General features: G+C 42.8%; 62 protein-coding genes and 1 further gene across 67 annotated transcripts; 28 read left to right on the top strand and 35 right to left on the bottom strand.

Annotated features, from left to right (window-relative positions):
- Positions 1–56,859: 56,859 nt before the first annotated feature.
- DFL_005409 (uncharacterized protein) lies at positions 56,860–57,684 on the bottom strand (the record flags this gene model as incomplete). The annotated part of the gene is made up of 1 exon (XM_067634666.1): positions 56,860–57,684. The coding sequence occupies one exon, from the start codon at positions 57,682–57,684 to the stop codon at positions 56,860–56,862; it is 825 nt and encodes a 274-aa protein (XP_067492712.1).
- A 3,404-nt stretch (positions 57,685–61,088) lies between these two features.
- Positions 61,089–62,690, bottom strand: DFL_005408 (uncharacterized protein; the record flags this gene model as incomplete). The annotated part of the gene is made up of 3 exons (XM_067634665.1): positions 61,089–61,782; positions 61,870–62,126; positions 62,190–62,690. The coding sequence occupies 3 exons, from the start codon at positions 62,688–62,690 to the stop codon at positions 61,089–61,091; spliced, it is 1,452 nt and encodes a 483-aa protein (XP_067492711.1).
- Positions 62,691–65,774: 3,084 nt separating this feature from the next.
- DFL_005407 (uncharacterized protein) lies at positions 65,775–66,279 on the top strand (the record flags this gene model as incomplete). The annotated part of the gene is made up of 2 exons (XM_067634664.1): positions 65,775–65,831; positions 65,935–66,279. 2 exons carry the CDS (start codon positions 65,775–65,777, stop codon positions 66,277–66,279), a joined length of 402 nt encoding a protein of 133 aa, XP_067492710.1.
- A 1,341-nt stretch (positions 66,280–67,620) lies between these two features.
- Positions 67,621–68,994, top strand: DFL_005406 (uncharacterized protein; the record flags this gene model as incomplete). The annotated part of the gene is made up of 2 exons (XM_067634663.1): positions 67,621–68,480; positions 68,550–68,994. The coding sequence occupies 2 exons, from the start codon at positions 67,621–67,623 to the stop codon at positions 68,992–68,994; spliced, it is 1,305 nt and encodes a 434-aa protein (XP_067492709.1).
- A 2,278-nt stretch (positions 68,995–71,272) lies between these two features.
- On the top strand, positions 71,273–72,766 carry DFL_005405 (uncharacterized protein; the record flags this gene model as incomplete). The annotated part of the gene is made up of 4 exons (XM_067634662.1): positions 71,273–71,358; positions 71,416–72,103; positions 72,254–72,615; positions 72,697–72,766. The coding sequence occupies 4 exons, from the start codon at positions 71,273–71,275 to the stop codon at positions 72,764–72,766; spliced, it is 1,206 nt and encodes a 401-aa protein (XP_067492708.1).
- A 1,252-nt stretch (positions 72,767–74,018) lies between these two features.
- DFL_005404 (uncharacterized protein) lies at positions 74,019–74,468 on the top strand (the record flags this gene model as incomplete). Its single annotated transcript, XM_067634661.1, has 2 exons — positions 74,019–74,099; positions 74,226–74,468. 2 exons carry the CDS (start codon positions 74,019–74,021, stop codon positions 74,466–74,468), a joined length of 324 nt encoding a protein of 107 aa, XP_067492707.1.
- A 518-nt stretch (positions 74,469–74,986) lies between these two features.
- DFL_005403 (uncharacterized protein) lies at positions 74,987–76,785 on the bottom strand (the record flags this gene model as incomplete). Its single annotated transcript, XM_067634660.1, has 6 exons — positions 74,987–75,083; positions 75,166–75,551; positions 75,690–75,747; positions 75,813–75,890; positions 75,950–76,490; positions 76,761–76,785. The coding sequence occupies 6 exons, from the start codon at positions 76,783–76,785 to the stop codon at positions 74,987–74,989; spliced, it is 1,185 nt and encodes a 394-aa protein (XP_067492706.1).
- Positions 76,786–77,742: 957 nt separating this feature from the next.
- DFL_005402 (uncharacterized protein) lies at positions 77,743–79,166 on the bottom strand (the record flags this gene model as incomplete). The annotated part of the gene is made up of 4 exons (XM_067634659.1): positions 77,743–78,051; positions 78,116–78,561; positions 78,705–79,097; positions 79,163–79,166. 4 exons carry the CDS (start codon positions 79,164–79,166, stop codon positions 77,743–77,745), a joined length of 1,152 nt encoding a protein of 383 aa, XP_067492705.1.
- Positions 79,167–83,635: 4,469 nt separating this feature from the next.
- DFL_005401 (uncharacterized protein) lies at positions 83,636–85,078 on the bottom strand (the record flags this gene model as incomplete). 2 transcript variants are annotated; one of them, XM_067634658.1, is made up of 1 exon in its annotated part: positions 83,636–85,078. In XM_067634658.1, one exon carries the CDS (start codon positions 85,076–85,078, stop codon positions 83,636–83,638), a length of 1,443 nt encoding a protein of 480 aa, XP_067492704.1. The 2 variants fall into 2 exon arrangements, with proteins under 2 accessions (XP_067492704.1, XP_067492703.1); XM_067634657.1 differs by having other exon boundaries at positions 83,636–84,082.
- A 316-nt stretch (positions 85,079–85,394) lies between these two features.
- DFL_005400 (uncharacterized protein) lies at positions 85,395–87,250 on the bottom strand (the record flags this gene model as incomplete). 2 transcript variants are annotated; one of them, XM_067634655.1, is made up of 8 exons in its annotated part: positions 85,395–85,497; positions 85,613–85,693; positions 85,765–85,825; positions 85,912–86,145; positions 86,197–86,212; positions 86,272–86,847; positions 86,909–87,019; positions 87,083–87,250. In XM_067634655.1, 8 exons carry the CDS (start codon positions 87,248–87,250, stop codon positions 85,395–85,397), a joined length of 1,350 nt encoding a protein of 449 aa, XP_067492701.1. The 2 variants fall into 2 exon arrangements, with proteins under 2 accessions (XP_067492701.1, XP_067492702.1); XM_067634656.1 differs by having other exon boundaries at positions 85,765–85,885; positions 85,969–86,145.
- Positions 87,251–87,804: 554 nt separating this feature from the next.
- On the top strand, positions 87,805–88,485 carry DFL_005399 (uncharacterized protein; the record flags this gene model as incomplete). The annotated part of the gene is made up of 1 exon (XM_067634652.1): positions 87,805–88,485. The coding sequence occupies one exon, from the start codon at positions 87,805–87,807 to the stop codon at positions 88,483–88,485; it is 681 nt and encodes a 226-aa protein (XP_067492700.1).
- Positions 88,486–88,778: 293 nt separating this feature from the next.
- On the top strand, positions 88,779–89,739 carry DFL_005398 (uncharacterized protein; the record flags this gene model as incomplete). The annotated part of the gene is made up of 6 exons (XM_067634651.1): positions 88,779–88,788; positions 88,855–89,061; positions 89,124–89,250; positions 89,308–89,339; positions 89,405–89,454; positions 89,512–89,739. The coding sequence occupies 6 exons, from the start codon at positions 88,779–88,781 to the stop codon at positions 89,737–89,739; spliced, it is 654 nt and encodes a 217-aa protein (XP_067492699.1).
- Positions 89,740–91,062: 1,323 nt separating this feature from the next.
- Positions 91,063–95,154, top strand: DFL_005397 (uncharacterized protein; the record flags this gene model as incomplete). The annotated part of the gene is made up of 4 exons (XM_067634650.1): positions 91,063–91,330; positions 91,390–92,182; positions 92,458–92,603; positions 93,395–95,154. 4 exons carry the CDS (start codon positions 91,063–91,065, stop codon positions 95,152–95,154), a joined length of 2,967 nt encoding a protein of 988 aa, XP_067492698.1.
- A 2,842-nt stretch (positions 95,155–97,996) lies between these two features.
- DFL_005396 (uncharacterized protein) lies at positions 97,997–99,313 on the bottom strand (the record flags this gene model as incomplete). The annotated part of the gene is made up of 4 exons (XM_067634649.1): positions 97,997–98,120; positions 98,177–98,564; positions 98,629–99,128; positions 99,246–99,313. 4 exons carry the CDS (start codon positions 99,311–99,313, stop codon positions 97,997–97,999), a joined length of 1,080 nt encoding a protein of 359 aa, XP_067492697.1.
- A 732-nt stretch (positions 99,314–100,045) lies between these two features.
- Positions 100,046–101,625, bottom strand: DFL_005395 (uncharacterized protein; the record flags this gene model as incomplete). The annotated part of the gene is made up of 2 exons (XM_067634648.1): positions 100,046–101,368; positions 101,578–101,625. The coding sequence occupies 2 exons, from the start codon at positions 101,623–101,625 to the stop codon at positions 100,046–100,048; spliced, it is 1,371 nt and encodes a 456-aa protein (XP_067492696.1).
- Positions 101,626–102,354: 729 nt separating this feature from the next.
- On the bottom strand, positions 102,355–103,675 carry DFL_005394 (uncharacterized protein; the record flags this gene model as incomplete). Its single annotated transcript, XM_067634647.1, has 5 exons — positions 102,355–102,399; positions 102,476–102,914; positions 102,977–103,046; positions 103,124–103,137; positions 103,344–103,675. The coding sequence occupies 5 exons, from the start codon at positions 103,673–103,675 to the stop codon at positions 102,355–102,357; spliced, it is 900 nt and encodes a 299-aa protein (XP_067492695.1).
- An 858-nt stretch (positions 103,676–104,533) lies between these two features.
- DFL_005393 (uncharacterized protein) lies at positions 104,534–106,232 on the bottom strand (the record flags this gene model as incomplete). The annotated part of the gene is made up of 3 exons (XM_067634646.1): positions 104,534–104,888; positions 105,003–105,868; positions 105,942–106,232. The coding sequence occupies 3 exons, from the start codon at positions 106,230–106,232 to the stop codon at positions 104,534–104,536; spliced, it is 1,512 nt and encodes a 503-aa protein (XP_067492694.1).
- A 3,483-nt stretch (positions 106,233–109,715) lies between these two features.
- Positions 109,716–110,506, top strand: DFL_005392 (uncharacterized protein; the record flags this gene model as incomplete). Its single annotated transcript, XM_067634645.1, has 2 exons — positions 109,716–109,994; positions 110,051–110,506. The coding sequence occupies 2 exons, from the start codon at positions 109,716–109,718 to the stop codon at positions 110,504–110,506; spliced, it is 735 nt and encodes a 244-aa protein (XP_067492693.1).
- Positions 110,507–112,441: 1,935 nt separating this feature from the next.
- Positions 112,442–112,842, top strand: DFL_005391 (uncharacterized protein; the record flags this gene model as incomplete). The annotated part of the gene is made up of 3 exons (XM_067634644.1): positions 112,442–112,531; positions 112,604–112,675; positions 112,774–112,842. The coding sequence occupies 3 exons, from the start codon at positions 112,442–112,444 to the stop codon at positions 112,840–112,842; spliced, it is 231 nt and encodes a 76-aa protein (XP_067492692.1).
- A 4,162-nt stretch (positions 112,843–117,004) lies between these two features.
- On the top strand, positions 117,005–117,593 carry DFL_005390 (uncharacterized protein; the record flags this gene model as incomplete). The annotated part of the gene is made up of 3 exons (XM_067634643.1): positions 117,005–117,272; positions 117,486–117,491; positions 117,556–117,593. 3 exons carry the CDS (start codon positions 117,005–117,007, stop codon positions 117,591–117,593), a joined length of 312 nt encoding a protein of 103 aa, XP_067492691.1.
- A 1,469-nt stretch (positions 117,594–119,062) lies between these two features.
- On the top strand, positions 119,063–119,708 carry DFL_005389 (uncharacterized protein; the record flags this gene model as incomplete). The annotated part of the gene is made up of 3 exons (XM_067634641.1): positions 119,063–119,118; positions 119,195–119,268; positions 119,329–119,708. The coding sequence occupies 3 exons, from the start codon at positions 119,063–119,065 to the stop codon at positions 119,706–119,708; spliced, it is 510 nt and encodes a 169-aa protein (XP_067492690.1).
- A 958-nt stretch (positions 119,709–120,666) lies between these two features.
- Positions 120,667–122,007, top strand: DFL_005388 (uncharacterized protein; the record flags this gene model as incomplete). The annotated part of the gene is made up of 4 exons (XM_067634640.1): positions 120,667–120,708; positions 120,785–121,370; positions 121,443–121,612; positions 121,687–122,007. The coding sequence occupies 4 exons, from the start codon at positions 120,667–120,669 to the stop codon at positions 122,005–122,007; spliced, it is 1,119 nt and encodes a 372-aa protein (XP_067492689.1).
- A 353-nt stretch (positions 122,008–122,360) lies between these two features.
- On the top strand, positions 122,361–124,675 carry DFL_005387 (uncharacterized protein; the record flags this gene model as incomplete). The annotated part of the gene is made up of 3 exons (XM_067634639.1): positions 122,361–123,310; positions 123,368–123,824; positions 123,884–124,675. 3 exons carry the CDS (start codon positions 122,361–122,363, stop codon positions 124,673–124,675), a joined length of 2,199 nt encoding a protein of 732 aa, XP_067492688.1.
- A 940-nt stretch (positions 124,676–125,615) lies between these two features.
- Positions 125,616–126,001, bottom strand: DFL_005386 (uncharacterized protein; the record flags this gene model as incomplete). Its single annotated transcript, XM_067634638.1, has 2 exons — positions 125,616–125,816; positions 125,939–126,001. The coding sequence occupies 2 exons, from the start codon at positions 125,999–126,001 to the stop codon at positions 125,616–125,618; spliced, it is 264 nt and encodes an 87-aa protein (XP_067492687.1).
- A 1,581-nt stretch (positions 126,002–127,582) lies between these two features.
- On the top strand, positions 127,583–129,534 carry DFL_005385 (uncharacterized protein; the record flags this gene model as incomplete). The annotated part of the gene is made up of 5 exons (XM_067634637.1): positions 127,583–127,733; positions 127,802–127,904; positions 127,974–129,013; positions 129,080–129,180; positions 129,238–129,534. The coding sequence occupies 5 exons, from the start codon at positions 127,583–127,585 to the stop codon at positions 129,532–129,534; spliced, it is 1,692 nt and encodes a 563-aa protein (XP_067492686.1).
- A 286-nt stretch (positions 129,535–129,820) lies between these two features.
- DFL_005384 (uncharacterized protein) lies at positions 129,821–130,852 on the bottom strand (the record flags this gene model as incomplete). The annotated part of the gene is made up of 1 exon (XM_067634636.1): positions 129,821–130,852. The coding sequence occupies one exon, from the start codon at positions 130,850–130,852 to the stop codon at positions 129,821–129,823; it is 1,032 nt and encodes a 343-aa protein (XP_067492685.1).
- Positions 130,853–132,976: 2,124 nt separating this feature from the next.
- On the bottom strand, positions 132,977–134,293 carry DFL_005383 (uncharacterized protein; the record flags this gene model as incomplete). The annotated part of the gene is made up of 5 exons (XM_067634635.1): positions 132,977–132,993; positions 133,048–133,222; positions 133,306–133,586; positions 133,664–133,987; positions 134,056–134,293. 5 exons carry the CDS (start codon positions 134,291–134,293, stop codon positions 132,977–132,979), a joined length of 1,035 nt encoding a protein of 344 aa, XP_067492684.1.
- A 4,973-nt stretch (positions 134,294–139,266) lies between these two features.
- DFL_005382 (uncharacterized protein) lies at positions 139,267–141,210 on the bottom strand (the record flags this gene model as incomplete). Its single annotated transcript, XM_067634634.1, has 7 exons — positions 139,267–139,363; positions 139,450–140,118; positions 140,201–140,270; positions 140,339–140,421; positions 140,496–140,704; positions 140,762–140,875; positions 140,935–141,210. The coding sequence occupies 7 exons, from the start codon at positions 141,208–141,210 to the stop codon at positions 139,267–139,269; spliced, it is 1,518 nt and encodes a 505-aa protein (XP_067492683.1).
- Positions 141,211–142,317: 1,107 nt separating this feature from the next.
- On the top strand, positions 142,318–143,047 carry DFL_005381 (uncharacterized protein; the record flags this gene model as incomplete). The annotated part of the gene is made up of 2 exons (XM_067634633.1): positions 142,318–142,738; positions 142,911–143,047. The coding sequence occupies 2 exons, from the start codon at positions 142,318–142,320 to the stop codon at positions 143,045–143,047; spliced, it is 558 nt and encodes a 185-aa protein (XP_067492682.1).
- Positions 143,048–148,064: 5,017 nt separating this feature from the next.
- DFL_005380 (uncharacterized protein) lies at positions 148,065–150,264 on the top strand (the record flags this gene model as incomplete). The annotated part of the gene is made up of 3 exons (XM_067634632.1): positions 148,065–148,277; positions 148,715–149,821; positions 149,989–150,264. 3 exons carry the CDS (start codon positions 148,065–148,067, stop codon positions 150,262–150,264), a joined length of 1,596 nt encoding a protein of 531 aa, XP_067492681.1.
- Positions 150,265–153,491: 3,227 nt separating this feature from the next.
- On the bottom strand, positions 153,492–154,162 carry DFL_005379 (uncharacterized protein; the record flags this gene model as incomplete). Its single annotated transcript, XM_067634630.1, has 3 exons — positions 153,492–153,878; positions 153,958–153,986; positions 154,057–154,162. 3 exons carry the CDS (start codon positions 154,160–154,162, stop codon positions 153,492–153,494), a joined length of 522 nt encoding a protein of 173 aa, XP_067492680.1.
- A 458-nt stretch (positions 154,163–154,620) lies between these two features.
- DFL_005378 (uncharacterized protein) lies at positions 154,621–155,180 on the bottom strand (the record flags this gene model as incomplete). The annotated part of the gene is made up of 3 exons (XM_067634629.1): positions 154,621–154,671; positions 154,740–155,054; positions 155,127–155,180. The coding sequence occupies 3 exons, from the start codon at positions 155,178–155,180 to the stop codon at positions 154,621–154,623; spliced, it is 420 nt and encodes a 139-aa protein (XP_067492679.1).
- A 1,075-nt stretch (positions 155,181–156,255) lies between these two features.
- DFL_005377 (uncharacterized protein) lies at positions 156,256–156,565 on the bottom strand (the record flags this gene model as incomplete). The annotated part of the gene is made up of 2 exons (XM_067634628.1): positions 156,256–156,280; positions 156,342–156,565. 2 exons carry the CDS (start codon positions 156,563–156,565, stop codon positions 156,256–156,258), a joined length of 249 nt encoding a protein of 82 aa, XP_067492678.1.
- Positions 156,566–163,631: 7,066 nt separating this feature from the next.
- Positions 163,632–164,538, bottom strand: DFL_005376 (uncharacterized protein; the record flags this gene model as incomplete). Its single annotated transcript, XM_067634627.1, has 2 exons — positions 163,632–164,059; positions 164,205–164,538. 2 exons carry the CDS (start codon positions 164,536–164,538, stop codon positions 163,632–163,634), a joined length of 762 nt encoding a protein of 253 aa, XP_067492677.1.
- A 589-nt stretch (positions 164,539–165,127) lies between these two features.
- DFL_005375 (uncharacterized protein) lies at positions 165,128–165,584 on the bottom strand (the record flags this gene model as incomplete). The annotated part of the gene is made up of 3 exons (XM_067634626.1): positions 165,128–165,373; positions 165,443–165,452; positions 165,529–165,584. 3 exons carry the CDS (start codon positions 165,582–165,584, stop codon positions 165,128–165,130), a joined length of 312 nt encoding a protein of 103 aa, XP_067492676.1.
- A 2,248-nt stretch (positions 165,585–167,832) lies between these two features.
- DFL_005374 (uncharacterized protein) lies at positions 167,833–168,773 on the top strand (the record flags this gene model as incomplete). Its single annotated transcript, XM_067634625.1, has 3 exons — positions 167,833–167,983; positions 168,050–168,393; positions 168,453–168,773. 3 exons carry the CDS (start codon positions 167,833–167,835, stop codon positions 168,771–168,773), a joined length of 816 nt encoding a protein of 271 aa, XP_067492675.1.
- Positions 168,774–169,185: 412 nt separating this feature from the next.
- On the bottom strand, positions 169,186–171,258 carry DFL_005373 (uncharacterized protein; the record flags this gene model as incomplete). The annotated part of the gene is made up of 2 exons (XM_067634624.1): positions 169,186–170,920; positions 171,002–171,258. 2 exons carry the CDS (start codon positions 171,256–171,258, stop codon positions 169,186–169,188), a joined length of 1,992 nt encoding a protein of 663 aa, XP_067492674.1.
- Positions 171,259–175,307: 4,049 nt separating this feature from the next.
- On the top strand, positions 175,308–176,558 carry DFL_005372 (uncharacterized protein; the record flags this gene model as incomplete). The annotated part of the gene is made up of 1 exon (XM_067634623.1): positions 175,308–176,558. The coding sequence occupies one exon, from the start codon at positions 175,308–175,310 to the stop codon at positions 176,556–176,558; it is 1,251 nt and encodes a 416-aa protein (XP_067492673.1).
- Positions 176,559–177,371: 813 nt separating this feature from the next.
- Positions 177,372–177,695, top strand: DFL_005371 (uncharacterized protein; the record flags this gene model as incomplete). The annotated part of the gene is made up of 1 exon (XM_067634622.1): positions 177,372–177,695. The coding sequence occupies one exon, from the start codon at positions 177,372–177,374 to the stop codon at positions 177,693–177,695; it is 324 nt and encodes a 107-aa protein (XP_067492672.1).
- Positions 177,696–179,029: 1,334 nt separating this feature from the next.
- DFL_005370 (uncharacterized protein) lies at positions 179,030–179,815 on the bottom strand (the record flags this gene model as incomplete). Its single annotated transcript, XM_067634621.1, has 1 exon — positions 179,030–179,815. One exon carries the CDS (start codon positions 179,813–179,815, stop codon positions 179,030–179,032), a length of 786 nt encoding a protein of 261 aa, XP_067492671.1.
- A 1,966-nt stretch (positions 179,816–181,781) lies between these two features.
- DFL_005369 (uncharacterized protein) lies at positions 181,782–183,414 on the bottom strand (the record flags this gene model as incomplete). Its single annotated transcript, XM_067634619.1, has 3 exons — positions 181,782–182,887; positions 182,950–183,088; positions 183,157–183,414. The coding sequence occupies 3 exons, from the start codon at positions 183,412–183,414 to the stop codon at positions 181,782–181,784; spliced, it is 1,503 nt and encodes a 500-aa protein (XP_067492670.1).
- A 436-nt stretch (positions 183,415–183,850) lies between these two features.
- DFL_005368 (uncharacterized protein) lies at positions 183,851–184,591 on the bottom strand (the record flags this gene model as incomplete). The annotated part of the gene is made up of 2 exons (XM_067634618.1): positions 183,851–184,450; positions 184,514–184,591. 2 exons carry the CDS (start codon positions 184,589–184,591, stop codon positions 183,851–183,853), a joined length of 678 nt encoding a protein of 225 aa, XP_067492669.1.
- A 1,543-nt stretch (positions 184,592–186,134) lies between these two features.
- Positions 186,135–187,008, top strand: DFL_005367 (uncharacterized protein; the record flags this gene model as incomplete). Its single annotated transcript, XM_067634617.1, has 3 exons — positions 186,135–186,354; positions 186,409–186,420; positions 186,485–187,008. 3 exons carry the CDS (start codon positions 186,135–186,137, stop codon positions 187,006–187,008), a joined length of 756 nt encoding a protein of 251 aa, XP_067492668.1.
- Positions 187,009–192,076: 5,068 nt separating this feature from the next.
- Positions 192,077–194,911, bottom strand: DFL_005366 (uncharacterized protein; the record flags this gene model as incomplete). Its single annotated transcript, XM_067634616.1, has 7 exons — positions 192,077–192,129; positions 192,194–192,259; positions 192,369–193,475; positions 193,550–193,695; positions 193,772–194,295; positions 194,456–194,663; positions 194,808–194,911. 7 exons carry the CDS (start codon positions 194,909–194,911, stop codon positions 192,077–192,079), a joined length of 2,208 nt encoding a protein of 735 aa, XP_067492667.1.
- Positions 194,912–197,812: 2,901 nt separating this feature from the next.
- Positions 197,813–200,526, bottom strand: DFL_005365 (uncharacterized protein; the record flags this gene model as incomplete). Its single annotated transcript, XM_067634615.1, has 4 exons — positions 197,813–199,203; positions 199,306–199,436; positions 199,514–200,187; positions 200,314–200,526. 4 exons carry the CDS (start codon positions 200,524–200,526, stop codon positions 197,813–197,815), a joined length of 2,409 nt encoding a protein of 802 aa, XP_067492666.1.
- Positions 200,527–204,990: 4,464 nt separating this feature from the next.
- Positions 204,991–207,400, top strand: DFL_005364 (uncharacterized protein; the record flags this gene model as incomplete). The annotated part of the gene is made up of 7 exons (XM_067634614.1): positions 204,991–205,065; positions 205,151–205,160; positions 205,293–205,302; positions 205,381–205,483; positions 205,548–205,848; positions 205,904–206,445; positions 206,504–207,400. 7 exons carry the CDS (start codon positions 204,991–204,993, stop codon positions 207,398–207,400), a joined length of 1,938 nt encoding a protein of 645 aa, XP_067492665.1.
- A 750-nt stretch (positions 207,401–208,150) lies between these two features.
- Positions 208,151–209,172, top strand: DFL_005363 (60S ribosomal protein uL14; the record flags this gene model as incomplete). Its single annotated transcript, XM_067634613.1, has 4 exons — positions 208,151–208,167; positions 208,646–208,940; positions 209,000–209,077; positions 209,140–209,172. The coding sequence occupies 4 exons, from the start codon at positions 208,151–208,153 to the stop codon at positions 209,170–209,172; spliced, it is 423 nt and encodes a 140-aa protein (XP_067492664.1).
- Positions 209,173–210,418: 1,246 nt separating this feature from the next.
- On the top strand, positions 210,419–211,997 carry DFL_005362 (uncharacterized protein; the record flags this gene model as incomplete). Its single annotated transcript, XM_067634612.1, has 2 exons — positions 210,419–211,712; positions 211,786–211,997. The coding sequence occupies 2 exons, from the start codon at positions 210,419–210,421 to the stop codon at positions 211,995–211,997; spliced, it is 1,506 nt and encodes a 501-aa protein (XP_067492663.1).
- Positions 211,998–212,362: 365 nt separating this feature from the next.
- DFL_005361 (uncharacterized protein) lies at positions 212,363–213,630 on the bottom strand (the record flags this gene model as incomplete). Its single annotated transcript, XM_067634611.1, has 5 exons — positions 212,363–213,038; positions 213,098–213,195; positions 213,243–213,313; positions 213,414–213,495; positions 213,571–213,630. The coding sequence occupies 5 exons, from the start codon at positions 213,628–213,630 to the stop codon at positions 212,363–212,365; spliced, it is 987 nt and encodes a 328-aa protein (XP_067492662.1).
- A 447-nt stretch (positions 213,631–214,077) lies between these two features.
- DFL_005360 (uncharacterized protein) lies at positions 214,078–214,949 on the bottom strand (the record flags this gene model as incomplete). The annotated part of the gene is made up of 2 exons (XM_067634610.1): positions 214,078–214,758; positions 214,836–214,949. The coding sequence occupies 2 exons, from the start codon at positions 214,947–214,949 to the stop codon at positions 214,078–214,080; spliced, it is 795 nt and encodes a 264-aa protein (XP_067492661.1).
- A 3,672-nt stretch (positions 214,950–218,621) lies between these two features.
- Positions 218,622–223,817, top strand: DFL_005359 (uncharacterized protein; the record flags this gene model as incomplete). The annotated part of the gene is made up of 4 exons (XM_067634608.1): positions 218,622–221,278; positions 221,359–221,746; positions 221,800–222,794; positions 222,857–223,817. 4 exons carry the CDS (start codon positions 218,622–218,624, stop codon positions 223,815–223,817), a joined length of 5,001 nt encoding a protein of 1,666 aa, XP_067492660.1.
- Positions 223,818–226,985: 3,168 nt separating this feature from the next.
- DFL_005358 (uncharacterized protein) lies at positions 226,986–227,936 on the top strand (the record flags this gene model as incomplete). Its single annotated transcript, XM_067634607.1, has 2 exons — positions 226,986–227,010; positions 227,293–227,936. 2 exons carry the CDS (start codon positions 226,986–226,988, stop codon positions 227,934–227,936), a joined length of 669 nt encoding a protein of 222 aa, XP_067492659.1.
- A 119-nt stretch (positions 227,937–228,055) lies between these two features.
- On the bottom strand, positions 228,056–228,642 carry DFL_005357 (uncharacterized protein; the record flags this gene model as incomplete). Its single annotated transcript, XM_067634606.1, has 2 exons — positions 228,056–228,510; positions 228,570–228,642. The coding sequence occupies 2 exons, from the start codon at positions 228,640–228,642 to the stop codon at positions 228,056–228,058; spliced, it is 528 nt and encodes a 175-aa protein (XP_067492658.1).
- A 1,356-nt stretch (positions 228,643–229,998) lies between these two features.
- DFL_005356 (uncharacterized protein) lies at positions 229,999–238,440 on the bottom strand (the record flags this gene model as incomplete). The annotated part of the gene is made up of 6 exons (XM_067634605.1): positions 229,999–232,178; positions 232,237–234,668; positions 234,749–235,091; positions 235,150–236,628; positions 236,686–238,123; positions 238,192–238,440. The coding sequence occupies 6 exons, from the start codon at positions 238,438–238,440 to the stop codon at positions 229,999–230,001; spliced, it is 8,121 nt and encodes a 2,706-aa protein (XP_067492657.1).
- A 53-nt stretch (positions 238,441–238,493) lies between these two features.
- On the bottom strand, positions 238,494–239,837 carry DFL_005355.
- Positions 239,838–244,702: 4,865 nt separating this feature from the next.
- DFL_005354 (uncharacterized protein) lies at positions 244,703–246,754 on the top strand (the record flags this gene model as incomplete). Its single annotated transcript, XM_067634604.1, has 3 exons — positions 244,703–245,059; positions 245,115–246,125; positions 246,197–246,754. 3 exons carry the CDS (start codon positions 244,703–244,705, stop codon positions 246,752–246,754), a joined length of 1,926 nt encoding a protein of 641 aa, XP_067492656.1.
- Positions 246,755–247,214: 460 nt separating this feature from the next.
- On the bottom strand, positions 247,215–248,765 carry DFL_005353 (uncharacterized protein; the record flags this gene model as incomplete). Its single annotated transcript, XM_067634603.1, has 2 exons — positions 247,215–248,065; positions 248,120–248,765. The coding sequence occupies 2 exons, from the start codon at positions 248,763–248,765 to the stop codon at positions 247,215–247,217; spliced, it is 1,497 nt and encodes a 498-aa protein (XP_067492655.1).
- A 1,157-nt stretch (positions 248,766–249,922) lies between these two features.
- On the top strand, positions 249,923–253,096 carry DFL_005352 (uncharacterized protein; the record flags this gene model as incomplete). The annotated part of the gene is made up of 4 exons (XM_067634602.1): positions 249,923–250,014; positions 250,113–250,909; positions 251,024–251,515; positions 251,607–253,096. The coding sequence occupies 4 exons, from the start codon at positions 249,923–249,925 to the stop codon at positions 253,094–253,096; spliced, it is 2,871 nt and encodes a 956-aa protein (XP_067492654.1).
- Positions 253,097–254,952: 1,856 nt separating this feature from the next.
- DFL_005351 (uncharacterized protein) lies at positions 254,953–257,686 on the bottom strand (the record flags this gene model as incomplete). The annotated part of the gene is made up of 6 exons (XM_067634601.1): positions 254,953–256,571; positions 256,627–256,774; positions 256,847–257,122; positions 257,197–257,432; positions 257,501–257,521; positions 257,632–257,686. The coding sequence occupies 6 exons, from the start codon at positions 257,684–257,686 to the stop codon at positions 254,953–254,955; spliced, it is 2,355 nt and encodes a 784-aa protein (XP_067492653.1).
- A 1,503-nt stretch (positions 257,687–259,189) lies between these two features.
- On the bottom strand, positions 259,190–260,760 carry DFL_005350 (uncharacterized protein; the record flags this gene model as incomplete). 2 transcript variants are annotated; one of them, XM_067634600.1, is made up of 3 exons in its annotated part: positions 259,190–260,249; positions 260,329–260,605; positions 260,685–260,760. In XM_067634600.1, the coding sequence occupies 3 exons, from the start codon at positions 260,758–260,760 to the stop codon at positions 259,190–259,192; spliced, it is 1,413 nt and encodes a 470-aa protein (XP_067492652.1). The 2 variants fall into 2 exon arrangements, with proteins under 2 accessions (XP_067492652.1, XP_067492651.1); XM_067634599.1 differs by having other exon boundaries at positions 260,329–260,602.
- A 2,135-nt stretch (positions 260,761–262,895) lies between these two features.
- Positions 262,896–266,201, bottom strand: DFL_005349 (uncharacterized protein; the record flags this gene model as incomplete). Of its 2 annotated transcripts, none has more annotated exons than XM_067634597.1 (1): positions 262,896–266,201. In XM_067634597.1, one exon carries the CDS (start codon positions 266,199–266,201, stop codon positions 262,896–262,898), a length of 3,306 nt encoding a protein of 1,101 aa, XP_067492650.1. The 2 variants fall into 2 exon arrangements, with proteins under 2 accessions (XP_067492650.1, XP_067492649.1); XM_067634596.1 differs by having other exon boundaries at positions 262,896–264,821.
- A 3,639-nt stretch (positions 266,202–269,840) lies between these two features.
- On the bottom strand, positions 269,841–273,006 carry DFL_005348 (uncharacterized protein; the record flags this gene model as incomplete). The annotated part of the gene is made up of 3 exons (XM_067634595.1): positions 269,841–272,596; positions 272,844–272,872; positions 272,936–273,006. The coding sequence occupies 3 exons, from the start codon at positions 273,004–273,006 to the stop codon at positions 269,841–269,843; spliced, it is 2,856 nt and encodes a 951-aa protein (XP_067492648.1).
- A 4,019-nt stretch (positions 273,007–277,025) lies between these two features.
- On the top strand, positions 277,026–280,799 carry DFL_005347 (uncharacterized protein; the record flags this gene model as incomplete). Of its 2 annotated transcripts, XM_067634593.1 has the most annotated exons (5): positions 277,026–277,040; positions 278,302–278,760; positions 279,203–279,253; positions 279,427–279,671; positions 279,731–280,799. In XM_067634593.1, 5 exons carry the CDS (start codon positions 277,026–277,028, stop codon positions 280,797–280,799), a joined length of 1,839 nt encoding a protein of 612 aa, XP_067492646.1. The 2 variants fall into 2 exon arrangements, with proteins under 2 accessions (XP_067492646.1, XP_067492647.1); XM_067634594.1 differs by lacking the exon at positions 279,203–279,253.
- Positions 280,800–282,171: the final 1,372 nt, after the last annotated feature.

Raw genomic sequence — 282,171 nt, 5'->3', positions numbered from 1 at the left:
AATAGAATGAAAGCAAAATCTTGAGCAAATCACGAAATCGAACACATGCGAGAATATCGAAGACTCGACCGTTGATGCAGAATAAAATATATGCCTTGTTCATTTTAATCTTCTTCAATTTTGAAGCAAGTTTGCTAAACAATATAAAAACTTTGATAAAATTAAGATCTGAGATGTAAAATGAGAATATAAAAAAAAGATTTAATAAAGTTTATATAAAGTTAATTGCCAGTGATTTTTTGATTTAATGATTTCATCAAAAAAAAGTATCATTTCTCAACACCTCTGTTACACCTGTCCCAGGTTTCCTAATTAGAATTCTCAAAACAATTTAGCACCTTGCTAATTTCTCAACTCTATTTATTCAGGTCTCTCAGTGTAGGAAATTATATATTCAAATGAATAAATAGAATTGTGAGTAGAAAGTATAACACAGTCGAATATAACTATTTAATAGAAGGTTCTGTTGATAAGTTGACTAATAGAGTCTAAGAAAGATCTTATAAACTACTATCGTTTAAGGACCTTTATATACACGATAAGGTTATATATAAGCTATAGATATTTTATATTCTAGGCTTATCTATCTGTTTCAGATACTCTAACTATCTCAAGTATTCTCGAACTAGGATAACTGAAAGAGTTAAAATAAATAAGTTTTAACATTAAACCGTATATAACGGACTAGAAGTAGGCGAATATATTATAAAGTAATATATTCGTATATAAGTTCGAGAATACAAGTATTAGATCTTTGAGAACAGAAATTCGAGATATTATAATAAAAATAACTCCTATAAAATAAAGAGGGTCGAAAACAAGAAATACGTTTATCGCACTAAGCTATATTTCCTAATCGGATTTAGTTAATATAGCTGAGCCATGACATTATCTTTTTTTTCTATAAAGAAAGTTTTGAATAAAAGAATTTTTCGTATAGCTTTTCCTGTGTGGGGAAACCTCTATATAATATATTAGAGAGCGAACACATAATTATGTAAACGAGTACAAATATAAAATTATTAGATCGAAACGGCAGAAGCGAAAACAAATTTAAACTACTAAACATTTTTTAAACGGTATATCTTTCAATATATCTTTTATTATGAATTATAGCGGAATTTAAAAACATTAAAAAAAACGAAAATCATTGAAACCGAGAAGATCTCGCGATTATCGTCGGAAACTTCTTTTAGAATTTAAGACTTTTAATGCTGAATTTATAGAGTCTTGTGATTATTGTGTTAGCAATAATTATCTTTGTGTGATAATAAAAGAGATAAAAAATTGTTTAGTTTGTACTAAATAAAAAAAGAGTAGTTGTAATACTGTCCTATGTAAGTACATCAGGAAAAAAACATGTTTCCATCCTGCCATTCTAGCAGGGGAGTTTCCATCGCGCTCCATCCTGTGCCATCTCAGTATTTTTAAGCTATATAATTGGTTTAAAATTCGCTTATTTTTGTTGTGGTTTTTCTTGAACCAATCACATAGCAAAAAAAACCGCGATGGAAACCCCCCTGCTAGGATGGGCAGGATGGAAAAATGTTTTTTTCCTGATGTACTATGTTTTTCTTTTTAGTATCGTGCTAATAGGCTAATTTAAATAGTAAAACGGATTTCGAAGATCCAAAGTAGAAAATAAAGAAAGTTTCAAGAGATAATAGCTGATTTTAAGACAGCTTGGAAAAAAGTTCTTGAGCGTTAAACAGAAGTTAAAAAAACTTAGGAAAATCTTTCTAATTCCCTAAAGTCTTTTTATAAAATTATGATAAAGATGGGTCGTTGTTAGAAGAAGTTGTCTATTATTATTAAAAAATATCGTAAAAACCTAGCTTATACGGAGGCTTTACTAATAAAAAAGAATCCGTTAGAAAAAATTAAGATAAAAGATTAAGATATCCGAAAATAACTAAATTATTTTAAAAAGAATGTGTGGAACTTAAATTCTAAGTAGATAGATAATAGTAAAAAAATTTCGAATGAGATTCTTACGGCGAAGATAGAATTATATAAATACTTTATTAGTTTCTTCTAGAATTTTCTAAATAGTTTATTATTAGAAGAATTCCTCTAGAATAGTATAGAGTTTTTAGTAGAGGATTTTCTAAAGAATATTTAGAAAGATCTTTAAGACAATTTTATTTAATTCTTTTTTATATTTGTAACTCTTTTCTAACTAAATAAAATGCCTTATCGAGAGTTTCTTTTATCATACACGGAGTCTTTAACTTTTAAAATCGTAATTTTGTCTAAGAAGATTCGTTTGTTACATGCTTTTCTATTAGCGTAGCCTGCTTAACGAAAAATTTTGAGTGAGCTTCTTCTTCGCTAAAAGATTAAAGAGACGAGATTGAACCGATTACACCAATAATATATTAGAAGGTATATTTATAAAAAAAGATACCGTTAAATATATCGAGCTACGTAATTAATATTTTTTGCTTAATTTTTTTAATCGGGGTGTTTCTTAGACCGTTCTCGTCTTTTCTTCAGCTTTGCGGTATTTTACTAAATAAGTATTCTGAATTACCTTAGATAGAACTAGACAAGTTCTGAAAAAATGTTCTTTTTTAGTTGCTAGAAGTTATCTTCTGAGCCGTAAAGTAAAAATCATCGAACGAGATACTCGTTATTTTTATTAGATTCGACTAGAATCTTATCGACGTCGTATTTAATATGATCTTCGTATTTGATTTTTATATTATTCTGTTTTTCTCGTAGTTTCGGAGGAGCTGATTCGAGAAGTGATATATAAAAAATTCGATAGATTTTCGAGGAATTAGATATGTCTAATTTATACTAATATTTTCTTAACTTTCGTTTAATTATGTAGAGGCCGTATTTCTAAAAATCAAGTTTTTTAAGGCGCTTTATTTTCAGATTTCGTGTAAATAAATATGCTTTATCTCCTTTTTTTAATAATAAGGTCTCTAAATAATTTCGGTCGTAATAATACGCCATTCGTTCTTAGAAAAATTGAAGATTTTTTTTAAAATTTTCGTAAAGTTTCTTCATTTCTTCCATGTGTTTTTCAGCTTGTGGTACTATTTCTTTTGATAATAAGAGCAGTAAAAAAGCTTTTAGAGTTTATTTTCGTAGAACTTTATAGAATAATAGTTTTGTCGTGAAATATTAAAAAGTATTATATACGAACTCGACAAAAAAAATAGAGATATTCAATTATTTTACGCATAATTCACAAAACTTCGAAAATATATTTCCAACGTCTAGATTAGCCGTTCGGAGACTCCGTCAATTTATGAATAAACTTTAATAGCAATATTAAGTTTAATGCCTATTTAATTCATAACAGATTGTCAATATTTGCTAGCGAACAAAATATCGCGATCACAAATATATTTTTATTATATTTCATATTTAGAAAAGATCTATTATTAATAAATTTGTTGAAATTCAGTAACTCCCCATTTGTCGTTCTATGGGACAAAAATAGTAACTTTAAAAAATTTGCAAGTAATCACCAAGATTTCATTATAAATAGTATTAATAAGTAGATCTCTAATCAGTAGTATTTTTTAGACGAAATCATAGATAATAACTTCGAATAGTGCACAAAAAATATTATATAGCTGCAAGATTCCATATAATTTATGTCGATTAGGTTTATTTCGACAACATATATCGTAAGTTTTAATATATTTTTCTATATATTTTCTCATTTAAAGCTAGTAATATGTTTTAATAATTAATTCCTAAGTACAGTCTATTTTCAGATGTCCGTGAGCTAGAGAATCGTAATATTTAGAAATTATTTCTTTTTGCATTTTCTTTGAAAGAATATAAAAAGTATCACGAAATAAAATAATTCCGTTTTAAAATTCGAAATATTAAAATAGATTTTAAAACTTTTTCAATATTCGTTTTAAAATATCATCATACTAATAGCTTTCTAACAATCTCGGCCTAAAGTTATCTTCTATAGTATATTTAATAAGATTAAGAGATTTATTAATAGTAATATATTCTCCTTGATGTTTTAGAATGGCGCTTTTATTAAATTCTATTTCTATCGTTAAATCAGGTCGTTAGCTAATAACGTCAGCAAGAACGTTTTCTTTTTTTTTAAAATAAACAATCTTTATATTGTATTCGCAAAAGAGTTCTCATCAGCGAACCTATCGTCGACTAAGTTCTTTCGTAATGAGAAAATAAGTAAAATTTTTATAATCAAATAAGACCAAAAATAATTTTTTAGTTTAAAAGTAGACGCGCCATTTACGACATACTTTTACAATAGCCATTAATTTTTTATCGTAGATAGCATATCGTAACTAGATAGCATCAAACTTATAAAATAAATAGACAACGGGGTGCTATTCTTTATCGAAGTATAATTATAAAAAGTATGTTTCTAAGACGACAATAAAAATATCCGTTTCAACTTTAATAAATAGTTTCGCATCAGGAAAAAAACACATTTCCTTAATTCCATCGAATGAAAGCCCTTTCATTCGATAGAACACTTTTTCATCGCGCTCCATCGCGCTCCATCGCGCTTCATCGCAGTCCATTTCAGTCCATCGCGCTCTATTCTAATAGGGCCACCCGATATTTCAACAAAATTAACACAAGCCTATATAAACCTTCTATTTAAACTTCAAAATAATATTTCTCTTCTTTAATATCAGATCTATTATTAATATTGATATTTAAATCTATATTTTTATTGTTATAAGAATAAATTTTATTTTAAATATTGAGATCGATGTAGATATTAAGAAGATATGAATTGATTTTATAAAAAATTAAATAGGCCAAACCCAAAATAACTTGAATTAAAATAATATTTTGATAAGATTAATAATTTTCTTTTTTATAATTTACTAAAGGATATTCGATAAGGCGAATGAAATTATAAGGACTCTGTATAGTTTCCCCAACATATAACTTAAGCTTAGTAACAAAAGTTAGTTAAAAGGTCTTATTATTAATTGCATTATAGATAATTAATAATAATTTCAGCTTAATTACTGTCTTTTCTTTTAGATCTTTATATTAACTCGTACGAGATTTTTAAAAAATAATAAAATTCTTTCGAAAACTCTTCTTTTGTTAGTTTAAATTAGTTCGAATAACATGATTAGTAAAAATATTTTTATGCTAAAAATCCTCAATCGAAACCGCGAGAGTCTTGTATATTTACGCTCTAAAATCTACTAAAAATAAAAAATAAAAATCTGGTCGAAGAAATATTTAAGAGGTCGATAAAATTCTTAAATAGGCATATAACGCTCAGTTAAAGTTCGATACAGCGTATTTATGTTTAATCTAATCTATTGTAACCCATTTGCTTCTATTTTCTGAAGATTTTAAAACTATTTTAGATTGTAATTGAGTTGAATTTGTAACTTTAATTGATGGTGTACTATATAGTTCCGTACGAGCTTTTACAGAATCGGCTAAAACTAAGTCAGTGTGATTAGAAATATTAGAAAATAAATATTAATAAACATATTATTAATTTCTAGTTTATTCTTGCGGTACTGTTCGCGCCGCTCTTTAGTTAATAATGAATTTAAATAGATCTTCTTAAATTCATTGATTTTCTTTTTTTCTTTTACTAATTGTTCGAGATTGAGAAATTGTATTTTAAATTGATATTTTCGATATCTGTGTTTTATTATTTGAGCGTATGCATCTCTGTGATTGAATTGAGTTTATTTCTTTTTGAGCTGTTCGACATGCGAGGCCTCTTTTACTTCTGTTGATCAAGCATTTAATTGACCAAATTTTTTGATGGAATTAGTAAAATGGGTCATTAAATGCATTTTAATAAAATTAAAATGTTTTATAACTATTAGCTCCGATTAGTTCTCAAAAAGCTCTGATCAGAAGAAGAAGAGAGCTGAAAATACTTCTAAATGAACTTATCATTTTCAGAAACCTCTAAAGAGTCTTCATTACTTTCACTTAGAGCTTTATCGCTGGATATCACTTCTATTATGTCTGTAGCTGTCTGCTGTGGTCTCGTTCGAGCTTTTCGAAATTTTTTGAAGATATTTTTTCTATCATAAAAGCTTTGCAACTGATTTTGCATATCTATAAAAATTTGTTTAATATGTAAAAGATAAGTTGCATATAAAATAAAACTTATTAAAGCATTCACACAGTTTATCGTCTGAGTGAAAATAGGCCTCTTAAAGCTTAATAAATCCCTTAAAGCGCTCGCTAAAATCGTAATAAGAATTTTAATAACTGATCTTATTTCTTTTCCTTACTACTAAGAGATCTGTGTATAGTTTCTACGAAATGATTAGAATCCGAAATAAACTAATACAGAAATCCAGTACTAATTAAAAAATTATAACCTTTTATATTTTTTTAAAAATTTGATTATTTATTTTATAAGATGTTTTATCATCTTTAAGTAAATATAGTATAGAAGATTCGGCTTATATAAATTTGTTATAGTAATTCTTAGATTTAAGAAGACCTTTGCTGAATTTATTACTTTTTTTAAACGTAATTAGATTTTTTTAATTTTATTATTATTATTTAATCGTTCAGAATAAGAGTTGTAGTTTTGTATAGAATATTCTAGGCTCTAATTGAAATCTTGAAGAGTCGTAGTCAATACCGTACAAATAAAGCAGGTTTTAGAAATAATATTAAAAAGATTAATATGTTTCATATGATCTGCTAACTATTTATATAAACGAAAATGATATATTTGCTGATATTTATCTTCGTATCTTATAAGTAAGTCCGTAGGATACATATTCAGAGATTTCAAGATTTAACTTATAAAATTCTGTATTTTTGAATTAATTAATCGCTTTTTTGACAGCCGCAACGGGCCTTTCTTAAGCGATATCAATAGCAAAACGAGCAACATTCAAGCATTTTTAGAAGGCTGATTTCGATATTTCAAATTAATATTACCAATTAAAAGATAGATTAATCAGACCTTTTTATTATCAGAAAAATTAATAAGATAAGTCATATCAGAAGCATAGAAAATCGATACAAAATTATAATTGAACGGTAAAAATTTCTGCTAACTATATCACTAATTTACTATCTATAGTTCTATATATTATCTTTCTTTAGATTTACTATAGACTTTTTCAGGTATGAAATGCATCTCCTGCGCGTATAAACGTTGTCGTAAAAGATACGCGATAACTTCTATAGAATCTCGATAAAAATATTTCGATTTTGAATAATTTTTAATTTCAAAATCAAATACATCTTGTTTAAATAAATTTATTTTAAGATTTTTATTTATTTTCTAAATTATTTAACGAAGGCTATAAGTAGACTCGAATAACTTTACATTAACATTTTTAACACCTAAATTTATTTCGTAATTAAAATACTAATTAATTACTGTTTAAAAAATATCTTCTTCGATAAACTATTTTACCAATTTAAAATTCTCTAAGTTAATAAAAGAGAATTATAAATTATTTTTTATTTAAGCGATTATCGGATCTAAAAAGACACCAAATAAGACTTCTACATCAGGAAAAAAACACATTTCCATCCTGCTCCATCCTGTCCATCCTAAGGCAAGATGGGCAAGATGGGCAGGATGGAAACCTGCCTTCCGGGTGGAAGCCCTCCTTAGGATGGAGAGCCCTTCTTAGGATGGAGAGCCTTCCTTAGGATGGAAAACATTGGCAAAATCTTGGCATAAAATTTTTGCAATATAATAACAATAATAATATTAATCAAAATTAAAATTTGATAATAATAGTAATAATAATAATTTAATAATAATAATAATAAATTTTCTAGGTTATGTTTTTAATATTACAAAAACGGCAAATATTGCCAAAAGAGGCAAATTTCTAGAAATTGCAAATTTGCGAAATTGGAAGAAAAACAAATTTACGAAAATAATAATTTTACCAAAAACGTCAAACAACAACACAATAAAAAAAAGAAAAAACACAATAAAAACAACACAAATAAAAATAAAAATACAAAACAACACAAAAAAAAAAAAATAAAAAACAACACAAATAAAAAACAACAAACAACAAACAATAAAAAAAATAAATTAAAAATTAAAAATTTAAAAATTAAAAAATTAAAAAATTAAAAAATTACTTAGAAAAAAATTACTTAGAAAAAATAGAAAAAAAAAGTTGAATATTATTTCTAAGTAAAAAATTTTTTTTTTTTAAGTCAATTTTTTTTTTTTTTTTTTTTTTTTGGTGGTGGTGGTGGTGGTGGTGGTGAAGTGAAAAGAACTAAGTTTTTTTTTTAAAAAAATGGGGGGTATTGAATTATTTATAATAATTCTTTTGTTTATATTTGATTATTTATTTTAGAAAGTCAAATATCAAAAAATGACAAACATATTGTGTTGCAATATTAATATATTATTAATTTTGCAACACAATTATTTGATGTGGTTTTTGTTTGCTGCGATGGAGTGCGATGGACTGCGATGGAGTGCTTTCCATCCGATGAAAGGCCTTCCATCCGATGCAGTTAAGGAACTATGTTTTTTTCCTGATGTATATTCTTAACTAAAAAAGACAATTTAAAAACAAAAGATTCTGATTAATTAGATTATCGAGTACTTAAATCTTCTAATATTTTGTTATTTCGCATAAGAAAGCTTTTTAAAGTTACTTTTAAGTAATCCAGGTCTTTTTCGGCACTATTCACGTTTACTAATGATATTTTTTAAAAAATAATAATCTAATTTACTCCGCTTTTTAATAATATAAAAATGAAGGATTAATGTTCTATTTCAATGTGTTTTTCGTATTATTTAAAAAATCTAAATAAGACTCGAAAGCAGATACGACACTTAAAAAGGCCGTTAGAAGTCCTAACCAATTTTCTAAAATTTAAAGACATAATATTGCCGATTTATTATAAAGAGCGAGTGTAACAAAATATAAGGTCTAAAAATTCGATAATTACAGACTAATCATAAATCTTTACTAATTTTAAAATATAATATTACAACACAATTCCCAACATTCATTCCGATCTTTATTTTAGTATATTTATAAGATCTAGAGAAGGCCGATACAAAACCTTAAAAGATCTGAAAAGAGAATTCCCAGGCTTAGGCAAGCTAGCGAGGCCTTCAGATATATTTACTCTATAGATTAATATTTACTTTAACTAAAAAACTAAGTTTTTAATTAAAAGTATAAAAATAAGAGATACTACGTGAGATCGTTTTGTCAAACGGAAAGCAGCATGAGAGCTTTTACAGCGCTATATAAGCTTTTCTCAAAATCTGAGAATTTAATATAAGCTATCATTTTCATGTTTTATAGTATATAGCTTTAGCAGCCCGTGACTGTACCCCTGAAGCAATATACAATATATACATGCATAGTTAACAATATTCAGATTTTTTTTAATCATGTATGATAAACTGAAGCTTTTTTTTTAAAATATTAAAACTTATTCTATTAATTTTATAAATCTTTTTTTCGAAATTATACATTTTCGCACCAAAACTATATCGTAATCTGCAAAATTACTTAGATTTTAAATCAAAACCTTAAAATTAAAGTCCCCCCCACCTGATTATATAAGATAATAGACGGAGATTATGATTTTTACACAGTTAAATTTAAGACCTTCTCACAATCATAAACAATTAATCAAATTCGAATCGAACTTTCAATATCTGAAATTAACTTTAACTTAATATAACTAGCGTTACGTAAAAACGTCGAATAGATTCTTAAAAATTAAATACCGTCTATCTTCACAAAAACTAAGGCTAGTATTGGAACTGTTTAGCCGATAATTCTTAAAAAAGTTCGTCTTTTTCTTTATTTTGCTTATATTATAAAAGAGCTTAATGACCCTCTTTCCGCCACTATTGATCCAGATAACGACGATGACTATAAAGCGGCTGTACAAGCCCGCGAAACGAAGATTCGCGCTATTAATGAGATGGTAACTGCTTTTGGTAAAAAGCTAAAGTCGAAAGAAAAAGCTAAGATTTTAAAGATTAAAGCTCCTATTAAGGATACTATCACTAATAATGCCGATACGGACTTTAACGTAATAGTTAAAGCGCTTAATTAGCTTTATTTAAATTAAAAAGTCCTTAAAAAAGTAAGAAAGAGAGAGTTAAAATTCTCAGTTAATTTAGAATTAAACTAAAAAGAACTTGATAAGTCTTTTAGAGATTCGTTTAGACCTTCCTGTTTACTTAAGTTTTTTTTAAAATCTAAAATTAATATAATTTATTTATAGATCGGGTTAAAAAACGAGTTTAAACTGTTTATAATCTTTCGAGATTGATATTAAGCTGATTAGTCGAACTAGATACTAATCTTGATATTTTAATTGTTGAAAATCTGTTAACTGCTTTAATAGATTTCTGATATAATACGGTAGACGTTGCTAAATTCACTGATTTACTTAAACAGTTAACTTTAGCTAGTTTAAAATTACTTTTTAACGATTTTCTTCAGATCGGTGAAAAGCTAAAGTCGATCTAAGAGTTTATGAAAAATAGAATAGTAAAATATAATCTATTAGAAAATGAACCTATAGTAATGATTATAATAGTTGATGAAGAGACTAATATAGTTTCTGTTAATATACATTTACATACTAATACAAATGTTTTGACTTAATTAATTCGTTATCAAAATTTGAAAACCGTATATTTGATTGTGATCTTTTACAGAGTTAATAAAACTGATTTACTATTCTTAATGCGTCGACTCTGGCTTGATACCCTAGATTTTATTTAATTGTATTGTATTAAAAAATTAGATTATTTTTAAACTTTATATATATATTTTATATATTTAAAATGAAAACTGCTTGAGACCTATATAACCTAGTTAAAAAGAACTTTAGAACTACACTAATTAGCAGTTCAATTAATCAACATTTTCATATATAATGTTTTTGTAAAATACTAAACTCGCAATAATAATTTAATAATAAAAACATTATTACTTAATTAAGATCTATACAACGCTTTAACATTTTACTCAAAAAAAATATCACATATTACATTTCACATATCAAATTAAGATATTTAGCTTTTTTTTCTATTTCTTTCTAAATAATCATCAAAATATTTGTAAAGTTTTACTACATATCAATATCAAACTAAGACATCTTTATTATTTTATCAAATCTTTAAAATTTAGTCTCTATCATTAGCCAGTACGTATAATACCTAAACAAACCTCTGTCATGCCTAAAAAGCCACAGACTAAAAGTACCAAAGTCACTAAAAAACAAATCAAGACTCGAGCAAAAACGACACATCGAAAACCAGCATCAGCAGCACTACCAGCAACTCATACAGAAACCTCAAAAGTCAACACATTCTCTACAATAGAAACAGAGAAGTTTTCAGACTTATCTCAAAAAAATTTAATACAATTACTTCTTAAAACACAACAGCTCATTTCTATCACTGACCGAGATTAGCAAAATACTAATCCGTCTTTATTCTCTGTTCACCTTTTATATAAGAACTAATTTTTTTCAAAGCTATTTTAAACAATCCGACAGAGGCGAATACGAAGCCTCCAGCAGAACCAGCAAGCCAGATAAAGGCAGACACAGAGCCTATAGCAAAACCAGCAAAATCAGCAAAACCAACAGAACCAGCAAAACCACAAGAGACTTTAATAGAGTCACCCACAATTCCGACATTTCAACAACATCAATTAGAGAAAAAGACGAAACGTCGTTTATTAAAAAAATCAAATAAATTAATATTTAAATAATTCTTTTATTTTCATATAGACTCGTACTGAACTAATATAAGCAAATTCAAATTTAACAACAGCCATTCAAACAACATTTAAAGTCTTCAGTATTACATCATCTCAATCCATTTCTCAATCAGATTATACGAAACTACTCGAAACAACCTCAATCGTAAATCGTTCCCATAAAAATCGAACTAAAGCGACGAACATTTCACCGACATATATCAAATATTTTAATTTTATTTATATAAATCTTTATATCTATTACATTACAAAAAATCCATTTCCGAACATTAAAAAAGTTCAAGATATTTAAAAACAGATATTTATCTCTTATAATTTTACTTCGACCCTTTTTTTAAAGTCAGTTTAAATACAAATTAAATAGTTTCTTTTAAGTTTTCGAGATTATATAATAGATACTACTCAAAAAATTATCAAGTTTAAATATATTCTTCTCTTCTCTATATTAATTCAAGTAGAACAAGTCAAATATCTTCTAAAAAAAAATAGATTTCTTTTTAAAAAAAATTTCTAAAATATAAATCAACCAAATATTCAAAGTTATAACAATTCTATACTAATCTCAGCAGAAGCCAAGTCCGCTATTATTCTCTTCTTTAGTTATATCTTAAATACTAATTCGATATTTCTATAATACTTCTAATAGTTATTAAATCAAAAATCCGATGCTATATTAAGAAATAAATAATATTACTATCTCTTAAATCGCTATAGTTCTATAAAAAGCTTTAAAAAGACTTAAAACTAGTACTATCAATTTAAATTGTATTTTAAAATTTTTAAATAAACAATATAAATAAAATCCACCTATTCATAAAGATACGAAACTAACGCAGAGCTATTTCAGATTAATACATAATTTATTTAGAATTCTGAAGAACTCGTCAAGAATTATATCAAATCAATATCATATCGATACTATTAATACCGATTAAGCAGAAACTAAACACATTCGAGATTTTTAAAAATAAACATTACGTCGTTAATATTCCAGAGAATACCTAAGAATTATTAAATATAAAAAATACTTTAGTTTTATAAATTAAAAAAAATATTAAATCAATAAAAAATGCCGACAACTTATAAAAAACCCGTACAAATCTAAAAAATATTACTAAAGATTTTTAAGAAACCGATGTATCTTCTTTTTTTTTTTTTATTCTGAACTTAATACCCTTAACTAAATCATTAATTTTTTGTTTATTTAATAATATTATGATTTTATATATATCTTTCTCGTCACGAAACGTGCAGTCTGATTCTTATAAAATATTCGATTAAAAAATTTAATATTTATTATAATTTTTTTAATCGTATTTTTATTATCTTAGATAGTCGTATACAGTGCCTTCGTAGATTCGAACAAAACGCGTTCGATAAAGATTATTTTTGAAATAAAAACCGTTTCTTAAAATGTAAACTATTCTTTAAAATGAAAATCACTTCATTCGATGCAAGCCCTTTTTAGAATAGAACGGGCTTCTTAAAATGAAAAGAGCTCTTTAGAATAAAAAGGGCTCCTTAAAATGAAAAGAGCTTCTTAAAATAGAAGAGCTCTACTCGAAAGGCAGGTTTCCATCCTGCCCATCTTGCCCATCTTGCCTTAGGATGGGCAGGATGGAGCAGGATGGAAATGTGTTTTTTTCCTGATGTAGAAGTGTAATATCTGCAACAGATTCGCTCATGTTCTGTTCTATGAAGAGCTGTGCTTCTGTATAGAATACGTAAAAGAATGAGTACAACGTATAGATTATTTTTATTGCTTTGATCTGATTAGGAGAACGAGCAGAATCATCTAACTTTTCGAATGAATGTGCTCCGAATGTCAATACTATACTTATAATTAGAAAAATTTTAAGGCACATTATTAATAACGATATTCGGACGGCAGTTATAAAATTAGCCTTTTTTTTAAATATAGTATCTAAGAATTACTTTCACTAACTCTTTTCGAAAGAAGTGATTTAAATGAATAGATTGACATCCTAGAAGAATATCTTGAAAATTTAAACTAAGAAAACTTTAGAAACCGACGCTACCTGAAAGGTCTAGCTTATGCGTTATAAAAATAGAATTAAAACTTACCTCTCTTCTATTTACTAAATAATATTTTATTTTACCTGCTTATGTTAATGGAATACCTGTTAACGCACTATTAAATAGCGGCGCTGAGGACTTATTTATTAACTCACGACTTATCAAAAAACTCGGATTACTAATTTTCAAAATGACTATTTATATTAATGTCTCCGTATTTGACGGCGGAATCTTCGGAATAATTATAGAATAAACTATTTTTAATTTTCTTATTAATGGTCACTTTGAAACTATTATTCTCAATATTTTTGATATCGCCTACGAATTAGTCTTAGAATATTCGTGGCTATAAAAACATAACTCTAACATTGACTGGATAAAAGGAGTTTTAAGCTTCTTACGATGTCTTTGTAAAGTTATGGAATAAAAAAAAATACTACCTCTCTCGCTATCTATATACTAAACTTCTTTTAAATTTGGAAAAGAAATATATCTCAACTTTACCCAGCATATGTCTACTAAAGAACTTAAAAATCGACTAAAAAATAAGCCAAATTCTGTACGACGAATCTTGATTAAAGTAAAAGACTTTATTTAAACGAACGATACAAAATTGCTTTTCTGGATTACTCTAGACAATTAAATTGTTTTCTAATTACTCGAAGAGAACGCCTTACTATTTAAAATTAATTAATTTATACACTATATACTATTAAAAAAAGGTACTTAACCGAGATCTTTACTTATTTATGCCTGTACGGAAAAAGAAACCGCTGTACTTAGAGAATATATCGAAGAAAATCTAAAAAACGAATATATACGACTCTCGAATTTCTTAGCAGGATATTTTATTTTTTTCGTTCTAAAAACAAACAGAAAACTCTGAATCTGCATCGATTATCGAAGCTTTAATGCTATTACTATTAAAAATATTAGACTTTTACTTCTAATAAGTGAGTTTTTCGATCGGTTCGTAGGAGCTAAAATTTTTACTAAATTTGACATTATTAACGCTTATTATAATATAAAGATTAATTCCGAAGAAGAATGGAAAACCGTTTTTAAATGTCGTTACGGTTTATTTAAATATATAATTATATCTTTTGGATTAATCAACGCATCAGTATCTTTTTAAGCATTTATGAACTATGTTCTACGCAATTATATCGATATTATTTGCGTAGTATATTTAAACGATATTTTTATTTATAATCGTAATCTCGAAGAATATAGAAAATACGTTAATTAAATTTTTATCGCGTTTCGAGAATATGATCTGCGATACGCGTTAGAAAAGTCCGAATTCGCTGTTACGAAATGCGAGTTCTTAAAAACTATAATTACTCTGAATGGCATTAAAATAGATTTAAAGAAGATTTAAGCTATTTAGAATTAGCTACTTTCCGAAGAAGTTAAGAACGTATAGTTATTTTTAAGACTTTGTAATTACTATCGACGTTTTATTCGAAAGTATAGCTTCATATCAGCTGCCTTGACGGAATTTATTAAAAAGCAGGTTAAGTTCGAAATAACCCTTGAAAGAATAGCTATATTTAATACTTTTAAAAAATCTTTTATATCTGTATTTATTCTTAAAATCTACGATCCGCATCAGGAAAAAAACACATTTCCATTCTGCTCCATCCTGCCCATCCTAAGGCAAGATGGGCAAGATGGGCAGAATGGAAACCTGCCTTCCAAATAAAGCCCTTCCATTTTAAGAAGCTCTTTCCATCTTAAGAAGCCCTTTTCATTTTAAAAAGCCCTTTTCATTTTAAGGAGCCCGTTCCATCTTAAAAAGAGTTTACATCGAATAGAGTGATTTCCATTTTAAAAAACAGTTTACATTCTAAGAAACGGTTTTCATCTCAAAAATAATCTCTATCGGACGCGTCTTATTCGAATCTACAAAAGTACTATATACAACCATCTAAGATAATAAAAATACGGTTAAAAAAATCACAATAAACATTAAACTTTTCAATCAGATATCTTATAAAAACCAAACTACACGTTTCGTAACAGAAAAGATATATACAAAACCATAATATTATTAAATAAACAAGAAATTAATAATTTAGTTAAGAGTATCAAGTTCAGAATAAAAAAAAAAGGGAAAAAATACATCAATCTCTTGAGAATCTTTAGTAATACCCTCTAAATTTATACAAACTTCTCGTAAGTTGTCGACACCTTTCACCAATTTAATATTTTTTTTAATTTATAAAATTAAAGCATTCTCTATATCTAATAATTTTTAAGTATTTTCTGAAATACTAACGACGTAATACTTGTTTTTGAAAATTCCGAACGCGTCTAATTTCTGCTTAATCGATACTAATAGCATCGATATAATATTAATTTGATATAATTCTCGACGAGTTCTTCAGAATTCTAAATAAATTATATATTAATTTAAAGTGATTCTGCGTCAGCTTCGTATCTCTATAAATAAGTAAATTTTACTTACATTATTCATTTAAAGATTTTAAAATATAACTTAAATCGACAGTATCGGTTTCAAGTCTTTTTAAAATCTCTCACAGAACTATAGCGATTTAGAAAATAATAATATTATTTACTTCTCGATATAACGTCAGATTTTTAACTTAATAACTATTAAAAATATTATAGAAATATCAAATCAATACTTAAGGTATAACTAAAAAAGAGAATAATAATAAATTTGATTTTTGCTAAGGTTAATATAGAATTGCTATAATCTTAAATATTTAACTAATTTATATTTCAGAAATCTTTTTTAGAAAGAAACCTGTTTTTTTTTAGAAGATATTTAACTCATTCTATTCGAACTAGTATAAAGAAGAAAAGAATATATTCGAATTTAATAATTTTTCAAATAACATTTATTATATAATCTCGAAAATTTAAAAAAAACTATTCAATTTATACTTAAACTAATTTTAAAAAAAAAGTCGAAGCAAAATTACGAAAGATAAATATCTGTTTTCAGACATCTCGAACTTTTTCAGTATTCGAAAATGAATTTTTTATAATATAATAAACATGAAAATTTATGTAAATAAAATTAAAATATTCGATATATATCAATAAAATATTCGTCGCTTTAATTTGATTTTTACGAGAACGATTTATAATTAAGACTATTTCGAACAGTTCCGTACAACCCAATTAAAAAATGAATTGAAATGATATAATACTGAAGATTTTAAATATTGCTCGAATGACTATTATTAAATTTAAATCTGCTTATATTAGTTCAATACGAGCCCATATGAAAATAAAAGAATTATTTAAATATTAATTTATTTAACTTTTTTAATAAACGACGTCCCGTCTTTTTCTCTAATTAATATTGTTGAAATGTCGAAATTATAAATGACTCTATTAAAGTCTTTTATAGTTTTACTGGTTCTGCTAGTTTTACTAATTTTACTAATTTTATTATAGACTCTATATCTGTCTCTATCTAGCTTACTAATTCTACTAGAGACTCCGTATCCGCCTCTATCGAATTATTCAAAATAACTTTAAAAAAAATTAGTTCCTATATAAAAGATAAACAGAGAATAAAGACGAATTAATACTCTGTTAGTTCCGATTAATAATAAAAATGAGCTATTATATTTTAAGAAATAATCGTATTAAATCTTTTTAAGATAAATCTAAAAACTTTTCTATTTTTATTATAAAAGATATATCGACTTTTGAAGTTTCTGTACGAATTATTAGTAGTGCTGCTGATGCTAGTTCCCGATATGTCGCTTTTACCCGAACCTTGATTTGTTTTTTAATAACTTTGACACTTTTAGTCTGTGGCTTTTTAGGCATAACAGAGGCTTGTTCAGGTACTATACGTACTGACTAATAATAAAAACTAAATTTTAAAGATTTAATAAAATAATAAAGATATTTCGGTTCGATGTCGACGTACAGTAAAACTTTACAAATATTCTAATAATTATTTAAGAAAAAATAGAAAAAAAGGCTAAATATCTTAATTTAATATATAAAATGTAATATATAATATCTTTTTTAAATAAAATATCAAAGCGCTGTGCAAATCTTAATCGAGTAATAATATTCTTATCATCAAATTATTATCGCGAGCTTAGTATTTCACAAAAACATCATATATAGAAATATTGATTAATTAAACTGCTAATCAGCGCAGTTTTGAAGTTCTTTCTAGCTGAATCATGTAGATCTTAAACAGTTTTTATTCTAAATATATAAAATATATATATAGGATTTAAAAATAATCCAATCTTTTAATATAATATAATTAAATAAAATCTAGGGCATTAAGTCAAAATCGACGCGCTAAAAGTAATAAATCAGCTCTATTAACTCTATAAAGAACTACAATTAAATATACGACTTTTAAATCTTAACAACGAATTAATTAAATCAAAACATCTGCATTAATACGTAAATACATATTAGCAGGAACTACATTAACTTTTTCATCAACTATTATAACCGTTATTACAAATTTATTTTTTAATAGATTATATTTTATTATTTTATTTTTCATAAACTCTTAAACCGATCTTAACTCTTCACCGACCTGAAAGAAATCGTTGAAGAGTGATTTCAAACTAATCAAAGTTAATTGTTTAAGCAAACTAGTGAACTTAACGACGTTTATCGTATTATATCGGAAATCTGCTAAAGTAGTTAGCAGATTTTCAGCAATCAAAACACTAAGATTAGTATTTGGTTCGACTAATTAGCTCAGTATTAACTTCGAAGAGTTGTAAACAGTTCAAATCCGTTTCTTAGCCTAGTCTATAAACAAATTATATTAGTTTTAAATTTTAAAAAAAATCTAAGTAGGCAGAAAGGCCTGAACAGATCTTTAAAAAACTTATTAAATTCTTTTTAATTTAATTTTAGATTAACTAAGAGTTTCAACTCTCTCTTTCTTACCCTTTTAGAGACTTTTTAACTCAGATAAAGCTAATTAAGCGCTTTAATTACTACGTCAAAGTCCGCATCGATATTATTAGTAATAACATCCTCAATAGGAGTTTTAGTCTTTAAAATCTTAGCTTTTTCTTTCGATTTTAACTTTTTACTAAAAGCGGTTATTATCTCGTTAATAACGCGAATCTTCGTCTCGCGGGCTTGTACAGCCGCTTTATAATCATCGTCGTTATCTAGGTCAATAGTAGCAGAAAGAAAGTCATTAAGCTCTTTTATAATATAAGCAAAATAAAAAAGAAAACAAACTTTTTTAAAAATCGCCGGCCAAATAATTTCAGTATCAGCTTTAGTTTTTATAAAGACAGACAGTATTTAACTTCTAAAAATTTATTCAACGTCTTTACATAATACCAGTCATATTAAGTTAAAGCTAATCTCAGATATTGAAAGTTCAGTTCGAATTTAATCAACTATTTATAATTACGAAAAGGCCTTAAATTTAATCATATGAAAACTATAATCTTCGTCTGCCATCTTATATAATTAGGTAGAAGAGACTTTAATTTTAAAATCTTAATTTAAAATCTAAGTAATTTTGCAAATTACGATATAGTTTTAATGCGAAAATGTATAATTTCGAAAAAAAAATTTATGAAACTAACAAAATAAATTTTGATATTTTAAAAAAAAAGCTTCAGTTTATCATACATGATTAAAAAAAATCTGAATATTGTTAACTATACATATATATATTGTATATTGCTTCAAGAATACAGCCACGGGCTGCTGAAGCTATATATTGTGAAACATGAAAATAATAACTTATATTAAATCCTCAAATTTTGAAAAAAGCTTATATAGCGCTATAAAAGCTCTTATGCTGCTTCTCGCTCGACGAAACGATTTTATGTAGTATCTTTTATCTTTATATTTTTAATTAAAAACTTAGTTTTCTAGTTAAAGCAAATATTAATTTATAAAACAAATATATTTAAAGGTCTCGCCAGCTTGTCTAGGTCTGGAAATTTTCTTTTTAGATCTTTTAAGATTCTATATCAGCCTTCTCCAGATTCTATAAATATACTAAAATAAAGATCAAAATGAATGTTGAGAATTATATTATAATATTATATTTTAAAATCAATAAAAATCTATAATTAATTTATAATTATCAAATCTTTAGATCTTATATCTCGCTACACTCGCTTTTTATAATAAATCAATAACATTATATCTTTAAATCTTAAAAAACCAGTTAGAATTTCTAATAATCTTTTTAAATATTATATCTACCCCTAAGTCTTATTTAGATTTTTTAAATAATACGAAAAATATATTAAAACAGAACATCAATTCTTCATTTCTACATTATTAAAAAGCGGAGTAAATCAGATTATTATTTTTCAAGAAACATCGTTAATAAACGCGAATAATATCGAAGAAGATCTGAATCACTCAAAAACGACTTCGAAGAACCCTTTTATACGAAATAACAAAATATCAGAAAATTTAAGTATTCGATAATTTAATTAATCAAAATCTTTTATTTCTAAACTGTCTCTTTCGGTTAAAAATGCAGGAGCTCTATTCGATACTTTTTTAAATTCAATAATCGTTTAGATGAAAAATAATTCATAATTCTCTTTTACTAACTTAAAAAATTTTAAATTAATAAAATAATTTATTGAAGAAGATATTTCTTAAATAATAATTAATCAGTATTTTAATCACGAAATAGATTCAAACATCAGAAGTATCGATGTAAAGTCATTCAAGTCTATTTATAACTTCTGTTAAATAATTTAGAAAATAAATAAAAGTCTTAAAATAAATTTATTCAAATAAAATGTATTTAATTTTAAAATTAAAGATTATTTAAAATTGAAATATTTTTATCGAGATTTTATAGAAGTTATCGCGTATTTCTTACGGTAACGTTCATACGCGCAGAAGATGCACTTTATATCTGAAAAAATTTATAATAAATTTAGAAAAAGACAATATATAGAACTATAAACAGTAAATTAATAACATAGTCAATAAGAATCTTTATCGTTCGATTATAGTCTTATATTAATTTTTTATGCTTTTAATACGATTTATCTTACTAATTTCTCTGATAATAAAAAGATTTAGCTAATCTATCTTTTAATTAGTAATATTAATTCGAAATATCGAAATCAGTTTTTTAAAAACGTTTGAATATTGCTCATTTTGCTATCGATATCGCTTAAAAAGAGTTCGTTATAACCGTCAAAAAAGCGATTAATTAATTTAAAAATATAGAATTTTATAAGTTAAATCTTGAAATCTTTGAATATGTACCTTACGGGCCTACTTATGAGATACGAAGATAAATATTAGCGAATATGTCATTTTCGTTTATGTGAATAATTAACAGATTATATAAAATATATTAATCTTTTTAATATTATTTTTAAAATCTGTTTTATTTGTACGGTATTGACTACGGTTTTTCAAGATTTCGATCAGAGCCTGAGATATTCTATACAGGACTATAACTTTTATTCTAAACAATTAGATGATAATGATGAGATTAAAAAAGCTTAATTACATTTAAAGAAAGTAATAGATTCGGTGGGAATTTTTTTGAATTTAAGAATTACTATAGCGGATTTATATAAGTCGGATTTTTTATACTGTATTTACTTAGGGATGATAAAACATCTTATAAAATAAATAATTAAATTTTTAAAAAAATATAAAAGGTTATAATTCTTTAATTAGTATTAGGCTTTTATATTAGTCTATTTCGGATTTTAACTGTTTTATAGAAGCTATATATAAATCTCCTAGTAATAAAGAAAAGAAATAAGATTAGTTATTAAGATTCTTATTATGACTTTAGTGAATGTTTTGAGAGATTTATTGAGCTTTAAAAGACTTGTTTTTGCTTAGACGATAAACTGTGTGAATATTTTAATAAGTTTTATTCTATATGCAACTTATCTTTTATATATTGAATAAACTTTTATAGATATGCAAAATTAGTTGTAAAGCTTTTATGATGAGAAAAATGTCTTCAGAAAATTTCGAAAGGTTTGAATAAGATTATAATAAATAATTATAAGTATAGTAGAAGCGATATTCAGCGATAAAGCTTTAGATAAAAGTAATAAAGACTCCTTAGAGATTTCTGAAAATAGTAAGCTTACTTAGAAGTATCTTCAGCCCTCTTCTTCTCCTAATTAGAGCTCTCTGGGAACTAACTGGGGCTAATAGCTATAAAACATTTTAATTTTACTAAAATATATTTGATGACTTATTTTATTGATTTTATCAAAAAATTTAGTCAATTAAATGCTTAGTCAATAGAAATAGAAGAGGTCTCATATATCGAACAGTTTAAAGAGAAATAAGCTTAATTTAATTACAGAGATATATACGCTTAAATAATAGAATATAAATATCGAAAATATTAATTTAAAATGCGATTTCTCAATCTCGAACAATTAGTAAAAAAAAAAAAAAAAATTAATAAATTTAAGAAGATTTATCCAAATTTGTTACTGATTAAAGAGCGACGCGAATAGTACCGCAAAAATAGACTAGAAATTAATGATATGTTTATTGATATTTATTTTCTAATATTTCTAATTACACTGATTTAGTCTTAGTCGGTTTTATAAAGGCTCGTGCGGAACCATATAGTACGCTATTAATTAAAGTTGCAAATTTAACTTAATTATAATCTAAAGTAGTCTTAAAATCTCCAGAAAATAAAAGCAAATGGGTTATAATAAATTAGATTAAGCGTAAATACGCTATACTAGACCTCAACTGGGCGTTATATACCTATTTAAGAACTTTATCGATCTTTCAGACATTTTTTCGATCAGACTTTTATTCTTTATTTTTAGTAGATTTTAGAACGCAAGTATATAAGACTCTCGCGGTTTCAATTAAGGACTTTTAGTATAAAAATATTTTTACTAATTATGTTATTCGAACTAATTTAAATTAGTAAAAAAAGGGTTCTCGAAAGGACTTCATCATCTTTCAGAAGTCTCGTACGAGTTAATATAGAGATTTGAAAGAAAAAGTAATAGCTAAGCTAGAATTATTATTGATTGTCTATAATGTAATTAGTAATAAGATCTTTCAACTAGCTTTTGTTACTGAGCTTAAGCTATACACTAGGAGAACTATACAGAGCCTTTATAATTTCGTTCGTCTTATTGAGTATTCTTTAGTGGATTATGAAAAAGAAAACCATCAATTTTATCGAAATATTATTTTAATTCGAGTTATTTTGAGTTTAGTTCATTTAATCTCCTATAAAATCGGTTTATATTTTCTTAATATCTATATCGATCTTAATACTTAGAATGAGATTTATTTTTATAACGATGAAAATATAAATTCAGATATCGATATTGATAATGAATCTGATATTAAAGAAGAAAAATATTATTTTAAAGTTTAAATGGAGGGTTTATATAGACCCGTGTTAGTTTTATTAGAGTACCGAGTAGCCCTATTAGAATGAAGCGCGATAAATTGAAATAAACCGCGATAAAGCGCGATGAAGCGCGATAAAGCGCGATGAAAAAGTGTTTTATCGAATAAAAGGGCTTCCATCCGATAAAATTAAGAAAATGTATTTTTTTCCTGATGTATCTTCTATATCGGAAGTACCTTCGAAGACCTCCCTACTCTAAAAAGGACAGATTTATTGTATTGACTGTCACTAATCAACCTCCGTCTGGAGAGAAACGTATAATAAAAGAAGTGAATATAAGGATATCAAATGTCTCGACTATTATCACACGTTTACCTTTGAATGCATAGAATATAACCTCGCTTAAGATAAAAAATGGTTCGATTTTATTTTTTACCGAGAAGCCCTCTACTACGCTAATATAGATCTCTATAGAAAACTCTACGCTGATTATTAGGAACGATATTATATAATAGCTAACGATTAAAATTCCGTCGATTGTTTCAAAGAGCTCGATAAGTTGCCTATCGTAAGAAAAATTAGAAAAAGTCGAACACCTTGTCATCTTTATCGAGGACGATAAACTGCGGAGTATTTTTTTTATTTAGATAATCTTCATTTATGCATTTCATGCTACGACGACTAGTACGTATATATTGGTCACGCTACTGCTTTAAAAATCGAATAGCGTAACAGAGTATGGGATTTTTAATGTATAAAATACTCAAAACGACCCATTTTTAAAACATAAATTTAAATGAAAAGGTATTAAAATGAATGTTTTTTTAACAATACCGATTATTATGTCGACTATCGAACTTACTTTCGAAATTACGAATGTTATTAAAATTTCGAATATCGTTTTATTATTTATAGATTCCTACTTTACTGACGATACATCAGGAAAAAAACACATTTTCTTAATTCCATCGGATGAAAGCTCTTTTATTCGATGAAACACTTTTTCATCGCGTTTTATCGCGCTTCATCGCGCTTCATCGCGGTTCATTTCAGTTTATCGCGTTTCATTCTAATAGAGCCATCCGGCATCTTAATAAAACTGACACGGGCTTATACAAACTTCTTATTTAAACTTTAAAATAATATTTCTTTTTTTTAATATCAGATTCATTATCAATATCGATATTTAAATCTATATTTTTATCGTTATAAGAATAAATCTTATTCCAGGTATTGAGATCGATGTGAGTATTAAGAAGATATGAATCGATTCTATAAAAGATTAAATAAGTTAAATCTAAAATAACTCGAATTGGAATGATATTTTGATAAAATTAATGATTTTCTTTTTTATAATTTATTAAAGGATGCTCGGTGAGGTGAACGAAATTATAAGGGCTTTATATAGTTCTCTCAGCGTATGGCTTGAACTTAGTGATAAAAGCTAATTGAAAGGTTTTATTACTAATTGCATTATGAATAATTAATAATAATTTTAGTTTAGCTATTATCTTTTCTTTCAAATCTTCATATTGATTCGTACGAGACTTCTGAAAGATAATGAAGTCTTTTCGAAAACTCTTTTTTTATCAGTTTAAATTAGTTTAAATAATATAATTAGTAAAAACATTTCTATACTAAAAGTCCTCAATCGAAATCGCGAAGATCTTGTATACTTACGCTCTAAAGTCTGCTAAGAATGAAGAATGAAAGTCTAATCGAAGAAATATTTGAAAGGCCGGTAAGGTTCTTAAATAGGCATATAACGCTCAGTTAAAGTTTGGTATAGCGTATTTATGCTTAATCTAATCTATTATAATCCATTTGCTCCTATTTTCTGAAGATTTTAAGATTATTTTAAATTATAATTAAGTTAAATTTGCAACTTTAATTAATAACGTACTATATGGTTCTGTACGAGCCTTTACAAAATCGGCTAAAACTAAGTCAGCGTGATTAGAAATATTAAAAAATAAATATCAATAAATATACTATTAATTTCTAGTCTATTCTTGTAATATTGTTCACGTCGCTCTCTAATTGATAACGAATCTGAATAAATCTCTTTAAATTTATTAATCTTCTTTTTTTCTTTTACTAATTATTCGAGATTGAGAAATCGCATTTTAAATTAATGTTTTCGATATCTGTATTCTATTATTTAAGCGTATATATCTCTGTAATTGAATTAAGTCTATCTCTCTTTGAGCTATTTAATATGCGAGGCCTCTTTTACTTCTGTTGACCAAGCATTTAATTAATCAAATTTTTTAATGGAATCAGTAAAATGGGTCATTAAATGCATTTTAATAAAATTAAAATATTCTATAGTTATTAGCTCCGATTAGTTCCCAGAGAGCCCTGATCAGAAGAAGAAGAGGGCTAAAGATACTTTTAAGTGAGCTTACCATTTTCAGAAATCTCTAAAAAGTCTTTATTACTTTTATTTAGAGCTTCATCGCTGAATACCGTTTCTACTATGCCTATAACTATTTACTATAGTCTCGTTCGGATCTCTCGAAATTTTTTAAAGACATTTTTCTCATCATAAAAACTTTGTAACTGATTTTGCATATCTATAAAAATTTATTCAGTATATAAAAAATAAGTTACATATAAAATAAAACTTATTAAAATATTTACACAATTTATCGCCTAAACGAAAATAGGTTTTTTAAAACTCGATAAATTTCTTAAAGCGCTCGCTAAAATTGTAACAAAAATCTTAACAACCGATCTTATTTCTTTTTTTTACTACTAAGAGATCTGTGTATAGTTTCTACGAAATAATTAAAATTTAAAATAGACTAATATAAAAATTTAGCACTAATTAAAAAATTATAACCTTTTATATTTTTTTAAAAATTTAATTATCTATTTTATAAGATGTTTTATTATCCCTAAGTAAATACAGTGTAGAAAATTCAGCTTATATAAATCCGCTATAATAATTCTCAGATTTAAGAAGACCCTCGTTAAATCTATTACTTCTTTTAAACATAATTAGATTTTTTTAATCTTATTACTATTATTTAATTGTTTAGAATAAAAGTTATAATCTCGTATAGAATATTTTAAGCTCTAATCGAAATCTTAAAGAACCGTAGTTAATACTGTATAGATAGAATAGGCTTTAGAAATAATACTAAGAAGATTAATATGTTTTATATAATTTATTAATTATTCACATAAACGAAAATAATATATTTGTTGATATCTATCTCCGTATTTCATAAATAGGCTCGTAAGATACATATTCAGAAATTTCAAAATTTAATTTATAAGATTTTATATTTTTAAATCAATTAATCGCTTTTTTAATAGTCGTAATGGGTTCTTTTTAAACGATATCGATAATAAAGCGAGCAATATCTAGATGTTCTTAAAAGGCTGATTTTAATATTTTAAATTAATATTATTAATTAAAAGATAGATTAGCTAAACCTTTTTGTTATCAGAGAAATTAGTAAGATAAATCGTGTTAAAAATATAGAGAATCGATATAAAACTATAATTAAATAATAAAAATTTCTACTAACTATACTACTAATCTACTATTTATAGTTTTGTATATTGTCTTTTTTCAGATTTATTATAGACTTTTTTAGGTATGAAGTGTATCTTCTATACGTATGAACGTTGTCGTAAAAGATACACGATAACTTCTATAAAATCTCGATAAAAATATTTCGATTTTAAATAGTCTTTAATTTTAAAATTAAATATATCTTGTTTAAATAAATTTATTTTAAGACTTTTATTCATTTTCTAAATTATTTAACGAAGGTTATAAACAGACTTGAATAACTTTATATCGATACTTTTAACGCCTGAATCTATTTTGTGATTAAAATACCGATTAATTGCCGTTTAAGAAATATTTTTTTTCGATGAATTATTTTACTAATTTAAAATTCTCTAAATTAGTAAAAGAGAATTATAGATTATTTTTCATTTAAGCGATTATCAGATCTAAGAAGGTACTAAATAAGACTTTTATATTCTTAATTAAGAAAGATAGCCTAGAAACAAAAGATTCTAATTAATTAAATTATTAAATACTTAAATCTTTTAATATTTTGTTATTTCGTATAAGAAGGCTTTTTGAAGTCGTTTCTAAGTAATCCAGGTCTTTTTCGATATTATTCGCGTTTACTAGCGATATTTTTTAAAAAATAATAGTCTGATTTACCCTGCTTTCTAATAATATAAAAATGAAGAATTAATATTTTATTTTAATATGTTTTTTATACTATTTAAAAGATCTAAATAGGGCTTAAAAGTAGATATAATATTTAAAGAAACCGTTAGAAGTCTTAACTAGTTTTTTAAAATCTAAAAACATGATATTGCCGATTTATTATAAAAAACAAGTATGACGAGATATAAGATTTAAAAATTCGATAATTATAAGCTAATTATAAATTTTTATTGATCTTAAAATATAATATTATAATACAATTCTCAATATTCATTTCGATCTTTATTTTAGTATATTTGTAGAATCTGGAAAAGGTTAATATAGAATTTTAAAAAATTTAAAAAAAGAATTCTCAAATCTAGATAAGCTGGCAAAGCCTTTAGATATATTTGCTCTATAAATTAATATTTGCTTTAACTAGAAAACTAAGTTTTTAATTAAAAGTATAAAGATAAGGGATACTACGTGAGATCGTTTCGTTAAGCGGGAAATAATATGAAAGTTTCTATAGCGTTGTATAAGTTTTTTTTAAAATCTGAGGATTTAATATAAGTTATCATTTTTATATTCTACAATATATAGCTTCAGCAGCCCGTGACTGTACTTTTGAAGCAATATATAATATATACATGCATAGTTAACAATATTCAGATTTTTTTTAATCATGTATGATAAACTGAAGCTTTTTTTTTAAAATACTAAAATTTATTTTGTTAGTTTCACAAATTTTTTTTTCAAAATCATACATTTTTGTATTAAAATTATATCGTAATCTGCAAAATTACTTAAATTTTAAATTAAAATCTCAAAATTAAAGTCTCTCTACCTGATTATATAAAATAGCAAACGAAGATTATAATTCTTATATAGTTAAGTTCAAGACCTCCTCACAATTATAAATAGTTAATTAAATTCAAATCGAACTTTCAATATCTAAAACCAGCTTTAATTTAATATAATTAGCGTTACGCAAAGACGTCGAATAGATTTTTAAAAGTTAGACATCGTCTGTCTTCATAAAAACTAAGATTAATACTAGAACTATTTAGCCGACGATTTTTAAAAAAGTTCGTTTTTTTTCTTATTTTGCTTATATTACAAAAGAGCTTAATAACCCTCTTCCCGCCACCATTGACCCAGATAACGATGATAATTATAAAGCAGTTATACGAGCCCGCGAGACGAAGATTCGCGTTATTAACGAGATAGTAACCGCTTTTGGCAAAAAGCTAAAGTCGAAAGAAAAAGCCAAGATTTTAAAGACTAGGGCTTCTATTAAGAATACTATCACTAATAGTATTGATATGGACCCTGACGCAGCAGTTAAAGCGCTTAATCAGCTTTATTTAAGTCAAAAAGTCCCTAAAAGAACAAAAAAGAGAAAGTTGAAACTCTCAATTAACCTAAAACCAAACCAGAAAGAACTTAATAAGTCTCTCAAAAATCCGTTCAGGCTTTCTTGTCTACTTAAGTTTTTTTTAAAATTTAAAACTAATATAATTTATTTATAAACTGGGTTAAAAAACGGATTCAAACTATTTGCAACCCTCCGAGATTAATACTAGGCTAATTAGTCGAACTAAATATTAATTTTAATATTTTAGTTATCGGAAATTTGTTAACTGCTTTAGCAGATTTCTAATATAATACAGCAGACGTCGCTAAATTCACTGGTTTGCTCAAACAGCCAACTTTAGCTAGTTTGAAATCACTTTTCAACGATCTCCTTCAGATCGATGAAGAGCCAAAGTCGATCTGAGAGTTCACGAAAGATAGAACGATAGAATATAATCTATCAGAAAATGAATCTGTGGCAACGACTACAATAATTGGTGAAGAGACCAATGTAGTTTCTGCTGGTATGCATTTGCGTACCAATATAGTTTCTGCTGATATGCATTTGCGTATCAATGCAGATGTTTTGACTTGATTGATTCGTTGTCAAGATTTGAAGGCCGCATATTTGATTATAGTCCTTCACAGAGCTAATAAAGCTGATTCATTACCTTCAACGCGTCAATTCTAGCTTGATGCCTCAGATTTTATTTGATTATATTGTATTAAAAGATTAAGTTATTTTTAAACTTTATATATATATTTTATATATTTGGAATGAAAACTGCTCGAAGCCTATATAGCTTAGTTAAAAAGAACTTCAGAATTACGCTGGTTAGCAATTCGATCAATTAACATTTCTATATATGATATTTTTGTAAAATACTAAATTCGTAATGATAATTTGATGATAAAAATATTATTATCCGATTAAAATCTGCACAGCGTTTTAGTATTTTACTCAAAAAAAATATCATATATCATATTTTATATATCAAATTAAGATATTTAACTTTTTTTTCTATTTCTTTTTAAATAATTATTAGAATATTCGTAAAGTTTTATTGTACGTCGACATCGAACCGAGACATCTTTATTATTTTATTAAATCTTTAAAATTTAGTCTTTATTATTAGCTAGTACGTATAGTACTTGAACAAGCCTTTGTTATGCCTAGAAAGCCACAGACTAAAAGTGCTAAAATCACTAAAAAACAAATCAAGGTCTAGATAAAAACAACACATCGAGAATTAGCACTAGCAGCACTACTAGCAACTCGTATAGAAACCTCGAAAGTCGACACATCCTCTATAATAGAAACAGAAAAGTTTTTAAACTTATTTCGAGAGGATTTAATACAATTACTTCTTAAAACACAACAGTCCGTTTTTGTTATTAACCGGGATTAGTGAAATACTGATTTGTCTTCATTCTCTATTCACCTTTTATATAGGAACTAATTTTTTTTAAAGCTATTTTAAACAATTCGGCAGAGGCAGATACGGAGCCTCTAGTAGAATTAATAAGCCAGGTAAAAGCAGACACAGAGCCTATAGCAAAACCAGTAGAATTAACAAAATCATAAAAGACTTTAATAGAGTTATTTATAATTCCGACATTTTAATAACATTAATTAGAGAAAAAGACGAGACGTCGTTTATTAAAAAAATTAAATAAGTTAATATTTAAATAATTCTTTTATTTTTATATGGGCTTGTATTGAACTGATATAAGTAGATTTAAATCTAATAATAGTTACTTAAGCAGCATCTGAGGTCTTTAGTATTACACTATCTTAATCTATTTTTTAATTGGGTTATACGGAACTGTTCGAAATAATTTTAATTATAAATCGTTTTTGTAAAAATCGAATTAAGGCGACGAATATTCCACTGATATATATTAAATATTTTAATTTTATTTGCATAAATCTTTATATTTATTATATTATAAAAAATATATTCCCGAATACTAAAGAAGTTCGGAATGTTTAGAAGTAGATATTTACTTTTCGTAATTTTACTTCGGCCTCTTTTTTAAAGTCAGTTTAAATATAAATTGAATAGTTTTTTTTAAGTTTTTGAGATTATGTAGTAGATATTATTTAAAAAATTATCGAGTCTAAATATATTCTTCTTTTCTTTATATCGATTTAAATAGAACGAGTTAAATATCTTTTAAAAAAAAATAAGTTTCTTTCTAAGAAAAATTTCTAGAATATAAATTAGTTAAATATTTAAAGTCGCAGCGATTCTGTACTAACTTTAGTAAAAGTTGAGTTTGTTATTATTCTTTTCTCTAATTATACCCCAAGTACTAATTCGATATTTTTATAATACTTCTAATAATCATTAGGTCAAAAATCCGACGCTATATTAAAAAGTAAATAATATTATTATTTTCTAAATCGCTACAGTTCTATAAAAAATTTTAAAAAAACTCGAAACTAATACTGTCGATTTAAATTATATTTTGAAATTTTTAAATAGATAACGTAAGTAGAATCTACCTATTTATAGAGATACGAGACTGACGCAGAGCCACTCTAGACTAATATATGATTTATTTAGAATTCTGAAAAACTCGTCGAGAATTATATCAAACTAATATTATATCGATGCTATTAGTACCGATTAAGCAGAAACTAGACGCGTTCGAGGTCTTCAAAGACAAGCACCACGTCGTTAGCATTCTAGAAGATACCCAAAAATTATTAGATATAAAGAATACTTTAATTTTATAAATTGAAAAAAATATTAAATTAGTAAAAGGTGCCGATAACTTACGAGAGACCCGTACAAATCTAAAAAGTGTTACTAAAGATTTTCAAAAGGCTAATATATCTTTTTCTTTTTTTTTTATTCTGAATTTGATATTCTTAATTAAATTATTAATTTTTTGTTTATTTAATGATGTTATAGCCCTGTATATATCTTTCTTGTCACGAAACGTGTAGTCTGATTCTTATAAGATATCTGACTAAAAAATTTAATATTTATTGTGATTTTTTTAATTGTATTTTTATTATTTTAGATAGTCGTATATAGTGCTTTCGTAGATTCGAACAAGACGCATCCGATGAAGATTATTTTTGAGATAAAAATCGTTTCTTAAAATGTAAACTGTTTTTTAAAATGAAAATTACTTTATTCGATGCAAGTCTTTCTTAAAATGGAACGAGCTCCTTAGGATGGAAAAGGCTTTTTAAAATAAAAAAGGCTCTTTAAGATAGAAAGGGCTTCTTAGAATGAAAGGGCTTTACCCGAAAGGCAGGTTTCCATTCTGCCCATCTTGCCCATCTTGCCTTAGGATGGGCAGGATGGAGCAGGATGGAAATGTGTTTTTTTCCTGATGTAAAAGAAAGTAGCTATTATTATCCTAGTTAAACGTGGATGGAGAGATAATAGGTTCCAGATTGAGAAACTATTTATATGCTTTAGAAAAGTCGAGAAGAATAAAGATCGTTTATTAAATTTAGTCATTAGGTTCCCTAAAGGGAGAAATAGTATGTAGAGATTAGTGAGTCGTGGCTTTTAAATAGACTTTAATATTTCGTAATTCCAAGTTAGATTATATAAAGCGTATATATTAATACCCTTTGTATTTATATATCTAGAATAGAGTCCCGTCGAGTCGTTATTTATAAGAGATATGCTATCCTTTGGCTAGATTTTATTAAAGCCAATAGTATTCCTAAATAATAAGAAGGTAAGAAATATTAGAAAAATTAGCAACGATTTTTTCCTTAATATCGTTTTTAGTAATAGACTCGAGAGTATTTATTTGATTTTTTAAAGAAATTTAAGATATAGTTTTATAAAATGCTTCGAAGAGTCGTTTCTAAACTTTCTCGAATAGTTTTTCTGAAAAAAATTGTTAAATTATTTTAAAATTAACAATTTTCTTAAGTGTTAATAGGTTTTTAGAAGTTTAAGTTGTATAACGAAGATTTTAGCGTTGTCATATATTATTTTGTTGATTTTCGGGGTAATTTTTAGAAAAGTGTTCCGATTTATTATAAGTCTAACATAATAAAATATTGGATTTTAGTTCTTTTGAGACTTTATTATACAGGTATTTATATTATATCGTATTAAAATTCATAAATATAGAATTAAAGGTTTTATTAAGATATATTCGTTCATCGTTTCCCTTCTTCTATTATCTCGTATTGCCGTTATTAGATCTTTTCTGGAATTTTTTTTTTTTATAACTGTTGTTTCTACGGGTGTTAGTTGAGTAGTTCGTTCGAGTTTTGAAATTAATATCGTTAATTTCAATAACGTATTATTATATTTCTATTCGATTTATTAGAGTGAGCTTTTTATTTCTTCGTTCTTTTTTTTGGACAAGAACATAGCGTTGAAGTTCGATTTTGAGTCTTTCGCAGACTCGATAATAAAAATTATCTTCTTTCTATTCAATAAGGACAGCGAGTTTATTAAATTCTTAAAAGTAATTTCGAGTAGAATTAGTCTGTTTAAGAATTTTAATTTGTTTTTTAGCTTTTAAAACTTTGTTATCTTCGCCGCACTGTTGTCGGAGGAAAATAACAAAAATAATATAATCGGTTATTATTTTAATAATACCGACATTTTATTTTTCAGGTTTTTTGTTAGAAAGGTAGTTTTAATAGATAATGTATGTTTGAAAAATAGTTCTTTTAAAATATATTTCTATAAAAAGGATCTTAGTTTTGTCATTTGGGAAACGCCTCGCTTAAAGTGTAAAGTAAATATCGAGCTGCTGAAAAAAATAATCAAGTTTTTCAGGCGTGCTATTGAACTTAATTGAGTCGCCGATTTTTGATATTTTATTAAATTCTTTTTCGCTATCTTTTAGAACTTTGTTGAATTTTTCAAATTATTCCTGAGCGTCGAGAATAATTTTATCCTTTTTTTGTTAGAGATTTTAAATCTCGGCGTCTTTCTTTTATTTAACGAGTCGAATTTCGTGAAAAAGGAATTTAAAAAAAAAAGATAAATTTAGCGAACTGTTTTCGCCATTGTCTTCGAGAAAGTCAATAATCATTCCAGATATTCTATTTATATTAGTTAATATATCTCGGCTAAGACTCCTAATATATTACGCGCGTTAGTCTATTAACGGAATTCTTGAAGCTATCTGCGTTTTAAAATTAAATATAGTAATTTCGTCAAAAGTTCCTCATTTTTTTTGCGTTCTTACTAAGTCTATTTCAAAAGATGTAGTTAGTTCTAATAGAGAGATTGGCCTTACCTCTATAATAACTAATTTAATTTATGTCGACCGTTCTTTAGTAAATATAGAATAGTCAATTTTTTTAATTACTTTTTTTTTAAATATCGTTTCATGCAATTACGTCTCATCTACTTCTTCGGTGTCGTCGTTATCGAAAAAAAGTTTTTGAGTGTTTTCGTAGTTCGAACTAAAGAAGGTTTCCGACATACATACACTTCTAGATAATAAGAGTTAGATCGGTTAAAGTATTATATCTATTCTAGATTTCCTAATTAGAATTTTCAAAACAGTTTAATACCTTACTAATTTCTCAATTTTATTTATTCAGGTCTCTCAGTGTAGGAAATTATGTATTCAGATGAATAAATAGAATTGTAAATAAAAAGTGTAATACAATCGAATATAATTATTTAATAAGAGATTCTGTTGATAAATTGACCGATAAAATCTAAAAGAGATTTTATAGACTACCATCGTTCAAGGGCCTTTATATACACGATAAGGTTATATACAAACTATAGATATTCTATATTTTAGACTTATCTGTCTATCTCGGGTATCCTAGCTATCCCGAATATTCTCGAGCTGGAACAACTGAAGGAACTAAGACAGACAGATTCTGACGTTAAACCGTGCATAACAGATCAGAAGCAGGCGAATATATTACGAAGTAATACATTTATATATAAATCCGAGAATATAAGTATTAGATTTTTGAGAACAGAAATTCGAAATATTATAATAAAAGTAACTTCTGTAAAATGAAGGGGGTCGGAAACAAAAAATACGTTTGTCGCGTTAAGCCATATTTTCTAATCGGATTTAGTCAATATGACTGAGCCGTGACAACCTCATTGAGGCAAGCGAACTTGAGTCTCAGTGTACCTCGGTGTGCCTCAATGTGCCTCAATGTGCCTCAAACACTTTAACAAAACTATGAAAATCAAAACTAAAATCAAAACTAAAATCATGAAAACTATGAAATTATAAATGCTAGCTTGCGTAATACCAGCCTAGAAATTGTTTGTTTATATATTTTGCGCCTGAGCGGCCGATTTCAAAATAGCCTGCCTACTATCCACCATAAAAGAACTGAGAACTTTTTACCTAACAGCTTACTCAGTAAGCTGCCTGTCGCTTAGCCTGTATTCTAGGCTATTAACCTGCTTGTGCGCATAGGTTTTCGGTCGCGGCGACTGTAATAGCACTGGCACCAGCACTAGCCCTGTGAGGTATTAGTTGTTGGAGCTAGTGCCTGATTCTAGCCTGCACAGTGTAAGCGAGTTGTAGTCTTGGCAAAAAAACCAGCACTGATTCCAGGCACTGGCTCTATTAATTAAGCGAGAATAGGGTTACTGCGTAACAGCAACCAGGCCAGTACTAGCCAGGCCGGTAATAAGCACAGTAGCCAGGCCCATAAACAGGCCAATAAGTAAGCTAGTAACTAGTTAGTAAGCCAATGAGCAAGCTAATAACTAGTCAAGAGACTAATAAACAAGTTAGTAATTAATCAATAGATTAACGATTTCTATCGGGAAGCGGACCACATCGAGAAGAGGACCAACAAATTTTCATTTTTAAAAATTAATTATAAATTAAATATTATATAAAAAAATTTGAAAAAATTAAACAAGAAACAAATTACTAGAACGAATAACATATTAAATTTTCAGAAATTTTCATGCAATATGTAAGAAATCGTATAGAGACTAGTCGAGGTATCAAGGTAATACACAAATGTCACAGAATAAGAGTAGTATACTAGTGTGAATACAGATTGATACTTAAATTATTGCTTAGTTTCTAAATACATGACAGCGAACATAGCGGTTTAAATAGACAAATTGACAAAGGAAATAACAAAGTGAACTAGACAGGAGTTAAGTCTAAACTAGATATTCGGATATACAGAGTGTTGAACTAAACAAGAATTAAGACTACATAGTTTGAATTGAACAGGAGTTAAGTCTAAACTGGACATTCGAATATATAGGGTGTTGAACTGGACAGGAGTCGTTTCTACATAAATCGAAAAGTCTACGTAGGACAAGGGCCTAAACAGGCCCTATACCGTACTAATTAAAATAATAGCTGTAATCTTAGACTGCGAGTTTCGAAGTCTGAATCTGAATACTTTCTTATTCTGAGTCTGCGGTTTGTATTGCGTCGTGTAGTTTTTCTTTTAACCACAATATCGCCTGGATGTTTCCTATGGTCATTTTGAGGGCTCCTCCGGCCGCCTGGATTTCTACTTGAAGTTCATTATGCTGGGATTGCTTTGTTATATAATATTCGAATTAATATTAATTTTAAACCTTAAAACTGGGCGTTTTTATGAAATGTGTTGTTTATCACATCTCAGCGCCGCGCTGTAATTTAATCATCGACACAACTAACACGATATAACTAACACGATACGATACGACACGACACGATTATTACGACACTTAGTATTACTAGCATTAGTACTATTAGCATCAGCACTATCAGCATCAGTACTATCAGTATTACTAGTATGGCGCGACGATCCTAAAATTATTACCGGTTTATTCGGCACGCGTCCCACCGAATTGATCAGGCAATCTTTGAAAATAATATACGAATAGTAATACGCGTATATAAAAAAGGAGACTTTACATTTATACGTGCATTAGTACGCGCACATGATATACCATATACAATATTAAAAGAGAGGGTTAGTGATAGAGATAGTAATCGAACTAAAGTACATTAACAGCAAATAGCAATAACAATAGAGAGTGAAAAGATATTAGTACATTAAATTATTCGATTATATAGCTGAGAGTTTCTTTCGCGATTAGATATAGTACGTAATATAGCTATTAAGCTTGCTAGTCGAGATTTTGAAGAATGCTGAATAAAAAAATTTATGTAACGATATATAGAATTATGTTCTGCTTATTTACGTGTATTAGACAACACTCGAACAAAAGCCGATAATCTAACTTCTATTAACAAATTCTATTAATTATTTATGGAGATTAAACGAAAGTACAATATTATAGAAAATATATTATATAATATAAATGAAAAAGGATTTATTATAAGTACTGTTTAATCGTCAAAAATAGTAATCTCATCAAAATCTAAAAGTCGGTTTTTAAAATAATATAATAATCGCGAATCAGTTACTATTATCGAATGTATTAGCGCGCGCGGTGTTATTCTTCTTTTATTTATTATTTTCAAAAGCACTTATTATTAATTTAATTAATATACTAACAATATTAATTAATCGATAAAGAACTGGTTATTCGCAACTTCACTCAATAGATGAACGAATAGAGACTTGAGCGTTTAATAATTAGAACGAGTATTCGAATTAAAAATAAAGACTTCCGATAATCGTACGCGCATGTTGCTATTAAATGGTTACGACAGTTATATTAACGTAGAGTTCATTAGTTATTGTGTTTAGAAGAATATCATTGCTTTGTATTTATCAGCGTATAGTATATATCGTCTGCAACTATTAGATGTTGGATTTAATGCAGTATATAATAAACAATACAGCAATGCTGCGGATAATGCTTTGCGTAATGATATTACTAGAATCGACAAGCAGTTATTTATCAAGCTATTAGTAGAAGCCAGAGAGAACACTATTTCGGAGGATCTAATTAAGACAGCATGGCGAGGAGCGGGATTAGTATTATATAATTCAGAGAACATCAGGAAAAAAATATGTTTCCATTTTGCCATTCTAGCAGAGGAGTTTCCATCGCGCTTTATCCTGTGCTATCTTAGTATTTTTAAACTATATAATTGGTTTAAAATTCGCTTATTTTTGTTGTGGTTTTTCTTGAACCAATTATATAGTAGAAAAAACCGCGATGGAAACCCCCTGTTAGAATGGGCAGGATGGAAAAATGTTTTTTTCCTGATGAAGGTTCTATCTAAATTATAATATAATGAGGCTGCTCAAACCGAAATTCTGAATTTAGTTATAGAAATACTAGCACGTTTTTAAGTCGTTTATAAAGCTGTTACCGAAATTTTTACACGATCTGGCTACCTACTTAGTTCACTAATTATTAATAGTATTTACTAATTGGGTAGAGCGACAGAGAGAGCTATAAGTGAAACTATTATATTATAAGAGGCTAATACCTAATTGTGTGCTGCTAATAAGAAAGCCTCACAAATTAGACGTGATAAACCGAGGCTTACTGGTGCCCGTGTTCTAAATGACCAGGAGATTAGTGAGCTGTGATAGAATAAGGCTATTGAATTAGATGCTAGAGATGCAGAATCTAATAGTATGGAGCCTAGAAGAGGTCGTGGTCGTTTCCGTGATAGTGGTAATGGCCGTGATAGAAGCCGTGGTAGAGGATGTGGTAAGAGTTGTGGTGAAACTGGACGTTCTCGAGGTCGCCCTCGAAAGAGTGCTGGGGGGGTAGTGCATAGAGTGCTGGGGAGGACGCTGGGGAGGGTAGTGCAGAGGATAGTGCAGAAGACAGTGTAGAGGATAGTGCAGAGGATAGTATAGAGGATAGTACAGAGGATAGTATAGAGGATAGTAATTATGTAGAAGATTAGTAGTGGTGATGATGGTGGTGATGATGAGAAATTAAGTCAAAATGCAGCGCGGTGTTAAAATGTGGTAAACAATACATTTTATAAAAACGCCTAGTTTTGAGATTTAAAAATTAATATTAATTCGAATATTGCATGAAAATTTCTGAAAATTTAATATGTTATTCGTTTTAGTAATTTGTTTCTTGTTTAATTTTTTCAAATTTTTTTATATAATATTTAATTTATAATTAATTTTTAAAAATGAAAATTTGTTGGTCCTCTTCCCGATGTGGTCCGCTTCCCGATAGAAATCGTTATCGTAAAGTATAAATTTTAGCGTCTTTAAAAAGGCATCGATGTCTATGTTTTAGATTTTAAATATCTGACGTAATTCGTATAATATACGTTTTAGTAGAAAAACTAGTCGTTTAATTCTTTTAGAAATATGCTTATAATAGCTTTTTAGAATTGTTATATAGATCTCTTCTAGTAATTTAAAGGTTAAAAACGTAGTCTTAACGTTCAATTAATATAGTTCTATGTTAAGTATAGCTATTATAGTTATGAAAAATCTAAACGTTGTTAGTTTAGTTATAAAAATATACGTATCTAGATCAGTTCTAAATTATAGATTATCTTAGATTACTAATCGTGTTTTATATCGTATAAGTACGTCTTAAGTTTTAATTTTAAATATCTATTTTAAGACGAGAGTCTTATACTCTTTAAGTAAATCTATTATTATAAAAGATTTATTAGTCTTGTGTAAATTAAGTTTTTTTTAAATTATCTTACGTTATCGATTTTTTTCGATGCAGTTTATAGCTTCTTTATAGCTTTATAACTCTTAGTCAGAGGTAATTCTACTCTAGATTATTATAAGTATCTATTTTCTTACTGCGCCGTTAATACGGTCGCTTTAAGTTATTTCGTTAAAGATTATATCTTTTAATAATTATTCTCTACTAGCTTTACGTCTCTTAACATACTTAACTTTATGTAATTTAATATAGTCGCTATTAAAGAAATCTAACGTATATTCGTCCAGATATACGCTTACGGTAGATTTATTTCTACTACATAGCTAAAAACTACTTTAAGTATTCTTAAGTGCTTTTTCGCTACTATACAGTTACTCGCGGATAACCTATTTAGATAGCTTTAAGTATTCGCTTACTGCGTATGTAGGCTTATTAGTTATAGTCAAGTTTTTAGCTAAATTACTTAATTTACGAATATCTTTATAACGGCTTTTACTTCTTTTACTAGCCGCTGTAATTTCTATTCTCTGTAAATTAATATTACCGTTAGCTAGACCAGATAATAGTTCGTTTAGAATTTTAAATCTCATACGGCGTTTAGCCGAAGCTAGTATTTTAATATAGCTGAAAAATTATCTATCTCTTATTTTACCTTAGTTTTATATTATAGATAGCTCTATATGCGAGCTTGCGAATTTATTTATATTTAATTTTAGCAACGATCTTTAATTTATAATATTACTTAAATGACTTTCGGTCGGAGCTAGATCTTCATACACGCGCTTAAATCTGAAGATTTAGTTGTCTAATTAGTTGCCAGCACTGTTTTTCAGTTGGTAATTATATTGCATGATTTCTTTAATTAAGCCGCTCTTGCTCGGAAATATATCTTTTTTTTATTTTAAGTTTTTTTCGTTGTAAAATTCTGTTCTGTTCTAGATTTTATAAAGAGTGGTGCTGTCTTTAACATATCTTATAAATAGATATGGGCTAATATATGTAACGAACTTGTTTTGTCTTTTCTTCTTAAGTATCTAATATTACGTCAGATAATTAAACGGTTTTAGATGAGATAAATCCGATAGATAATCGTTTAAGATTCATCAGGAAAAAAACATATTTTCATTCTGTCATTTTAGCAGAGGGGTTTCCATCGCGGTTTTTTCTGCTATATAATTAGTTCAAGAAAAACCACAACAAAAATAAGCGAATTTTAAACCAATTATATAGCTTAAAAATACTGAGATGGCACAAAATAGAGCGCGATGGAAACTCCTCTGTTAAAATGGCAGAATGAAAACATGTTTTTTTCCTAATGTTTCGTACGACGATTTTTTATTAGATAGCTTTACAGATGATAAACGGTTCTTTAAATAGATAGCTATAACTATAACTTCGCTCTAGAAAGAGATAGGTAGATCTGCTCTATAAAATATGACGATAGTTATAGTTACTAAAATAACTATCTATCTTTTAGCTACGCTATTAGAATCTTAATGCTAAAAAGAAGAGATTTTAAATTTAATCTCGTTTTAGATTAATAAGCTTTAAAATTTTTAGTTAATATACTCTCTCGTTCTATTGTTATAGCAGAACTTAAGGATTTTACTAGATCTTTCTAGCTATTCTCTCTTTTTAACGTATATAATAACGGATTTAAAACTATCGTAAACGTCGATTTTTCTTTTTAGCGTTTCGACTTCCGTCTATTTAAAGTGATTTTTAACAAAGATTACGAAATAGTTTTTATCGTCTTCGATCTATAATAATCTGCCCGATAAGTCATTATAAACTTTCTTTTAAAGAGTAGAGCTTCTGAGTTAGATTTTAGTACAGTTATAAGTTCGTCGTATTTTAACTCGAATATAGACTTAATAAACTAATAAATTTTTCTCTTCGATCTAAATATTCGATACTAGACGTTTTATTAATTTCTTTTAAGCTTAATAATCGATATAGCTAAGCCTATTATACTATAATATGAATTGCTTAACATCTTCGCTTAAGATCGCTTGGCTATTTAATTTAAAAATGACTTTCTCATTCGGCGTTAGATTAAAATTAAATATATTAAATTCTACATTAAACTTTTTCGAGTTAAGATTTTCTTCGTTAATAATTGAACTAGTTAATATAGCGATTAGCAGAATTTTCTATTCTATTAACGCTATAAGTTTATTAGTTTTGCGCTTAATAATGTGCGTAGCGTCTTCAATTACCGTTATATAATCAGTCTTTTAAAGAGTGTGTGTGGATAGAAGCTTACGAGTAATCTTAGAAACTTATAAAGTAGATACGCGGAGATTTAGCTGAATTTATATTATTCTTCTTTTAAGTATATAGATATAGACTTTATTAGCTGTGCGAATAGGCAGTAGTTAAAATAGCATTCGATAACTAACTAGATTTGTCTTTTTTATAATGTAGGTATCTATTATATCGAAATTAACTAACTAGCTATTATTTAGGGTTGTAATTCTTTTACCTTCTTCGGTAGCTATATAATTATAGCGGTCTATAATTTTAAAATATTAATTAAGTTCCTTCTACTTCTTCTTAGTAATTTTCTTTTAAGTTTTCGCTATTTACGCTTTTTTAGCTCTTTCTCTTCTTTTGGCTTCCTTATCTTTTCTGCGCTGTTCTGCTTTCTCCTTTATAGAATAGTTGAGTTTAAAATACTTATATTAATTATAATAATAATAGCTGTCTTCGTTCTCTGTATTATTTCTTTAATTAGAATAGTTTCGGTAATTTCTTCGTTTTTTATTTTTGTCTTTTTATTTACCTCTTTTTTCTTGGCTTTTACTTCTACTAGAATTTTTATATTCTTTAGAAGCGTCTTTAAGAGTTTCTCCGACGTAATTAGTTTAGACGGTAGAATTCTTTATATAATTAAGATATACTATTTCTCGAGTTTCAACTTCCTGAATAATTTGCTAAACTTAATAGGTTGTTATATCTAAATTATTTCTGACTATAGGCTAAATAGTATTAATCGTGGGTTTATATAAGACTAATAATTTTAGCAGATATGCGTCCTTAAGTATATTGTCGGCTATTATATACTTAGTATCGACGAGCTGTGTCTGAATAGTTTTTAGTCTTTTAAACTAGTCGGCCTATTTTTTATTTGAGATTGATTCCATCTTGAAAAAGGAAATATGCAAGCTGAAAGCTATGCTGAAGTTCTGAGTTAAAACGTAAATCTTGTTAAGCTCTTTCTACAATTAAATCGCAGTAATCGGTTCGGAGTAAATTTTCTATAACGAGTTACTAATATAATAGATAAGAAGGACGAATGTCTCTCTTTCTCGTTTTTGCTAGTTCTTGTAATTCTCGTTTAATACGAACGTAAAATAACCGCGACGTAGATTTTATTATATGACTATTTCTTTAATTATATTGCCGTCAATAGTATACAAGTCTGAAATGCGAGTTGAATATTCTAATTAAGTTTCTGTGTTTGAGTTTTCGTCGTCTTTTTCGTCTTTAAACTAGCTGTCGACTTGAACTAGTGCCCTTGAGCTTGACGCTCTGGAGGCTGTTGCTTTAGAAGTTATAGCTCTAGTAATTAGAGCTTTGTTAGTCAATTTTTTGATTTATTTAGTAGGTTTATTTGTAAGATTTGCGATTTTAATATATAACGGTTTAAAAACTTGTTTTAATTTTTTTAGTTCTTTGTTTTCTTTAATTATATTTCTAAGTAGGTCGGTACGATTTATTAGTCATATAAACTATTTCTTCTATTCGTGATAATTAAAATTAATAAGTCGAAGATAGATCTTGTATTTATACTTATAATAAGTAATAGAGCTGTATTTTTTAAAGTTATCGATTTATTCTAACATCGTGAGTAATAAGTTATAGAATTGAAATTAGTTTTTATCGTGATATAGATTATAGCTATATCGAGCTCATAACCTGTTAAAAGATTAGATGGAGTAATGTATACTTTATTAAACATCAGGAAAAAACATGTTTCCATCCTGCCATTCTAGCAGAGGAGTTTCCATCGCGCTCCATTCTGTGCCATCTCAGTATTTTTAAGCTATATAATTGGTTTAAAATTCGCTTATTTTTGTTGTGGTTTTTCTTGAACCAATCACATAACAGAAAAAACCGCGATGGAAACCCCCTGCTAAAATGGGCAGGATGGAAAAATGTTTTTTTCCTGATGAATGCTTTTTAGACTAAAGTGTTCTGACGAAGAGTTTATATACAAAGAGTAGCACATACAGGATAACTAAGCTAGTTATATACAGGGTAAGTAGTAAGCATATATAGGGTAACCAGTTACTCTGTATCTGGTAAAGTCACATCAGGAAAAAAACATGTTTCCATCCTGCCATTCTAGCAGAGGAGTTTCCATCGCGCTCCATTCTGTGCCATCTCAGTATTTTTAAGCTATATAATTAGTTTAAAATTCGCTTATTTTTGTTGTGGTTTTTCTTGAACCAATCACATAACAGAAAAAACCGCGATGGAAACCCCCCTGCTAAAATGGCAGGATGGAAACATGTTTTTTTCCTGATGCATATCGAGGGTAAGATATTCTGACAGTTTTAAAATTTTTAATTAATATACTCTCTCGTTTTATTATCATAGCGAAACTTAAGAATTTTGCTAAGTCTTTTTAACCATTCTCTCTTTTTAACGTATATAATAACGAATTTAAAGCTATCGTAAACGTCGATTTTTCTTTCTAGCATCTCGACTTTTATTCATCTAGAATAGTCTTCGATAAAAACTACGAAGTAGCTTTTATCGTTTTTAGTCTACAATAATCTGCCCGATAAGTTATTATAGATCTTTTCTTAAAAAGTAGAGCTTTTGAGTTAGACTTTAATACAATTATAAGTCCATCGCATTTTAACTCGAATATAGACTTAATAAACTAGTAGATTTTTCTCTTCGATTCAGATATTCGATACTAAACGTTTCATTAATTTCTTCTAAACCTAGTAATCGATATGGCTAAGTCTATTATATTATAGCATAAATTGCTTAGCGTCTTCGCTTAAAGTCGCTTAATTGTCTAATTCAAAAGTAACTTCCTCATTCAGCATTAAATTAAGATTAAATATATTAAATTTTACGTTAAGTTTCTTCGAGTTAGAATTTTCTTCATTAATAGTTAAACTAGTTAATATAGCGATTAGCAGAGTTTTCTATTCTATTAATACTATAAGTTTATTAATTTTACGCTTAATAATATACGTAGCGTCTCCAATCACTATTATATAACCAGCCTTTCAGAGGATATATATAGATAAGAGCTTACGAACAATTTTAAAAACCTATAAAATAGATACGCGAAGATTTAGCTGAATCTATATCATTCCTCTTCTAAGTGCATAAATATAAGCTCTACTAGCTGTGCGAATAAACAATAATTAAAATAACATTCATCAGGAAAAAAACATTTTTCCATCCTGCCCATCTTAGCAGGGGGGTTTCCATCGCGGTTTTTTCTGCTATGTGATTGATTCAAGAAAAACCACAACAAAAATAAGCGAATTTTAAACCAATTATATAGCTTAAAAATACTGAGATGGCACAGAATGAAGCGCGATGGAAACTCCTCTGCTAAAATGACAGGATGAAAACATGTTTTTTTCCTGATGTTCGATAATTAGCTAGGTCTATCTTTTCTATAATATAGATATTCGTTATATTAGAATTAACTAACTAGTCATTATCTAGAGTTATAACTCTCCTATCTTCTTCAGTAGCTATATAATTATAACAATCTATAATTTTAAAGTATTAATTAAGTTCTTTTTACTCCTTTTTAGTAATTTCCTTTTAAATTTCTATTATTTACGCTTTTTTAGCCGCTCTTCCTCTTCTCTTAGCTTCCCTATCTTTTCTGCGCTGCTCTGCTTTCTTCTTTATAAGACAATTAAGTTCATCAGGAAAAAAACATGTTTCCATCCTGCCATCCTAGCAGGGGAGTTTCCATCGCGCTCCATCCTGTGCCATCTCAGTATTTTTAAGCTATATAATTGGTTTAAAATTCGCTTATTTTTGTTGTGGTTTTTCTTGAACCAATCACATAACAGAAAAAACCGCGATGGAAACCCCCCTGCTAGAATGGCAGGATGGAAACATGTTTTTTTCCTGATGTTTAAAGTACCTATATTAGTTATAATAATAACAGCTGTCTTCGTTCCTTGCGCTATTTTTTTAATTAGAATAATTTCGATAATTCTCTCGTCTTTTATTTTTATTTTTCTATTTACTTCTTCTTTCTCGGCCTTTATTTCTGCTAAAATCTCTATATCCATCAGGAAAAAAACACATTTCCTTAATTCCATTGGATGGAAGCCCTTTTATCCGATGGAACACTTTTTTATCGCGCTCTATCGCGCTTTATCGCGGTCTATCGCGCTCTATCGCGGTCCATTTTAGTCCATCGCGTTCTATTTTAATAGGGTTATTTGGTACTTTAATAAAATTGATACGGGCTTATATAAACCCTTTATTTAAATTTTAAAATAATATTCTTCTTCTTTAATATTAGATTTATTATTAATATCGATATTTGAATCTATATTTTTATTGTTATAAGAATAAATCTCATTCTAGGTATTGAGATTGATGTGGGTATTGAGAAGATATGAACCGGTCTTATAGGAGATTAAATAGGCTAGATCTAAAATAGCTCGAATTGGAATGATATTTCGATAAGATTGATGGTTTTCTTTTTCATAATTTATTAAAGGATGCTTGGTGAGGTGAATGAAATTATGGGGGCTCTGTATAGTTCTCCTAGCGTATGGCTTGAGCTTAGTGACAAAAGTTAGTTGAAAGGTCTTATTATTAATTGTATTATGGATAATTAATAATAATTTTAGCTTAGTTACTGCTTTTCTTTTTAGATTTTTATATTGACTCGTACGAGATTTTTGGAAGATGATGAAGTCCTTTCGAGGACCCTTCTTTTGCTAGTTTAAATTAGTTCGAATAACATGATTAGTAAAAATATTTTTATGCTGAAAGTCCTTAATCGGGACCGCGAGGGTCTTGTATATTTGCGCTCTGAAGTTTGCTAAGGATGAAGGATGAAAGTCTGGTCGAAGAAATGTTTGGGAGGCTGGTAAGGTTCTTAAATAGGTATATAACGCCCAGTTGAGGTTTGGTATAGCGTATTTACGCTTAATCTGATCTATTGTAATCTATTTGTTTTTATTTTCTGGAGATTTTAAGATTACTTTAGGTTGTAATTGAGTTGAATTTGCAATTTTAATTGATGGCGTACTATATGGTTCCGTATGAGCCTTTATAGGGCCGGCTGAGACTGAGTTAGCGTGATTAGAAATATTAGAAAATAAATATTAATAAATATACTATTAATTCCTAGTTTATTTTTGCGGTATTGTTCGCGCCGCTTTTTAGCTGGTAACGAATTTGGATAGATTTCTTTAAACCTATTGATCTTCTTCCTTTCTTTTACTAATTGTTTGAGATTGAGAAATTGCATTTTAAATTAATGTTTTCGATATTTGTGTTCTATTATTTGAGCGTATGTATTTTTGTGATTGGATTGAGCCCATTTTTCTTTGAGCTGTTCGATATACGAGGCCTCTCCTACTTCTATTGACCAAGCATTTAATTGACCAAATTTTTTGATGGAATTAGTAAAATGGGTTATTAAATGCATTTTAATAAAATTAAAATGTCTTATAGTTATTAGTTTTGGTTAGTTCCTAGAGAGCCCTGATTAGGAGAAGAAGAGGGCTGAAGATACTTCTAAGTGAGCTTACTATTTTCAGAAACTTTTAAGGAGTCTTTACTATTTTTACTTAGAGCTTTATTGCTGGATACTGCTTTTATTATGTTTGTAGTTGTTTGTTGTGGTCTCGTTTAAACCCTTTGAAATTCTCTAAAGACATTTTTCTTATTATGAAAGCTTTGTAACTAATTTTGCATATCTATAAGAGTTTATTTAGTATGTGAAAGATAAGTTGTATATAGAATAAAACTTATTAAAGTATTTATATAATTTATTGCCTGGGCGAAAACAGGCTTTTTAAAGCTTAATAGATCCCTTAAAGCGCTTGCTAAAGTCGTAACAAGAATCTTAATAACTGATCTCATTTCTTTTCCTTGCTACTGGGAGACCTGTGTATAACCTCTGCGGAATGGTTAGAATTTAGGATAAGCTGGTGTAGAAGCCTAGCACTGATTGAAGAATTATAACCTTTTATATTTTTTTAAAAATTTGATTATTTATTTTATAAGATGTTTTATTATCCCTAAGTAAATGCAGTGTAGGAGATCTAGTTTATGTAGGTCCGCTATAATAATTTCTAGATTTAAGAAGGCCCTTATTGAATTTATCACTCTTTTTAAACGTAATTGGGCTTTTTCAATCTTATTACCATTATCTAATCATTCAAAATAAGAGTTGTAGTCCCGTATAGGATATCCCAGGCCCTGATTGAAATTTTAGAGAGCCGTAGTCGGTACCGTACAGATAGAGTAGGCTTTAGGAATAATACTAAGAAGATTAATATGTTCTATATAATCTGCTAACTATCCACATAAACGAAAATGATATATTCGCTGATATTTATCTTCGCATCTTATAAGTAGGTTCGTAGGGTACATATTCAGAAGTTTCAAGATTTGACTTATAAGATTCTGTATTTTTAAATTAATTAATCGCTTTTCTGACGGCTGTAACGGGCCCTTCTTAGGCAGTATCGGTAGTAAGGCGAGTAATATCCAAGCGTTCTTAAAAGGCTGATTTCGATATTTCAAATTGATATTATTAATTAAAAGATAGATTAACTAGGCCTTTTTGTTACCAAAGAAATTAGTAAGATAGGTCATATCAGAAGTATAGAAGATCAATATAAGGTTATAATCGAACAATAAAGATTCCTGCTGGTTATGCTATTAATTTATTATTTATAGTTCTATATATTGTCTTTTTCTAAATTTATTATAGACTTTTTCAGGTATGAAGTGTATCTTCTGCGCGTATGAACGTTACTGCAAGAGATACGCGATAATTTTTATAAGATCTTAATAAAAATATTTCGATCTTAGATAGCCTTTAATTTCAAAATTAAATACATCTTATTTAAATAAATTTATTCTAAGACTTTTATTCATTTCCTAAATCATTTAATAGAGGCTATAAGTAGACTCGAATAACTTTACATCGATACTTCTAACGCCTGAATTTATCCCGTGATTAAAATACCGATTAATTGCCGTTTAAGAAATATCTTTTTTAATAAATTATTTTGCCAATTTAAAATTCTCTAAGTTAATAAAAGGGAACCATAGATTATTTTTTATCTAAGCAATTATCGGATCTGAGAAGGCACTGAATAAGACTTCTGTATCCTTAATCAGGAGAGACAGCTTAAAAATAAAAGATTCTAGTTAATTAGATTGTCGAGTACTTAAATCTTCTGATATTTCGTTATTTCGCACAAGAGGGCTCTCTGGGGTCGCTTCTGAGTGATCCAGGTCTTCCTCAACACTATTCGCGTCTACTAACAGTATTTCTTGAAAGATAATAGTCTAATTTACCCCGCTTTCTAATAATATAGAAATAAAAGATTGATATTCTGTTTCAATATGTTTTTCGTACTATTTAAAAGATCTAAATAAGGCTTAGGGGCAGATATAATACTTAAAGAGGCCGTTAAAAGTCCTAGCCAATTTCTTAAAGTCTAAAGACATAATATTGCCGATTTATTATAAAGAACGAGTGTGGCAAGATATAAAGTCTAAAGATTTAGTAATTACAGACTAATCATAAATCTTCACCGATCTTAAAATACAACACTACAACACAATTCCCAACATTCATTCCGATCTTTATTTTAGTATATTTGTAGGATCTAGAAGAGGCCGATACAGGACCTCAAAAAGTCTAAAAAGAGAATTCCCAGGCCTAAACAAGCTAGCGAAGCCTTCAGATATGTTTACTCTATAGATTAATATTTACTTTAACTAGAAAACTAAGTTTTTAATTAGAAGTATAAAGGTAAGGGATACTACATAAAATCGTTCCGTCGGACAGGAAGCAGCATGGGAGCTTCTACAACGCTATATAAGCTCCTCCCAAAACCTGAGGATTCAACATAAGCTATCATTTCCATGTTCCACAGTATATAGCTCCAGCAGCCCGTGGCTGTACCCCTGAAGCAATATACAGGGTGTGCATGCATAACTAACAGAATTCAGATTTTTTAATTTAATTAGAAGCATAAAGCTAAGGAATACTACATGAGATCGTTCTATCGGGCGGGAAGCAGCATGGGAGCTTCTACAGCGCTGTATAAGCTCCTCCCAAAACCTGAGGATTCAACATAAGCTATCATTTCCATGTTCCACAGTATATAGCTCCAGCAGCCCGCGGCTGTACCCCTGAAGCAATATACAATATATACATGCATAGTTAACAATATTCTGATTTTTTTTAATCATGTATAATAAACTGAAGCTTTTTTTTTAAAATACCAAAACTTATTCTGTTAGCCTCACAAATCTCTCTTCCGAAATCATACATCTCCGCACCAAAACTATATCGTAACCTGCAAAATCACCTAGATTTTAAACCAAGACCTCAAAATTAAAGCCCCCCCCACCTGATTATATAAGATGGCAGACGGAGATTATAGTTCCCGCACGATCAAGTTCAAAGCCTCCTCGCAATCATAGACAGTTGATCAAATTTGAACCGAACTTTCAATATCTAAAGCCAGCTTTAACCCAGTATAGCTAGCATTACGCAAAGACGTCGAACAGATCCTCAGGAGTCAGACACCGCCTGTCTTCACAAAAACTAAGGCTGGTACTGGAACTGTTTAGCCGGCGATTCTTGAAAAAGTTCGTCTTCTTCCTTATTTTGCTCATATTATAAAAGAGCTTAATGACCCCCTTCCCGCCACTATTGACCCAGATAACGACGATGACTATAAAGCGGCTGTACGAGCCCGCGAGACGAAGATTCGCGCCATTAACAAAATGGTAACCGCTTTCGGCAAAAAGCTAAAGTCGAAAGAAAAAGCCAAGATTTTAAAGGCTAGGGCTTCTATTAAGGATGCCATCACTAATAGTGCCGATACAGACCCTAACGCAGCGGTTAAAGCGCTTGATCAGCTTTATCTGGGTCAAAAAGTCCCTAAAAGGGCAAGGAAGAGAGAGTTAGAACTCTCAGTTAACCTAGAACCAAACCAGGAAGAACTTAGTAAGCCTCCCAGAGATCCATTCAAGCCTTCCTACCTACTTAAGTTTTTTTCAAAATCCAAAACTAATATAATTTGTTTATAGACCGGGCTAAGAAACGGGTCCGAACTGTTTACAACCCTCTGAGGTTAATACTGGGCTAATTAGTCGAACCAGATACCAATCTTGGTATTTTAATTGCCGGAAATCCGCCAACTACTTTAGCAGATTTCCAATATAATACAGCAGACGTCGCTAAGTTCACTAGTTTACTCAAACAGCCAACTTTGGCTAATTTGAAATCACTCTTCAACGATCTCCTTCAAGTCAATAAAGAGCCAAGGTCGGTCTGGGGGTTCACGAAGGATAAAACAATAGAATATAATCTACCAAAAAATAAACCTGTGGCAACGGCCACAACAGTTGGTAGAAGGACCAATATAATTCCTGCTAATATGCATTTGCGTACCAATACAGATGTTTTGACTTGGTTGGTTCATTATCAAGATTTAAAGGCCGCATATTTAATTGTGGTCCTTCATAGAGCTGGTGGAGCTAATTCACCACCCCCAGCGCGTCAACCCTAGCTTAATGCCCCAGATTTTATTTAATTGTATTATATTAAAAGATTAGGTTATTTTTAGACCCTATATATATATTTTATATATTTAGAATAAAAACTGCTCGAGGCCTACATAGCCCAGCTAGGAAGAACTTCAAAACTGCGCTGGTTAACAGTTCGATCAATCAACATTTCCATATGTAGTGTTTTTATAGAATACTAAGCTCGCGATGATAGTTTAATAGTAAGAACATTATTACCCGATTGGGATCTGCACAGCGCTTTAGCATCCTACTCAAAAAAGATATCACATATCACATTTCACATATCAAATTAAGATATCTAGCCCCTTTTTCCATTTCTCCCTAAACAATCATCAGGATATTCGTAAAGTTCCACTACACGTCGACATCGAACCGAGACATCTTTATCATTTTATCAAATCTTCAAAATTTAGTCTCTATCATTAGCCAGTACGTATAGTACCTGAACAAGCCTCTGTCATGCCTAGGAAGCCACAGACTAAAAATACCAAAGTCACTAAAAAACAAATCAAGGCCCGGGCAAAAGCAACACATCAAAAACCAGCACCAACAGCACTACCAGCAACCCGTACAGAAACCTCGGAAGTCGACACATCCTCTACAATAGAAACAGAGAAGTTTTCAGACTTATCTCGAAAGGATTTAATACAATTACTTCTTAAAACACAACAGCCCGTTCCTGTCACTAACCGGAACCAGCAGAGTACTGATCCGTCTTCATTCTCTATTCACCTTTTATATAGGAACTAATTTTTTTCAAAGCTATTTTGAACAATCCGGCAAAGGCAGATACGGAGCCTCCAGCAAAACCAGCAAGCCAGGTAGAGGCAGACACAGAGCCTATAGCAAAACCAGCAGAACCAGCAAAACCACAAGAGACTTTAATAAAGTCACCCACAATTCCGACATTTCAACAACATCAATTAGAGAAAAAGACGGGACGTCGTTTATTAGAAAGGTCAAATAAGTTAATATTTAAATAATTCTTTTATTTTCATATGGGCCCGTACTGAACTAATATAAGCAGATTCAAACCTGACAACAGCCACCCGAGCAGCATCTGAGGTCTCCAGTATTACACCATCTCAATCCATTTCTCAATCGGGTTATACGGAACTGCTCGAGACAGCCTCAGTCATAAGTCGTTCCCGTAAAAACCGAACTAAAGCAACGAACATTCCACCGACATATACCGAATATTTTAATCTTGTTTGCATAGATCTCCATGTCTATTGCATTACAAAAAATCCATTCCCGGACACTGGAGAAGTTCGGGATGTCTAAGAGCAGATATTTACCTCTCATGGTCTTACTTCAACCCCTTTTCTAAAGTCAGTTCAAGTACAAATTGAACAGTTTCTTTCAAGTTTTCGAAGTCATGTAGCAGACGCTGCTCGAAAAATTATCGAGTCCGAATATGTCCTCCCCTTCTCTATACCGGCTCGAGCAGAACGAGTCAAATATCTTCTAGAAAAAAACAGGTTTCTTTCTAAGAAGGATTTCTAGGATATAAGTCAGCCAAACATTCAAGACCGCAGCAATTCTATACTAACCTCAGCAGAAGCCGAGTCCGCCACTGTTCTCTTCTCCAGTTATACCCCAAGTACTGATTCGATATTTCTGTAATACTTCTAATAGTCATTGGGTCAAAAATCCGACGCTATATCAAGAAGTAAATGGTATCACTATCTCCTAGGTCGCTACAGTTCTGTAGGGGGCTTTAAAAAGACTCGAAACCAGTACTATCGATTCAAGTTATACTTTGAAATCTTTAAATAGACAACGTAAGTAGAATCCACCTATTCATAGAGATACGAAGCTAACGCAGAGCCACTCCAGACCAATACATGATCTATTTAGAATTCTAGAGAACTCGTCGAGAATTATATCAAACCAATATCATATCGATGCTGTTGATACCGATCAAGCAGAAACTAGACGCGTTCGAGGTCTTCAAAGACAAGCACCACGTCGTTAACATTCCAGAGGATACCCAAGAATCATTAGATATAGAAGATGCTTTAATTTTACAAATTAAAAAAAATATTAAATCGGTGAAAGGTGCCGACAACTTACGAAAGGCCCGTACAGATCCAGAAGGTGCCACTGAAGACCCCCAAGAGGCCGATGCATCTTCCCCCCTTTCCTTTCATTCTAAACTTGATACCCTTAACTAAATCATTGATTTCTTATTTATTTAATGATGTTATGGCCCTGTATATATCTTTCCCGTCACGAAACATGCAGTCTGGTTCTTATAAGATATCCGACTAAAAAGTTTAATGTTTATTATGATTTTTTCAACCATATTTTTATTATCTCAGATAGTCGTATACAGTGCCTCCGTAGATCCGAACAAGACGCGTCCGATAGAGATTATTTTTAAGATAGAAACCGTTCCTTAAGATGTAAACTGTTCCTTAGGATAGAAACCACTCCATCCGATGCAAGCCCTTCTTAGGATGGAACGGGCTCCTTAGGATGGAAAGGGCTTCTTAGGATGGAAGGGCTCCACCCGGAAGGCAGGTTTCCATCCTGCCCATCTTGCCCATCTTGCCTTAGGATGGGCAGGATGGAGCAGGATGGAAATGTGTTTTTTTCCTGATGTCCTTTAGAAGCGTTTTTAGAAATTCCTCCGACGTAATTAACTTAGACAGTAAAATCCTTTATACGATTAAAATATACTATTTTTCGAATCTCAACTTCCTGAATAATTTGCTAAATTTAATAAGTTATTATATCTAAGTTATTTCTAACTATAAGCCAAATAATATTAACTATAGATTTGTATAAGACTGGTAATTTTAGCAGATATACGTCTCTAAGCATATTATCGGCTATCATGTACTTAATATTAATAAACTATATCTGAATAGTTTTTAGTCTTCTAAGTCAGTCGGCCTGTTTTTTATTTAAAATTGGTTCTATCTTAAAAAAGGAAATATATAAGCTAAAAGCTATACTAAAGTTCTAAGTTAAGACGTAAGCTTTATTAAACTCCTTTTACAATTAAGCTGTAGTAGCCGGTTCGGAGTAAATTCTCTACAGCGAGTTATTAATACAATAAATAAGAAAGGCGAATATCTTCTTTTCTCGTTTCTACCAATTTTTATAGTTCTCGTTTAGTACGAACATAAGATAACCGCGACGTAGATTTTGTTATATAACTATTTCTTTAATTATATTGCCGTCAATAGTATATAAGTCTGAAATGCGAGTTAAATGTTCCGATTAAGTCTTTATATCTGAGTTTTCGTCGTCTTCTTCGTCTTCAGATTAGCTGTCGGCTTGAACTGGTGCTCTTAAGCCTAACACTCTAAAGGCTGTTGCTTTAGAAGTTATGACTCTAGTAATTAGAGCTTTGCTAGCCGATCTTCTAATTTGTCTAGTAAGTTTATTTGCAGAATTTGCGACCTTGATGTATAACGGTTTAAAGACTCGTTTCAATTTCTTCGATTTTTCGTCTTTTTCAGTTATGTTTTCAAGCAGGTTAGTACGACTTATTAGTCGCATAAACTGTTCCTTCTATTCGTAATGATTAAAATCGATAAATTAAAAACAGATTCCGTATTTACACTTATAGTAAGTAACAAAGCTGTACTTTTTGGAGTTATCGATTTATTCTGACATCGTGAATAATAAGTTGTAGAATTAAAATCAGTTTCTGTCGTAATGCAGATTATAGCTATGCCGAGCTCATAACCTGTTAAAAGATTAAGTGAAGTGATATATATTTGATTAAGTGCTCTTCAAACTAAAGTGTTCTGGCGAAGAGTTTATATACAAGAAGTAGCACATACAGAGTAACTAAGCTAGTCATGTACAGGGTAAGTAGTAGACATATACAGGGTAACCAGTTACCCTGTATCTGGTAAGGTCATATCGAGGGTAAGATATTCTGACAGTTATAGAATTGTACGATTTTATAAAATATAACTGTTAAATAGGATTTTATAAATAGAATTATAACTATTTTATACGCATTACTGTATATGGTAGGATATAATATTGTGCTTATTATGTATAGAATTGTATTAGCGCCTATTATCTACTAATATATATTAAGAGGTGCATAGCCTATACTAACACTGTTACAGATTTATTGGATTTTGAGGTACATACATATGAAACGCAATAGTTGCTTAAGTCTAATAAAAACCGTTGAGTCTAAAGCGTATAGATCTAACAGATTAGTAGAGTTTTCTTTTTATGTTGGGTTTCTCGTGCATTATTTAAGAAGTTATATAAGCTATTATAGGCACAGGATAATGCCAATGCGCTATATAGGGCAGTAACTGTCTTAAGATGGCCAACTGTTCAGTTCCGTTGGTACGCTGTAAAAGCTATACTATAAAATTAACCGATTTGTATATTGTAAAACTTACGTTCTGGATTCATCTTCCCGTCTATACGCTTTATTGCGAGCTAGGGTATAGTGATAACGTAATAGGCGTATAGCCGGGTTAGTCCGTACCGCTCTATAAATAGGGGGTACGATGTGTTAGTATCTAGAACAATTGATCATCAACCATACAGACACAGACCTACATACATTCCGGACTCTACAGGGTAGACGTAAACCTTTACAATAAGCTATTATAAGTATAGGATAATGCCAGTGCGCTATATAAAGCAGTAACTGTCTTAAAATAGCCAACTATTTAGTTCCGTTAATACGTTATAAAAGCTATACTATAAAACTAACTAGTTTATATGTTGTAAAACTTACGTTCTGGATTTATTTTCCCGTCTATACGCTCTATCGCGAGCTAGGGTGTAGTAATAACGTAATAAGCGTACAGCCGAGTTAGTCCGTACCGCTTTATAAATAGAGGGTACGATGTATTAGTATCTAGAACAACCGATCATCAACCATACAGACATAGACCTACATACATTCCGGACTCTACAGGGTAGACGTAAACCTTTACATTTTTAAACCCCTGTTCCCGTCCTAAAATGCATACAAATGCTTCCCAGCTCGCTTATGGTTTTGCTAATGAAGTTTCCGTCCTGCCCATCCTGCCGTAAACTCCATCGGATGGATAAGATGGAGTAGGATGGAACTATATTTTTTTCCTGATCTTGATGGAAAATACTTTATGTATTTTATGATTTAAGACTGATGTTGCTAGTAGAATACTTTTCAACTTAAAGTTAATAAAGCTAATTAGAATATTGAAAGAACTTGAAAAACTTAAAAACGTAGTTTATTGAAGGGCCCAGGCTCATCTTATTTATTTATTTATTTCTTCAAGTTAATAAGAGTACTATATTCCGTAATGGTATTTTTTCTTTTGCATTAAATACTCAGAATTCTCTGGGCCACCACAGTCCCTAGGCATAAGGTTATGGCGGGAACGACGGAAGGACTTGGGCCCATACACGCGGTCATCCACATCCAGTTGCAGTAGAACAACCCCTAGCCTTATTCAACAATTCTGCCCTATGAGCTAGGACCATCCCCTGGAAAGCCTTTATAGTTATCGCCTAGGAGAGTATCCAGGTCCCTCTCTACCTCATTGTTGGTATACAACCTTCTGTCAGCGAGTGTATTACCTATGGGTGAAACTCCTATCAGCTGGCAGGTAGGTTTAAACTTGGCATTAAGATATTTGAACCTATGGGTGTTACCCACGGCGGTGGCTGGAGGTTAAATTTAAATCTGAGAGAGTTCGTAATATATTGGCTTCAGATTCCAGAATATCTCCGGCAGAATTGGATAATTGACACTCGAATAATTGGATTAATTTACAAGCCGTGCAATTGCAACCGAACGGAAGCTCAAAAATACTCATAGGTGCCGTATTGACAGGGGAAGTTCTCACAGAATAATAAAGGGTCATAACTCGGAATACTCAATTTTGAAAAATAAACATACAACGTTTCCTGGGAACATTAAACATTAAACTATTATTTTTTTTTTTTCGCAGTAATAGAATATCCCATAGCGTTGAGGAGCTTGTCGATACGCAAACCTTGGATGACTTGGGTGAGAGCACCTCCAAGACCAAGCGCATTCAATATATTTGCAAGCAAGTTCAGGACGCCAACAACAAGCAAACCGACAGCTCCAAGAATTTGGAAGAGTGGCTCTGAGAGCATACTGAAGAGAGGACCGAGCTCGATCTTGGCTTTCGGCATCCCCTCAATTGCCTTGCGACCCTTTTCAATCGTAGCTTGAACACGAGTGCTCAGCTCGTTGCATCCCTCGATGACCATCTGCTCGTCGGCAGAGCCTTCAGCATCTTCAACATGACGTTTAGCAAGACGCTCGAACTTGTGATCAGGGTCAAGGGCCTTGATTTGATCCAAAGTAGATTGCATAACTGCATGAGCATTCTCAATAAGCGGCTTCATCTTGCTGACAAAAGCGTCTTCATCCAACTCGCCGTTCTCTTTTTCCTTCTCAGCTTCGTCGATAGTTTGGTCAATCATGTCCAAGAGAGGCTTGACTTTATCAAGTCCCTTGTCAACGATTTGTGCCATGCGCCTCATGACTTTCACGCGCTCTTCTTCATCTGCAAGCTGTTGCTTCTCTTCATCGGTAAGTTCTTTTGGTGGCTCCTCCGTTGTTTCTTCTTTAGAACCCTTTTGCGGTTCAGGGTCTAGGTTTTCGACATTTCCTTTGCCACCAAAGTCGGAAGGAGCCTTGGAGGAAAGAGCCTGAGGCTCGAGCACATTGAATTGCTCGGCCTCAGGTGTTTGTTGGGGGTTTTGATGTAAGGCGGCGCTCATACTGTCTGGTGGTAACGATCCTGACGATTCATATAAAGATCTAGACTGTCGAGGTGTGGATATTTTTGTGGAAACCTGGGGTGGACCTTCAATTGGAGGTGACGATGGCGCAAAAAGAAAGAAATTTGTAAGTGATGTTTCATCTGAGCGACTAGATGATGCGATTGATGCCTTAAATCTAGTTGGAAAGAGTTTAGATACTCTTGATCTGATTCCCGGAAACATGACGTCGTGGTGCCACACTCTTATAGACAGTGGCTGGGGAAGCTTCTTGGGTGCAATCACTATAAAAGCTTCCCAGGACAGGCCTGTTTCTAGAGAATAGAAGATTCGTACATGAAGAAAATCCTGATCGGGACCAAATTCATCATTATGACATGATCCGCATACTTTTCTACACAATAGCATGGTTTCGGTCGCTTGCGAATCACCGGAAGATATCGCTAGCGCCACTTCCATCTACATGCATCTGCGATTGTGACGTGCAACGTACGTTATCTGTCAAAAATCTAGGACGGCTAGCTGTGTTATATTGTTTTGTCGTTATTTGATTGGACGTGAAGATGCAGAGGAGCAAGCGCTATTACGGGGGTCATATGAACCACCCCTAGTGTCGCTTTAGCTTTTGTCAGAAAGTGCCAGTGCAAAATGGTGGCCAACTAGGCCACGGCACCAAACTTGTACTTCATCAGTATTATGGCTTCAATATACTTCTGACAGTTTTTTGGGTTCTTGGGTTTTGCGGATTCCAACAGCCTCAACACAAAAAAAACATCTTAATCAAAATACAAGATTTTGTTATTCTGAGACCTGCAAAGGCTAGATACTATTATATCTAAACATATATTATAAAATTAAATGAAAATAATTAATTCTGGTGAAATTATGAAACAGCGAGCTAATACAGCCGCTATAATTTAGGTGTTTGCAATACAATTACTTACACAGCTGCTTACCGGCCTGCTAGCAGGCACTGACAACTTGGTAGGTCGGTTAGTACACAAGCTACAGTACAACAAACAATACGAACACACCTTCGAGCTATAAGCATTTAAGACTTTTCACCCAAATCCTGCGCACAGATGGTGTTAAACAAAAGATTTTAGTATTTTGAAACCTGAAACTACAAGACTACAATACTATACTGAAGTTTATATTTTCATCACAAATTAAAATAACTAATTTTAGTAGACTAGCCAGTATTATAGTGGTGGTCGCAGACTGATAAACAGGCAATATATAATATCGTATAATACAATAATGGCAGGCTTACAGGCAAGTTCACAGGCAAATTCACAAGCAGGTTCACAGACAGGTTCACAAGCAGGTTTACAGGCGGGTTTAGAGGCAAGTTCACAGGCAAATTCACAGGCGGGCTTACAGACAACTTTACAGGCAGGTTTACAGGAAGGTTTACAGGCAGGTTCAAGTTCACAGGCAGGTTTACACTTTACAGGCAGGTTTACAGGCAGGTTCACAAGCCGATTTACACAGCAGTTATTGCAAAAAACAATCGGGCTATATTGAAAAAAATATAAGTTCTCGGGTTGATTCTTAAGTTATTCCTTTTTATTTTTAAGATATCTGTGTATGCGGCAGAGAGATTGGTAACCGGTTAAAAAGCTGGCTGAACACTCGCATCCGGCTAGCCACTTAGGCTTACAGCTAGCTGGGCACTCATATCTGGCTGGCCACTTACATCTAGCTGGCCACTAGCACTCACAGCTGGCTGGGCACTAGCAGTTGGCTGGTACTAGCAGCTAGCTGGGTAGAAGCCGTAGTGAACCAAGATTTTTGATAGAGTGAAAAGCTATTATCCTACTAGTTTATTAAACAAAGTTCTATATTATTTGAATTTTATATAATAATATCCAACATAAATCTTTTAACGTCCGGGCTCTATATAACATCATCCTGCGCTCAATTTTTTTTCCTGATGAAGAAATTGGTACTATCTTAGTTATATTTTCGTAATTAAGACTGAGACCGCAGGCGTTATTAGTAAAGCTACTATTCAGACGCTGAATGATAATACTAACTAAATTATTATAAAAAATTTTGGAAGTGTAAAGCTACGATGTCTATCGAAGCCTGTCGAGGGTGCTCGAAGCGTGATGCGATGTATCTTAGGTGGTAAGGTCAACTTGGTGCTTAGAATGTTACTTAGATTATCCAGTGCCGATTCGAGTCGTCACTGAAGGGTGGCTATATATACACATTCTATATACATGAGGAAGGACGTTCGGAGGACGTCCTTCCGAGATCACACCACAGTGGTCTTATCCATCCGGCTCGAGGCCTGCCGAAGGCAGCCGTGGTTTGTCGTGCGTTGTCGTGTGGTATTTCGGATATCATGCTCTTATGACACCACTTTGGACGAACATCACGGTTTCCTGACACCACACTCCGTGGGTCTAGGACGACTGTCTCCTGACACCACCTCCGTAGGCCTAGGGCGAACGTCTAGGAGAGCGTCTCCTGACAGGAAGACTAAGAAAGCATAAACTTATAATATTAAATAATAAATCTATTCTAAAGAAATTAAGGAATAAACCGCAGAAATACTTACTAAAAATATAATAAGATAAACTATTTTTTAATATAACTTGAACGCTAGTTAGTAAAAGTATAGATTGACAAAAAGGCAATATAACCCGCCGAGGGTACTTGTGTTTTTGGCGCAAACTCCATACAAAACGCATGTACTCTTGGCGGGTTATATTGCTTTTTTGTCAATCTCCAAGTAAAAGAAAAATACAATATTCTATTTTCAACTACAACTAAAAGACACTGGCAGTTGTTAAACAAAGTAAGGAGCAATATAATAATAAAAAAGTACCTACACAAAAATTTTTTAAATTTAGAATTATTTTGTATAATTTATTATATTTTAAGGAGGTAATATAATTTAGCGCGCTTTGCTTTTTGCTTATAAATTAACTTTTATCTGTTTTCGAGAGAAAGGGGATATTCTTTTTCTTTATATTTTACTCTTGCTTAGTATCAAACACCCATAGTCTAAACCTCTGTAGCATTAGCGGCTCTATGATGGAACGAGAATCAGTAGCCTCTTGTGTTTTTGCTGATGACGAGGCGCGAATATTAGCTATTGTAGGTTTCATTTTGCTTTTTATTTTATTTTTTGGTTGGTTCTGTGGTTAGAGCTCGGTCTGCCTGGACCCTATACCTCTATTCTTTCGCATTTGGGTAGTCCTACATTGAAATATTTCGATCATAGGGTTTCTAGTTTTACGTTTATTTATCTTGTATCCTATTTTCTGTTATATAGGCACATGTCACTCAATCCCCCCCGAGGTTTCCTTGTGAAGTTGAAGGTATCTATATGTTACGATAAGCTGTGGCCATATTCGGGGCCGTTACACAGTTTTTGTGCACCAAGACTTCTATTCTCGATGAAATCTCAACTTATATGTATCTGGGATATCCTCAAACTCAACCTTTTGATCCTTAGACTCGGCAGCCTCTTGAAGCAATTCCTTGTCTTCCTTGCTGACCTTTTCGTTCTTGAGTTTTTCGATATCATCCTCGTCAAATTCTTCTCCACCGATAGCCGCTTCGATCTCCTCTGGAGTTGGCTCCTGTGTAGCCTGCGCGGCCTTAGGAGCGACTTTGTTGGCATCATCATTCGCAGGATCTGCCTCGACTTCTGAAGCGTCATCTTCATCATCATCGTCGTCGTTGCCACCTTCAGGAATTTCTTCTTCGAAAACTTCGTCTTCGTACACAGTAACAGTGGATGTCTTAGGTGGCTGAACCTTGACAGTCTCAGTGACAGTAATGACACCTCCTTTGGTGACTGACGTAGTTTTGCGAACCCCGCCTTTGGTAAGGATAACGACCGTGTTTCTAGTAACAGTGACAACCTTAATCCTAGGTGGGAGAACCTTGGTAGGCTTGGGCGCTGGAACCTTGATAATCTTGGTAACGGGTACTCGGATTGTTTTTCGTGTAGTTATGTACTGTTTGCGCGTCACGATTTTTGTGCTTACGACCTTCTTCGTTCCAATCTTCTCGGTAACGACCTTTTTAGCAGGTCTAAACTGCTTGATGGGAACACAACCGCCAAATGGTCCGTTCCTATGTAAATAGTTAGCGCACATGAATAAGAGAATGTAAGCGTCTAGACGTTTACGGCTCGTTGCAAGAACGGAGCGGGATACTCACGCGGCATTGTTTTCACAGCGGACTAAGCAGACGTCTTCAATACGGCCGTTGGTTCCGAACTTCCCGTGGCAGTTCAAGTTCTTTGGCATTGCAATCGAAACCCAGCATGTTTTACCAATTCCTGGCCAGTTAAAACTAGAACTTTGGTCGCCTGGACAGTTTTTAGTTACCGCTAGGGACGTTGTCCAGCTAGCTCCATTGCCCTTATAGTCGATTTTGCATTTGAATGGACCACCGCCATCGAGATTGACTTGGTACTAGCCCCCGATATTGACATTTAGCTTAGATTAAAGGCCGCTTTTGAGATAGATTTTACTTACCACAAGGATGTGTAGTTTGCCTCCGGCGGTCACCTGAGGAATACCAGTCTTAAGCCCCTTCCTTCCAGTTGCCAGGCAGCTTCTAGTCACTCCCTTAGTTTCTTGGAAAGCCAGGAAATCGACGCTCTTCTTCACGTTGATGAAAGCGGCAGCCGGAGTAACTTCGCTGAAGAGCCAAGACCCCTTCTGCTTCCATTTGGTTCGCATATTTTTATCGTACCAGACGGCACTGGTCTGAGCCGAGCAGCCGCACCCATAGGGACGGTATTTTTTGTTCCAAGCAGTGTGGACGACTCTGTCATCGAAAACTGCGATATCTCGCTGGTGGGGTAACAGGTGTGTACCCTTACGCGGCGTGAATGGACCGAATCCGAGGCCGTGGCCACGAATTGCTGGTTTGGCGTTTCCGTAGGCGTCAACAAAAACACAGTGGGCGGATGTAACGTCGACAATGCCCACGAGAGCGATTGTGACAGATGTCAAAAGAGTGGAGAAATGCATCTTGAAAGAGTGTCTCGGTTTTGATGCGGAAAATTCAATGAATGACTGACAGTATGATTGAGAGAAAAGATCGTACTCGGGACTCAAATGAATGGATAGAGAAGTAGATAAACTTCACTGGATGGGACTCGGCATCTATGGCGGTGCTGGAGGTGGTTGGAAAAAGACTCTCTGTCATGTCGACAATCATGAGGGTTTATATAATACTTTGGCTCGAGTCGTCATTACGATACTAGTGTCCTACACCTCATTACCTAGTACCACTATTTACAGATGGTTCAATCGTTGAAGTATCGCCTAAGGTTGACAATCGGGTTCAGAGCACCCATTTAGATCCAATACCGATTTATCGACAGAGACATGAGATGGAATGAATACTACGGTAAGTATAAGCTCCCTAGCTAATCAAGTTTAGAGCAACCGGAAACCTATTCGACAAGAAGACGGGTGTAAGTTCAATAGAAAGGAGGTATCCGGGAAACTTACGAAAGCAAGATCATAGAGTTGTCCAGATAGATACACTCAAATGCGAAGATAATTTCTTTGCTCGGATATAGTGCCACCAACTTTTATTGTCTTAAAATGTACGGCTTAGACCTATAAGAGTAAAGGCAAAAGGGCCGGATTGTAAAATATAAGCTGTGCGGGAGGCAAGGTCTTAAGGTTAAGCCCATGAGAACCTAGATATTGGGTTATTGCAGATGTGCGCGCAGATTTTCGTACAAAGTATTATCGATCCGGTGTATTAAAATCGTCTGGTTACGAGACTGGATGTATTCGAATATCCTATGTCTATGTATAAGATGGGCCCGGGCTGAAATCGCGTATGGAGTATGGAGATACCCGCACTCATTGTATCCTAAGGATTCTGTCCAAATTCCCTATAGTGTGCACGGGATTCAAAATGAAATCCAGGAGTCTGAAGCGGTTGATAGTCAGTCGGCAAACCTAGTTCTGATATTCTGTTTTTATCTTTTATTTTTTTTTATTTTTTATTTTTTATTTTTTTTATTTTTTTCATTTTTCCACATTTTTCTTTTTTTAAAATTTTTTTGGCTCCATAGACCCATACCCGATAGACTAGCTTCAATACACAAAGTTGAATTTGGCTTTCTTCGATGGCCAACGCTAAAAAAAACATAAGCTCAGATGCTTATTTTCACATCGACTATGATAGATTACAATTATCTTACGTTTATATTCGTTTCATACCCGTGTTATACTTTCTATTCGTCAACAGGAAACGCTTTTGCAGTGACTGGAGACCTAGTATTCCGGATAATAGTGATAAATAATTCACCAATCCGCCACACATTAGGAATATGGTGAACCTGGTCATGTTCCATTGCTGTAATTTGTAGGACTGCGCGTTGGAAATATGCAGGGCACTTTTGTGTAATTGCGCATTGGAGATATGTAAAGTACTTTTGTATCATTGGCTACAGGTGCGATGCAGGGTACTTTTGTGCAACTGCCCGTGCAGTAGAGTGAGTCAACGCACAAATTCGACACCGCCAACACTAATTGAGGAGGACTATGACTCGGTTCGGAATTCCAAAATTTCTGACAATAATCCGAACTTTCCCTGCCATGGCTATAGCCGGTCATTAAACTCGAGGAGATGCTGGAGAAACCTTGGGATAGAAGAGTTGAAAGAACCTAACACAGTATTTCTTAGCGGCGATCCAATTGCAAGATATTTCAAGATAGACATTGTAAATGCACAAAAATAAGGTTTCGTATGAATTAGACATCTTAATACGATACACGAACTTTCGCAACACCATCTTATAAGCGACGGCTTCGTGGGATGGTGACGAATCAAATAGGCCGCATGGGATTTCCAGAAATCGCATGCATGAAATTTTATCTATGAAGTGTACTGGTATCAAACGAACAGAAGGGGTCAAGAGGTTGAATGGTATAGCCAGATCTCGCAACGACTGACCTCTGCGTGTATAGGCGTTTTTTTCCCCATTCCTCGCCTTGGATTTTGTATATATTTTATTTTTCATCTTCATACATCTCGCGGCACACGACAAGGTGGCATCTTGGCGACTCAACCGGCTACCAGCATTTGTGAATAGATTCCGAACCTTAATAATTTTTTTTTTTGATAAACCTGAGACCAACAGCTTTAGAATAACAGGCGGTTCTGTTTTCCTACGTCAGGTGTGGACATCAGTTCTTGAAAAAAAAATCCCTAAAATATCGTGATACGTATCTCGTCGTTTATTTTAGTTTCGGATTCTTCGGTATCGCCTAGTCTCGACCAGCATCGCCCATTTAACTAATACACCTGATCGCGGCTCCAATTATCAGTGTCTGAGCGTGAGATACATATTCAGTGTAGGTGGATTAAGCCGAAGAACTGATCCGCTTCGTAACTTCAAGCCACCATTCGATTTAAATTCGGCTAAGCTTGTAAGGAAGTAGGATACAGGCGACATCAAATTGAAAGACATCAGGCATGGTGGATGCATGGTCATAGCGCTATCTAGATTAAGGACATGGTACCCATACTACCTTCATGGAACTGTTCATTTGGTCATATACTCAGGCCAAAATAACCGCCGGATTGCACTCATGCCTCCAAAACCAAAGTCAGCAGATGAATTACCACTGTAATTGCGGGCAGGTATTGTCGGAGAGTGAAGGAATACGATGATTGCAGCCGAGGATGAGCAAGCTCGAGATACCGGCCTCGTTCTCGCTAGCTTATCCCGGGTACACAAACTATCAATCGCTGACCGATTCCTGTTGGTTCTTAGAGTATCTGACGTAGGAATTTCTTTCAACGACACTGCATAATACAGTAATACTTTAATTCGAGGCTATTAACGATATATTATAATTAAAAAAATCGTTAACTACCAGATGTCTAGATAGCTGATGGTATAAATTGGACCTATTGCCTCAGTTACCTGTAGCATTTTCCCACAGCATCGCACCGCTACTGCTGGCTACTGAGACGAAACACTCCACATTTTATATTATAATCATATGTAAGGGTCATCTCATCGAAGTTTATCCATCAGCTTACCCATTCTTATAGCCTAGCTTGTGGTTAGAAAGCCCAACAAAATGAAAGGCGCTATCCTCATTATCTTTCTCGCTGCCCTAGCAACCGCCGCTCCGACCGTAAGTGCCCAAGAGCAGATATCATGATGATATCACTACACCTCTGCAGTCAGCTAGTAGCATTGAAGCCTTTCGCTGATTCTAAAACTTATATAAAAAATAGTCCAAAATATGCCCATCAAAGGCGGTTGCAAAGACTCCAACGACCGAATGTCATAAAATGGAAGGTTATAAGTGCACACAGCGAAATAGCGAGGGTACATGCACCTATTGCATCCCCGACGAAGGTTTCCTTGGGAAAAAATGCAAGAATTCCGCCAATTGTCCAAAAGATGCCTTTGAGTGCCAAGGTGGTGTTTGCGGTTACAGGAAAGATCTTTTCTGCGGGAGGACCATATTCCCGCGTATCGAATGCGCAGAAGGCTACATGTGCAAGAAGAATCCAGTTCCAAGTTCTGGACCTCCGGGAAGCGGTAGTGGTGTTTGTATCCCCGACGAGGAAGCCTAGCTATTATTCTAGATTGAAAATCATTTTATATTAAAGAGAGAGTAAAATCAAACTGCTACCTCATATTGATTATACTGCAAATATAAATACCTCATATCCAAACGAGAATGAAATCCCGTCTCAATTTTGAAGAAAATCTGCAATCTGCTGCTCCGCTCCGGAATTTAGTAGCTACAATCATGATTTCTGCCGTACTCATATAATTTGATGAAGGTGATTATAGCTTAAGTTAAAGCGAATGCGGACATTCCTTAGAGCCTATGCGGACGGCAAATGTCTCTTCAATCTTTGCGAGGGATTCTGCGAAGAGAGCGACAAGTATTGCAGGAATTGCGATTATGACAGGTGACCTCGTGATAATGCCAAAATGCGTGGTTTTATCTACCCACGCTCTATAGTATCTAGACGCGCTAAAGCAGAAGATCTGACTGAGTTGACTCATGTGGTTGAAACCGATATCTGCAGTTCTAGTGCTTCCGCTAGCAGGTTGATTATAATTGAGAGCAATGTCAATATTAGTGAAGGCAAATGGGGTCCATAATCCACTATTCCATCCGGATATCCTTCAAACAGTACCAAATGCCGTCCTATAGTGTGCCCCGGTCGCACTTGTCTAAATATCGAGGTGCTTCTATGATGGCCGTGGAACCATTCCAGTTTGACAACACAACCAGGACTTCGCTCAATTGATATCGTGATCAAATTCCTTGCCAGTGAAAGCTTCACTATCTGTTCTAAATAACCAATGAAAAGCCTTGCAAATACTTACAGTGAAATTAACAAATTGGATCACTCAAACTGGAATGTGCTAGATAGTGAGGGGACGAAACTTGTGGACTTTTGTTCTCAAACCAGTGGGCGACTATGAATTCGGTTCTTTAAGCCACAATACCAGAAACTTCCGTTCCAGGTAAAAGTTGAATAAACTGACATTATTCCAGGCCTTCGTTAAAGAAGGGCAATTGTATTAGCCCTATAGCAGGTGCATCATGGACTCATTACAGAAGAGTCTACTGCAAATGTGTTGTGTTATATTTTCCAACAAATGACTAATTCTCCTTCGGCCGGATTGTTCGGCAAGTGGAATCGACAGATTTTTTGTACCGCGGATTTAGCTATAGGCATGCATAAAGGGCCTCAAACAGTCCCTTTTAAAAGGCAAGTAGAGCGAGATAGGCAATTGCCCGAAATCCTTTTATCCGATAAGTACTGTGCTAGCGTCATATCGTTGAAAGATGCCATATCTCTTAGTAGGTTTAAATACGGAAGGATAGTTGCAATTATGCAATTGTAGAAAACAATAGCTTCGATACTAGCACTCAGAATAAATTGACTGTCATAATGGAAACCTCGACCGTACAGCCAACCGGTCCGCCACCAAAGGACCTTGGAGACCAATCCGACGAGAAGAAAGAAAAGATAGAGTCCCAACCCAAGGAAGAAATAAACGACAACAATCGAACAAAATCGAAGTCATGGGCACTGACCAAAAAGATAGTACAATGGATACTCGACAAATGGTTAGTGATAGGTACCGCCATAGCGTGTATCGCAGGATACTTTGCACCTGATGTGGCGAAGTCCCACGGTTATGTCCATTCCGAATGGTCTATAATATACGGCGCAGTGGCCATCATATTTTTTGTATCAGGTCTATCGATTCAGACTGAAAAGCTCCTTATTCACTTTTCGAACTGGCGACTGCACTTCACAGTTCAAGGCCTCTCCTTCTTGTTCATTCCAACAGTCTTTTTCTGCATCGTCCTTTTGGTAGCAGAGTTTGGAGATAAGGCTGTCTTTGACCGTCAGATTCTCACCGGAATGATTGTGACTGGATGCATTCCGACGACGTTAAGTAGCAACATCATAATGACTAGGCTATCAGGAGGAGATGAAGCTGCGGCCCTCGTCTCTGTGACGGTTGGAAATCTCCTCGGACCGTTTGTAACTCCGATTCTTGTAACGAATGTATTCTGGCCGACAATGGACCGATCCTTCGATGCCGTCCGCCCAGCTAGCGATCTTCAACAGCTCCGATCTTTGTATGCGGATGTGTTCAAACAAATCGGTCTCACCGTCCTCTTACCCCTGACTATGGGCCAGCTTATCCAAGGCTATATTGGGTTCGAGACCACCTCAAAATCGGTAAAAAAACTCTTTCTGAACAGGATTTCGACCTTCTGTTTAACTCTATTAGTTTGGTAAGTCGACGATCCCCCTCACTTACCATCCCACTGTATAAGTTGGACCTAGCTGATCTAGTGAGCTAGGACGGCTTTCTCTTCCTGTTTCGCTACGGGCTCCCTCCAGGAGATGCCAAAGGAGTTCCTGATTCTGGTAATTTTCGTTAATATCGGACTTTATATTTCCTTCACATCCTTTTGTGTCCTTCTATCGAATGTTCGAATCCCGTATCCATCCTTCAAGTGGCGGGAGCGAAGGTTTTTTATCAGTCGACTTCGCGTACTCGACCGGGGCGTTTTTATCGCGGTATGCTTCTGCGCTCCAGCTAAAACCACAGGGTTGGGGTTGCCGATTGTTACCGCCATGTGGACGAGATATCCTGAAGAAATGAAGGCTAAGATCCAGATTCCGGTTGTACTGTACACTATAGAGCAAATTTTTATCGCGCAAGCGTTGGTTTGGTGGTTCAGCAGGAACAAGAAGCACCGAGAAGAAGCGGGCCAGCAGGAATCTGTGGCCGAGCTACCCTAACGAACATAACTAACGAACATAGATAGCTATCATAGAAACAAGAATTGCAGTTGACGTGTCGATATAATTGTTATAGAATAGAATCTAGCCTCAGTTGCAACACTTCGTCATTGCCAATGGTTGAAGCCGAATCTCGTACGAGATCTGTCACACTAGAGCAGCCTGCATGTGTTGGTTGGATGGTCGATTGACGTGTCTTCCGCCTGCAACCCGCGAACCTCTCGAGATCTCGTTAACCCAAGCATCGCATTGAAAGAATTCCTACATCTAAAGGCTACCTAAAGGTTACCTAGTAGTCAAATAAAATCGTCGCGATCCCCGTGCGATTATAATATCACCTACCTAGCTTCATACCAAGTCACCAACCCAAGATAGCTTTGAATCCAAATTCAGCGACTCGCAGACAGTTCTCCGAATATTTCATCGCCGCATAGCCGCCATACGGTGCAGATGCTGGATATATCGCTGTTTTCCGTGCCACGCAGCATCTTCTCTCACTTTTGATCAACCATGCGGGCATGGCAGAGACCGGAAATGCTGAACAACCGTTCATGAAGCCGGCAAAATCGAAGAACCGCGTTTATGCCATGTGGGATTTCGTGGGCTGTACGATGGGGATATTGCTCAATAATGTGAGCTCCCCCTCTGATCCTGGCAGAAGTCAAAACGAGGCGTGGAAGGGCGCGATCGCACAGAGCCAGATGGCAGATATGCTCATTCAGGATGAGGCCCGCGGGGACAGTATGCATCGGATGGCGTGGGATTCGATACACGGTTCCCGTTCGGAGACGAGATCAAGCAGGCATCCACGGCTGTCGTCGACGCTGCTACTTAATCATTGAGTGTTTTGGTATATGAGGCCCTGTATATACTTAAGTATGTATCAGATCATATCAATGGTCGTGAAGACCGTATTCTTCACGATTCTAGAAATTCTCCGGACGAACAACTACTTCTATCTAGTGGCTACCAATTCGACAACAAACTCTTGAGCACTCGAAACGTGTAGACAGGTCATTAGATGCGAAGATATGATCATTACTAATCTGCTTTCTGTGGCTACTTGCTGAGGAACTGCTTTGGCCCGTCATACTACCAAGGGATTGGAGGGGATTCTTGACGGTATTTCACGCTAGGGTTGTCGCTCGCTTGGGAGTGGTAAATCGTAGGGAGATTGGACATGCTGATGATAGGAAGAGAGGTAGTCTTGCTGGATAGTGCGCGGTGCAGGAAGGTCCCCGACACCTCTCTGAGACCAGGTCATGGGACTAATCCAACTTCACAAATGCAACGCAAACGAGATTGCTCTTCATTACGCTAGCTCACCGGAAAACCTCTCAGATCACCTTCATCATTATCGGACTCTCATGTTGCCGACTCCAACAATACTGTTCACAATATCTCCTAACCTTCCACCTTGTAGTTGATGCGATTTACTGCATGGCACGTTTGCGAGATCACCCATGGGCCGGAGACTACCCCACAGTAAACACATTAGTTTAACGGACCCGTATAAAAGCGAAGTGGTGGGAATACCGTTGATCGAGTGTCGACAGAGTCATAGAGCGCTCGAGCCGCACCATATCAGGAACAAAACACAATGGTGGGTGGAAATTCTCTTAAGCTCAATACAAGAAATGAGCTATATACCTTACGAAATAGCCCGATTTATTTCCTCGCCGTCTCCACCACTAATGCAATACAAAAGGCGGCTTGTAGGGCATGACGTCCGGCTTGACCGTTTGGGGTTGAGCCCCAAGGCTTGACCAGTCGCCGCAGCAGCGCTTGGCTTGCGGGACCGAAGGGCACGATGTGGGCTGCCAAGTTGATGCCAACTCATGCTTCGGCTCCAAACTACAACGTTCCCGATGGACTCGACTTGCATACCATGGATTGACATTCTAGGCAATTGTTCCGCTTAACTTTAAGATGATGAAACTATAATCTAATACCAATATATATTCTCTCATAGATCTCCTGGGTTCCAATTCCGCTGGAAAATATATTGTCCGCCTCGGCATCAGAGCACAAGCTAAAGCATTATTCGAAAAACTTAATGGAATGAAGTTGCAGGATGATGGAAACCTCGGAAGAAGAGTTTCACGGACGGTTTACCTGTGGAGAATATGAAACATACTCCATCTACAGTGACGATCATGCTAGGAGGAAAACGATATAAATATCTGCTCGCCCGTCCTCTCTTAGATCGACAACGACATCTTCATACCTCTCAAAGAGTACTCTCCAAACAACGCCGACCGCACTAAGACATATCAACATGCGTCCTGAGTTGCAAATATCTCTAGCTCTTGCTTTCGCCACGCAGGCGATCGCGCAGGCACAACCGTGGGGACAATGCGGAGGGTATGTTGTAGCCTCTCGCCCTTCAACGAGAGATTCTAACCTTCTGCTTCTCTAAAGTAACGGCTGGACAGGTCCAACTAGTTGCGTCTCGGGGTGGTGCTGCCAAGCATCCAACGAATGGTACAGCCAATGCATTGAAGGTAGCTGTGGAGGGGGTTCGACGACCACTACAACCACTCGAACTACGACAACTTCGAGTAGAACAACCACTTTGGCCACGACTACTCGCACCACAACAAGCTCTGCGGCGAACCCAACTACCTCTTCTAGCGGCGGTACCTGCAGTGGAAGTAGCGCAACGGTCAACCAGCTCCAGGGGTACGGCACTGGGACAACTGGTGGTGGTTCCGGATCTGGTACCACTGTCACATCCTGCTCCGCGCTTGAGGCTGCCCTTAGTGGCACCACAGGCGGTGTGATTCGAATCAGCGGCCTTCTTAATGGCTGTGGAACGTACCGAGTCCCGTCTGACACCACCATTGTAGGAGTCGGTTCCAACTCTGGCATGGTGGGCGGAGGTCTCTACGTTCGTCGTGTTTCCAACGTTATCATCCGCAACCTCAAGCTGAGCCCTCCGGCTAAAGGCGATGCAGTAAACATTGACGGTTCTACTCGCGTCTGGGTGGATCATTGCGAATTCTACAGCTTGGGCCTCGTCGGTGGAAAAGATGACTTCGACGGACTCCTCGATGTTAGCCATGGATCTGACTTTGTCACAATCTCTTGGAACAAGTTCCGCGACCACGTGAGTAAATTTCCTCTTAATATTCGATTCTGAAGTTAGCTAGCTATATATTCAAGAGCGGTCGAACCATCGAGGATCTTAGCTTCTCGGGACGTATAAGATAAACATACTTTCTCATAAGATTAGTACTAACGCACCCCTTTATAATAGTGGAAAGGTTCTCTCGTCGGCCATTCAGATAACAATGCCGGCGAAGACACCGGAAAACTTCACGTAACATACCATCACAACTCCTTCACCAACGTCAACTCTCGTCTACCGTCCGTTCGCTTCGGAACCGCTCACATCTTTAGTAACTGCTACACCAACATCCCAACCTCTGGAATCAATTCCCGCATGGGTGCTCAGGTTCTGGTGGAACAGAACCATTTCCGCAATACCAAGCTCGCCATTGTTACCAACCTCGATTCCGACTACGACGGTTATGCTGTTCACCGTAACAATATCTTCGATAGCTCTGACATCAGAATCACTCAAGCTGGGTCGTTAAGCTCTCCACCATACTCGTATACGTAAGTTTATGCGATTTCCCACTGTGGACGATTGAGTACTGGTATGCGGGAATCGAACTAACAAGTTAATCTATCATCCAGTGCTTCCCCAGCATGCCGAGTCTGCGATCTCATTACCGCTTCCGCCGGTACCGGTGTTATCAGTGTCTAATATGCACAGCACTATATGACCGCATCTTGCCCTCAAGGCGCTAAGATCTATCACAAATATGTATATAACAGTAACTCGAGGTCTGTATATAGCTTAGTTAGACTGTAGTATCTATCTTCATCCACGCGTGGAATCCTGAACGTTCTTTGAAACAAGGAAAAGTTGTAATTCAATAATGAAGTTTCCAGTTAGCGTCTTGCTGCGCTAGACATGATGGACCATTTCATGAAACAGCCCTTGAGTACCGATACGTTCATATGATCATGCTATGGTAAACGCCGAGTGACGTCGAGCCAGCGAGCTCCAACTGCATCCCAAGATTTATGCTGAGATCTCTAGCTCTTCTAGACCTTCACTGAACATTAAGATCGTGCAATGACATCCTCAAGCTCCTACCTACTCAACATCCAATCTCGATTTTGCACCTCAGAACCACCGGGAGTCTCCACCAACGTTTCCTCTAACTTCATCCTATGCAGGCATGTATAGCTCTTCACCGGTCATCCCTCGAGCTCCAATAGCTATTCTCATCCTCAAATCCACTCGAGAGTATCAGCATCGGTCAATGGTGCGTCCGAAGGCCGTCATCTAGATACCTCTGTTTACATTAATTTCGCCCATGCCGTTAATATGATACGGTTATCGCTTTCTTCCTCCCTCAAGTTATGCATGCTCGACATCCACGACCCAGAGCTGCAGAGTCATAGAGGCTCTCGAACGGCCTAAAGCTAACCGACTCCAGACTATCGAGCTGGTGTCAATGTCGAAGTCACCACTAAAACATAATGTTCTAGCGAAGCTTGACAGCGCGTGTACTTCAAGCACGCGTCTGCTCGTATTCGTATCGATCAAGGATACCTCTCAGAACCCTCGCCATCACTCGGGGTCTAAATAAAAGTCCCGGGTTCTCCTCTATTTATTCAAAGCTCATCTCATCATCCATTCGTCGCCTTGATCAATCTCAGTCCCAACAACATAATATATACATTTCTTCAATAATCTTCCCTATATCAAAGCCAACCCGCCTGCAAAGAACGAACCTCATCTCCATCCTGCAATCCCCAGATAACCTTCTTATCGTCGACAACCCCATCTGGCACGGCAATAGTCTCCACATCGGAAGACTCGATGACGAGACCTCTGATCTCTACAAACAACGTCTTCAATGTCTCATCCCGGATGACGATGAGGAATTCAAAAACAAGTTTCTTTCACTATGCAAACTAACAGGCAGACAAAAGACGAGAATTAAATGACACCTGCCCCACCGGCAGACAATCCCTTTGGAGCCTCAGGAGAGTATCACAAGATCGAGTTGGGTTTCCGCGGGGCTGTAGGGGGCTCGAATTCACCATCAAAACCGAACGCGACAAGCGTCAAAAGCTCGGCTCGACAGCCGGCATAAGTGTGTCTTCCACTATATCAATACATATGACCTACCGATCCTGACACATCATAGAAAAGCAAATCACAAAAGGGCAAAGGGGTTAAGAAGGGCAGAAAGAAGACCTACTACAGCCGCGAATACGATTGCGACTCTGTTTCCAGCGAGGCTGCATCCGGCGCGACCACTGACTATAGTACCGACTACAGTATTGATTGTAGCGTTGACGTTAGCGGCTATGCCTCTACTGTCGACGATGAAGGAGATATCGACAGTGAAAGCGAACAATGCCCACCCTCTCGCCGCACGATTGCATGATTGTCTCGATTGTCGTGTGTGGTGGGATTCTATATATGGTGCTAGCTAGTTACTTTCACCGTCTTATCACCCCGCTATCAGTGGTATCATGTTTCTCATTCGCCTCACCCTCGCACAGCGCGGGATGTTGCATGTTTTCCTTTTCGGCTTTTTGAAATCTTCTCAACGATGATTACCATATGCATTTCCCTTCGGATCCTTCTGTGCGGGATTCGACACGAACTGATCCCACTGCTTGTTCCTATCATGTATAGCAGTAGTCTATAGCGTGTACATATAAGCACAAGTGAATGACATTTTATAATATGAATTATGGGATTTCATTTCGCTCCATCGCATCTAAAGCTTTCATGGGAATTCCGTCATTGATATCGGACGAAATCGCCACACAGCCGCTAGATCCATATCGCAACCAAGGAACCAAATGCTAAAAAAAGTATTAACTGAGGCTTGGCCTAGGCCCTGAATCTTCTAGGAATCATTAAAGCGCAGACGTCAGGAAAGCTGAGACGACAGCTTTACGACTTCTCGTCCTTAGTAACTACAAAAACCTCTCCAGTTTGATCAGATGTGAAATACATCCTCCCGGCCTCATCAAAAGCTAATCCCACGGGACTATACGCCCACTGTCCGTCAGCTCGATTCCGAAACAAAGTTCATGGCCCTCCAAAAAGAATAACTAGCGCTGGATACATACCTCAAACATTCGATAGCCGTCGGGCCAATGTTGATCTCACTCTTACAGTTCGAAAGATCGATGCTCGGATCCGTCCATACAAAGTCAACGGTGCCTTGTTTTGTCGTTGGAGGAGTATAAATTGTCCGTCTATTAAACGGCACATTCACAATTTTATGCCCAGTCGGACTGTGATAAGTAATAAATGCAGAGTCAAGGAGCTCGATACCGAGATTTGGACGATGCGGGTTATAGAATCGTATTCCCAGAGGAGCCGAATGGGGTAATATCGACAACCGAGGCTGCACAGTTTCCGTTTGGCATTGCTGGTCGTTAAATATTTTGGGATAGACGGTGAAACTCTCACCGACTTGTAAATCTAGGGTGTTATTCGCTAGAGCCGACGACTGTGGATGGCATCAAGTTTCAGCAGTTATTCAAAGATGTAAGGGATCATCCGGAAGCGAAAATATCACATTCTAAACCGCATGACAAGCCGGAAACCCGTAGTTTGGTGGGCTTTTAGTGCCATCCTCCGCGCATACAGAACCTAGGAAGTTGACCTCATCTGCTGGGTTGTCCAAGCCGATCGATTTGCCATATCTGGTCATGACATCGGCCCCGTTATCGACATTCCAAAAGTTGTGATAACGGTCCTAACACCGTACGCAAAAACCATACCATCCTTGACATAATCGTAACCGCCGTCTGGAACCTTGTTGAGGTCGAAGATCTTAATCATGGATCTAGGTATCGCGTTTTAACTAATCCAGTAAGTACTTTGGGAAGAGTAGAAGTTTCGCACCTCCCTGTAGATACCATACTTGCGGCCGTATCATTATCGCCCTCTGAGCTCCGGAAAATCATCAAAAGATTGGGATATCTTTTCGGAATAGCCATTGCCCTCGTGATTGCCAACGGATTCCTCAAAGCCATCCCTTTGACGAGGACCTTCGCGGGCCCATTAACCTTGAATAGGCGAGAATCATACTCCCAAGACAATGCAACATCGGGTGTACTAGCATATAACGTTTTGTAACCGGATGAAAAGAGAACGGAATGGGTGAAATTGAAGCCCTGGTCTGGGACGATCACCTTCTTTGAGGTAGCGGAAGGACAACCGCTGGAATCGTAGGCAGTTTTCAAGCCTACCAAACCGTCTCCAAGCGAGGCGACAATAAGCTGGCCTCGTTTATCAATAGCAATTTGACGGGGATGCGCGAAACCATCAGCGATCTTGGTCAGGGAGAAACCGGTGGAGTGTAGCGGAATTCCGACTGTGGGCACGAGGATAGTTTCGACAACACATTGCGAGGAAGAAGGGCCAATGGTAGGCAGACGAAGACCTTTAAGATACGCATTATATTAATTCCAAAAACATGAAGGCTATCTATTACGTTTAAGGGAGTTGCGATGTAGGAAGAGAAGCTAATGGACGGCTAATATATCGCCTGAGGTGTGGTATACGAAATGGTTCGCCGTTCCATTGGGTCTTCGTTCCTACTAGGACAAAATGCAACAACATTGACCTATCTCTACAACTGTTACAAGAGTCTCGAGACCAAGGCCTTAAATACCAAACGCTGACCAGATATAATTTCATCGATATTAATAACTGCTTCTCCTGCCAGTTGCCGTCATGATGCATCAAGATCGGCCTCAGAAGTCGACCGAACCCCTGCGCTTGCATTGGTTCCACTAGATGCAGCCAATAAGCGGACCGTCTCGCAAAGCTTAGTTCAGATAGTACTTGAACTCCGATTCGCCCGGAATTCCCAACGTGGGCAACTGCCCTTTCATTATGTAATCGAGCTGCTCACTGGTCAGACCTTCAAAGCTGTCCCAACAGAATAAAAGCGTGTTTATAAGAGCTACTCACGAACTTTCAAGCTACCAAACTTACGGCTTTTCGTTCTGTGGATGTTCTAAGGTTGTTTTGATTATGAACGACCTGAAACTAATGTTAACTATATCTCTGAGTATAAGAAGACTCTCAGATCTGGAGAACATAGCGCTTAAGTTTGACGGGGGACAGATCTGCCTGCCAACGTTAAAACCCAAAGATCAAGAAGGATGGTTATACCGGTTTCTTTTTGAGTATTTGAGGTCCATATGAGCCTTGCAGACACATGGTTGTGATGCCGTTCCTCAATCGTGAGTATTCAAACAGTGCAAAAGTCTAAATCTCGCTACGCTCCTACAAAACCACGCGCATAAATTCGCCGAAGAAGATTGCGGCCTAAAGCTAAAATTCGGGAAAGTTTGTCTGAATAATCAATCTCAGAGCGATATCTGACACTAGCCTCTAGAAATGAATCTCCCCGATCGGTACACATTCAAACCTTTCTTCAACGACAACGCTTTATATATCATTCGTACCCCAGAAACAATATTTCATTGGCCTTGCTATCACGCTAACAAGAGTCATGCCTTCCGATAGGTCAGGGCTAACATCTCCTCAGTTTTCATTAACAATGGCCGCATCAGCTTTGATTTGAAAGAGACAAAAAAAAAAGAAAGCAGTTTTGGGGCGTTCATTTTTTTGAAAAAGAAAAGGGGGTCTGAAGACCGGTTTGTTTTTGGGACTATCCAAGAAGACTAAGTATTTCCCCTGGTACCGGTCGATCCCTTGGTACTCTTAATAGCCCTGAGTTTTCTAACTAATAGCTGTTTCTCCCGAAGTAACTCAAGTTCTTGGTTGTCGATCTCTACTAATCGAGCGAGTATACTTTGTTCATCCTCTAGCCGGCTTTCTTCCTTCGATGTTCCTTCTGACATAGAAGGTTCCGGAATCGGCATGTTGTAAGAGGAGTCCGTCCCAGCGGACTTCTCTCCCATGAAAACGGTCTCAATCAATCGCGTATTGCTGGCCGCCTCAGATTCAGCAATACCGGATTCGGGAGCCCGCTATCGAAGGATATATGGTTAACTTCTAGCCAACTAGTTTAAACGTCTCACGTGCCATGCTTACATTTATTTCAGCCCTACTTGTAAACACCGCTTCAGCGCCCCTAGAAGATCTGAGGACTCGGGTGGCAGCACTTGGACCCTCTTGTTTCTGAATAAGGCCGTTTGAAATCAAAGAGACACCCATGTTATCTTCTTCGATTTGCCGTATATCCTCTAAACCCTCATTATCCCATAGAAATGGGGGCCTGCCGCCCAGCGGTAAGTCACATGTCTGTACAAGCTGATATCGGCTGTTTGGACCTAGTAATATTTCCACAGGTCCGCTCTGGCCAGAGACTCGGGCACTCGATTCCAGGCGGATCCAAACTGACTGAGGGGAGGAAGGAAGCTGTTTAATAATGTTTTCTTGGATGCGATGTAATGATATAAACGCCTTTAGGGTATCGTCCGCAGCCGTGGACGGCGTATCGCCCTCCCGAACTCTCCGAAGCACCCCTCCATTCGGTACTTCAAAATAAAAAATCGGTTTATATTTCGTCACTACCCTCTTCTTCATCCGCGTCGGAGGGGCATCGAACTTTTCCAAAAAGCCCGGCATCATGATCCTTTTTTCCATTTTCCACTCCAGGAAAGAGACCAACGCAAGATACCTCGTCTTAACCCCCCATCTAGGACTTCCTTAATTGTAACATGTCTCTCTAGTTTTAGCTTCTTGTTTGCGAGGACTAGCTTGATCTTCTCAGCCCGACAAGGGCTCCAGCAGTTTTCAGAGGAGTCCCAGATAGAAATGTTAACGGTGGGATACTGGTAAGCGTATGGTCTAAGACGTCTCATCTTGTAAGTTTTAAAGTCGATTGACTCTAGATCTATCCCTTCGGTTCCTATCGTCTCCATCGCCGTCGATGGTGGGGATGGGGCTGGCGAAGGCCCTTCTCGGAGATGACTTGAATCTTCACTGTTCTCGACCTGTAGCCATTGCTCACAAGAAGGGCCTGGAATGGCCTCGACTAGGCTAAAGTTGAATGAACTTTCTAGCTGCGAGCCTAACCCGTATTGTTAGTCCTCCAATCTATCATCAACTAAAAGATACGCTGAGTCGTTGGTATACTCATATTCGGGCAAGTGGCGTTTTATTATTCTGGATGGTATTCCCTTTGTATATTCCGGTTGGTCGCGCTAGCTTGCCCTTGTGAGTTAATGTACGAAGATCTCTAGACTCAGTTTTCAAGCATTTTACACATACAAATATTTACAACTAAGGCTTTCGGTTAAATAGTTGCAAACAGAGCTGAAGTAATATTATCGCAAGACTATGTAGTCATGATATGTTTTTTTTTGTTCTATGATTCATGTCTTTGTTTTTAAACAAGAATCAGGACCGCTCGTGGGGCCTCAAAATCGTGTGGGGATTCTCGAACTTTCAGGCAACATTTGCAGCGCTGATGCGTTTGTGTCACAATTGCGCGAAGGTGTTCGAGAGGAAGTTTCCGGAGCGGAAATACGACATAGGGCTTAACCTAAAACCAGTTAAAACAAAAGCTATATCCATCTCGCAGTGTAGTTACTAAGGGGCTACTAGGCGACTTTGTGGAACCGGTATCATGGTTTATAAGACTAAAGGCCACTGTGTGTCCCTACACTTTTTCAAGCGGGACCAGCCCTGCAGCTACTTTCTAGGGATTTATTAAAAAATATTAAGGTTGACAGAGCGTCTAATTTATAGCTACCGCGAACATCGACTACGTTATTTCCGGCTAGTATCACAAACCGAAGGTCTAGTTTCTATATAAAAAGGAACGAGGAGTGGGCCAGTGTTTCTCTGAAGACTCATGGAGTGAGCTGAATTCCTCTCGGAAGACTTCTCAGCGATCGAAAGGGAGGACGGGCATTTCACAAATATGCGAAAACCCTTCGTTAGATCCTGAAGATCTTGGAAGCCTTCTACGAGAGCTACGATGTCTTGGATTGGCCGGAAGTATATCTCTACGTTTCTTCAGTCTGGGTAGTCGTTTGCGGCAGTATATTCTGCCAGCAAATCTCGTAAAGTAGTGCTCTATGTTGGCGGCGATACTTTACGCAATCATGTACTTGAGCACTCAAGATTTCTACCTCCGTCACCTCGTTACGAAGAGAAACAGAAGTAGCGTTATCCCGGCCCTCTCACATACGAAAGGTTCCGAGAAGGTTCATGAGCTTTGAAGGCCGCGATGTTCAAGCGCAGGTGGATGGTGGATATCACGATAGATTAGACTTTAAAAAACCAAGTAGACAAACATCCTTCATCCTCAATACTACACATTAGAATTGCAAAGTATCAGGATATCGACATGGACTTCCCCTCTTAACATAAACCCGACATGGACTAGACTAAGGTACCCTCCAGGATATTCTCTATCCTGAATTTCCATCTAGCTACTCTTCCACGCGACAGAGGCTGAATCCAGGCACCTGGACATGGAATTACGACCATATTTCCAGAAGCTATGTACTTACATCATATACCCCGCCCTCAAAAAAAAAAAAAAAAGTGATGGACGGAGAATGCCGCATTAATGGGTTTCATAAGTTAATTACTTAAGTAATCTCAGAACAAAGCACATAATCTCTGGCATGAACCAATTATTATGGAATGGCGGGCCACCAATCTACCCCGTAATCAAATACGCTGGCAATTTAAGAAGCGATACCAATTAGCAAATATATCTACGATGACCTCAAATAACCCCTCTATTAAACTAACTTCTACAGCTCTGCTGGTCCATCAACCGCATAGCCGACCCCCTCGGCCAAGATATCGCTGCAGAATACTTCTTTCAAAGTCGCATCCACCTTCTCACGGCCGTCTACGCCAAACACAGGCATACAGGGCCTCAAAATATTCTGCAGAACCCGGCAGACTTCCAGTACATTCATCAATCTTCGGAGGACCGCATGAAGCGAGATCCTAGAAGTATTTCGGCGAAAGAGTGTTTGAGATCATCGTAAGTACAGGCCCAATCCTTATCGATCAATATCAACGTCGATACTTATATATACACCCCATATATATACAAACATCCCTCACGGTAATAATAGAATTCTTCGCACATACATAGCTCATCCGTACAAATATAGAGGAGCCACCATACGCAACTACTGATATAAACAAAGCGGCTACGACAAAAATCATCGAATACTACTGGAGGCAGCAAAAACAATGACTGCATAGTAATTATGCCGAAAATAAGAAAATGGCTAAAGTCGTGGCCTTGGCCGTAATCTTCATACGAACAGCCCTCATCTGCGTCGATACGCGGGTTATCGATATCCAAGGGCTGAAAGTTGCCCAATTGGCTCTCGAGAGACTCGAAACGATAATTCTCTTCAACGTCCTCGTATATAACACCTCCAACATTTATTAGAAGCATCGAACCCCATCGATCTATGAACCCTGTATACCTCACTGATCGATATGATGAAGCAGGTTGGGCCTAAGCGGCATTTATACACCACAGTCAACTTAAATCGACCTGAAAAGCATGGACAAAATCATGTTGCTAAAGGTATTTTTATTTCATATGTGTACATAAATACTATACACGTACAAATAACGTCTGACATTCAACCCCTTCCTCACCACCGCACCCTCTTTCACCCGACCAAATCCGACATCCAACACGTTAAATGCAAATTCCAATACAATCGGCCCAACCATTATTAGGATCACAATCATCTCTCGGATCATCATAACACTTCTTCCCAGCCGGACAAGGGAATCCAGCAAACCCTCCACAGGCCTGTGGAATAACACAGATTCCAGGACAATCAACAGCCTGACTACACGTGCGTGGATTGTCGACACAGATATAGCCCCTTGGACAGGTCTGAGGGTTGACGACGTGACCGCCACATGGCTGGTATGTTGGAAGAACTGGACTTAAGGTAGCTGTAGCGGCTCCGGCTTCTCTTTTGTAGAGGTGTGGCTATATAGGAAAATGACGGAATGATGTTAGCGCTCATTAGTATCTATTATCTAACAGGTCCACAAGCAAATTTAACAAATTTTAGCGCTACACCAACGACCAATCTCGGTAGTAGATACCTGAGGTGCTGCAGAAACGATGCCTGCGAGAGCAATGAAAAAGATGGCCGCCTTCATGGTGGTATGTAGAGAGTTGAGTTCGAGAACGGGTACGTAATTCTAAAATTGGAATCTAGAATTTATAATTCGGTTTTTTCGATAGACTATGGCAATGGGATGTTACAGAAACGAGAGATTCCAACGGAAATCCAAAGATCCTTTTATACACTTCCCGCAGAAAAGATTTATACCAGCCTAACCCCGAACCGACCACCAAATCCCCATGGCCACACAAGCCACGGAAATATCCGGTTACAGCGAATCAATCCGGGGTAAGCGGATATGATACGACAATGCACCATGTAACCAGGTATGGACACCCTAACGGCGGACCGGAAAGCCTCCCTCCTGGCGAGTTTTGGCTTTTTCGCCTGGCCTGATCCACGGTTCCTAGCTTGTTTATATCGAAAATAACGAAAAGTAGATAACAATTTCCGACTGCGTTTTATCCGCTTCGCTCTGGGGAGGGCGGACGAGCTTAATGAACTCAGGATTCTGGAATTGTTCCTGCAACCGAAGCTACAGTTCCTACGTCCGCTCGCTGAATTACAGTATATGCGCCAAAGCCCTGAAATCGGGCCCGGGTCCTCAATCCCACGATCTTACGGCCCGATTCGACTTGATTCCAAGGAGCAGAACTCTTTGCCATTCGCTAGGAGCTTGAGCATATTATTCGGCTGGTGCAGGGACACACAGACCCATGCCCTACTCCAGGTTTAGCCTTACCTCAGACGATACAAGGGTGTGAACAGTCGAAGAGGTCCTTGCATATCTTGGCATTAACTTGGTTGGTGGAAACAAGTTAAGACTTCAGCGCATGTTTTACGTACATATATGCCTCATCTATAGCTTTGTTCCAAAATTTCGGGTTAGTCTTTAGGCTATTATATTATGAAATAATGGTTGATTATTTATCAAGCCCATAGCCAAGATGATCAATGTTTCTTGAGCTAGGATTTCATGGAAACAATATCGATTTAGAGATAAAAGAACCACCGGGTGTAACGCTATAGTATTAACGGCTCAAGGGCGGTGAGATTAACCATACCCGTCTTGCTAGCTGTTGCTAAACTATATATTTATACATATATTCGCTAGGCAATATCCAAGGCCGCTGGGCGTAGTAGAAAGAACCAGACGTTAACGCTGCGACTCTTTATAACCTTGGCATGCATGATTGAAGATATTCAAATGAACGTGCTCAGGAACTGATACCTCTAAATTGCTAACTTTTCCATCAAATAGACTCACGAGGGCTCCAGATTGGTTTATCATTCGAATCCGAACAGGAGTCCAAAACAGGCAAGATAATATAATATAATCAAGTATACCGGATATAACGGATACAATTACCGACGACATAAGAGCATAAGTATCACGCATAGTTACATTACACAGCATATCAGATCTAGTAACCACAACCTCTCTGCAAGCCCCCATCAAGGGAAATCCCGTAGCCAGCTACTCAAACACCACCCCCTCCCCCAAGTCCCCAAATCCCACCTTCCAACAATCCTCAAAATAACCCCTCCTCCTCCTCCACGGCCCCCTATCCCCCGCCAACGGCATACTCCCTACCGCAATGTTCACATAAGTCGCGTTGATATCCAAAAGTCTCGCCCGCCTAACCCCCATCTCCGGATCCAATCTTGGCGTAACCACCTTCTTCTCTCTTTCCTCCATCCCCTTGATAAGTTTAACAACCAACTTCGCCATAATATCCACTCCAAGCGTCCAAGCCGTACTGGTATACCCAATCAACATGCCCGCATTCGGCACATCCTGCAACATAACTCCATTCCACGTATATTTCTCATTGATTCTGATGGACCGACCATCGACTTTAACATCCGCCCCCCCAAAAAGCTGGATTTTGAGTCCCGTAGCAGTAACGATGATATCTGCCATAAGTCTTTCTCCGGATTCCAACTCAATCCCCTTATCCGTAACCGCCTCAATCCTCCCCGTCACGACCCCCACATTCTGCCTGTGTAGGGACTCAAAAAAGTCACCATCAGGCGCCAGACAAATCCTCTGCTCCCCCATATTGTACCTCGGTTCAAAGTGCGGATCGTGTGGAATATTCACCGGCAGTTTAGCCTTCGTAATCCACCTCATCCCCATCTTCACCAACCCGGGAAACAACCTACAAACCTCCATCACCAACCTCGGTAATAACAAATACTTCCACCTAATAACCCGCGAAGAAACCCACCCCGGTAAATACTTCCTCAAAACCCCGTCTCCCGGAGCAACCGTAGGTATCGAAAGAACATAACTAGGGCTGCGCTGTAACATCGTAACGTGAGCTGCGGTCTTCGCCATCGTAGGGAGTAAGGTAATAGCCGTAGCTCCGCTGCCAATAACTACCACGCGTTTACCGGCATAATCCAGCCCTTCCGGCCAAAACTGCGGATGGACCACTGTGCCTTCGAATCTTTCAATCCCAGGGATGATAGGATTAAGCCCTTCTCGCTGATCGTAATACCCCGATGCCCACATCACAAACCCCGCGTGAATAATAACCTCCCCCCCGTTCACACCAACCGTCAACTCCCACCTCTTCTCCCTCGAAGACCACTCCGCCGTCAAAACTCGACGATTAAGCCTAATTTTTTCATCTATTCCGAACTTCGTAACCGTGTTTCGAATATAATCCGCTATTTCCGGACCGCTCGCGATCTGTCGCTCTTCCGTCCAAGGTGCGAATGGAAATCCATAAGTCGTAAGATCGGAGTCCGATCTTATTCCTGGGTATTTGAATATATCCCAAGTGCCCCCGATACGCTCTCGCGCTTCGAGGATGATAAACCGCTTGCGAGGTAGCATGGTTTGGACCCGGTATGCTGCGGTTATGCCGGCTAGTCCCGCGCCGACGATGACGATATCGAAGCGTTCCTCCATTGTTTGCTCTTCGCAATATGTACTTGCTTCGCTCCGGTGAACCATTCCACGGTACGTGGTTTAATCAGCCGCTTTCTATTCCACCTCCCAAAGGTGCCGGGTCCTGAATATATAACCCTTGCACAACGAGGGCTTTGTTGCAATTTATGAGTTGCGACGACTCCTCACTTCGCAGGCATGCGTAATGCCGCCCACGTAATCAAGCACATGTAAAGCACGAACCACCCAATACTATAAGAAAATATCCACTTCCATTACTTGTATATACTCCCCAGTGCGTATTGGCTGAACCCCGTGCGATAAGATAAAGTCGTGTCTACAAACTCCCCTCCCCCCCACTTTCCCCAATATTCGGATCCACCTCATTACTCGTCTTCCAAAAAGCCGTGGGCCCCGCAGGTCCATGCGGATCAAAGTCCCTACAACGATACTTTGTCAACGTTTTCGCCACAAAAATACGTTGACATTACGTGCCCACGAATTCCTCGGCTGGAAGTGCAGGCATGCACGTCGTCAAGCTATAGCAAAACATACTTATCAAACCACGTCCCCAACACTCCACGGGCAGTACAAAGCCCTCCGACTTGAATACCCTCGCTCCTCCACCGCTCCTCCCTATATTTCCATCGTAAGCTTGATTAAATCCAAATCTATTCCTTTGAAGGGTGAAAAAAGGGATAACGTACCCTTGAAATATCGAAAAACTCGTCCACCTAACTTCCCCTTCCTTCGTCAACCTTACGGTGCCTACATACCGAAAGTCGTCAGGAATATCCGGTTCCAAATCCTTCGAATCTCCCAACACCCCTATAATTCCGAAGTAGAAGACTCACCAGTAAGTTCTGAATTCGCGTTGGGATCCCAAAAGGCGTGCATCAGACGCGACGCACCTTTGAAATGAACGATCGGGAGTTCTTGGCCGTCGTCCGGTCCTGGGGGTTCGATGTTCGTGACTGTTATCCCCAGCTTTACGAAACGGATTGCTTCTCTGATATCGATTGGTGGGCGGGGCCCGCCGTCAGCGGGTGCCATGGAGCCGAAATTGAAGGCGTAGAAGTCGTGGTAGTCTAGCTCCTATTAGCTTATCCCAGAATTTGTCCGTAAAAGTGCAATACTACCCAGAAAGCAAACCACCTGTTATACTCTGTTAGCAGACCCTCGAGAAGTATTTGTGAAATGATCGGACTGCAAACCCTCAACCAAGTACCCGTAACCCCATAAGGATCCCTCGCCTCCAACGGCAACTCCAATACATTCTCCAAACCCAGTTTTAATTGCGGCGCCGAATACGGCACCGCACCTCTAAACTTCACCGCCCACAGAGCCCCAAACGGCACATCGGACTCCTCCACCAAAACCTTCATATTAAACCCCAGCACGATCATTATCGCCTCCACCTTTTCCCAGTCCACCCTTCCCGACCCATCGTTTCTAAACGGACCCCACATGGTATTCGTATCATAGTTTCTTAAATCGTAAACCCGCGATCGAGCCCATGGGTTTGTCGGTTTGGATTTTCTACCTCGAGGGTCTATCGGGATACCGTAGTGGCAATGGAGCTTTGCGGAGAGCTGACGTTCGAATTCTGTATCCGCCGGGATGTGGGTTACATCTCCAGCCTGTTCGAATAAAGAGGAACGGCATAGCAGTGTATCGAGATTGAGTTTATCGAAAGCTTCATCAAGGAAGTCTAGGTTTTTAGACGCCGTGGGGTCTTCAACTTGAAGAAGGGCTGTGATCAGTTGGACCACTTTTTGATAATCGTTCAGCTAGGCTCCAGAATCCATTAGTGCTTTGCAACCTGCATCGGAATCGGTGTTTGGAGTTTACCTTCGCATCGACGTCCTCCGACTCCAGCACCTTCCGCAACCAAACCGCGTTCTGCAGCCGTTTCTCCCAAGTCGACCCGATGCTCACCGGCGCCTTTTCCACCGGCTCGTCCTACAAACAATATCCTTCGTCAACAACCGTTCCGTGCCTTCGAGTTATCCCCCAAAAACCTACCCACTCCTGAAGATAAAGCTCCTTGAATAACAACTCGTTCTTCTTTAGATACCTCTCCAGGAAGGCGCACGTCAACCGAACCCGTGCAAGGTCTGCGGGGTCAACATTGAGTAGTATCTGATGCAGTAATTCGTGCGGCAGATCGAGCAAGGCGCACCGCGATGCCATCTTGAGCGACTATATGGTATCAAAATCGAAGAGGAACTATCGGTAAGCTACAAAGTCAACCTTATCAGAGCGAACAACCATAAGGCATCATTCGAGCCCGTATCCGATATCCCCGGCTTCCATATCGGTCACATCCCCAAGTCAAACAGCCGAGACAACACTTCAACTCCTCCTCAACACCGCCACGACGGTGCGGCAGCGCCTCCTTTCACACCGACGTTCCGACCAGGACTGCCGCCGGAAAACTGCATGTCATTGGCGGGAAACTTGTACGAGGTATAACATGTCTGCGATCAGACAGGAGGCGACGTTATAAGCCTTCTTTAGGTTCTCTTCTACGTAGCTCGTATTGCCAATTTAGGATACTCTTACTTTAATTGTCTTGAATACTTGCTTTATCGTATTCCTTGAAATCGTCACCGACGTTCGAATATAAAAATATATATCATCGAACGTTAACCTTCTTTCGGTTGATAACTTGCTCGCATAACCACTTCGATTGAGAATTCAAGCTGTCTGGATATCAATCGCTGCTCCATCATTAATCGTTAACCATGGGTCTCTTCAGCAAATCCGACTCCAAAGTCGAAGACAACGAATCGATCTACTCCATAGACTCCAAATTCACCGACCTCCCCTCCCCGAAGAATTTCCACATCTACTACGTCAACGGTTGGAAGTCCATTTCAAAGATCGTTAAATATGACGACAAAACCCCTGCATACTTTGCAGAGTATCACTACTCCCGCCCTAGTAGCCTACGCCAACGCTACGTCTCCCTTCACGCCGGCGACAGCAATAACGCCCCATTGGTCGCACAGATGGGCAGCAACATGATGATGACAAAATTCCATTTCCGAGCCGATGGTCGGGAACTCGAGAAGGAGCGTACGCCACAAGACCAGTTGATCGAACAATTCCACGAGTCAAAGTTGACTTGGTGGTACAACTGGACCGACCCCAATTCCGGGAAGAAGTTTGTCTGGAAGAACACCACGAGAGTTGATATCGAGGATAGCAGCAAAAAGAGTAAAATGCAGCAAGGGTGGAAACTGGTGGACGAGGGCGGTGAGGTCGTCGGGATGTTCGTTTGGTGTAAACACTCCATGAAGAAGCTGGGGAAGTTCGTCATGAACGGGCAATACGTCGATGCTTCGGCGGAGTTCGAGCGCAGTGTCGTTATTTCCTGTCTGGGATTGCTGCAATTGCAACTGATCGCTATGCGTTCCGCATGATGTCATTGTCTTAAATCCTTAATGCTATTTTTGAATGCGAATGCGTATTGTAGCTTGGAAGCTGTGTATTATATCAGATATCAAATGCGTAAACCTTATCATATTTCGGTGTCATGGCTTCGTGTTGTCGGCCAGCTCCGTCCCAACCTCCCACCGGTTTCCCGTTCCGTTGCGATTCACTACCAAAATTCTAAATCTCAGGCTTCGAAACTTCGATTCCGCTTCTTCCTCTCGATTGCAAACACAAAGTTTGATCAATCGACTCGAGAAAACACTCCAATCGAATCCCAATCATGCAAAAAGGTACGCGCCGGACTGCGATTTTAAGCTTTACGTAATATCGATGCTAACGCTTACACCGCCACCCAGTCCTGGGCTACCTGACAGGGCTTCTCTCCCTCCGATCCACCACAACCTCAACACCATCCGTAACCGACCTGGACTGGAAATACATGCGAGCATCAATATCAGCTCTCCCCAGTCCCTGTTACAAACATGCATTCGGCTCGGTCATCGTCAACGGTACGGACGGACAACTTCTTTGCACCGGATATAATAAAGAAGATTCATCCGGTGGTAGGCCTGCAATACGTCAAAAGCACGGAATAAGATTGGATGCTTAACATGTAAAGAAATAGACCCGACGGAGCATGGCGAAGTAGACGCCATCCGCAACTGTGTCAAGAAGTTCAAGGATGAAGGATACAGCGTCGATGAAATCAATGCTATTTGGAAGAATGCTTGGATATATACTACCGCCGAACCGTAAGCTCTCTCCGAACCTCCCACCCACGGATTCACCCTACTGATGCACCAACATAGCTGTGCCATGTGTGGTGCCACAATCTTACACGGTGAGGCCGACCGATCCCTCACACGAGTGCACATTTACATTTCACAAACAACTGACGTTTCCAAGCCGGCTTCCAAAGAGTAATCTACGCTACATCCAGTCCCGGCCTCTACGGCGTGCGTAACCAACACCCCCCCTAACCAACCCCGCTAACATACATCGATATCTTCCAGATGGGCTGGACCAAATACCTCATAAGTGTGCGAATGCAATCGCTGGCCGACAGAGCCGCTGCGCAACCGGGCTTCGGAAACGGCGCCCCGATCACGATTGTGATCCCAGATATCGCAGCGAACGAGACGGACGGTTTATTCAACTGGCAGTTTCATCCGGATGCTGAATGCCCGTCGGGGTGCCATCGGAAGCACGGTCAGTGCGTGGAGGATCGTGATGATGAATAGCGCATCGGTTACGATCGGTTGGTGGGTTGTATCGCGAATAAAACTTCATACGAAGGCCGTCGTTTTCTCCACCATTTCCAGCAAACAGGCGGATCGATGGGAGAATTGATTTCTCGGTCCGCTATATTCTCGTGTCGGGGGCAGAAATCGGGACGGTATTCCGTATACCTTTTCGTCCTATTCTTTCGCAAAATGTGAGTTCGACCGCATATTTTATACCAATCCTGGCTGGTATCCGGACACCAGCAGGCGTAGTAGAAGTCAACGTGACCGCACATGCTCTATCGATGCTTTCGAAACCAGTCGGACGGATCTCCTGGATTAGTACGATACCCGATCGATCCGCTGCTCGTGTAGTACTGGTAGATATTTTTTTTGCTCAGGTCAACAGGTATCGCATATATCGTACGTCTAGACCCCTCGCCATGATATATATTCCAAAACGCCAACCTACCACGAACGGTGAACACCGAATAACAGTTTCACGGTCGCAACTTCGGGTTATCGCATAGTCTTCAACAAACAAGGCGAATCTTCCTTTTTCACGCCCAGCCTCAAGCCCTGTAAATAACGTCGTTCACCGGTTAGGAAACCACATATTCTCTATCGGTATTCCCACCGTCGAGAAAATCGACCTTCGACATCATATGGAAAACATCGATGATGGCCGACGCGATGGATATGGAATACTGTCCGATGAGTCTTCCCATGCATCGCAAGACTTTTAACCCACATAGCCACGATCTCTTTCGATTGTGACAACAACGTGACGCTAAGGAAGCAGCCGCATGTCCTGTGTCATTTCAATTTCGCTTGATGATAGACCAGCAGTTCGGCGGCAGCATTCAGGGGATGACGATACCGATCGACCGGGATTTCCTAGCTTTCTTCCAAAACACCGGCAACTTTGCTCCCGTTCGACAAAGAATAATCCATCTTGAGGTTTTGGTTTTGGAAGACGTGGTTGGCCGGGGAAGCGAAGATTTCTGCGCTTTCGGCGCGATCGTTGTTTCGAAACGGTTTTTCTCCGCTGCCTTGCATCGTGAAAGGAGCCTCAGGGTCAACCTGCCGAAACCCCTGCCGTTAAGCCGCGTTCTTAACGGAGATTTCATGACACACAATGGCATTTTTGGATTTTTGCCTGGAGATCAATCGAAGGGTTAAAAGCACGGGATATTCCTACGAAGCCAGAAGGTTTAAATCTTTGATGTTTCCCGCCTTGATATTTCAATTTTCCTTCGCTCGCGGGCAGTTAATTTCTCAAAGATATATCAACGCTGCATTCTCGGGCTCGGGAACATCTCCAACAAAAACAACACAACCATGACTCACCGCATCCCAACCCTCCTCCTCGCCCTCCTCACCCTCCACCTCACATCGGCAGCCACAATACTCGAACGCCAGCTTGCAACGCCCACCTACACCACGGACACGATCCTAAAACCTACGGCTAACGCACGATACCAAGTCGGGATTCCCGTAAGCGTATCTTGGTATATCCCGCAAACCACGTTCAACAAGAACACCGCGGAGTCGTTCAACGTTACCATCGCGCTGGACGGGGTGGTGTCCATGGGGCTGAGCGAAGCGGGTACGCTTCGATAATCCTTCTCAAAGTATCATATCGGAAACTCATAAGATTCATTTTAGTATCTTTTCCGGGCTGGGGCGAACACGACACGACCTTCACCCCCCGAGCCACCTGGCCCGAATCCAACAGATATCAAATCTTCATCTTCATGAACTTTGGCATGAAAACCCTCAAATCCCCAAACTTTGGGATCTGGGGCGGTGGGAAGACCGCCTCCCCGACGACATCATCCCTCACGAGTACTACGTCGGCGCCATCGACCACCACCAGCGAATCCGAAGCATCCACGACAATATCCTCAGACCCCGAATCCGCAACATCATCCGAAACATCCGACCCCGTTCCAACCTCGAGCGCGGATCCGGAACCATCAAACGGCGTCTCGGGAACCGTTCTCGGCGGCGCAATCGGCGGCTCCGTAGTCGGAACACTCGCAATCGTCGGAATGATCTGGTTCATGCGAAGGAGCATGGCACGATCCCGCGCCAGCCACGGCTCGAACGGACCGAATGCCTCTAATGCCAACAATGCACCCCCGGGTTACCAAAACAGCAATGCCGACGGAAATCAACAATGGCCGTACCAGCAAATGAACGCCCCCAGCACCACAAGCGTAAATCATCTGAACAGCGAATACAAGGGATTCGTGCATACCCCTCCTCCCCCACCACCTCCGCCTCCGCAAAGCAATACCTCTGCGGCGAACGAGATGCCTACGCAAATGCATCACGACCCGGTGGAGCTATATTCAATGCCGCAGAGCAACGGGGCGGTTGAGATGCCGGGGGATATGAATTGGAACATGCAGCCTCCGGCGCCGGTTGCTCAGCAGCAGCAGCAGCAACCTCAGAGGTACGTTTACGGCCCTCAGAGCTATGATCGATAAAGTCGCATCGATGGTCATCAAGATTACGACATTGGGATTGTATCACGATGCATCCTCATATGAATCCATGCGAAAATTACGGGGCTTCTTTCGTCGCGGGGCCAACTGCAGGCGGCCCGTGTCCTGCGATTTGACCCATACGAAATAGGATAGCCCCGGAAGGAACAACGAATTCCTCGTCTACGTTAAGGAGCCGTCTTTCTTTTTTTTCTACTGAGATTTTTGTATTATAAGGCGTCAGTCGGCAACAGATGGCAGGCCCTGAAGTGTACGCCTGGGAGATCATCGTTGCTTCCGAGGCTATTTTCGGAATCGATAGTTGGAGCCAAGTTCTCATTTTCATGCGTTTCAAGGCGTATATCCGAGCGACGCTTTCGATGAAAGTTGGTTGGTCCTGTACATAGATAGTATACCCTTTAGACTTACGCACATCTCGATTCCTTTTAGCTTCAACTTTTTTTTCTAGAAATCAAAGCAAGCGACGTCAAAGCCAATCCCGAGTCATCCGTGAAACAAGCATCAACGTCATAGATTTCACCCGCCAACGACGATACCAAGGCCTTGGTTCAAACTCTCCAAGGTCCTTCAACAGCAAAGTTCTGCCGTAACCCTGGTATCTCACCTGATTAGCCACCGCAGGGTACGTAAGCCTCCACAACACAGAATCTCCATCCATCCGGATGTCCCCAGCATCTTGACATCATAACATCGATAACTCACGACGTCTATCTCCCGCAAGTACCCGGCAGATGTTGCGGCGGGTATACCTCCAAGGGACGACGGTTCCGAGGTGAGAGCTGGGTGCCTGCGTTGCATCATGCACCGCAATCGGATCTTCCAACCGAAGGAAAAATCAAAAACACCCAAGACTGGGCTCCTAGTAAGCTAGCTGCCGAAGACCGAGAGTCTACGTAGTAACCTGCTACCCGCCTGCATGACATCCCGCTCACCCACTACTTTTGCTTGGCTTCTCGACGGCCCATGGAGATGGAGGATGATGTTTTAAATACATGGCAGGTCGCTCGCTGCCGTCGATATCGTCCGTCCCGTTCGACTCTCTCTTTTTTCCCCGCCAGGCACCGTTCCCCCGCCACCGTTACGCGGCCGTGAACAGTCTCACAGGGGTCCCTTCGTTGCGTAACTGATTTCGGTCCGACATGAGGCTCCCGCCGGGCCAGCTTCCGGCCAACCTGCTCCTGCTCCTTCTCTCCAGCTCCCTCAATGCGGACGTGGTAACCGCCATCCCCCAACCGTCGACATCACGATCCTCATCCCCGCCAAAGACTCCCTCCTCCGCTCCCTCGACCGCAACCTCGTCTCCTGGTCCATCCAAAACCGCGACCTGCCCATCTTCGCGCGCACCAGCCTCCTCTCGAACCTCTTCAAATCCCTCTCTACGAACATCGGTACCGGCCAATCCGTTCGCCTCGGTGGCGGGGAGTCCGACAAAACCACCTACGGTTCCGATATCACCATCACCGCTCAGAAGTACCGATCCGGGTATTACGGAGCTCAAGCGCAAGGAAACGTCACGTTGGGTCCGAATTACTTTGCCTCGTTTAAGCATAAATACGCTCCGGATACACGATACATATGGTGTCTGAACTTGATCAACACGACCAACGACTTCGAGGCCGCGATATCGACCGCCGCCGGTGTGCTCGAATACCTAGGCGATGAACTCGACCTCTTCGAAATCGGCAACGAAGCCGACTTTTACGGCTCGAAGGGCTACCGAGATTCGAATTGGGATGCTTCGATGATGCTGCCGGAATGGAACCACATCGCGGATGAAGTCCAAAAGAACTCTCCCGACAAAACCATCAGATTCATGGCCGGCGGCTTCGCAAACCCCGCGAATACCGTCACGGAAGACTTCGACATCCCCGGCATAATCGCCGCCGGTTTCCGATCCCCCCGGATCCCGTGGTACTCCATGCACCTCTACCCTCAATCCGGTTGCAGCGACGCCGTCACAATCGCTCCGCTGCTGGAACACAACACCCTCTCCTCCATCCTAAGCAACTACATCCCACAGGTCTCTGCCGCCGAATCTGTAGGCGCCCAGTTCGCCATCGGCGAAACGAACACCGTATCTTGCGTCGGCCGCCCGGGGATCTCGGATACCTTCGCCGCAGCGCTCTGGCTGGTGGACTACGTCCTCTTCGCGGCCACGATCGGAATCCGAAGGGTCTACTTCCACTCCACGACAACCGGCTCCTACAGCCCTATCATTCCAATAAACTACTCTTCGGACTCCCAAAACTACTCGTCCGGCGTCCTCCCCCTCTCTTATGGCGCGTACTTCGTCTCCGAAGTCCTCTCCTTCAACGACACCCTGCTGGTAACCCAGATCGAAGGCGGTAACGACACGGACTACAGCTCCTACTCCATCTGGGATGAAACCAACAACCTCCGCAAGATCGTATTTCTGAACCTCCAATCCCACAATAGCTCGGTAGGGGGTACGAACCCCGCGGTGCCGGATACGGAAATCTACTCCTCACCGGACACCAGACCCTCAACCCGTGTGACAGTATCGACACCTTGGGAACCGGGTCGGGAACTATCGTTAATACGACTGCAAGCACCGGGTTCAAACTCAAAATCACAAGTCAACGTCTCAAGCTTCACGTTCTCCGAAAAAGACGGATCGGTAACAAACGACCTCGTCGACACCATCATCACGGTGCAAGACAACGGAGACGTGGTATTCGACCTTTTGGCTTCGGAGGCGGTACTGCTCCAACATTATAGCGACGTATTAGCCAACAAACATCCGACGAAAAGTGGTTCCAAAGCCGCGAATTCGACGGTGAACGGGGTGGTCATGAGAACCCGCGGGGCGGATATGAACATCTCTTCCGCACTCGGTTTGAACGTGAACGTAATGGTTCCGGCGATGCTGGTGTCTGCTGCCTTCTTGTTACTTGTTTGATGCGCTCCATGTCATATTGGCGTTTCGCAGGTAGAAAAGAATCGTTTTTTCTTCGTGTATGATGAGATCGGGAGCGGTAGATCTTCGGGGGGTTCTTTGTATGTTTTAACTTGATACCCTTACGGATATAGATGTCGTTAGATACTTTGCGGTTTTGAAACATATCATATGGAACTATCAGCGAGGTCTCGCAACAGCGGATACATATCAGACAATGGGATATTACCATTTGTGGGTTTTCCGGTGTCTACCTCAACGCTGGGACCTGCAGGAACCGTAGACTCGCTCCCTAGATCTTGTAATATATATGCATGCACCTCGTTGATCGAAGGACATGACGGGAATATTTATTCCTTTGAAATACGTGAAACGCCAACGCCGATGCAGGTCACCCGACAGCCGTGGTCTCTCAAGTTCGGAGCGTACGCTTGCACGATGGAACGTTTGTAGCATCCGCAAGCCTGCAACCTCGAAACAAATATCATTTTTCCGATCCCGTACCGTGTACACCCTCGGAACCGGGCGGGTTCGATCTTGAAAACGTCGGCCTCTACGGAGCGACCGTCCGAGAGGATCGAAAGAAGCTAGCCTTCGAAGCGCTCGAGCGTGTCGTCCGAAGCCAGCACACAGGAAGCGTCTCGGTCGGCTGGACTTCCGTATCCGATAGTAATTATCTTTGACCGAACCGAATTCCACCGAACCGAACTTCGAAGTTTCGCATCTGGGTGGTCGTTAACTCGCAGACCTTCAATCCTCGAGCTGTAGGACTAACGGTACGCTAGACATGCGAGCTACCGACCCTTCTATTGAAGATCACCACACCTCGGCTCCCCCACCCCTCCCGCTCCCAACTGACGGACAAAGGGCCCTTCTGAGGCGGCGACGGCTTCAGAGGAGCAGGTTTTGTTTGACGGTAGATTTCAGGATGTGGTGAACGATAGGTCGAAGGGGAGGTTTGGAGTCAAGGGGGTGAAAGTTTGTCCGGTTGGTGGGCAGCGTTGGTTTCCTTATGATCGATTTGGGATCGCACGCGTGCGGATGTCGGTGGATAGGAGTCTGTTGATGTTTGTTATTGTCGCGCGATACGGTCATGTCGTATTTTACTGTGAAATCCCGTGTGGGAATGCTTATCAACTACGACTTTGACGAAATTAGTTCGATGCAACGGAGTTCCTTGGTGCTCTAATAGTGAGATATCGTTAGCTTATCATACGCTCTACCGATGGCAAAAACCATGGCCATCGCCAGTACTTACCATCGTAAGCGTGCTTCACCCCCTGACTCTCCAAAACCAGCCCCGAAACCGGGAGGATCAAATCCTCCAGCGATTCGCTCATGGCCTCCCACCCATCATCCTGATAAACCGGTCAAGTCTGCAGACGTATGCGAGATCACCCAAGGTGTCATTCGAGCGAAGTTTATTCATCCACCAGTAAAAGCCCCTCAAGCTAGAAAAACGAAATGAATTATGATAACATGCAGCAGCACTAAAATCATCGCTCCTCCTCGTAACTTCCAAGGACACCACGGACCCCAGCAGATGACTCCCAACCCCCCCGAGCCGTTTATTTTTCTCAAAGAACGCATACCCATACGCCTCGAACAACCTCGTCTTCAAATACTCCCCAGGCCCCGGATTAATTACCGCAACCTGCTTACAAAAATCCTCGCGAGACCCAAACGTCGGTGGTGGCTGCAGCCATTCGGAATGGACATGTTCGAGTTTAAACTCAGCTACACGGATTCGTGGAATAGATTCCTGAAGATGAAGATATCGACGGCAGTGAAGAATAAGACAAGAGCTTGGGAACAGCGAACAATAGATGTTTGACGCGAGACAGAAGATGGATGGGAGCGAAGAGCAGATGGAGGATGAAGAATAGAAGGTGGAGAGGAGTGAACGATAGATGTTTCACGGAGAACAAGAGATGAGGATATACGTTCGACGAAGAACAAGAGATCGGGAGGAGGTGAGAAAAGCTGGACGTAAGACAACAGTCCTTGACGAGCGAACAATAGATATCTGGACGATGGAGAGGGGTGAAGAACAGAACAGGTGTCAACCAATATGAAATATTTCACTACAAGCTAAGTTCTACGTGCTCTCAGGGCTGCATTATCAACTGGAGATATAACCGTTAACATAAAAACATAAACTCCTGCACCCCTGCAGTTGTATATTATCAAAATCCATTAGCTTTTCCTCCGGAGATTCGAGCTCGTTTGTTGGATTTTGCGAACCGTGTTGGTGTAACCAAGCTCACTTTCCCATTTAGGTAGTCTACCCTTCTCGGTCGCTTCGCCACACCCGAGTACGAAAATTCGGGGGGTACGCATAATATATAGCAGGAGTATCAGGTCCGAATATCTATGGATGTGCCGCTTGCCAGACCAATCTAGTCTTCATGTTCTCGCAGCTAGTGTTAACCGTATGCCCTGCAGTCAGTCGCAACTTTTATTTGCACATTAAGGAATTCTGTACCTACGCCTTCGAAGTATCCCAGACCGGATTGGGGTCTGAGGAATCTATACTGCGTCAGGCACATGGGAATACAACGGAGCCCTCGAGCTCTCTTGAATTTTGTTTCTATCCGATCCAAAGCTATGAAACCACGAGAGTAATAACGATGCACGTGTGTAGCAATTACTATTGCTCTGTCACAATCAATATGGCTTGTTCTTCACGCACCGACCACCGCTGCTAACAAAAGAAAGACCGAATTATAAGCGTGAGGATCTGACTAGAGTGATAATGCTGCCGATGAGTGTGTCCCACCGATGCAACGCCTTGTCCTAGGAGGCGAATTGCACCGAGCATTCCTTGACGAAGTATCTCCTCCGATCACTCCCCCTTGAACTGCTTCCACAAAACAACAGCATCCTTCTTCATACTCTCCACCACCGCCTCCCCTCCAAACACCGGCTTCCATCCCAACCCCAAAGCCTTAGTCGGCACCGTAATCACACTATTCCCTCTAATTAGCATTTTAATCACCCAAAAAATCGGTCTCGGGGTACCCACTTCGACCCAAAAGCCAGCTTCGCATCCCTAACCCCATTCACGCCTTCGATTCCCGCCGCATCCTCAACAGTCCAACTCTCCAATCCAACTTTGCCACCATCCCACCCTTCCAAAGCCTCCACGGCTTCTTTAACACCGTACGCCACATCCCTCCAGCTTTTTTCTCCATTGGAAGCGAAGTATATACCGTCATAACCGGACTTCGCCACACCACTAAGCGCGCAGCGGATGATTATTTCATAGAAATTTGCTAGATCTGTGATGTGTACGTTCGACCAGACGGCGTTTCCGGAGCCGATATAGTGTGCTTTCTTCGTTTCGATGGCAGTCCGAATAAGCGGCGGCAGTTGGACCGACAGGCGTGGAATGATCGCTGCGGTTTGGCCGTCTGGTTCCAAAATTCGTTAGCAGCCGACCCTCTCAACGATACCACAGATAACGTGGGAACTGACAAATAGTCGGCGGCACGATAGTATACGTCTCAACCCCCTCCTCCTTCCCCAGTTCCACCACCTTCAAAGCCACGGTTCTGTGCCCATACTGCTCCCTCCCGTTCCACTCCCTCAAAACCTCCATCAAATCCTCAGTATCATCAAACGGCCTCCCGGCTTCGTCCCCACCATTATAAGTCGCAAACGCGCTTGTTCCCGAAGTATGCACAAATATCTTCTTCCTGCCTTCTCCACTCCCCCCCAACCCCTCGACAAGAGCTTCAGCAGCAGGAAGATCGTTCGCCGAAGCACAATTGACAACAATATCGGACTCCGACGCCAATTTTCGGAGTAAATCCGTATCGGATAACGACCCCAACACGCATTTCGGCGTAGATCCCGTAAAGAATTTAGGATTCGTAGCAGGGGAGGTGAGCGTTTCGATCGCGGATTCGGAACGAACGAGGGTAGTGACCTCAAAATCCGGCGACCGAAGGAGTGTGGCCAAAACCGCGCCGCCGCTGAAATACTCCGTGATCTCGTGTTAATAGGGTGGAGACATCAAGGGCGGTGGGTGAGGCGAAGAACAAGGGTGTTGACGTCACGGCCGCAATGTGATGTCACCGGCTGGAACTTACATGTATCCGGTTCCGCCCGTCAAAAAGACCTTGAGCTTCGGTATGGTGATCGGAACCTCTTCTGACATTTTGAACGCTCCTTTTTTTGGAGAACCTTCGGTAGGATTTGATTAAAGAAAAGTTGGTTTGCATAAAATGTGTGGTGTGAGAAATCCCCCATTTATAGGTATCACCGCATCGTAAAACCACGCCATATTCACATCATATCATATCAGTCAAGGCTGACCGTACCAAATCTACAGATGCATTCCAGCACCGTAGACTAGGTGCCAGATCCAGGACTGTGCAGTTCGCTGATTAATCTCACGATGCAACCCGTCAGAACGCTAGAGCTTAGGCTCCAAGTCTTGGCTTCGCTGACAAATCGTGGATTGATACTTCACGATCGATATCATGCAGCTCGGAACTCGCCTTCGGGCTAAAATCTTATTCCGGTCGCACATTGTATCCAAACCTGGAATGTGTGACAGCCGCATTATCTTATAATTATAATCTTGTCTGTACCGAACGCCCGAGCACTCTGTCTTATTAATGCGAGTCTTGGGATAGAGCTCCCTTTTGCTGAGAAATACACGCTGGCATGCCCTGCAACATTAACATGCACCCCACTCAGACAAACCGACCGAACGAAGCAAATTTCTGCTCCAAAAGGAAGACAAGAAAATGAATGCAGGACGTGAAGATGAAAGAAAAGCACCAATGCAGTCCCATTTGCGCCGGTGACGATTTCAAACGAAGGAACGAAACCCGAGAACTTCAAGAACTCAATCCAATATGGATGCGCACCTCAAAGAAACTTCTCAATGCCCATTGGTATAACTATTCGTATACCCATTCGATTGGGGAGGATTATCCAGTTCAGCCTTCAGATTCCCATACGCCTTGAGAACGTTGTCCACCAATTGATCATCAGCCTTGGTTCCTTTCTTCAACCCACTTACCTCTCGGAGCACCTTCTCAACCCCTCCCTCGCCAACCATATTCCTGATCGCCACGGCATCTTCGTCATCCTTGTCACTGTACCAGATAGCAGCGGCAATCGACTTCGCAAGATTCGTAGGTTCCCCGACTCCAAACTCATAATCCATCATAGCGGGCCCAACCAACCGATCATTCCTCCCCAACTTTCTCTTCGGTGCCCGACAGACCCTCTTGATCTCATCTTTTACACTGGGGTTCTTCAAACGGCGGTCCATGATAGTATTGATATATCTTTCATGCTCGTCCTTCGAAAATATCGTGTGTTTCTTGAGAAGTGCTCTGCCTGACTCTGCTACCGCCCCCTTGGCGATGTCGTAGATCTGTTTATCCTCAATGGCCTCATTCACGGTTTCATACCCCTTCAGCCAACCTAGGTATGCAATCGTCGCATGGGCGGTATTCAAGGTAAACAGCTTCCGTTCGACATAAGCTAGCAGATCACTCGCAAGTTTCATCCCATGGATATTATGGTCTGTCTTAAGCGCATCCTGATCAACAACCCATTCGTAAAAATCCTCAACTCCAACATCCAACTCATAACCTTCGGATTTCTTCTTTTTATCGCCGTTGCCGTTCGAAGTTCTCGTAGGATCGAAAGGCGGAACGATACGATCAACCGAACAATTTGCAAACCCGACACGCTTGTCAAAAAAATCAATCTCAGCGGACGAAGCGTCTTTCTTGAAATGCTTCCCAACTTCTTTCCTAAGGATCTCGGATGCACCGACGCCATTCTCGCATGCGATGATATCAAGAAGCGCATCGGGACGCTCTTGGTACAGTCTCTTCAACCCCTTCGCGATAGTAGGTGCGATTTTGGGTAAGATCTGTGCGCCGACGGATGTAGTAATAAGGTCTGCTGTGGGGAACTTCTCGACGAGGTCCGGAGAGGTCGAGACGACGCCGGAGAAATCTGTGACTTCGGCGGCCGACGACTTTTGGGAGAGAATGTGGACTGTGTAATGGTCGTGGGAGTTCAACGAGTCGATTAGAGACTCGTTGACGTCTGCAAATGTGACATGGTATCCAGAGTCAACGAGCAACGGACCGATGAATCCACGGCCAATATTGCCGGCACCGAAATGAATGGCGTTCGGCATCGTGGGGAACGTTATAAAACTTAGGGGAAGTGGTGATTTGTTCTGATATTAGATCTGGTCAGCGTAAAAATTGCTTCAAGGTTTTCCATACTCCTGTGATCCTATACTCAACCCGACCGAGAAGAGAAAGTTATATAGTATTGTTGTCCGGAGGCTGGGGCGGGAAGATATCAAGGGAATGCAAATGGATGACAGGATGCAGCAGTGCCGCTTTCAGTGACAACGACTCGCAAGCATAGTATTTCACTCACCGACAGGCCGTCCCCATGAGCGATTTGAATGATATAATTCCTGGTCATAAAACTGATGTAAAAACGGTGGTATTAATGCCCATCATCTGTGACAACGTGAACAACACGTTTTGATATCCCGTACTTTACGTCATTCGGCTCAAACCTTGTATGAGAAGCTATTTCAGAGCTGGGATGGAAGGAATCTCGGGGGGACAACCTATATAGTAAGAGAGGTTGGCGTACCGTTATAGTGTTTTATTCCCGGACGCATTGGGCTAGCACGGAGAAAATCTCCAACGCAACACTGCATCATGCTTGTAGGAGGCCCCGCAGCAAATTGACAGGCCAGGGTCATTCACACCGCCAGTTCGACCATTTTACCCTACATCACCTTAGTTTACAATGAGCCGTCGCATATGATTTTGCATCGGTCGGTCTGGTTTCTTTGGCACCGGCCTGGTATTCCCACACGGAAGGCCTCGGGAATATTCGAGTAGGAATTAAGTACGTAAATTGGTAGTTATACGATTATTTCGAGATTGCCATGCGCATTAAGCAAGTACTGCGCTGGAAAGGAAGCGGTTATGCATCCTTCTTTGGTACACTTGAAGCAGCCGGTAACTTTGGGGGATTTCTGCGAAAAATTGATATATTCAATCATCACACTCTCGACCATTAACCGGCCCCGCCACTCGCAACTCAACTATTGCTGATTGCTGCTCCTTGCAGTCATATCTAGATACCAACTAGTCCCAATATGTATCCCGCAACCATCTTTTCAAGCGATCGATGGCCTCAACCAACGCATATATTTCCGCGAATGAACCCATCGAACCAATCCTAAACGGCCCCAGCATAACCGTCACACGATATCAGCTTTTTGCGGCTAAACAAATAAAACCGGACAAAGACTCACCAACGAATTCTCGCTTTCCCAATACATCCAATGTATATCCCAGTTCGAACCAACAACCGATATGCTCGGAAAGGGCAGTTGCTGTTCTAACCAAGAACCATCGATAGCAGAAGCCGACCCTGAGGCCGGACCGTTGAGGCGCAGCCGCTCCATCGTCGCAAACGAGGTTATCGTCAATCGCATAAGGGCTTCCAAGTAACCCTTGCTCTCTGGTTTAACCTCGATGACGCAACCCAAGACAGAATCCCGGTTTAATTCATCGTTAATTGGCGACAGCTGGAACGGAGGGTCCGGTCGCCGGATTCGATGGAAAAATTCGTAGAAAGTTGAAGTCTTTTCGCGGAAAGTTAGGATGTAATCGGCTCGACAGGACTGTATGGAACTGTTTGATAGTGCGGACGGCTTTGGAACAAGGTGCGGTTGAAATGCTTTGGAAACCCTACGTAAGAGTAAACGATTTGGAAACCCCAACGGCCTTAAATTGTAATTGCTACTACTCACGCATTAACCACCTCGATACCATGCAGCTCATCGCCGTCCGCATCACTATTAGGCCCTTCGAGAATTGCTTCTACAATTTTATACCTTGTTCAGTCGATACAAAACGTTGTATATATAGTCCGTTGCTGGTTCCAACGTCATACATACCATGAATTTTCGTCCTAGCCATCCGCATGACAGCGCCACGCAAGTTTCAGAGCATGCTTTAAATGCATTAGCATGTAATCTGGGCCTTCGGATCTTGAGGGGGAACGTTCGCTTTTATCGTAAATCAACGTCTCAAATGGGGCGGCATCATCAATTTCAGACTGCGATTTAATTAATATTACAAATAAAATGTTCCAACACGAGATCACATTCTACAAACCTTCCATCAGCCGGCAACACCACGGCTTTCCCCAATGGGGCCGTGGAGCCTTTGATGGTGTCGATGACGCCCGGGTAAGGCTTCCGCTTCCCACCACCGCTATAATATTGACCCTGGAGGACAATAGACGGCTGGGACAACGTCAACTGCCGACTGATCGCTCTCGGGTTGAGCTTTGATGATTGTGTATGCTGCAAGTTGATAGAAAATGATGTAGAAGTCGATGAACCTGATATAGAATTGCTAGGACTTAGAACGTCATCATTACGACTTGAAAGTTCAATGGGATGCCGTCTTTTTGCCCTAGGTGTTTGGTCATTGTCGACTTGCATATTATCGTACGGAAGAGTGCAGTGGATGCTGAGAAATCCGGGGACATTGGCACAAGGGTTTGTAAAAGCCTCTTTCGATGGTATGCAGGGTGCTGATGAGATTTCTTAGCATCCAAACAAGGGCCCGATCCCGTCGTGTCTGTAACGAGCGACTCTAGCCAATTTATAATTCTCTGATCCTGCATTCGTTGGTGTATTGACAATCCTCCCGAGCAAAGCGGAAACGCGCCTGATATATAACGTTCTTTGACTAGGCGGTTGAACGTTGGTGTGTGATGTGTAAGACTCAGCTCTGGCCATGGTCTTGAACACAAGATCCTACATGCGTTTTCAGCATCTCCCTGTTTGTTATCACACAATGACTGGTCGCCAAGGGAACACAGATCCCATGCCGCTACCCAGGCATTTAATCCAGCCATCTAACCCACCTGGTCTCGCGGTCCCTATATAATTCTCGATCCTTCTATGCTGGAGGGCGCTCAAATTCCAACAAGAGAATTGATATAAAACCTTAGTGTGGTTTGAAAAGTAGCTGGCCATGGATTTATATCTCAATAACCCTATTATCGAGATGCGCAGAAAAGTTTTCGCAATAGGCACCCGGGTACCCGATTTAGCAAATAATTGCGATTGATTAGCAAGGCGTCTGTAATATCGTTCTGATCTCTTAATTATCTAGATACGAAGATAACGTTTTCTAAGAACAGCGACAACGTTTCTCACCCGATAGCACACGATGTGAATTGATTTTAACAAGATTCGAAACCTGTCTTCATGGAGTGAGATTGTTTTTGTTAGAGTATCGAAAAGAGAGTGGAGAAATTTTATCTAAGCCAACTAACCTACTAGTGGAATACCTCAGTCTTCCGGCTCCATTTGTTCGAGCCTCTCTACCTCCTCACGTTTTGCATCATCTGTGACAATCTCACTATCAAAAACTGCCTCCCCTAAGTCTATGATCCTCAAGGGGTATCGTGTATCCTTTCCGTTGTAGGTTATATTTCTGAAGTGGATATCTCCGTGCAGAACACCGAGGCTGTGGATCTCTGATAGTGCCTTTCGGGCAAGTTCTTTGGTACCTTGTAGCCAGCCGCAGTCCATATCATTCCCGCAATCTTCCAGAACCTGTATTCCGAAACCCCCTCCGAGGTCCATACCGCTAGCATATAGTCGTGGGACATAAGCACCTTGTAGAGGCAACAACCGGTTGTATCTAAGTAGAAATGTTAGTAGAGATCGCAGGGGAGCTAGGGTAGGTACGAAAGTGTGCAGCAAGGAAGCAAAAAGAATGGGGCTATTTCCATACATCATTGACTCCCTTTGATACCTCAGCACTGCCTGGGTATTATACAGGTCATATATCTTTATTATGACATCTACCCCAGCTTCCGGGCCTTTATTTTCGACGAATACCTTGGCTCGTGCGGTGTACGCGTGATGTCCACCACTAACGACATCTCCAAGGTAGAGCCTCAAGCTGCCGGCATCTGCAATCCGTCGTCTACCCATCTCCAGCCCTGGGATTGGCGTGCTGAAAGTTTCCTTGGGTTCTAGTCGAATAATGCGAGCTCGTCTAGGCAACGTCGCATCAGGATCAAGGGAAATGTGCATGAAACCGTGCTTGTAACATAGACATGCTACAAAACTGTATGCGGCGAGTGGCGACTTCAAGAAGTGCCCATGAATATCAATCTCAGGGGAGCATTCCAAAACTCCTTGGGGATGTGCATCATCATGGACCCTTCGAAATAATCGTGTTGAATTAACAGTTGTGAGAATACCATACTTCAGAAAGTTCATCGACATGTATCCATAAAGTTGATGAACAGCTTTGAGGAATTTGTTGTGAGGGTCGTGTCTATTGTTGTTGACTTCGGTTACCAAGTCGATTCCTTCCAATGGAAGGGCCCATGGGGTCTTCTCTTCCACAACTAATCTCGACCTCGTAAAATTCTCGTGTGCGTCTCCTCGCTCGAGAAAAGTGAGCACCCTATCTGGATTTCCGATATTAAGGGAGGCCTTAGGGTAACGCCAAAGTGGTCGTGAATGGCTACCACATAGTAGCTTGATAATTGTTCTACATGGCTCCTCGAGAAGATGCTGTGCCCAGTCCTTAATTCTGTTTTCGTCGGCCAATCCTAAGCCCAAGTCTTGCTTGTCTTCCCACATTTCCTCGTAGGGCCAATTCGGAAGCTAGAATTTCGGAATCGAAAGTTAATTTCATTAGGTATAATTCTCGAATGATGCATTGAATATAGCGACTTACAGTTCGATTCAAGTGTGGCTCATAAAAACTTTGAACTTCTTCAAAGAAGTTTTCCCAAAGCCTGAACGTTCCACGCAAAAGCCTTGGGTTCGCCGCCGTAGTAAGAGCTACACTTGATCGGTATTTCTCGTTAACAAGGGGCTGAGGCCGTATCTGGTGGATTTTGATAAATTGCTCGAGTGTAGTGCCGCTGAGATTTTGGGCTTGTTGGCTTATCCTCAGAGTGGAAAAAAGCTTGAGGGACTTTGCTGAAAGTAGCTTAAAGGTATTTGGGAGGATTCGAGGAAGCATTTCGCGATCTGATCCGGTTAGGGAAGGTTTTGGTGTAGTGACAGAAGTGCAAATTTATGGCGATCCACGGAATCTACCTGTAAGAAGAGTGGTTTGGTTCGGCTCTAATTTATAGCACATACAAGGACCGGGAAGCCGAAAGTATATGAAGTCTAGCACCGCACTTAATCAGAATCGATGATAACTCAGAAGTTTATATCGGGGGAGTGCCCACAGCAAAAGCTGGGAAGCCTACGAACGAAAAATACCAACCCTGCCCGCTCTAGATAGAGAGTTGGACACAAAACTGTAGGAAGTCCAATGTACAGGAAGAGTGAAGGGATTTCGTAGTGGTAGCTAGCCGGGGAAGGAACTTCGTGATGATGGTTGGGTGGTTGGATGGTCGCGTGGTAGGAAGGTAGGACGCTTGGTTTAGGGGAGCTTAACACACCATGGCCGGAAGCCGAGACGGACGAATGAAAAAAAAGGCGATATCTACTCAAAAAGAGACTGACACCAAAGAAAAGGCGGGAAAAAGGGTAATAATGATAAAAAAAAGGTTGGGGATGATGATAATAGTAGCTTGGGGAAGGGGAAGTTGATGGTTTGAGGAGGGAGGTAAGGTTGATGATTTGGGAAGAGTGAAATATATTTGAAATAAATCAGAGCAAAGGCCTGGAAGAACAACACAAAAGATAAATGTGTTGATTATTGTTGGAACAACAGGATCGAATCCTAATCAGGGTTGTATTTACTGGTCATGACGTCATATTACAGGAGACTAACTACATTGCGCAACTACAAATCCCCCCAAAAAACAATACCAATCTATCAAACGGGTTGCTCGTATCATACGGTCCCTTCATTTCCTAAACACTTGATATCCGCGAATGCCATCAGGTGGCGGTATTTATAATTTAAATGAAAGATCTCTTTTGATTGAGAGTTGTATAATGCGGCGACATTGTAGCCTCCAAGGCTTGAAATGGAGGCTTTAATGTTATATATCGCAATCCATGTATCTGCTTCTGCTCCCGGTGGTAGTCGTCTCTTCTGGGGCCAAATATTGGGAATCTTGGTCCATGCGTTTCCCACGAAGGTGGACGGTCATGCATTTAGACTCTTCGAGTGCTCTCTCTCTTTCTTCCTCGATTTGCAACTGGTGCATCTCTTCGCTGGTCTTCATATTAACGGTAAATAAATTTGCCAGTTAGGAATAAACTATTTGATCGGAATTTCGATCGGTTCGCAGGAGCGGAGATTTGACTTTAGGTTGATGGTGTATACTATATAGCTGTATAGCCTAAGCTTGAAGCTGATATTCGGATGATAAAATTATCTCGAAGCGAGACGCTGGCCTCCTAATCAAAGGGTGGTGTGAACGGGTTTATATGGTATTAGATGGTCTACGGGTAACGGGCACAACGGTGGGGAGCTTCGTATTTACATTCGCCCCCGGGGCCGCTGCACAGATTCGATACATTCGGCATTATTTATGAACCCCCCGCAGAATATATACACAAGTGAAAACTAGTACGTACTTGTCTACTAAGTAAAACCTTTAGGTCTCAGTAGACGGCCGTGAATGGAGCGCCTGGGCAAAATGAGAACCCTCGCAGCAATCTTGGTAGTTCTGGCAGTCACTATTCTTAGAGTAGCAGTAACCCAGGCATACCGATTTGCCCAAACCGGAACAACTCAGGGAGAGCTTGTTCTAATACTTTTTCCATCGGTGAGTATCGGCCCACAATCGTTATCGGGCAATTCGGATAGATTTTGCAAGGCTAGATATCGTGAAGGCTAGCTCGAAGTTAAGCTTGCGGTTGCCTTGTTGGATTTCGAAAGACACAACACACGTTTCACAGTGCGACACAAGATGACTTTAGACTGCCAAGCCACCCAGACCAAAGCTAACGATCTGTGTAGTAATCGAGCCAGGTAGTATCCACTTATATACTCTAGACCCGCATATCTATCCGAAACTATAAACTAGGGTAATAATATACCGATATCCTTTATAAACTAACTTAGTTTAGTCTAATCCAACTTTCCTACCATCCCTCACAAAACCCGTGTCCCGTCATCAATTAAAGGGTTATCTAGCAGTACCTGCAATCATTCCCACATCATACCCCGACTTTAGTCGGCTGCTTTTTCATCGCCAAACACCATTCTCAAGGCCATGTGCCCCAAATAAAACTTGGTGAAGAATGTCATAATTACTATTAATTGGATTCACAATCCCGCCTCCACAAGATCACGTGTGCTTTCCACGGCTCTTGACCTCATAATCTCCCTCCTCATCTCCTCCATAGACATTGCTTTTATGTCTTCATCTATATCAATATTTTCCATATCATTCTCAAATCCGTTACCCATTGTATCCGTTCCCCCCGTCGGTACCGATCCCTTCAATGAACCGTCCCCTAACAGTCTACCATCATCCAACCCTACTCTGTCCTCTGACTTCTCGCTTGCATTACTATATCCCGGGCCAATACTCCGAAGGTAATCCATCAAAGTAACTTGGCCTATCGCCAGCAATCCTACCTTCCAGCTGTGCGAGTCACCAACAATACAATGCCCTCCAACTAAGAAATATAATATATGCCCACCTTGAGGTATACACTGGAACGTCAACGTCAGACCTGGTATGGACTATTTCGACCGTTCTACCGAATTAATCGAATTTTCAATCCATGCGTACTTCTTTCCAAACCTAAATTTGCAGCGAAAGCTGAAATTGGTTCCGGATTGCCAGTCTGTTTGGAAGTGACTTCGTAAAGGCGAGGTCTAATTCTTCTGCACGTATAAAAGTTATTAGCCCTGCTACATATATGGAGCCCGGTGAGTCGGCCGGCATAATTATATTTAGATACATAGGGGATCTGCCCCAAAACAACCATCGAAGCTATGGCCAACCAGCGTCTGGGTACCAGACTACTATCGACGCAATTAAGGCTCCTTAAAATATATATAGAACCGGTCTTGAAATTTACTCCAAAAGAGTTGTTAAAAAGCCTGTATATACGGTGGATTTTTTTAAAAGAGGTATCACATACCCTCAAGAATCTGCACCTGCACAAAAGCATACACACGAGTACGCTTCTCTCCATCTATCCTTCCTACTCACCAAACATAAATTTCTATACTTATCCACAAAAAGAATATCCACAAACAACCCATACTTCGAATTTTGTAGATAACTAGTTGCTATTCCAGCCGTAAATACAATCCTTGGAGCAGTTCTAGGAATAAATATGCTACGTTGACCGGCTTCCGTTGGCGTGTCATGGTTTTGCCGTGGCAATCAGTTAACAGTTCGTTTGTTGTCGTCGAGGTCGGCCCCTTCCCCATAAGACCCTGCCACTCGAGCCTTCTGACAAACAAGAGGATAAAGATGCAACCCCGCGTCCGAAGTTCCAGTTTCGCGAACCAAAAGAGACTCGGCTTTTTGCAGAGCAGGCACAGGTTTACCAGAGAACTGATATTGTCGCCATTGTCATGGACCCCAGAGCCCAAGTTCAGGCCTCTCCAACACCATCACCTCGAAAACGACCCGCACCAACATTCCCAGGCTACGACTCGCCCCAAAAGTCAAGTCGTTCGAGTAGCAGACGCTCATCCGCGGGTGAAAGATCGTCCGATAGCGCCAGCATTCTTAGCGACGGTCGTGTTGGAAAACATTTGGATGATTATTATGGCAAACGCTGTTGGGTCTGTGCACTGACCCGAGGTTCGCTAACCGAGATTTGTCACGTTATACCAAACGCAGATCGAGATGTAAGATCAAGGCGATATCAGGCGTCATATAACTTCGAAACTGACAGTGATAGTAGTTTGATGATATGCGGCGGGTAGGTTTAATTGAATTCGAGAGGCTTGACAGCCTGAACAACGCAATACCGCTCTGCGGGACTTGCCACGCCGCCATGGATACAGACCATCCCTATTTTATAATATTACCAACCAACCTGGATTGGTTCATCGAGCGCGAGCGTCAAGATTACTCAAGGCGAGAAGTTGCCGCAAAAGACGGTTGTCGTTCTCCGCGCGAGCCGCCTACTGCCGAAGAGTATCGCGACCATCTTAGAAGGGAGGGAATTCTCGATAGATATCCACCTGGCAGCAAACCGAACAAGCATATCAGTGCTGCCGTAGGAGGCCTTTACGACCTTCATTACAGGATCGATTTTAACTCTAGCGATGACGACGAAGACAAGGCGGGAAGCGTTCGCACCGGAAAGTATTGGCACGGGAATCCGCACGCTGGTCGGATCAGCCGGGAAAAATGACGCCTCAATGAAAGGTACAAAAAAAAGAGCCGGCGAACCCGCGGACGGCTTAAGCCTAGCAAAAGACCCGTCACACACCAGCAAACGGTTGCAGAGATGGCGATGGGGACCGCTTTGTACGGCAGACAAAGCAGTTGAATCGTTCTGCAAAGGTGGCGATGCGAGGGCGTTGAGGTGTTAATTGTCGTCATTGTTGTTTTCGTTAGCGCTTCGTTTTGGAGTTTGGAGTTTGGAATTTTGTGGATTATTTATTTACTAAAGCGAAAGAAGAGTCTGGCTTTTGTATAAGAAATGTTTGCGCATGATGGCATGTATATATATATTTAAAGCAAAGTTGCAAGAATTTGAGAATTATAAATTTATTCACGAGGCATGCGAACGCATTTCTCTTTTTATTCCGCTGTGTTCTCTAGTTACTTTCAGCAATTCTCTTGTTTAATGGACATAGATATGGGCACGGCCGTACCTTTTAGTGAACATGGTCGTCAAAGATTGAGATTGGTAGCAGGTATAGCACAGCGTGACAGTCTGTAAACTCATAGCTGGACCTATCAGGTTCAAATCCCAAAATGAAAATCATCACAACTCAGTGTTGACAGATGATCTTTGCGTTCAGTTGGATCTCACGCATGGAAACAATATTTTATATAGTCCCTAGACGCAGAGCTAAGGTTATAAAAACATAAGAGAGTATGTATTGTGAAGAAGTGAACATGTAGGCTCTGAGAGCCAAGCAGCAAAAGTACTGCCCCATCAGCTATACGCAGGAAGTATGCAGAGAATAGAACGTGTAGGCAGAGAAAGAACTGAGAGACTGAAAAGAATAATAATATATATATATATATATATATAAATGACAAGACAAAGATGCGATCTTACAATAACAAAGGAAATTGGTTGGATAAAGGGAAATCGTTGGACAAAGGAAAGTTTGTTGGAAAGAACGTCAGTAAGAACGTAATTTATAGAACAAGAATGCCAACATGCGTTAAGAACAAAAATGCAACAGAACACTGCGACCACCTCTTTCCACCACAGTATAATGTTTTTAAAAAAATAAAGTATATCTACCTATGAAACATAATCCGATTCTTCATCTTCACCTTCATCGCGCTCTTCCTCCGAGCTATTATCATCCTCAGGAGATTCAGAATAAGCATTAAAATAAGACGAACTAGTATCTCCGAGACAAACCACAGGATAGAAGCTCTCAGCCTTGGAAGATGGTTCACCCAGATACTACCAACTACGCTGGAGCCACCTACGTTGCCGTCTTCATCGATGACTATTATCGGTGGGCATTGGTCAAAACCATAGGGCCAGTGACTGAGATACACTACTGCTTCGGCCTACTACTAACCGAAGTGAGAGCTCTCCACCGTACAGTCAAGACTCCAACGGCACATCAGATAGGTGGATTGGCATACTGGTACTGGTTGCCACCGCACTATTACATCGGTCAAAGTTACCAGTGAGCTTTTGGGGAGAAGCAGTAGCTATAGCTGCATACATAAAGAACAAGCTACCCTCGACAGGCGCCCCATGAGGAAAGCCACCTTGGGAAGTCTTCAACGGCTCGCCACCGCAGTTCAAACGCACGAAACCATTCGGTTGTCTATGCTGGTACAGAATACCAAAGGAATTTAGACACGGCAATTTGTGAAGTAGACATTTGGACATAGACAACTGAACTAAACAGTACATGATTCTACCTGTGTGGCCGAGTATCCTATACGGTATACACGCCGTCATAGGCTAGGCTGCCGCACCATTAATATAACGTCAGATTTACTTTGAGGCTTCGCTCCATTTGCGTCATTCTTACAACACACAGGCATCCATCAGATATAAATTAAACCGCATGTAGCACGTAGAACCTAACTTGAATCTTCCGTTTTCTTTACCATTCAACGTTCAACAAGTTATTAATCCAAAATGTCAGATATCGCAGATAAACACGGACAAGGGATCGAAGTAGGCGATACAGTCTACACCAAAATCCGTGGAGGCAAACATGAAGGCGAAGCACGGAGATTCCATATACTCAAAAGAAAATAGTGAATTTCCTAACAATTTATGTCGCTAACGTGCCAACAGGTCGAAAAGATCGTAAGAACTGCGGAAGAGGCTCAAAGTGTCCAGGAAATAAATGTGAAAAACCCACCAAAGGTAAAATAATATCTATCGGACAATTCGACTCCGACGTTTCCAGATTTCACGTCCTCCGAAATGATTTGACTAACTCGTTGGATAATCGAATACTTTAGGTTGTCTTCCATGACCAGAAGGGCAAACTGGTCGCGCATAATCCTGGAACATTGGAAAAATCGCCTTAAGATGGGATCAGTGCGTTTATAGAAAATTACAAGACGCGACTACTACTAGGCAGTCTGTAAAGGGAGGGAATCGAGTGTGATATATTGATTGGAGAGAGGAGAGTACTGTCAGATCTCTTCGTAGAAGACATAAATCCCACAAATATATCCGAGAAATATTGATCAAGACGGTGCATCGTTATCAGGAGTTCGTCCACACACAGAAATACGAAGAATCCAAATACGAAGAAGCGACAGCTCAGCTGTTAGCCTTATTAATTGTTAGATGAGCGGCAATTGTGGTTTATAAAATATAGGAATTTAGTTGCCTTCGCCTTTTTTACTCTTTCCTTACAGCTTCTACTTTTCAAATGATAAAATTGAGATTTAATAATAATGTAACAGCTCTGAAGTGCTGGGAATCTTGAAATGCTTATCACCATCCGATCGCCTCAAGATAAAAAATCTAGGATGCCTCTCAATCGAGCAACCGTCGGAGGTATCTCTATTTCTCTGAGACAGATCGCTCATCTTTCGGAAAGTTAGCCCTCCTCTGTCCGATTTTGGCCCCGGCTAGGCCGTTTATCAGCAATACCGAAAACAGCTGAAGCCACTGTGGCGAGAATCCAACCATTACTAGAAGTAAACTTACACCCGAATCAAACCTCCGGAAGGCCCAGACCTCGAGGTTTTAGAGCACCTTAACCTACGTTATTTTGATACCCTTGAGGACGGGTCCTCGCCAAAGCTTGCCTCCCTCAAGGACACGAAAAAATTGGAAATTGCCCATTGTTAGGGCTTCGTCACATTTTTGGCTTCCCAAGCAGCAAACTTCTACAATCTAACAGAATTAGCTATATATGAACTGTTTCCCGGTTTAAGAGGAATTTATCAGAGGGAAGACATGAAAAACCTGCCCCTCAACCTTTCAAGCCTTCTACATTCTCCACACCGGACTTCTCGCGTGCGGGAAAGCTCGGGATTCTAGCAGACAATTCCAGCGCGATTCAAAACTTTGAGAAGATTCTGGCTAGAGTTCGGCCGCTATCACGATCGTGAACCAGAGCAGTATACTAGGTATGACAAATCATTGAGGAAGTCTCATTATAAATATGAGGATGAGTTCCAAATAACAGAAATTCCCATCCGTTCAGGTACCGACGAAGTCCTGGACTTGAAAATGGTCTGTTGCAATTTCCAAGCCTCGAAGACATTGTAATTCTGGTCGAAGCTTCCAAAACACGGACGTCTTGGGCGCCATTGGTAAACCAAAATACTTTCCATATTTGCACGTTGCTCTAGGGTACCGATTATCTTTAACTCTTACATACTCTCTCTCGTAGTTTTCCAACCTATGGCCTTTTTATTTTATCAATATTCCGAAACTTTATCGCTACGACTCGTTCCCGGCGGCAAAGCGCTTCCGCCAGGATTAGATAAACCGGTTCATATCGCCGTACCACCAAAGTCGTGATGGATTTAATTGCCGAAAGCTACAAGTTATCGCATCCCAACGCCCACTCCGTGGTTAAGAGAATCACTTTGTGCCAGACCTTGGGTACCGTGGTTTTACGGCTCATTTCCGGGACCCTAACCGGCAAGATTATTTTAGCAACATAGCCAATACTTCAGAAGTCATCCGTCAATACTATCCCGAAGTTTGCATATTCTTCAAGGGTTACTTTGCTACTGAAAATCGGAAATATATGTGTCCAGAAGATAACAGCAACGCTACTAAGAACATTTTTGAGGATGAATATGAACTTACCGACATTGCGCGGTCGTTAAGTACTGATAATTATCAGCCCTAATTACCCAAGCGCGATGGATTAGTAGACTAAAGTAAATCCCATGCTATAAAGTTTGCAACGGTAGAACATGCGTAAGAGTTATAGCGCATATTCTAATCTACTATCTACACATATACAATCTTATATATAATACTTCTTATTCTTAAGATCTTATCTCTTACTTCTTGTTTTATCCGCTCCCTCGTTGTTGCGCTGGTATCCTTCTTATACCACGGTTTAAAAAACTTTATACCCCGTTTGTAAATATTTTGTTAATATCTTTTTCTTTATTACTTTATTTTTACTCCTTTTTAATATAAATTCTAGAATCTTCTTTATTACCTTGACTAGTAAACTATTAATTTTTACTCTATTTTCTGGGGGTAGTTAATGGTATTGTTGGTTTTATTTTACTACTGCCAACTGTTTTCTAGTTATGGCAGGGAATCATATATTTCTTTGTAATTCCTCCTCCGCGGAATCTTACAGTTAGCAAATTTTCAACTGCTTACCATCACAGCTCCGCCGCCACCGCAGTATCAACGGGAACCCCGAAATCCCTCAGTTTGGTTTGGTTTATGCCCTGGTATGTGACAGCCAATGGACGGAGAATTTGTAAATTCTATTTGAAGGTTTATACCTCCAAGGATATTGCATGTGCGTATCTGTAGCCGTCTGCAAGCCTCGAAAAAAGCTTTGCGTTTTGTTGCATTGCATTTGTGGATTTGAGGACTCGAGGCGAGTCCAGATCGATAGATGTAATCCGCGTTTGCAGAATACATGCTGCAAGAAAAACCTTGGAGACTTGGTTATCCCTTGGAATGGAGAATTATCCCGCGATCTAGAGGAGGAATTCGGGGAATTTTGGGCTGTCAGATTTTTATGTCGTACAGACCCTGAGGTGTGTCACAGTTGGGAAAAGCAAGTGTCAATTGATTAGGCGGCTTCCACCGCATATTTACTCAACTATTTGCAACACAGATGGCGAGGATTGTAAATTTTTATTTTTTTTGCCCAGCTCAGGCTCAGATCTGGGCGAGAAGCTGGGTGTCTTCTGCATTTCCAGCCTCATCGAAGGTTTTCTCCTCATCATCAACTAAAGCGGTGGGGTTCATTTCCATAACAGGCACGGGGTTCATGAGCGAGTTGGCTGCGCACTGTAAGCCTGCAAAAGAGTCTTCAGCTCAGCTGAAACAGAGAAAGTGAACCTAACAGGGTCACGAGCCGAACAGCAGGGCCAAGCTTGAATGCCCATTTGCTAGCTATAGCCTTGGCCTGTTCGGGGAGATCGACCAGAGAGAAGCCTTCGTTTTCTCGGTGAGGGCCCAGTTCTTCTTCAATAACATGTTTCCAGGATTGTACAGGTGGCATAGCCTTTTCATCAACACAATGCATAAGCCGTGTCTACTCCATGGACTTAAAATATTTAATAAACCGCTCCACGTGGACTATAATCCTTTAAAGGGTGTAAGAAATCGTATAGTTAAAGACTAGTTCAAGGTATCAAGGTAAACCCAAATGTCACAAAGTAAGAGGAGATGCTAGTGTGTCTACGGATTGATAGTTAAATTGTTAAATATTCACCATGCATTTGCTTAAATCCCTTAAGCTCTACATGGAGCGTTACTTTTTTGACAAGCTTTCGTAACGTCCCTTCGATCTCCTTACGTCAACCATAAACCCCTGTCCCAAATTTCACAACAGGCGAACCAGCAGGCTCAAAATTCCTGCTAATCTCGCTTCCTTAACGAGCACAAGAAAAAAGCCATTAACATGGGGTATCGCCCAAAAAGTTCCTTTTGTACGCAGTACATTACGTCAATAAATACCCCAGGGCTCACTCGTTAATGTTTGATAAAATGGAAGAATGGCACCCCTCAGCTGAGGATCAACAGCCACGAAACGGTGCTCAGCCGCAATGCTTGACAGCGTGTGTGACCATGAGACCGGATGATTGGATTAACTTTCGTCATTTTGATACGATGTCATCGTGGCACACCACCCCTCGTAACCAACTCTGGGGTGTGTGGCGGCCGGGGCGTATGTGCCGTGGAGTTTAGCTCAATTTCTTTGTGCATGAAAAGCAAGATTGCGGACGAAATTAGGGCGAAAAGCAAGAAGAGGTTGGAATGCAGCACAAGACGATAACAGCGACCTAGACTGTGGTGACCTACATAACATAATTGCAAAATGGTTAAAAGAATGGGGGTTGCGCATGCGAAAGGGATTTTCCTTCTCATTTTCCCTTCTCCCAGCCATAAATACCATACTTTAAATTCCCTCCCTTCGGGCAAAAATTATTTAAATATCGATATCAAGCCTACATGTAGCTTGATCCCTCAAACCAATTATCAACTCTACTCAAAATAATTCACCGTACCAATCAAGTCACAATGACATTCCCAAATCCCTTCTCCGCCGTCCAAGAAACTTACCGCAGACGGACTGCTCAACACCAAAAGAAGAAAAACGACAAAGCCAAGGTCAAGGAGTGGTTGGAGTTTACTGCACAACACAAACATGAACAATGGGTTGATGAGGAATTGGAGCCTTATTTGTTAACGGGGACATTGCATCTTGTGGATACCGATGCTAGTGATGAGGATCACGCGAAAGAGAGGCAGAAGGGGTCGGAGTCTCCGCCTGAGAGTCCGAGGTTGTGTGAGTGAGGAAGAGGATGGGGGGTTGTGGGGCATAAGAATGCTCCACGTTTTGAATGAACTACGGCCGACATGTACAGCGCCCGGGCTTTTTGGGTCCGACGACGTTGCGACCATGGGAGGGCAACGAGCAATTGCGATGTTCCCTCGACGCTGTCGATCTTTCCATATCATCAAAGTTTTCGGAAAGCCATTAGCATATAAATATGTCTAGCCACAGGTTGGTTCTCACTTCCATCGACAACCAAATCGATGTCACGATGCTAACAAATTTTATGTTACAGACATATACACACATAATCATGCGACATATCATGGCTAGCATACGCCTTCACAGATTCGATCAAGTCAATCATCGAATCAGCATTCGTAGTGGTCTCGTACCTAGACGTCACAAGGAGAGGAAATGCATACCTTCCCATCTCATCGACCGGCCTATAAACCCCTTGATAAATCATATGAAAGCCGACCACGCTCCAACCAGATCAGGAAATGCATTAAACATTCATTCGTACGACATACGATATGCGGATCTCAAACCAAAAGGGCCCTGGATCCATGGACGAGTTAGAAGGAGGAGGTCGGCTTATGTCTACAACCAGGAAGAAAAATATCTTTGCGAAACAGGTTGCCAGCACAGCATAGACGTTTACAAATATTAGCGCTCAGTAGGAGGAATCGCCACTGCTTGCTATTTCAGAATCTCAGATTTCTTACTAGTATCGAATATCATACTCAGAAAGATGTCATTATCTCCTACCCAATCGGTTCAATTTGATCGTAGTTAAGACTATTTTAAATGAACGATCATCTCATTAACCTATAAATGCCGCCCTGGGGTCCATGGATTCAATATACTATGAAAGTCATAATCACACCCTCAGAATGCTACCCAGTTAGACCGATTTCCCTCATTGATCCGTCTGACATGAACAACCCAGCTGAAACAAGTCTGCAATACCGCCCTACTATCCAAATAACCCTTCTTTCGCCGTGAGCGAAGGTGTAGAAAGAAATTCGAAATCCCCAACGGGCGCTCAAACACTCTGATCCCAGACCCTTTCCAGCGCTCATACCCCATCGATCACTCATACCTCCCTCCAACCGGGCTCCGAAGTTGTATAATACAACCAAATAATACTACTATCCTCGTAATGGATGGTTGCATGCATCCCAATTATCAATAGCCACATCTATAGACGTTACCATGTATACGCGTATACATACAGGTTCACCTCTGTCTGATCAACGGCATCGAGTATTTTCTTGGCGTCTGTTTGGCCAGCCCCTTAAGGTTGTGCTGTGTCAGCTATTACGTCGTAGGTATATCACTGTTGACCGGGGTCCTGGTTACATCATGACTGCCGGGCGCGTCGTGAGGCTTGTGTAGCCAGTTACCCGCGGCGGTACAGTGGGATTTTTATATTGAACGCATCGGCACATGTATCCCTCATATCACAAACTATTCAACAAACAGAGCTTGTTCAAACTGTTATTAAACTATAAAGTTGTAATCGAGGGAGAGTTGTTGTGTGGTATTGTAACTAGTTCTAGACCGACCGATGCTTGCTAATGAGCTTCTTAGTTGGGATGACGGAAATAAATCGGCGTCGGGTCTATTATTCAGCCTATGTCGTCATGTCGCTCAAAGATATCCCTCGGCGCTGCTCCATCTTCTCTTCTTCTCCACAACCTCATCTCATCATCATCTCATCTCCAACCTCATCTCAACCTTCAATACCACCACCAACCGATCAATTCATCAGTTCATAAACTAATATCCTATCAAAAATGAGCGAATCCACTCTCAAAGTCGGGGACTCCTTCCCAGAGGGTATCGTTTTTTCGTAAGTTTTTTGCAGCTGATTCGGTTGAAACTCCATCGACAACACATTTTGCGGCCGATGCTAATTCTCTCTGTAGGTACATCCCATACACCGAAGAGAAGGCCGAAATCACCTCCTGTGGTATTCCAATAAACTACAATGCCAGCAAGGGTATCTCTCCCTTCTAGTGAACTTGCGAACGAACGAATATTGAACTTATGACAATTGTAGAATTCGCCGGCAAAAAAGTCGTCCTCTTCTCCGTCCCCGGCGCCTTCACGCCCGGCTGCTCCGCCCGCCACCTCCCCGGCTACATCGACAAACTCTCCGACTTGAAGTCAAAGGGCGTAGATATCATCGTCGTCATTGCCTACAACGACGCCTTCGTCATGAGTGCCTGGGCCAAAGCCAACGGTGTCAAGAACGATGACATCATCTTCGCTTCGGACGGTGAAGCCAAGTTCAGCAAGCTTCTGGGTTGGACTCTCGGTGAGAGGACTGCTCGTTATGCGTTGATTATTGATGATGGGAAGATTGTTTATGCTGAGAAGGAGGAAAAGCCCGGGGAGGTTACGGTCAGTGGTGCCGAGGCTGTCTTGGCGAAGTTGTGATTGAAATTATATTGAATTGGAGGTTGGAAGGACGTCTATGAGGGTTTTTTAAGATAGACCTTTCGTTGTCAAATCCGACGAGACAGTCAATCGTGTAATGTCAAATTAATGAAAGCAAGAATGCAATGCAATGCCATGAGCCTCTCGATACTATTCCAAGAACTTCGATCCAATAAAAGAGTGCTGGCTGCTGAGTTAGTTCACAGCTTAACCCTGCTTACAAACATACTATTACAAAGCTCTCTGGGCAAAAACCTCTGGGCGTAATCCAAACATATTATACTGTGTAGGGTTGGGCAGAAAAGTCAGGCCGTTAAGCCCAATTTTCTGCCCAACGGGCCTGACAACCCTAAGTTAACCGACAAACCCTGCCCGGTAAGGCAAGGTACCAATCCAAACTCTCGTATCTTCGAACAAATAACACGTCCGAAGCATGCATAAACTAACTGTAATTAGGTCTAATATCACGGGAAATGCTAATTTATCGCTAGGAGATAGAATATTGCACTGGCCTTCACTATAGGAATATATTTGTAATCAGCGCTAGTGCAGCTTCTATCTTATTGTGTCAGAGCGAGTGCGACTGGGACAGGTGCGGGAGAACTATCTATTTCTTTTTATTATGGGTTACCGATGGATATGTAATTCTCGGCGCCAGACGGAACGGTGCACCGACTGGCGTTCGTTAGGTAATTAGTAATATCTTCAAAGGGGGTATTCCAATACTCGCGAAGACAATGGCTCCAGAGCATGAAGATATGAGAACAGACTTCGATATAACGTCCGCTTTCGGAGAATAAAAGTATAAAAGGGAGTCGATATTCCGGATATCGATCACAAATCCATCATTGATATCGTCTTACTACCAGCAAGAGCGGCTTTAAGCATTTTATCATATACAATCCAATCTCATTCCTATACTTACAAGTATCTACTACAAATATTCAAATATTTCACAATGGTCTCCTACGCTATCACCGGTGCTTCCCGAGGAATTGGCGCAAGTCCACCCCTTTATCTACATCCATCGCAGAATTTAAAGTTATAAGCAATAATCCTAATAACATGTAATCTAGTTCGCCTTCGCCAAACACCTCGCCCAAGACCCCTCGAACACCGTCTTCGCCTTAGTCCGCAACCTCACCTCCTCCCAACCCCTCACCGACCTCGCCTCCTCCCACAAGAACGTTCACATCCTGCAAGGCGACGTAACCTCCCCCACCCAACTCTCCGCCGCCGCCGAGTCGGTCTCAAAAATCACCGGCGGCAGTCTCGACGTCTTAATCGAAAACGCCGCCCTCTTACTCGGCGAAGCCTCAAGCTTCAAACTAACCGACCTCGTCGGTGATGAAGAAAAGACAAAGGTCTTCGGTAACGACCTACATCTCAACATCGAAGGGAATGTTATGTCAATAATTCATACTACTAATGCCTTCCTTCCGTTGATTAAGAAGGGTGAGATTAAAAAGATACTGGTGTTGAGTTCCGGACTTGGAGATAGTGAGAGTATTGTAGAGTGGGAGTGGAAGGATAACGTTCCTTATTGTGCCTCCAAGGCGGCGCTTAACATGCTTGTGGCTTCGTATTCGACTACGCTGGTTGAGGAGGGGATTATGATTGTGGCTATTAGTCCGGGGTTGGTGAAGACGCTGACGGCGGATTGTAAGTTTATACCCTTTCCTTTAAATATTTCAAAGGATTTCATACTGAATATATATTTTATTGAATTACTAGGGGCCCCGCAATTCTACGAGGGTGTGACGAAGATATTCCAAAAGTCCAACCCGTCCTTTGAGGGTCCGCTTTCTCCAGAGGACAGTGTGAGCATGATGTTGGAGACGGTGGGAAAGTTGACCGTGAAGGATACTGGCAAGTTTCTGAGCCACCACGGCGATAAAGAATGGGTTTGAATCGCTATTTTTTCAATCCTATATACCTCTTCGGATAGTCATCAAGTATCTTAACATGTATAGTCAAGACGTGTATGGTTAAATCGGAGAATAAGAAATATGTGTTGAATCTGTTGCATTTCCCCCTTTCGCCACCCAGAGCTAAGACAGTTCAAGTCAGTGCGCCGTTGAGCAGCCAAAAGTACGTACCGAAGCCCAAAGCCAAAACCAAAGCAAAACCTCAGCCCAGTCCAGTTCAAGCCGGCCATGCCTCGCTGCGTCTTAGTAACGAGGCCGAAGGCAAACCTATCATCTTCGTCTTCATCATCTTCTTCGTCATCATTCTTCGACTTCAGCAGCTGCGATACTTGCAGAGAACCGAGACGGCAGACGAGTTTGATGGCCGATAGCAGCCACGACCACGCAGAGCTTATTGGCGTTCTGACTTTGTACGTACTACAGCCCTTACTCCACTCAGCCCATCCTTCTAGAACCTGGATCGTCCCTCCTTCATTAGCTAAGTAGTTGGTCGTTCTGGTGGTTCGAAACCAGACTTTAAAAATTCTCGGAAGACATCTCGGTGAAAAAACTAAAGCCGACTGCAGGAATGCATGTCTTGAACCCACGGCTGACATCACAAATGTGCTTTCCCTTGTACGATGGTTGCAGTTCTCGCGGAAAGTCGCCGCCCAGGCTTGAACGCTTCTTTTTTTAAGTCTTCCCACGTCGCCGCCACCCCCTGTCGTCGGATCGTGACCCCAGGATGCCAAAACGTGCATGTGACGGTTGCAGTATCCGAAAGATTCGATGCGACGGCGTCCAGCCATGCCGAGCTTGCTCCAAGGCCGGTTTACCTTGCACCTTCCTTAAGGCCTTAAGAAAAGGTGGTCCGCGAAAACCGACTGCCCGGACTATCGAAGCTATAAAGCGTACCCAGGAGGAATATACCAGGGATCTTGGCCCCTCCGATGGGCTTCAAATAAACCCTCCTTCTTCTGCCGCGGCTGGACCGGTGGACGATGAAACGGAACCGGAGTCTGCCGAACAGACGCCGCTAGGATCGCCGTTACGAACCTTTCAGAATCCGGGTGCGGGATACCTAAACGGAACCAACAGTATCCCGACTCTGCCCCCGAGTTATACATATCTGGAAGCAGAGCAGGATGGAATTGGCCTCGGGCAGGGACTCTCGAGTGTTACGAAATACCCTACATCTGTCCTGGCGATATACCTCGAAATCTACCACCATCGATTGTACCCGGTATGGCCAATACTGAAATGGGAACCGTTGTTGGCGGAACTGCATGCACGGCCGGATGACCCCGAGATCTATGCTCTTGCAACTGCTTTGGCGTCTGCCGTTATGGGCCAATTGCAACTCCCACAATGGACACAGCAGTACTTGGATCCCGAAACACACATTACAAAGACAATTATTGTCAGCACCGAACATTTTGCAGCCGAAGCTTTAAGGGCGAGAAGGTTATTCGAGTGGAGGGAACGTCCGGGGATATATGCTATCCTCACTAGTCTTTTCTTTCACGTTTATTACGAAAACTTGGGGAAGGTGTCGGCGTCTTCGTTGTCCTTAAGGGAAGCTATCACTTTTGTCCAGATTATGAATCTGGATCGAGAGAGCGGTTATCATTCACTATCGCCGGAAGACGCGGAACTACGGAGAAGACTGTTTTGGCTGTTATTCGTCACGGAACGGTCGGTCCCACCCATCCGTATATCACCACTAACCAATCACTAACGAGTCGTAATTAGAGGGCATTCAATCGTCCACGACCTCCCCTTCGTATTGAACAAAACAATCAAACTCCCTTCACCAGACATCGACAAAGAACCCCTCCTCGCAAGTTTCATGAACCTCGCCAGTCTATTCGCAAACTTCGACAAATCCGTTATCGACGCTTGGACATCTCGAAATACGGACGAGGCACCGACATTAGAACTACTGCTACAACTCCAAAGTAACCTTAAACGGGTCCACCCTCACAAAACACATACAAATGAAGTCCAGAAGGCGGATGTTCTGGTTACGAAACATTGGATGAGGACGTTAGTGTGGCAAGTCAGTATGCAGCAGGGGTTTTTAGCTGGTTCGACGGGGAATGATGATGAAGCTATGACTTTGTCTTTCCCGTTAAAGATTGCAGAGGAATTGTTGTCCACGTTATCGCATATCTCGCGTGGCGCCATCGAATCGCATGGCCCGGGAATGGTACGTGATCCACCCTGACACCTTTTCACCGTAATACACACTGAAACCCCCCTCACCAGCAATCCAAGCTTTTTGAAATCACAAATTCACTAGCAGACGTCATCCTCTGTGTCCCAAGCATCAAAGCCCTCCAATCCACCGCCGCACTAACCCCCTGGGCACCAACCCCAGTCGACTATCTCAAAAGCCTCGTCGACCTCCTCCACTTCAGAACATCCTCCAACCCCCAACTCCTACGAATAATCCTAACAAAAACATCATCAATCCTATCGCCACCAGACCCAATGCGAGACCAAAGGTTACTAGAACTCCCAAGCTCCACACGACCATCCCCAGAATCACCACCTTCGAACGAAAGCACACCTACCCCAATTATCGACGAAACAGTGATGATGCCAATATCAACACCCATCGAAGACACAACAAATATCGATTCGGCGGCTCTACTAGCCACAGTACCCACCTCGCTTGACTCTGATCCCACAATCGGGCTTATATACCCACCGATCGATATGATGGAGTATACAACCGCGACAGCAAGTCCAACGACTCCCCCTAGGGGTCCGATAGGGTCAAACCTAAATAGCCCCGTCGTCACACCACCCACCGCATCTATAAACTCTATTCTTGAACAATCATATTTTCCAGCAACATACGGTACACAAGAGTTACTAACCTCCCCGCCTCCAGGGCTTGAAGTATCTTGGATGCTTACGGATCCCATTGATGGATGGGGGAACGACTCGCCGGGGTATGCTTCGGGTCTAGGTAGTGCTGGAAAAAGTGAAGGTCAACGGGTACGGAATTGGATGAATGGCGTTAATGTTTCGCAATCCAGTTCGCCTACTTGACCATGTATTTTTTGCCATCGCATTTTTATGAAGAAACAACAACACCTGAACCATTTATCTGCGGTTGCTTTTATCTTTTTTGAAAAACAAAAAAAAAAGTTAGGGGTATATCGTTGTTGGGAGCATAAGGGCGATCGATTGAATTCAAAGGATTTAACTGGGGATATATATATACTTTTACATAGTACCATTCTTTTTTCTCTTTGTGTTTAACCTTGGGGGTATGTTTTTGATTGTATGGTATTATTTATTCGGGCGGAGTTGGTATAATTAATATTTTTTCGGACGATTTGCAAGATTGTTTAATGAGTGGGTGTTAATCGAGATCACCTATTCATGATCACTCGAGAGCGACCACTCGGAAGCAAGAAAGCTGAAAAATAACTAGCATCGTAGGCATGCCTGCAGATGATCCCACCAGTGCGTTGCTTTAGACCCCGGTTTATAGTCGGAAACGAGGCTAAATTGAAACTGTTTTCTGACATTTCAAGGCCAGCTTTCAGTCGTTCCTAACATCCCAAGGCCGCATGGTACAATTGGGAGCACGATCCGAGTTTTACGGATAGATGTCGGTTCGAGGCCGGCTGTGGCCCTAATTAAGATAAACCTTTTGTTTTTATTTTTATATTTTTTGCTTAAATCGTCATCGCTTTTGGCTTGGGGTCAGGCTCAGCGAGGAGATATCGAATTCTGTTTTGCCGATTGGTGTAGTATTTTGTTGGCTGCAGCACAAAAGACTTATCCAGAGAGAAATTCTAGACTCTAAAAAACAGTATCACAGAAAAATGGTATCTATATCCGAATTAGTATGTCAATATTCACAAGCAATGCACCCATATATATAGATCCATGTCTCATATCTCATCATTTCGTAACTTCATAATCTAGGTCGGCATCATAACTATCTTACATGCTTTCTCTATTTGACCTCGGAAAGGATCTAATAGTAATCATCAATAGCCTTATCATCAGCCTCATCATTCGCATCCTTAGCCTCATTCAATTCAGTCCCCTTTCCAGCTAGAATCTTCTCTTCCTCCTTAATTTCCTCAATATATTCCTCCTTAATCTCACCACCAATCGCAACTTCGATTCCTTCCTCAGTTGGAGGACGGCCCTTCGTAACAATAATGGTGGGGGCCTATCGGATGACCGTGACCGTAGAAGGTGCGGCAGTAATCTTCACCGTAGGTGTCACAGGCTTCGGTGCCGCCGGTACACTGCCACCGATCTGCTGGAATGGAATACATACTCCGAACGGACCGTTTTGACGAAGCGTCGACGCAAGACCGCATAGCCTCGAAGTGAGGACGCCGTGGTATGCATTTCACAGTTAACCAAGCCGATGGCTTTCTGGAAATTTGCAGAGCGTGGCTCTCGATCGAATCCAAAGACCCGGTATTTCTATAGAGAACTGTCTTCTCGGCCGATTTCATGATTCCACAATACGTAGTATTTTGGCGAACCATTAGTCGATCTGTGTGAAGGAATTTGAAGCCACATGCATAGCACGGATGTTGCGTGATGGCGCGTGGCAATTCTATCGATTAGTATACAATTCCGATGTGAACCGCATCATGAATGAACCGGGTAAACTCCTCGTGGGATTGGAAAATCGAATGGCAGATGATTATATAATGGTCACGGTGCGGACTGATATCAAAATAGGGTCCTAAGAGTCTTTTCCAGCTAAGCTTAAGCTAGCTATGCATCCCTCTATCGGCTATTTTTTGAACCTTCCTTCATGAGCTATATTCAAAGTACGCGACGGACCTTGAACGGTGAAAACCTTGAGGTTTTATGGAGGCCGGTTTATAGCCGAGATTCATATCCAGGACCGACTCGTTTACAACGTGCGACTTTAAAGGTCTTTATGCATATGCGCATGTCAATTTTGACGTGGCTCGTAAATTCAGGATAAGTATTGGCATGTACATAAGAGTGCATTTTGGTGCACGAGGCTCATAAACGCTGCAATTGTATGCAAGTATCTGCGAGAGGTTCAATCGCAGGGATTGGATATCGGCATTTCACAGCAGAAAACAGACCCCCAAGGATAAAAATAATGGATAATCCGAGCAAAAAAATCCAACAAACCAAGAACCAGGGAGAAGCTTGTTCCCCTCGTGTACAATAGGCCCGCTTTCTCCGAGGTTACAGTCCCTCCGCTCGTGCGACCTCAAAACATTACTATTCAAAACAAGTGTACCTTCAAGTTTATCCATTTTAGCCAAAAAGGCTCGCTCAAATAATTTCCCTTTCGTTTCTTTGGAACCGAGCTATGCCAATCCAGCGAGGCGTTTTTCTTAGCATAGTCTTATATAAGCTTGTTTTTTTCCCTATTTCGAATGATTTCAACCAACCTGATGCATTGGTTTAATCCTCATGGATCCATCCCCACAAAACCATGCCCCACTCCGTCAACTGACTGTCACCGTTTCCCCAGGATTAGCTACGATCATCGAAAAAAGGGAAATGCAATGGCGGGGAAGAAAAAAGAGGACCCATATTAGCCTAATCAACCAGAAACATTGAAGTGAACGTTTCAACCCAGTGTGGCATTTTTGATGATGATGAATTTTTTTCAACAGCCGGGTATAGTACTATTATAGAGGAGTTAGGCAACCAATACATGCTTCCGTTAACGTGACAATAAATATTGCGATGTACATGCACCGCTATAGAAGGGCCGTGTTAATACATCTTCCAGGATTTAGGATGATGAATTAATCCGCCCCGGCCGGTTACCCGGGGTAGCTCGAAATCGATGAGTCCGTTGAAGGAAGTGGTATATAATGAACCCATGGCCGCTGTCACTTTTTCTGTTTCCGGATTCCATCAACCTTTCCATCTTTGCAGAGGATTATCCTGGTGATATCAAAATCATAAACCCGCATTTTGGTCAAAATGGTCGCGGGCGGCAGCGGTAAAGAGTTCGAGGCGTTCTCGAAACGCAGAGCGCAATTCTCTGGACCTTCTGGTATCAAAGGTTTGATTCAGAATGGGAATGTATTCGCCATTTCAGTGTTCGCCTCGCTGGGAGGGTTGGTCTATGGATGTGAGTGTTGGCCGATATCTAAGCAATACGATATATATCGTGTAAACTGACGCATCGATACGGGATAGACAATCAGGGCATGTTCGGGCAAATCTTGAGCATGACATCTTTCGCGAATACCGTTCACCCGGAACAAATCAAGAACCCGACTGCTAGAGGGTTCATGACTGCGTGAGTAAATCCGGTCGAGGCTGCGAGTTTTCCTGTTGCGGGAATACATCTAACCTTGGTATGCAACAGCATCCTCGAACTCGGTGCCTGGCTTGGCGTCCTCCTCAACGGCTATCTCGCGGACGCCTTAGGTAGAAAACGCGCCTGCGTGCTCGCCACAATTGTCTTCTGTATCGGTGTGATAGTCCAAGCCTGCGCAAAGAACGTCGACTACATCCTCAGCGGTAGATTTATCACCGGTCTAGGCGTCGGTTCTCTATCCATGGTGGTACCATTATACAATGCCGAACTTTCGCCTCCAGAACTCCGAGGCGCGCTCGTCAGTTTGCAGCAGCTCGCCATCACGTTCGGTATTATGATCAGTTACTGGATCGGATATGGTACCAATTTCATCGGTGGAACCGGAGAGGGCCAATCTGATGCTGCTTGGTTGATTCCTATCTGTATTCAGCTTGTCCCTGCTATTGTACTAGGCATCGGTATCATCTTCATGCCACAATCCCCACGTTGGCTGATGAAGAAAGGAATGGATAAAGAATGTCTCGAGGTTCTCGCAAAACTCCGCCGTCGACCGGAAACAGATGAACTCGTTCGAATCGAATATCTCGAAGTCAAAGCGCAACATTTATTCGAAGTTCGAACGTCCGAAGCAAACTTCCCACAATATCAGCATGGAACCTTCAAAGATAACTTCCTCCTAGGTTTCCACGAATACATGAGCTTCTTCAAAAACAAGTCTTTGTTCAAACGAGTGAACGTCGCAATATGGATTATGATCTTCCAGCAATGGTCTGGTATCAACGCCATCCTTTATTATGCTTCCTTCATTTTCAAGGATTTGGGATTGACTGGAAATACCACATCTCTGCTGGCATCCGGTGTCGGTGGTATCGCTATGTTTTTGGCTACCATTCCTGCTGTTTTGTGGATCGATCAACTCGGCCGTAAACCGGTTCTTATAACCGGTGCCCTCGGGATGGCTGTAAGTCACTTTATTGTCGCCGGCCTCTTCGGATCTTATGGAAAAGACTGGCCGAATCATCGTGCCGCTGGGTGGGTTGCTGTCGTATTTGTATGGATATATGAAATCCATTTTGGATACTCATGGGGTAAGTGAATTCCTCGGGGTTTTCTTTGCTTCGCAGCCTTCCAGGATGTTCGTTGATAGTAGTTAGGTCCTGGCGCATGGGTTCTCGTATCCGAAGTTTTCCCTCTCGGTGTCAGAGCCAAGGGTATCTCCATCGGAGGATCTTCCAACTGGTTGAATAATTTCGCAGTAAGTACCCAATTTTCACCGATTCGCAGCGAAAGATAAACTAATGGATTTTTCCAGATCGGACAAGCGACCCCAGACATGGTCGAATCCACCAAATACGGTACATTCATTTTCTTCGGCCTCATCTGCACCATCGCTGCCGGTTTCGTATGGTGGTTCGTTCCGGAAACCAAAAACCTCTCGCTCGAGGAGATGGACGAAGTCTTCGGCGACGAAGCCGGAACTTCCGCTATTGATAGGCAAAGACTGGAGGTCATCTATGCCGAGCTTGGATTGATTCAGAATGGCGATGGTGCTTACCATAGCGACGAGGTTTTGTCAGAGAAGGACATTGATGCTAAGCATCATGCTTAAGAGTCATCAGCTCTGTGATATAATGTGACAACAATCCTATAGCCTTTTGTTCGAGTTGTTTTGTAAGCCTGGGGGAGATGGTATATCTCGCTGTTTCTATTTTGATGCAACTTGCAGTTTCATATACAACCCCTCTCGTCCTTAGCCGAGGGGGTAAACGATATGTCAAATATATACAAATAAATTAGTCGTCGTTCGCTGATGGCGGTATAATACATAGTTGTTTGCGCATTTGGTAATCAACACTTTTGACGAAGATGTCGTCCTTTCAGTGCTAGGTTTATCGTCATTTGCGAAGATATTCGTATCCGCCATCAAGCAGTGCCTCGGGTGAAGGGGTGGACGGTATCGTAGAATTGGATTCCGCTGTACCTGCAACTTGCGAAGAATTTTGATCCTCCGTACCAACTACACCATCAACTGCTTCCGCAGCCACCTGTTGGTTAGTAGTATTCGGGGCCGAAGCCGCATCAACTACCCGTGGATCAACGCTCGCCCCAGGTGTTTCCTCAGATGTGTCCGAAGCAGCAAGTGCCGTAAACCCGCCCCCCCGAGCAATTTCCTCTGCCATCATTTCCTTGTCTCTGTCATGCTTATCGCTAGATTTCCGATACAGAGTCAGCGAATTCGCGCGACTAAGGACCCATGGAATTCCCGGGACCCGAGTGTCTGTAGGAAATTCATGTCCCCCGAAAATCTTTGCCGCCAATTTATAGTCGAACATTATGTCCTCGGTCTCGCGGTTCACAGAATAGCAGTTCAGAATATCGCGCTTAATCCTCAAGGCATGGAGCTTTTCGGCCCATTCCGTTTTCTTGATGCGAATAGCTCCGTTGGTTCGGTAATATACCAAGTCACCCTTTTGTAGTCCTTCCTTGACGAGGCAATGTATATATGCATCACGGAGCCGTCTAACCTCTTTCAACTTAAGGATCCCCACGGCAAGGCCGGGCGATAGAGTGAGGACCGCATCTAAAAGAGCGTCGTAGGATATCCAACTGTATTTCGGGTTTGCGTTTCCAAGGCTTGCGTTTGTAACGTTGCCGAGATGTGTGGGGATGGGAAATGTCAAGTCCCGGTGTGAGATCTCGTCGGCTGAATCCTTCGCTCTTGCTGATTTATTTCCCTTCCCCTTCTGCCTCTCCTTCTCCCATATTTCGGACAGGCTCGTTTGCTCCGTCAGCTTGCTATGGACCGGCCGTTGTCGCACTGTCAGTTGAACCGATCCATTAGGTATCTCCGTCGCGCCCGTCTTAAGAGCTAGCTTCGCCTTCGCCCGTTCCTTCCGTTGTGCCGCCCTCTTTTCCCTATGTCGCATTTTTATTATCCCAGGAAACCTCTCCCTAAGAATCCTTCGTATATTTTTGTTGGATTCTGGGGGCGGACCGTTTTCTGGTTCTGGTAGGGATGAGCCGGATTTCATGAGCCGGATTCGGATCGCTGCATTGGGTGGTTTCTCTGGAAGCGGTTCATCTGTGGAAGTCGACAGGAAACGTTGACATCTCACCGCTGTATAACCAGCAGCACGGTATGACGTATGTGCCGTACATATTACCGCTGATAGTCGCCTGCAAACCAGCATGGCAGTATCAATTGGCGGCGTAGAGACCTCGGAATAGTAGTTGCTACCTTCGAAAGAGCGACATTGGAGGATGTGACGACTTCCACACTTTGTGCGCGATGAAGGTGGTCATCAAAAGGTTGGAGGGTTGTTGAGGGCTAGCATCGAATTTCAAGGCTGTAATTTTCCTTTTCGGGTGGGTTGTTTTACAACGTCGACAACACAAAACGCTCGAGGCCAGAGACCCTCTAAGACACTTATGAGACTGTAGGCAACCGACGTCTAGGTACGAGACTACCTCTAACATATAGAAGTTCAAATATACACTTCGCAGTAAAGACCAAAATGAGATAAAATCTAGTCTATTCTTGTAAAATTCAATAGAGTGTGGTCTTTGCAGGCTTTGCGACGGTGTGGTTCAACATCTAGTTCGAAAGGTTCAACTATTTACAAGACCTTACGATTTAGACTCTATCACAATCTTCAGATACTCACTCAAATATTCCTACGGTCGAAATCCATGCTTTAGACCCGATACTTCCCAACCAGCAACATCTACCCCCCCGTTCCTCCGGCTCCAACCACCTGACAAGGCCTCAATGCCATCTCCCTAAGACTAGTACACGCCTCAGGGATACATCTTATCGCCCCACAAGGTTAGCCAATGCCCCTTCCTCCAGTATAACCAAAATCTCAAATCACAAATTCTTACCTATGAACATCCGACACCCATTCCGCAGTACACTGTGGACTCTGAATATAGAACTTGCAGGCATTAGCCATGATGGTACAACCCACGGAGATACCGATAGCGGGCGCCCCGGCGGTGCCGTTGTTTATTTCTTGGCGGCGGATTAACTGAGAGAATGCTGTTGCTAGGTTGTGAGGAGGGTGAGGGTGGCGAGGGTGCTGAAAAGGGGCCCGGTGGGTTGGGTTTTTTGAGGGCTTGGAAGGGTGTATATCCATAGAGGGTGTATTGCTGTACGTATGGTGTTGTATAGACTTAAAGTAGTTTGAATCTTGTAATGGCCTATATTACGAATCTTGAAGCTTCGAAGTAGCTGATCGAGAAAAACCGAAGACTAAAAGCCCGTCTGCCCGTTCGCCTTAAATATTTCAAAATTGAATCTAATATCTCCAAAACTTCTACCACCTTACTGCCATTTTACTTCTAATCTTCCCTTCGAACGGCGATCTGAAACATCCCAACATCCAAAACCAATACTCATTCCCGTCAATCCTCTTATACATATTCCCAAATCTCCCGAATTCAGGATGATCGCTTATAATATCCTTCAGGATAGAGCTGTTCGGTACTCACCTAATCGAATTCCTGAACTCAGAACATCCCTTAAGAGATCTTATATGCACTTCTACTCGCGGACACACTGAGATGACGATAATACTCTACCCTCATCATATCATTATAATCGCATGGAGGCAAAGGCAAGGTTTTCAAGATTCCACCATAAGATACCATGACATTTTACTATCTAAGACGATACGCAAACATCCGCTACAGTTAATCACACTACGACGTTGCCAATGCTCCGACTTGCTGAATTGGCGAGAGTCTAACACTCTAACCCTAGATATTTGCAGAGATTAATCCTAACGATCCCGTCTTTCGAAGTGTCAATTGCAGAGTTAGTTCATAGCTAGTCTAGACTATAGCGATATAGTTAAAGAAACCCTTATAGTAAAGAAATACAATGCCATGGCTAATGCAACATTGTAAACGCCCTACGCCTTATAACGACAGAGAGGAAAGATATATCGTCTGAAAAGGTTCTATACGATCAGAACAGCAGATATAGAAGCTTCGCAGTAAGAAGTATCTATATTACCAGCCAAGCTCGCATTCAAAGCTTAGACTTCTGTTTACCACGAAAGAGGCCCTATTAAATATTTTAGCTGGATCATCCCGAAGGATATAGAGGTGATATAAATACTTGCCTCCTGGATAGCAGTTGCAACTAGCTTGCCATCTCTAGTCCAGTACTTCATCTCAACAAGGCTTCTGCCACCATCAGCGACAGAAACAACGTTCTCAACAGCAAGCCAATCACATGGATTGAAGGGCTTGTGGAAGTAGATAGTATGGTCCAACGACGTGATCCATAACAACTTTATCAAATCATCCATTAGCAAACCGTATTATATATCACAATATGGGTAATGCAAGCTATTCCATGATCCTAACAACTCACATTCTTATTCGGGATCAAAACAGCCGGGAGCTGGCTCGAGAAGGCATCGCTAGCCATTGCAAATGCTGCAGTACGGTGGCCTTTGCTTTCCGGAAGCTCACCATTGACCTTCATGTACTGGTGGATAACCCTCGAGGTCGCCGATGGTGCTTGAGCAACGAGTTTGGCCAAGCTGCCGGATCGGAGAGACTCTTCGAAGGAACGGTAAGTTTTACTCTGCCCGGTACCAGCGATAGGTATATTGGGAGTTTCTTTGAAGAAATCCTTCAACTTGGCCAATTCTATGCATCCGTCACAGGTTAGTCAACGGTTTTGTATTCTTCCAAGCCCGCTCTGACGATCAGTTCCATCGACATACCAGCATGGAGGACAGTTGGATTAGGCATTAGATGCTTAACCTCCAAAGCTGCCAAGAGAATCTCATCATTCTCCTTCAACCCATCCTTAAAGATCATTTGATAATAATCCGATCTTTTAACCGGAATCATCATATCAAACGGAGGAAAGCTCGTTGGCAACGTGTCATTGTACCTGAGTGCAGGCTCTTTCTCGAAACGATGGAACGACATTGTCGCCATGAAGACGAGCCTCGTATGTTGGAAGACATTGACGACACGATTAGCAATCGTATTCCCTGTCCTGATGCTGGAGACACGATAGACCAGGGCCTGCTTCGGGTCGGCTAAATATACCACATGTTAGCTGCCTATAATTTCCAAGGGACTGCGACTAGGAATGTGGGATAGATACTCTTATCAATGAACGTAGAATGAATCGAATGGATATCCAGAGCGGGGTCGACAGTAGCATGAGCAGCCAGGATGGCTTGAGCAATCACCTGGCCACCAAACACACTGACTGACCTCGACGGTAAGAAGTGAAAGTCAGGGTCGGATATGGAAATATTCGGATCATTCTTATCCGTAGATACTTCAATTTGCTGAAGGATTGGAGACGAGAGGTACCCGGGACGAATAGATGAGCCCATTTTTGGTATTTACTTTGCGGTGATTGAACATTAGGAAGGTATATCGATAGGAGGTGGCAAGCTGGGATGGGTTTCAAACACCAAGCTGCTAGGCGTGTCTACTTAGCATTATTGTGATGAGGTTGCGATAAGACCTGCCGACAGGTTGGATATATATGTCGATATAGCCGAGCAATAATCTCGATCGACATGTATTTAGTATATCACGACATCAGGGTAATTAGAGGCTCCAAGGTGACCCAGGGACCCGCAGCCATCACATGCATGGAAAATAGAATTGAAGCTTGATTTAGACTCAATATGATACCTATCTTCAAGGAGATGCATTTTAGGTTTCATATCAAAGGAATAGGTCACAAGAACGGTACGCCGTAGGCACTTTCGATGGTTTATAACACTACCTGGTTCACTAACCTTGCCCTATTTAGAGAAGCTATATACGGTATAGTACTATCCTTGCTAGGTCTTCTATTGCTTCAAACATCTGGACCTATCATGATTCCGAGAATATCATTCTCGAATCGATTGTATGGAGGTGTCCCGGGCCTGCTTCGCCAATAAGCGCAATTCGAACCGTCTCAAAATATTTTGATAATTTATACACCATTAAATGTTCTCCGGTGACATATTTGTTGGCTTTGTAGGACACAATTCAATCTGCTTCACACTCGACTCCTTATCTGCTCGATATCCGTATAATAAAGCTAAGGTTCCGCATCGAAGTTTCCGCTAGCGGTTACAAACGCCCGCTTATTATCGATGCTTAAGTCAATGGCTAGTCGTACGTATCGCTGTGTCGATGAACTCGAGGTTATTGGAGCCATGAATTGACTTCACGCGCGCCCCAGCCCATGTGAGGTTGGAGTTGGGCAGCATCCTTGCTAGCAATAGCACGTACAGAACTGCATCCTCACCTTCAACTATTGAGCTATCAAATATACGGGGGCTAACAGCTCGATACACTCAAAGACCTCAGAATGAAGCATGGGGATTGTACAAGCCTCGTCAACCGAATTCATCGATAACCACTGTTACGCTACGATTCGGTCGGGGACTATATACTGTGGTTTAACGGCTCGAGGGGCCGGCGACTTCGAAGACGCACGATAGTATTGGTCATTGAATACATCATTCCAGATCCTCCTCGGCGATATTGATCTGCTCAAGTTTCATGCCTACCATGCCATGATTCCAGGCAACATCGCCACCTACGACAGGGTAATCCGAACATATAGAACCCCTAGGCGACAGCGTTTCGATATTTCGATTCCTAGGAGCATAGTACCGCACCTAAATCAAAACCAGTAAATCCACCGACCCATGGATCTATTGAAACACTTCAACGTCGCTTTCATTCGATCGATGATGGATTAAGTGCATGGCCGGTCGGCCGTCGGCAGAGCAATAGGTTTCAAACATCCTGCAATATCAACCCAGGGTACCCAGTTTTCCTGTCTTGTATTGAGATTCAGACAGGGTATACGCTCACGCGTGTGTGCTCTATCGAAATTCTGACTCCTTACGACCACAAGAAACATGTACATGGTATATAGGCATCCAACACCGATAGCGGAATATTCAGACCCAGCGAGCCAATAATTCCCCGCATTCATAACTCACCTTTCCCGAGGCAACCCCGCAAAGGCAAAGGCAAGTACCGCGGATTTCACTTGCATGCTGCATCTACAAGGTAACATCAATGACCAACATTAAACAAAAGAAGGGAAGGGCATAATCCAAGGTCTCAAGATAGCCATGGCAGCAGGTGGGCAAACCGGATCCTTCTGATATCTTGCCGTGTCCAGGCAGAAAGAAAAGATTACAGACTACATGTATGTAGGTCTCACCACCCCGCTCCTAAACCCATTCAAACCTCTCTCAATATGAAATTTCACACAGCAGGGTCCATGCATCTGACCTGCTGCCTCTCTACTTAGCAAATTAAAACCAGGGTGTTCCAAAACCCACTAACCACTTCAAACCCAATTGCAAATCAATCACAAATTTCCACACCCAACTACCCGTCCCTATCACTTCCCAATACCATTCTCACAAATCCCGATTATCTCTCCTGGAACCGTCGAGGGTCTCTCAAGTGATGCAATTAGCCCCTCCAAAACCCCATGTCATCTCAAAAATCCTATGCGTAATCCGTGATGGTGGTAGCAGCTACACTGCTTCCGCATATGCGGTTACTCTGCAGCTGGACTCTTCCTTGTCCACAAACACTAACAAACAATGAAGTTTCGGACGCTACAGAGTCATGGCCAAGGAAAGAAAAAACCATCATAACTGTCTTTCTCGTAACCGCTCACACATATAGCATACTCGCCGTGTGAAAATAACTTGTGATACAATTGAAACCATAATCCACGGAATTACGAATCAGGGAAGCATCAATGCATATCAAATGACAGGACACGTGCGCAAAAGGAACGGCAGATGAAAACTGCATGAATAAACCCAAATACAATAATTATTTCTAAGAGATTCCGGTCATGAGAGCCACCTCCTTGGTCATCACACCCAATTGTTGGTGCTTCAATACTCGAAGGCCAGAGTTCGTGAAACCAAATGAATTATTCCTGAAAAGCTGTCAGCATCGGAAAAAAATAGTCATCACGCCCCAACAATTATGCATCTCTGCACATTTCTTCAATGTAATTATTCCCATCTTCAAACTTTGTTTCAAAAGGTTTCCTTACCTGCCTCACCTAGCGCTTAAAAAACAGTATACAACGTCTACCAAAATTAAGATAAGAATCTAGTTAGTCCTCGGAGACAATGGCCCTCGAATCCCCATATGTTACCAAAATAGTCACCCCAACTCGGCGTGTAATACAGAAGCATCTCGTTCCCCAAGTTCTGGATAAAGTTTCTAGTAATTTATAGCAAAAAAGTTGGAGTTGCTCTACATATACGATACAACAGTCCTTCATATTGTTTGCTGTTCTTTTTTTTTTTCGAGCCAAGCTCTTTTCTAGACCGGTCGACCATTCGGAAATGGTAAAGGTAGTGAATCGATGGCCGTAAATAGTAAATCCAACGTGACCATTGGAATATAAATCCAGTCTCGTCGTTGAAATAGACGGATGGAGTTAAAAACGCATTAGTTATTATTATTGTTGTTGTTGTTTCTTCGGCGCCGGCCGTTGGAATGGTAGGTACCGTGAACCGTGTCAATTGTTCCTGTTAGCTTGGTTCGAAGACGATGCCATGGAGCATCATATTCCGCAATTGAGCTGAAGCTCCACAAATAAATCTTCAATTGAGACAGCTAAGATTATGAATTCAGTCCAGATCGCGTTTCGAATTTCTACTCTCATCTCATATTGAATTTTTAATTGAAAGTGGTGTGCAGCCCAGTTCCCAGAAAAACATTGGAACGATGGAAATTGCATTTTTCCTTGAGCCAAGTGCCAGTAGGCACTATAGTGATATCCCGCAAATACGGCGAAGCAAAGGAGCATCCATTCGAAATTCGTGAACCGTGTTGACGTTGCATTTGCAATCCAGCCAAGGCGGCCGGCATTAACGGTTCTCTCCGACGACAGTTGGAAGCCGTCGAAACTTTGAATATAAACGAGACATCATATATTACATGGCACATATTACATATGCATATATCGCATAAACGTCGGAGTCAGAAAATTCAACTATCTGGCAAGACTAATGCGAGAAATTGAAATCAAAAAAATCACACTAAAACCCCGGTTCGATGGGACCATACTAAAACGTCTGTTTCTCAAGCTTGGCTTGTCCTTTGTTCGGCTTCAATTCAGCTAGTCCTCTACGCAGTCCGTGCGTTTTGCCATTTGACTACGCCAAGGCAGCACTGGGCAGTAACCATACCTCACGCCCGAGCTCCAAGCTTCCTTCCATATGTTCCTGTTGGAATATTGGACCTGCAAACCAAACACGGCCGGTCCCAATTCCCGGAAATTAGTCTTTGAGAGCTACCTTCAGGTCCGTCCGTCTGCCATCCACGTTTTATTCCTCGTATTTGTACTTACAAAGTACCCATGGTCCTTTTTGAAACTAGAGGGATTCATAGTTTAGCGTGGTAGCTTTTTTTCAAGGGTTTTTTGCAGCACTCAATTCATGCAATCGATCAATTAAGAAAGCATGAGGCTCGACAAGTCTTAGTGTCTAGGACTCCAAGATCGATCGTATACTTCGCTGGAACATCTGACACGGCGATAAGTCTATCCCTTGATCATACTAGTTCTTTAGCTAGCTAGCCTCGGGATGCCTTCCATTCCAGTTGAAAGAAATTCAGATCCACAGCGTAGCTTTCTCCGTCGGTATTTTACAATCCGAGCCCTTTCGATAAAGTACCTGAGACCTACTCATCCATCCCGGAGTCACCTGAATCGGAACGGTCTTGCAAGGGTGCAATGTGAAAAGTGGAGACCTTAGATCGCTCGGAAAGTGGCGGGAGGAACGTGCTTTCCCTCACACGGACCTATACTGTCTCGCTATTGACATGTATTAAGGGTCCGCCGCTTATCGATTCGATAGCAGTTCCCCACATAGATACACGTACCTCCAATATCATCCTAGAAAGGAGGGTCCTAGAAGAAATTTCATTCGTACGATAGATAGGTGTCATCCTGATTGCGACATGATTAGGTGCTGCTGGCATACTCGCATCGAGTTGCTCGATCAATTTAGTAGACGTCTTTCAGAACTTTGAAGACGGGGTTCTCCCTTGTAGCTGGTAGAGTCTGCGACGGCGCCAGCATCTTGCAGCAATACCTTATCAAAGCACGGGTTTTCTTAGCATATGCATGGGGGATTTATGAGACGAAGGGCCTTGAAAAAATTAAGTTTCGGATGCAATGCAGGTCTCTGGTCTATTATGATTAAGAAATAGTGTAAAATAAACCAGTTACATGCTAACTACACGGCCAAGAAAGGGCGTGCGTGCCGTGAAAACGTTTCTTTCAATTCCAGGTTACTTGGTTCCGAGCTTAAGCTTCCTGGTCAAGTCTAACTGCGGGGTTACCTTCAATGAAATTCAGATCGACCTTGTGGCCAAGTAACTCTCTAATGTTCGAAACGCCATACCTGTTTGAACAAAGAAGAAAACTGGTTAGTCTAGACGATCCTAGAACAAAATATTTGTGCGGCAGAGCTCATGACTGCGCACTTACTTGATCATAGTTGGTCGTTCCAAACTCAGCCCCCAACCGTGGACCTTCATACCCTTGGGCAACCCCATGCTCTCAAGCATCTCCGGCCTGAACATGCCGGAGTTACCAATCTCAACCCACTTGCCCAGCCCTTCATGCCAGCTAAAGATTTCCATACTAGGTTCGGTGTAAGGGTTGTATGCTGGCTTGAAACGCAGCTGCTTTACACCCATCTTGCCAAAGAACTCGTTCATGAATCCGATCAGGTCTCCGAGGGTAAGATCGAAGTCAGCAATGACACCTTCTACCTGATGGAACTCTGCCAAATGTGTCGCATCTACTGTTTCATTTCTGAAAACCCTGTCGATAGAGAAATAACGCGCGGGACGAGGGTCCTGGGCTAGCTTGTACAACATCGCGGCAGATGTTGCCGTAGTATGAGTTCTCAAAACAAGCTTGAGCGATTCATCGCCCTGCCAAGGGTACCTGTACCCTAGGGAACCGAACTTGCCGGTTTCGTGGACTTGCTTGATATTATCCCAATACTCGGTTAGAAGTTCCCCGTTTTCATTACGAGGCGGGTCGGCCTTGGGGGGGTCCGAAATGAAGAAGGTATCTTGTACATCCCGGGCAGGATGTTGTTGGGGCACGTAAAGGGCGTCGAAGTTCCAGAAACCAGACTCAACGAACCTGAGGCATTAAAAGTCCTGAAGTTAATCATTTTCCCGCGGTTATAGAATATCTTTGGGTAGGGATAGCATAGGATACTGACTGGTTTGTCGGCATCTCAGTGAAGCCCATTTCAAAGAAAATCTGACGGAATTCGTGGCGAACTTTCCCCACTGAAACAAATGACAGTTAGCGGTCGTCTCCCATGCGCAATTTAGTCGTTAATATGACAGCAACATACAAGGGTGAAGTGCTCCAGCCATGGCAGGTGCTCCTAGTGCTTTGAGATTGTACGGCTTGAAGGTTAGTTCTTGCCATTTGCCACTACAACCACAAGTATCAAGTCAGCTTCGTGCCACCCAACGACTCAAACGTAGACTCGAATGTCCCGTCCCAACCTTGCCAACATATCCGCGTCCAGATCCGTATACTCCTTCAATATTTCCAAGGCGAATTTGACTCCCTTCTTGATGGTGAAAGCGACCTTCTTCTGGGCGACGATCAACTTCCGTTTCTTGAGATCCGCTACTGTAGCTGCGTCGGAGAGAGACCCCGACTGGGAGATGGTCTCAAGGAGGCTTCTTGTAACATCGTTGATAGAGTCGACCTGTCGCCGTCATTAGCTTACAGACCGACCGGAAATCTCCGTTTAATGACGACTAACCCCGGATATTATCTTTGTCTTGTCCTCCGGGTGTTTCTTAATCCAGCCTTCTTTGAAAGCTCTAGCCTGTCCGACTTTTGCGGAAGCCGGATCGCTCGCAAACTCATCCTGCTTCTATTCGAGCCATCAGAAAAATCCTTCGTCTGTCAATGGTACTGAAGCAGCAAACCCACAGCAAGATCGGCAATCCTGAACTCCCCGAGACGATGAACTATCTCCCAGACCTTCACCTCGTGACTTCCAGTTTCGAGAATCTGTTGTCCCTCGGCAGTCAAAACATTGTAATCGGTCTCTCGTGTTTCATATGTAATCATTTCCTTGGAATGCAGCGAGTCAAGAGCTGCCTTCAATGCGGTGAAGAGTAATGTTGGAAAATCATTCTCAGACGTCAGGGTAGCAGTGGGCGAAGCATCAAGCTTTTGCAAGACCTCTGTTTGTAGCTCCGCCATTGTGGGCTGCTGGAACAAATAGTTGGTGTTTCAAGCGGGTCGGATGGTAACAAGTTTCGAGAAATTGTTTCTGGAAGACGCCAGGATGCTGTGAATGAAGTCGTTCTGGACTGCTTGTAGGTGTCAATGTCGATGCCGATGCCGTCGATGGGAGGTGGTTGTTGTTGTTGGAGGTGACAGCTGCGACTTTTTTTTGGTATCAGACTGAATGACTGCACTGAAAGTACTGCGGGGCACAACTGCGCCCAAACAAGTGGGATGGATGAATCATAGCCACAGCGATGCCATTGTATGGAATATAAAACGTATACTCCACGCAGGAGGAAAGAAGGAGAACCATGTCCTTGGCCCCTGCCAGTTTTTATTGTCTTCAGCTGCTCCATCATCATTATTATCGTCCCCATCACCGAACATTGCTATATTCTTCCATTGATATATTTGACCACATCTGTGGCTAGTGAGTAACTGTGGCTGGTGAAAGAGGGGCAATTGGTGGCGCCTGTGGCTGGTAATGTGGCTTCCCCCGCCACAAAAGGACACTTCCGCCCCGAACGTACTCCATAACGCCTGATAAGATTTTTCGCGTCCCGATCGGAAAGAAGCCACGCATAGACTAAACCTTCTACGGATAAAAGAAGATAGCGATAACTGGGCGGAACTCTGACTTGGCTTGGATTGCTTCCTGACCTTTTCGATTGGCGATGAACTAGCAGCAAACTTCAGTTTAGGATCCCGTGCTCGAAATTCGCGCAAGAACTGGTGTCATAAAGATTGCCTTCCTTGCCCTTGCTTGAAGATTCTTCTGCCTCTCGAGCTCGTGCTAGCTAGCGTCTTCCACGTTAATATTATCCCTGATTGACATCCCTGAACAACTGCTACATAAGAGGGGCATCTTGCGAGAAACTTCTTTTTATCAATCCTTCATTCCATCTAACTTTTATTAAACTAGGTGCAAAAGGGCAGGGATTAATTTTTTTTTTTTATCGGCGGAAGAAACAATATCACCGGAATCAATATCGTCATCCCATCAATCTCACCGGCCGTTTCAAACCTGCATCTTAATTCTGTTGGCTTTTTCCAGGCTAATACCCAAAAGAAATTCCGAAAATGGTGGCCGCCGAAGCTTCACAGAAACTGCACAAGCTTCACGATGAGCTTCGTGGCGCATTAAAGCAATATCCAGACTTCCCACAGCCAGGAATCATCTTTGAGGATATCCTACCGTTGTTTTCCTCCTTCGAAGTCCACTCTAAGCTCATCGATGCTCTCGTCCTCCAAGTCATTGAGGCTTTCCCTTCGAAACCGGATGTGATTGTCGGTCTCGATGCCCGCGGATTCTTATTTGGCCCTACGCTAGCCCTCAAGCTCGAAGCCGGTTTTGTCCCTGTTCGGAAGAGGGGGAAGATGCCCGGTGAATGCGTCAGTGAGAAATATGTGAAGGAGTACGGCGAAGATTGGTTTGAGATGCAAAAGGACGTTATAAAACCTGGTCAGAAAGTCCTTGTTGTGGATGACATAATTGCGACAGGTAAGCTTAAACCAACATCCGTTCCATAGCCCAATGCGGTGCAAATCAACAGAGAAATATCCCTTGCATGTGCTGTGCAGCTTCGCGTTGAAAAATCCAAAAGAAAAATTACAGATATTTCTTCACTATAAACTGAATAAGCAGCTGACAGCAGAATTTCCTTTGTTTCTAGGTGGATCGGCTTCCGCCGCAGGATCTTTGGTTCGCCAACTAGAAGGCGATCTTCTAGGATATCTATTCATCCTCGAGCTTGATTTCCTCAAGGGGCGAGATAAGCTAGACGCACCGGTAATCACATTATTGCATTAGAAGGTCAAAAAGATGTAATACTGGAGAGTCCTGTCCGCTGTTTGTTTCATAATGATAGAGAATAGACTACCTCATGTGAAATACCCAAGTCTGTACGCTACCGAGTGTTTTTATTGTGCCGTTAGTATAGTATTGCTATGACCGGATCAGTAGCGATGTATTGGAATATCGGAACTTATATCATGTAGGACCCTCCATAGCTAGGGGCTCACCGTTCCGGCGGTATATATCCCATAACGCCCAGTGCTTCGGGCCATGGCTTGGTCGCATAGGGGCTCCAATCGAAGCTTGAAATTAATAATTTGATAGATGGTGCTAGAATATCAAATATAATGCAACGCACACCCTTTACTCCGCACCGCCTATAGCTAAGTGAATGCGCTTGTTTCAGCCAATTTTCAAAGTAGGAATTCGAATGAACCCATATGACTAGGTCGGCCGCTGCGCGAGCTCGAGTTCATAGCAACGGCATACCATCGAAAGTTGATATGCACGGTTGACCTATTCTATTCTCGATTTGGTAGATTTCTTGTCTGAATCAGCAGACGGACGGTGCCTCATTTTTATGACCTTTCATTTCGCCAGTGAGCATTGGCATAGAGGGGTTCCCATGACCGAATTGTAGCCGAAGACGCTAAGTTAATATTCAGGTGCATGATATGAGTTCGTATACGGTCGTATACATAGTCCACGGGCTATTAGGCGTAACAACACTCTTGCAATTCAATTTTGGTATACCTGAGACTGGGGAAAGATTCAAGATTCGGCTAATACAGCCACCAACCACAGCAGAGATCCGCAGTGTCGTTCATTCCCATCGACCAGAAACAACGGCACCAAGAATCATATCCAGCACAGCGACACAAGATTCTAAGACAGCGAGAAAAATCAGATCGATGTTAGTAGCCGGTGCAGTGTTACCTAATTACAAGTACAGAAAGGGCCATGCAGCCGACTCGATCAGGCAATTCGATACTTGTCAAGAGGTTACACCAAGATGGCGGTCGCGGACACTATGGCTTCCCTGATTTGCCGTATCCTTATTTGTACCTCTGCACTTCCAATGTCACTAAGTGGTACATGTATACAGAGTATTGATCTGTGTGCCTATATGTACATGTACAGACATGATGTATGTACGCTGACATATACGTCCCTTCTCGCTTCGAGATGGCACATCTGGGCGGTATCTGGCTTGAAGCTTCAACCCGGTTTCCTTATGCTGCATCCCCAAAACCATCCTTGCAAAGAGCATTGTGGCGTCTGCTGTGCTCCTGAACTACCGTCTCCTCCCAGCGCAGGAAAGAATCTAGACCACAGATCGATAGATCCCAACAGAAGCTACTTGTATAAAAAAAAAAAAAAAAAAAAAAGTCCCCGGGTTGTAATTAGTGTCTGTGTCGACTCATTTTTTCCCCATGCCGCTGTCACAAAAATTCAAGGCTGGAAGCAATCCGCGGGGTTCTCGCGCCAAGACCGATTGTTCCTAATAGGATTCTGGGATCGATCCAACAAACCAAAAAAAAAAAACATGAGACCCCCCATCATTAACTCCATTGAATCCAAGCATCCGGATCCTCCCAGACCCCCGTACATAGAAAACATTCGTTTCCAGCGGGCAATATCGGAAGCACACCACTCCATCTCAACGGCTAACTACCTGTCGCGACACCGGCACAATCGATGCAATCAATTAACGGTTCGTTAACACTCCTCTCCCATGATTTTAAGACGGCTCTTGATAGGATTTCCTGTATCTTGCGCCTACCGTGCAATATTCAAAGCGGCATGCGGGATGTTGTGCTCCGTACCTCATTCACATTCCTTGAAACCCCATCCAATCTGTGGCCCCGCGGCCGGAGTCACATACGCATGCCATCCAAGTGGTAATTCACAAATCACATGCGCTAGCTATCGTACTAGTGTCCAGCATGTATCGCGGATGTTAAATTGAGGCTCGGCAGCTACCACCCACCGAAAGGCAAAGCTTCAGGCAAACTTCAGGCAAGGTTTGAACTATCCTGTCCAGGAGAATCCCCTGCCCAGCCATAGTCTCTGGGAAGACTATTGAGCCTCCAGAATTTCCTTCTTGTAGACAATTGGGGCATCATCTATGGATCGCGTCTAAAGGGTCCAGGCTTATCTAGTGGCTCGGCAGACATCTCCCCCAGACGAAGCTTTGGGTTGGCTGGTAATGGTATTTAAACTTTTACAAAAGCGGTCGTGACCGGAATTCCAGAACTCAATTTTATATTTCAAAGTGTGGAACCGCAATCTTGCACCGATAATCCTGACCAAATACCCTTGACGCAAGGACGGGGTAGCAACCCTTCGATCATTAGGCATTTTCGGCTAGCCCCAATTGTATTAAAAGTCAGCCAGAGAATGGTCTTGGCTTGAACCTGCACCGTCTCGATTGGAATCCCATGCACTTTGAAGCTTTCCTGCGGCCAAAAAGCAATTACCTACCAGAAAATGCATACAATTTCTTGGTCCAGCCAGGGGAAAAAAGCAAGAACAAATTGTGAGTGAGCTTTCGATTAAAGATACACATCAAAGACCTGTTCAGGTTCATTTCGACCGGGTACTTTAACGGAAGTCGACAATCGCTAGCGTAACACCAGTGCATCGGCCTTCACTTATCGCCCGTTGCCCTGGAATGTTCTATTTTTCGGGTGCCTGTATGATAAGAATTGTCATATCTGTCAACTATATGAATTTTAAAAAAAGAAATACCACTTCAAAACAACATGTCAAATCTGACGCTTCTACAACATGTTAATATTTCTACGCCTTGAAACGAATCGAATCGCGAAAGTCAAACTCGCTTCGATTCCGTATCCACATCTTACGTTGTGTTTCTAAGGTCGATGTCTTGCAGCTTTCAAAATTTGGAGACGAGAAAAAGAGTGGCCACTGGTGCGTTTCCGGTGTGCACGGGCTTCGACCGGGTTATTCCTTCGCTGCAGCTCTGGGCCATGAACGACTATTATGGTCCCCCCACTGCGCTATGCAAGGTACCTACACCATGAATGCATTGACGGTGCTTTTTCCTAATGCATGTTCCAAGGTTGACTTACGGAACCGAACGAAAGGCATGGCCCATCCAGTTCGAATGGAGCAGCTAAACGAAACCGGAGCAGCTTGCATGTTCGTCGAGGTATTTTTTTTTTTTAATACCCCATCCGGGCAGTATCGAGCTCTTTCCTACGCTATGTTAACCGTGCACACCCGGGAATCATAATGTACTGCTTTTCTCATAAATTTCCATTTCACTTGCCGGCTACTCGCCTGTTTCCACCTTGAATTTCATTCAAGATGGAGATTCGCAAAATACGTCTACCGTCGAGGCTTATCCTGACCCTTCTTGTTGCGAGGTTTCAGAAGGGGTGACTATGCCGTTTTCTGGGATCCGTCCAACAGGCCTTGGAGGAATGGGAAGTCTACTCGATAGCCTAGCAGGGAAATGGAAGCCTGAGCCTTAAGGTGTGGTTCTTTGTCAAATCAACGGGACTTGCTTCGTAATTCTAGAAATTGACCGCACCTTTTTTGGCCCCGCATATGTATTTTTTCTTATTAGGAATGGGATGATCCTTTCAACGGGCCCTGGGAAGAAACTTCGAAATTAGCAAATTTGTAGGCTTGGAATTTAGTTTTTTTGACACAAGCACTGCATCGTACACGGTTACTTCCTTTACAGCTCCCCACCATGATCTTATTCATTCCGAGAGCAATCGCAGCCAGTTTTCTTTGATAGAAAAGAAAAAAAAAGAGTCGGGCATTTACCCGTCTTCGTCGATTTACACCCCTGTACATACGTATGATCGCGGAAGACACCCATACCGACTGATTTCAACTGAACTGGAGGCTTCCGATCTAACTAGCCCCCAGTTCTAGCGTCATCGACCTTATAATTATAGGACAGGGTCTTGGAGAGAAACGCCAGATGTTCTCGCTAGTTGTGCCCCATAAATATTTTTCAGATTTACCTCTCTCTTACCGTGGTTGCAAAGAGCTCGATAGCTTGTCCGCCTAGTTAGCCTCTAATAATCTAGTCGTGGATACCATTCTCGTCTCCGAAAGTCACTTGAGGCTATATCTAGAACAAAAGTTAGCCAAACCGTTCTCGCAACGGTTGGAGGATATAAAATAATAAAGGTCAACCGTTTCCTTTTCTAAGAATATTAAGGGACAAAAAAAAGACAAGAAAAAACAAATTTGTGTTTCTTTTCCCTTGATTCCTTCTATATCCCACAGATCATTATACATACAACATAGTCTGGTCTCACTTACTACTTCCCGCCTTTCAAACTTGACACGGACTTGCATCTAGGGCGCATGAGGAGCCCCACCTGCACTTGCTTCCACGTAAATTCGAATTCACTCTTATACAAACGGTTAACTAGAAACAATCCAACATTCGAACAAAAAAGGCACTTGCTAAAACGACGTCTATCTCCCTGTACCCTTCATCCTTACATCTTAGTTGCGGCGGCGGCGCAATTTAACATTTTCAAAACTCAGGCACCGCGCTTGTGTGCCTACTTTAGGTCTCTTGCCAGCTCGGAAGGAAGAAATAGTTGGTTATTTAACCCCTTCCAACTGTCCACGTTATTGTTTGTAAAACTTCTTCGCCTTGCATATTTCCAGCTTCCCACCTTTTTCTTTTCTCGGTTCCATTATATCCCCACTTTGAGGGTTATTGTTAGTTGGAGGGGTAGGCAACAGACATAACATTTGTCTAAAAGTCCACATCCACATCCACAATATCTGGTCTTCTCAGAAGAAAGATCGAACCAACATACTGCCCCTCCCTCTTCCAAACATCCCTAGCGACTCTCGTTATAGACCCGATTTTTTTACAAGTTATACCTTAGTCAAGGGAAGACAAGACGCAGTGCGCTTCAGGGGCAAAAGCAAGTTCTGTCTCGACGCTTCTAAGCCTAGCAACTGTGCCAAACAAAAAAAACATCCTACGGAGACGTTCCAAAGGTTTGGAAAGAAGCAAATAGGGGAGATGGCTACTGACACCGACGTCCATAGCATACAATCTCACTCATCATTGCCAAATTCAAAGCACGAGTCTAATTGTTATATACCTTGGTCTTCATCCGACTGGCACTCAAATAGAAGCCCAGTCCCCACGACCAGAGACGAGGATTTGGAAGGATCAGACTACAACAGTTCGCATAGCTGGTATACCATCAATCACGATTCTTACAGTGATATGGTAAGTTATACGATCCATTATACTACCAACTTAACATCTATCAACTTCACACAAACTTTCCCCCTACTCATCACCTTCTCTTAGAACATTGGTACCATGGTAAACTGTTATACCATGTTGCCATATACATGTTCTATGAAGAACTACACTTCTTCTTGATCAATGTTGCCTCAAAGTCATTTCACCATCATTCCTCACTATAGTGAAGATGACTACGAATGCACATAACATTATATCGCCTATATATCTTCTTTAATATGGGCTATGCAGCATGAAACATTCATTGATTATTAATATTGGCAATTTGCATGTCCCACATATTTGTGGGACATGCATATGCTAAACCCCCCAAAGTTAATTGTTTTTTCTCTTGTATGACCATTGTTCGAACATTTCGGTTCGCTAATCTGAAATATACCGCGTTTTCCCATGAATAGGGCCCCATTACGTATCAGGACAACGGCATTGAATCAAACCAGGGAAGCACTTATCCGTCTTACCGAGTCAGAGATTCCGTATCTCCTCCCGCTTCAGACCGTAGGAATAGCGTTTATCACCCAGGAACCCCTTTGGCCCCACCAATGAACGTGGTATCTTCTAGCGTATCTCCCGGCTTATCCAGCCGCGGGAAGTCACATTATTCAACGGCTTCCATAGGATCACCAAGCCTATACGGCTCTAGCCCAAGAACTTCAAGTATCAGTGTTGGGAATGGTTCTATGCAATTCCCAAGTCAAATACTTAAATATAACGAGTCTTCTCTGAACTCCATTTCAGAAAACCAATCCACCAGCCTTCCTTCAAGCTTTCCAGGCACTTCTTCAACAACTCTCACACCTCCAGCCATGAATCGAACTCATTCTGGACCTATTCTCAAGTCCAATGAAAGGAGGCTCTTTAACCCAGCTCATAGCAGCCTTCCTCAAATCTCCTTCCAACAGAACTCTCCAGACGCACCACCACCAAGTGGCGATATCAAGGCGGAGTTTGAACCTGCTCCGCAACATACTATGTTTGGCCATAATGGTAGCCCATATCAAAAGCATGACTTCGAACCTACTCTCCAGACGATGTACCCAATGACATTGCCTACTATGGCGCCAGTCCACCCAACCCCATTCACCAACGGTGCTGGTGGAAACACCTACTTCACCCCTCACGCTGCGCATCTTGAGGGTGTTCCAACCCACCATCAACATCCACAAGGATTGTTGACAGAGTCCTTTGGTGAACCTAATGGCCATGCCCATGGCTATAGGCCGAAGCGCGGGTACGGAGTCATGGAAGGCTACGGACATTGGTCATCCCCAGATGGCATGCCGATGCCCAAACCAGCCAAGCGTCGAAAGTCATCCGCCACACAGCCATGGCAGCTCTCTGATGACGACAGATATCTCATCAAACTTAAAGACGAAGACCAGCTTCCCTGGAAAGAAATCGTACTACGTTTCAAGGAAGAAGGACGAGGGAGCCACCGTGTTCCAGCTTTGCAAATGCGCCTTAAGAGGATCAAGGAACGAATCAGGCAATGGTCTCCGGAAGATGTAAACAACCATCATTTCCTCCTCCCAAACACACGGTGCTACCCAGTGCGACAACCTCAAATGCTTATAAGAGCATCTGGCTAACTAATATTTTGTCCGTGTGCGTCACGCCCGGCCCCCGTGGCCGGTCTACGTCTACCACATCATTCTCTTCCCTCTTTCAATAGGAGAAATTACTTGACGACGCAAAGAAATGGATCGACAAAAACTACTGGGAAATCGTTGCCAGCAAGATGGTGGAGTACGGCAGAAAGGAAAAGATACCCGGAACTTCCTGTGAGAAGAAATGGAAGGCGTTAAACGCCAGGCGAGAGTCGGAATCTAGATCTGGATCTGGACGAGTGCCTCAAGATGACCTTCCACCGCCTTCACAATCACACTCCACCACTACGAGCCCAGCGACAAATTTCAGTAGCTACGAAGAAGAAGGTGTTGCTTGTTGAGGTTTGTTTTGTGATGCGCACACATAATTTCCTTTCTCACGTTTTGTTCTGTATTGTTTACTCTGATTCCTATTGTTCCTGTATTATCTTTGCTTTCTTTTATGTCTGGATATCATTAGGAGTTCAAACGGATCGGCAGAGGTTTGCTTAATATCATAGGTCGCTTTCATATTATATACCACTTTATACAGGGCTCGACTTGTTCTTCTTGTTTGTTGTTTTCGGTACAACTAGTCACTCGTTAGGCCCCTCTTTTCTCCGACTTGTCGATGCTATTACATCCTTTTTGCATGCAAATGCTCTACAGTCGGCTTGTATTCTCACTCTCCCCTTCTCAGTCACGCTTTTTCTTTTACTTTTTTTTTTTTTAGTATAGTTATGTATGGGTTCTTCAGGTCTTGGTGTTTGCTCTTCGATTCCACAAAAATTCAGGCATTATTTCCACTCCCATTCCACGGCAGGCTACGTCGTTTCAATTCCCCGCGCGCGAGTGAACAAACATAAAAAATATTTTTCCCATTTGGTATTGATACAGGGCACGTTAAAGATCAATGTCGATGGCCGATGGAGCTGTGGGGCAGCTAGTCTAGATTTTGCTGAGACGCTGTAATTCGTTTTTCACTTTTGTAAATTTTTATTTTTATTTTTATTTTTTTCACTATAGTCGTCGACATAGTTCTCGTTTCATTCTTTTCCTTGATTCTTTTTCTTCTTACTTAATTCTTTCTTTCTTTTACAGACTAAAATACTATCCTGTATCTAGTAGTTCTCCATTAGCTTGAGAGAGAGAAAAAGCACAATACAATGGTATCTCAAGCTCAAAGTCAACCAGCCATCCCAGTTTAAAGCACTTAGTGTGAGCAGGCACAATGGTTCAGATCAGCTTATACATGTATATGACGTTAATATCATAGCCTCGTGAGGCTTTGCAAGCGCAAGAGCTAGCTTAAACACATGGCGCATGATCATATGAATATATTACTTAATGTGGATTCCAACGACCCGAAGTTCGAAGCCTCGTGTTTGAAGTTCAGAAATTATACGAGTGACAAGAAACTCGTAGAAAGCCAATATCCGTTGTGCATGTGTAGTAATCCGTATCAAAAAATTCTACGGGTGGCGGAATCTATGACATATCGGGCAGAAGCAAACAGCTGGCTGGTAACATCCGAATCAGCCCCCACAAGACCATCTCAACGTTGAGCTTTGATATATAGCTTTCCCGCGCCCGCCCATTTAACTCACACTTTCGTGGTACAAAGTAACACATACCGAAACTGCACAACTTTGACTAAGATCAACCTATCCTAATAGTGCATGTAAGTATAGTACATGTACGAGCCATAGCACAGGTTTCAATTGCAATTCAAAATGGAATCGATCATGCAAAATATGTAGCTTCCCGCGGCATTTTTTGCCCGTGCTTTCGGCACAGCTTAATAAGCGAAGTGAAATTCTAAGCTATGATGCCGGATTTCGTCTAGCTCCAGCTGAGGCCTTTGAGGATTGTATTTTTTCTGTCTCTCTTTCTTTTGGGTCCTTATCTTGTGGAGTCTGGAGTCCCGGCGAGGATAAATCGAGATGACCAGATTGATTCCAGGATTCAGATATGAGCGGGCAAAAAAAAAAAATTTAAAGGTGGGAAAACAAGCTTTCCACAGACCATCGAACGGGAAAGATTCGATTCTGACATGTCGTAGAGGAACTAGCTATTCCAACATTCCCCACAACCATAACGTCCTTCGACTAAGGCACAAAAACAGACGCAAGCTTACTGGATATGCATAAATGATATATGATTCTGGCAGCGGGAGGCCAATATGGTTACCATTCTTGCATTCCTTGAAATATTGAAAGGCCTTGTCCCTTGCCTAAGATCTCGATTCAGACATTTGATATCTCAAGCGAGAGAGACAAGGATGGCCTTAAAACACCTGTATAGGTGGGTCTACATTACTACAGGACTCCATTGCGAAATTCGAAGCCAATACAAAGCTTCAGCGCAGCAGCCAGGCAAAACGAGCATCGATATCAAATATATCCTGGTCAGGAGGAATCGAGGATAGCACGCATACACCGTATTTCGGGCCCCGACGCAGGTCCCCAGAATGATATCGTTATACCGTATCTTTAAATTCCAATCATCCGTTGTCAACTGGGTTGAAAAGTTTTAACGAAGTTTATACAGATGTAGCCTCGTTAATGAGATTGATCTGAAAGAGTGGAGCACCTTTTGATTCGGCTAAATTGTATCTCACAAAATGTCTCCTCGAACCAATAGTAGGTTGTACGACGCGACGGTTCCAAGGGCAGTGTATGCCCTGCCCTCTAGCTCGTTCCGGATGGAATGGGTCGTGTAACTTAATCTGTGGGTCCCTTAATAACGTTTACCTTCCGATCTGGACGCCCTCGGTTCAAGCGTTCGCCATCGTGCCACAAATGCAATGTAATACATACACAGCGAGGCCGAGGAAGCAAAGCCAACCGATTAAATTAAGATGGATAACTTTTTTTTTTACCCTTCTCGCGGAGACTTGCCTATGGAGTTGAAGGGGTGGTTAAATTGAGCTAGGCTCTCGAGTTCTAGGTCGGTCTTAGCATCAAAATCACATTTTGCGCATACTTCCGTGGGTGCTTACATTCTCACGATACTTAAGTACATTCCTCAGATAGCGCCGACACAAAAAGTGTCGTCAGCCAGCATTCGACTAACAGATTCGAAATACTAGAGTAATTTCCTTCATAATCGGGAATTCCTCTAGTCCTTGTTTGAAAAATATAAGAATACAAGCGGCGGCCTTATTTCTATCATTGCACACGCTAAAGACAAGGCAGACCCACGGTAAAGAGAAAACGTGCTATTCGAACGGCATTTCCAACCTTTTTTACTGTTTTAAAGTTAAGTGTCGTTAACATTCCCAAAACCTAACCAGTTGAATTAGATAAGGTAATACCGTATACCGTCCGAACCCCTCCTAAAATACCATCCTACCCTCCTAGACCTATAATAACAAAAAGAGCAAATCCTCAAATCCCAAATCCATCATAAAGCAAATGCCTCACCAGAACAGAAGAAACGAAAGCCTCAACCCCCTCCAGATATCAAAATACCAAAAGCGGTCCCCAAGCCCCAACAAAACCAACCGTGGTATTAATCGAACACGGAATCGAATCTTCGATTGCCTCCGGAAACTTCTACATTATTCTAGATCCCAACTTGGTGCACCCTACTCCTTCTCCAAGACGCATCCTAGCTTCTTCGCCAATTCCAGCATTCTGAAGGGCATACTAAGGATATCATCCATCCCCGCCTCCTTCATCTGCCTGATCTGTTCCGGCCTTACATTGGCCGTCACTGCAATAATGGAAATCCTGCGTATCAGCGATCCTTCCGCCTCTAGTTTTCTTATTTCCCCAGTAGCCTTCAATCCATCTATGGCCGGCATCTCAACATCCATTAGGATAACCGTGAGATCGTATGCGTCTCCCATCGCTTTCATGTAGAGCTTTGACTGCATAATCTTTTCGAGGGCTTCTAGACCATGATTTGCTACATGTGTCTCACATCCGAGTTTCTGAAGTTGCTTCCGGATGACGTTTTGGTTTACGAGATTCTGCATATAGGCGGATTTGCGGGGTTGCTCAGTAAATTTAACCCAAACTGCGATTGCGGAAGGAAGGAAAATGGCTTACATCTTCGACTACTAGTACCTTACACCCTTCTAGCCCCCTAAAATCAGGCGTCCTTGCATTTGTGGGAGTTGTTGCGCCCGTTACTATCCCCGGACTTACGGGGCGAAGAGATGCATCTCCCATGGGCGGTGATAGCCCTCCCGAGTTCCGTTTGGTTTGATTTCCGGAGACTATTGTCCTTGCATATACTGGGAGCTTTGCGCATTGTGGTTCCCCTCTTGTAACATTGATGTAGAAACAGGAGGCGCAACCTTTGTAATGAATGACATACCATTTACCAGTTACCAGTATCTTTGACTTCATACGACAGAAACAGGGAGTCCTCCGACGACTCTTGTTCAAACATTTTAATGGCTTCATTGACAACGGCGATCGGTTGCACATCGACAGGAGTGATAATCAAGCGCGCAGAATCCAACTTTGATAGAGTGAGAATATTATCTACCACTCTCTTCTAGTAACTAGCACAGAGAAGAATAGTTTGTGCTACATCTATCGCAGCAACGATCTCCTCTTCAAGCTGTGAGCCGCATTTTTTATTCTTGTAGTACTTCCGACAGTCTGATAGCGAGCTGATAATTTGGTCGCTGAGTTGGAGCACCGCAGAGAGGGGGGTTTCCTAGAAACACAAGGCAGTCAGTTTCATGCTCTATAGCAATCGATTCAAACGGTAAGAAGTCTACCCATTTCATGGCTCGCAATCTCGACAAAATTCTATATCACAGAAGTTAGCATCCAGATGCAACAAGAGGGTACCAAAATGCAACAATCACGACACTGACATCCTGCTGCCGTTTCAACTCCCTTGCTTCTTCCAGTCGCTTCTTCTGGGTCCTTTCTCTCAGCTTTTGTTCTGAAATATTTGCCGAGACGCCGAGATAGCCGATATGGCTCCCATCCTCTGCAAACTCGGGTTGGCTGAGACTTAGTGCCAATATTTCCGTGATTTGTCCATCCATCGTGGTATAAGGTGTGATCCACCGGAAGGTCTGGGCAACAGGCTCACTCGCCTCCATGATGTCGGCGAGCCCGTCAAGAACGACTTTATCGTCATCCGGGCGTACGCATCCAATTTTCACATCAAAGTCTCGTAGAACCTATATTATTTCGAACCATGCGTCATTCACAAAGGTAACCCTGCCGGCTTGGTCGCACGTGTAGATTCCAACGGGTGCAACTTCGGTGAGTCGTTTGAACATAAATTCGCTAGCTCGGGCTTCCATAGTTTTCGCGGCCAGTTAGTCAGACAAGATAACTTTCTCCATAGCAGCGATTCGCGCGAGACTTTCACTACGACGAACTTCGGTTTCGAAGGGAAAGCCTGCGGAAAGAGAACTCGATAACTGCCGAATTAAGAGTTGAACAAATAATTTGTAATCATCGTTGAAGACTCGTCTTGTGTTTAACCCGAGAACTAGGAATCCCGGGATTTCGTCCGCAAGGCTGTGTGAATAGATTGGACATATCGCAACAGAGTCTATTGGATCGTCAAACGTTGACCTAAGGCCCTCGAGAAGATGGGGGGGACTGGCTCGCCGTCTTTGAGGTAGAGGAACTCATGCCCACAAGCTTCCCTCAAAGCTGCAGCAACCCTCCGTCCGATTTGCTCAAGTTAATGGGGTGGCATGCAAATATGCCCCTGCGAAATACTGTAGTATCCCTCGTACTCGAGTGTAAAGTCGTAGTTAGATTTCCACCCGTGGACCTCGGACCAACTTGATCCATCAGTATCTCCGCCAACCCTAGAATAAACAAGAGCTAATGGAGCATCCTTCTCATTAGTCTGCGCCCCCCCCCCCAAAGAAAGTTTTGCCAAAATTCCTTTGATGCGGTTGTGCCACTAGTTCTAGTTCCAATCTCCCAAACATTTGGAAGCTTCTCGCTGCAAGAACCCTCGCAGTTAGGTCGGCTGAGGTGCTGAAGATGCCCACGCATTCGCCATTGCCACCGACAATAGGATTCAAAGCCCATGAAAAGTAGGCCTGTTCCGTGAAACCTTCTCGAACCAGAAAAACTTCGTGGCCTTCTTGATATTGTAGTTTACCCTGCATGGCATGAGAGAAACGCTCAACCAGGAGGCCATCGAAGATACCACCCCAGACTTCACAGCAAGGCTTCCCTAGGCTCTAGGGATGGAGACTGGACATTATCCGGCTGAACGCTTCATTGTATATAAAGAGGTAATCAGGTCTGTAGTACATTGTTGGAGGAAAGCAGCTGTTACACATCAGAACAATTGATGTTCTCAAACATTGGGGCCAGCATCATTTTGAGAAAATCTGGTAGCGATCTCTGGGCTCAGCCCGAGTCCAATAAACAATGCCTAATTCTCTTAATGTTAGCTAGATCATGCTTCAGATAGCAATAAATCTGGCAGCTTGTACCATCTGTTAAGATAGTCAGAAGACAAATTTAGCGAATTCGCGCCATCGATCTTCAACTTTCCTATATTAAGACTCAGCGCCTTAGCAATCTCAGGCTTCGGAAGGATATGTTTAAAGTTTTTGGGGACCGGATCATTCAGGTCGAGACCGCTACCCGCGTTCGATCGAGCAACCTTTGAGAGCTTCCGCTCAAGTTCGGATTTCGAATTCCCTAGAAGTTCCATCGGATTAGATGATATATCCCATTTCTCCCCGCGATGATCTTTTTTTAGCCTCCGCAATGGAATCATGAGGTTTGAATGAACTCTTCCGGCACCATTTGGGAATTCTAAATTCTGTTGTCGGTGAGTAGCCCGAGACACCGAGATAATCGTTGTTGAGTGTTTGGGCGGATATCCCGCTCAGACCGTTCGGCTTTGCCTTGCTCGAGCCCCGTCGTAATCTCCATGATAAAATAATCCCAGTGAACTGCAAGTACTAGATATTGCCCACTTCCAACGTCGTCGTTGCCCATAGGATCCCTTTAGTTCAAGTATAGCACGCACCACCAGGGACATGTCAATGGGCCCCGGGATAGGTCAGACGGTCAACTGTCTAAATATGAAAGCTTTATCATAATTAGATAGCAAATCGTAACAGGAGGATTGTCTGTGTCCGACGATGTGTTGTCGCCGTCGTTCCAAGTTCCCCCAGATGTTGGAGAATGTGCGTTGGACGTCCTCGACCCAGCCGCAGTTTCGAGGAGCATCATTGTGCCAGCTTGCAAGCCATGGCCTACAAGGAGGTCTTGGCCGGGATTGGGCCAAAAACGACGGCTTTAGGTCCAACTTGATGTCGGAGATAGAAGCCGCAAAGTTATCGTCTGAATCCTGATGCGTTGCATACATATTTGGTTCGTATACCCACCCCTGCTGGCAATTGATATCGAGTTAATCCGTTAAACCTCCACCAGCTAGAGCCATAGCTGGCTGGTAATACGAACTAGACCGATTTTGTCCAACCTGTTCAGCCTCAATGGCTTGCAGCTGAGGTGTTACCGAGCTAAGGAAGCCGACGCTAAGTATCGTGGGCTTAGGTAACTTAGTGCTGGCTTCGTGGTTATCTGATGAAGCCATTCGTTGAGTACGCAGTATGCACATGTGGCTGCGAAGCTTTTCAATATGTACAGAGTATCCAAATGTCTAATGGCGGTTAATGGAGCGCTCCAGACAGGCGACGCCTCCAAGCGCCACACTCTAATACTTCTCAAACAACCTTTTGCGCAAGATTTGCCTCTCTCCCCAGTTCGGATTTGAGGTCCGGAGGATTCTAATTTCCTCATTTGAGACCTGGAAAGAATAGCTAGACCAATTGGAAGTTTTCCTTTATGAAATAAAGGAAAGATCAAGGCATTTCACGCTAGGTACAGAAGAACTCCCATTTCCGTCTGCCTTGATACTCACATAATCAAATTAATCCAGAGTTAGTGCGCTGGTTATCTCAAGCACCCAGAGATCTAGATATAATTTCCAGCTGCAGTTATAACGTTATGCATTATGGTGTCTCGCATATCAGAGAGGTCCGTCGATGTCGACCCTTCTCCGAACGACACCAGACTATTTCGAGATTCCATCTCCAAGGTTAACATCGCGCTTGAGTGTGCCATATCTAAGCCCGCACTACTGCAGCCAAAGTCCAAATCCTAGTCCCATGCAAGAAATGAGTCAGGCATCGAACACAAAATACCAGCTTCCACGTTTTTGACGTATACCTCGGGAGGAATTGAGTTTTCTGATGTCCGTCTCACATATTAGCTATTTTGCAGGGCAAAAACGGTCTGTGACCTCCTTACCGACGACGATCCGGAGCGGCGGTTGAGTTGCCAAATTTTGACTTGGACCTTTCAACCAATACATCTCAAAGCCGTGTGCCGACGAGGAACACGCATGGTCCGATCCGGACCTACAGGGAAAACCATATGTATCATCCAAACATGAACTGAATAACCGGTAGGAATTAGAAACTTTCGGGAAAAAATAACAGATGCGAAAGGTTCATGATCACGTTAGAAATAACCATCTATGTGCAAATAACATGTAACAGATTGTATGTAGTGGTATCTTCAAGAAAAAAAACACAAATGCGTCCCCGGAAATGTTCCGAGCCCAATTGTTTGCTCTCAAACTGGCTCAGGGAGAACCTTGGTACGTATGTCAGCGGAAACCAGCTTCCGAAGACTCGCCCGTGGGAATGATTGTAACAAAAAGACAGGTGTAATTGAGGCGGTCGCGATCTTGCTGTCTCTTACTGTCACCGGTGTACCGTAAACCACGAACGCCGCCATATACGAGCGATACTAGCCGCACTCCTGCGTTCAACCCCTCGCTTTCCTCTCTCCACCTGTCATGCCTTTGGCATTTCTTTCAGCTCAGCTGAGGCGCCAGTTGTTCAGAAGGGAAACCCCTCAAGCCCAATAGGTGAAATCCGACACTCCACCCTCGCCCCAAATTTCAGAGTGTCGGCGGAAACCGTCGATATTCATCGTCCAATGGATGTGGCATAGATCCTCGCGAAGCTTCGAACACCGGTAGCTTTGCCTCTTGTGTCGGACCATGCCTTCGATCATGGTGGTTTGCTATCGGAGGTAGTTCCATATGGTGATCGTAAGAATGTGCTGAATGGTTCCGTTCGGGACTACTACTATGCGCATGCGGTCCGACAGACCTCCTAGGAGGACTATCTACCTCAGCAGATGCAGAGTTCGAAGGCGACGTGAAAGATGACGACGGGCCATCAGAAAATTCTCCTCCACGGCTTTGAATCACCGATACCACATACTCCAGCGAATAATCCGAACGGATATAATCCACAATATTGCTAGCTTCGTCTTGCGGTAAACTTTTTATAGCTTGCAGCACCATCTTCATCATTTCGTTATCCTTACGAAGCCGCTCAACAGGATCCCGTCGCCTACCATCGTTCCCAGGGATGTAGATGCATTCACCCGTGCCTCTTCTGTGGCACGCTGAGCAAGCAGGAATGCCCTGGTCACACTAAATTTCAGGTTCAACGCTGTCAGCGCATTGTTCTACAAAAAGAGGTTCTTGATAGAAACCCAATAAATAAATTTTAAAAACTCTTTGGTAAGGGTGTCATATATGCAAACCTTTGTTTTATGCGATCTGCACTCAGTGCATGCATTGCTGGCTTTTCTCCTCTTCCCAGTGGAAAGGTCAGATGGGCTCGGGCCATGCGCACCTTCGGCACGAGGTAACAATGGTCGTAACGAATTCATGGAACTGGAATTTGAATTCGAACTCGATGACAGATACGTGGGGTCCATGTAGTAAACCCTCTGTATCAGGAAACGCTCGTCGATATAATAATGGATGTTATGGATAAAGAATTTTTTTGAAGAGTGGCTGCTTTGAATAGATCGACAGGAACCAATGCGATCGATACTAAGTATATCGAGGGTGTCTAGATCTGACTGAGCTATAGATCTTATACTGATAACGAACTTATGAAGTAATGTCAACTTGATATCGCTCTGCGCCACGGATTGAATGCAAGGGATTTCTCATTCGATGACAGCATAGATGTCATTATTGCTTCTGTGTCCGGCTCGATAGCTAATATAGTATGTTGAGTAGAATGAAGGAGGTGCTGCTGCGCAGTTATGTATTTTGCGCAACCGAGGGGAGGAGGAAGACACTTAGGGTTTCCGCGGTTGACCCCAAACATATGCAGGCTGCTCGATAGCGCCGAATTTACGGGTTCGAAGTCTCAAATCGTAAATGCATCTGGGCCAGTGGGCGAACAGGGTAGGTAGCATGTAGATTTTCAATTTCTCTTGCGCGGAAATAAAATAAAAGAAAGAAGAAAAGAAACCCCGAGCAATTGCGGCCGAAAAAATGAGAAACACCATCACCTAATGGTATTTTGGCAATGTTTTCTTTGCGGATGAAAAAAAAAAGCTCCTCACATTAGGCAAATTCCGCGCGACGATACATCGATATTCAACGGATGGATTTTCCAGCCTGTGGATACTTAGCATGGACGCATGGAGCAAGTGCAGTGGCTGCAGGGCTTTGGAGAGCTTATCTAACTACCTTTAGAGCATACAGATGCGAGCGCGCACGACTCTCCAAAGTTAACGTTGTGGTATTGAAACAATTCCCAGCGAATTAGACTTTTGCAACGATTCCCTAGCTAGGTAACTCTCTATGCATCTCTCTTTTTTTTTTTTCCTTCGTGTTTGAGTGCATAAACTAGAATGCCACCAGGGTTGTCGACGGGCTAGGCGAGTGGTGCGGTTCCGGTGGAAAGGGTCCAGCTGCATCGAAAACCCTGAATGAATATTGCTGTTGTTCTAGACCCGTCGAGCTAGCCACTCCATAGTTCTGCAATTCGAGTCTGGAACGCCACGATAAGGAAGAAAAAATGGAAGCCCATGGCAGTTCTAAACTGAGAACTTGGGCCATATGAGATCCACAAAAGTATTGAAATCCACAAAATGCTGCGCTTTGGTGTGCAGAATTCGTAGATTGCTTGCTTGGCTTCTTATTCGGTTATTAAACCCGAGGACTCGTATTGATGGCTGTCAAAGGTAAAAGTGTTTCGTGTGAATCCGAAGTGAAGCTGAAGAAAGCTTTTGGGTGGCATCGACTCAGAATCGAACCATTGGAGAAGTTTTCCGCATGCATAATGTATTAAAGTGACCATGTAAGTAGAAGGAACTCCTAGGCTTAAGGAACCCCAGATTACCGAATGTACCCAGAGCTCGAATTAATTGGAGCCGTCACCAGAATACTGTTTATTGCCGCATGCGCGCAGGCCCAAATAGATCCTGGACCTTGTCGGACTGACCGGGTTAGTCACTTTTAAGTATACATATGCACTTTGTATTCTCGTTTTTTGAGTCCGGGTTTAATGCCTGTGAATAATTTGTAATTATAATATTATATGATCTCCTTCAATTCCTACCCCGTGCACGGGTATGCAGGAGACTATTTCCAACAAATGAGTAAATTCGACAACGGTTTGGACCACATATAACTAAGAAAGGCTGCATATGCAAAACGAATACCCCAAAAATTATCTCAACATCCCGCAATGGTATACTCTCAAACTCCGAAGCTGAGCACGAATCAATCAATTCGTAGACCTTCCTACAAATCTGAAATAGTATGGTCATTTCGTTACAATATCCTCAACTGTAACCTCCTGTACAACGATTCTAACATATGTATGGTGTCTCTCCTAAGCCCCGGGTATGGAGCCCGAGCGTATACCGAAACGCTGAACTAATCACGAATGGACCGTTTTTATCTGGATAATTTTACCGAACTATACAAAATATTGTGGTTCTGCGGTCGCTCCCATCAGTGTCGAAACCAACAACGACTAAAAGTCCCAACTAGCAACTCCGAGGAGCGCCGCTTCATTGCTCGGGTTACTATCTTAACCACGACCACGCGTTGTCGGTGTTCTAAACTCTGCCCTCTCGGATCTGTGGATATCGTAGATATGGGATCCGGCCAGAAGGCTATCAAATCGAGTTTAAAATTTGAGAGTAAGGCTATACGCTACAATTGCCCGCCCTCCTCAGCGAAGCAAATTTTGATTCTAGATCGATCAAATGTTTCGATGCCGTAATGTCGTTGTCAGCTATCCACGGGGACAGATGTGGGGCCGCTTCTTAATTTTTGTGTGCCCAGAGTTTAAAGGCCAGCTAACCACCTTCGGTTGCCAGAACGTGCTCTATCTATGTACCACCGGAAAATGAAAAAAGCCAGTCGGAACCATATCCGAGATCGAGATAACTCAGATTCAGCTGAGAGGAGCTTGCCGACTTCGGGATATTTCGACCGGGCGAGCTCTGTCTCTCTGGACGCATGCGCACGGCCATAGACGTAACATAACGGACTTCCCCAGGGGAATGATCCAGTTCAAACGCTCAGGCCTTCGGCATGAAAATGCCATCCGAATCCCGACTAACGAGACCAATCCCGACTCGTCAACGGCCGCGGAGACGTAAAAAATTGTCGTGTACGCACCCACCATCAAACAAGCAAAAATTTTTATTTTTTTTCCTGCAAAACGGCTGCCTTCTTTGCGGCATCAATTGCAAGGCCAAATCGGCAGTAATATCTGTATATCGGAGCCGGCCGATAGAGCGATAATCCAATTGCAAGGTAGCCAACCACATATTACTTTATGATGCCAATATCTTACCCCTTTTATAGCTATAGCTGAGCTGTGTAGGCCAATTGTCGTGAGGTTGATAAATTTGGTTCGAGACTAGTGCCAATTCAAAAGAGCCACCAACGCATCTGACCACAATAATGCAACAAGTCAGTAGCATTTGCATCGTTGACGTTCACATGCGAACGAATTCGTATTTGAGAGGCTCCTTCAAATCACTGGATAACTTCCCTAAGTACCCAAGCAGTAATAAATATATCTTAGAACACATGAAATAAACATTCCTTGTAATTAATAATAATCCCCAAACTTCAACCCTCAGAAAAGCCTTGGTGTAAGTCCCGTGGCGAGAGCCGAACGGAAGATTATCCAAATTTGTAGAAGTAGTTGTCTCAGACTGACCTTCCGGCCTGGTTCGCAGAGCCCGGAGGGCCTGGATAGTATCGTCAGAAGTCCTGAAGCGCTTCTATCGTCGCCAGCTTGTAGTAATGTTATCGCAAGATTGTATACACCTGGTGTATCGTTCTCAGGGTTTTCGTCGTCTAGCATGTTAAGCTCTTCGAGGACTCGTGGTCTGAAGCATATCCTCCATTTTACCTTTTTCGCCTGCTCGAAAAGCTGTCTCCAACAACCCCATAATACCGAAGAGTAACCGGGACCGTAGAAGTCAAAGGTTTCTCGCGAATCTGATCCCGACGGGGTAGTACTTGTTGCCAAGTCCTTCAGCTTCTTAACGCATCCGTCCGGATTGATACTAAATTTGAAGGCCGCGACAGCACCATCATAATACTACCTCGCTAGGAAATTCGTGATATGCCGCTTGCCTCTTATCTCTTCTTCCAATCATCTGCCGTGCCTGGCACACTCTCCAACGATGCTTTGACATCTTCGATCAGGAATCCTAGTTTCTCTTTCTCAATTCCTTGGAATATTCTTCCAAGCAAATCAAATGGATCCCACTCCAAATATGGCCAAGTCGTTAGCAAAAGTGTTTTTTGATAGCCTCCATGGATTTCATGAGATAGGTGTTGTAATATGTTCAATACCTCGTCATGTTGACTATTCGCCTCAAGGCAATCGAGGTAACTAAACATTGTCGGCGGGCTATAAGATGAACTCAAGTAAGCAACCCTTTGCTGCCTCCGATGCACCAACATTATCCCCAAGTCTCCATTTCCATTGGGCGATATCGGCGTAGAGTTGTTCTGAAATGGCCCAAATGTCGGTAACAGCTCTGCAGGCTTCTTCCCTCACTGGAATAGCTTCTTTATACATCTTCAAGTCAGTATACGCTCTTGCGAGTCTTTCGTATGCCAGCCAAGCACTGGAGCTAATTTCCACTACCTTTCGGAACACAGGGATCGCATCGGCTGAACGCTTTGCGATGGCCAGGGTCCATGCCATTATCGAATGCCAATACACCGTATCACGAACAGGTTCAGGAGCATAGCTTGCTAATGAACGTATCTTCTCTGGGGTCAGTGAGCCCATGTTCCCCCATCTATAAGAAAATTCTTTGATTTCGGAAGATTCTATGATTCACTCGTCATCCTGAGGTATCATTAGCACTCGGTGACATCTCTATTAGGGTTGAATAGCAGAGCCAATTTACCATAGAATCCAAGGCGTGCAAGAAATAACAATAATGTAACCCTTTGTCGAACATTTTTGAACCACCGTGCCCTCTTCTTTCCAGCCAAAACTTGGCGCGGCTATTCTTCCATGGTTGGAAAAGAGTCTTTGCCGACGACGCCGCCTGGCTTATCCAAGCCAACTCTTCGGGGTCGAAAGCTTCTTTATACTTTCCAGCTATCTTGAGGATATCTCTCACTACCAGAGAATATGCATTGAATTGAACCCAGGCCGCCCAAACATCTACCCAGAGGTCGTCGTTGTTGTAAAGGAATTGTAGGTAGGCACGGTTGCCGACCTCTTCGTGAAAAAGCCAATAAAGATTCTTAATCAACTTGATTGCATTCTCTTCATCATTTGAAAGCGCATCGATGTCCATTTTCTGTAGATGATGGGCATATGGTGAGCAAGAGTTCCCCAAAGAATAATGGGCGCCACAAACAAGCGACCCACGTTAACATTTTACGAAATGGGTCGAGATCTTCTGCTTCTTCTGTGGCAAGGCGCCCCGAAGGACTATTTATCATCGTAGCGACGTTTTTTGGCGGGTTTGACAGGGCGCTCTTGATTCCGTCGAGATCCATGGATTTGATATGATCGAGGAGTAGCCGTGCCCGTAAAATACTCCTTCAGATTGCTGAGAAATCTTGACTCGTAGATTTGCCCTTTCCTGTTCCGCAGATGCACGATTAAGACGCTCTAGAACGACGACTTGTGATAACATTGTATCGATATATCTTTCGACATCCTCACGATTTTGGTCCCTTGAAGTTTTGGTAATTGAGTTTTCAATCTTGAAAGTGATGCTGTTTCGTATCGTAGGCCTCCCCAGAACCAAAAAATGTATTCCGCGACTTTGAGATTCAGTGCTGGGGGTTCTTAAAATATCAGCTATTACCTGCTGATCAGCTTTCGGAGCTTCGTCTAGGCCATCTAGGACGATGATTACCGAGGTATTTAGTTGCTAGTTACAGATAGTATTTTTGGAAAAGGTTCTTCCGGGTATCCTCTGCGGTCATCGCATTCCGAGAAGACTTGCAGACCTCGATGGCATGTCTCTTGAACAGTGGGCCAGACTCAGTGATCTGATAGGCGAGAGCCTTCAGCATTTCGTTAACATCGAGCAGTTGTGTGTCCGATTCTCTAAGGAAGAAGAATGCAGTTGAAATTGGCCCTGTGGCCGCTCCAGACCCTTCAGAATCAACTTCTCTGATCTACACACCGGTATCGAGATTAGCATCCTTGAGAGCTGGTAATAGTACCTTCGAGCGTGTGAGTCTTACGTTCCCATTACTTTGATGAAACCATGGGTAGACTTATCAGTTTTCCAGTTTCTATGGCGAAGGAGGTGGCGACGTATAAAACTTACAAGGCGAGAATCGCCGTTATCTTTCCTTCCAAACGCTTATCGAACCCGCTAGCCATATAATCATAGGCTTGTGAGACCCTCCGCCCGACCTATAATAATACTCGCAAAGAACCTTAATAGGTCATCTTGGGACGGCAATTTCACGAATAAGGAGAAAAGATATTACCTCCACAAGATACGACACAGCCGCAAGAATCGAAGATGCCACAACTCCAGGAGTGCCTGGTGGTAAATCCTTGACAAAGTCGGTAATACCTATAACCGGTCTTTCATAAAGTTATGTCGAAATCTCTCACGTTTACTTTGAAACTCGGAAAATTTGTCCGCGCTCTGGTCTAGGCTCTTCATCAGGTCATCCGCACTCCCTAACTTACGGAGTCGGTCGTCAGTTCTCAGATCTCCTTCTTTCAAACTTCGAAAGCACCCTCCCAAAGCCGCCTAAATTGTTCCGCGTATACATTTTCCATTTGGGATTTGAGGTTATTACGGCGCGTGAGGAATTAATTGAATACCAATACAATAGCTTTACAACGGAGAGATCTTGAACACTAATAGCTAGATGGGAGAATGAATAGTTCGGGTTCACTTCAGCCCTTCTTATATCAAAATTGCGCACGGCTGCCCGCCCATACTCGCCTCTTCAACACCAAAGTAGGGGTCACGCGGCAACCGAGGATCTTGCTAAAAGCTTGAAAAGTTTAAACTTTTGGCTCGCGTCGACAAAAGGCACTACGGGCGAGAATCGGCCCAAGAGGATTCAGCCCTCAGCATCGCGACGATGTCTTGGCTAGGCCGAACACTACAATATAATATTTTATTAAGGCGAGGCCCCGGACTAAGACCTTCGAAGCTTCACCTGAAACGCGACGGCTGTAATTTAAACTGTGTGATAGGATGCCGTAAGCTTCCTGCTCCCACCGGGTACCTCTGCCAAGTACCAAGTCGGTGCAGCTTATCGATAAAGGAAACCCACAGGGACCAATCACATCTTGTCCATGATAATTCATCGCATCGTGATCCTTACAGTTCAGTGTAGCCTCCATGCAGGGTGGGTGGCAGGGGTTGTCACCCAGTTTGCCCCACCTTCAGCCAAGTGGGCTGGGACAGCTATCGAAAATTCGCGTTTCGCGATCACCGTAACAGTTCGATGGCTTGCTTCTGCATAAAACGCTCATCTTGATAACGGTTGTCAGCCCCTATCGCACGGCGCCGAACCTTCAAGTTTGCGAGATTTCGAAACGAGCAGGAATAGAAAACTAAAGACCGATAACTCTTCAACCAGTAGCAGTTGGAACTTCTTCTCTGAAGAGCAATTGGATGGTTCGTTTTCTCCTCAATTATTTCAGCCACATTAGCGGTCAAGCTTTGCGGGGTACATACCTGGGTCAACACAGTCGGAAGGATCCCAGGGCTGAGCTAAGGGTTTCTTCCATCCCAAAGCCTGGGTGGAACCGAGAAATCGCATTTTCGAAACCTGTGTAGGATAAGCGGCAAAGCCTATGCAGAAAACTTCGGCATCGAGTTCCCGTGTCGGCCAATGGTTTCTTCGAGATCGAATAAGCCCTCCTTTCTTTTGACGATTGATATTGCTCTTGTGCCTGCGCAACTGCAGGGAAAGGGCCAAGGCAGGTAAAAAGTCAAGTAACGCATCGTATTTGGCATTTGTGAGACGAAAAGCCTCAAGAATAATCAACCTATACCGTTGAGTTCATCCAGCCCCGTAACCCGCGTCTGTCCAATGTTCGCAACACATGCACCTAAATGTGTTGTTTCTGTTGCACTTTTTCCTTTGATTTTGGAATGGAACTTGGTTCGTGGATGTGGATTCACCATTCTTTACAAATTTCTCTCTTCAAATTCAATCATTATTCTATGGTTTTTTTATTTATTTTTTCTATAATCTGGCGAATTATTTTATTTTCCAAAGAATGGCAGCGATGACATTGTCCATCTCCGCCAAACCTTACGCGCAAAGTCGTCATGATATAAAAAATAAAAATTAATTAAGGGAACAACCATTGAAACCTGTTTATCCGCAACATGGATTGCACGGATCAAGTATCAGCCGATCTTGCTGGAAACCTTTCGAGAAACAAGGGACATTAACAGACGGCTTTGAGCCTCAGCTGTCGATATGTCCAATCTTCGGCCACGTCTGTGGCGACGACTGTTTCTCAAACTTCCTCGATTCTAGAATTCTTTCCATTTCGAATCTTAGATCCCATTTTCATTCGTTTCGCTTGGGCAATAATCACCAACGACTATTTCTGGACACCGATGTAATTACTAGAAAATATATACATCATGAAGTCACTGTCACTTTTCGCCATAACCTGCGCCACATTGGCAGCATACACCAATGCCGTCCGAACGTTCACGATCCTTGGTGGACAAATCTACACACCAGGACTGGCGATCGTCGACGCCCCGCAACCGTTCACTCCGCTCGGTGGTAGTAAGTCACAAATATCATGTATGTATATTCATAACACCCGATCACTTCTAACCGATCTGCTCTTAGCAACCTTGCACGTCGCCATCGACGTCTCCGGCAACGGCCGTCTACCGCCTTACACATACCAAGCCTTCCCAAATGGCACCGTTCCCACATTTTTCGACCCAAACCCTTCAGACGATGACGACGAATTAAATCCCTTAACCGGAACATACTACCATAATATCACAATCTTTCTTTCATCATATGAGAATGGCCACAACCTTACCGTTTCGAACAACACACTTCCCCCCTCCAGATTTAACAATAGTTATGTGGCACCGGTGTTGAGTTTAGAGCGCGGGAGCACGGTTAAACATATAAATTGGATTTGGCCGGATTGTTTGAGGAAAGGGTTGGGCGAGTATAATGTTTGTCGTCCTTCTCCCCTCGTGCTATAAGATCTTGAGGCTCTAACGCTACATCGCAGATCTCAATCCATCAATCGTTCACCTATAACGCATCAGACTACTACACCATCTTCCGCCTCCCGATAACTCTCACAAACGACCTCGACTCAACCCGTGACGCAGCAGATTGCGAGTTGTTACAAAACCCTTTGATAACGGAAGAAAACCAGAGACTGTCCTCGAGTACGATAGATTTCCAACCATGGATAAATGGGACGGGAGCTCAAGTTGACTATCAAGATGGCGATAAGGATAAGCCGTCTAGTGCTGGAAGGGTGTATGTTGGGAAATTTTTGGCAGCGTGGGTAGTGATACTCGGAGCTGCCGTGATTGTCATATAGATGGTTGGAATTATAATACAAGTGCTGGCACTTGGTATCAATGCTACCGCTTCGCAGTAGCATTCGGTTTACAAAATAACCCGATGTGGCATATGGGAATCTAAAGGGCTTTGTATAATATATTGGGAACGTCGTAGAATTTTATCAAGGGAGGAACATTGGTCTTGTGCCATATCAATTGGGGGACACCTGAACAAACGTTGCTTACATCGAACTTTACGTGAAATGAGCAACGTCTCGTGAAGAACGGAGTATATATTTTTAATATCCCATATTCCAAATTAAGACAAACATTTCCATTAGAATCGTAACATTTCTACCATAACCATAAGAATAATCCCTACCCATGATCGAAAAAAAAAACAAAAGAGATCCGCCGCGCGTAAAAGTATCATTACATCAAGAAAGGAAATCAATCGTAATCGGCATAGAGTTCGGAGATACTAATGCAACCATCGAACGAGAGGGCGGACCCCAAGTTTAACGGTGCATTGTTACCATTGGAGCCGCAAACACGGATGCCGTACCAGAATGGGAAGGCAAAGTCAATGGTGTTATCGCTGTTAACCGTAGCGGTAGTCCTGGATTGCAAGCCGCTGAAGGTAGATCTCCAAGTCCATCGTCCGTAGGCGATGGACTGGAGAGGATACCAGTTGGTGTTACCTTCTCGGGAGAGAATGTAGTTTCCAGAGACACGGAATTGAGCAGCATTGTTACGATTGGTGACTTGAGTAGCAAGGTGGTTGCTATCGAAGTCAACCCATCTGTTGTTGTTTCCAGAAGATTTGTATCTGATTCTGAAGGTCCTGTAGGCGGTGGCGGTGGTAGTGGTGGTGAGAGTGGTAGTGGTCTTAGAGGTGACGGTGGAGAATTTAGTGATGGTCGAGACGGTAGTCTTCTTGGTGGACTTGCTGATAGTCCGTGGGACAGTCTGAGTAACTGAAACGATAATTGTCGTGAGAACAACCTTGGTCGACGAAGTAGTTGTGGTGGCGGTGACTTTGATAGTGCGAGTCTTAGTTTTCGTAAGGGAGAAAGTCTCGGTGGCGTGATCAGTATTGGTGATCGAAGTAGTGAGGGTATTAATCTCGGTTTCGGTAGCTGTCTCGGTTTCGGTAGCGGTATTGGTAGCGGTGCTAGTTTCCTCAACTTCGGTGGAAATGGTTTCGGTGAGAGAAAGAGTCTCGGTGACTTCCTCAGTAGCGGTGGCCTCGTCGGTCTGAGTTTCAGAAATAGTATTTGACTCAGTATTTGTGACAGTATCGGTGACAGTTGCGCTCTCCTTGACGGTCTTGTCTTCGGTAGCGGTGACCCTAACTGTATTGGTGATAACGGCAGTATCAGTGGCAGTTTGGACATTAGTGCTGGTGACGTGGTTCTCCTGAGTAGCGGTATCTTGTTGGGTGACAATTTCGGTGACAGAAATTGTGACGGCCTCGATTGGGAGGGTCAAGCAGTCACAAGCGCTCGAGATGCGAGAAGGAGGATAAGTTCCAACTTGCTCGGAGAGTGGGGTCTTGGGGTTGGTTCGCTTCTTGAGAGTAGCCGGGCGAGTGACAACCGAGGTGATGACCTTGGTGGAGGTGAACTTCTGGGTGGTGGTGATGGTGCCGGTGGTCTCTGTGACAGTAGTGACAATGATAGTGGTCCAAGCAGTTGTATAGCTGGTGACCTTAGTAGTGACTGAAGAAGTACCAGTAGCAGTGGTAGTTTCAACGTCAGTGATTGTCCGAGTGGACTTGGTCTTGGTGGTCGTGTCGGTAATAGTGTCAGTATCAGTCTCGGTATGGGTTTGGGTCGTAACAGAAGTATCAGTCTCAAACACGGTCTGGCTCTCGGTCTCAGAAACAGTATCGGTAACGGTCTCGACGACTGTGGCCGGGATAAGGACAGTTATGGTGGTGACTTCGGTGGCAACATCGCTTGTGGTGGCGGTCTGGGTGTCGGTCTGAGTATTTGTGATAGTTTCAGTGGCGGTGGTGGAGTAAGTTTCGGTCGCGACGAATGTTTCCACGACCGTATCAGTCTCGGTCACGACATTGGTATAAGTGTCAGTCTCGGTGGCCTCATCTGTATTCGTTTGGGTGACCGTGTAGGTTGTGTCAACTTCTGTGACGACCTCGAGAACGACGGTGGTCGTTTCGGTACTGGTTTATCCCAATTAGTTAGCGTCCGAGAATTTATTGTCTTAAATTCTTTTAATATATAAAAAGGCGGGCTATACTTACACGATGGGGTAGATGGTAGTATAGATTGTATTCTTAGGGCGGTCAAGATACGATTGACAGAATGGGATGGCCTGGGGAAGATTGGCCTCGCTCCTAAGCAAACGCAAGAGGTTATCCGCGCTGCAGGTGGTTCTCTTCTCGAGCTCTTCCATCGTCGGGATAGTCTCGAGGGCCGGGTTCCGAGAGCTATCCGGGAGGGGCAGAGCCGAAACGGCTGCGGCGAATAACGCCGCCCGAAGGAGGACGGAAGTCAACATTCTTGACAGATCCGTGTAACAAGAAAAAAGCCAACTATTAAAAGTGAAAGCTTGGAGATAGAACCCAGGAAACAGGTTAGCTATGCTGCACTACTTTGCAGATCCGGTCGATCACGGAAACTTGGTACTTTGGGGGCTTTTTTATAAAAGAAGCATCTGGGAGCGAAGCCAAAGTCGCATTCGCAGAAAGCAATTGTTTTGTCAACTTTTCCCTTCCGCCAGTGCCTCCGCATCGTTCTCCCTACTTCAGCCGCTTGTAGTGACGGCGCCTGCATACTGCCGGTGACCTGGCGATCCTGGCAAAGCTACCAAAGGGGCAGGGTTGGGAACGCCACGATAAATCTGGTGAGCCGCGTTGGTGATGTTGCAATTTTCAGCTTTCCCCTTTTTGTCTTTCCCGTTGGCCTGATTGGGTTATCCCTGCATTATAACGAGAGAGCGATTGGGTCGGTTCAAACCGATTCCCTCTGTACGAGAGCTTCCTCAGCCGCAAGACCTGCATATTGGTTGCCTGCCAAAAAAAAGGGACGAAAGTTTTTCTGTTGAAAAAAAGGTCCGAGTGCAATCTAGATCCGGACGCTTGGTCAACGGTTCAAAATATTGCTGCAATGACCGATATTACTGAAGGAACTTTGGCCTCCCAAATAATTGCGCAACCAATATGGGATATCCGGATCCTGAGGAATTAGGGCATGCAAAGGATCAGAGTGAGGCATCTTGCCGTTCGCGAATATGTGCATTATATTGGCAACTACAATTGAAGAGCAGCACCACGTGTAAGAAGGGATGCAGTCGGCACTAAATTCCACAAATTTAGTCACCCCGGTACCACATCTGCAATTCCTACACGCTTATACCTACGCCACCGCACTCAGCGATGACATGGTTCCGCCGAACGAGCTCTGTCGTGATAGCTTCTGCGTAAGCGTCTGAGGTGTTTTGTTGTATTTTTGAGACATTGGTCCCAAAGAGTCCCATCTAGCACGAATATCTGCGGCCGTTGGGCGCAAATGCGTAATTAGCCCGGCACTGGATTACCATATTACCCAGCAAATTTCTAACTCTAGCCGCGAGCTGGATCACAAATCAATTGCAAACTCTGAGGTACTTAACTTCAGCTGCTCCCTTCAAGGCTATTAATGTTCCAAGTGGAAGTGTTTGCTGCACACCCATTCTCGTACATTAATCGATTGTGTGATCCTTATTATAACGTATGAGAAAGCGAGCTCAACGCCACCAGAGAGCAATATTATAACATTCTCGCCAACGGGTGAGCATTGTTTCTCTTGGCGCTTGAGGCCGAACATAGATGTATTAGCAGCTTCTATTATAGGTGACGCATATCGCTCAGCTGAATTGCTGGCCATCGTAAATGGGGTTGACTATGTTGTGATGTGCTGGCAGTAATGCATTTCCCCGACCTCTCTCCTCTGTCCATCCCCCGCAGACGGGCTCATAGTGCTAAGACGAGGCCATTAGCAGTCGATTGAGGTATTGGCATCATTGAAGCGCATCGTAATTGGTATTTTATATATAATCGCCGTTTGAGGGTGTGCATGTCGCTATCCATTATGCCCATGAAGGAATAGCCTTGTGCAGTGCAAAGCGTAGGAACGCTCGAGCGAATCTCCAAAATGTGAGGCAGGCGGAGCGAAGGCCGCAGTCGCAGCAACATGCAGGCCAAAACAAAATGGAGATGGGTGCTCCGAAAGCCAAGAGTCGTCGTCGGGCAGCCAAGATAGTCTGGCCAGGAATAATTCTCGACCCTGGATATCCTCGGGATGTTTTGAGGAACTGTTGGCTCTCTCCAGCCATAATTAATATTGATTGCCAGTACGATTCATGAGCTGCAAAATTCCCGAATCTCTCCGATTCGTACGTCCGGATTATATTCCATGTTAACATGTTGGAATCCTACCTTTCGATCTCACGCGTACGAGTCTACTTCGAAGTTCGATCCTAACCAAACGGTGGTGCATAGTAGGTGAGTAGAAATGGAACTTACGAAGACCTCCTCTCCATGCGGTGCGCCATATTCGGCACATACATACGTTTGTTCGCCAGTTAAACAACATTGGCTGGAACCGCTCCCCACACTGGCACAAGCCTCGGCCTGCAGAGTCTGGGGTTCGCCAAGCGCCAAGACTGTCATGTGATCTGGGAAATGGTCCAGCTGATCACGGGACTACCGAGGCACCTGAAAACAACACGATTTTCAGATACAAAATGTGTTGTGGTGTCAAACAGGATGCGTTGGGTCACAATGTGTTGTATATGCAACACATTTGGCCGACCGTGCTGGCCACGAGATTCAGAGAGCGTGGTGAGGCTGATATTAGCTGACACTCCACTTCGTCCAAAGCTCAACGTCAACCTCTTTCCCTCCATGCGTCCTTCTCTCTCTCAAAATATTCGCTATTCATATCTTCTCTCAGCTTCATGACAGCATCACCACATGACAGGATGTCTTGGATTTCTCCACGGGATAAAGGAGAGCTCACCTGTCCGATACCGCAAACCACAGTTCCCCACCCATATCAGCACTACCATCTACGGCATCGCTAACGGCCGTTGATGGAGTGTCAAACCAGACAGCAGGAAAAACAATGTAACCGATATCGAAACGACCTATCGATAGCAATAGATGCCGGTGGGGCCCGTATGCCAGGCATTCGTGTCAAGTATCGATTCAGTAGGAACTAGACCACCCCGTGCTTCCTAACGGAAAAAACGAAATACGAGGTCGAGGTCAGGGACCCTGAGCCCTCAAAAATCTCTATTGTTTGCATCGGCGTCTCGCCTGATATTAGCTTCGAGGTCTGACATATACGTCATGCATGCAATTTTTGCAGGAATTGCTTGGACCACCGACATCCAATTCGACTAATTCTGTCCTTTAAGCGATCGGACAAGCCAGAGAGGCGGCGAAGCCTGCATAAGAAAACTCTTTTGCGGGGCCAACGGTCTCGAAACCGATGGTTACGGTGTTGGTTGCACCCAAACGAGGTGTGGAGATGCTAACACCATACACAACCGTGACCATATCAAACGCTGCGTAGATACCTTAAAATAGTGTCTACATCCGACCAGCTTGTTCTGTCATGACCTGTGGGGTGACCATCGACATGTTAGCGAGATTGGGAAAGTGCTCCTGGTTGGCCATTGAACGGGTGGGAAAGAACTTCCATGCATCTCCGACTGCTCCTTGGCAGGGAATTTGACTGGGTACGGTTTGACTTGCAATTTTGCTGCTGGGGGCCCTTGCTGGCTGGTTGAGTTCTCAGCAAAAAAGGGATGAGGTCGGGTACAGAAGACTTTCCCATACCTCCCTCGGGCTAAGATTGCGTACCACTCAACCTCCTTTCTCTTCCCAAAAAAGTACCCGCGCAGTACTACAGACATCATCGAACCAGAACCAGTACTAGTGGGAACTGGTGATGGGAGGTAACATCGCCATCCCGACCTGGCCACTCTTGTTTTTTCCCTTCTCTTCCCTTCGATGCGGTAAATATCGTGCGATCTTTTCGAAACACTCCGTTCGCTCTTTCCTTCGTTTTATTTCCTACTCTTCTTTTCCCTTTCCTGTCATTCGCTCTTCCCTAATGGTTAAGCTTTTGTGAGCATTTTTTTGCTACTCAAATTTCATTTTCTTCATTCTCGACTCTCGTTTCTTTGAACTGTTCCAGCGGGACTCTCTCTCCCGGCCGTTCCGTAGACACAGCGTCCTCTCTTTCTGCATTTCCTCGCATACACTTTCTACATTTCACCCTCTTTGTTCTTTTTTTTTTTCTCCGTCGAATTGTGGGGACGACTATCTGGTACCCTAGGATTGGGTTTCCATCTTTTGGCTCAGTTTGTTGTTTTTTCCATTGTTCCTTTCAACATCAAATATCAACATCAATCACAACACCACCCGCAAGGTATCAACCTCGACATCAAACATCTACTCTACATCGCAGTGTCGGATTCTGGGATCATTGTTTTGATCACGACGTGGAGGACGACTTTTGACGCCATCCACCGACATCGTCCGACCTCAATCCATCAACATGGTCTCAACACGTTCGCTTCTCCTATTCTCCCTCACCTCCCTCGCCTCAGCCGAAACTATCATCACATATCCAGCAGGCGGGGAGAGCTTCCCGATCGGACAACCAGTTACAATAAAATGGGAATCTGACGCTCCAAATGCGTCGGTCGGGTTGTCGTTTTGCTGGAACGGAGCTGATAATTGTACTCCGATCGCTACCGGACGACGAAACACTGGAGAGTTTACTTGGACTCCGAAGGATACCGTGGAACTTCGTGATGACTACATCATTTTCATGGCCGTAGGAACCGACCCTATTGAATACGTTGTTTCGTCAAATTTTGAAGTCGTCGCTGCCTCTAGTTCTACAATCAGTCCATCTTCAACTTCAGGCTCTGGAACTTCGTCTACAGGTGGGGCAACTACTACTACTGGATCTTCGACAACGGGGGCTCCCCTTCCCTCCACTTCAGATGATTCAACCTCCAATGGTACTATCATTGGCGCAGCTGTTGGTGCCGTTGCTGGTGTTGTCATTCTCGCCGTCATTGGATTCATCTGGATGCGAAAGCGCAACCAAAAGAAACTCGCCGAAGCACGCCGAAGCACAGGTCAAGACGACGTTGAAGCTGGCGAAAAGAAGAAGCCAAACGGTTCTGGATCGGTCAATGGTGCAGCAGTTCTCGCCGCCGACAAGAAGAAGCCAGCCGGCGATGATGAAACTTTTGCCTCCTCTGGTGATAAGAAACACAACTATGCCGGATCCTCCAACGAATTCGCGATGGCAGAATTACCAGCACAACAACAAGAAGTATTTGAAATGGCAGCAGTTCCTGCCTCGGGACCTAGCAATGGCGGTGGAGCGCACTTCTTCGCAATGGAATTGGATTCTCGAGAAATCCCCCGACCTGGTACATCGACCGTCAAGCCGGACAACGACCCAACGTCGAAACCACCCACCCCAGCAGCCGTCACGCATTCCGTGGACAAGGGTGAAGGTCGAGGTGTCTCCATCGATGGTACTACCGTCAACAGCGAAACCGAACGACCCACATCCATGGGATCCATCGAGCAGATCAAGGAATCGTCGCGAGAAGGCTCCCAAAGAGACTTGACACAGCAGAATGAGTCGGCACCTCGCCCACCCGCCAATAACACACCTGGCGAAGACAACAATGGCGCCGGGCCAAGCAACAACAGAGACAGCACACCGCAAATCGGCAGCATCCCCAAGCTAGGTGGCTTCGACTTTGACACCGCCAAGTTCTAATTTCTCCGAATAATTAGTATCTGAAAAAAAGCCGTCAACCATTCTTGCATGTGTTTTCCCTCTTACCCGATCATAGCGATACCCTTCTGCAAATATCTCTATCTTCCTACGCTTGTCGTCATATTCTTTTTTTTCTTGCTATCGTGTTTTCCAGCTGGCGTTTCATGGAGGTTTTTACATATTCATCCGTCAGTCCTCAGCAACCTTTTTTGCTTTTGCATTCTTTCTCATCCTCAACAATATTATCAGCCTGTCCTGCCTTGTCATCTCATGACTTCCATACTATTTTACTTTTCCTATGTAATTTTAGACTTCTTCTTCTACATATTCCCTTAATCGAATATGCCTATTAATGAATAATAAACTCAATAAAAACAATAAAAAATTTGGCTTACACACATTTCCCTAGTTTTGCGATCGATCGATATTCAGGACGTTCGGTCGGTCGGTTATGCCTCACTTTGAACGAACGAACTATGACGAACCTGCGGCTAACTGACATTTAGACCGTAATCCTAATATCTGGGACCCGAAGCGCGATGAGTGGGCGTCGTCGAAGTCGGAAACTAGCCTGCCAAAACCGCAAGATTCTCTTGGCCTATCCCGATCCGTCAGTTCGAAACTCCCACACCTGCACACCCTGCGGGACCGGCCAATGCGGCACCTGGGCAGGGCAACCAAACACCTGCTGTATCCAACCCTACAACGTCTCGCCTTCTTCATCAAAACTAAAATGTTCGGACGTATCTTCTTTTCTTTCTTCACTTGATCCTAAGAATCCACCTGGCGGGGCTGGTACGCCGAAGGTTTATGATGCGGAGACTTGTCCGCAGGGAGGTTATTGCTGCTTATGCTGCGTTCCAGGAGGATAGTGGGAATTTGACGTGTTGTGAGAGGGGGGTGGATGCGGTTGTGGTTGAGAGTGGGACTTTGAGTGTGCCGGAGGCGGTGGTTTGCGTTAAGGAGCTTAGTGCTGGGGCTTCGAATGGGAATAAGGATACTAGTACCGGTGGGAATGGGAATGGGAATAGGACTGTGACTGGTGGAAAGGATGGGGTGAATAGCGCTGGGAGGTTAGCATCTGAGCTTTGGCTTATAGCTGTGGGCTTTGTGGCTATTGTTTATATTGATGCTTGATTTTCTTGTCTTCCTTTTGTATAAGTTTCTCTTTCGATGTTCATACTTAGTATCACAGACGATGCATATAATGATGGGGTGCTAATCAAAGGCATGTTGGATAAATCAATTGAGAATTCGAATGAAGGTCCGCTATCGATATTGACCGTCTTATTTTAACTTTCGTATAACTGAGAAAGGAATACTCTCGAGATAGCGCTTGAGACTAATCACCAGACCATTAACTGTTTGAGTATACGTATTAAAACCGCCATACAATACGTAACCTAAGAGAGCACACTGTTTGTAATTTACCTAGGTATATATTGCTATTTTACCGTTTATCGATCCCATCGAAGTTCCACATACCTAGCCCCAACTTCCGAGTGTAGCAAAAAGTTTCTAGTTGACCGACGTCTTTCATGACTATGGACGGATATCTGAAATTTATCGGAAATAAAAAATTTTGATTGACGGGTAGCCTCGAGGTCTCGTTAAGCTCTGGTCACATACACCAAGGTGTGGAGACGTCTTCCGGCTTGGCAATATAACCTCATCAGATGATACCCCTTAGGTAATGGTATATCAAAAGGAAAATAAGAGAATAGGTTGATAGTAATAAGAGAAATTAAGAGCGCACTTTCGGTCCATATTTTAATGACTGGGCCAGTCCTACGAGCGCCCGCCGAGGGGTTGTAAGCCTACCACTCCGTTTTCTTTCACCCTTTTCTAAACTTATATTTCGAAACTTATAGCTGTAACATGCATTTCTAACTCCCTATCATTTCCATAATATTCGCATTATTCTCGTGACTAAACCCGGTTTCTCAGAACGCCGGGAGCACAGACAGAGATTTCGCTCCCAAAAAGATTCAGATCGATATCCAAACCTTCAAAATACGACTAACCTAGTTCACTATCCGCCGCAAGCGAATGTCAATCGCTGTTAGCCGGCCTGGGAGGGCTAGGAGTGAAACGAAGCCGTGCAGTAGACCCTATCAGTATTATCAATTGATAATAAGAGCATTTACTAGTGCTCCTAAATGGGCTCACGTTGTCGAATTTTAGGTATAGAAGTTTATCAAATCCATTCCTTAAAAGATTTCATCTGATTGCTTATGTATATTCTCTCTGTACTATCACAAGAAAAAAGGAATGAAGGAAAGAAAGAAAGAAAAGAAGCTCGAAGAAACTAACGAAATCTATCAAAGATCTCTTAAACGAAATAACAAAAAACTCCACCCTTCATAAACCCCTTCATAAAAATCATATCCTCATTTCCCATATATCATAATACAACACCATACAAGCACCTTCCTCTTTCACCCCCTCTGGCCCCTCCCATTCGCACCCTCTCAATCCCTAACACAAACATAAGTCCTAGCCCAAAGCGCCGTACAACTCGCCCCAACAGCCAGATTCCACCTAACCAACAACTCCAACGTCAACCACTCAAACCTATTAATAACATCATTACAAGTCTGTCCATCCTTCACATACGCCCACTTCTTACACCCCTCCACCGTCCCCGGTTGAACCGGGCTCGGTGTGCTCGTCAAATTCTGTATAGTTGTCGTAGGCCTCCTTATCGTCGTCGTTCTTCTAACCGTTGTTGTCGTTGTTGCCATAGTCGTTGGTCCAGGGTTTGTAGGACCGGAGATACAAATGTAGTCCCCTTCGCCCAGAGCTGAACAGCTGGGTCTTATGCTGCGGTTCCAGAGATAGAGGTCGTATATCGTTGCTTTCAAATCACTCCTGACGATTATGGTTTGGCAGCTATCGCCTTGTTTGACATAGCTCCATCTCTTACAGTTCCTTGTTGTTCCGGTTAATGCTATTGATGACGGGGCCGCTTTAATTGCAGGTGTAGTAGTTGTCGCCCGAGTGGGAGTTCTAGGCCCAAGGATATAAACATAACTCAACTCAGCTAATCCACTGCAATCCTCTAGGACAGATGGATTCCAACGGAATAAATCATCGATTGTGGCGTTGATGTCTTTACTCCTTGACAGAATTGATTCGCAGGTATCAACCGTTCGAGCAAATGCCCATCTCTCACAATTTGGCGTGGTACCTTCCCCGATAGGCGACGGCGTCGGCTTTCCGGGCGGGATTGTAGTCGTAGGTTCTCCCGTCGGCATATCAGAGACAGAGACGCAGATATATGTATTCGCCCACATCATGTTGCATCTTTTTCCAACGGCGGGGTTCCATTGATACAATAGTTCAATCGTAAGATCTGGATATAGAGGGATGATATCCGTACACCCCTGTCCTGGTTGCACAGAATGGAAATTGGTACACGACTTTGTCATGCCGGGTTGAATTGGTGATGGCGTAGAAATACTATCTCTAACTGGCGGTGGGGTAGGCTTCGATGGTGTGGGTTGGTAGGTGATCCTAGGTCTTGGGGTTGGACCATGCCTACGCAGTTATCTGTATCCGGTTGGATTGGATCGTCGCAATTGCCGTCTTCGAGGGATGGGTTCTATGAAATATTAGCCATCTATTGCATAAAAGATTGTTTGGAGGTTTTAATTTAGTTACCCAATTGGTCAAATCCTCCATAGAAATATCAGCAGCGGTAAGAATCGTATCGCAGGTATCACCCTCATAAGTCGTGAACCAGAGATTACATCCTTCGATCGTATCCTCCCCTCTGGAAGTACTGACTCTATTCGTAGCGGGTACAAGCGTTCCACGAGCTACTAAAGACCATATTAATATATTATTTCAAAAAGAAATAGTTCTAAAGGTTTTACCCCGGATCCCACCATAAGGAACAGCCGCATACGCCCCACCAACAAACGTCATAAGAATCGAAACCTTCTTCAAGAGGGACACCATCTCTCTCCCTTTATATCGAAAAACCAAAAAAAATTCAAAGAGAAGCTTAAGATAAAAGTAAGAAAAAGATCTCTTCAAGGGAATCTATTCAGAAAAGGAAGTACTCTGGTAGTATCTATCGTATCAAACGATTTTACTCCTATCAGCCTTTGAATGGGAAGGCGATGGGAACAAAGAAAATAATTAGATCGTCCAGCGATCTTGAGCATACTTATATATGTTTCCGTTGGACGAGGATACAGTTCTAACACTATATAGAAAAAATTATATAGTGGCGTTTATATTTCTTACCAGCTATTGTCGAGAGTACTGCCACACAAACGTATCCCAGCCATCCTAACCTCCGTGTCACTTGATTCTTTTACCTCTAGTTGCTTGGATACTATACTACTGGGTTAGTCTATACACGCTGGGTATACGTTTCAAAGTCCACATGGCCCAGCCACAACGATTCCTAGAACTAATTCGAGAATTGTGCTCACACGTATAATACTTAGCCCACTCCCCCTGTTTCACAGTTTATCTGTACGGTGATTCACACGCGCGTATTTATCTGTTTTCACAATGATCAGTCAAATTCATACTCACATACCAGGAGCTTATGTAAATACGGCTATAATAACTATGTTCACTAAAGAACCCAAATACCTCACCAGCCTTCAACAGTAGCGATTTTTTGTTGGAATCAAGTATCTCTTAATTGTTATCTCCGTCCATCTATTTCCCATGGTAGGAAGCTAACCCGCCTCAAAATGCTAGACAACATTGGAATGCGAGCGCGAACGCGTTGGCGCATTCCCGCGTTTTTACATTTTAACAAACTGACGAGGCTAGTTTAACTACTATTAACCAAAAAGCATTTTATCGGATTGACCCGTTAAAATCTCGTGATATTTTTTCGCGCCCGTTAGGGTAATCAAACCGTTAATCAATCGTCGTCGAAGTCTCAAGCTATAAACGTTGGATTTTTTGAGTTGCGTCTTTCGTTACACAACAGGGTGCTCGATGACCAAGGGCCTAGCTCGAACATAGCTAGATCCGTCGGGTATCTCGGTATCTTTAGTTAGAAGTAGGTAATGAACTTCAAGAACAAACTGAAAATGCTCAAGTTCGTAGATATTATCATTACACCCCGCTTTCAAATTCAAAATAAGTATCTATACACGAATAACCACTTCGGTCGGCATATAAAACCCATCCAAATAACTATTCCAGGCCCCCATTAATCCATACCCCTCGGTACCCTGCATCTTTCATCATCTACCTCTCCCAAGGCCTAACCTCCAACTCATCCAACTCCCCATCATCCGCCGTCGCATAATTACTATCATCCTCCACCACTCCCTTCATATAATACCCCGCATCATCCCCCCCCTTCTCCGTTCTAGTCCCATCACTCTCATCATCCTCCTCATCTCCCACTCCACCACCCGCATAAACCACCTCAGCAGGTTCCTCATTAATCGGATCATCATCCTCATCATAGTCATCTTCAATGATATCATCAAGTCCATGATCCTCTCTAGGACTCAACACTGCCAGACCCCCTTCCTCATCTTCATTTCCATCTCTTACACCCTTTTCACCTTCAAAGAGCGTTAGACCCACTACTCCTGCTCTCCATGGTCTACACCTCTTTACGAGGGAGTTGCATCTTAAACATGCCCATCCTTCGCCTTCTTCTAGTTCGATTTTGGAGGCAATACATACGTAGCAGTATACATGTCCACATTCCACTGCTTCATAAGGGTTCGTAACATCGTTAGACCCAGCTGCGCCGCCGCCTCCACCAGGGTTGTTTAATACATCCTCCGGACTCGACTCGGAATAACAAATCGCACACGTCCGTTCCGGTAAGAATCCCAATATACCATTATTCGAACTCGGTGCAACTTCTTCATCATCACCACCCCTACTCTTCCTAATCAAAACCACCGCTTTCCTCCACAACTTCCCCAACCACCGCCTCCACCTCGAAATCCCCACGATCGGTAGAATAAACAGTAAAAACTCCGTGAAAGCATGCCAAACGAGTTGTCGGTTTAGATATTCAAAACTAACTTCTCGTCTGACATGCCGTGTAGGGGTGACCAGTTTCATGCATAACACTCGGTCAAGGAGGGTTCGGTATCTTCCGTTTGAGAGGAATGTGAGCAAACTAACGAAGGATGCGACGGAGTGGGCGGTGGTAAGGTTGCTCATGGCCTTGGAGAGGTTTCGGTAGAATGGGGATTCTTCGAAGTCTAGGCCCATGGAGGAGGTGTGGATTAGGTGGGAGTCGACTTTATCGTATATGTAGCGGCCGAGGATGGTTACGAGACCATAGAGGGTTTTCTGGGTGGTGGAGGGGGGTGTATCGATTGCACCTAGTCTAAATGTCAGCTTCGTTCGCGCCGAAGTATTCCTGCTAATTGAGATTCTGACGTACCATTTCGTCGGGCGTCTGCGAAAGCTAGGTTCTGTAGGGCAGCTCCGTAGGTGGCATTATTGTCCCATATTGTGAATTTAAACAGTATTAACCGCAGAAGCGCAACAAACTCGATTTCGTAGTGTTCCTTCACCGCCGGCTGTATTCGGAGAATTCCCCGTCAGTATCTAATCACCTAAATAAACCCTGTAGAATAGAATAACCCACATTAAAGTACTTGATAGCATTCCACAACTGCCCCTTCAATAACTCCAACAACTCAGCATCCAACAATTCAGTATCAAGCTGTCCGACCCTAAAATTTGAGCCTTTCACCGTAAGATCGCTGAGTGATGATATACCGAGGAATCGCGATATTGAGGATGACGATTTAGCTTCTTGTGCACGTTGGACTGCAAGGTCTGCTATTCGCGACTGGGCGCGTCGTTGAGCCTCGGCCCAGGATATGTTGCGCTGGGCGGACATAGATCGGTTGTTTTGATCGTTTGTCGGTTTGTATTTATTATTTGTATTGCTTTAAAGGGGTCTTCCCTCCTTAAGCTTAGGAACGGGGAAATGGTGTATTTCACGTGGTATACGAGGTGATTGCGGTAAGACTTATCGGAAGAGGCAGTCGGTCAGAAGGGGAGGAGGCCGGTGGTGGTGACGGTAATGGTAATGATGGTGAGATAGAGGGAGAGGGAGAGGTGAAGAGATGGGGATTGATTTGGTCGGGTAATTTGTTGACGTTTTTAGAAAAGTATGAACCACGCCGCCCAGCCGAGGTTACTCTAATGCCGTCCTATCACGGGCTTTTATATCAGACCTTAAACATCCTCTCGACAGCTCAGACCTGGTCAGTCTGGTGATAGTATTATGTTGTATATAAAAAGCGCAATTACTATTATTATATACTAACTAACTATAAGGTGTTATTAGTAGGGTACAAAAGATCCCAGTCGTCAAAATACCGCAGCGTCGCTTTGTTATCACAATCCTCCCAATACTTCGCAAACCCCTCCATCATTTCCAGCCCCTTGGTATACATCCTATCCACCCCGCTCTGCCTCCTCTCCTCCTCATTCCTTTCCAAAACATCTTTCAGCGTCTCCAGTACAATCTTCAATCTACTCATCGACTGTCTTGTCGGGTTCTTAATAACCTTCAGTAGATTCCCCGGGTACATAACCACAACCACCATTTTAAATAGTTCCTTAACAGATACCCTAGTTCCCTTGATATAATTCCCCAGTCCTCCTCCTAACTCTGGTAGGAACATACTCAAATCGTCATCTCCCTCTTTTATTCCCTCCACTCCGCCATTATTAATATTGCTGTCGCCATTGCCGTTGTTATTGGCATCTCCAGCTTTATACTTCAAACAAGCCATATAAACCGCACATAAAATGCCCAAATGCGCCGTACTCCTAAAATACCCCTGCGCACATCTGCAAACCGGCTTAACATCTTTCTCCTTAAACTCTACCAAACTATCTTTCGGTAACTTAACCAGTGAATTATACTGATAAAACGAAATGATCGTATGAGTGAAATAAAAAGAAGGGTTTCCCGGTCTAGGCCATACTCGTGGATTATATTGAGACGGTGGAAGACCCTGGATACGAAGGTATTCTAGTTCCCATTCGTTTTCATCGGCGGGCATGAGGTTGTAGAGTTCTTTTGTGATTTTGTCGAGTTTGTGGAGTTTTAGGTACCAGGATGGGATGTTTGCCTGGCCTGGATATTTTTCTTTGCATTCGGCGACGTCATTTTCGTTATTAAGAAACCGCAATTGAGACTCCCGCTGAAGGTCGAAAAACGCCGGTTTCAAATACCGCGCAAAATAACGTAAATTCCGCGAGGCAAGTTCTCTACAGAAAAAAGAGCGGTGTTCGAGAACAATTCCTCGAAAACGAGAGTGTGTGTGGTAGAGAGATTGGAGATCGCAGTTATCAAGATATGAAAAGATATCTCGAAGGATTTCTGCTGGGAGGAGGAGAATTTCTGATATTTTGTCGGGTTCTGGTTCCACTGTTTCGATAGATACTGCTTTTGTCTCGATATGTACTGCAGTTTTTGTCTCATCAACAATATCAACGTCGATATCGATCGTTGGTTGTTCTGAATCTGTGAGGAGAAGTAGTTGTTTTTGAGGAGGAAGGGGCGGGGTTTTGCTGTCAGGAAGAATAGCCCGCAAAAGACTTCGGCGAAAGGCGAACTTTCCCGTTCGCTTTGCACCCTTAAACAACCCCATAGTTTTGCCTCCTGAAGAATAAGTCGTTTCTGAAAAAGTAGATTTAGATAAGATAAGATGTATAAATAAGTAGAATATAGAAATATCTTTCAAGTATAAAGGAATAAAAGACACACGACCCTTTCTCTCTTCACCCAAAACCGGGGCACAGATCCCTTAAATACCATCTCCTTTGCAAAAAGGAAGGCGGACCCCATTAATATTCAAAACGAATATGTGTAAAAACGCATATATCATACCAGATGGCCAGAAAAATCACTTTACCCCTCGTCCCCAAGAAAGAGCATGAGAATAAAAAAGCCCTATGAGGTGAATTCTAACTGTTAGCCATTTGATGACATTTAGCGAATTATCCACCACCCCATTGGCTTTTCTGTCGCTATATAATGTTGCTTTGATTTGGTATGTCCAAAACCATCTCACGCTGCATATGCAGGGCTGGTGGTTTTGGTCTAGTCTCGTTTTTGACCAGCGGCAAGCGTTGTCAACAGGTGGGTGATCACGAGCCCTTTTATTATCGATTAGATGCCCTCGAGAAGCAATTAACGTGGGGTGTACTTTACATGTTACTTCTTCTACACCCGAATGATTGATATTGTCAGTCCATAGTGGTAAGTATTATTCGTGCTATCCGTTTCCTCGTGATCTTTTTTCCAACCCTATTTTTCTAGAAAATGTGTTTCTTTTCGTCCGACCTTCCTTCTTTCTTCAATCCGAACTCCTTCATTTTATTCTTCCCTGTTTTTTCTGGTTCAGATGATATATCGCCCACCGGCTAGCCAGCACTTCCGGCAGCTGCCCGTTAGAACCATGGCCGTGTCCAGCTCGCAATTGTGTTGGCATGAAGTCCGCTCGGGCAGGACAGAGACCCGTTCACCAGACCAACCAACCGATTCATTACCTCATTAGCTCCATCTCCAAGACCCAACAACCCCCACAGCCCTCCTTCATCATGCCAACCGCGACAACCATCTCCGAAGCCCTCGACACCCTTCCTTCCTCCACAACCTTTCCGCCTTCATCACCCCGCCCAACCCGCCGCATCCTGCTTACTAGTGCTAGGAAGAAATTCCAATCCTCAACGCCAGCTGAAACCCATCGACCGGCTGGTCTAAACTGGGTGCCATCGCATCCACAACATTTACTTTCGCAGGATGCTTGGAGAAATAAAGGTAATTTGAATTTGAGAGTAAAGGAGACGATATTAATTACTGGAAGGGACGCAGGGGTTAAACAATGTTAGTGATTATATTAATTGACCGGAAGGAAGAGGACTGCAACTGAAATTGAGGGTCCTCGAAGCATTAAAGTTTAAATGTCGATTACCTCTACCATTTCTAGAACAGAATGGGCCTCATGATGAGGATATCATCGACGACACCCTCTTAAAAGAAGGGAACAATGAAGCAGAGAGAGAAGAGGAAACAGAAGGACTAGGTCTCACGGCCAGCGACCTAGAAATGGACCTCGAAACCGAAGGCGCAGACATGACCATCGACCTCCTCGAAAACGAAGACCCCCCTTCATCCCCCTCTCCACCCCCAAACCCACCATCAACATCCTCACCAGCCGCAAAACGCCGTCGAATCTCCAAAGACGACTCCAACACCCAAGAAATCTATGACTCCCTGCCTAAAGACTTCCTAGAACTTCTAAAAACAAAGGTACCGGGTGGAAAGAACAACGTATCCCCCGGTGACTTTGCAAGGGTGTGGAAGATGAGTGGGAGGAGTATGGGGAATGAATTGGTACTCGCTCAGAATGAGTATTTTGATAAACCGAAGGTGAAGGAGGTTAGGAGGAAAGGGAGGAAGGGCGGGAGATAGAATGCCGGGAGATAGAATGGCGGTTGTATGATATTCCATATACCGTCCTTCAATTGGTGTATATGGTTGATATACTACTGGCTACCTCGATCTCATACCCGCTTCTGGCTTCGATTCAACCTCTACAGTGTATTACTATATAATAATGTATTACTATGTCTTTCCAGATTTCCGGTGGTGCGGTCTAATATTACGATACACTAGTGCACGCACTGGGGAAAGTGTATACAACTTGTAATATATATATATATATATTTAACGAGATGTATAATTTCATATTAGAATGAATTCTTGCATCAGAAAGAACCAAACGCTCCAATGCCATCTAAGTAACGGAGCGCTAGTCGCATAAGCTAATTCCATCTAGCGACTCCAAACACAAAACGAGTGCTGACCCGACCAATACAAAATATCTATGTCCAGATATCGGTGTCGTAGTGTGAACACGCGTACTATAACTAACTATGTAAAAGTCCTCCGCACGACCCCATCCACTCTCCCTTGTTTATGTAGACATACCTAGTATCCACGAGACCATCCTACTCCTATCTTCTGCACGCATCAGGTTCAACCTAATATACCTTGGATATTCCACACCATGTATCTCCATTCGCGTTCGTTCATGTCCAAGACCATCGGCCTACCTGCCCCCACCACCTGTCACTAGCTCCGATCCTTCGAAAAAGAGCTCTCACACAATCATCTCTCGCCGTCACCGGAAAATGGCCCCGCCCTTAGAAAGTGGACATGCGTACTACAATTGTCAGACGTCTCGATTTCGTAACTGTCCTCCAAGCATTTCCAAACGGTAGTAATCTAGGAAGTGCCCTAAATTTCCCTCTTCCATCTCATAATTGTACAAAGAAATATCGGTAGTGCCGTTTTGATGGCACCTACACCAATAGATTAGAAAATAGTACCCGATCTCAAATAACTGGATAGCCAAAACTTACAGAAGCCCGGAAATTATTTTGTAGAAGGGTCTTTATCAGGCTTGAGTGCCGTTTGGATTTCTTTTGTTTCTGTCCCTCCAAAGATGGTTTCCATCATCGCACTGAGCGAGGTGTCTTCTTCGGTCCCCGGTATTATCTCTTTTAGGGTCTTGAAATCGGTGAAATATATATATATTTCCAGTTGTCCAATCCGACGTAGATCACGATGGTTGTTTGAAGGGCTTACTGTCATCCGATTAGAAGGACTTTTTTTACCACTTCCACCCCTGCAGATCTTTTGCGATTTTAGATAAAGCACCCATCTTGGGTACTTGAAACGGTACATGGTTTTGATTTGTCTGGTTGATGCTGATATAGACTATAGGTTCTAAAGCAACTTTAGCTTTCATCGATCCCGTACACTCTTCGCAGTTTTGGAAAAAGTGCCCATCTTGGGTATTGCAGCAGTTTATGTTTGGTATACTTTCGTAAAGATGATGGATCGGATTGTAGTATATAGGTCACGAAGTAAATATAGGCTTTCGTCGACAGGCAGCTTAGGAAACCAGGCCTTTTTAGTAGTGGAGTGAACATGAAAGTCTAGGCCGGAGTGTGGAAGACAACTTGTGAAAACAATAGAAGGAAGGAGAGGAGGAAAAGAGGAAGAAAGAAATGGATAGGGAGCTCTCTCGCCCGCTTTTATATACTCCTTCCAAATGAAGTATACCTACCCACGCAATTACGGCTGCTTTTCTGTCAATATAATTTCTCTAATAGACAGGATTTCATGAAGAACAAACAAGAAGATTAATGTTAGTTCCCATCTACAGTGTCGTAGCCTTTATTCCAAAACATTAATTGAATCTATCACAATCTTTGCAGAACTATACTTTATCTCATAAACCAAATGCTACTGCGCAGAATGTACTAGTCCCTAAGGTGTAATTTTTATACATTTCGTTCTGGTGGATTCAGCACCCGTCTTGAAACTATATAGACCTGGGTACAAGACCAAAACTAGACTAGTAATTTCTATATTGTTTCAATACTAAATTTCTACTAGCAGATTACGCCGTGGTCTCGGAGCCCATCTTGTGTCGAACGACGTCGTTGCTAGAGTCGCTGCATACTTTCATTAACATCATAATAAACCCTAGCCTCGTAACTAGATTATGTTGGGTACGTAAACGTTATAAACCCATTACGGGACTGATAAACCCTAGCTACGCGGCCGTTGCATTTTACACGTTTCTACCGATGAGGCCTAGCTCCCGAAACTAAATTACCGAATTTAGCACTAGCAACACAAAAGTAGCCTAATTTGACACAACAACGACAGGCCTCGAGACTGGTACGAGCTGCAGCGACGAGACAACTCGAGACTACGCAAACCTGCATGTTTGTATAATCGCAATCTTGTTACTATATTTACTGTGCATATCCTGCGCACTTTGTCAGTCATTGAGCATCCCGTCCGCTTGATATATCCGGCTCTGGCTCCAGTGCAAACATGGTACCACGTTGAATATTACAGACCCCAGGACCCAGCGAAGCTTCGAAGGTATCAGCGTTTCAAGGACGGCAAATGGCGATCCGAAAATAAGAAACCAAAGATTATTCGGAAGATTAAGGGCGACAAAAAGGCTATAAAACTCCCAATTAAACGCCTCCATGCTCCAGTGTTTTCCAGCGTACCATCGGCTCCCTAGATACTAAACAGCGAATATATTTCCAAGATACCACGCACGAATCTTATAACTGAAGTGGAAACAAATCTACTACTTGAACCGGTTTATATCACCTGGTTCAGTTATGGACGGCAAGACGGAGTTCTGAAAGGGAGGGAGTTCGGGCCGATACTTTCCTCTATCATTCTTTTATACTACATTCAGACTACTGTAAAATGTACTAACGATGCCATCAATTCTCAAGATATCAATATATTTCTGGATGCATATATACATCTAACTCAAAAAGTACATTAACGGTGGTGCTTGAAGTGGTAAACTAGGATAAGCAATCTTATATATAAACTTGCTCCAACATCTTGAAAAGTAATTTGGGTTCTTAAATGTCATCTGTTCCACTCCTTGACCCAGGAACTCTCTTCTCGACCTGAAATACTTCCTTATCTAGCAGATGTCTCGACATCACCGGCCTCAACCCCATAACCCACTCCGACCGTAAATGTTCTCCAACAGGACATACTCTAGGGGTATACATACTACTCGCAACAACCAACGGACCTCTAAAATCCATGCCCTTCTGTTGTATTTCCATCATAAAGGATTTATCTATTTCTATTTCTCGAGGCGTATGCTCCTTCATGAATGCATACAAATAAGTTTGCGTAGATCGTTGGTTGGGATTGCCCTGGTGGCCCGTTAGGGTTAATGCATCGGTGTGACGAGTTTGTATCCGCCTGTGAGGTGGTGGGTGATCGATGTTGGTTGGTTTGTTGGGTTTGTTGGGAGGTTGTTTTTGTGGCATGATATTGTAGTGAGGAGTGTTAACTGGGGGGTGTGGTTTGTAAATTTATTATAAGAATGGTTTGTTTCGTCTTGCAGGTTTTGTTTGAGATCTTTGAGGCAAGTCAACTAACGTTAACTAGCTGCTTTGGATGTTTGATTACAAGTAATGGTTATTCGGATTGGTGAGATTTTTCAATAGTTTGGCGTTTTCTTTGATTTTGTCGGCGGTGATACGAGTGGCCTATAGGTACGTCTCGAATTCAGTAGGCGACTAAGGGTTATAACTTCATTAACTTGCTAGCTCTGAAGACCCACGATCTTTTATGTATACATCAATAATCCTCTCCTGGTCTATAATTCTTCGTCTTTCCAAACTTCTAGATAGATGTATTACTGAACAAATAGCCTGCACTCACAGTCCTTTAACAAAGCTATCTTGCTATCCACTTCCAGAATATCAGAACATCATCGAGACCTCGAGACCCTGTCAACACATTTTACCTGTTGTATTCTGCACATTTCCCAAATTGTCTACGATATCAATGTGGAGGATCAAGGATATGGACGACTACGTGACATCACAAGACACAAGACCACCATATGGTATCTCTATTCGATGTTCCAATAATATATATACTACTTCTTCTCCTCCTGGAAAGATGAATATATATAAAATATAAGATAGGAAATGAAACAACAAATTCCAGATAGAAAAGTATAAAAAAATGTTAAAGATAGAGAGAGAAAAAGAGGAGCATTTCTGTGATACTCACACAATAAAAGGGAACTCCGTTAAATTAAAATGATGAAAAACAATCTCTCCAAGAATTTCAATCCGCCAAGACTATGCGAAAGGTATACATTCCCACCCCGAAGTAACAAAAAGTAGAGTAATAGTAGATGAAATAGGTAACAACCAAGGGTAAAAAAAAGGAGTAATAACAAGTTAAGGAACTTTGGTAGAGGTTCAATAAAATTCAACAAAAGAGATTGATAAACAAGAGCTTGCCGATTGGGCCTAGGTGCCAACTGCAGCAAGAAATTGTCGTAAAAGATAGTATGGACGACCAAAAAAAATAAAGATGCAAAGAACGCCGTTAGGTATAGGGTAAAAAAACACGACAACCCCCCAAAGACACAAAATGGGAAGGATAACGCCATGCTATTATACATTACTCGGATACAGCAAGGTGCAGTGAGCGTTAGCGTGCGGCTACCAATTATATCGACTGTATAGCCTCTTTTTGGAAAATGTTAAAGATGGAGGAGGGGAAAGGAGGGTAGGTAATATAGAAAAAGGTAAAGACTGCAACCAATGATGCTTCCTGTATCGAGCGGTAGAATATAATACTTGCCGAGTGAAAAAAAACGAGCCCCAAACCGTTAAAAGTATGATAGTGATGATGATGCTGATGATGCAAAAATGTGACAAGATACCGACGAGAAATATGCAAAGGTATCAAAAAAAAAAAAAAAAAAAAAAAAAAAAGAGATAACTCCCGAAAAAGTTTTTAGTTTGCGATAGAAGAGAAAGTCCTGCAAGCTCCTGATGGAAAAAAGAACGAAGAATAAAAACAACATGCGCCGGATCCCCGCTTGGTAAACAAGTCATCTATCAACAGATTTGGTAACCAAACAAAAATAAGATGGAAGATGGAAGAGACGTCAAGGATAGTATTTCCGTACTGTTGCTGCCAGATTTGCCGCGAGGCCTCCAACTGTAGTTAGTTTGGACAAGTTAGTTTTTATCAGTCTGCAAGAAGAAAAAAAATGAAAACGCACGGTCGACAATGGCCCAGGTAAAGAGGGTGTAGAGGTAGGTGGAGGTAGTTCCTTCAGCGATAACTGCTGCTTCCCGGGCGTGTGTTGAGCAGAAGCGACATGTTTTCCATCTCTAAACCGCCGTCTTGGATCATCTCGACGAGAGCGGGTGTAAACATAGAATATTTATCCATACCAAGAGTACGCGAGGAGTCGGTATGGAGCCAGAACTCAGGTATTTGTACGAAAACGCCCTTGGTGGCCCAAGACCCGAGGTGAGCTATGATCGATTCGGGGGTATCAATGGCAATATCCTCCCGGACATCCCTACAGTGAAGCTTTCTACCATCCGCATTACCAAACTGCCAATCGAATTTGGTATGTAGCCACTCCATAAAGTTGGAAACCGAAAACTGTCCTTCAAATTTGTATGTCTCCACCCGAGTTGGCGAAGATACCTTGACCGAGTGGGAATGTGGTAGAGGGCTGTTGTCCCCCAGGACTGCTCCTTCCATACGATGCGGTCGAGGAGCTCCATGCTTCCTCTTCCGCACACGGGGCGGCACAACCGCGCGTACCAGGCTCTTCGAGTTTGTTCCTATGCCTGGCGGAACCGACAAATGATCTATAGGAGAAGGCTCAATAGTTTCTTGTTGAGGTTGGGGCGGCGGAGGTGGTGGTGGTGGCTCATAACATTCTGGTTCAAGGGTTGAAGGATCTTGATGGTTGGGATCAGCCATTCCGAAATTAAACCACGCCGACAGCTCAAAGTCCGGATTGGGATATAAGTTGTGAGCGTTCGAATTTGTGAAATCTTCAATGATGGTTGTATGCTCAGGTACGTTTGAGAATGCCGTTGGATGTTGCGACAATGTATAAGCAGATGATGGATGAGGTAGTGAGTCAGCGGTTGTTGAAGTAGCCGATGTTGGATATTGTCCGAATGACAGGTCGCCGCAGTGAGAAGAAGGCAAGGTGTCGAGTTTCAGGTTTAGTTCGTCTACGTCGCCGTTGGAAGTTGGTTTATCTACCTCGAAGGAGATGGCTAACTTTTCGTCATCATCTTCCTCTTTTGGAGCCGGATGTGTCCGACGAGGGGCTATGGAACCTAAAATAGGACCTGTGACATTAAGGGACCGTTCCAGTTCCTCCAGCCCTGTTATAAACGGAACCCAATCGTTGGGGCTGTCTTGGACAGCCTTGAATAGCCTCAAGATCACACTGGAGAAGCATGTTAGTCCGTCACTGGGGATCTCGCTGGCAGCGGTGACAACATAATTTAGAACTGGGTAGAAGTCCGGTGCTATAATGATTTGAAGTCAGAATGGTGTCACTACGCAAAATAAGAGTCCATCAAGAAACATTTGTGAAACGTACTTGAGTTAGGAACCGGACGGTCAGATTTGGAAGAGTTCTGTACGATCCATTTGCACCACCGATCCCAAGGCTCACACTTTTGACTCTTGATCTCCGGCGGTATAGGCGTATTAGTCTTCTTCAGGTGATCCTTGATTATGTGTGATCTATTCGTGATTAATTGTCAGTCCCAATGCATACGACAATAGGTATTTGATAAAAGGTGAACCGTGATTGGCATACTTTATCTTCGGCCTCTGAGCGAGATCCTTTGTTCCACACTCCAGATGTTTTTCCGGGTACATTTTAAAGTATGGACAGGTATGCCTCTCGCCAGTATCCTCGCCATCGTTGTCCTCGGCACCTTCGATAGGGGCTACCAGTCGTGGATTCTTCTTATTGGGCTGGAGTAGTTGCGACTGTTCTTCGGATGCATTGCTCAACAGCCTTTTCTTTCCTGAAGAAATAGAAGCCTTTCTGGATTTCCGGCTGACAGCCTCGTCAGACGGGAAGTCGGATACGGCATAACTGAATCTGTGGTCGAAAGATGGATCGATGGTAAGTCCAGTAGGGGTTATTGTTTGTCGAAGTAGTTCTCGTAGTATTGTCGGCGAGAATTCGTTACACGCACAACCAGTATCCGCATCCAAAATGCAAACACCCTTATTCTCTCGAGTCGAATAAACCCTATGGAACTGCGGAAAATCGTCTGTCTGTTGTTCTAGCTTAAGCACGGTCGGCAGACTCGAGTTTGAGTTTGATGTTAACTAAACGAGTAAGGGATTCGCAGGTTAGTTAACATAAAAGGTTAATCGATGGCGAAAAGTATATAATACTCCTGAGCCGACCGCAGAATATATATGCATAGACGTATATAAAAGTTGTAGAGATATCGATGTATAAAGTAGAATGAGCGAGTGTGTATACCTTTAGTTTCCGGCTCGTGGTAGAAGATCCCGTCCTCCCTCTGAATTTGATCGTGATCTCGATTTCCCCGTATTCACCGTCGCCAAAGTTGTCGTGTTCCAGCCTCTCTTCCTCCTCAGAACCGTGAACGGCCGGCGCGATATGGCTGAAGCCATTTATCGTGTCCAGAATACCCTCTTTTACATCTTCTCCATATTGCCAATGCTGCCTACAATCCACCATCGCGACAGAGATATATATATATCAGCACCTCATGACAATACTCTCCCTGTCCCCCCCCGTGAAATGATACTCGACTCGACGAATCAAAAGGGAAACCAACAACGCGGAAAGGTGACGGGATTTTGCTTACGGGGTGACGAACGACGCAGCTGGTTCCACAAAACCGACAGACTGCTCGGCGTACTTCATAGATGTACAGTGGCCATCCGGTTTCTCCCAGTTGAATGAGGACATTTGATAAGACAGAAGAAAAGGCCTCTCGCAGTCTCCTCTTGCACCGGCGGAAAGGAAAAAGAGACAGGCCTCCTATAAGTGTGGTAGTGCAAGATCTGATGGTGGTAAAAAAGGATTTTTTTTTTTGGTGATGAAATTCCGACAGACTGGTAACACGCAATACCATAAGCGGAACAGAAACTCGGGAACTGGTCACACCCTGGGCCAGGAGAACGATGCAGCGGGTGTTTTCAGCAGTCGGTGGCGAGTTCGAGCATACGGTTACGAAGTTAGTCTACAAAAACCCACAGCCCTGCCAGTTGGAAATGGCATCCAATATGAGCCCGTAGACGGTCGATGAAGTTGTCCCGTGAGGCCAGAGGTCGGTATCAAAAGGTTGACAAGTCAAGTCGTTGCGGAAGGCAGGAGAACGAGAGGCCCAATGCATTTATTCAAATCAATCAGACAATCATCTGGAGGCGGATCTAACCCTACGCATCTTAGCACTGGTTCCTGGGCCCTATTCTTCCCTTTCCTTTTTTCAAGGAGAGGAAAATGGGTGCCAATTTGTTCGACTTTTATTTGACTAACCTAAGACCCTAAGAAATCCACTAAACGGACCTGGAATCCCATGGTCTCTCCAATTCCGCTTCGTTTGACCACCAGCAATCTGATGGACGGGAATCCTTGCTCGCTTGCTCGTTGGATTTGTCCTGGTCGAGATGAATGCGAACAATGGGTCCGTTCTTGCTTTTTCACACACTAGTGACCTGGCTCACGGGGCTGAGGGATACCCATCCAAACGGGCCGAAGATGTTGGTGAGCACCCGAATGTTATTAGTACTAAATTGTTCACTTCGCGTTTTTGAGGTTCCAAGTAAATGCAAGACACCCAGCTAGAGGATAGCGCGTGGAAAGGGGTCCGGTTCTGGGATCTCTTCCCCGGCGGCCACCCATGACGTTCTTAGATCGAGAATCACCAATGATCGTGGACCCCGTCCTCAGAGACAATGCCGTATGCGGTTGATAAGACTCCTATTGTTCGTCCCCGCCAAGTGTCCAAGCTCACATAAATCGCACATTTCTAGCGGGCAGCTAAAGGGAAAAAATTGTGAGAACAATAGAAGAGGCCTTGCTGAAGAGATTCGGCAGGAAAACTATTCGCTGGCAGACAATCTCGTCGCTTTTTCGCCCAAGGCAATGCCTTTTTTGTTTGTCCTTCCCCTCTTTTTTGGTTTTCAGTCACAAACGCACAGATGTATAAACATTTTTCCCTCTTGTTTCTCGAACACCGAGAAACCAGATCTCGGAAAGCGGGCTTGCACACTTCGGCTAAGCGGCGGTTCAGCGTCGGTTCAGTGGTGTCACCCAAAACCTTAGTAACAAACATTTCTGTGCATGCATAAACTTTTGAGTTTTTTTGTCGTTTCCTCTCTTGATCTTCGGAAGAAGCCATCAAGATGTGCGTTATGTATGTACCAGGCGTCTATACCATTCCTCCTGCATGGATCAACATCCAAGATGCATTGGCCGCCTCTTGTTATAACAAATTTCTTTTTAGTTGATGTAAAACTCAAATCGCAAGGAGGTTCAGATAAACCGGACCCCTCTCATCCTCTTTGCGCTCGAACAGTGGGTCTTCCTTGCGATGGGCCATCCGTAATAACGCCGTCCTGTTAGCGCACAAGAAGGGTTAGACTGTTAGTAACACTAACAGTTGAAGAGACATTGAAAAAAAAGCCTGATGTCTCAACCCCAAAATACAAGTTTCTCTTTTCCCAGCCGTGCAACCTCTTCGATTCGATTCGCCTCTCCACCAGCATTAGTTTGGCGCTAGTTAGATTCGAATCTGTAGATACGAGGCCTTCTACCCTAGAGAAAAAAAGGGTGTAAGTTGTTTGAATGACACAGAGAAAGGGATTTCGAAGGGGTTCTGACCTGAATTACATCCCATCCAATAATCAATAGCATTAAACGAGAATTCCAGATTCTTGAGACGAAAAAAACACTGATGGAGATGCATCGCTTGCGAGGATGTGGACCCGTGGTTTTAAGCTTATAACGATCGCAAGCCCCGTGATACTACTCCGCTAAGATGCCAAAATTTTCCCCTGCGTTCCTTAGTTGGTTCATGTGGTTCTTGGGGTTTCAATCCCGCCATGCCCTCGTCGACCTTTCCCAAACCCGTTCGTAAAAGAAACTCGAGAGAAAAAAAGCCACAAAAGCTTTAAAATCGATGCTTCTGAGCAGCCAACAAACGGTGGATATTCGGCATAATTCTTCGACCAATGACAACCAACTGAGATCCTCGCTTCTCGTGTTAGCGAAAAACAAAAGAAAGGCTCGGCATATGGCTGGAAATTTGGGTGCAATCACAGCTAGAGTGTCCGTCAATTCTAAAGAGTGTTTATCAATCAACCATTATCATTAAACATTACGAGCTATGTTATAGTATGTGGCCCTCTATCTCAAACTCTTGAATCAAGATGTGTCCAGAGGCTTGAATCATTTCAAACAGAAAAAAATCGCCGTGTGACCAAGCATTTCTCCAGGTCGTACGAAGCCACTCGGCTGAAAATATGGGAATATATGATAATAGAAAGCAGATAAGATTGGCGTAAAGCAGGGCTGGTAATAATGCAGGGTATTCATAAAACACTTTATGTAAAAGAGCGAGATGCATCGAGATCACAGTGAGGCATGGTTCACAAAAACCGTAGCCACGTGGGGATCGGTGAGGGTTGAACAAAAAAAAAAAACCTGAAAGAATACGAACGAACAAGCAAACAAACAGTCCAAAAGGGTATTGGCAAAACTCGAGAAATGTAAGCGCAGTCGAGGATTCTTATCCCACGCAGTTGGTAGAACGCTTGGAAATGTTATTCGTCGAGTCAAAAAAAAAAAAAAAAAAAAAAAACTGGGTCATGATAAAAGCTCAAATAAAGGATCATTCATGGTAAACTTCAAATCATTGGCCAGTCGATATGTTGAGTTCATCTCAACCAGGCAACGACAAGGCATGTCGATCCAGAACCAAGGAATTACTTTGTTAAAGAACATGTCCCCAGATTCACCCCAGAAGGCGACCAGTTGGGCAAGCACGGCAGCCTTGTTGTATAATGGCACGCTTTCGTTCATGAACCAGAATTCGCGATTCATGTCAGAAAAGTCAAAACTGAAGGTACGGTATATCCAATCGACAAACGTATCTATCGAGTTTGATATGCTGCCGCTAAATGTGAAAATCTCAGGCCGTCTGCACGATATAACTAATATCATGTGGGTTGATACAGGGAAACCTGTTGTATTGGCGGTAAACGGCGTAAGCAAGGAAGGTGTCATTATAGATCCGGCTTTGGAGAGGACAGAAGGCGAAGGGGTTGGTAATGCATTGAATCGACTTTCTAAAGAAGGGATCAATATATTTCCAACACTCTCTGCTCGCGGCCGCTTTCGTTTGACTAGGTTTGTACATTCCATTAGACAACGTTGAGGTTGCACAAATGTCGACGCAGGTATAGCGTCTTGCACGGGATGCCTAGTTTGCGCGAAGTATTCGCTCGGGGGTATGAGGCTAAGTGGAATCTCAGAATGGTCTGAATTCTGAATCGAGTCCATCTTGGAGATCTGTGTTCTCTTTGGGTCGATAAAGCCGTTAACCGGTGCTTGAATGGGCACCATAAAATCCTGCAAGGGGAGTCTAGAGAGTGTACCCGGAGGGACAGTGGCCTCATGGCATCCAGCTTGGATTTCGTGACATGTAGCATCCTGTGAGATCATCAATTCGTCCATAGGCTTGTCAACGCTATGAGAATTGAAATGAGAATCACTAAATCGACCAGTTGTATCTGAATGCGCCACGATCGGCGTCAGATCCCAGTCTTCGCCGTGTCGCGGCTCAGCAGCAAGAATTAGGTATTGGTTTGCTTCAAGGGAGCTGTCCTCATCGAAACCGGTGTGCGCCGCGTTTGGAATAGCATGCGCACTAGTAGATGGTGCTTCAGTTGGCCAATCTAAACGAGGGTATACGTTTTCAGAAATGTATTGAAGGTCTGCATGATGGAGGTGACTTTGGAAACTCGGAGGCACGGTAGAGATATCTGTTGGGAAAGTTTCGGGCTCGATCGAAATAGGGTCGTATGGGCGGTCTAGAATGGCCGCGATGCCCCGAATGATAGCTTCGATCTCTGTTGGATTTCTCTGGGCATGTTGGAAAAGCTTCAACATGCGGGTACCAAAACATGGCGCTTCTTGGCCTTCCAACTGCTCGCTTGCTTGAAGAAGGTAGCACAGGATTTTGACAAAGTTGGGGTCTGTAGTGCATATAAACGTGCCGTTAGCCTTGTAAGCGCTTCTAGTGGCGAAGTCTATTTGCATTAAATTCGAAGCCATTTGATACATTAAACGGGACTTACCGGAGTTAGGTATTGCTCGAACCTCTCGATCTGTATCCTTCACGATGAACCTGTACCAGTCATCCCAAGAGTGAGAATGTTGAATTTCAGACGGCGCATTGCCGTTGTAGTGGTATCGTTTTAGATGGTCTCTATACCAGGATTGAAAACAAGAATGTCAGTCCTTATTCATATAGGCAATCTCCACTGGTAGACTTGGCGAACACACTTGACTTTCCGTCGTTCGACCCATCCTGAGTCGCGACAGTTCACATGCTGGCTTGGGTATGCTTTGAAGAATGGGCATGCATATTCTTTACTCGAGGAAGGTCTGTTGGCGGATCGTGTGTTCACAAAGTCATCTTCTTCGCCATCTGAAATATCATCGGGTATCTTCTTCCGTCTCTTGTATTCTCGAGTATTTCTTCGACGGGCGCCTTGCAGTGACTCCGGATTTGAACTTGATGGTCTAACTTTAGAGACGGAGCTACCGCTAGGGATCTCGCCAGACGCAGAGTTTTCGGGCGATTCTTGAGCCTCATTCGGAGTATTTTCTCTTGAGATATGGATATTCTCAGAGGGTTTCAAGCGCTGTTTGCCCTTGATATCTGTGCCGGTGCTCAATCTTGAGAGCCTTGGGATGCTAATTATACGACGTAGTGACCCTTGAGATCGAGAAATAAAGCCCAATTTTTCTTTCTTCTTCTTCACCTGCCGTTTTCTGTGATTCCGGACACGGAGTCGAATCAAGGACCGCGCCCTCTGTCGACTGTTTGGCATGTGCATTGGGGCCTCCATGCAGGGTTTCTCCACACAAAGTTGGTTGGGCTTTGTGTCTTCGCCCCCGGGCTTTGATAGACCTTGGTGGGCACGATCTCGCCTCTGCCTGGAGGACAGACCTAACTAAAGGGGTTAAGAGGAATGTTAGTGAATGTTGCACAGGTTTTCTTTAATAAGCCTAGTCATAGGCTTGATTCGGATTCTAGGCAATGTCTGCAAAATCAACATTATGGCGGTGGCTTGTCTTACATATGCATTCTTGGTTCCCGAACAATACCGCCAAATGTTTACAGGGTGCAAACTAGAACTAGAATTATCTAGATGGCGATGCGGCGACATTCCTCGGTCTACCGCATCTGGCTTAAAGTGAAGTTGGTGAGGCTCTCGATGATAACCCTCAACCTCGTGGCCAGCCTGTGGGCCCACCGGGACGGTGGTCACACCGTTGTGTCGTTTCCACATCGTGTCCGTGTTGCAAAATGTGACGCCCCAGCAAGGAAAATTGTAAGTTGGTGATACGTAAGCCGGATATGGTTAATTTAGGAATTATATAACTGGATTCTGAAATTTTTATATATCGAAATCTATATCTTTAGCTTTTACTAACGTATTGACAGAAGGGCTAGCATATGCATCTTTACCGTCCAAAACTAGAAAGTGGGATGAAAGCTGTTGAAGTTGTAGGTACGTGTACGAAGTCGAAATCGGAGGGTGCGGTTGTAATTTTATGTCACGACCCTTGACTCGCCTCACCACATATTGGTAAAGTATTGCCAAGTGAGCAGGTATCGATACGAGTCGTGAATGCGAGCTTGGAACCAATATTAGCGGCGGGAAGTGTGATCCTGCGGGTAAACCGACATCGAAGATATTATATAATATACATTGTTCTCACCCACGAAGGTAAGCTTGACGAAAAGCTCCGCAGCTTAGAGAACCCAAATACGATGTTTCCCGACCATGACAATGATTCCTTCACTGACAGGCCTATGGGATAATTCTGCCTGCCCTCCGAACAACTCAGCCTCGAAGGCTTAAAATCGCAATGGTCTCCACCCTACGTCTCGCTTCGGACGGACGCCAAGCGATGGGTGGGCCACGGACCTATGACATTGCAGATGTGCAAATCCCGCATCCACATAACGGCCTCCAAGGCAAAAGCGCTGGTGAGCTAAGGTTTCTCCGGTTTAACTGACGATAGCCCGTGATTGGTTGATAGGACACTTGGGCCAGCTCATCGGCAACTGCGATATCGCGAATCCACGCTGTATTTCGAGCTTTCCTGGTTTGTTTAGTTTAAACAAAAAGTTGCATTGCATCAGCCTCAGCCCAAGTTGCAGTTATGGGATGTGAGTCAAGGATTGGGAATGTGGATTTAGCTTTATTGTGCAGCAGGGATTCAAAGAGGCGAGCAGAAACCTGGAGATTCCGAACCCCGAACCTCCCTATCTCGGGAATGACGACGACACCCGAGTGGAATCCTTAGCTTGCGACTTTATCAATGCCCGAGATACGCGAGTGCGTGATTGATATCTTGCAGAGAAGAACGTTTTATAAACATCTCCCAAGCAGAGATATCATATCAAAATACGAATGCTTCTTGCACCAGCGTCATTCACTCTGGCTTTCGCCGAACAACCTTACTGCCATATATGGGCAAGTTGATAGGAATAAATGGTTGCATCAGATCACCGATAAAAGGCTCTATCGAATTCAAAAGCAAACAACAATCGTATTGCATTTGAAGTTAGCAGCGCATGCGGGACGGTATTCTCGAAGGGAAGCCAGGTCTCACGTCTATCCATGAAAGGATACATACCCCATCCACGCACCGATAAAGTACGGCTCAACAACCCTGTTTAGAGAACATGCAGGCTTGCAAATAACCGAGACGGCCTCACAGACTCTGCTTGCCTTGGGGGTGCCTATTTTTCTGAGTAACTGAGACCTCAACAAAAGACATGTCCGTCGTTACGAAATGTACTTCATGTATGTGCTGACGGAGATGCCACTTTTGGAATCTAAATCCCGAGTGGAGCTTTCCACTTCCACCATCTTAAGTAAGATATTTGATTGAGAAACATCCCACGAGATCTTTGTAGCTATCTCCGTTTCGGTCCAAAACGTCCGTCCAAGTTGAGACGGCACCAGTTGGGACACGTGATTTATCTGGTACCGACAGTTTGGTTTGAGGCGTTACAAAATTAAGGCGTGCCGTGCAGGGGATGCATGCCTTTACTCAAAAATCAAGGAAAAACAAGAGAGAAAATGCCTCTTTATGATGATACCTCGAATGTAGCATGCGGTGATTTATCAAATGTACGACAAGAAAACTTTGGGAGGGTGATACAATGCACCTTCGATACATGATACTCATGTGCCGTGTATGTGCCATGCCCTCGACGTCCAATATTGTGATAGATTTATATGCGCGAGTAGAGGACCCACTGTCGTCCTCGCGATTTGCAAGCCATCGCGCGATATCAGGTGTTTCCACTGCCGCCCAGGTGAATAACCGTCGGCGAAGATTATAGATGTATGAACTTTCGAACCGCCGTCGGATCGCCCTGCCAGCTTGTAAACCTCTACGAATGGTTAAGATTCAAGTGGGCGGGATGAGGCGGCGCGTCCTAGCGCCAGTTCGTTTATCTAAGAGGTTTTGATCAAGATCAGTGGGGAAGCGGTCCGCTGGAGTTCCGCGGATCCGAGGTTTGTGCCGTTAACTCTCATTTAATGAAACCTGCACTTGAAGGGGTTTGTACGACGACTTTGTTTGCTCTAGGATGATAAGCAATATGTTAATATTGCAACGTCGTCAATGTGATATATTGCTCGTGTTCCTGTAAAAGCTCCGGGGTTCAAGCTGGTGAGGCGATAGATAGACACACGTGTCCAGATTTGAAGGAATACGAACATGGTACTAGAAGCACGAGGGTGTGCAGGAAGGTGGATAGGGATAGCTAACAGGGGGTTTTGCAAGAGGATCAGGGGAAACGGACGCCTATGCCATGTATAAATGAGTGGGACCGTATACTTCGAAACAATTCGAACCCAGATTTAATGTTACTGCACTAGCTAGCATTACCACTGACCCCCATCAGATAGTGTGGCTTGCCGCTAACTTCTCATACATTGAATTAATTTTGGGAACGAATTGGATTTTGAAGGAGGCGAGCGAGAGCCTGGGTTCAACAAATGCAGCAATGTGTTAATGAAAGCGGACTCGTATTCTGCCGACTTTATACAAGGATGTAGAATTGTACTGTCATACAACTGTTAAACTCCGAGCGTCGTCAGGCCATGGACATGGCTGTAGTGGGATTGTCTGTCAGCCTCATTTCCAGGTCGAAAATTAGATTCTAGGTACCCTTTTTTGAGTGTATGACAGGCCGCTATAGAAGCAGAGGGCCTTTGATTTGAACCGTATGTTGTAGTACGGCGGTATGGCAGGATTCATGAATTCAGTGTAAGCATGCTCGCAGTATTTATATCTAGTCATCGGGCCTCGACCCTGGGATCAAGGCCACTATACTTTCGCTTGTCGATTCTAGCCAGTTCAGTTTAAATTTTCGGACCTCGTTGAATCGGCAGCACTATAGTTCCTTTATTCCCCGCGAAGCTTGTCTTTTTTTTCGTCCCGGTACATTGCAGTTGATTCAATTTCTCCTATATACCAGAATACTTAAACCTTTTTTCCGTATATAATTGAAAGGCGGGTGTTATATATAGCAAACTAGCTTGAGGCGCCAAAAGACACACCTACCTAAGCACAAGAATACTTCGTTAACGGTTAATTGACTATGGATACCGATACGCCTATCGACAAGCCTTTGCCCCCAGACGCCGATACTCCAAAGCCTGATCCTCTCAAGCCAGGAAGCGCAAGTAAATATGTATTCTGAAAGTTCTATTTTGGTGCGAGAGCCCTTGAGAGCCTTTTCGGCAAGCTTCACTAAACTCCAAGGTATTATTTTTTCATATTCTAGTTACTAGATCTATTCTATGTAATACCATCTGGATATTTACCAATATGATTAAATTTAGACACTCACCGAAACCGGTCGACACCTGCCTCACCCGCACTTTGCTATCATTTCACACAAATATATAAAACGAACACTATTACCAATCGAACCTATCGGTCTCGTACCCAAACATAGATAAACTTAACAGTGTCTTTTTCAAGAACTCCTATATCATGTCGAAATCCAATGCCGATCCCTATATTGCTATATTCAATGTTACTGTTCGGGGTTTTCTTTCTTTCTTTCTTTCTTTCTTTTTTTTTTTTTTTTGTCTGCTTGTCAATGTTTCCATGACTTTCGAAGCTCCTGTATTGTGCAATATAATGTGTTGCTCTGTTTAAAAATGCAACAAATGCTCCCAATCATTATTAGTTTCTCAATTTCTTGCTTTTCTTTCAGATAAGCTCTGGAAGCTCAAACCGGCTGTTGATTAGTTCACAACGTACTTACATATGTACCTAACTCAACCTCCTTTATCCTTCAAACAAATATCTTCTCTTCATTGTGTGCATGGGTCCATACATATATTGTGGCGTATTGTGGCTAGTGAATCTATTCAAGCCGCCGGACGCGCCTGATGCTGCGTGGCTCAACACATCGTCGGACAAACTCAACACATTATTGGCAATACTTGATTAATTTCGCGCGCGACTTTGAACCGAAGCTATTCTTCTTTCCTGGTCCTCCAAACCAAACCAAACCTACCCACAAACCCATCTCCGATCTCCCATCAACATCATCACCAACCCACCTTTGGCAATCTCTTATCTTCACCTCATCAGGCTGCTGCTGAATATAGTTTTTACTTCTTGGCTAAACTTTTCTTCTCTGCTTCGTCTTCCTGAAGACATTGGCCTGTGTAGTCGAGGCTATCCTAGCTCGGATTTCGCGACTTGCAACGATGGGAGGAACCAACCTGGTTTACGAACCGGCTTCAACGCCAGCGGCCCCGTCGCAAAAGAAACGGGTCGCCTATGTAAGTTTACCTCTTTCAATGTCCTCGATGATGGTTATCTATTCTTGGAAGCTCCTTTGGCTAACGTTTTCATTGTCGCTTCCAGTTCTACGATTGTAAGCTACCTTCCACTACCTTTCGTCCCCAAATCCGATTTTCGGAACCCACCATCCCACAGACTTCGTCCCAATACACTCCCAATATTTCTAGAGTAATGACTAACGATAGGTAATCTTGTTGGTCTGTAGCTGATGTCGGGTAAGTTTGGATTCCTTCCCGTCACTTTTATCATCGGTGCCGAAATACAAGGATTGGTTCCTAACTTCTTGCTTGTAGTAACTATGCCTACGTTGCTGGACACCCAATGAAACCACACCGTATCAGAATGACGCATTCTCTGATCATGAACTACGGATTGTATAAGAAGATGGAGATCTATGTAAGCCTTTATTCTTTGTTCCCATTCATCTATATTTCCCTAACCCGTTGCTACTACCTTTTAGAGGGCTAAACCTGCAACACGGAAGGAAATGGCACAGTTTCACACCGACGAATACGTCGATTTCCTTTGGAAGGTGACACCGGATAACATGGACCAGTTCACCAAGGAGCAGACAAAGTACAACGTCGGAGATGATTGTCCGGTCTTTGACGGACTGTTTGAGTTTTGCGGAATATCCGGTGGCGGCAGTATGGAAGGCGCTGCTCGCTTGAATCGAGAAAAGTGCGACATTGCCATCAACTGGGCTGGTGGTCTACATCACGCCAAAAAGAGCGAGGCCAGTGGCTTCTGCTATATCAATGGTATGTTCTTCCTCTTAATCTACGTAACTACTGGATAGAGACTGACTCGCTGTAGATATCGTCCTGGGTATCATCGAGCTCCTGCGATATAAGAAGCGAGTATTATATATTGACATCGACGTTCACCACGGAGATGGAGTGGAAGAAGCGTTCTATACTACAGACCGCGTTATGACGGTATCATTTCACAAGTACGGTGAATACTTCCCAGGAACCGGAGAATTGAGAGATATTGGTGTCGGACTCGGTAAATATTACGCAGTCAACTTCCCCTTGAGGGATGGTATCACAGACGAAACCTACAAATCGATCTTTGAGCCGGTTATTGGTGCTGTTATGCAATGGTACCAGCCGGAAGCTGTTGTCCTCCAATGCGGTGGCGACAGTCTGAGTGGTGACAGACTCGGTTGTTTCAACCTGTCTATGCGAGGCCACGCCAACTGCGTGGGATTTGTGAAGAGCTTCAATTTACCAGTACTTGTACTCGGAGGAGGAGGATATACGATGAGGAATGTGAGCCGAACTTGGTGTTACGAGACGGGTGTCTTGGTTGGCCAAAACCTTACACCAACGTTACCATACTGCGATTTCTATGAGGCAAGTCGAATTGCTTATTGATACACTTATAGGGCAATTGGCTAATTTTCGCGAATAGTACTTCGGACCTGACTATGAACTTGATGTCCGTCCGTCCAATATGGAGAATCTGAACTCGAAAGAGTATCTTGATAAGATTCTGGCTTCTGTCATCCAAAACCTCGAGCGCACGAAGGCGGTTCCATCCGTCCAGTTGACCAACGTGCCAATGGATCATGAGCGATATAGGGAGGAGCAGGAAGCTGCGATGGATGACCACGAGGAGGACACACACGCCGACACAAGGCATCTGCCCCGCCAAGCCGACAAAAGGATCGTCCATCCGATGGAAGACTCGGACTCCGAGGAAGAAATGGAGCGATTCATCGCGAATAAGCGAAACAGGCGACGTCATAAGGACGTTGACCTGGATACACCAGGCGGAAATTCACGTACCCCTGGGTCCGGGGCTCTCACTCCGGCAGGGAAATCGGGGCCCACCAGCGACAGTGGCGCCATCCCAGCGGTCACCGAACCAGAGGAAATGGCCGTCGACGACGGCGAGTTGGCAGACGTCGAAGAGGACGCCGTAGACAAAATGGACACTGATGACGTCCTGACACCTGCCCCTCCGGCCCTCACATCGAACCCCGTGCCCGCGTCGTCAGCGGCCACCCTGGCGAAGGACGATACGCCGGGGGTGGGGGCTAGCACAGCCGATCACATCAAGGAAGAGGCGTCGGCTGAAGTGGACATGCAGGATGCCGACCACTTGGAAGTGGTCGGCACGCCTGCTGTCGACCTGCCTGCTACGGAGCAGGCAAAGACAGACCCGCCAGCACCGGCGGAGGAGGAGGAGGGGGCCAAGGAGGCCAAAGAAGAGGGAGAGGGGGAGGCCAAGGGGGTCAAGGACAAGACCCCAGAATCTACTGAGGGGCAGGAGAAGGGGAAGGAGACCGGGCCTGTCGAGGCCTAGACGGCCTCTGATTCGCCCGAGTGGAGAAGGAGAACCTGGAAGGTAACGAAGGGTGTGGGGCGCGGGGGACGAGGTGGGAGGGGGTATGGTGGGTGAAGTGGAGGGGGTGGAGGGAATGGTGGAAGTGGTAGAGGGGTGAAGAGGTGTAACCCGAGGGGGCTACCCTCCTGAATGATTTTTGTTTACCCCCAGCTATCACAATACCATCATTCCGTTTACAAGTGACCGTCTTTATACCATTGCCCGTGGGGCAAATTTTTCTGGCTTGCGTTTTTTTGGTTTTTTTCTCTCCGCCTCTGCCTCTGCTTCTACTGCTTTTGGTTCTGCTTCTCCGTCACCCGTGTATTATATGGCGTTATGAATAGCCAGGGGAGGGTTTTATGTGCGAACTACTAATGGAACGGCGCGATGCATTTTTACTCGTGTCTTGAAGCTCAATAAACGTAAATATGCTCTCGAAGTCGTGTGATCTGAGGAGAAGTGCTAATATATCACATGACCAACAGGTGTTTGCGTGGGAAGCCCTAACTTCGAGCCCTCGCTTATATTTCCTTATTCGGACTAGCTCACAAAATAAACTGTGTGTCTGTTTCCAACACAAGGGAAAGAGGTACACCAAAATTTTTGCTTGCCTGGCTTTGGACTTCCTCGACAAATTTCACGACGACATCACCATCAAACCATCACCACACCTATCACCCCATCCTATACTACCGAAAAACCCACCGGTTTTAATACACATCAGTCACAATGTCGGCAAAGAGAGGGTAGGTTTTTGCTTTCTTTGTTTTCTTGGGTCGAATCGATTTGGAGGTTGGAGGTTGGAGTTTTGTGGAGGTGGATTTGAGGGTCTTTGTGGGGGTTTGAGCGAAGATTGGTGATGCTGCTGCTTCTGATGGTCTGCTTTGCTATGCTACGGATACTATGGGAATATTGGAGAGACTACTGGAATGATTGATGATATGGGGGAGGGAAGGGTAGATTGGATGGATGGACTATGGAATGGCATACGGAAGGTCTATTGTTGAAAGATTGAAGAGAAGGGATTTGAAGAGATGGATATCAACGATTATCACCAGCTTGGATTTACAGCACCAAGGGAATGGTGTCAGCAGCAGCAGAGGCATCAGCAGCATCATAATTTCCAATTCAACCTCCACAATCCTCTCCGAACCTCCAAATCTTCTCACCATATATTACAAAAAAAAAAAAAAAAAGATGAAATAAATGCTAACCCCCCACTAGCAAAGGTGCCGCAGGCAACAAACTCAAGATGACCTTGGGTCTCCCCGTCGGAGCCGTCATGAACTGTGCCGACAACTCCGGTGCCCGAAACCTGTACATCATCGCCGTCGCCGGTGCAGGTGCCCGTCTTAACCGTCTCCCAGCCGCTGGTGTCGGTGACATGGTCATGGCCACTGTCAAGAAGGGAAAGCCAGAATTGAGGAAGAAGGTCATGCCGGCTGTTGTTGTTAGGCAGAGTAAACCTTGGAGAAGGCAGGATGGGGTTTATTTGTACTTTGAGGATAATGCTGGTGTGGTATGTTTTTTATCTTATATTTCTGAGGGTTTGGGAAGGGAGACTAACGAGGGGGTTAGATTGTTAATCCGAAAGGAGAAATGAAGGGTTCTGCTATTACTGGACCTGTTGGAAAGGAAGCTGCGGACTTATGGCCTGTAAGTGCCCATATCCCCCACACTTCTAACAAAAGATATATATACTAACTGGAACATAACAGCGTATCGCGAGTAACTCCGGTGTAGTGATGTGAGGTTCCTTTTCTGTATTGTCCGTTTTCCTGCTTGCAATTTCCTTTATTACTACTACTCTTATACACCTTTATTCCTCCTTTGTATATCTTCTTTGAGCATATCGATACGACTCTTTTTTCGCTCCTGGCTCCCTCCCCTTTTTCTTTATTATTACTACCACCATTATCACCAACTACGACCACAACTACCGGGATGCATTACATTATGTGGGGGAGGGAGGTTCTACGATAGAATGATGATGCTGGAGGAAGTGTTATATTGTTTCTCCTTAGCTAGTATTTTCGCTATGGGGGGAATATTACCTGGCCTTGCATACTGATATGAAGGAGGAGGGATGATTATGCCCGGTGTAATCAAGTACTTTACTACTGGGGTGGTGTTATCTTTTCTTTCTTTTTTCTTTTTTTCTTTCTGGATGATGGTAATAGACGAATTCATTCATTCAGGAGAATTGTCGTCCCGTATACATTCATAATACTCGTAGATGTTATAGATACGTGAGGAGGTAATGTAGTTTATATCGTGGCGGGGCTGTTGATGTCGTTATTATGGCTGGCCGGCTTAACGTTACATCCATTTCGTCACCCAACCTCTAGCCAACATCAACTTCAACCTCATCTCAACTTCATATCAACTCCAATTCCCAATCATCACCACTTTTTTCCCCTCCTCTCCCTTTCGGAGTCCAAGATCCCAGCCAATTGCTGCTCCAACCGATCCCGGAGTCTATCCGTACCCGGCCGGATGGCTTGAAATTTGGTACAGCCACGCCACACACCCCTTAGCTAACTAAACCTCCTTTAAGCTGCCAGATAGCACTTCGAAACCCGTGATGAAAAGGGACCAACTAAAACCAAACCACCTCCTGAGCTAAAAGCAGGACAGCAGACTTTCTGCAGGTCTGCTTTTTCTAGCTTCTTCAAGCCATCATGGTTTAGTTTTCGACATTCGCTATTCTTACGCTGTTTTTATTGTCACTCCTTACATTACTCGTCACGAGTTATCGCCTTCGCTGCTGTCGTATATATCCGGCACGAACGTTAAAATCACTACGAACGAAGACTAAACCTCGGACGTCATCTATTTTGTTATATTCTTATCGACTACCTCTACCACGGTCCGTCCGTCTGTGTGGCTTAAGGAGGACCAATCGATAGAACTAGCCGTCAATGGTGGTCCCTTGAAGCGAAACCTCACCCTTCGTGTATATATTACCAACCAACACAAACCAGCCAACCATCAATAATGCCCTCCCTATACTCCATCCTCTCACCACTCCTCTCCATCCTCACGGTGATCTCCATTCTCTCCACAACAGGTCTTTACGTTTATCCTCTCCTCCTAAACTGCAGCTACCCCAACCCAAACGCCCCATTTCGACTCCTCACCCTCGCCGACCCCCAACTCGAAGGCGACACTTCAATCTACTCTGCCCGTTACGCCTCTTCCCCACCATGGATCCGATCACTCCGTCGGTTTCGAAAGACACTAGATCTCTGGGGAAACGATCACTATCTCGCCCATATCTACCGTACATTACACACCACCGTTCCCGTCCTGACCAGTTTATTACCATTCCTACCACAAGGTTTACCGCCGCCTACGCATGTTACGGTTCTTGGGGATCTGATAGGATCTCAATGGATCAGTAATACTGAGTTTAATTCCCGTGGGAACAGGTTTTGGAATACAGTATTCCCTACGGCGAGGAGGTTACCGCCTAGGGCGCTTACTGAGTCGGGGAGGATTCCCAAGACGATATATCCGTTGATTCAATGGCCGGATACGTTGATTAATGTGGTTGGGAATCATGATATTGGGTATTCTGGGGATATTCGACCTGATTTGGTAAAGCGGTTTGAAGAAACATATGGACCGGTGAATTATGAATTTACGGTCCCGTTTCCTGGTGTTAACACTTCCGAATCCATCGATGGGATCTCGAAAAACATCACGATAACGCCCAGCTTAAGAATCATAAACCTAAACAGCCTAAACATCGACTCCCCGGCCCGAGACTACAACATTCAAATGCAAACTTACGATTTCATGAATAAAGTTTTTTCAGAGGATATCAACTGGGACGGATCAGTAGGCACAGTACTCCTAACCCACGTTCCACTTCACAAACCTGCGGGCGTTTGCGTTGACCCACCGATGGAAAAATATTATGAGCCGAAATATGGTTCGTTGCTTAGAGAGCAGAACCACATTTCGAAAGGAGCGAGTGATATGTTACTCGGTGAGCTGTTTGGGATTAGAAGGGTTGGAGAGGAAAAAATTGGGGAGGGGAAGGAGATGGGGATTATTTTGACGGGGCATGATCATGAGGGGTGTGATACTGTACATTGGTTTGGGAAGAACGGTGGTGATGGGAAGGAAGGGGAGAAGGAGTGGAAGAGTGCGAAGTGGGGGGAGAGGAAGGGGAAGGTTGGGAAGGGGGAGAAGTGGGTTAGAGAGGTTACGGTTAGGAGTATGATGGGGGAGTTTGGGGGAAATGCGGGGTTGACGAGTGCGTGGTTTGATGTTGAGACGATGAGTATGTTCCCTTCAACCCCCCTCTACGTCTTTATTAAAAATGGGGATGAACGAAGCTAATCGATGTTTATCAGGCTGGAGATTTGAGTATTCATCTTGTCCAGTCGGAGTACAGCATTTCTGGTGGACGGTTCACATCGTGGATTTCATCACCATGGTGTTAGCTATAGTAGTGGGGATTATGGCGGCTGTTGGGGCGGATAGGAGGAAGAGTAAGGTGCCGAGGGTTGTGGTTACTAAGGCGAATGGGAGTTCGAAGGGGATTAAGGAGAAGAAGGTGCAGTGAATACATTACATACTTATACATAGGATGAAAGTATCATAGATATATATTAGCATGTGAACATTTATGAGATGGTAAGCATTTAGCATGGCAGATTTGTTTGGTCAAGTTTAGTTTTAGCATATGTTTAGGGATTTTGTTAGATTTCATAGAAGCAATTCCAACGGTCTTCATTCGTTCGCCCATAGCTTAGAGGCCTTGAGATTAGGATAGGATGGAGGCTAAGGTGTTAAGAATGATAAGTAGCATTGCACGCCCACCCATATGGCCACGGCATCTATCAAAAGTGTGTATTATAATACAGCATGCTATCGCCTACTTCTCCTCTCAAGATCAGGAGTATTCCAACACGACGGAAGAGATTCAAACTACTCCTCCATCAAATCCCCCTCCTCCTTAACCCCATTAACAGCACTAGCACACGACATCCCCGCTTGCCTATCCACCATACCCACAAGCGCCGTAACGATATTCTCCTCGATCCCCCTCTTCCCCACATCCTCCAAATGCTTCTTCGGATCCAACTTACCCACGTACCTAGTCTTCAATTCCTGCGCACTCAACCCACCTTCCTCCTCCACCCTCTTCGTATACTGTTCCGCCAACCCCACCATCTTCTCCATCCGAACCACGTTCTCCTCATCCGCCTTTTTAAAATCCGGCATTTCCAGCGCAGCAGTCCACACATTTTTATGTAAATTCATGAGCATATTCTCCTCCAGCGGAGTTTTCCTATAATTTATTGCGATGGAATAATAATGTCGGTTCAGGCCGTGGACGAGGGCTTGCACGGACGGCTTTTGGAGGTATCCGAGGTTCGAAGTTGATTGACGAGGTTCTTGGCCCATCATTAGAGATTGAGGGTTTATGAGACGGAAGGCATCGATTACGACTTTTCCTTTGACGGATTGGATGGGGTCGATTACGACGGCTACTGCGCGAGGGGTGAGTTGTTCGAAGGATTGTTGGGTGTTTATGTCGACGGAGGAGAGCCAGCAGCCGAAACCGGGATGGGAGTGGTACCAGCCTACTACTGTTTCGTGGCTGTATACGACGAAGGTTAGATGTGTTAACCAGGGAAGAAAGAGGGGGGGGTTAGTTACCGTCCGGTCTGGCGAAGCATATCCATCATTTTGGTTTGAAAGACGGGATCGACGGCTTCAACGGAGACGCCGGTACCGCTTTGGGGCATTGCGAAGACCTGTGGATGTTAGTATTGTGACAGGTTTGGAGGTGGGGATGGCGTACGTCGACTACTCTGACGGTATAGTCGTCCACGAATTCGCCTAACATTAGACCCATGACTTCCATAGGAACACCTATAAAAAAACACGTTAGATAACCCTTCCTTCCTGGAATATCCCCTTGGTGACGAGTCGATGGATAGTATTGGATGGGATAGATGGATGAGATTCGTACCGGCTCTGCCATGCCGTAACATCTTCAACAAAGCTAAGGACGAAATATACACCGTCTCAGAGTTATCGATCGCAGGTGCATCCTACTCATGATACCACCAGATTAGCTCCCTCTTTCGTTGTAATTCGTGATGAAGACGCAGTAGAGGTTTACGTACGACGCCAGGAGCCGGTCCGCCCATCCCCCCGCCGGGGAACATGCGACTTAATCTTTCCATCTTGGATGTGTAAGGTAGGTTGGTTTGGGGGCTATGAGGAGGTTAGGTGGTGGTGATGTGGTATTGGATGGAGGTTGAGGGTCGTGATGAGGCGTCGTGGATGGGTTTGGTGGTGGGTGTGCTGTTGGAGGCGAGTTTGGAGCTTGCTAAGCTGTGGACGTGATGCTGTTGGAAAAAGCAAAGTCAAAGCAACGCATACAGGATGTGGTATGTTTCGACGCAACATTAAGAGGCTATCCTGTAACGTGAAGAGTAACTTTTACCATCATTATTGAGATTCTGAAAGTGATAATATAATTTTAGAGGGCTTGCATACAGTTTAAAGGCTTGGTTGTATATGAAATATATAGTTGAATTTTCATATAACATTGTATCTGTTATGTGCGCTCCTCCGATATAGTATACTTTGTGTGCAGGGTACGGGTACGATAGATAAAAGTGGAATAGTTAATACATCGTCCACCCCCCGCTGACATTCACCGTCTGCCCACTAACCCATCTGCTCCCCTCCCCCGCCAACCAAACCACAACCTCACTGACCTCCTCCTTCGTCCCAAACCTTTGTTTAACCGGCGTATCCTCCCTCTGCCTCCCCTTAATCCTTTCCGGAATAGTGTCCAACATATCGGTCTGTATAGGCCCACAAGCAACCACATTAACCGTCGTTCCATTTCCTCCCAACTCCGCCGCCCACGACCTCGTCAATCCCTCCAACGCAGCTTTTGAAGAACAGTACAGAGATAATCCCGGAAACCCGGATCGACCGGCTACCGATGAGATATTTATGATTCTAGAGTTCGGGGGAATATAGGGTAACGCGGATTTTAGGAGTAGCATGGGAGCGAGGATGTTAAGGGTGTAAGTGTCCGTAAAGTCGTTTTCGGTTATTTCTGATACGGGCAGGCCGATTTGGACGGCGGCGTTGTTGATTATGATGTTGATGTGGTTTGTTGGGGAGAGGGGGAGGGATTGGTTTATTATCGAGGGGAAACAGGAGGGGTCGCGGAGGTCGGCTTGGATTGCGAGGCTGGACGGGGTGGAGGTGAGGTTGTGGGGGAGGGAGGAGATTTCTTTTATCAGGTCGTTGGCGGCGGCGGTGGAGGATGGAGAGGTGTAGATTATTACTACCTGTTCATTTATAATATTAAGGATTGGAGATCTCGCTTGAGGGTTCATATCGTATGTAATATGGGGGTATGGAATACCTTTGCACCGGTCTTCGCCAATGCGAGTGCCATATCTGCACCGAGTCCTCTAGAACCGCCGGTTACGATCGCGAGCTTGCCTTCTAGTGGTAGTGGGGTGGATTCCGATGCCATCCTTTTATCAGACCAGACTGTAATTTCTTTTAATTTACTTTCTTTATAAACTTCGGAACTCGTGTATAAGATTTTCGAAGGTTTGGGGTTTATATAAGAATGTTGGAGAAAGTGCGTTGACGTGTTGGATCCAGGATATGATGTAACTCAGTTGGCGTTGACTGAAGGCCCAATTTCCTTAGGAACTTCGATAGGATATCTCGAACGGGATGGATTTATAGACGTAAGAATTGAGATTTTTTTTTAAGTATTGCTGGGTTTTCTGTTGACGTTGGAGGATTTTATATAAACCGTCGAGAGAGTCCGAAGCAAAGAAGCGGCGATTGCCGGTATACGTATTATTTAAGCAAAGACTGTCCGGTAACGCCGCTGAATAGAATAACACGAGGAACTTGCCAGCCATTAGTTCGCTTTCGGTAAATGTGGTCCGAGTGCACGAGTGTGTTTATCGAAGTGTGGATTATCATGGGAAGGGATTATCGACATGAGGGGTTGGCCGGCAGGAAATTATGCAGGTTCTATTCTCTCGCATATAATGGCTCCCGCGATTTAAGACCCTATCGTAAGCCACAGGTATTTTGGATTGTGGATTTTGGTAGGTATGGCGGGCCATACCGTAGACCCTGCGTTTTATGGATGTTGTCAGCTGTGGTAAGATCTGGGCGAGTGTATGATATCATGATAGATCTAGAATGGAGTGTTCGCCAGGCCTAGATCGTTGGGTCTTCCGATGGTATATGGCTAGAAGGTAATATCTGTAATCTAACATTTGACGATATCGATCGCGGTGGTTGGGAATTTTAATTCGGTGTAGTTGGTAATACTGTAAAGTTATCTCGTAAACCAAATGCTACCGCGAAGATATGAAGTGTCATTTTGGCACGTGGAAAGAATTTGATATATAATACGAGGCAATCGAACCACCCGTCTACTTAGTCAATCTTTATATTGGAGTATCCACGAACAAATCTCGAAATCCTCGAGCCCTCACGAATATTGTAGATATCGATGGTTCACAAAACATGACACCCTTCATTCCGATCCACAGGCGAAAAAGAGTGGCAAGGATCAAGTGAATGCAAACGTTAATGTTTGACCACGGCAGCGACAATTGGCGATTACAGTAGAGGTTGAGGGAACGAGAGTGCGACATGGATTCGTGCTTGGGTTTCGCTTGTTTCTGATTGGCCGAACGCAAGCATTTTCTCGATAACCGCAATGCACAGCGCACTTGATGCTTGTTTGCTTGTTATCTTGGCAATTTAGTTGGTCGCCCCCACCGCAACCGCACAAGCTCTGTTTTTTTGCGACTTTTCACACGACGTATTTTCATATATCGATGCTAGATGAGTTTTTGCTAGATGAGTTTTGGGTGTAGTATATGGTGAAGGGAATCTGGAATCGCGGGTAGATATCTTATATCTTGAGATGAGTGTTTTTTTGTTTTGTGTTATGTTGATCCTTTGGTGGAGAGTCCGCGCGACGAAAAGTTGTAGGCGTCATAATATACTGGGATGCAACAGACGATTCAAGGGTAACTATTTGGATACCATGGATCTGTTGTTATATACCGATGACCATATCGTTTACTATTTTAGGTATTCGCCTGTATATCTCTGAAATATGCTTATATTCTAAGAAATACATCCGATAAAGACCTTCGGGTATACGTACGTCCCTCTAGTGGTGCTCCTGAAATGATATCGAATCCGATCGACAGGAACGTCTTTTTGAGGATATCTTGCATCGTATATAAAAGAGTAATCCCTTGCCTCATGCTCGTATGTGTCCGTACTCAAAAAGCGGCTCGGCTCGATTGCTCAATACATTCTTGTCTTATGCTGTTTTAGCCCAGACCGGTATAGTACAGTACATGATACAGTGACACAGACCGGTCCACTGCTTTACCTGGGTCGCTACTTATCCTATGAAGAGAAATACGCCTGTTTCTGCTGTTTTTACCCGTCTTCTTTTGTCTTTCTCCTCCGTTACTAGATAATATAACATATCTGACTATATTATATATACAAATACTTATTTTGTATAGTATTTTCTCAAATGTCGGAACTAGTAATAAAGTGTTTGAGTATTTGATGTTGGTTAAAAGACCTAAAGGTTGCCGCAGAGCAAAAGAGCGAAGAGCAAGAGAACAAAAAAAAAAAAAAAAAGGCGGAAAAAGCAAAAACACAACCAAAGAAAGAACCAACTTTGACCGGACTTTCCTCTCCTTCTTCATCAAAATTAAAATATCTCCTTCTAAAAAGCCTCCCTTCCTCAGAAAAACACGACAAAAAAACCAACATCCACCCGTCATCATTTACCTCTGGAAGGAAAAAAAATTCTAGACGGACGAAAGCCATATCGTCTGGCTATTGCAGGTAATTTTTTTTCTCACGATTTGATTTCGGTTTCGTGACGGAGACGAGGTGTTATTATTATAATATTTGACGTTTTATTCCTCATTCGTCGGTAAGCTAACTAGCTGATTGTACCCTTTTTGCTTCTATCCTTTGCCTTTGCTTTTGATATTGGATTTTTTGCCTTTGCGTGAGTATACTCCGGATGGAATATAGTATGATATGATACTCTTGTATCTTGTATTGTACCGTATACTGACAGACCGGAGTATATGTACGCGATGGCATGGTACGGTATGGCATGGCATGACATTTGGTTAGGATTACAACCACTGACATGTACAGCCCAGCTTTATCAGAGAAGCCAAAGGGAATCTGATATTCCTTTTACCGTTAACAGCTTCATACTGCTTTTCTTCCCTAAACTCTCTGGGAGATAATCCATGAACCTGCCTGGTAAGTTTACTTGATACGATGCATTTGCCATGCATCATGACACAAAATCCCTCTTTGTCCAGCCCTTTTCTATGCATTATATTCTATCTTCCCCGTCTGTAAACCCGTCTCATCTGTCTATCTTGCTCCTCCTCTACATTTTGTTACCCGTTTCCACCTGCAAAACCCAGGGAATCCGTGGCCGGGGTTAACCAGAGATACCTCTTACCGGCGTGTTCGTGTCCACTCTGATTGGAAGGGCCCTTTTTCCCTAACAAAACCGAGATTTCCCTGGTCCGCAACACATTTTCCCTTTTGCTTGGCCCGTTTCGTCGGTCAACCTCTCGAACGAAACAACACATCCGTTTCCAGCCCCATGAAACCTTACTTTCCTTCACTCCCTTCACCTCTTCACTTCACATCTCATCATCCTTGCTACCTCCCTTCCTCCCTCTTTACCCCCTCTCCATCATTCCTTCTATACCAGGTATTTACCTTGATATCCGTATTCATATTCCCTAGATTGCTTTTAATCCATCGTTGTCATTATCCTTACCCTTACCCTTATTAATATTCGTTCGCCTTTTTCTTCCTTTATGAAATTCGGTTTATTTCTATTTTTATGCATCTATATACTCTACCAGAGAAGAAACAGCAAATGCTAACTATTATCGGCACTATTTGATCTTAGCTTCTTCGTGAAATCCCATTTTTTTTTTTTGGTGCCACGAAGCGGGCATCTTTCACTGCTGCACCCTTGCCGTATTGGTACGGGATTTGATCCAATTTGATATCGACATCCAATATCAAAGATACCAGTCCTGATATCAAATCAGACAGACACCTTTTTTGATATTGTCGTCCTTTGTCATCCTCAATCATGACTTCTGAGGGGCAAGATGCCTCGACGTCTTTACAGCAACAGCTGCCTTCCCGGCCAACATCTCCTCCAAAGGAACGTTCTCAGACTCCCAAGATACTAACTCCCGTTGTGGGAACTCCAGATATTACCTCTGTTGCCTCTGTTGCTTCGATTCCATCTGCTGCTTCTGTTCCTGAAATTCCTCCCACAAAACGTCGTTCTCTTTCTCCGATGCCTCCTTCTGCGCACAGTGATACCTTTCCAAATCCCTTCAATGCTCCCTTTCATACACATAGTCTTCCTACGAGTATGGGATCTCATTCTGCCCCTCCAGAAGGGCCTACCATATGTTTGGACCCACATAGCAAGTTGCAACAGCATCAGCCTTTGCCACCGAATCCTCGGCCTTATAATAACAATAAGCCGGGATTCAAGCTGCAGCCGTCTGGTCTTAAACCCGGTTCTGACAGGAAACCTTCTCCTGATGATGGCAATCTTCTGGAATCGATGTTTTCAAAGGACGATGACAAGAAGCGAACTCAATCCATCTCCAAATCCGTACGCAAGGGATCTAGGGCTGGTGGCGATTCTCACCGAAGAACATCAAGCGGTGGTTTGACAACTATCCCGTACATTCCAAAAGGGTTTAGGAATATAGTCTCCAATGAACCGGCTCAGACTCCTTTGATGCAGGCCATTCACAATCCTATATCTTTGGATACCAGTTCGTCGACAACTTCGCCTTTTGGGCAGTCTTCGATTCAAAGACTGAGTTCTCCACACCAATGTGGCCCTCCAAAGCTAGGACTCAATACCCAATTTGGTTCAAGAACTGGGTCTCCGGAACCCGGCTCATCGGCTACTCCGACGACAGCTGCATCACCAGGATCCCCCATGGGACGGAGAAGGTCTCGCGTTGATGGTGATAAACCACCCGGCTCTGCCAAGGGTCGTGCGCGTCAACGTTCACTGTTACCAAAGTCGACCAGTATCCAGTTTGAGAGTGTGCCGTATCCATATCCAAATAGTGAGTCTAGCGTCTTCGTCCAAGTATCTCCTAGAGCTTCGACGACATCTCTGCAATTCCAACCACCATTGGTGCCATATCATCCGCAGCCACCCCCTCCACCGCCGCAGCATCACCAGCATCAGCTGCCACCGCCACCACCTCAGCATGGTTCCCCACCGCCACCTCCACCTCCACCTGGTCCATCCGGGCCTCCGACTCATGGTATATTCATGTCGCCAATTGGGCCTCCTCCTTCTCATTTTGGTCCTCCTCCTCCTCAAGCGTACTCGCATTTTAATATTCATCAAAGTATACCTCATCCTCGTTCTCCAGGTGCTCAACAACATCAAGGCCTTCCTCCCCCTCCACCATCTCATAGGCCTCCTCCTCCTCCTCCTCCTCCTCCACCTGCTGGGTCAGGGAATCCTTTTAGTAGTAATGGTGCTCATCCTCCTCCTGAGTTTCGTCCCATCGACTATGGACACCCTCGTGGTCATGGCCCTCCTCCACCTATGCCTGGGCATGGGTATTCTCCCATTATGTCGAATATGTCGCCTCACCCCTCAGACGGTTTGAGGAAGGCATTGTTTCCTGGGCATGATCGTTCTGCGGATAGTAGGAAATCTTCCATGACGAGGACAACGCCTTTTAGTGGAGCACCGAGTACATTTATGGAGGATGTTACCAGTCCTACTACCGCAAGCTTCAATAGTTCTCATAATACTCTTTTTGAAAGACGGGACCAGCCAATTGTCGCACCAAAGAGTCCTACACCACCCATTATGCAACAACAACAACACCAACCACCACAAGGCCCTATTGAACCTCCAAGTCGACAATTTATCCTAGGTCCTCCTCTAAATTTCACTCCTGGTTCAACATACCCGCCTCATCAACTTTCTCACTTTCACCCGCATCCTTCTACTGCTTCTTCTCCTTTCCCACAACAACAGCTTCCTCATCTTCCACAATCTTTACCTTCAACTTCAACATCACCTAACAGAGAACTATCTTCATTCCTTCCTCAACCTACCACACCGCGACGAAAGGGATCCGACAAAAGCAAGCAGGCTCCGAAAGCTCCTTCTACTGCGTCTGCTTCGACGACCTCTACCAGTCAGCAACGCGTCTCTATAAGCAACAAGTCCCAGCCCCCTCCATCCCCTCAAGCAGGAGCTACAAAAGTCGAAGCTTCCGTACCTGGAAAGGACCATCCACCTCCTTCACCAGCTACGCCAATGATCAAAAGACGTTCTGCATACGTCGCAGGTGGTGGTATCAAGACTACCGACCTCGCTCTCCCCAAACCAGATGTGGTGGAACTGACTGCACCCCCTCCTGATCACCCTTTGGGAACTCCGGTCGATACCGAACAGATGTTGATGATCAACAAGCCGAGGAAGCGAAACAAGGCGAATCCTTCAGTACTCCGTACTAGGGAAAAGGAGGTGGATGACGCCATGACTGCAGCTATCGAAGACCTGGATGGCCAGCCCGGCCGCGAGATTTATGAAACCGACATCCGGTCTGAGGAGCCTGAGGAGAGAACGAAAGAGGCCAGCAAGGAGGCCGAGCCTACGAAACTCCGACAGAAGAGAGCAAGGAGATCCAAAATGGAGATATCTGACGATGATGAGGATGAATATATGGATGACGCTATGGTCCCGTAAGTGTTTTTTTTATACACACCAACACAAGTTATAAAACCCGTTGCAGCCGTTCTAACACGTCGAAAACGATTTCTAGATCTCCACCTGTGGCCAAAAAACCTCGCAGAAGCAGGTTTACAAAGTCTGCACCTTCTGTCGTGTCCGAAACCGCGTCTGAAGAGGAACAGCAACCGCCGCTTGTACTCGGGAAGAGAGCACGCAAGGCTACTACTCGCGCGATTAAGGCCGCCGAGCAATCAACAAAGCGAAGGCGTACTCGAAAGGCCGAGGCTGACGAAGCTGGCACGCAGACGGATTACGTCTCGGCAACTAGTGGTGCCGAGTCTGTTGCTCCGGAGCCGCTGGTTGAGAAGAAGCTTCCCGTCCGTAGAGGAAGAAAACCCCGAGCCAAGGATGATAAGGACAAGGAGAAGGACAAGGAGAAGGGCAAAGAGAAGGAAAAGGAGCCTACTGCTGTTGATGAAGTACGTTCAGCTTTTCTATTTCTATCTACTGCGTTTGCTAACTTAATATCTAGACTGCCAGCGAAGGTGAATCGACTGGCGAGCAGGCTCATCCACAACTGATCGTTAACGGGAAACCGATCAGACTACCAACTCCGCCACCAGCATTTAAGAAACCAGGGTTGGTTGGTTGGTACAGATGTCGTGAGAGGCCAAAGTTTACCGAGGGCGACGAGTACCTAGATGGCGAACATACACTCCGTCGTTTGAATGATTGGTTTCGTCTTCATCACTACAGGACTTCCCAGCCCTTTTTCAAGATGGCTTCTTTGGTCGACGAGGATGGGTGGACGGATACAGAACAGGAGCTTGAGAAGATGGGTCGATCCAAGCCGACTGACTCCAAAGCGCAGAAAACCATATTGTGGGATTCCAAGATTTCGGATGCAGCTTTCGAAAAAGGGTTCGAGCAGCTTGAGAGGAAAGGCAGCGTTGAGCCACTTTCGGCAGCCGAGACCCCTAAGAACGACTTCCCTCCAGAGCCTGCAACGGCTAGTCGAAAACCTACTAGTCTTTCTCGCGTAGAAAATTCTAGGGATGATGGTGATGTTACTGATATCGCAATCGACGAAACCACCTTGTCCACTGCCGTCGCTACTCCGATGGCTGATTTTGACGGAGAACTCTTCCCTACGAAAGAAAAGACGCAAGAGACTGCCGAACCTGTTACTACATTTGTTACGCCGACGCACTCTTTCGGGTTTGATACGATGCGAGGAACTGTTCCTCCGAAGCAAGGCGTGTATAACCATACTGAGCGCAAGAGAAAGAATAAGGCCTCAATTGTTGAAGATTCGGCTCGACACCTCAAAGGTGTTAAATGGATAGTACCACTCATTGAAGGCCGTCCAGCTGAGATTCTTAAACAAACTTGGGATTGGCAAACCGAGCAAAGGAAGATTAGGGAGAAGGCAGAGGCTGAAGCTGCCGCGCTTGCCGCCCTCGAAGATCCGAATGGTGAGAAACCGAAGAAGAGAGGCGGGCGCCGCGGTAAGAAGAAGACCAAGGGGTATGTTATTTTCTGCCAATGCATTTTTAATATAAAGGTACTAATCTTGCTTGATTAATTAGTGATCTCAAGAATTTGGCGTACGCTCGTGAAGTGCGTCGGGCAAAATTGGAAGGCGCAAAGAACCACACCCCAGATGAAGATAACCTTAGTGTCGCATCTGACTTTCTAGTTGGTGATGGAGGCGAGGTTAGCGATGTTACGATGGATGACGACGATAGCGAGAACTCCGATCATTCGAGCGACTGGTCTGCCGACGAGGACGAACCGGAAACGCCATCACAAATGGAGATGGAGAAATTTTATCAAGAGACAATTGCGGATCCTGCCAAGAAGGCATTTCTTGACGAATGGGTCCCGAGATTGTTCCCGAATCTTTACGAACTACCGACTGGCGAAACTCGAAACCGTGGACCGGAGTATACGAATCCTGACGACATTGGTGCAGCTCTTGACACTGCAATAGAAATCGATGATCAAGAGCTTCTCCAGTCCGTCATGATGCACGCAACAATGCAATATGCGATTGTAGCAGACGAGAAGACCCGACTGGACAGCTACCAAGTTAGACGCGGTTTTCTCAAGCCCGAAACCGTTCTTCGACGTGCCAGCAAGCGAAAGGCAGATGACGCTGGACTTGATGAAGGAGAGGATGGTCCCGGACCTAGATATTCAACACGCAGACGTACCGTCAAAAACCCCGATGCAGATGATCAAATTGGTATGACGGGATACTCGACGCCGAGGGTTGCCGGATCTGGTTCGTTTAATGACGCCCAAACCCCTGAGAGAGAGGTCAGAGCCTATAAACCCAGAGGGGGACGGGGTAGTCGCGGTGGAGGGGTAGCACGTGGCGCTGCGAAGGTTGTTAAGACGGAGGTGCCGGTTAATCCCATTACTGGGCTTCCGACTTCGGGGCCGGGTTCAAGAGGTGGACGAGGTGGAAGAGGTGGTAGTGGAAGAGGTGGTAGCGTTAGGGGTGGTAGAGGTGGTAGAGGGGGTCGTGGGCGATCGGTTACTTAGTTGCTTACAATGCGACTCTTTGGGGAGGGTTATGGTGTTTTCACGAATTTTTGGGAATTGTCACTAGTCATAGCGGGTGGCTTCTTTTCTTCATATTGCTCATCTACCTATCGATATTTTTATCTTCTGTCTCGACCGACATAACGAGACACTAACTTACACAGTCGAGTCCATCGCAGCGGTGTCTTCGACACCTCACAAACCCTATTACTCCAGCCTCAACATGCAACACCACCCGGACTTGACAGAACTCCACCAAGAGCCAAAAATATCTACTCTTCTGTATATCTTTTCCAGAAAACCCCCCACGGCGGTTATTAGTGGTGTTGATGGTGTTTCTCTTCTTTTCTTCCTTTCTTGTATACATTTGATCAAAACTTTTTATATGCCTTGTTAATTATTACACCCCTAGGCCCCAACGCGCGAAGGCTTTCGGTTTTTGTACTTACATGGATGATATGAACCAAACTAGCCCTATGGCCTTAGTGTGCATGCTGTTATTGATGCCCGTGGGTTGTCTAGGTTTTTTATTAGGGCGTGGGGGGGTTATATCGATGGTGGATTGATGGGGGCGTGTATTTAAGTTTAACTGAAGGAAGGAAGAGTGAATATAAGATATGATTTTTCAATTTTTTCGGACTGCTCGTAGATGTGTAGATTCTTTTGGTGTGAACCATAGACTTTGTCTCATTGGGTTGATTCCTTGGAACCGTGATGGGTGTAATGGGTACTTGGCTGGGGGAGGTTCGGGGTTTATGGAAGTGTAACGTAGAAGCCCTGCACGAACTAGTGCTGTACCAAGGGATGTCAACTTAGATGCTACCTATCGATAGCCGATAGAAATATGGTATATCAGGAGCGGTGGATAATAATGTTTATACGGAGGTATTGTTTGGTGAAGGTATGATTTACCCATTTCTTCCTCGGTCTCGGCTCCTCTTCCTATTATATATGAAGAGTATAGGATGCTAAATGCATGGCGGTGGGATATTTAGATAGGCAGCGTATTGAGCTAGCGGTGACGTTTCAGCAGGTTACATGGTCTGTAATAATAGGACGGGTTGGGGGGGGGCAGTGGGTATTGTTAGTTTTCTCTCTATTCGATCGTGTAGTTTTTTGATATCGTTGATTTGGAATTGGGATTTTACGATGGATTGGAAGACTTATGCGAAGGTACTATGTGATGGACACCCGCCGGCAAATGTTAGTCAAGATGATGTATTCCGGTTGGAATATGTTTCAAACTGCACGGTATAACCCACCATAAACCCCCTCCATCCAAAAAACTAACGCCACAAAGGCATCAGGCTACTGGACCACCACCACCCTGACAACTTTCAATATATATATATGGAAAATACGTTAGTTTATATCATATTTCAAATCCCGATGGGTCTACTGGAGAAATAGTTGTTGGGGGTGTTGATAAAGGGAAATATTTGGGAAAGTTGAAGGTTTTAAGAGGCGGGGCGACGGTGGGGATGGTGGGGGTGCCGGGGGTTATGGTTGCTACGGGTAGGAATGAGAGTTTTGGGGTTGGCGTATTTGACTGTCGATACTAGGTATGTACTTATTACTTGAATATAAAATGCTTATCTTGCGAATATTAATATTGTTAATGGTTTTAGTTTCCTCTGGCTTTTCCAACAAAACATAATCTCCACCTTCCCAGTCGCAACCTATGACCTTCCCCTCCTCCAAAAAGTCATTTCCGGTATACACCGTCCCCTGTGATACAAAATTCAATCCATCATGGGGTATAGAATTTACTTTTGAATGGCTGGTAATTAACGTTCCATTTAACCATTTAATGACTCCTACTGAAGTTTCGACTGGAAGGAACTCACTGCATAGGAGGTGTGTGCTGGTAATACAGCCGAATGTTGGACGGTATAGGGTGGAGGGGCATGAGGTTTCTTATGTACTTGGCGCCGTTTTGGAGGTATGTGCATACTTACATATCTATTCATAGCTCGGTGGAGCGTGAGATACAAATATCTAAAATTTCAAGTAAATAAAGGTCGGCATACATAGTCCTCAACCCCAAAGAAAACATAACAGCGATAGCAGTTTCAAACCCAAACCCCATCTCAGGATCGATAACCCCCCTCGGCGGACAATCCGGAAACGATATTGAGAATATCGAGAGGATAGCTAAATCCCCACCCGGCCCAATGTATCCGATACCTACTACTCCGTTATCACAGTAGGATAATTCTCCAAGTGTAGGTGTGATAGTTGGAGCTTGTATTGCTGGGGCCATTGCGTTATTATTACTTTACCTTGTGACATTGTTTTTGTGGAGGAGGAGGAGTGTGGTATGGCGGAGTGGAATAGGGTGGAGTTATCTGCGGATTATGGAGGTGGGGAGGGGTAGTTGAGGGAAGAAGGATTTGGGGGGTGAAGAAGAGGAGGAGTGAGGGGGTTATGCTTGAGGGCCGGGTAGAGTTATCTAGTATACCTACTTATGCTTGGAGGGAAGAGACGTATGAATTGTCTGGAGAGACGAGGGGGATGGGTATTGGGGTTGCTAGTTGAATTATTTGGATTGGGTTTTAATAATAGTTATGAAGTCAGCGATATAGCATTTTTAATGAAACCAGGGGTTTCGAGGCACTTTGTTGTATTTTTCGCGTTGTGGATTTGGTAGACGAACGGGAAGAATCGTTGAGCGAACGGGTGTAAAAACTTCGTTTGCCTTTACATGATAACTGTATGACCCTCCAAGAAAAATCCTAGAAGAGAAATTTATAAATGTGTAACCGGATCATCCCGAACCACCCTTCCATTCTCGCGCGAGGTTGTGAAGAAGAAATGCCCAGCGAGCCGGGCTTCGAAAAAGCTTGACTACCACTTCATCCAATCACAGACTCCCAAGACGGGCATGTGGGCATGCGACACCGTGCGGTGATGTCAATATCTCCCGCCACTGAAACCCGCCTACGGCTACTACATTGGCCTAGTTAAGGTACCCACTTTAATACGTTTTGGGGATTGATAGAAAACTCATAGCGCTGGAGCTCTGAGGCTGCTTATGAAAGGAATGGTTTATATTCTGGTTGACCTCCCTTGGGCTGGGGATTTGCGAATTATTCTCCTGAAGTCCGATTCTCGATATACAACATCTACAACGCAGTTTCGAAGGCTTCGGGCCAAATCAATAATATAATGTGGGTAGCACATTTCGCGCCTTGTAAGTATTTATTTCCCTCACTTTACTGTATTATTGAACAGCCTTCATTGCGTCTGAGAATTGTATCTTTAGCCAGTATATTATAAACAAACCATCACGTTGTTACATATAGCCCTCCTCCTCACTCGATTTGTCCCCTCAACTCCACTATGGGCACTAGCCTTCGCCGGCGCCCTTTTAGACTTCCTATTTTTCGCTCTAAACATTGCCAGTCCGTTCTCCATTCCCTATTCTCACATCCTCATCATACCCCAGAAGAAGAAAATTAACAAATATATCCAGGCCTTGAATCCGCCCACACCCCCTCAACCGCCACCCTTTTCGGCTACACCCTAACCTCCTCCCCCACAGACTGTCTCCCATACCATTCCTCCTACCCCTACACCCGCAGTACCTTCGGGCAGCTCTTAATTGCCCTGATTTTCGCAATAACAATAACGGCCTTATACCGTCTACCATTGATCTCGCTGGCTGCGTTACTTCTAGCAACGCTACCACACCTTCCATTGGATATTGTAATTTCCCGTGATGAATCTGTAAGAGGGGAATATACGAAGCCGATCTGGAAACGCGACGCGAGTGTTCCATTGCTGGATTATCCGTGGGGAACGTTTACGTCAGACCTAGGGATCTTTGTGTTTGCGGTGTCATTCCATGCCAGGACTGTTTACCCGCCTGAGGAGTATGAACAACGAATAGGACAACCGAACGTTGGTTCCACTTCTAATAAAAACTCCGGAGTGATGAAGAAGGATTTGACATACGGATATCTGGGAGTAATATTATTTGCGGCGGTGATGCAAGCGCATTTTAGCTTTTTTGGAGCGCCCGTCGAGAACTGGTGGATGGCTGGAGTGTTTATGGCGGAATTGTGTGGTTTGTCGGGTTTTAGGTTGGTTGGAGGGGTATACGAGGGTTTATACTAAAGTCGAGGATACGAAGAAGACGAATTAGATGTAATATCGACATTTATACAGTAATATATCCTATATCCACACCCCTATTAACCCTATTATACGGTACTGGATAAAAACATCACCACCCCTCACCGCCTCAACCCAAACACCCCTACCAAGAAAGCCGCCCCGGCTCCAACCACCCTCCCCAAATTCACAACCCCCCACCAATCAACTAATCCCCTAACCTCCCCTCTCACCACCACCTCCCCCTCCTTCTCCTTCATCCCCTCCACCTCCTTCCCCACAACTTCCTCTCCATAAAACCCCTCCAACTTCCTTTCCGTCCTTCTCATAACCACCCAACTATACGGAATAACACTTATCGCTAACAAACCCGCAATCCAACATCTAATCGTCGCTGGCCACGATTTTGTAACTCGGATGTATGAGGCTGTAAAGAATAGGAGGGAGGAGGAGAGGGACAGATGGGTTATGGCCTTTTTGGAGGATTGGAGAGTGTGGAATTGGCGGAGGATGGTGGTGTGGGAGGGGCTGGCGAGGAGGAGGGGGATTAGGGTTGTTGAGTGGGTTAGGAGGATTCCTAGGGGTGGTTTTGTTAGATATGTATTTTATATTGGTTTTTTTTTAAATATAACTTACCGGTGAGGATGCCGGAAGTGGCGACGCCGAGGTACTTTGAGTAATATGGGATGGCGGCGTATAGACAAGGCATGTTGACGGGATTTATATTGAAGTTGAAGATATTTTGATTCCGGAAGATATTAGAGTTGCTGGTTAGTTGACCTAGCTACGTAGTTCCTTTATATTAACTTCGCACTAGATATCTACTATATTCCATGAAGTTAAGGGCACGTTGGATGTACATGTGACCGGACTGACAGATCGGAAGAGAACTGTCACGCCCTCGTAGGCTAAGCCAGCGGTCGTATCCAGAATACCACACAACAACGCGCGGGCTTCTTATAAAGAAGGATTGATGGCATGTTGATTGCATTCGAGACAGATAGTTTTGCATAGGATACACACCTTGAGTGCCTCCAGCAAGCCTCGTTATAAGTTCCACAGCGTGAAATTGATAGAGGGCTATTGAAGTGATGTTTCTATATAATTAATAAACTCAAGTAGCGCTTCGATTCGTAAGTATCGTAAACAAGGTATGCGTTGCAACATGTACGGCTAGTGAAAGACTTGTTAGATATACATGATATAGATGATATTCAGATTAACTAGCGATGGACCGGCATATGTATGCCGAGAAATCAGTAATAAATCTATTCGAAAGCCGGGTGCTTCAGTATACTAAATTTCAATGGCGTTCAGGGGGGTTCAACTTGTTGGCCCAAGTATAGTACTATCTACAAGGAGGTAGCTGAGTACTTACTAAGATGCTTATGTAGGTATCTACGTAGCTAACGTGATTGATTATACCTAATTATTGTGGTGTAATGACTGTGCACGACTTCTTATATAAAATCATAATGTAATGATTTACAAAATTAATTGGCTATGTTAAGCCTACATGTCAAAAGTATACAACTGCGTGAAGTTAAGAAGGAGCTACGGAGATATTATAAATATATATAAATTCGTCTTAGCAGTGCTTAAGTATCTACCTAATGGCCGTGCAATGCCATCGTGCATCTGCTCATCTGTCAGCAAAAAAAAAAAAAAAAAAGCGACGTCTACAACATGTTAACGTACGATGTCACATTCTACGATCTTACGATTGCAGGAGGGATTTATTTTTTTGACTAAGTTCCATTCCACTTCCCCTATCTACCCCCCAAACCTATCAGATGCCGAAGGAAAGGACCTGTATACGTGTTTAGTCCTTTCCCTCAACGGTTGATGGCTTACACCACTATCGTTATCCTCCACCTTCCACATTTCTTGATCATATCTCTAATAAACATGAACATGGAAAACATAAAAAAACAGAAATAATCCCATAACCCCATGCTAAAACAGAGAAAAAACAGATTGTTTTTGTAAAGAAAACAGAACATGCACGCATAGCAAAAAAGCAAAGAGCAACGGAAAAAGCATAAACGCATTGCATTCCGTTCTTTTAAAGCGAATAAGCATTGAGTTCGTCATTGGTAATAGAATGTTCACCCCCGGCGCATCTATACCCATCCTTCATCTTGATCCAATGATACTTCTTCGGGCACAGACCCATTCGATCCAACTTAGTCATGTTGATTTGCTCTCGTGCTTCTCTGAGCTTTTCATGTTGAAGGATCTCTTCCATCTCCTTTTCGATCCGATCAATCGCATCTTTGGCCTGTACCTCCTTCAATATCGCAGTTTCGATTCTTTTGTTGAAGACTGGTGACCTTTTCCAGTGGTACTGGGCCTTTATGACGGTGTGGTTTCTACCTGCCTCCATATGCTCGCGTTTGGCAGTTTCGAGGGCTCGACGAAGTTCCGATTGTCTTTTCTTTTGTTCTGCAAGTCGGGCCTCTTCGGTTGCTTGAGATTGAGAAAGGGCTTCCCAGTTTTCAGCTGTAGCGCCTGATTTTCGGCCGTTAGGGTCTTCAGAGACAGATGGGGCCTTTGCTTTGCCGTTAGTCTTCTTAGGGCTATTGCGCTTTTGTCCCTTCTTAGCAACGACAGCTACGGCAGTTGGCTCGGATGTAACAGCCTCGTCGATAATTGGCTCGGTTTTAGTAACGGTCTTGACTACCGTCTCTGCAGGAACTGGCTTTTCGATCTCGGCGGCCTTTTCAACCTCTGTAGCCTTCTCAATTTCGATGTTGACTTTGACTTGAGGGGCTTCAACGGGTTCTGCGTATTGAACCTTTGGAAGTGGCAGCTTGAAAACCGGCATAACGAAGGCTCCCCCCTTTCGTTGCTTCAACATGTCGACTAAGACGCTGACGGCAATTTCGTGAGTGACGATAATCGGATCATTAAAGCTCTTGACACCCCGATATGCCTTGCTAGTCATCCCCTTGGCTAGATTTTGAGCATCACGAGCGTGTCCCCACCTTCTAGTCTCGGAAATCTCTTTGAACAACCCAAGAAGTTCGGCGTACTGGTCGCTGTCTTTGTCGTTGAGGCTTGGAAAGTCAGCTTTGGCCTTCTTAACTTCGGTCTTTACAATTTCGATTGCCGTATTATAGTTGACGCCCGGAAATTCAATGACCTCAGAAAACCTACTAGCCAGGCCCACGTTGACCGCTAAAAGTTTGTCTATACCGTCGTTGTAACCAGCGAGGATGATTACTAGGTTACCCATGTACTTTGGCTTAGTTACTGCATCCACGAGCTCGTTTGACGCTTCGACACCGTATTGGTTGTGATGAAGGCTGTACGCTTCGTCGATGAACAAAACTTTTCCGAGACCTTGCTCAAGCATTTTGCGCGTTCGATGGGCAGTTTGTCCGACGTATTCGGCGATGAGATCTGAGGCTGAACATTCGACAACTTCGCTAGAGGCAAGGAATCCCATGTCGTAGAAAATCCGACCCATCTTTCTAGCCGTAGTAGTTTTTCCGGTACCTGAAGGACCTTTGAAGATGAATAACAAGGGAATATGCTCTTTAGGATCGACTCCACGTCCTCGCATAACCATAGACGACATCTGATAATCTTCGAAGCGGCGTACAATGTCTTCGACTCCGATGAGATCCTTAAAGAGGTCCGCAAGACCCGTATCAGCACGAGTTCTACGGTCGTGATCTGGATCAAAGTCAGTTGGGAGCAGCTCAGCGGTTGAAGCTCCACCGTCGACTTGTCGTTTGAGCATTCGTTCTTTGGCGACACTTAGCAAATTCTCAACTTCACCGGCGTTTCCGAAATTAATCTTTTGACGTCTTTGGCTGATCTTTCGAATGGCAACTTCGCGAGACTCCGGGGAAGCATGAATCTCCGCAAGGCGTAGTTTGAGGTCCAAAATATTAGAGAGCTCGATATCAGTGAAATCCTCGAAAACGAAGCCATCAGAAAGTGGGAATCGACGACTGAGCCCGGGGTTGACCGCATTGAACATCTTCTCGAGATCATCTTTGTAACCAAGTAGCAGAACGCATTGGTCATCTCCTGGAACGTTCTGAACCTCGCTGACAATAGTATCAATGACAGCAGATTTGTAGGGATCGTCTGCACCATTGAGCTTAGGATTGAACATGTAGGCTTCGTCAATGATGAGAACCTTTCCACGAGAAGCATTAAGAATCGCCTTTGTGTTTGCCTCGGATTCACCCAAAGCACGACCCAAGAAGTCAGATGGGGTTTTCATGATCACTGTATTTAGAATAATGGTTAGCCATATTCATAATTACGTGTAGGAAAGAATTCATACCTTCTCCGCTACTTAAAAGGCCCAACTGCGCAAGAATCTTGCCATAGATCTTCGCAACGCTCGTTTTTCCAGTTCCGGGACTTCCTAAGAAAACACGGTTCAAGGAGACATCAATAGGTTTTTCCTCTGCGAGCTCACGCTGGTAGTTGTTCTCCATTCTCTTGAGAAGAACCATGACGCTCTGTTTGACCGCGTTAAGACCGATCAGTTGATGAAGCTCCTTCCAAGCATCGCTTTCCATGGCTGCTTTGGATGGGGCAGGCCCGATAACATCTTCCTTTGTCAACAGGAAATCATCCGCGTCGAATCCTTGCTTTCGTTCTTTAGTGACCCGTGCGGCTTGTCGTTCCAAAATCCTGGCCACTGCGTTCTGGACCCCTCTTGCATTGCCACATCCAGGCATACCCCTCATTCTTCCAAGTCTTTTGGCTATAATTCTCATGTACAGGCCATTATACCCGTCGTTGATCTTCATTCTGTCGCTAAACTTGCCCTTGATTGTGTCCTGAAGGATATAAAGAAGCTCTTCATTGGTGAAATCCTCAAACTGGACGCGATAAGGAATTCTTGAGTGCAAACCAGGATTGTGCTCAAAGAATTTTTCCATCTCTTTGTTGTAGCCAGAGATAATGACAATGATCTTGCCGAGGTGCTTCTCTATTTCGGAGAGTAGAAAGTCAAGTACTTGCCTTCCTTCGAATGCGCCGGATGTGACGAGTTGGTAGGCCTCATCGATAAATAGAGTACCACCCTTTGCATCGAGTAATCGAGAGAAGATGTCCTGAAGACCGTTAATGCCATCATGGGCTAATCGGGCACCTGTGGTTTCAACGTAGGACAGGCCTTCAAGAACACCCTCGCTTCTGAGGAACTTAGCATACAACCCTGCGAATGTTGTCTTCCCGGTTCCAGGATTTCCAAGAAGCGCAATATGAAATCTTTCACCACGCAAGTTAACACCTTGACGGTGAACGGTATCGACCTTGGCTTTAATAGCCAGGACTTGCTCTTTGACATGCTCCATGCCAATCATATCCATGATTTGATCAAGTGCCACATTGCTATCCTTTGTGACGACTTTGTGACGCTTCCATCCATCGCGACTGGCTGACGGGAATGGGCCGTTGAAAGGAGTTAATGGAACCAAGGGAGGCTTCTTTACAGAACTGGGGAGAGAACCAGCCTTAGAAGGTCGTGGGGATTTGACAAAGCTCGAATCTTGTGGTGTCGAGATGGGGACAGCCTCGGGAGCCTTGGGAGCCTTTGGAGATACGATCGGCTGGGCGGACTTGGGAGAGTTAACTCTATCTGTAAGTGTGCTTGGTGATTGGAGGACCTCGTTGGCCTCCGGGATTTCGTTCATGTTAGAATCGACTGCCAGGACGTCATTGTCGACAGTAATGGTAGAAATATCCCCGGTCCGCGGAACTTTTCTGATGAGAGTTGGTGGTTCTTCCACCAGAGCCGATTCGTCGGCGACAGAATTACCAGCTTGTAGGATCTCCATATCTGATACCTTTTCAACGACAACTCGTCCTTTGTTGATGGGTGGGGTAGAAGCAGGTAGTGGAGTGACGACGGGTGGCGAGGATGGAATAGCCTGATCAGACTTGACTAGATCAGGAGTCTGCGCCAAAGAAGAGTTACCACTGGATTTAACGCCTGGCCGCTTGCGTCGGCGGGGTTTCGGAGCCTGTATGTTAACTTCGAACATAATCTCAGAGTCGCTGCCCTTGTCTAAAACTCCGGAGCTGACCAACGTGACCGGATGGTTGGACACTGGGATGCCAGGAACGCGAAACCTGGCAGGAATTGAGGACTCGCAAGAGTACTCAGGGGCATTCTCCTTGCCGTTGTACTTCTGCCCGAGGTCGGCTACACTAAGTGGCTGGCGACCCTGTTTCACTGGTGATGCCTTTCGTGGGGAGGGGGAGGCCTTCTCTGCCTCCAAGATGCGGCGATCAAGCTCCGCCAGCTCCTTGGCCCTCCTTTCCGCCCGCTCTTTCTCGGCCAGGAGTTCAGCTGCTTCACCGAACGGCTTGATCTGAGGCTTTCGCCTCGGCATGGGTTCGATCTTTCCCTCGGCGATCAACCGCTGCTCCCTCACAAAGTCGAGCCTGTCTTGCCTTTCGGCCTCCATTTTCTTTTTGGCCTCTTCGGCCTGCTGCAAGGACTTCATCTCTGCCTCTAATGAGGCTTTGAATTGCTCAGCCTTTCGTGCCTCCTCATCGTCCTGCATCGACTTGAAGTGAGCATCAATCATGCTACACTTCTCGCATTGTTTTGGGCTCTTGGTCCAGCAGAAATCCTCCCATTCGTGGCCTTTGGAACACGTCCTCTTCTCCATGACTGTGCACTCCATACGGCTGTGATCTGGGCCGCCGTGGCAGAAGAAGGTGCAGGTGTGCTTCCCGCAAGGCAAGGGAGACTCACTATCAAAGGAAATTATCGTCAGAATTAAGACTTCTGGAAGGAGATGGAACAATCCACTTTATTCTGATTGGAGACTTACCAAGGGAGTCTGCACCTCCCTTCAGGTGCACAGAAGTCCAATTCCTCGGGGGTCTTGCAAATGTGCTTCTGGCCAGGATGATTCTGGCAAACGATTGGGATCCCAGGAAGAATGTGGCCCTCTGATTTGAAGTACTTGAAAACATCTCTCCAAACCGAGTGAGCACCGGGAACCCCATTATCTGTAACGCTGTACAGATCCCCGAGAATGATTAAGGCCTTTCTGGCCCTGCTAAGGAGAACGTTCGCACGCTCCGGAGCACGAATGAAACTAGCTTTCTGCTCAGGATTGCATCGAACCATGGATACAATCACGATATCCCGATCACTTCCTTGGAATTGGTCTGTGCCATGTTAGCTTGGTTCCTTGTCTATATAGAAGGGAGCAGGTATGTTACTTACCAACAGTGCTGACCTCAATGTACTTATCGACACCCTTTAGGTCCCCAGCATCCATCATCCCTGCCCTGACAAGCTCATGATAGTCTCCCTGAGACAAAAGAACATCGCATTCTCCACGCTCCCTCATCTTCTTCGTGATGAGACCGACTTGTGCGAGATATGGTGAAAGTACCACGATGTGATCACTGGCGTAACCTTGTAGTCCAAGATAACGAACGATCGAGACCACCATGTCGGCCTCGAACTCGTTGATTTTGCTTGACTTCTTAGCCATCTTGGTATTGCATGTGATGAGGTTGTCTGCGGAAGATTCCGGATATTGATGCAACATCCATGTGACGCTGCGTTGTAAACCACGGACGGGGTCGAGGCGGTGTACTGATTTATGATCCTTCAGGTTAGGGTAAGCTAAAGTTTTAATAATTTTGGAGATCTCTGGGCGAGCTCGATGTTGGGTTTCGAGAACATCACATGGGAAACCTGATTTGACAAGTCTCTCGAAGAGCGAAATATCAAAGTCGTAACCTCTCTCAGAATCATGCTGAAACTCCCAAGTTTCACAACGTGGGCGAAGTTGCTGCTGGTCACCAATCATGATGACCTGCTCTACCTTATCGTGGAGAGCGGCGAGAACGTGAGACTCAAGAATCTGAGCAGCTTCCTCAACAATGAGGATCTTCGGAGCGGCGTCAGCGATGATGGGAAGATATTTTGCAGCACCATTGGTGGTGCCAGCGATGACTCGTTTCTCTTTGAAAAGATAGCGCAGACGGGTATCCTTCCATCTGTTGAACTCGTCGATTTGATGGTTGAAATTTGTAACTGCGTTTATAAGACCCTCAATTTGATCCCTCAAAGTAGCTTCTCTGAACCATCCTAGAAGAATGCCACGGTCATCCGGTAGCATCTCCCAAAGCTCCCGGCCGTCCTCGGTCAAATAGCTCTCCATACCGGTGGGGCATCCTGCATTTTCCGCCCAAAGTTGGAATAGTTCTTCGTTAGTAAGAACCAAGTATTGCGGATCCGTTTCTCGAATGACGTCCATCCAGTCTTGGGGAACAGTAAAGGCCGACATATAACCAAAACGATCTTCTGGTTCTTTGAGATTTGCCTCGTTGTATCGAATGGCGATTTCGCGAATATGATCCCAAGTCATTGGTTTAACGAAGAGTTCCTGCATAGCTAGGTCTACCAGATTCCAAGCAGCGTCAATATGAACTCGGATGCTGTCCATAGCTCTTTTCACCGAGTTGAAAAGATACGATTCGTCCGAAAGTTCATTGACGGTAACCGAACGTGTAGCATTGCTGTATTGACTACCGAGACGGACGACGTGTTCCATCCCCACACCCATTTCCAGCAGGTTCTCAAGAAATTCGTCGCAAATGTGGTTTTGCTGGGTTATGACAACTATGCTCTCTTTGGTGTAGAGATAAAGGAATTTGGCAATGACGTTTCCGACCATCGTCTTACCAGTGCCTGTATTGAAAAGAATTAGCGTGTTCTCAGAAGAGTATTGAAAAGGTAGGTACATACCAGGAGGACCTTGGATCAAAGAAACCTTGTTCTGTAAAGCACGCTTGATTGCTACGCACTGTGCCTGATCCATCGTCATCGAAGCGGTGCCTGCTCTGACATGATCCTTCAAGGGAGTCTCGGGATTGATTTTGGGGATCAATTCACTAGGATAGAATGAAGTTTTCCCGACCTCTTTGCCCTTTTCATAGTGTAAGAGCTCTTGCGCTAGTGGTATCGTTCTCATAGTCTGAAGTCGTTTTAAGATCGGCTCGTGGGCGTAAACCGGGCTATCGACACAAACCAGCTTGATATCCGGTTCCCCTTCATCCCGATCGATGACAGTTTCCCAAATCTTCTTGATGACCTCCCGGATGGTATGATCGTCATCTAAAGTGAGCGCTATTGCCGGAGGTGTCTCTCTGAGACACTCGATATCTCGCGCCAACTTTCCGAAACCGGCAACCTCATTCTCGATAATCAACGCAGCCAGTTGATTGTTCTTGAATGGAAAGTTTTGGTCATCAGCAAGTAGTTTGTCGTAAGATTTGCCGCCAAAGTTGAGATACTTGCTGAACCCATCGGGAAGGAGAAGACGGATTCCAAATTTGCGAATCTTCTTTCCTGAGTGAAAATCCCAATCGTTCCATTGAAGATTTTTGAGAACGAGCTTCGATCTTTCTGACATATTGTTGGGCTTGGTGCCAATCCTTTTGCCATCAATGCAGTCATAGTAATCGGCCCGAATTTCGTTTAGCATTTCTTCGCGAAGGAGACGGAATTGAGTGTCGAGATGGAGGCCGACGCGAGAGTTCCCTTGATATTTAATGGAGATGGTGGATCTTGGAAGATATGCAGGAACACGACAGACGAGCTCGTTTGCTGTGGGAATGATCCTAATCTTTCTATAGTCCCTAAAGTCATTGTCGTGTCGCCCGCCGGGAACGTGTTTTCTAGTACTATTAGCCTTTAGACGGTAGTGGTTGCAGTCATACCAATACTTGAAGGTGGCACCGATGCGTTGAACCCCATCGTGTGGAGCTCTCATCAGTACTTCAAGAATTTTAGCATTAGTGATGATGTCCTGAATATGTTCAGGGACCTTAGGGGCAAAGCTCAAGTAGCAAATTAGAAGGCGAGCAAGCCCTTCCATCGTGTCTGAATCGAGCTTGCCACATGTCGCTGCCTTGAAGAGATACTCAAACATAAGACCATTGTCCTCGACGATATGACCAATAATCCGACGAATGTGATCATCAAAGGAGTTTACGTCGGCACCAGGAGCGTTGGTACCTGCTTGATATGTTAAGAAGAGGAAAAGCTGGCCGGCAAATGATTTAAGGAAGCGAAAGTCCTTGAGGTTTTCATGGTGATTCAAGGCTTCGACGATAGCAAAGATACCATGTATCGAGTTTCCGATGGTAGAGACACATGTCTCGAGAGCATTTCCCTGCCCACACTGTCGAATGACAGCACAAAGGAAGTTTCTTGCAACTTCTGGGTTGGTGACCTTAGCTTCGCCATCACAGAAACGTTGAACAAGAGCTTGGCAACTTTCAAGAGTACTCCTGTTGAAGATGCCAAGGTTGAGATTCGGGAGAAGTCGAGAATGGGGGGAGGAGTCCTCCTATCCGAGTCATCGGGGACGGGAGAAGTCTGAAGTTCAACTTGGACGAGGGACTCGGAAGGGACATCGTCACCTCGGCCGGATGGAGTGTTTCGACGGCCTCTGCCGCCCCTCTGCCACCCCGGTCTTCTGGAGGTAGAAGGAGCCATGGTGTGGAGTTGCAGACGTGTCAAAAGGAGTAATGAAGTGCCAGTAGTGGCTGCTACGTGACACGAGAGTATCTAAGCTCAAACTTTTGTTAGCACAAATATCACCTTTGCTGTAAGCTGGGTTTGCTCACATGGTACGAAAGAGCTGGCTCGAGCTCGACTGACAGCTTAGTGTTACGTTACAATGTTAGCTTGGACATCCAGGATAAACAACGGGAACAGTTGTGAATACCAGAAGCAGGTGCAACGAAACAGCAGCAGGAGGAGGGGTATAAAAGAGTGATTGATGAATGGAGCTAGATACTTACATTGTGATGTAGCTGATGTAATTAGTGGTGATGCTGTAGTCGCGAGGTGATGGTGATGAAAAGATGTGATGTTGGTTAGTTGATGAAAAGGTTGATTTCAAGTTTGGGGAGGTTGATAGTGGGGGGAGAGAAAAGAGAAAAACTTTAGAAGGTGGGAGCGAGTTGCTTTTATAGAGGGAGATGTCGACACAGAGGGAAACTATAGTTCAATATTTGCTGCCCGCTCTCAGGTGACCAACCCACACGTTAATATTGCTGAGCGTGAACTTTCCCTCAAGCATAACTGAGAAACAGAGATGCAGACAGAATCGATGACGGTATTGGCTTCGTTCCCTCGCTATCGAAAGTAGGTATGCGCGATGCGAACGGTATCTCGGAATGGTGGTTCGCAAAGCTGACTTCATGAACTTACTATAGATATCCTAGACTGTCGACTATGCAGGTACTGGATGAAAGTACTTCATGAACTATGATGCATACCCTTTAGCTACCCGTATGAAGGGCTGAATCGGCCGTTGCTAGTTCCAACGTTAGTCGAGTCTTCCTGGAATCTGGTTTGGAATATCGCGCTCCCTAGATGTCTATCAACTAGGTCTCGATCTTATACTGACGTTATATTGGTGTTGCTCTATCAGCTAGCTAAGTTAGTGTACTCGAAAGCTCTCATCGATGCATCCAGGTTCTTTAGCCAGTAGCTAGAAACGCCAGCCGGATTGCAAGATTCGATCCTGGGGTAGTTTAAATATATCGTCCGATCTCAGAACCTGCAGCTAGCACTGCATTCGCAAGCATCTAGAAGCAATTTCCATCATAATCGTCTATTGGATCGTTAGTCGAGCCTCGCTTTATAACGTGGCGCGTGGGGTCTTTTATATATGGCCTGAAAACTAGGCATGCCTGATACAACGTACCTTATAGGTTACAACCGGCGGTTTCCAGTCGGCTGCCTCCACCGAATCTCGAATTCATGAATTCACGAACACCGATACATAAAAGAAACACCCACTGCTTCTCTAGGAAGTAGATGACGAGGTTTAACACCCCTGTAGCAGTTGTCGAGGTCTTTTCGATTCGGTCGGGTATCCACATGTTCAGGCGCGTTATTACATTGACATCAAAGAAAAAGCAAAACGCTTTGTTGCATTTTTGATAGGACGACTAACGGATTTCTTTATCTTCACCCCTTCACCACCAAATTTTCGAATGGAATGATTTCTTGATGTTTCTCTGGATACTATTACGATTACATTCGACTCGAGCATCCTACTGAAGCAAAGATATTATATACAGATGACAGTAATGGAGAAATGGGACGAAATATGGTCGGAGAATTTATGCGTTGTGGGTTTATTGCGGCGTTGATGGATTGGCTAGTTGGGCCGAATCTCGGACCTATTCAGGTGCCCTGAGATTCGGTGAGCTCACGACGTCAGGTTTCACAGCATTCTAAGCTTGATCTCAACCAATGGGTGAACGGGAAGACATTTAACCGGGGATTTTAGCAAGCATCGAGATGGATTGGATCTAGCTGCAAGTGACGTTTAGACACTGCCGATTCGATTCGAGGCTGCTTGAAGCAGAAGACTTCCACTTCCAATTTTATATCCAAGTTTAAAAGTTACGAGGGTATTTAGGTGTACATGAATATAAATTCGATATAATATTCGTACATCACCGGTCACCAATATTGCAATAGCAATATCAATACATGTACGGAAGATAGATACATAAATATAGAAGGAAAGATTAGTGGATTATCAACGAACCTTCAAGTTCCGTGAAGTTTGAGTTCGAGATTAAGACGTAGTAGACAGAATATATTCGGCCTTTTTTAGGCTAGTAACTGTAAACTGTGCCATCGATAGTAAATTAAAGCATATATCCTACTTTCTTCGAATACTTAAATTTCGCAGCTCAGCAACGAATATTGGGACAATATAAGTCGTTTATGACAAAAGTTGACTCCATATATATTGGTTAATTTCCTCCGGGATTAAGCTAGAAGAATTGATGCTGAAGCTCCACATATCTGTGATATAGAGGGACACTGATCATGAGGCATACAGGGTGACCGCACGTCGACCCTCGTAGCCCCGACCTTTCCTTTAGCCCCGACGCTTAAGTCAAAATACAACAAACTTTTGTGTTGCTTCCAACCACCAATATCATGTCGGACATCAGCCGATGCATGATACCTGTCAATGCAATCTCGAATCAAATCCAGCCCCTGTTGACTGGACAATCAACGCAGAATACATCGATTCCATCGAACTCCCTCTTACATATGAAGGAACCGCGACCCCTGCAGCTCTATCCGACCTGGTACGACGACTAGCTGGCAGCTTGCAACTTCACCAGCAAGGACGTTACATTTCGAGGAACCGTTGAATGCACGAGAGCAGCACAGCACGAGATTACCCCTTTAGGTCCCAAGCAGCAGGTGTCGGCGGTTATACCTACATCGGAGCCCACACACAGACACGAACGATCCAGCCAAAATATACACATCCGCTCCGACGCTTCAGTGTGTCTGGGTACGAGACCAATCCTCTAGAATTAAGTTTTGAAAAAGTTTCTGCTCTTTGGCTTGGTGGATACGGAACGGAGGGAACAGGTTTCGTAAGATTAGATTCTGAAAAAGTTTCTATTTTTTGTTTGAATATAGGCTTTTTTTAGATTTATTAATCAGCTCTAACTATAGATTATAATGAAATATGATGTTTAATATATCTAGTTGTTAATTTAATAATAAACATTTTTTCGTTTTCTTAATCCGCTCTATAAATTAAAGGACAAGCCGGTGTATTACAATATTAAATTTTATAGAGTTTAAAGAAATAACTAGTGTATATTCAAAAACATTGACAATATTTTCTAACTAAACTTAATTTGTCTTTCAAATAATAGTGTCAGGAACGTTCACCTAGATGTCATGCGACAGCACGTCCTGACACGTGACCTCACGAGATCTGCCCACCCAAGGCCCAAGCGGTAGCGGCCTCAACAACCTCACTCAATCTCCGAGCACCTTAGAGCCACCTCCAATACAATTGTATATAGAAAGAGCACGTCGGACGATAAGATCGCTCGACGTCTGACAATCTATACCATATAGATGAGTACCCAGATGGCTCTGATCTTACCATACTAACTACAGCTCTAGTCGTGTCTCCTCAGGATAGTAGATAAACTGCCTGGCGTTATAATAGACCTACGAAGTGCGGTATCCGAAATACTACACGAAAACACACGAGTTTCCAGGGGAGGAAGGCGTAAGGGCGACTGCCGACGGCAGACTTCAAGATAGGTAGCTACAAGCAGAACTGTAGGGTCCTCGCTGTAGGACATCCTCCGGATGTCCGACTACCCACGAGGGGTGGTAACTTGTGGCTAGTCGTGACCGGTAAATTCCCCATTGGTGGTGGCAGTGGTGGAGGTGTCGGCCCGGCTTGACTCACTTATTCTGTGAGTGATCCTAGTCGACTCAGAATGAGGGCGAGTTGTTGCTTTAGTCCTACCATTCTAGTTTCCGCTTGAGGAGGTTCTGAACGTGTTAATTTGGGTCGTGTTGGTGTAGGTAGAGAATTTTCCTTTATTGAGGTGTGGTTGTATGAAAGAGATATGCTGGAGTGCTACATGAGGAAGAATTGGCAGCGTTTCTAAATTTATAGCTTGTTGTTATTTGTGTTTTTTTATTTTATTTAATTGCACGAATCGTGCCTGGTCGGCAGCCGTTTGTCTCTGGGACTCTTCTGGTGTTAGAGGGGCATAAGTCAAGGGATTTATAGTCAATAAGTGTCAATAAAATACAATTTGCTATTGAGTATGAGTAAGTAAATGGCTGGGTAAAATGTCAAGCTACGGTGTATGTTTAAGCCTGTTGAGGGTTCTCGAAGTCTGCCGTCGGCAGTTGTTCTTACGCCTTCCTCTCCCGGAAGCTCGTGTGTTGTCGTGTGGTATTTCGGATATCGCACTTCATGGGTCTAGGTAGAACATTAAAGCATAGAGTACTTGATAAAGAAGCAATTATAAAATAAATAAAAATAATTTTTTTAAAGCTTGGTTTATGAGTTAAGAGAATGTTATAAATTGTTTGGGCGAGCTGGTTTCCGATTTTGAATTAAATCTTTGGAAAAGGGCGCAAAACTACACGAATATTATCATTAAAAACAAACGAGCTGCCCGACGCTGTACATCCCAAATAGGATGACCCATCCAATCCCGCCACCTCCAAGTCCAGGGATTGGCCGAAGGTCCCCTGCTCGGCGATCCCATCGAAACAAGCGCCGAAGAAAGCATCGGTACAGAGGTATTTCACGAGTCGCTAGATGTAAAGCGTTAAAAGTCAGTTGGGAGTTTTTGATAGGCGCGAAATTCCATATACTTCTAGAGATATATAGGGAGCTCTACCTTCCCTGCAGGAACTCCTGGTTCACCGCAGAGCTCTGGTATCACTTTTTGAATGTGGCCCATGATCTCTATACGCCCTCGGGTGTGTATCTTCTCCCTCCCTTCGTACTCCTCCCCTGGCCTGGCGATATCTGCCGAAAACCTCATGTTCATGTGAGGTCAACGACAGTCTCTTTAGCCAGGGATGACGGCACATCTTCGGTCTTCTTGGGTGGCATTTTAGCGATAAATGGATCGCGGATCTGGCATGGTGAAGCTTAGGGTTTGTGATCAGGATAGTGAGCAGGTTAGGTGAGCAGGTTCGCGCGAGAAAAGAGGAAGAGGAGAGTCAAGATTTTGTCGGGCAACGCTGGAAAGTCGTTGCTATCCGAGCTTAGCTGAGCGTACACGGAATACTTCTTGACATCATTAAATAAAAGCTGCTGGATTTACTATACTACTAACCTCGACTAGCAACGGATTTCACAAATTTAGAAGGGATTAGTGAGGCTACCATCGATCTAAGAGCATATGGCCTTCATGGATTCCAAGGCATCCAGTAATTATATAAATCATAGCTAACTGCTGTATACTGCCATTCCAAGAGTAACACTAATTCGTTCCGCCGCTAAACTTCTCAGCTAGTGACCCTAACACAGTTTCTCAAAAGAGCAGAAATTACTCTTAATGGCCAAGTTCAAGACGACACTGCTCAGGCACCAAATGATACCAAAACTTAGCCTCGGGGCTAACGAGAAATACCTCCAACTGAAAGCACCTTAGCGACATCGTATCGATGAAATGATTACTTTTTTAGTGGCTGTTAAAGTGCGATAAGAAGTGTGTTGCGCGTGTCGTTGTCGAACAATGCTTCCCTCGTTATTTATTTTTAGACACCCGAACGCCCTTTTGGAAGAATAGATACAGGTCTTAGTATTCAGTGACTGCAAGGGTTCGGAATTATTAACAGTCGTAGTTTTGACAAGATGCCGTCCCGATATCGTATAATCATGGCTTCTCTGTGTTGGGCCTGTTGCATCGACAAAAGCAGTCTTGGCACGCTTTGGGTAGGTTACACGGAGCCTTCCAACGTCATCTAACGAGAATACCTCCTGTATTCTCTATCCTCCTATCGCTATCTATAAAAAAATAACTTCATCTACCTAGTTTTTTCCAATCTCCAACATCTGTCGCAATGTTTTCGCCACCTTCCGAAAAGAGAGTCAAGTATTCAAGCTTAGCCAGCTTATGCAAGCCGTGGAGCTCCCGACGTCAGCCCGCGCTCGCAAACATCAGACGAAAAAACGACCACCCCAATTCACCGACCGCCGTAGCTTAGCTACTCCACTTTTCCCTCCACGATTTTTACATTCCAGTCTTGTCGCCTGACTGCCACGTCTTTTTCACAACTTCTACACCGTTTTATTCACGGTCGCCCGGGCGCGTGCTTTCCGCGCATATTATTCTTCCACATGATTTTCCCTTCTTTTTAAAAACAAAGGCTGCAAAAATTAAAGGGTCTTTCATTCGGCGGCTTTCGCTTTTTGTTTGCGGTACTTTACGACATGCCCAACTTCAGCACCTTCACCCAAGGCAGCGAATCCCACAGCTTCCACTCCTCCTCCCGTCCGCTCCGACAACCCCGCTTGAAAAAAAAGTCATCGATAGGAAATTTAGTCGATTCCATCTCCCGAGCTACATCTGCTGCATACGATAGCTTTGTCGGAAGTCTTACGGACGACGAAGGGGATGATGATTTGCTTATTCCTAGTGGTGGGGGCTTGTCAAGGCGTCGCAGTGGGATTGTGGGGTTTGTGAGTGATGTTGGGAGTATACTTAGTCCTCGACGGGATGTTACCGAGAGATTGGTACGCTATTGGTGGAGTCGGGCGATTGTTTTGGTTGTTATACCTGCAGGGATTGTATGTTATTCTTACCGTTAGAGTTTGTGGATGAGTGGTGCTAATGGGATTGTAGACTGTAGGTTGGTGCGCTATACCGCTACCGATTACTGTTAGGCCGGGTACGCCAGGCGATACCACGTTTATAACATCACTCATCGAGGGCATGTTACACACGATATGGCCCGAAAGGCATCTCCGCGACGGAAGCGCCGGTTGGGGCAGTACAGCATTCGCAAATACCACAGACCCGGGCTCTGAATCCCCAGGCCACGGAAAAGCATTAGTAGAGATCCACTGGTGGTTCTTCCTCCTCGTCTACTACGGGTTCTACTTGTTAATGGGACTATTCTACATGACCAGCCTCTTCAACCTCTACAACATGAACTGGTGGCCTGCCCGCCTGGGAGGGCCAGCCACGTACCTCCTCTCCTGGTCATTATCAGTCGCTGCCGGAATACCAATCTACTACTTTTTCCGCCCTCTCGCTCATTTAAACATCACCTGGATTTTACTTACCTTCCTAACCATGTGCTCACCCGCCGTAACCTCCTTCATCGTCCTTCACACCGAAGACCGTCACAGCTCCCTTCGTTACCACCAACCTTCAGCATACATCCACACCTCCTCCTCCCATTCAAACAATTCCGACACATCCTCTGAGGTAATCGAAGACGCAGAACCAACAGAAGGCACCTCCCTCCTCTCCTACTCTCACATCTTCACCCGCTCCCGATCCTCCTCAAACGCCAGCGCAGATACCTACCCACCCCGGCACACAATCCGCAGTCGTATATCCCACCAAGTACGGCGACGAACGAGGTGGATTCCGTATAGTTATATTCGGTTTTTATGGTTCTGCGCAGCGATCTTGATCGGACTGGTGGCGTTTGTGCTGGGGGAGTTGTATGCGGAGATTTATTTGAGGACGTTGCCGCATAATAATAAGGAGACGGTGATTTATGTTTATTCTTGGGTGGGGACTATCCTTGCGTTAGATGGGATTACGGGGTGGATTTTGAGCGCACAAGTTCAATCTTATCCACTTGAATTTGTGTTCAAACTGTATTTCAGCCTTACTTACTACGTATGCCCCTCCCCCCCTTCTAAAAAAAAACCAAAAAAAAAACTCTACTAACCGCCATAATATAAATACAGACCTACATCAGAACACTCTACGCCCGCCTCCGCTCCCCCTCCCAATTCGCAATCCTCCAACTCCTCTCCTCCTCAATCGCCATCCTCCTGCAACCCCTCTACATCTCCCGCCGCTTCCACAGCCTCCTAACCTCCCTCGGCTTCTCATCGATAACCTATAACGAACATATAAAACTCACGGGCCGGGCATTCTACCTTCGCGGCCTCTCCGAAAACGTGAGCATGCTCGCGTTTCTAGGATGGATCGTGGTCCTCCACTATGGTCCCAACCGTCTGGTGTATCCCTATCTATCCTTCCAGTCCTCGAACGAAAATAAAAGCGAGGATGGGTATGATTTCAATCTTACATTCTTTGCGAGTCTTGTCACCTGGGCGTTGGAGATTATCAGCGGGTGGTGCGTCAGACGGATATTTTGGTTCGGATGGGAGTTCGGGGTTACCGGAGAGGGCAAAAGAGATTTTGTGGATTTTGAGGGGCTGCTCGTGGCGACCGTGGCGGTTATGTGTCATGGGTTGATGAATATGTTGATGAGTATTATTCGGTTGAAGTTTTCGTAGGCTTTTTTCCTCTTTCTGTTATTAGATGGGGGTTTATTTTAGTTGACCGTTTATAACCACCGGAAGTTTTTGGTTTTGTGATCGCTGTTAGCGGGTTTATTCCTGAATTGAAGCATTGGGCATTTTCTGCGTGCATATATTTCGTCTCTTTGTTAGGAAAGAAGTAGAGGGCTAGTGAGTGTAATATAAAAATTAATGAAGAATAACCGCTGAAGAACTCCGAACGTAAAACCTCATAAAACCTTGCAAACATTACAGTTTAGAAAACATCAGATCTTCCACCCCAATAGGTCATCCCATCCTCTCAAAGGATACAGAAACAACAAGTACATTAGGCAGGCAATATTATTCAAAAGTCCCATATATCAGAACCTGATATCGATCTCGATCAAAAAACCTCAATGATGATACTACCGAATTAATAATGAAGGGCAGAAAGAAAAGGAAAGAGAGGGAAGAATTATAAAACTCCCGCCTCAACCCCCAAATTAACCTCCTGTCTCCCCTCCAAATCCACCTCCTTCCCCTTCCCAAGTCCCTCCCCAACCCCCATCCTCTTGCTAACATACCTCTGCGCGATAATCCCCACCGCAAGCGCAATCGTCTCCTCCATCCACTCCGCAACCCATTCTCTCGGATCAACAGCACCGTTCGCAAGTCCCATCTGCACATCCTCCGGTAACTCTTCAAATTCCGCGTCCATCCACTCGCCCCATTTCGCGGGACAGGTTTGTGACATTGTTGTAAATTCCAGTGAATGTTTTGGGTCGTATAGGTATATTGCGAAGCCGAGTACTTCTTCGATTACATCCCCATCTTCTGGCTTCGCGGTGATGGTGGTGAACGGACATGGAAAAGTAACCGGTTGAAGAGCTAAGAAGATATCACTCTTCCTGACCGGGTTGTCCGGATCGATCTTCTTTTCCAGGCTAGGACTCCTGAGCGCGTACTCATTCGCAAACCCCTCAGCCGTAGCCTTCGCGAGCTTTACACCAGCTTCGAAGCCCTTGATAGTTCCCAACTCGCGTTTTCGCTCATCACGCCACCAGGGTCCACCGCCCCATCCGGCCGATAGGCTACTATTTCGTTTGTTGGTTGCTTCCGAACCACGTTGGATTACGAGGAGGTCGCCGCCTTCGACTTGTTGCATTACGCGGGAGAAGACGTGGTGGATTATGGGGTCGAGGGAGGGGTAGTTTTGCAGGTCGTGGGTTGTGTGGATGTGGAGGCGTTCGTGGGCGGAGATCGGAGGGGCGATGTGGTGGAGGAGGGTGGTGAAGGTTGGGAGGGCGCGTTTTTGGAGTTCGCCGCCTAGTTGTTGGGATTAGTGGGGGTTTTGTGTATGAGGGGTGAGGGGGTAGATACCTAGTTCACGGAAACCTTCGACAGAACCTTTGACTTGTTTGGTCCACCGTTGAGCTTCCTCGGAGGATTGGATTTCTTTGTAGACGCTTTGAGCTGTTGACTGTGCGACTGTAGCTGCGGCCGAGGCGGTGGACCATAGACCTCCCCACCATCCACCGCCTTGTTGCTGTTGTTCTTGAAGTTGAGACGGTGGTTTTTGTGGTTTCGACTTTATAGTTCCTGTTTTCTCGTCGTATTCCTCTTCCTCTTCGTCTTCTTCCTCATCATCATCGTCTTCGTCGTCATCGTCTTCATCATCTTCGCTCTCCACTTTCGCAGGTTTAGCAGGAGCACGTGCCGCAGCAGCTTTCTTTCTCAAACTCTCGGAACTAGCTCTAGCTGCAGCGTTTACACCTGCTGTGGCACGAAGACTTGGTGTTACTGGTCGAGATGGAGCTCGATGTTCGGCTGTTAGACCTTCTATTTCTGCTAATAGTGCTTTTTCATCGGCATCTGCGTCGGCGGAGAGGGAGGCGCGGGGTTTTGAGTCCGATTGACCTGTTGTTTTGGAGGTGGAGATGTCGTCAATACCGTCGAAGAGGGAGTCTATATCCGTGTTTTTGGTGATGGAGGGGGGGGGTTTGGTGGAGGGTTTTTTGGGGGGCATTTTGAAGTTATTGTTAATGGTAAAACTGGGTGATGGTGGTAGATAGATAGTGTGAGGTTCCTGATGGTGGTTCGAGTTAGTGGTGTCGGTGACGTTGGTGGGAGGATGTGGGAGGGATGGAAGGTACGCGGGCTGGGCGTAGAGATGGACATGGCGTTTGATTGGCTGTGTAACGTCCGTTTTGGGAGTGTTGTAATTTGTGTGTTTCAACGCGGCAACACATGTTCGTCCTTCTACAACAGATGTTTCTGTGGATGGTAGGTGTGATGGCTTGGGGGTAGGATGGATATATCTATCGATATTTGGGTAATATAAACTCATTCATGGATTTCATGGTCTAAGTGTCAATCGAAGCACAGGACCAAGTACGGATAAAAAGTGTCAGATTTAGCTATCCATCGTCGAATACCATTCAGGACTAGGTGCGAACCTCATCGTATATTTATCCTTCGGATATATGTATCTCCGATGCCTATATCATCGATATGTCGAATGAATATATCTAATATGTCATATTCGGCCCCTGTGAGATTGTATCTGTTAATTATGTATCCGTCGGTAGTACAGCATGGGCTCCAGGACTCACAATAGAACATTTAGTACCATACGGATAATCAAATCCCGTAAACACATCGTACAACCTGGCATAAAATTGATGTAGACACCTCAATCGACTGCAGGTCTCCTCTGACCATGATATGGTTCCATGACAACCTTAAAACGGGGTTTTCGGATACCATTGCACCCTGATATATGTAGCACCGCAACTGCCCTTGATACTCGAACCGGGGAGGCTCATATAATAAAGCCATCCCCAAACGTCTCGGATGCCCTGAATAGTATTGAGTTCCGACCATCTCCCCACAGCGTATTATATCGTCAGGGATTCTTGTAGAGCCATCCCATAGCAAATACTTTGCCCGGCTTCAACGAACCACCGCGAGGTCTATGCCCTAGAAACGCCAGAGAAGCGTCTCTCTCTTCTACCCGAGCCTATCTCGTGAAAAGAAAGAGTTAGAAAAGCACAGTTCTCGACTCGAGAGAGGAATCTTACCTCCATCCTTCTTTGTCTTAGCTCCATCTACAGAATTTGTCTTCAGATCCATCAACACCTTCATCCCCATCACGATTTCCATCGACTTGACATCGACAGCAAGATGAAGAGGGATAAGGGAAAGAAGAAGAAGAGAGAAGAGGAGGGTAGTGGTGGTCAGAATGATGGTGCTGGTCCGATGGGTCGGAGTGGAAGGTAAGTTGGTTGTTAATTGACGCGTCAAGATTGGAGATGTGGGTGAGGCTGAAGTCGAAGTAGATATGATGGCTAACATTGTATGCGTGTGTTTCCAGCCCACAGTTTTACGTAGGAGGACAGCAGAATTATTATCCACCCCCACCTGCTCCACATGCTCAACGTCCTGCTGCCTTTCCCCCTCCACCTCCGTACCTCCATGCTCGTCAGCTACCTCAAGTCTATCAACCTCATCCTTCGGGCGCTTATCAAGGTTATCCTCCTCATCATCCTGTTCAGCCTCTTCTTTATTATCCTCCCCGTCAGTTCTCCGGATCTGCTGGTAGTTACGCTAGTAACCCTCCTGTTCTTCCTTTTAACCAACCTCATCGCGTTGCTGGTCCTGATATCAACAACCGGCCTCATCACATTGCCGGCTCTAGTTATCATCAATCTCATCAACTTCCTGCTTCTGGCCATCATCAATTTGATCAGTCTCCTGTCTCTGGTTATCACCAACCCGGGCAATTTCCTCCTGTCTCTGGTTATAGCCAATCTCCTGTCTCTGGTGTTAACCAACTTCGCCACGTTCCTGCTCCTGGTTTTAATCAAGGTAATCAACCCCCTCTCTCTGGTGTTCATCAATTCGGTCACGTTGCTGGCCCTGGTTCTCATCAACTTCATCACGTTGGTGGTCCTGGTCTTCAACAAAGTCATCAACAACTCCCTACTTTTGGGTTTCATCAAGGCCATCAAGCTCCTGCTCCTGGTTCGCATCAGCAAGATAACTTCCCTGCTGCTGTTCCCTACCAACCAGAAAACCCTCCTGTCCGTGGTTTCTCCCAGATAGAGAACCTTCCTGCTACTGATTTTCGTCCACTTCATCACGTTCCTGTTCCTGGTTCCTACCAGCAAGGTAACAATCTTGTCCGAGACCCCTATCAACAGGGTAACCTTTTTGCTCCTGCTTTTGGCCAGCAAGGTCGTCCTCCTGCTCCTGCTTTCCAATAGCAGAATATCTCCCCTACAGGTGCTTTCTACCAACGCCAGAACATCCCTGGCCCTGCTTCTTATCAACCGAGCAGCTTCTCTCAAGGTACTGCTGTTCTTTGCCAAAATTTTCCGCCTGGGTCATCGGCTCCATTGAGGCTCCCGCCAGCGATGCCTCCTCCCAAGCGAGTCAGTACGAGAGACCTGGCTCCTGCCGCTGGCTCTACTGCACAACCGCAGCAACTAATTCGAGATCCTCAAGCGAGCATCGCGTCCCTCGCAGAGGCTTTCACGACTCCTTTCTCGAGTCGTTTCCAGGAGGGCCAGTTGGTCGGGTCTTCCTCTACCGCACCGTCTTCTTCGCCGGGGCCATCGACTTCGAAGAGGTCGAAAAAGAAGAAGAACAATGACAAGGGGAAGGCCACCACCCCATCCGTCCCCACCATTCTCGGCCAGATCTCTGGAAATAGGGCCGGAAATCCCATCTTGGTCCCCAATGACGAAGGAGACAACACTGGAAAGTACGCCCAAGGTAATTTTCATTCCCTCTTCTCCAATCCAATGACACATTCGTCTTCCATCATCCACATTTCATAGAACTCGAAGCTAACGATATGAAATAGGGGTAGTAGCTGGTAGTGCTGCATCGGCGGCCCGTGAGGGTCTCTTGGCCGCTGTTTCCAGCGGCCGAGAACCCTCCGGGCCAATGTCGCAAGCCCAACTTGCGTACTTGAAGAAGAAGTACGAAGATGAGGCCCGGGGGTTAGGGGCCGCAAAGGGGAAGGAGGTTGTTCGCGAAAGCGAACAGCCTTCCCCCGTCGTGGTTCCGGCTCCTAGGCCTCTCGTCCCCGGTCAGTCCCCTATGCTAGCCACGGCACTCCTCACCGGCGGGCGGGAGATGGATACCTCGCGTCTGGCCAACCTTCAAGAGCCCGACCCAACCGCCGAATTGGTCACCCGGCCAACCTATCCCTACTGGAGGGAAGGTATGCTTGAGGAGGACCCGCTGGGGCTTGGTGACATCCAGCTAACCACCACCACTACCCCCACCAGCCCTCGCCTACCAGTCGCTCCTATGCCCTCGCAGCCGACTGGGGCCGAAGGGTCCAAAGAGATGGCTCTGCCATCTGCTGGACTCATCAATTGGGACGATGAGTTCAGCAAGACATTTGGACTTGTCGCCAACGAGGGGGAGGGGAAGGAGGAGAACCCCACCGAAGAGGAGTGGAAGACAATCGCCGAGGCGATGAGGAAAGGGCAGGAGGAGCCCACTGACGGCTTGGAGGCCGAAGCCTCCGCCGTTCCCTCCCCCATAGTCATCAATGATGCTGTAGGCGAGGAGGACGAGCGGGCTTCGCCCGAAGAGACGTTGGGGCTCCCCTGGCTGGCCCTCGACGCCGAGGTGGTGGTTTTCGACCCCACGGACCTCACGATGTGGGTCCAACAGCTGTCCCTAGAGCATCCAGGGAATCCAGAAGAGCTCTCCCTCGAGGAGCTAGGTGCAGAGTTGGACGCCTACTGGGACGGTGTGGCCCAGATCACCAGTCTGCCAGAGCGCATTTGGCCACTGGAGAGGATTCCCGTCCTCTCTTCCCCTCCTCTTGAGGGGAAGAAGGACGTGGACGGCGACATCGAACTCGCCGACCAGCTCGCAACCTCCCCGTTGACACCGTTGAGTGTCATGTCGACGCCGCCGGAGCTCCCTGGCGAAACGCCTAGCTCCGGGGTCATAGTCGAGGTTGCAATCCCTACCCTCCCAGTTCCGGCTGCCCCTCGTCGTCGCAGCAAACGTGGAGCCCAAGCAAGTCCAGAGGGCTCTGCCGCTCGTCCTAGGACTCGTTCGCGAACTTCCCAGCAGCAGGGGTCGCAGATGACTCCTGTTGCCGATGCTTCGATCACTCGTCGCCGATCTGCTCGCATCTCTGGGGCTAGTCTTCCCGCAGAATCACAACCTGCTAGTGATTCATCTCCACCAACGTCCGTTACTTCGGAAGGCCGAAGGAGCTCAAGGACTAACACGAGTTTCATCCACAGATATCACGATACTCGTAACCAGAGCCAAGGACAGGGAGAGGGCGAGGAAGTCGACGATGATGAGGTTGATATGATCTGAGGTGGTGGCTGAGACGGTTATTACTGGTTTTTTTCGATTTTTCATTTACGATCACACCTATACCTCTCCGCTTTATGGATTTTTGTCCTGTGTCTTACTTTATACAACAGGCAACTTACTTTCTATGCTTATTACCTCTTTATCACGCATACCCTTACGACAAATACCTCTCTACTTTATGAACTTTTCTTTTCTGCCTTACGTATTACGAAAGGTCACATAACTTTGGCGGATCGGATACGCATGCTTATTACGCTTTACCACACGCATGCCTTTACGGCACATACTTCTCCGCTTTATAGTTTTCTTCCTTTTTCGTCCTTACTTACTACAAAAGATCACTTAACATTCAGTAGATCACGACGGTACCTTCATGCTTCCACGTTTTACCACGCATGCCCTTACGATCAATACCTGGTACCTCTCCGCTTTATGGATTTTTCTTTTCCGGTATTACTTATTACGGCAGGTCACGTTTCGGTGGTAGAACATTCTTCTAGTGTTTGAGCATGGCGTTTAACGGCGTTGTATTCTGCCATTCCCATAGCGATGGCGTTTACCCGTTTTTTTTAGGAGGAATGTATTGTATTATAAATAGATAGTTTTATGATAGTTTTCATAGAGATTTAATGGGATTAATGGTTTGACCGATAATATTTTGTTGTAAATTCGTAGATGTTTGTAGATGTTCGTGATGTGTCTCGTGCGGGTTATGAGGTGGTATACACATCCTTTCTCTACCAAAACCCGAAATATGTTCTCAAATAAAATTTAAGGTATTCTGAAGCGAAAGAGAAATATACAAAATGCGCCCTAACAGGTAACAACTTACATCGTTCAACTTCCACGTTTTTTATCCCTAAATCCATATTATACATCCACGTTTCCATCACCAGCCTTTGGAAAACTATCTCCAGGTCCTCATAGACAAACAACACAGTACTATTCAAAAATGTCACACAGCACGAACCGCTACTTCACTAGCTTCGATAGGCCAGGTGACGGCGAGGGTGTTACCACAGTCGTACCCCGGTTCTAGATCTAGTAATGGATCTGTTCGGGATGAGAATTCGATGGATATTGAGAGTGATGACTCTGTTGCTGTTAATGAAATTGATAGCCATGCCATCCGCTAACAATCCCTTCGACTTCGATCTAAACATTAACAACAACAATAATAATATCAATAACCCATGACCCGGGCGAGCGAATTTCTTTAACCCGGGTCTAGATTAAAGAGCATATGATGAATATTTTGATATTAATGCGGGACTTAATCAGCAAGAGTTGTTACCACCGGAGTTGCTAAGCTTATAAGGTCGAGGACTAATGCTGCTCCGGCTGGGGATTATATTAGTAAGAATGCGGTATATGACTGAGGCGGAGTTGATTGACTTTTTGACAAATTTGGAGATTCCGGTTGATGTTGGGGATGATTTGCATCCGGTGGAGTGTTTGAGGGACTTGGTGGGGAGTGATCTATAGGAGTTTATAAATTAATAATATTATGGAAGGTGGCCCTTGGCCTTTTAAGATATGATAGAGCAAGTTTGGATGGTCTTTGTAAGAGTCTTAAAAAGGATATGCTTAAAAATAAACTTCATACAAAAACCGTTAAACAGAAACATATCGTGACAAATTGAAAGATAACTGAACCCAAAACCCCATCCAGAAATATTCGAAACGTTAACAAAGAAGTTAATAAGAGATGGCCCACAAAAGCACTAACGTATACACCGGTATAACACCTATAACGTTATCAATTCAAAAAAAAAAAGTTCCCAATGCCGAATCCTCCGTGCGCACCCAGACTTGTAAATATTTCATATTCCAGAAGATATGACTTCACACTAACTTTAGAAAGGAATGACACTGGCAGCCTCCTGCGCACTCCTAGCTCTCTCCAATCTAGCTTGCAACTCCCTCCTCTTAGCGGCAGCTTGATAATCTTCGCAAGCAATATTACGCAACTCCAAGTCTTCCAACCCTGACACATATTCGGATCTCAAAAGACGCACAGGTCCATTTTTGCCCAAAAGGTGGCGTTCAACGACTTGAAGAACAACATTATCAGTGAAGCGGTTGAGACTGATACCATAGTAAACCTTGAGTATATCATGAACGTCACGAACCGTCGTGTCTTCATTTGACAAGTTGAACATTTTGGCAACCTGCTGCAAGTTTACCATGCCGTTTTCGCCCTTCTGTTTTTCCAAAGCCTCGAGAGCTCGTAGATGCCTCAATGCCTGATGACTGGTTCCGAAAGAGGAGTTTACGGTTTGTAAGATTCCCGCACGTTCGTCCTCGAGTATTTGATCTAGTTCTCTATAAGCTTGGGTGATAACTGCACCGGTAGCTTTCGATAAGCTAGTCTGTAGCTTCTTACGGACGGTCTCGTCAGAAACCACGCGGTTGAAAACCTCGGCGTTGAATTTGGAAACTGTGTCGACTACGGAACGAACGTATTCCCCTGAAACGGCTTTCCAGTTGGTTGTTTGTTCTCGGAACATTTGAATTACAACGTTGTAATTAATAAGACCTGGAAGTTCGGGTCCACGTGATTCTTTGTAGGTGACTCTGATCCATTCGAAGATATCCTCGGGATCGAGTTTACTACGAGGGTTTTCGGGGATGGGATATTCGTCGTCGCTCTGGTAGCCATATCCTCGTTCATGTTCCTCTCTCTCAGAGGTGGTATATGGATCCGGTAGGTGTGCTTCGGCCTTTGGTTCTTCCGTTTCGCTTTTGAACTCCCGCGTGTGGCCTTCGATTTGCATCCGTTTCGCAAAACCGACGTTCATATTCTGGATGTGGGTTCGAATCTTGAGTGGGGATTTTGGGTCGATATAGCCTCTGAACTTGGCGTCCAGACAGTCTGTTACGGTTCTTTCATATTCGTTGGCTATCTTGGTCAAATAGATTCTTTGCTCCGTAGGGGTAGTTCTTGCGATTCCGAGCTCAGCCAAGGCGTCTTCGGTTTCGATGACAAGTCTATTAATCTCATCAACGAGCTTGGGAAACTCGTCGCGGACGTGCTCGTAGAGAAGATGTCCCAGGAAGGGTTTCAAGTTCTCAATACCGGTTTTGTCACGGCTGAGTCGGTTCCACGGCGCTTTTTTAAAGAACTCCTTTTCCTTTAGGTGACGCTGTTGAATGGTAACCCCATCTTGAATCTCCTTCGTTGAGCGATTACGAACAGTGAACCACCCGTGACGAAGTTTCTCGACTTTATTCGAGGCGATTTGGATTACTCCGGCTTCGTCGCCGGGTTGTACGGCGTCACATTTGGTAATGATACCCACGGTGCGTCGACCTTCAGGATCGACTTTACGGGCCATTCTGAAGACTTCCTGGTTGGCGAGGTTGTTCCTGCCGTCCATGACTGCCATGATGATTGTGCGGGGGTCTTCGATGTAGGATTTGATTAAGTTACGGATGAGTTCTCTGTCTTCTTCGGTTTGATAGATGGTCGAGTCTGGAAAATGCTTTAGTATATATTTGTGCGGTCGAGATGGTTGGCTTCAACTTACTGTGGAACAATCCCGGGACGTCAACAATGGTTAAATGTGGGTGGTGTGGGCCAGAGAGTTCGATCTTCAAAATGTCATTCGAGAATCTCTTATCCGGCGTATCTTCAACTTTATCCCCAGGTTTTGGAATTCCCATATATATAGCCGCCTATTTCTTTGTTAGCAAAACCTCCCTCCCTCAAAAATCTCAAAAAGCAATCTGCATCAATGAATTCCCTACCTCATCTAGGATTTTAGCAAAACTCTCCGGACCGAATTCCGCTTCTGTCAACGAGACCTGGAACTCCAATAACTTCTCCCTGACATCCGGATCCAAATTTGCATCCGCGCCAGGTATGATCGAAGCCCGAACATGTCCTTCATCATCATCCGCACGACGAAGAACGATCTGAGTTGCGAATCTTGTGCAAAGGTCGCTTGCTACGGGAAAGCTGATTTCGGTGAGACCCTCGAGGAGGGATGATTTCCCAGAGGATTGATCACCAACGACGACAAGCTATTGGTCAGCGATTGGGATTAGTATATATTTTTCATAGGCCATATCCCAGTCTGGGAGTTGTGGTAATGTACCTGAGGTAAGGATATATCTTCACTGATATTGAGTTCACGGAATTTATCGATGATATCAAAAAGCTGACTCCGCGCTGCGGAATCGAGGGCTTCGAGATTAGAGAAGTTTTGGCGCCGTGACATTTTTGGAATCTGTGGTCTGGTTTCGAGAATAATCTGTGGTGCGAGAGTCGAAGTAGGATTTATGCTTGCAAAAGGCTTTATGCCTAATAGGCGAGAAGGTGACTTTAAAAACACTGGATATATTTCAAGAATGTTAAGATCAAAATCTTAGGGCGAGAAAACAGTTGAAAACTTTGGATACTTTTTGAGAGAAATCTTCTACCTGACAGAAAACCTTTTCGAATTTGATTGGGATTATATATACCGTCCAAAACCCACCAAATACCTGTCGATGGATAATATATCCAAAGTCAAGCTTGAAATCTTAAGCACCGAACAGCAGTTCGTGGGTGGCACGGATAAGGCAAAGTCTATTCTCGGAACCCATTGTTCGAAAAGCTGCCTGAAAGACCCCTCCCCCAGATCTCAACAGAACGCGCCGGTCCCTGTAGCTGCCAGATCCTGCACCCCTGGTTGAGGGCAACATTTGGAAAACAATAGGTTGTTCGATTTATCCAGGCGCCTGCATATGCAACCTCCCGATGGCTTTTTGCGTGTTTGTGGGTAGTATACCTTGCTACTAGGCAGGCGATATCTCCGCCAATGAAGTGGGGGACGTTAACCTTTAATTTTGGCAATTTCGAAGAACTTCTTGTAAAATATAATTGAGTATTCAACGCCGTGGAATGATCAATGGTGCGCTCTATTCATGAACCAAACGATCATGGTTAACAGTATCATGGGCCCATGGATTGTGTTTACGCAATTTTGAACTAGTGTAGTCAATTGCACGGCGCTTGACTACAACATTGTTTGCCCCTCGCCTGTGCTCAAGCTGTCCGTTCCCGCCTTTCTCAATATGCTTACATGTGAAGGATTCAATGGACTAAATTTCACGACTGTAATTGAATCGGTAACCCCATTTCAAAAATCATTACACCTAAAAGTGCTGTGACATCGAATCCATAGATCCAAATCGCCAATCTGCCCTTCGATAAGCCTCGATTGTTACCAGTTATCACCAGATTCCTTACCTTCGCTGCATTGAATCCTCAAAGCCTCTCTTTGGACCCGCTATAGCCGCCCAACATCCCAACCATCGACACGCACAACGCAACAGAAACTAGTGGGGCGACTTCAGGCAACATTTTCATGCATTCGGCACCCTCCCGTTCTATAACCCCGTCTGTGCCACATGACTTGGTTTTGGGTTGGTTTAATGCCTCATGTTCGGCGCGAATGGGATTCATTGTCTGCATAGATCTAAAGAAACTAATTTTGATGGGGAGAAAGTCGATATAACATCGAGGAGCAGATTTTGCACCAAGATCCTTAGATTCTTTATTGACGACCTGGCCTGGGTTCGAGATGTAATGTCGACATATTGTGGAAGCCTTTCTAACTGGTACGCTAGCCCTAGATAGGATATTTTCTATTCGGAAATACATCTGGAAATCCAACACCCATGTGATTTCATTTCTATCCCACGAAATTGCAGCTTCAAGCTTCTATTTAACTCGAATATGTTAAAGATTGCCGCAAAAAAATATTTTATTATCGGCTATTAGATACTAAGAAAGGAATTAAACTTTAAGATGTCGGTAACTAAGCATGAATAATATTAATATCGAACGCCACAAGGAAATAAATTAGCCAGAAAGTTAAGGCAGAAATCCAACATTCGATGCGCTGATGGTGGCCGGCCGCGCAACTTCACGATCGAAAGGTATGATGCAATTCAAGGAAACATTACAATAAGAACATAGAGCCCATAAAAACCACTAGCAAAGATCCTAGCGTGCCGAAACAAGAAAAATAATGTCAAGAAAACATAAATAGTGTATCCAAGACTGCTCAAAGATGACTGTTTTGAAGTTTGCTGTGAAAAGTTTTATGTGGTTTGGTCTGCAAATTCAGGACTGATTTGCAAGGGATTTGGGAGTGGCCGAGCCTCAAGAGACTGTTCTGGGCCAACATCCGCCACCGGTTTCCTTGGAGGCGGAGGAAGTGCAACCTCGTTTTCAGTTTGAGGCGGGACCATGGCGGAAATTGGCGGCCGGGCTCGAACCGAGGTTTCTAGATCCGGGGGAGGTGGTGGGGTCCTGGTAAGCGGTTTCGGGGACCTTGAGGGTGTAGGAGCCTCTATAGCTATAGTAGCACCGTCTACACCTTGTTGGCTAGTGCCGAGCGACAAAAGTCCTTTGAATAGAGATTTTCCTTCTAGGTTAGAACCCGAGGCTTGAGTCGTAGTAGAATTAACATCGACGAAACTTTCTTCCCTCGCTTCGACTTTGGCCTCATTTTCCTGTTGACCCTGTGCAGGTTTCCTATTAAACCTCGGTGGCCTGGGCCGTGTAGTAGTATAGAAAACCCGCTTCACCCTATTTTTCAACTTTCTAGGCTGACTTCTTTGGACGCCGGGCTGTGGTTGTAATGGCTCCGGTGCATCTTTTTCAGTAGAAAAACCATCCGAATCACATTCCTCATTGTCCGGTTCCTTGCTCTCATCGAGCGTAGTGAACCTAGCGAACATGTCCTTTAGTTTTTGCTCTTCATCTTCGGTTTGAATAAAAGCTAGATCTAGTGGTTTTGTCGTAGTATTGGGCTCGAGTTCGGTGACGAGTTCACGATGTACTTCAGAGGCTCTTGTGGATCGGTTGCTTTCAGCAGCTTCGAGTTGTTGATCGGGAGTGTTAATATCGATAGGGATGACTTCCACAAGTGCGTTAGCCTCCCCGTATTGGACACCATGGACGGTTCGGATATGGTATCTAACATTGTCCCTTCGATTCATAAGCCGCCCACATCCTTGGAAACCGCATTTAAAGAACTGGATAGCGATCCCGTGTGTTTTACGATGGCGTTCGAGATCTTTCGCGAAGGTGAATGTCCAGGTGCAACCTGGGAAGTTGCAGCGATAGTTTCTAGGTCCGTGGGTAAGCAGATGCCGTCTGAGGATGACAGATTAGCAAATTGGATCTCTAATGCATATAATGATAGACGAAGTCAAGGTGTATATCGGAAACATACTTTAGCCGACCAACATCGTCCACGACCTTATCGCAGATATGGCAATTAAAGGATGGTGGTCCTTGGTCTTCCTTCTCAGCTTCGACTCCGAGTCTCTCGGCGACAGCGGCGTGTATCTGAGACTGTTGTTTGTAGGTGTACTTGAGTATATCCGCACTGCGAACTAGCTCTTGAACTTTATCTATCGGTGCAACTTTAAGACGATTGAGGACGGCGTAGACTGGTGGCAGTCGTCGCATTTTTCCTACAGTCAAATTCCTTGGCATGATAGAGACTACTGGAGTCAAATGTGTCAGCATGAAATCTCTCAAATATTGGGGCGGTTTAAATTAGAAGCCTGATGAGGCTGGACTCACTCCTGCTCTGACTATCGATTTGGCAGTTGACAGGAACGGAACTTGAGAGACAGCTAGATGAACGCCCAGTATTCATTGGATATATAAGGCAGGCTTCCAAGCTACTAGTAGTTTGTTTATTAATTTGGACAGGATATCTAAACAACTAGAAATTTATAGAAGGTTATAGGTAATTGCAATATTGACAGAGCTCCTAGATATGTAAGTGATTATTGATGTGTTCGATTGAGAGCTGGGCCGGATGTATTGATGTTATCTAAACGAAATTCGTGAGATCTCGCGATGGTATATATACATAAGCAACATGGGCTCTGTCGTGAAAGTTTACTCGTAGAACATCCAGCCGTTATCCTAATGTCCCGATACTATTGCATGAATACCGTGCATGCCAGATACATTCTTGATTGCTCGTTACTATAATATTTGTTACCCTCAGTGACCCTTCTTGTGTTTGTGTGACCTTCGCCACTTCCCACACACACTAGCAAACTTAAGATAGGCGGCTGGGCTCGAATCGATATCGCATAGCGAACTTTCTCAATCGCCAGGCTTACGGCTTGAATTCAAAACTAGGTAGCCAGTTTTCGTGTGTTTGTCCTTTAACTGCGTCCCTGCTGTGCCGTATCCTCGAATATTTTCCAACAATCTGATCACCCGAAAGTAAGGCTCTGACAGACAATCAATAACATATCCTAGAACATGCACGAAATTCCAAAATCTAGCTTATATGGAGACTCAAGATACCGGCTGGTTTCGAAACATTTGCTAGCCTAGCTTGAGAGCTAGCAAATATCTGCCTTCTTTCGACACTCAAACACACGGTTTCAGGAGTGATTCGATACTTCCGTTCACACACCAAGATCGCCTAAATTAGGATACATCTGGGGGAAACGGGCTGCTCGAAGCCTCTATCGAGTGATTTTGGCGAAATACTCGATCCGTCGTTTAAACTTAATATACCCCCTTATATGTAGCCATGGATATCGGCCCACCTGTTGACAGCTCTGGCAGTTGGACTTTGGAATCGAGGATTCTTTTCTCGTGGTCTCAGTGGCCCGTGCTTGTATTCAGGATTATACATCGCTGAAGATATTAATATACCCACGGATCCCTTAATGATGAAGTCGAGCGATCGATCCTAGAGATTTCAGGGTTATTGTAAGAGTTCTCGAGGTACCGTCCTGACACGAAAGTGTGCACCTATGTCGACATGTCTTGTGAGCACACCTATTATTTTTGCCCGTTCCACAATATTATCCTTATTATAAAGATTGGCCCAAACTTGCAAGGTCGGCGGTATACATGGTACCCTCCAGGCTCTGTGAGTTTTCACGACCCCGAGGGGTATTTGTCTAAATGATTGCCCACGAAGAATGTTTGTAGTCTCCCTACACTCTGCGAGTTTGTTAGTAGCATTAATGTATAACGTGGCAAGCAAAAAAACCACACCAAACTTGCCCCCCTGTCGACTACGAACGGTTCAACAAACAGAAAGAAAAAACATTGCGCAGAAATTTAGTTGACTGCGTTCTATTTCATGATACCTCGCAAACTCGCTCCTGCTGCTTAATCAGGATAACGGGTAGCTGCAATCATACCATGGTCCTGATGTTGCACATTCATCTGGAACGGAGAACTGTCAAGTGCTACAACATCGCAGCTACTCCTGATCGCCACGCGTAATTACTATCTATTATGTGTACGAAAAAAATAGAATATTTATTATTAAAGTTACTGCTAAGTGTGTGATAACACTAGAAAAAAAAACCAGAACTCATCATAGTAAGGGAGATACCAAAAGACCGTCCAAAAGTAAAGACCCAGCCTCCGCTAGGGAGGGAATCTAAAGGATCCATGCTTGCTTGCTAGCTAGCTAGCTACCTAAACGAAACTAATGAAAGGAAAAAAGGAAAATGAATGAATGAATACATCGCTCGCTCGCTAATTTTATAAGGGTGTGGTGTATCGAAAACAGAACGCTGATGTGACGAAAGATTAGGGTGGTCGTAAGGAAGGAAAAACAGTCGTGACATGATAGCTCGGTCCAAAAGCAAAAGGAGAGTAAAAACAAAACGACGAGTTTCCCTCCTGGTATCCTATTTTTTTTTTTCGGAATCATTAGTATCATTTTTTCCTCAAGCCGTCTAGACTTCCATAATTTTTATCTATCCCTTTTTGTTGACATCATATTTTGAGCTACGTTTTTTCGTTTTAACTTGCCTCCGCAAGATGTCCCTTCAACCCTTTCCTCCTCCTCCTCTCCTCTTTCATCTCCCTAAAACTCTCCCTCAACCCCCTCACACCCACAAATTCCAACTGCACTTTCCCCAAACTCACAGTTCTACGTCCCTTCTTCCCCTCCTTACTCCCTTCCTCCCTCCTACTCTGCCTACCCCTCCCAGCCTCGAGATCAACTTCTTCGTAGGGGCAGTCGTGACTATACCCGCCACCATACCCGCCCTGATCGTACTCGTCGTAATCGTGAAAGTAGTTATGCTTCGGCTTCCACCAAGGTGATAGTTTACTCTTCTTAAACCCCGTCGGTCTGCTCTTTAAGCTCGGTCGCTTGGGAATATCCAAGGTTGGCATGGTGTTTTCGAAGTCTATCAGTGGTTCTGGGGCTGTAGATGGCCGTTGTTCGTTGATTTCGTGAACGACGGATGGCAGCCTTGGCGGTAGAGGAATAGATGAGACGGAATCGGACGCGGAGTGGCTGTGGACAACTGGTACTCCAGCTAGTGGGTTAGGCGTAGACTTTCGTAGTGGAGACTTTGGCGGTGGAGTAGGTGTTCCTGAGAAAGATGTGGGGATGGGTGGAGGTTGGTATCCCAACTGCTTACTCCTGATAGCGGCTTCTTCCCCCGCTGCTGGTGTAGGTGGGATAAGGTGGAAAGTAACCGGAGATAAAGGTGAAGTAATGGGCGTTTGGTCCTTCGCGCGCCCTTTGCCCTTCCCAGCGGACGCGGAGCTTTCGCCAAAACTGAGATCTGGCCCTTCGCTGCCGAATGAAAAGGATGGGATGTGGTGAGAAGACGTTGATGCATTTGGCTGTTCTGGCTTTGGAGCTGCTGTGATTGAGCCGGTGGTTGTCGCTTCTGGAGATTCGCAGACCCTGCTACCCTTTGAGGTTGGGCGGACGAGTACTTCTTTTACGGATCCGCTTCGGACGATATCAGTGGTGACTACCTCCGCCTTTTGATTTGTGCCAAGAACTTCGATGCCGCTTGAGAGTGAGAAGCGCTGGCTATCCGGTCGAGGAACGGTTTCATTTGAGTCCTTTCGACTTTCACTATTTGTGTTGCTGTGGAGGACAGTTCCAAGGCTAGGTCTTTGAGGGCTTCCAACGGTCGTGAACGAGTCCTTCCGTACCCAGGTGTCTAGAAGTTCACTGGGCTTCCCGGTTTTCCCAACGGAGCTCTTGCGAGAGGGGATTTGCGGTGGCCCGTCGCCAATACTTCTACTCCGACCGCGACCGCGGTTAATATCATCGGTTGCTGCGTTTGCGGAGCTGCTTCGTTGATGTTGGGCTGGTGGAGGGTAGTTTCTGCCTCTATCGCTGTAGACTGAACTAGAGTCGATGGACTTCCCGCGGATGTGTGCACCAGGACGTTGAGATGTTGGCGGGTATGACTTGGCGGGGATGGTTTCTGCGGATACATTACGAGAGTGGGAAAGCGAAGACCTTCTGGTAGGGACTGGGGGCCTAGTAGGTGTGGAATGGGACGATGAAATGGAAGCTGTACGCCCCGCATTCGGTGGAGGTGTTTGTGGCCTCGCCGGCGCTGGCTCCTGTGTGGGTTCCGGGACAGGAACCGGGGGCACCGCTTCCAAAGGGTTAGGAATCTCAAAAACTGGCGTGAGAACCTCCGTAGGTGTGAAGAAGACGGTATCACTCGTGGCTTCGCTAGCCAGTGACTCTTGCGTTTCCGTCGGCGCAAACGTCGGTTGTTGAAGCGGTCGCGGTGTCTCGTCCACGTCGTAATATTCACCCGCTCCTTGTCTAATAGTCGCTTGGGTAGGTGTATTGTGTAGAGATTCGCTCCTCGCAGCCTCCTCGCGTTCCCTCCTCCTCAACGGCGAAGATCGCAGCAAGGCTTCGATCTCACCGACAAGGTCGGAGTTAGGATCCGGCGTCATGGGCTCAAACCCTGCAAGCTGCGTAGCTGGGGAATCTGGCGCGGCCTGAGGAGGGCTTCCCAAAAGGATAGGTGCCTCATTTCCGACGGATTCCAACTGTGGCGGTCTAAGTGTCCCCTGTTCCTCTTCTTGTTCCCTTTGCTCTGCCTGCCCTGCTGCCTGGATCCCGAGACCAATCTGCCCCGTTTGCTCCACCGTCTCCTGCGGCCAGTTTTGGAACTGTCTTTCAACCTCAGGCGATGGATCTAGCAAAAACGTCTGGGGTAGCTCTCTTTCCGCTGGAGCTTCCTCTTGCGGACTCAAATGAGCCTCGATGATATCTTCGTAATCATCATAAAATGGATGTTCCACCGGCGAATCTGGCACTACAGACCTCGGCGTCGTCCCCGCATACCCCACTCCGGTGCTTTCCTCCTGTCCCACTTGGCCCGGCGGTGTAATCGGTGGCGAAGGCAAATCATTATCGATAACCACTGACTGCCTCAGAACCGCAAATTGCGAGGTCCGGTTCCCCAAAGCTCTTAAATTCCTCCAACTTCTCATCTTCCTAACTTTCAACCTGCCTTCTCCCCTATCCATCCTCCCCATCAAAGCAGCACCGGGAAGTGCCTGATTACCGCCCGGCATATCCATAACCCACGCCTGAACCGTTGTCACGTTCTTCGAAACCCCAGCGCTAGGCGGTCGTTCCATCGTTGAAATTTCGTCGAGTAATTGTGCAATCGCAGGCGTAAGCGGTGATAAAGGCATATTCTCAATATCGACGCTATCGTTAGAGTCCCGTTGCTGTTGCCTATGCACCATTCTCCCCAACGTATCCTCGACATCCAAAGAATTTCTCGGTGTTATCTCCGGTGAGACGATAGTACTCGGTGGAGGTGGCCACGCGGGTCCCGGCGTAAGCGTGTATATAGATCCATCGTCACCGGGTGGCACAGGTACCGAATCGCCGTCAACACTTTCCGTTGGCGACGGCGACGCTGGTGAGACGGCCGATGGAGGTTTGGAGATTTCGGCGAACCGCCATGCGATAAGCGGCTCCGACAAGACGACGGAGCTGCTATTTGATGGGAAAACCGGAATCCCAAGGCCTAATCCGAAGCCTACTGGAACTTCGGCCTTTTCTTTCCCTTTAGCGCTGCTACCACCGGGAGCGAACGGGTTGTCGTTGGGAGATTCGAAGATCTGAGAACGACTATCTTCGGGACGGGGAGTAGTAGAACGAGATCGCGGAGAGTCCCTGCGCCGGCGCTTGATGCGCGGTGAAGGTGTCGTGGCAGCTTTGAACAGTTGGCGGGAAGTTTCCGAGGATTCGGCGTAGAACGGTTGAGGCGGGGAAGGTTCAAGATATGCAGTTGAAAGAGCGTGGGATGTCGACATGATGGCGTAAACGAGAGTGATGGCGCAAAAGTAGTCAAAGTCGCTATAGCCAAAAAATGGCTGGAAAGAATTCAAGAAAAATCAAATGCTAGTAGATAGTATAAATGAAAATCATAAAGCCATAGCCACAGACGTTAAAAGGATATCCTTCTCAAGACTCTTCGTATTCGGTGAAACAGGTTTGTCGTTAGAAGTGGAGTGAGGAAGAAATCCTTGGCTGCGAACAATTTATAAGGAATGAACAAAAAGGAAGCTCGGTATCGATGGGGTGGCCGGAAATAAGTAAAAACCAGCAGCTGTAGCAGCTGTCAGGGCACGGCATTCGAAGATGCTCGTGAAACAGGCTAATGGAGCTGTACAAGTGTGAAAGTACACTGCAGCTGGAGCGGATGCGGTGTAGCTTGTCTTGGACCCAAATAAAGCTGCCTTGCTAGCCGTTCTAGCCAAAAGTCCTCAGATTATTGATTCTTTCGTTGCTTTCCTGGTTTTGGATTCGTCGATATGTTGGTTCGTATGATGATGTGACTTAGCCCGCAGAAGAAGAAAAAAGAAGCTTAACGAAAGTGAAGCGGTTAGTTTAGTGGCTTGAAGAGGACTACCAGCTCATCCAGATGCAAACGTTGCGAACGCAAGCGTGGTGGTTTCCTTTCCCTTTCAAAGGAGGCCAGACCTCCCAAACATCATAGGAAGATCCGTCGATTTTTATTCCTCCGTCCAACCCGAGTCCGGATCGAATAGAGCTGCCAGGGAGCGTAGAGCAATTCGTTCCACCTCACATGTGCATAAAAAGCAGGTCCGGGTTCCGTGGCCAGGGAAGAGAAGGGGCGAACCCAAAGTTCTGTCTCGCCTCCACTCCTGACGTCCCCCTCCAGTAGAATTTGCAGGCCTCACCGATCTTGCTTGCACCCCAGCGCCCATTTGTCGTCATCGATTCGTTCATCGGACGAACTAAGAGTGGCCGCCACCAAATTTGGAAGCTAATATTTCCCCGGCACCCATCGATTGGTTCCCAGGCAAAATTCGCACAGCCCTGGCCATAGCTCCCTTTTTTCCACCGCCAAGCCCCAACACAGCTCGAACCGACGGATTGCTTTTGCGAAGGACCGCTCGATTGGTTCTCGACCGTCCGTGAGAATGACGGGTAGGTTTCCTATTTCTCTTATACTTCCTTTGATGGGTCTCCTCCGTAAGGCTGCGTCTGTGTAGGCAGAGGAACTGGCATTTCCTCATGGCGGAGGATCGAATGGACCCAGCTCCGTGGAAAGGACCTGGAAGCGTCTCGGGCAGCGCGGTGCTGAACGAACAGGGGGCTCTTGCTCCTTTGCCATCTATGGTCATAAGTTTTTAGTCTTGTAGCTTTTCATATAACACAGTCTGGTGACGACTTTGACGTTCCATCAAACGGGACTGAACGGGCACCCGACTAGCTTCGTACCTGGATGGACGTTTGCGTTAGTACGACTCGCCCAAGTCGTAGAGCTCCCGCCGACGCATTAAAAATCAACGGTACGTAGAAGGGAGTAGTGAAAATGGCCGCCTACCCGCCCGTACAGATCCTCACCCTATAGTATCGTGCTCTTTCCCTCCCGCCAAGCCCACGGTATCAATAATCACCGATCCCATGAAGTAATTCAAATGAAAGAGGCTCGAGAATATGGTGTGTTGACTCCGAGGTTCTCCAACACTTTGTGATTTTATTGGCTGTAGTATTCTACAGGATATTTCCAGCACTTTTGTAAATAATACCACATCTCAAAATGATGGTATCCACTAGATGATTCTTTGAAGGAATATCTGCATATGCATATGCACGACATGTCCCGTTCCTACCGTCCACGAGATCGATCCGCCCCTCTTCCGGTGGGTCTGCTGACATCCAGATATCTGTACACAATATTATATTCAGTTTTGATAGGCGGGCATTCTAGCGACTTTACCCAACTATACAGGAACGAGGTAGTCTATAGATTACCGTAATAATACATCGCAATTCATGATATCACTATGCTTCGTCCGCTATTCCATCGCGGATCCGGCCTGCCCTGTAGACCATTTGTAAATACGTCTGCCTACGCAACACGCATAACTACCTAGTTACGTAATATACATAGTTCCCTTCGAACGGAGAGCACGGCGTAAAGAAAGAATCGGTATATAAATTTCAAAAGTGGACATGGAAAAATATCATACCCACTGGTAATTTAAAGTTCATGCATATGCAGTTGCGCTAACTGTTGTTTCTGGATGTATCTCACTTCGCTTTAGGACTCCCACACCTTCAGACCAGAATATTCCACAGATTCGCAATTATTAACTGATATAAAGAAACAACTAGAGGTGATGGCGCTAATGAGAAAGTAAACCTAACTTTTCGGACAGTTCATAATTGTAACCATACCACGGGCACGCGATTTCACGGCGGTAATGTTGCCTGAAGTTTCGGTGTTTTGTGCTACTTTCCAGGATACGAAGATGTATGTAAGTACGTATACATGTGCGCCCGACATCTCACATTCTCTTCTCACGCGCACCTAAGACAGCGTTCCAGAGCAGCAAGTACTGATTATCCCTGAACTAGAATTTTGAACGGATATCTTGAATAGTGTGTGCCCCGCGCAACAGGTTGGGCTGAGTGTTTTGAGACGACCGAGAAATCTAGATTCACGCATAGATTATGCATGTAGTTAAGTGATTGAATTTGTGAAAGCATAGGACTTATGCGAAGGAGGTGTGAGAAACCGCAAAAAAGGGATACCAGATAGGGCCTCTTGTCTTAGCAGCAACAACTATCGCACACATATCACCTCCATTCTAGTCCGCTGTGGGTTCAGGAACAGTAATTAAGGTTCTCAGTCGTTGTATTCCTCGTGCTGATATAGAATAAACTTCTATATAGACGTAAGGCCCTTGTAGTCACATCTTTTTTGCTGTTTATGCCCTCTTATCTTCCATGTTGATTATGTCTTTAAGCTGCGTGTATCCGCTGCTGTGTGTTTAGAAATTAAGCAGCAAGTTAAGTATCAATCTTACCCCGTCTTAAGCTCGCGAAGTTTGTGTATTACGTTAATACCTTGAATTGGTATATAACTAATTGATTCCTAGAGAAGGTCAGGGATAATAGAAATAGGGGGGGAAAGATGTCACAGGTTGGTCGACTCACAGGCGGACTATAGGTTGATTGGCCTATTTGTAGGTATTACCGATGATGTTTTCCTTTACACTTATAATTTGAGGACCAGATAGAAAGATTATCTGGTCCCTAATGGTATCTTATCCTGTTGGTTTTATGTGGGTACCGGATATAACAATCCTCAGTATTTAAATTGTCCAGCAATGGTTATTGATGAACCCTTTACACTGAAACTTCGAAAGGTGGGTCAGCCGCACCCCGAAGAAGCAAGTCACCGAGTGAACCTGCTGGAAGATCCGTCAAATTGGGAGATTACTAGATCTTAATACCAGTTCTAGCGTCCCACTTGCCTCGCCTACGGGGCGTTCGAAGCGAATAATTCTCTATTACTAGAATTATATCTATATATATCTATATAATGCAGCAACAGTAGCCAAACTATAGAAACGTGTAAACTCGTTGGTTTCGTACAACATTGAGTAAATTTCGCGGTAAAGTTCGAAATTGACTCAGATTCCTCCCCGCTTGTACCCCAGTAAATTGGATAGCAGTTGGATCACCCTCCCACGCCTAGACCAAAGGGCGAGCATCAGTAGTGTTATGCCCTGATTATTCATTGCCAATATATGTGCGCCGTTCTTCACCAGCAGCCGAATCGTCTCCTCGTTCCCCTTCCTCACAGCCGGAAACATTGCTGTCTCACCGTTTATATCCTTTGCCTCAACATCCGCGCCACGGTTCAACAGCAGCTCCACAATCCGCCCACTAGTATGATTCGCGGCGATTACTAGCGGCATCCGGCCATTATTACCCTTTGCCTCTATATTCGCGCCTTTATCCAGCAGCAATTTTACCACCTCCCCACGTTTATGCTCCACGGCGAATACTAGCGGTGTTTGGCCATTATCATCCTTTATCTCTACGTCTGCGCCTTTATCTAGCAGCAACTTCACCACCCCCTCATATCCATTTTTTGCGGCGATTACTAGAGGTGTCCGGCCATTATCATCCTCTGCCTCTACATCAGCACCTCTATCTAGCAGCAGCTCTGCCACTCCCTCATGTCCGTTGCGCGCAGCAAATGCCAGTGGCGTTGAACCACCTATACTCCTTGTCTCTATACTCGCGCCTCTATCCAGCAGTAACTGGACCACTCTCTTGTGTCCATTGTACGCAGAAAATGTCAGCGGTTTCCAGCGGTCATAGTCCTCTACCTCCACATCTGCGCCACTGTCCAGCAATAACTGTACTACCCCCTCATGTCCTCCCTTTGCAGCAAGCGCCAGCGCCGTGTGGCCCCCGGAGTCCTTTTCGTCGGGGCTAATCTCACCCCCCTCCAGTAGCAGCTCAATAACATCGTCATGACCCCTCATCGCGGCAGAAAAAAGCAGTTTCTTTCTGATAGAATGCTCCGGACCTACTTCGTTGCCTTTCTTGAGCATTTGCGCCGCCAACTTATTCTGTCCGCTACATATAGCGTAATAGAGCGGAGTCCCCTCAATGTTATCCTCCAAGTCAGCTCGGGCACCAGCCCTAAGCAGTTGCTCGGCGACCGATTCCTGCTTATTCAAAATGGCGTATACCAATGGTGTCCGGCCGTATTTATCAAGAGAATCGATCTCTGCCCCTCTAAAAGGTAAACGAATAATCCCTTTCCAAGGAGAGCCCTTCAACAACTTGGTGACAACAACATCAAACCCGTTTCCAGCGGCCCAAGATAGTGCCGACCGCCCATATCTGTCGTCGCAGCAATCTAGGTCAACGTCATAATTCGATTTCAGCAAAAGCTTCACCGCCGGTGCAAAGCCAAAATACGACGTAGCCATAAGAGTAGTAATGTTCTCCGGAAAGTCTGTATTTGTGCTGGTCCAATAGATCCTAAGCCAAGTTAGGCAGCGCTTTGTAGTTGTATCACATAACGTTAGGATTGACTGTATTGTCGTTCTGTCAAGGCCAGCCTGCGACTCTTTGAGGTGAACCACCCAGTTGTTAGCAGAATAGTCAATAAAAGGGTATTTTTCGGCGTAGTCGGACAACTTGGTGTCTTTAGTAAACGGATCGGTTTCAAATTCCGCAAAATTTAAAAGATGTTGCATGCAAATATCAGCAAGAAGTTGGTGGCAATGTCGCATCCGAAGTGAGTCTCCCCATCTAGTACTTTGGTGAGCGGGATGATGCAGGCTTTCCTCTTCACGTCGGACCAAGAATTCCTTCGCAGTTTGATGAATCAAGTATATTCTCGAATCTACAACTCTAACAAAGAGGCCGCAGCGATCGCGTATATCGTAGCCAAACCTTTCTATTTCCTTGGAGCCAAGGTTGGTCTTGAGGCCATCGTAAGTCTGATGATTATCCTTAAGAGTGAACGCCACGTACATCTCTTCGAGAGTTAAAGGCCGTGCAGCAGCGACCACAATCTGTAGCAGCCTTTGTGCTTCCTCGTGTTTACAGCTCGTGGATAGAATCTTCTCGTATGCCTCATTGATTGTTTGTGGGAGTTGCGAAGTAACCTCGTCTATGGTATCTTTATCTATGCTGATATTGATATTGGGGTCTTTTTCGATCAAATCCAGGATAAGGTAGACCCATAGGTACGTTCGATTTTGAGTACCCTTTAGCCTTTTTAACAAAAGGTTTCGCTTGCTATTTTCAAGTTGTAATTTCGTTGAGATCTCATGGACCCTGGCGTCGATGAAAATATCAATCTCTTGAGAGATCTTTTTTTTTTCTTCGTCACCGTCACCATTTAGATGGATCAATAATGACTCCGGAACCTCTAAGGGCCGTAATGCATGTAGAATTTCGCGAATGGGCCGACTTGTCACAAGGAATTTAAGATTAAAGTCCGTCGGCTTGTTGTATAACTCTTTCAATTTTGTAATGAGTTGAAATCTGTCACTGCTGTTGCATTCGTCGAGTGCGTCAAGAACGCAAACAATTTCGCCAGCGTTATTGTTCTTTGCAGCAATCAAAAAGGCGCTCCAAAGCTCGCTAAACGAACTAGAGAACCATTCTCCAACAATTTCAAACCGGTCGATTATCGTTTCGCAGAGTAGAGAGCGGTTCGCTGTAAATAGTTGAAGTAAAATGCAACATAAAGCGGTAATGGCGCTCCTTTGCTCCTCAAAGTTATCCTTGAAGAAGAAGTAACATGTTGTTCTTGATTCGGGAGTTGGGAGGACGGAGTCGATTAAGTATCTTGCAAGAACTGACTTCCCGCTCCCAGGGTCGGCTGATACCCAAAGCATCTTCGATGATGGACTAGCTTTCCAGTCCCGAAAGGTTTGGTGATTCGTAAACCACTCGCATGTCCTAGGAACTCGAACCGGGTTTTGATCTTTTCGATTTTCCTTCTCCGATTTATACAATGCCCTCAGAAACTTCTTTTTTTTTGTCCTCTAGAGTTTCTATGTAGCACACAATCAGCTTTTGACCAGAGAACCTCTAGTTTAGACTATCATCGACTAGGCAGGTAGGTTGATTTTGGACTTATTCAGCTCGACTTCACATACCTGTGCCACCATAATTGAAAGCCATAACTCTGGTAGACGGTTAGTAACCTATACTCTAAGTGTCAAGAAATGCACGTTTAGGACGGGTTTACCCTTGGATGTTCATCGCCCCTGCTTGGACTCCGATTTTCCCCCCCATATTGTGGAAGGTGGCTGGTTCCATCGAGTTTCAATACACAGCTCCAGTTCCTTGACTGGCGCAAGTCGTACTACCAGACCTGGATAGTTTTCTGGGTCTCCTCGGGAGCTTCGGTATTTGTTGCGTCGATTTCGATATGTCAGAGCTCCCATGAAGTAACTGCGCAACCGTCGAGTCTGAGAAATACAAATCTCTATTGGCTATATGGTTAGGCGCCAGCTGTTTTATACCCCGCGTTTTGATATATATTCTGAGCCTCGCTCATAAGTATCTTTACATTATCTCAGTAGAGTTTAGTATTGAGATATATGTACCAGCACATACGAACGAGTCGCCAAAACTTTCGGTTCCAAAATACAACAATTTCAACATTTCTAGATCCTTGGACAGCAAAGTCCCCTAACAGGTAGCTTTCAGCCAGTGTGGAACATAGAAATGCCCTTCGGTGTGCGATTAGTACAATGCAATTAACGAAATTTCTGGGTTCTGCAGATGGAATATATATAGCCAAGCTTTGGCTAAAAGCTAAAATTTTGCATCTAAATTAGTATTAGAAATTTTCCGGTTACTATAGGTGTATAGTCCTATGGCCTTTCTCTTTGCGCCCGGTCTCGAGGCTAATGACCTTTTTATTTCATTTTCGCCCACCATATAAGTCAAAGTGTATAGAAATGGATCCCCTAGTTCTAGAACCCCTTGTCAACACCCACCGACATTGTATATTAATAATGAAAAACTTATCAATTTGATTGCTACAAGTATAAAAACGATATCAATTTATTCGCTTTCGTCGTTTGAATCAGACACCCGGCCTGCATATACATATTTACGCCGTGGGATACGGCCAGATTGTCGTACAGGCGGTTTACTTGTTATAATTGAATTATTGTTTTTCTTAGTAAACACTACCTCATCTAGTATAACAATAAGCTGTATGGGTTTTAATCTTTGCTATAAAGTTATCTTTCTAAGAATAATGAATTGTTTATTTGGATTTTATTATATACTAGTATATTTATTTGGCTGGCTGAATAGCATCTAATTCAGTTTGTAAGCCCTTGATTCTCTACTATAACAGAATAGTTTCAACTATATACTTGCTAAAGCCTTTGCTAATCTTGCGAATTGCTAATCATACAGAGGGAGATTGAATAGAAGATTTAAGCATACGATTGATATCCTGGCCTTTCGTAGGAGTTGAGATATTGCTAATTTGTTTTGGAGGGGGGGTATGTGGCCGCTGGGCTATTACTTAGCGATTGTTTAATGCCTTGTAGCGATTGCAGGGATACAGCCCTGTTGCTTTCTATCCTGCATTGATATTCTTCACTGTGAAGGCAGTTATACGTGCCTTAGCGTAAAACTGAAGGAATAATGCCTTGTCTACGCGCATAGCGTTTGTCAAAGCAACAAAGTCCCCAAGTTGCTGTCTATATGCTGTCTTCAGAGCTGAAAAGCATCCTAAATCTAATGGCTGGGTAACACGGGAGGCATGGGTAGGCAAAAATAGCAAATATATATTGCTAAAATAGCATTGCGCCATATACTCATCAGTTGTATGTGGCTCAATTGACTAAGATACAGCGGTTGCAGGAAGAAGAATAATGTCGAACACGTGGTCGCGTAAAGTAGGTTTCGCTAAAAAAAAATAGGGGGTCTAGAACTAGGGGGTCCATTTCTATACACTTTGGCTTAATGAATGGATGGATGTATAAAGATAAATATGCTGGAGGAATTGGTTTGGTTGGAAGTTTTTAGTTACAATAATGGTTTGAAAGATATCTTACAGCGCTGGCGGAATAGATGTTTATATCCCTTCTCAAGGATTTTTAAATTTTATATAAATCCGCTTGCAATTGAAATCATAACATTACACGGACATGGCGGCGCCCCAACACCTAGATGTCAAACTAAATAGGGTTTCCGGGTTCCCAGAAATAAATTTTGATTCTAGAGAATCTAGAAGGGGTTTTCTATCCCATGATCTGGAAGGTGGAAGAGTCCACAGTTTACGTGTGCATGGTCGCGTGGGTTGCAACCCCAGTTCATTCTTATACTTGAATCTGTAACGTTATAACTACTTCTCTTTTTGCATTAACTTGCAAGTACTTGTCTATTGTAACATAGATCAGACATGAAGATTCACGATACCATAGCCATATATTCTTTATACTCTCCTCCTGCCTTAAGTTAGCTTATGTCAAGGCGGTATATGAGACCAGCACCAGGGCTGAGTACCCTTATAGACGGCACCATGTTATTAATTTATTGCAACAACTAACCCTGGTCCCCAAGGCTCATGAGTCTTACCTAGGTATTATATGCAGTTCTCGGCAACTGGTACGCCTTAGGAATCCTTGGCGTTTAGAGCTTCTATAGGAAGCCGCTGTCGCTATATTAGATCCGAATCGCGCATTTCGAAATCTCGGTATTTTCGAAGCGGCCGATGTTATACCCTAATCCCTGACGTAGTTCTGATCCATGGTGAGTCCTCGAGCTATGTGCAAAAGTGGACTTAAAGTATAAATGACCTTATCGAAACGGTCTAATTTTCGGAATTTCAGCCGGAGTGCTGTTGATGTGTCTTACAGACTTCGACTTGCAAACTAGTCAACCTTGAGCTCATGCACAATTGGCCAACGGATAAGTAACTACTATAGAATATCATCCTAGAATTCTTAGGTTTTCGGCTTGGGCAGACGAAAACCATAATCCCGGCTTGCCGAAGCGTACACACTTCGGAAAGGTACGCCGAAAGTCATATAAAATTCAACTTGATATTGCATTATAATTACCCTGGATAATATATCACACAATGAAATGCAATGTAGCCTTGGGAAGCCTGCTATATTAATATTTCTCGTATACGTCTTCTTGTATAATATTCGGGCCGGGCCGGCTTGGCGGGTTTACCTATGCGCTATATCAGCATACATAATCTAGTTAGTGAAACAACGTCAGTGAGGTGAAGTCTGATATGATTATTAATAGAAAGGGAACCGGTAGGTTCCGAACATGACTCTGTAGTCTCATTAAATTGAGCCTCATTTTTGGACCCTCGGACGTTAGTGTCGTTGTGGTCTCGGACCCATGGCCATGTGGTGAGGCCGGCATAAGGGCCATGTGTTGGCCAATGTGTTGGGACGGTCGTCAACCTCTTCGAGCTCAACATCAAGCCAAAAGGTAAATCGACTGTCACTGGCTACTCGCATCGGTGGTGATTTTAGATCCAAATAAAAGCTGATGAACTAAGAATATTAGTGATCCAGCCGTGTTTCAGATATTCAAGATTTGTCTGGGGGCTACAGGGCCTCGTGGGTGTTTGAGTTTCCGTGGATTGAAGAGAGTTGAGCCTGGCTGGGTCAAGGGAAGGGAAGAGTTGGCGGAGCTTTGACATCATCGACGGGCTTAGCTTTGCCACAGCTGATTCCCACAAACTGGCCAAAAAAAAAACAACCTCAACTTTCCATCATCACGCCGTCATACCCGCGCATGTCAGGTATCCTTTGCTGGCATCATCACTTCTACTAACGTACAATAAATTAGAGACTGCGAACGGCGGTCTTTTAGACTCAGGTTGAGCCACACTCCGACGAAGATTCATACCGGGTCTTAGCTAGCGTCATCCAGCCCTTCGACTCTCCCCAGCCCGTCCATCCACCACCCATTCAACCTAATATCATACTAGTCGCGACCATACAGATAGAAAGGAAGTACTTACTTCTCTTCCAACCCCCGTATCTTCATTCACCTATCTTCCTTCAACTTCCTCTTTTTTTTCTTTCTCGTCCGTCCAACCTACGTACGCCTGCAGCAGCATCTGTCTGCTTTCCTACAGCTGCTACCTTGCATTGCTCTTCCTCTCCTTCCTTCCTGCCGAAGCTTCCCGGGAACTACCATCGTTTTCCAGCCGTCTACCGACGGATACAAAGTTTCCCCACGATCCCGGCCTCGTTCAAATACGCGATAAACGAGTTCTGCAGCTTCTGTGAAACAACAGCCAAACCAACCCCCCGATATTTTTCTCTCTCTCATCATTCGCGATGCCAATGATTGAGGTCAGTCCATATTCTCCGTCTTTGCTTACATACATACGTACATGTCTGCATACAAGCCACCACATGTTGGGTAGATGTCGGTCTGTCCGTAGTTCTGCAGTCTCTTGTCACGTACTATTTTTCTTGTTGCTCGCTCCAGACTTTTTACTGTCCCGCTATTGTCTTTTCTTTTTTACTTTTCTATCTTTTTTTTTTCATGCATCGATGGAGAAGAAGAAAAAGGATGGCACATGGATCTTGCAGCTGAAAGCGGATTGGAATGCTCCGAGGAATCCACTCTCTGTCCTTTTTTTCGCTCTTCCTGCCACTCACAGGCATTTTCGATCGATTTGATCCCAGCCCTCTGCTGCAGTTTCCCTTAAATCAAAATTTATAAGCAACAGCTTCGAATCCCAGACTTTTGTGGCTGGAAAATGCTGTCATTAGGCTTGAAATTGTCCAATATCCGGAGTACATACAGCTGCTTGCCCTTCATGGTGCTACCAGCTTTGGATGGACCCCTCATGGTACCGAAAGCCATGCTAAGAGCCCTAGTCGCGACGCCGCCTTCTAGTTGGTTGGTTGGAGTCTCCGAATAGCCGCTAGGACGTCATTGCACATACAACCAAGCCCACTGCACCGCAAATTTCGTACTGACCAAGTCTCTTGCTTGCTCCTATGTGCAATAACTCCACAATTGAGGAATCACTTTAATTTGCAAACCCTATTACACTACATGTACGGTTTAAGCCTGCTAAGTAGATGGGAGACATCAGCTACTGCCATCTGAGCTGAAGCCTGATTACTTACCTGACAGGCACCAATCTATTCCCTAGCCGCATATGCTTGGTTCGAGCTAGATAGCTTTCAAGCCTAGCTATCTTGGTCCTTATTGGCTTAGCCTCCGCTTTAATTTGTTCTGGCAACATCCCTTCATCGGGGCGTCACTGCCATTTTCGACCTTTATATTGGCATTCCTTGGTTCTGTTTTTTTTCTCGTTTTCCTTGCCTTGAGCGTCTGCAAGTTGTGCATTGGAGTTCATTCCACCGGATATTTAGACCTTCGTCTAATTTCTAGCTTTCCTGGATTCTGTTCTCCGCAGTAATACTGCCTTTATAGGCTGCTTATTGTGTGCTCCCAACGTCATAGTTCATTAACCCACAACACCCTTCCCCAAACTCTCCCCCTTCATCATCTGAAACTTATTTCCCTTGGTCTCTTATCAAACTGGCACCTTTAAGACAAATACTAAACCGCATCGTCATGGCTTCACACGTGCAGAATCTCAAGAATTTCATCCGTCACGGAAAGCAAGCCCGAGACCCAGGTCCTGCCCCGCCAACAACTGCAAGTACCCATGCACACGCCCATGCCGTAAGCGAACCCACCTACGGCCAGCAGCCGAAACAACATGAGGACAGGACGGGAGAGTATACCGTCGGCGGTGGAGGTGCGCAGGCCAACCTCGCTGCTCAAGCAGAACACCAAGCTGCCCACAAACAGGCAGAAAAGCAGCGTCTCGAAGAAGAAGACCGAGACGCTGCTGTCGCACGTATAATCGCCGAAGAGCGAGAGAAAAGAGGCAGACTACCACGATACCCTGGCCTAGAACGATGGACCCTGATATCAAAAATGGGAGACGGTGCCTTCAGCAACGTCTATCGGGCAAAGGACTCATTAGGAGAACTAGGAGAGGTCGCTATCAAGGTCGTCAGAAAGTATGAGCTGAGTTCGAGTCAGGTGAGATAGATTCCCTTGTTGCGTCCCTTCACCATGATTTGGAACCCACCAAATCATCTAGCCATCCCACGCGAAATTCGATATTCCGTCCGAGGTGAGAATCGGATTATTATACACGAGCCTTGGAAGAGATCGGACAGAGAGCTCCAACAACTTTCTTTCGACGTCTTTCCCCGTCGCATCCTTGCCATGGGAACAACGGAAACCAGGATGCAATATGATTTCTATACGTGAACCTCTCTGTCTGATGCGGCCTGATGCCCCTACTACCCTACCGTTCGACATCGGAAATATTCTCTAAGGACCCCACCGACACCGACCGACAGAAGCTCGACCGGTATCCGACAATCCAAAACCCGGAACGAGCTCTTTCCTTGCCTTTTACTATTTACTTTTAGGGACCGTTAATAACAGCGACATCTTTCGTTTTCAACAACTGTAGGGCGCCAATCACATGCATCCGGGCTTCAAGAAGATTCCAAAAACCGTTGAGGTGCGGCATATTTGTTCATGTATTTCCTTCGTTTATAACCCTTTTTAACTTCACGAGGAGTAGGATTTGCTGTTTTGTTTTTCTACGTCTTCCCCGCCGCTAGATTGTTGTACCACTCCTCCGGATACTATGACCACGAAGGCCTTCTTTGCTAACTTTACAAACTATTATAGCGAGCGAATATACTCAAAGAAGTCCAGATTATGCGACAACTGGACCATCCAAACATCGTCAAGTTGATATCCTTTTCGGAATCGAAACAATACTACTACATCATCCTAGAATTATGTCCTGGCGGTGAACTCTTCCACCAGATCGTTAGACTCACATATTTCTCGGAGAGACTTAGTCGGCACGTCATCACACAAGTCGCTGAGGCGTTGAAGTACCTCCACGAGGAGAAAGGCGTCGTTCATCGGTAAGCGAAAAACCCACGTGTGAAGTTATAGATAGAAACTGACGTCATGCGAAAAACAGCGACATCAAACCCGAAAATCTCCTTTTCGAACCTATTCCTTTCTTCCCGACCAAGGATCCGAAGCCCAAGAACCCTAATGATGAAGACAAGGCTGATGAAGGCGAATTCATTCCCGGCGTTGGCGCTGGTGGGATCGGTCGTATCAAAATCGCTGATTTTGGCTTATCCAAGGTTGTCTGGGACTCTGTCACCATGACTCCTTGCGGCACAGTCGGCTACACCGCCCCCGAAATCGTCAAAGATGAGAGATACTCCAAGTCCGTGGACATGTGGGCACTCGGATGCGTCCTATACACTCTCCTCTGCGGATTCCCACCGTTCTACGATGAGAGTATTAGCGTTCTTACTGAAAAGGTTGCCAGGGGCCAGTATACATTCCTGTCACCCTGGTGGGACGATATCTCGAAGTCTGCACAGGATTTAGTGTCGCATCTATTGACGGTTGATCCGGATAAGAGGTATACGATCGAGCAGTTTATGGAACATCCATGGATTAGAGGGACGGATGAGGAAACCTATCCTGCTGCTGATGCACCGCCACTTGCTACTCCGGCTATTAGTAGATCGGGGTATTATAAAGATGGTTCGCCGATGGTGTTGGATGAGTACATTCCTGGAGGTCCGGGCGCCGAAAGAAATGGAAAACGATCGGATTTCAGATCACCGGGCCATTTGGCGTTGAGAGAGGTATTCGATGTTGGATATGCAGTGCACAGAATGGAAGAAGAAACAAAACAGAGGAAGAAGCATAAAGGCGGATTCTCGAATTTAGCCGCGAATATGACTCTTAACGAAGAGGAAGAATATGAGTATGATGAAAACCATGGAGCGGTTGTTGCACCACCTGCAGATGAAGTTGAGGGTATGGAAAGGGATCTGAGGAATGCTAGTATTGGTGCAGCAGCAGCTCAGAAGAGGTCACAACCCGCAAATGTTCCACAGTCACAACAGCATCAGAATAGAGGGGGGAAGAAGGCTGGGTTTGAGTTGAGTTTGGATAATGCTACGCTAATTGGGAGGAGGAAGAGGAATGTGGATGGTGGAGGGGTGGTCAGCGCTCAGGCTTAGGAGGCAGGGAAGCGGCCTTTGGCGTAACCTCTGTTTTTTCTTTCTCTTTTCCCCGTGATTTTTTCTTTCTTATCCTATCCATCTCCTTCTGTTTTCTTTCATACTATCTTCTGACGGGTTACATGGGTTTTGTGGGGGGTAAACCTAACATAACGTATACGTATATGGATAGGCATGGGATGGGGGTTTGTGTGCGCATACTTATCTATCTATATGGCTTTGCAAGGGTTTTGTGTTTTTTTCTTTTAACTATCAAGGCATTGTTTCTTTTATTTATCCTCCTTTTTATGATTACAATGGCTACCGATGGGTATTATTACTACAAGGCTAATTACAGTTTTTCCTTTTTGTTGATTTTGGGAACATATATATGCATTTTGTGGAAGTAAATTAGTTATCGTGATCGCGATTAGTTCATGCATGTCGGCTGTCGTTTTGGTGGCATGTGGTTTTTTGTTAAATATATCGGAAAACATTGTGACTGATTCGAAAGCAATCAAAATAGTGTTCTATTATAAGATCATTCATCATTGCGATATATCGTAGCATTGAGACTATATATCGATAGCTTGAGGGAATTTTTATCGAGTGTAACCCTGCACTGCAATGACCAGTTGGCCATGGCGTGCGCGTGGGTGGGTTGGGCTTCTCGATATTAGAACAGCCAGCTGAGAAAATTGTCTCCAACCCTTCTTGCATCAGAACGTTCAGGACAAAATTTCTCGAAGGTAATGTTCGGCAAAAAGCTTCATAACGTTTTAGAGAATCCTCTAAAATTTGACTTGGATGATAGCAGTTTATCGTCAGGTTATGTCGCTGAGCTGGCTGGTCACGGCCAAGAACGTGGAATCTTTCTCGAAGTTAATACGTTGACATATGTCGCACAAACGTTGCAAACCCAATAACTCTGATATCAGTACCTCCCATGGAAACCTTCTCGAATCTCATTCTCAAAAATTTTCTAATGAATACATTATTATAACGCAGAGCCCCTTCTCGTTATAATTGTCGACAATTCGAAAATTAAACCTCCTAGCCTGGTGCAGCTGCTTTGCAGCGACGTGAAACGTTAGCGGCCCAAAATGGTGGAAGGCTTGAGTTCCAAGTCACTAAGCCGAAGATGGAATGACACGAGACAACACCCTCCTTATGATGTAGGAATTGCGGTGGGCAGTTGTAAAGTAATAATAAGAAAGCATGAACCTTTAGTTTCTCCCGATTACATTCAGAAGCACAGAACTTTTGAATATCTTGTGGGGCGTGTAACACATCAAAACCCGGGTTGGCTTTGTACCCGAACATATCCCAACTTGTTAAATCAATATCGAAAATTACCTTCTAGGCCCAATTGAGAGGACTTCTAATGACCCCC

This window comes from Arthrobotrys flagrans (genome assembly GCF_004000055.1).
Source record: "Arthrobotrys flagrans strain CBS H-5679 chromosome Unknown unitig_0, whole genome shotgun sequence".
Classification (NCBI taxonomy): Eukaryota; Fungi; Ascomycota; class Orbiliomycetes; order Orbiliales; family Orbiliaceae; genus Arthrobotrys; species Arthrobotrys flagrans.
The sequence above is the reverse complement of the archived record's forward strand: the minus strand, read 5'-3'. Positions and strand labels throughout refer to the sequence as shown.